At 40.6% G+C, this 288,358-nt stretch overlaps 1 protein-coding gene across 4 annotated transcripts; it reads left to right on the top strand.

Annotated features, from left to right (window-relative positions):
• Window positions 1-52,315: 52,315 nt before the first annotated feature.
• On the top strand, window positions 52,316-277,270 carry FBN1 (fibrillin 1). Of its 4 annotated transcripts, XM_027569939.2 has the most exons (66): window positions 52,316-52,485; window positions 53,115-53,459; window positions 80,317-80,399; window positions 82,315-82,413; window positions 91,686-91,781; window positions 95,178-95,273; window positions 154,863-155,060; window positions 158,480-158,605; window positions 164,575-164,700; window positions 170,146-170,304; window positions 174,873-175,043; window positions 175,636-175,776; window positions 177,528-177,647; window positions 180,552-180,677; window positions 182,575-182,697; window positions 185,540-185,662; window positions 186,714-186,866; window positions 190,506-190,559; window positions 192,138-192,263; window positions 194,527-194,652; window positions 195,141-195,260; window positions 195,482-195,619; window positions 196,439-196,489; window positions 198,080-198,205; window positions 200,302-200,529; window positions 202,320-202,445; window positions 202,564-202,692; window positions 203,479-203,604; window positions 203,716-203,841; window positions 205,033-205,155; window positions 206,270-206,395; window positions 208,356-208,481; window positions 216,819-216,941; window positions 217,082-217,204; window positions 218,334-218,459; window positions 220,245-220,367; window positions 222,417-222,539; window positions 222,839-223,003; window positions 225,573-225,641; window positions 225,738-225,863; window positions 227,086-227,208; window positions 227,828-227,986; window positions 230,663-230,734; window positions 234,188-234,313; window positions 237,181-237,303; window positions 240,982-241,107; window positions 243,091-243,207; window positions 244,050-244,178; window positions 244,827-244,946; window positions 247,877-248,002; window positions 251,728-251,877; window positions 252,258-252,323; window positions 253,059-253,175; window positions 255,066-255,185; window positions 256,685-256,807; window positions 257,911-258,042; window positions 260,038-260,163; window positions 260,746-260,952; window positions 262,596-262,721; window positions 262,926-263,048; window positions 265,906-266,022; window positions 266,288-266,416; window positions 267,127-267,246; window positions 271,796-272,027; window positions 274,581-274,755; window positions 275,970-277,270. In XM_027569939.2, exons 2-66 carry the CDS (start codon window positions 53,296-53,298, stop codon window positions 276,357-276,359), a joined length of 8,607 nt encoding a protein of 2,868 aa, XP_027425740.2. In that variant the 5' UTR covers window positions 52,316-52,485; window positions 53,115-53,295; the 3' UTR covers window positions 276,360-277,270. The 4 variants fall into 4 exon arrangements, with proteins under 4 accessions (XP_027425740.2, XP_027425743.2, XP_027425741.2 ...); XM_027569942.2 differs by lacking the exon at window positions 158,480-158,605; XM_027569940.2 differs by lacking the exon at window positions 52,316-52,485 and having other exon boundaries at window positions 53,116-53,459.
• The last annotated feature ends 11,088 nt before the right edge of the window (window positions 277,271-288,358 follow it).

The following is a 288,358-nucleotide window of genomic DNA, read 5'->3' as shown; positions in this document are numbered from 1 at the left end:
TTTACTCTCTAAGCTTGGATTTACAATTGGAATGCATAAGCATTTCTAGTTATTCTGCTTGTCCATTTTTTTTTTAATTTGTTGGGTACTTACTATGTGTCAGGCAGAATTCTAGACATTGGGGATACTGACCAAGTTCCTGCTCTGACAGAGTTTATATTCTGCATAGATATTATCTACAGGAGGAGATAGACAATTTAAATTTTACATATATAGTATAAAAAGTGGTAATAAAGTGCCAATAAGAGCAATATTGGGAGATAGACAGTGACAGATGTGTGTGTGTGTGCATGTGTATGTATAATGTATTTTTTCTAGGATTCTCAGGGTAGGCTTTTATGATAAGATGACATTTGACCAAGGACATGAAAAAAATGAGGGAGAGAGTCCTGCGGATATGTGAGGTAGCACTTTCTAGGCAGAAGACCAGCAAGTATAAAGGCCCTGGTGTAGAAGTGCACTTGGCTCATTTGAGAAACAGCAAGTATGACTTGGGTGTGACTACAGTGGAGTGGTTGAGGAGGAAATGGTAGAGATAAGAGTAAGATAATATAGGGTCTTATGGGCTCTGGTAAGGACTTTAATTTTATTTAAAGTGAAACATGGAGCATTGATCAGAGGAGTAACATGATCTCAATTACTTTTCAGAAGGATCACTCCAGTAGCTGGATGGAGTCTGTGATAAAGTAAGGCAGCAATGCAGGCTCAAAGCCAGACAAAAGAGGAAGTTCTGTCAGTATCCAAAGTATGACATGGATTGGATCCATATGGTAGTGGTGAGGCTGGAGAAAAGAGCTGGGAACCTTAATATAGTTTGAAGATAAGTTTATAAGATACAGAATCCAGATAAGTGGACAGGGCTGGAGATATTTCAGGGGAGTTGTCAGTGTAGAGATGGGGCTGCATGAGATATCTGAAGAGGGAATGTAGTTAGAGGGCAGAAGAGGCCCTAGGATGGAAACCTGGGACACCATCGTGTTTTGAGGTTGGAAACAGGAGGAGGAACCAGCCAAAATGGTGGAGGAGTGAACAGTGATGGACAAGGAAGACCCAAACAACCCATCCTGGCCAGAGCCGAGTGAAGAAAGTGTTTCATGAAGGAGTGTGGGATCAACCATCTCAAATGCTGTTGAGAGAATGAGTGGCATGGGCCAGATGATTGAGGGTTGGATTTGATAACATTGAAATTGTTGACAATTTTGACAAGAGCAGTTTAGAGGAATAATTGCATTGAATGAACGAGAAAAGAGGGTGTGGAGATAGCAGGCAGAGCTAACTTTCTAGGGGTTTTACAGAGAAGTGGGCTGGAGAAGGATATTGATAAAGAAAATTTTTATTTGGTTTTTAAAAATGGAAGAAATGGGATGCCTGGGTGGCTCAGTTGGTTAAATGTCTGCCTTTAGCTCAGGTCATGATCCCAGGGTCCTTGAATTGAGTCCCACATTAGGCTCCCTGCTCAGCAGGGAGCCTGCTTCTCCCTCTGCCTGCCACTCTTTCTCTTTCTCTCTCTGACAAATAAATAAATAAAATCTTTAAAAAAATAAATATGGAAGAAATGACAGTATGTGTATCAATGTGAATGATCCCATATAGAAGAAAATTAGCCTTAAATAGGAGTGTGATTATCCACCTTTGAAATAGGAGGGAGGCAATGTATAAGGACATAGATGCAGATTAGTGGGGGGGATGCATGTAGATTTACCCTTCTAATTGCTTTTATTTTCTCAGCAAAATAATAACCAAAGTTAGCAAATAAGAGTTAGGAGGAGAGCAGTGTGAGAAGAGAGGAGAAAGGGTGAAATTGAATTGAACAGGAAAATGTAGGAGTGCCAGGCAGGATGAGGGTTCCCTCAAGTTTTGTGTTTATGAATTCAAATGAAGGCAAGTCAAAATGGTGGTGGGATTTTCTCTAGCCATCCTCAGCTGCTAGGGTGCAGGCCTGGGGGAGTAGGTGGAGAATTGGATTTGCCAGGATTATGGTCAGCCAGGCAAGCACAAGAAAGTTTTTCCAGGCAGAAAACTTATAGAGGAACAGAAGGGGAAGGAAGTTGGGTGAATGTAAAGGAGTAGTTAGAATGATGATTCAAGGTGGCTAAGCTGGGTAAGAGAGGAAATGAGTCAACAAGCTTTATGGACAAGAAAAGGCTGACAAGGTTGGATGTCTTGTCCTAGTCCTAGAGAACTAACAGAGTTGAGGTGCTAAAGAGAGGTAGCTGGATATATGGTTATATGGTGGTCACAGAGTGGAATGCTGAAGACTGAGTTTATAAAAAGACTTATTGGCAATGACACATACTTGTATAAATTGCAACCTGGTGGTTCTTTTTGTTTTTTTTTTTTAATTTTATTATGTTATGTTAGTCACCATACAATACATCATTAGTTTTTGATGTGGTGATCCACGATCCATTGTTTTCATATAACAGCCAGTGCTCCATGCAGTACTTGCCCTCCTTAATACCCATCACCAGGCTAACATATTCCCCCTCACCCCTACCCTCTAAAACCCTGTTTTGCAACCTGGTGGTGCTTGAACAATGGCCCTGTAATGTGGGAAGTAGTCAAGCATTCCTTGGTTGCAGATAACCTACCATTTGGTTATTAAAAACCGCTATTTTATGAAATATTATATTATTAAAATAATGTTAAAAGAACATGAACTTAACATTATTGTATTACTGAATCGTTTTTTCAAAAAGAATTTTACTTAAAATAATTGAGAAAATATGAAGACTCCCTTTGGGCCCAGGAATTCCACATCTAGAAGATAATTAGAGATGTATACTAAGATATGTTTTCACACTGTTTACCACAAAATGAATTATAATAGCAAAATTTGGGGAAAAGTATATTGGGCATATATTGCTTAAATATATTTTGGAATATTTATATAATGGAATGCTATACGGACATTAAAATATGACATGGAAAAATATTTTTTGGTATGGGAATATATTCATCACACATTACCAAGAGAAAAGCAGTATATATATTATGATATTTTTGGTAAATAGCGTAGGTCTGTTTGAATGAAAAATACTGCACAAAAATAGAACAATAATTAACTTTGGTTGGTGGCATTGTAGATATTCTTTCCTCTTTGTGGAAGAGGTTTTCTCTGGTTTTCAAGGTGTTTTAATTGAGCATGCATCTTGAAATCAGAAGATAAAAGCAAACAATAGTTGCTATATTAAAAATTCTACCTTTTGTAGTAACCTATATCTGTTAACAATTATTGCCTGTTTATGACTTGGTTCTTTCCTTAAACTTGAGCAGAAGAATTCATCCCAAGTTATTCTTAATTTGATTAGGGCTCCTACACCTTTAGGTAGCTAAACTTGACATTCTTAGAACAGTTATTTAGCTTCTGTTTCATCTGAGAGTTTTTTTTTTTTTAAAGATTTTATGTGTTTATTTGACAGAGAGATAGAGCACAAGTAGGCAGAGAAGCAGGCAGAGGCAGAGGGAGAAGCAGGCTCTCCGCTGAGCAGGGAGCCCGACGTGGGGCTCAATCCCAGGACCCTAGGAACATGACCTGAGCCACCCAGGTGCCCCTCATCTGAAAGACTTTTAATGGCTATAAACTTTTTCACTCTTTTAACTACATCTGTTTCCATCTGTCACTTCACATGTAGCCTGAAAAAATAATAAAGCAATAACGATTTCAACTCAATTCTAAAGGCATATCTAAAGTAAGAAATAATCTTGCTCCTTTGTAGTCATAAAAAGATATTTTTCTTCTTAAAAAAACAAAGCATTTCCCTCTATCATCATATATTTAGCTGATCAGTGTTTACTGATGAATTTCTCGAATGTGAATGCAACTGGCAACAGTGACTGCAGGCTTCCAGATCACTTCCAAATCGGGCTCTTAATTTAAGAGCTCTGTCCCATTGTCTTTTCTGGAAACAAGTATTTAAAAACCATGTTTAATCAAAACCAACCATAGTTTTATTTTCCATTTAAAGGAAATCTAACAATCTCTGAACATTCTCACTGGGTTGTCATAAGGATCTAGTGTTTTTTGTTAATGGCCTGGTTTGTTTCTGATTTCTCTGTTGCTTAATCTCCTGGGGCGTAGAGCCAAGTGCATGTTTTCAACATTCAACTATTTTCTCTACACCCCAGGAAATGTGAACTGTGTGTCACATTCAATGAAAGACTGTGCTTCCACCATGGAGTCTTCTTCATTTGAACATCTACTTTTGTTTGTCAGTGTTAAAATTCTAGTTTCTTGCACAATCTGAGGCAATTAAGTAGTTCTCCTGAGTCCCTTATGCTAATACTGGATTTTTCCAAACAAAATTTCCTCCTACCAATGTACATTTTTAGATTTGAATATGATGTAAAAATTTTACTATCTTTCTGGCTTGGTTTGATATTTTTCCTTTATTATAAGCAAGATTGAAATAGATATGCATATGTCAGAATTTTCTTCATATCAATGGCTTAGTGGACAAAGAATGAAATTAAATTTGCAGAACATTTACTGGAAAGCTATCTACAGTAATATACAACTCTTTATGAAGATGATGTCAGATTAATAATTATTTGGTTTGACAGTCTAACTTTTGACTGTGTGTGTGTGTGTGTGTGTGTGTGTGTGTGTGTGTGTGGCTACATGTGTGTTTCTGTGTGTGTGTGATCTCTCCCACCAGCTGTACATGCTTCTATTTTTTTAACTATAGAAAGAATTCCTAAATAACAACCATTTCATTTGTCTGAATTCCCTTCCAATATTTACCCAGATGTATTAATTTTAGCAGAGCTATAATCATACACATATACCTTTTCAATTAAATGTACACTATGTCATCACCAAACGAAAACAAATTGTGGAAAACACAATTCTGAATGAGTGGAAAGTTTGAATTGCAGAATATTTATGGAACTTGTCTCAGAGGCATTGCATCAAGGCTGCTTAGTGTTGCTTTACTGAGCAACCAAGATGGTTATTTATAATCAATTTCTCGAGAGCTTGTTAATTTTTCTCAAAGTAAGGAAGGGTGCTTAAAAAGGCTGTTTTTCTTCAGTTGGGAGCTGTTGGCTCTCTGAAGTATTTATTAAAATGCAGCTTCTGTTTCCAGTTTTAGTTCTAACATGTAAAGACCTTGAAAGTTGTCACTCCTGCCTTTACAACAAGAAAAAGCTGAACAAACTGAAAATGAGCATGATTTCTTGGACCCATCAGAGAATTGAGGTTGCAGAACAAATCACCACCCTGAAATGTGGAAAGACCAGCAAATCTAGTCAGAGCCGAGATCCACTCACTTGGTGGGAAGAACTACTGGAATCATAGACTGGTATAAACACATAAGTGGTCAGTTTTTGATGAATTAGATGGAGGCTGATTTTGTATTAGCTTGAAAGTGAAAACCTCCTTGGGGCTATAGTCTTGGAAGTGGCGGGGGGTCGGGGAGGTGGGTTTCAGTCTCTGCATTGCGTGGGTTTACCTCCAGGAACTTCACCATGTTCTCATGGTAAAGAGAAAGAAAAATCCGTTTATAGCTCTGGCAAGGAGAAAGGAAAAGCAATTATTGTGAAATAAGACTAAGCACTCTCCATCACAAAAGCCTGCTCTCTGTGGGGGAAACAATATCAGAGTCTTAGCCCACCTAGAGGAAGGGCATGTCTCTAATAGCCCCCTCTACCCTTCCTGTCTCACCTAAGCAGTATAGGGGGAGATAGGAAGCAAACACTGGTGAAGGTTCTAGCCCAGAGATGCAGGCCCACTTAAAGAAATTTTAATCACCTGTCTACCACACCAGCTGGGCTCCAATCCCTCCAGCTGGATTACAGTTTGAAGATCTGCAAGATACAGACTCCCAGTGGGAGTTCTTAGGGAAACCCAAAGACACCAGGAGAGACATAAATGAGGCACTAGAGGAATTTGAAGTCATTGGCACCTATAGTTACAGTACACATTAAAAACAGCCCAGATAAACATCAAAACCTCCCACTACAGGCTTATATACCTTAGTTCCTATTATTTTTTTTTAAGATGTTTATTTATTTATTTATTTAACAGTGAAAGAGAGAGAGCACAAGTAGGCGGAGCGGCAGACAGAGAGGGAGAAGCAGGCTCTCCGCTAAGCGGAGAGATCGAGCCCCGATGAGGGGCTCGATCCCAGGACCCTGGGATCATGACCTGAGCCGAAGGCAGACGCTTAACCAACTGAGCCACCCAGGCGCCCCCCTCAGTCCCTATTAATCAATGTGGTATCCTTTCATCACAAAATTACAATGCACAGTAAAAGTTAAGAAAAATCCCTATCTGAAGAGACAAAGCGGCCATCAGAACCAGACTCAGATATGACACAGATTTGAAATGAGATAGGATATTTTATTTCATTATTTTAGAGGGGTGGAGGGACAGAGGGTGAGAGAGAATCTTAAGCAGGCTCCATGCCCAGCCCAGAGCCTGACATGGGACTCGCTCTCAGGACCCTGAGATCATGACCTGAGCTGAAATCAGGAGTCAGATGCTTAAGCAACTGAGCCACTCAGGTGCCCCTCAGATAGGAAATTTTAAATAACCATGATTAATATGTTAAGGACTCCAATGGTAAAAGTAGAAAACATGCAGGAACAGATGGATAATGTAAGCAGAGAGAAGAAAACCCTAAGAAAGAATCAAAAAGAAATGTTAGAAATCAAAAATAGTGTATCAGAAAAGAAGAATGCCTTTTGTGGACTTATCAGTCACTAGGCACAGCTAAGGAGAGTCAATGAAAGGAGACAGCAATAGAAATTTCTCAAACTGATATGCAGAGAGAAAAAAGAATGGGAAAAAAAAAAAAGAAAACCAGAATAGAATATCCAAAAACCATGACAATTTCAAACGGTGTAACATACATGTAACTGGAATATCAGAAAAAAAAAGCAGAAGAAATATTTGAATTAATAGTGGCCAAATATTTTCCAAAACTAATTACAGACACCAAACCACAGAATCAGAAGTCCAGAGAACAAGTGGGATAACTAACAAGTGACTACACTTATACATATTATATTCAAACTACAGATGGAGAAGAGAGGAACTATAGAGGAACTATCCTTGTTCCTATAGAGGAACAAGGATAAGAATTACAACAGACTTCTCGTCAGAGACCGTGCAAGAAGAGAGTGAAGTCCTTAAAGTGAAGAAAGAAAAAAAAAAAAACTCTACCAACCTAGATTCTATGTCCAGTGAAATTATCCTTCAAAAGTGAAAGAGAAACAAAGCTTTCTCAGGAAAACAAAACTGAGGGAATTCATTGCCACCTGTCCTGCAAGAAATGTTAAAGGAAGTTCTTTAGGGAGAGGGAAATTGATACCGTCAGCAACTGGGATTTACATAAAGGAAGAGCATCAGAGAAGGAATAAATAAAGGTATATTAAAATTACTTATTTTTCTTAATTGATCCAAAAGACAGCTGTTTGTTTTAATTAATGATAATAAGAGTGCACTGGGTAATTACACCACACAATAAGTGAAATGAAGGACGGGGGTATCATAAGGGATGGGCAGGAGGCAGTGGGGTACTCTGTTAAAAGGGGCCTGTGTTACATGTGAAGTGGAATAGTGATTTTTAAAGGTGGCACTGGGTTTTATACGAAAACAATGAATTGTGGATCACTACATCAAAAACTAATGATGTATTGTATGGTGACTAACATAACCTAATAAAATTAAACTAAATTAAAAAAAGGTGGACTTAGATTAATTGTAAATGCATATCACAAACTCTAGGTCAGAGGTTAAGATTGCTTTTAAAAGAGGTATAATTGATAGGGTAAGCAAAGAGATAAAATGGAATTACATAAAACCTTCAATTAATACCAGAGAAGGCAGGAAAAGAAAGGAACAAAGAACAAATACAATGAATCAAAAATAGTTACAAGTTGTAAATAAGTTTACATTGTGCATCTTTCGTTCAAGTAAAATGTTTCAGACTTGTGCCTGCTATGGCCTGTTGGAGACTTTTTCACTAGCATCCAGCTCAGGCGTGAGGGTAGCCGCTGCAGTTGTGGGACACCGAGCAACAGTGTCCTCAGTTTGGGTTCTTTTGCCTATTTCCTGGGCCTCTTTCTCCTCTGCTGCCTCCTTTGTGCAATTGACTTGAATGGAACCCATGGCATGTTAGACGAGGGGAAAACCATGGGCCAGAAGAGGCTCATTCCTTTGCCCTATGGAGCTCTCAGGAAAGAGGTCTCACTTAGAATTTTGGGATAAGCAAATGTAGATAGCAATGACAATAAATCCTTGGGGAAATAACCATACAATTTATATTCTGGAATTCCATGATGCCATCAAATCATGAGAATGACAAGCAAGGTCTGGCTCCCACCTCCCCCACTGGAAGAGTCTAATTTCCCAGTGGATTTATCAAATGTTAGTTTTGTAATAAGGCAAATACCATAAAACTTCAAGACTTGATATTGATCTAATAAGTAGTCATTGGATATAGTCAAGTGACATAATATTAAATTTGGGGATTCTATAGAGTAAGTGAAAGGGCTCTCACCAGGGCATGGCCTTAGAAATATCTCTATGCTTTTTCTTATCAAGCATATCCTCATCATGCCTTTCCACCTCATCTTCCTCTATTAAAATTCTATTTTAATTTTTATTTTCACTGTAAAATTCACATGCTCATTCTGTCACATTAATTAATATGCAAATGATTCATTCTCATGTTTATTTGTCACCGATTTGGGTCCCTTCTGCATGTCCTATATAGAATTAGCATTTAACTTGATCACAATAAATATGCTTTCTAGTACTGAAAGACAGTTGCCTAGGGTTACAACATTCCTGAATGACAAACAATCAGTTTTCATCATTCAGTTTTTTCTAGGGATTCCAAGAGCCTCTATTAGGCAAAAAATAGGATCTGCCTTTCTTTTCCACACTTAACAAATACGGGTCAGTTTATTTGCCTTCAGAGGTCCATAAGATGTTTATCATTGTAAATTATCATTGTAGATTACTACAGCTTCGAGTTCCTAAGAGGACATTTAAAATACTTTCCATATTTTAACGTACTCAGAGGCTTTCATACAATTAGACTAACATTTCCTAAACTGACGTTCCATGGATGTTGATAGCTTGCCACAAAAGTTTCTTGCTGAAATATTTTTGACAGAATGTATTAAACTCACTTTAAAAGGTTTTTAACACACTAATATACATAATGAATTGCTAGAAAGTGGTTTATTGTTAAATATTTGGACAGTGTTCATTAGGACACTTCCTAGAAATCCCTGCATGATGAATTTAGCAGTTAACAGGCATTTTTATTATTAATTTTGAGTAGACATTTTTCAAGAGAAACCATTAAGTCTGAACACACACACACACACACACACACACAAATCTACTTCAGAACCTTGTTTGTGTTGGTTTGTTTTTGTGTATGAACCAATCACTTATCATGTAGGGACTGAGCCTGAAGATGAGATGATGTTTAGGATGCAACCAATATTCTGGCTTCTTAGAAGAGATGAAGAGATTCTCGGGACAGATCAAGTACTTAAGTAGGAAGCTAGGGGTGGAGGTGAGGATGGGGGATTCTTGATAAAGAACCTGGAAGTTGGAAACAAGTTAAAGGGTGGGTTAAGGGAAGAAAAAAAGAAAAAAGATGACATTCTTGAAGCTATACAAAAGAGAAGCTATCCAAAGAAGCTGGATCTATAGAGAGAACATACAGAAATGAAGCACTCCTTAATATTTTGGAGCAAAGGAATGCTCCAAAATATTCAGGAGCCTTCCCAGGTGTTGGCAGCCTATGGAGTTCTATCACATCAGCCTGAGGAGGAAGAGACACATCCACGGGAACTGGTGCAGACTTCTTACTGAGAAGAATGGAGGTAGCCCAAGAGAGCACACACATAGTAAATAGGGAAGAAAGCATTTCTCCTGGATTACATTTCCAAAACAAGATGGTCAATGCTAAACCAAGTTACTGCTATGAACTTCTGCACGTTCACGTGGAATGAATTACGTCGCCTCAGGAGACATGGACTGTTTATCTAGTGGTTGCATTCCTGAGAAGGAAGCTAAAGGGCATGTAGCAGAAAATAATGAGCTTTGGAGTAAAAAATCTGGATCCCAATCCTAAAACTGTCGCTCACAAGTAGTGTGATTTGGGACAAGTTAGCCTTCCTAAATCTTAGTTTCTTCTTTCGTTTCTAAAACAAGAATGACGTCTGCTTCTTCAGAACATATTAATATGTGTAGAATAAATTTTGCACATTGAAGCAGAAGCGTTTTTTGAAGTTCCAAATATATTTAATTCAGCTTTGATTGAAGTGAAAACTAGAGGTCCACAAGTTATTTCAAGAAAGAAACTTTAGAGACCAAAAGGCAATGTTTTTTTAAAAATCAAAACATGAGGGGCACCTGGGTGGCTCAGTCGTTAAGCATCTGCCTTTGGCTCAGGTCATGATCCCAGGGTCCTGGAATCGAGCCCCACATTGGGCTCCCTGCTCGGCGGGGAGTCTGCTTCTCCCTCTCCCACTCCCCCTGCTTGTGTTCCTGCTCTTGCTGTCTCTCTCTCACTGTCAAATAAATAAATAAAATCTTTAAAAAATAAAAAAAGTAAAAATAAATAAAAAATAAAAACATGACATTCTGGAAAAGGGAAAACTACAGAGACAGTTAAAAGATCAGTGGTTTCCAGGGGATGGAGAGGAAGGAGAGAGGAGTAAGAGGAGCACAGAGGATTTTTTAGGGCAGTGAGGATGATATTATACCATAATGATGGCTACATGCCATCACATATTTGTCCAGATCCATAGGATGTACAATACCAAGAGTGAACTGGAATGTAACCTATGGCCTTCTGGTGATAATGTGTCCAATGTAGGTTCATCAATTGTAATAAACATACCACTTGGGTGGGGGAGGATGTTGATAGTGGCAAAGGCCATACATGTGTCAAAGTGGGGGGTATATGGGAAATCTCTGTACCTTCCTCTTGATTTTGCTGTGAACCTAAAACTGCTCGGAAAAAAATTTGTCTTAATTTAAAAAATCAAAGTGCTAGGTAGGGTTGCCTGGGTGGCTCAGTCGGTTAAGCATCTGCTTTTGGCTCAGGTCATGATCCCAGAATCCTGGGATCGAGTCCTACATCGGGCTCCCTGCTCAGCGAGGAGTCTGCTTCTTCTCCCTCTGCCTGCTGCTCCCCCTGCTTGTGCTCTCTTTCTCTCTCTAGAGGGGAATAAAATAAATAAAATCTTAAAAAGACAAAACAAGACAAAACAACAAAACCCCACAAAGTGCTAAGTTTAGTTATTAAACTTTGTTTAAATGGAGAAAAGATAGTGAATATTTATAAACCAATTACCTTAAAATTCATTTTAAATCCATAACTTGCCATCATAAAATTGGGTTTCCATTTAAATCTGTTTGCAAAAATATTTTTGTTTTAATAATTTAAGGACTATTGTGTTGTGACTATGAATGCTTGCTACAGGAAACTACAGTTGTTAAAATGTACAGGTAGAAAACTATTCACTTAAAATGATAACCATTTCTTTTTTTTTTTAAGATTTTATTTATTTATTTGAGAGGGAGAGAATGAGAGATAGAGAGCATGAGAGGGAAGAGGGTCAGAGGGAGAAGCAGACTCCCTGCTGAGCAGAGAGCCCGATGCGGGACTCGATCCTGGGACTCCAGGATCATGACCTGAGCCGAAGGCAGTCGCTTAACCAACTGAGCCACCCAGGCGCCCATGATAACCATTTCTTAAGAGGTTGATTTCACCCACCAACCTAGTGAAAATTAATCCACTAACTATTCTTTGAGTGGTTTATGGTATGAACTACCAATATAAAAAGACTGTACAGACTCTCAAAATTATGAACAGATCTAAAGGGCTTTCCTTTCTTGAAAAATGTATCTTACATATAATTTAAAAAGTGGCTAAAATCCATTAAATTTAAAATACAATGCAGAAACCGAAGTTTCTTTGACACATACAAATATTTGTCTTAATCAGCTAGGTCTGCAACTGTTCCTATTCCTTGAAAGCTCATATTCCACATAACCCACAGTCTGGCCAAACCTCAAGAATTCTAAATTAAATATTTTAAGTTAGAGATAGAGGACAACCCTACCTTTCCTTATCATGACCTTGCTTCCAAGGAGTTCTAACCTACCTGGCTGGCATGCTTGCTGGTTTAAGAGTCATTCTAACTTCGCCAGGAGACGAAGGACAGGGAAGATACGCAGATTCTGGGCAGTCATAGCCACCCGAAGCTTTCATAAGGTTTTCATTATCTCCGGGTTGGCTGCTGACTCTGTTTTGATAGCAGTCTTGTATATTGGGGTTGTGTAGTGAATGTGTATACGGCAAGAGAGACAAAGAGAATGATAAAGCAAATTGGCCAAAATGTTTACAGTTAGTAAATCTAAGGTATACAGGTGTTCCTTGTACTATTCTTACAATTTTTTTAGCATTCAAAATTATTTCAAAACAGAAAGTTAAAAAAGAATCATGCCTGGAGTTCCATGGAAGAATCTCCCCACACATCTCACGCTGGTTGGGAGGTTGGTGTGCACATAGAAAACCTCTAAGAGATGGTACTGCCTGACTTCCTTTTGTCAGCTCGGGCTCAGTTGACACACCGTGTTATATGTAGATGAAGAATTCGTAACATGGAAGGAAAGATGATTCGCCTAAGAAGGCATACTATATCTCTGGTTTTCAAAAAAGTTTGGGGACATAAGCTATGCTTCCTGACCCTGACTCTGTGAAGGTATAATAACTGACTAGACAGGTCTGAGAAAGCCAAATGGGCCTTTGCCATTCAAATTCAAACCCCAGTGAAATTGTCTTACAAGAAAGAGAAGAGAATGTGTGTGTGTGTGTGTGTGTGTGTGTGTGTGTGTGTGTGTGTGTGTTGTGGCAGAGGGCAGGGAAGGCATTGGCCTGGACCATTTTTCTTTTTTCTTTTTGTAAAGATTTTATTTATTTATTTGAGAGAGAAAGAGAATGAGAGATAGAGCGCACAAGAGGGAAGAGGGTCAGAGGGAGAAGCAGACTCCCTGCCGAGCAGGGAGCCCGATGCGGGACTTGACCCCGGGACTCCAGGATCATGACCTGAGCCGAAGGCAGTCGCTTAACAAACCGAGCCACCCAGGCGCCCCTGATTTTATTTAATTTTTAACTAATCTCTACACCCAACACGGAGCTCAAACTTAAAGCTCTGAGATCAAGAGTCATATTCTCTACTGACTGAGACACCCAGGCGCCCCTGGACCATTTTTCCACAACAAGCCCAGCCTCGTTCTCTTAGCTCATAGTCCCAATGCTCACGTTTCCTTCTGACCTCCATCATCCCTGCCATACTCTTCTTTTAGGAATGGTTCCTGGCTCTGAAGGATTCCACACCAACGTGGCTCAGGTCCTTATACTCTGAATGCCATGAATTTGTCACTTAGGAGCAAGAACAAGCCAGGGCCCAGAAAGGGACACATGTCGCAGCAGCCCTGATGCTGGAGTCTGGGTGCAATGCAGGGAGTGAGACCGCAGCATGGCAGCAGGGGGCCTCATGGGCCAGATGGATGTTCTGCATGTGCACACCCTTCTCAGCACCCTGCCAGGGGAGCTCTGGGCAGGACTGCCTCCTTTCTTGGGAAGAGTTCCTTGATTGGCAACCAAACTTGCGCTCAAATTTGACCAATGCTTTGAAATGTAGTGTATTAATAGAACATTTGGGGTATAATAAGACCAATGTATCAGGAAGTGATTGCCATAGAAAAGATAGTTTATTACTCACAGTTCCCAAGAGGAGGGGCCAAGCCATGCCATGGGGTGAGGACACATGGGGAAGCACCAGGGCCATTTAAGAAACAGAGGGAAAGGGAGGAACTGTTGTTGGCAAGAATCTTTCCTTACTGTGGTTTCTGCAGGAATGGATTTAAAATTTGCATCAAAAGCATTATCATATTCTCCATCTAACTAGACAGTTTGTGTTATACTCCCATTACGTCCATTGGTTTCTTGAGGCACCATAATATTAAAAAATAATGTAAAGATTCTAGTGAAAATAGCAGCAAACCCAGAGGCAACAGAAACTTTGATGTGGAGGTAAGGTGGCTTTGTTCAGAATTGGCATAATGGCTGACCACGAAGAAAACTTGGAGCTTTCTGTGAAGTTCAAAGCAGGTAGAGTTCAGACTTAAGATGGTAGACTTGATACAGTTGTGGTCCCCAGAGAGTAAAGCTGGATGTGAATGAGAGTTTAAACTCAGTGAACTCTATACCCTGTCCAGCTCCAGGGACCATAAAATAACAGATGGAGCAGTTCAAGGAGAGAAGACAATAGGCCAGCAGGATCCCCAGTCCCAAGTCTTGGTTTCCATCGCCTGAGTCCCAGGCCACAAAGAGCTAGGCTCTTTGGGTCACAGTAGAGCCAGTAGAGCCAGAATACTTGCTGTCGTCTCCAAAGAGATAAGTTGCTCCTGATGTCAACCCCAGCGTGTCTTAAATTGGGTACTCAAAGGCCTCCAGGACAGGGCTAGCTGGGAAACTGTACGTGGAATCAGCTGCACCGGAAGGCACAGAGGCAATAGAGGAATGCTATAATAGAACAGAGCATCCCCAAACGATGAGGGAGATGGTTATGTTGGTGTCCCTAACATGGGACATATACTGTGGTTTGCTGTGATTCATGTTACTGCTTCTCTTTCTGCAGCGTTTTATAATAAAGAGAAGGCTGAATGGAGTGGTGAGTACCAGCCTAAGCGTTTGCAGGCATGACCTCCTACTTCTTACTTTGTGAATCCTTGCCTTGGATCCTTGCCATTTTGCCTTCCTAGGCTGCCTCCTAATGCTTCCCAGTTCCTCATACTTCCCTAATAATATCTGACTCATAACTGGCTCTCTGGAGAGTTTGAAATGCATTTTATATTGAGTGCCTGCATTGGTCACCTCTGTGAAATCAGTTGGGGGCTTCGCACTATTGGATCATTTGTTTTTATGTTGGGCCACCTTAGAGGGCATTGGCTATACTGATATTTAAATTTTCCTTTTCCCCTGTGATGTCTGCTCCCAACCTTCTTGTGATACCTTAGGGTATTTCTCCCTTAAGTGTGTTTTGACCACCCAACTGCCAGCTAGAACCAGGGCTTAGGTATCCTGGGTGGCAAGATTTAATGAGTAGCTTTTATTAATTCCTTGGTAATAAAATTTAAAAATAAGTCTTCAGATGCATTTAAAAATGTGTCATGTATTATTTTAGGCATGTGAGCTATGAAATAATGGCAATAATGATGTGTTTAAACCCATTAAATCATGTAGCTGGCTGAAAGTGTTCCATAAAATAGAGTGGGAGTAATAACCGTAGGTCAAATTGAATTCTGAAAGATGACCACACAGGGACCAGGCAGGCTCAAGAACATGAATATACTCTGAGGCAGAAATCATTTTAATGGAATTTCCTGAGTTTCACAGAGAACATATGCAGTTCATAAGACAAAGATAGCATGAAGGTGTAGATAGTCAATAATTGGTTCAGACATCAAATAGGATGGCCAGTTGGGATAGTTCAAGGCATAAATAAATGGGTATCACATGTTTGCGGAGTTATTTTCCTGATGCTCTTGGCTAATAGTTAAAAAAAAATATGTAGTGCAGATCTCCCTAATAGAACTTACCATGATGAATTGTATTTTACTGCACACTGATCTGCTTCCTCAAGCAGCCTGTAGGTTCCTTCTTGAGGAGAAGTAACAATGGTGGTGGTGGTGGTAAGGGGATGAGGTGGGAATAAGTAATGGGACAAAGATGATGATCCTGAAAGCAATAGCTGAAATTTATTGAGCACTTCTCTTGTGTGAGGCATTGCACTAAGTCCTTCACATTACTGTCCTTAAGCTTTACTGCCATCTTCCCCACGGGGTAAGTACGGTCATATCCCTAACCTACAAAAGAGGTATTTATTTATTTTATTATTATTTTTTAAGATTTTATTTATTTATTCAACAGAGAGAGACACAGTGAACGAGGGGACATAAGTAGGGGCAGAGGGAGGGGGAGAACCGGACTCCCCGCGGAGCAGGTATTTAAGGGCTGGAGAAGATAAGTAGCTTAGAGCTGGTTTTTCTCCTGTTCGGGACACAGCCCTTATCTTCCTGGTCTTTTGTCTTTTGACAGCTGGCGCAGAGCTGGCAAGGGGTGGCTTTTGTTTTTGGGAAATGAATATTTTGGGCCAGGAAGAGGTCGGGCTTCCTCATAAGTGCCACACTAACAGAACGGGCTGCCCTGTTGGGGTGATCTCCCTGATTCTAGGGATTCTTGAATTGGGTGGGCAACTGGATTAGCTTAGTGGTTTTTAAACTGTGTTTTACAGAATTACTTCAGAGATGACCTGGATGGGGTGAAATACAAGCCTAAAGGGCAGTCTCTGGACTCTCCTCTGCTTTTACCAGAGTAGCACTGTTTTATCTGATTTATAGATTCAGGTTCTGTGTGAGGTTGTGTTTGAATAAAGATTCCTGATGCTATAAACATGTCCAAAGTCTTTAGACCAGATGATCTCTAAGACCTTGTCTAAAATTAACATTGTTTAGTTTGGTCAAGGTCTTGTGCTAGTTGAGTGTCGGAGCTTGGACTAGAATCTGGGTCACCTGGTTCTTTCTTCTAACCCATGCTCTCCTGATGCCTAGACCTAGTGTCCTCTTCTTCAGACAATTCACTGATAAAGTGAGTTCTCTGAGGCCCCATAGTTTAGGGAAAAGAACTGAAAGTTGGATGACCTTCGTACAAAACCTGAGTCCTCCACGAATTAGCTATAGAATCTTGAGCAGTCATTTATTTAACCATCAGATATTTATTCTACCTCACTATGGACCAGGCACTGTTTGGTGCATTGGAAATATACTAGTGAGCAAGGTAGACAGAGTCCCTGCTCTCATCAAATGCTCATTTAAAGTGGTGATACAGAGGGGCTGTAGATGGCTCAGTCAGTTGAGGGTCTAGCTCTTGATTTCAGCTCAGGTCATGATCTCAGGGTACTGGGATCTAGCCCCACCTTGGGCCCCGCATTGGGCTCTGTGCTCAGTGGGGAGTCTGCTTGTCCCTCTCTCTCTCTCCCCCTCCCCTGCTTGTGTGCGTGTTCGCTCTCTCAAATAAAAAAATCTTTAAAAAATAAATAAAAATAAAGTGGTGATATAGAGAACAAAAAGCAGATTGGTAAACAAGATAATTTCTACTAATAAGGACCACCATACAGGTGGAAAAAAAAAATAAAATGGTAAGATCAGACAGGGAAGTGAGAACCCTGGAACGAGGATCTACCTTGGGCTTTAACAGGGGCTCTTGACGAATAGCTCTTTACTTTTTCACCTTCCAACAGGAGGAAAAATTCTCTAAAAAAAAAAAAAAAACCCAAAAAACAAAAATCAAGAAACTGAAACAAAACAAGGAGATCCATGTCTCTTCCCAGTTGGATCCATTCTTTTGGTGTTGGGTGACCTGTACTCAATGGGAAGGAGCAGACATACCTGTGTCTTCTGAGACTCCAACTTCAGAAGGCTTGCCTGGGACATGTAGGCACTCAGCACATACTTCAGTAGGAATGAGAAAGCCCCACATGTGGCACCAAGGTGTCCCAGGGTTCCCTCCCCCTTGGTTTTCACGGTCTGCCCAAACAGTGAGCAAATGTCATAAGAAGCCAACACAGGTTCCCAGGTGTTTTTGCTGTTTCCTCCTTCTGTCCTGTCTTGGCAGGCAGTTTATGTTAGTGAAAAGAAAGAATACTCCACCAGGAAACCTGAGCTCCAGTTAGAGATTTGTGACTAAACGGGCAGGTGACCTTGGGGAGTCTTAGAATTTTAGAGCACAAAATAGATCCTAGGGAAATTCTTCATTTTACAGACAAGAAAATGAGATTCCAAGAGGTCGACCTCTATTCAAGGTCATTTGGTGTATGAGGACAGGTCTAGAACCTCAGATCTCATGATTTTCAGTGCAGTGCTCTTTCTGTAGCAAAATGTTCTCACTCTGTCTCTGGGCCTCAAGGACCTCATCTGTAAAATGAAAGGATTGACATGGCTCAGGGGCCTAATCAGTGCACAGATGTGCTTTGTCAGGCTAGCATGGGGCTGTCAAGTCCTTCAGTGTGAGTCCATGGGGTGGGTCATCAAGTCTCTGGTTTGACACAGACCCTGTCACTCCCATTTGCCATTCTCTGTCATCTGCTCGGCCCCTGTTTGCATGAGTTTAGGACCCTGGACTAGAGGATCTCTTAGATCCCTTCTAACCTCAAACACGTCTGATCCTGACTTTTCTCCCTTCATTCTTTTAGACAGCAGACAGAATTTCTGATGGGAAAGGAGAATCTTTTGGACCGACTTTGTCCCTTTCTGGCAGAAATACCACCCATCAAATCAGAGAGGAGTGAGAAATTACAAAAGTTTAGTCATCTCAACCCAAAGAGGCCAAAATCTGACTAAAGGCAGCCTCAGCTTATTATAAATTTAACTCATAGTAAACCACCCGGCAAGATCAAGAGGTGAACCCCTTTGGGCTTAGGAATAAAGGGCCCCTTGTCGCTAAAACTCCACCCTTTCAGGGAGACCCCTGCATCACACATGCAGAAAGTATGTGAGGCTGGAACACCATGTTTTCTGGGGTGGCGGCATCCCAGTGGATCCAATCTGAAGCTTAGTGCTGGGAGGAGCAATGTTGGCTACAGATATTGGCCTCGAATGAAACAATGACTATGCATGCTTCAGGGAATTTTACGAAGTATGAGATCACCCTGGCTGTGCTGGGCTTTCTTCACACAGCCTGTTATCTATAATTGGGGAGTTAGAAAAGGCAAGGACTTTAAATATTCCAGGGAGCCTATCCCCTGCCCTGCAGAGTAAAGCTCCTTCTCTAGTTCTGCTACCCCCCTGCCCACAGAACACTGGCCTCAGATTCAGGGAGGCTTTTACCTCAAGTCATTCTGCAGGAGAAATGCACCTTGCTGCACGGTTTGCTCGTCAAAGGACCTGTGTGGCCCAAGTGAGAAAACATCAATTCCATTATACCTCATCTTCCCGATCTCTTCATTCTCCTATTTACTCACTTATTTAACAAATATTTGTTGAATATTTGCCTACCGTGTACCAGGTATTATTCTAGTGCTTGGGGTACATGAATGGACAAATCAAGAAGTTCTCGTGCTTACAGTGCTTACATTCTATCTGTGATTATTCTGGTTGGATCCTAAAAAGATCTAAGGTTTTATGAGTACCTTCTTAATTACCTGATAGTCTCTTCGCTGGCATTTTAAGGGATGCTAAGGGTCTAAGACATGTTTTCTTCACTCACTTTTCTCTTCACACCCACAATGGCTGTGAGGAGCAAAAATATGATTTCCTAGATTCTATGGCTCTTTTTCTTCCTCCAATCCTGTAATCATTAGAGAGCCTCAAGGCTTAATTGTCATAGCCATGAACTCCCACTCTAGACTTCTGAATGCTGAAAATGGGCTTTTTTAAACCCTGCTTTACATCTAGTTTAAAGACACTTCTTCTTGGATCCCCGTGTGAAAACTCGAGATGTCTCTAAAGGAAATGGTCTCTCCACAACTAGCTGTCCATCCTGGTTTTGATAGTTCTGTCATCAATACCAGTTTTTTTTTTCTTTTCCTCTCATGCTCTCGCTTTAAAACCTTGTCTTCGCTCACTTCTGATATCTCTGCCACTCAACTTATCTACTGACTTCTTTCATCTGGTTCCCCATGTCTGCTGGTGTCTCTCCACTGTCCCTCCGCCCCGCCCCCCCCCCCCCCCGTGCTCATTCTGGGTGGGTACATCAGCCCCTGCCCCAATCTCTCCTGCACCTGCACTCCAGACAAATGTGCCTTAAATACGGCTTTCATCTCACCACTCCCTGCTCCTATCAGACGTCTAAATCCCTTGCCAGGTTTACGATGCCCTCCGTGCCTCCCCTCTATTGATCCAACAGCTTTTTCCATTTTCCCATTTTTCTCTACATGTACTCTGCTTTTAGTCAGGTGGGTCTCTTAACGTTCCTCAACTGCACAAAGCTCATTCTATTTATGTTCAAGCATTTCATTCTCAGCCAGGACAGCCTTCTCTTCTTTCTTCCCTTACCCTAAATAGATCACACACCTATTATTTGGAATAACTCAAGTGTTACTTCCTCCATGGAACCTTCACTGGCCAACAAAGAGCCTCCTTCCTGTGGGCTTCCACGGGTCTATAGTTTGCCCATGGCATTTAGCAATCATTTACTTTAGTTGTTAAATGTTTTGTCCCTTGTTTCTTATATTCATCTTGTCTCTCCAATGAACCAAAGCTCCTTGGCGAGGAAGTATAGACGATATGTAACATATATAGTCTATTGTACTACACTATACCACACTACACTATTCTATAGAATTTTGTGCCTAAGCTTTCAAGCCTAAGCTTTTTGGTTGATTGTATTTCAGTAGACTCTACCCACATTTCCCCCATGAAATAGGAGGCTATTAAACTTCATTGTCCCTTATACCATTTTGTGCCAAAGATAAATAAAAGTTGATTTTTATTAAGAAAAAATAACTAACCATGTTTGTCCCATCTTTGAGAATCCTTATTTATGTACACAGATACATTATATGTTTTCAGTCACAGGGTTTATTCTGGTATTCTTGGCTATTACTTTTATATTAAGTTAAATCCCTCACTTTTTTTTGTCCCCTACTCACCTGATCTCAAGGAGAAAAATTATGTTAAGGGATATTAGAGAGGTTCGTGCACCTTCAAGATGGTTTTTTTTTTCTGTTAAAGAACTAAGGTTTTATAACCATTTACATAGAAGAGAAGTCACTTTATGCCTGTCAACATGAAAAATAATTTGCCTAGAAGAAACGGGAATATGGTTGTTTGCAACTTCGAACTCAATGAGCTAAAAATCTGTTCTTTTCAGAATATAAATCGACTGTCAAGAATCTGTGTACCAAATGATTATGTGCCGCATATTTCTCTCTTAATTCATGCACACCATGCATTGTGTAGCATTACCTCATATGCCGTAATCAGCATGTGTCCCATGCAAGATACATAAAATACATCATGAATGTCCCACTAGATATCAAAGCCATCCAAGTCTAATTAACTTATTTTACAGACTCTTTCTAGTTCTTGTCCCAGAACATACAAACACATCAGAAATCAGAAGTCAGTCTGAATGTTTGAATACCTTATTGTAGTAAATCATAATATCTCCGTTTGCTATTCTTTGGTTTATCTGTACATTTAGCCTGGATTTCTTTCAAGTGTACTTCTTGTTTTTTAACAACACTTTAATGCGATTTAAAAAATGTTATAAACAGGAACCCTTTTTCATACTGAGTAGGTTCATGAACTGTGAATTATTGCATGTGGCTCATTTACCATTTTAATCATCTATAGGACTTTCAAGAGTCAGAATTTTCTATCTTGTTTCAGAGCAGAGCAAAAATTATACTCCTTTTAATTCAAAAGAATCCATAGACCATAGGAAAATCTGCAGAAGAGAAGAGAGATGATTTTCTTCACAAGCCCCATGGACATATTGAGGTTTCTAGCCATTTGGGATCTGCACTACCTCAGAGGAAGATAATACCCAGAAGGGAGGGCACAGAAGGGAAGTGCGTGGCGCAGCCTGGCTCCATTGCCTTTTCAGTGCAGGGTATTGTATCCACAGAGCTCAGACAAAAGAGAACGTGAATTTGTGAATGTGCACTCTTCATCAAGGGCACAAGCCTTATAAACACATTCCTCTACCCCACATCCATTGCCCTCTTCTGACACACACGTTATGCACCCTCAACTTTTCCCATATGCATCAGGATCTGGCACAACATAGCGGTAGCATGGGCTGGACCGTGTGGGGGGACCCTGTGTCAAGAACAGTTACGTGCCCCTTGCCTGCCTTGGAAGAAAGAGGAATTTTTCCTCTCAAGAAAACTTGCCACATTCAAACAAAAAGAAGTAAGAATAGGAAGTAATCCTTACTCCTTAGAGGCTCTCATCCATTAATATTTTAAAAAGCAAGACCTTGTGCTTATTGCACAGAACCCTCAGTTACAGGTTAAAACTTGTGGGTTCCAGCAGTCCGAAGTGCTGAAGTTGCCGTCAAGGAATCAGCGGCTGGGTATCAGGGCTCCCCAGTCATCTTCCCCCAGGCAGCTGGCCGTTTCCATACTCATCCCGGTCAGGCCTGCTGGTAAAATCCCCAATCTCAGGGTGGAGGAAGCCCTGAGCCTTCCCAGAAGACCACAGAGGAAAGGAAAACGCTAAGAAATCTTGCCAACTTGGATTGTAATTTCAGTACTTTTATGACAGATTCTTGTAATGTTTACTCATTTTCCCATTTTTTTTTCCCAGAAAAGGGTATATCTCTGCCTCCCAGGGTTTTGCAAGTAACGCTGACACATTTTTGCCGCAGCTGTCATTTAACAATGCTTACTTTTCTCCTAGTTTTCATCATGAAGTTAGAATTCATTGAAGTGGGACATGTGAAGTATTGTTTTTCTGTGGTTTTGAGACCATATTGAAGCAGCGGCAATAAAGGAAATGGGTGGGGAATTGCTATTAACTCTGTTGGACTTGAGTGTTCCCAAATTGAACACATTATCTTTCTAGAAAGTTACTCTGAGCTCCCTAAATACGAAATTCCTTCCTTTTTGCTCTCTCCAACTTTATCTCCTCTCTTTTTAACTAATCTGAAACATGAATTATTTTATGGAACAGTACTTTGCAAATAATAAGCAGTCAATAAGTGTTCCAGAATGAAAGAAAATCAATTGTGGTTTTAACTATCATGCCTAGGAATGATGAATTCCAACAAATCATTCTTTTCCTACCCTTTAAAATAATGTTTACTTATTTCTAATGCATATTCTTTGTTGTAAATTATATATGGTGTAAATGAGAAAATAAAAGATCACTCAAAATTCCCTCATTACAATGATAATATTTTTTTAAAGATTTATTTATTTATTTTACAGGGGGCATGGAGGGGCAGATGGGGATAATCCCAAGCAGACTTCCGGCAGAGTGCAGAGCCCAATGTGGGGTTTGATCCCAAGACCACAGCCCAAGCCAAACCAAGAGTTGGGTGCCCAACCAAGTGAGCCACCCAGGCGCCCCTACAATGATAATATTTTGATGTGTGTTTTCTTTTGGCATATATATATTTACATATTTATATATGTATTATATTTATATATTTAACTTTTTATTATATAGTATTTTCCAAATTATTATTATTTTTTAAAGATTTTATTTATTTATTCATGAAAGAGGGAGAGAGAGAGGGAGAGAGAGAGAGAGAGAGAGAAGCAGAGGGAGAAGCAGGCTCCCAAGAAGCAGGGAACCCAATGCGGGACTCGATCCCAGGACCCTGGGATCATGACCTGAGCCAAGGCAGACACTTAACCATCTGAGCCACCCAGGCGCCCAATATTTTCCAAATTATTAAGGGCATGATTTTTAATAGAAGTATCATATAATATATGATTCTATCTCTATATGTTTAACTATTACCCTTTTGTTAGTCAACAAGATTCTTTATAATATTCCAATATTATAAATACTGAGATGAGGATCCTGTGACCATTTTGATATAAAAATCTGTTTTTTAGGGTGCCTGGGTGGCTCAGTTGGTTAAGCGACTGCCTTCGGCTCAGGTCATGATCCTGGAGTCCCGGGATCGAGTCCCACATCGGGCTCCCTGCTCAGCAGGGAGTCTGCTTCTCCCTCTGACCCTCCCCCCTCTCATGTACTCTCTCTATCTCATTCTCTCTCTCAAATAAATAAATAAATAAAATATTTTTAAAAATTTGTTTTTTAGTTCTGAGTGTTTCCTTAGGGTTGATTTCTGGAATTGAAATCACTAGGTAAAGGTGTACTAGTATGTTAAGATATTTTTATTATGGACAATTTAAAGCGTAAGGAAAAGGGATAGAATGGCAATGTGAACCCCATGCATGCATTACTCAGCTTCAACAATAATCAGTTTATGGTCAGTCTTGCTTCTCTACTACCACTACCCACACTCCCTTTCCCCTCGGGGGTTATTCTGAAGCAGCTACCAGGCATCTGGCCATTTGGTCCCAGAACTCACCCTTGACTTTTTCCCCTAATACTTCTAATAACTATTTTAAGACTAATTCCTGTAACAACACATACTAAATTTATCTAATTCTTTAAATTTTTATGTTGAACATGTTCTTTTTTCAAAGGGTTGCAAAAAGTGTTCAACCTGTTTCAAAGAGATCATTTTAGGTGGAACACCAACAGGTAATCTCTCGATTGAGGAGGTGGGGGAGAGGGGGAGGGAGAGATAGAGGTGTAGATACAGGTATATTCGGGAATATATAGATGTAATTATAATTATATATATAGATTATGAAAACAGATATATAGTTAAAAATCCGTCACTAAGTGATATCTAAAATTGGTATATCTGGACATCTAAAAATTATATATATATATATATATATAAAATATATATATATTTTGATTTCAGTGGTTGAGGCATAGTTCTGCCGGGAAAGAGGAGGTTAAATTAAATGAATTTTAATTAAAGTTTCTTCTAGCCATTAAATTCTTTGAGTCTATGACATTTTTTTTTTGTAAAGTAGGCTCCACACCTAGCATGGAGCCCAATGCGGGGCCTGAACTCATGACCCTGAGATTAGGACGAGCCTGAGATCAAGAGTCGGGCATTTAACTGACTGAGCCACCCAGGTGCCCCTATGACATTTCTTGATGTAATATAAACATCCAGGTAAAAATTGAACATAAAGAAGTATATTGCTTTTGAAGACATGACAAAGATGAGCTATCAAGTTAAAGTCAAGAAGAGTTTAAGTAAATAATGGCGATGCTTACCTACTTATTAAATACAATATGTCCATTTATGTCTTACCTGTCCCGCAGTTACTGAAGCCACTGTTATCATGGAAAGTGTAGGGGGACTGGGATATGGTAATTTATAACAGTCTGGAAGTTTGATTGTGCTGAGTCCTCAAGCTAGAAGATCCAGTTTCTTTGTCTTTCTTCCTCCCTCCCTCCCTCTCTTCCTTCCTTCTTTCTTTTCTTTCTTTTTTTCTTTTTTCCTTTTCTTCCTTTCTTTTTTTTTCCTTTTCTTCCTTTCTTTCTTTCTTTCTTTCTTTCTTTCTTTCTTTCTTTCTTTCTTTCTTTCTTTCTTTCTTTCTTTCTTTCTTTCTTTCTTTCTTTCTTTCTTTCTTTCTTTCTTCTTTCTTTCTTTCCTTCCTTCCTTCCTTCCTTCCTTCCTTCCTTCCTTCCTTCCTTCCTTCCTTCCTTCCTTCCTTCCTTCCTTCCTTCATTCCTTCCTTCCTTCCTTCCTTTCATAGAGAGAAAACGGGAGTGGGGAGGGTCAGAGGGAGAGGGAGAGAGAATCTTAAGCAGGCTCCACATCCAGCACAGAGCCTAATGCAGCTTGATCTCATGACCCTGAGACATGACCTGAGCTGAAATCAACAGTCAGACATTTGATGGACTGAGCCATCTAGGCACTCCTAGAAGACTCAGTTTCTATCACTTCAATATTTGGAGGTCGGACTATGTCAGACAGCTCTTACATAACACTTCTGATCTCTCTGTCTCACTAATATGGGGCAACCCACACCATGCAGACTCCCTCCAGCTTCATGCAGATGTGGTGGCACAGCCTCTCCCTCAAGACAGTCCCAGGGCTGCTTCATGCATCTCTCACCTCCTGCACACACTTTCTTCCCAGGAAAGCCCGCCCTAAGCCTGTGCTTAGAGGAATGAGAGTTATTGCCTTGTGGGGCAAAACTTAATGAATCTATGCTCCTTCCTTTCCTTTCCTGGATACAGTTCTGAGAAGCATTTCATCGTGCTCTGTGTCCACTTGCTAACACATCCTGTCATGACTCTCCCTCTTTCCCTGTACTGCTGTGGTAGGCAGCCTCTACATGCCCCCTGGGTTCCTGCCTCATAGTATTCACACCCTCGGGTAATCTTCTCTCCTTGATTATGGGCTGGACCTCGTGATTATTCTATTTTTTTAAAAGATTTTATTTATTCATGAGAGACAGAGAGAGAGAGAGAGAGAGAGAAGCAGAGGGAGAAGCAGTCTCCCTGCTGAGCAGGGAGTCCGATGCGGGACTTGATCCCAGGACCCTGGGATCATGACCTGATCCGAAGGCAGACGCTTAACCATCTGAGCCACCCAGGTGCCCGACCTTGTGATTATTCTAAAAACAGAATATGGCAATGGTGATAGAATGTCACTTCTGAGATTGGATTATAAAAAGACTCTGACTTCCATCTTGTTTGCCCTCTTTTGCTCTCTCTCTCCCTCTGGGGGTTTGGTTCTGGAGAAAGCAACAGGTCATGTTGTGAGCCCTGTGGAGAGGCTCATATGGCAAAGAACAGATGTCATCGACCAATAGCCAGTGAGGACGTGAAGGGTGCAAACACCCACCTGAGTGAAGTTGGAGCAGATCCTCCCCCAGTCCACCCCCAAGGGACCTTCATTGCACCTTGTCCCACCACTGCCCCAGCAGACACCTTGTTGCAGCTCTACAGGGGACTCTGCCTGAGAGGCGCTGGGCTCAGCTGCTCCTGGATTCCTGATCCACAGAAACTGTGCGTTAATGAATGTGTTACTTTAAACAGTAAACTTTTGGAGTCTAATGGAGCATCTGTAATACAACAATAGGTAACAAATGCATTCTACACCCTACATCACCCCTCTCTTTCACTTCTGTTCCCTGGGCTCACATTCCCCAGCAAAGTGCTCACAAATAGGATTTTGTATCACATGGCTTTTTGGGGAACTTTGACTAAGACATATCTTCTTCATGTTCTCTGGTATTTATTTACTCATTCTCTCTGTGATGTGCAAGCCTCCCCTTTATTTATTTAGCCTAAAATAAGGTAAATCCCTTTGATTTGCTCACTCCCCTTTTTTTTCAGCTCAGGATAATTTTCCTCAGTGGTATTTTTGGTGGTTATTTCTGTACCAGGTTTTCTCATTTCTCTCTTGGGAACGCTAACAAGTTTTTGGCGTCCATCTCCCTTTCCTGTCCTCCCTGCTCGTTATCTTCTCTCTCATCTCTCTCTCTGAAAAATTTTTTCCTTTGCATTCTGAAGTAGGTTCTCATGTTGGTTTTTCACATTTCTGATTCAGTTTTCAACTAAGTTATTTCCATTACCAATTCCAAACAATAGTGACTTCTCGAATTGATGAAGATACCTTTTATGAAAAACCCTTAGATATTTTTAATTAAATTTTATATTGCCCTTCGGCTGATAAATCTATTTTTGAGATACAGAAGATTCTGGTAATAGCCTAGAACCCTGGGGGACTCAGGAGAGGGACAAATCAGTGCAGGACCAGGGGCGTGGTTATGACTTGAGGACAATGTAAAGAGAGTGAAGCCGGGGCGTGTGTATTACCTTGCTTTAGTAACAAACCCAACTACATTATAATCAGCCTACATGTTTCCCATGAGAAGTGCCAGCTATACAATACCTTGAGCTCATGTCTTCCCCTGAGGCTGCACATTGCCTTTCTCTGATTTCTTACCTCCTTCAAAGCTACACTTAATATTCACTTGAATTAGGTTTCATCTATATCAGAATATTTAGGGTGGGACCACACTACCATGATTTGTTCCAGGAATGGCCTTGGCAGTAAGCAAGCAGTGTCTTTATTTCATAGCTGGGAAAAACTGGTTCACAGAGAAGTTAAATAATTTACCCAGGATCAGAAATCTGGGGGAAGAGCAGAGAACTTTATAACATTCTTCTGTTTTCAGAAATTCTTCATTTTAACAATCGCACTGTTTTGAAATCAGATAGTTATGAAATTTTTTTTTTTAATTTAAATTGGGTCTTACCTTTGGTGAAAGTCTCAAAATTTGTCTTCAGTACATACAGTCTTCTATTTCTGTGGTCTTTTTCTCCTTCCCTCTTCTTTCCATTTCTGCTTATCTGTAATGTTTCAGCCAAGGATCCCTTATCAAAACCTGGTCTTAGCAAAGGAGCTGAATCTATACCCTCATACAAGAAAGGTATTTATTAATGTTTAAGATATTCTCCCTATGAATTACAAATAAATGAATCTTGTGGAATTTGGGGGACTCGAAAAGTTAGAATGGAGAGTGGAGGAACTGAGGTAAGAGTAGGGAAAGAAGTGTGGAAAATTTTCTTTTCTTGGCCCATATAGCTCACCATCTAAGTTCTACTTACTTCTCCTGTTGTCGGAATGTGACTTGCAGTGACTAGCAGGATGTCCTGGGCAGAGTACATCAGGAATATTATCTTGCTTGCTCAGGCTTACACACACACACACACACACACACACACACACACACACATATATGACTACTTAATTATTATTTTTCTTTTTAGTTCAACACAGGGCTTGAGCTCACAACCTTGAGATCAAGACTTGAGCTGAGATCAAGAGTTGGATGCTTAACCAACTGAGCCACCCAGGTACCCCCAAAGACTTTATTTTTGACAGCAGTTTTAGGTTCATAGCAAAATTGAATGGGAAGTCCAGAGAGTTCCCATGTATCTCCTAACCCCCACCTCTCCCCATAGCCTTCCTTACTACCAATATCCTGTACCAAAGTGGGATATTTGTTATGATTGATGAGCCTACATTGACCAAATAATAATCCGCATAATAATCCTCCAAAGTCCATAGGTTATATAAGGGTTCACTCTTGGTGTTGTACATTCTCTGGGACTGGACAAACGTATAATGACATGTATCCATCATTATAGTATCACACAGAATAGTTTCACTGCCCTAAAATTCCTCTGTGCTCCACCTATTCATGTCTCCTTCCTCTCTAAACTCTGGGAACCAGTGATCTTTTTACTGTCTCCATAGTTTTGCCTTTTCCAGAATGCCATATAGTTGGAATCAGATAAAATATAGCCTTGTCAGATTGACCTCTTTAACTTGGTGTAACATTGAAGATTTCTCCATGTCTTTCAGTGGCTTGATAGCTTATTTCTTTTTAGTGATAAATAATAGTCCATTGTCTGGATGTATCCATTCACCTACTGAAGGACATTTGGTTGCTTCCAAGTTTTGGCCATCATGAATAAAATTGCTGTAAACATTCATGTGCAGGTTTTTGTATGGAGTAAGTTTCCAAGTGGAGCATGATTGTTGGACTATATGGTAAGAGTATGTTTAATTTTTTTTTAATTTATTTTATTATGTTATGTTAATCACCATACATCATTAGTTTTTGATGTAGTGTTCCATGATTCGTTGTTTGCATATAACACCCAGTGCTCCATTCAATACGTGCCCTCTTTAATACCCAACACCAGTCTAACCCATCCACACATCCCCCTCCCCTCTAGAACCCTCAGTTTGTTTCTCAGAGTCCAAGAGTATTTTTAATTTTGTAAGGAACGGCCAAAACGTCTTCCAAAGTGGCCGTACCATTTTACATTCCTACCGGCAATGAATGAGAGTTCTTGTTGCTCCACATCCTTACCAGCATTTGGTGTTGTCAGTGTTTTGGCCAGTCTCAGAGGTGGGTGGTCCTATCTTGTTGTTTTGACTTGCAATTCCCTGATGACAAATGATGTTTAGCATCTTTTCATATGCTTATTTGCCATCTGTGTATCTTCTTTGGTGAGATGTTTTAAATTTTTAAATCTGTTTGTACGTTTTCTTACTGTGAAACTTTAAGAGTCCTTTGTAACAATCTTTTATCAGATAGGCCATTTGCAAATACTTTCTCCAGTTTGTGGCTTGTCTTCTCATTCTCTTGAGGCTCACACTTCTCTACAGGTATTTTCCACTTTTTGAAAGTTTGCATTACCCCACTTCACTTTTACGAAAGACCTACATTAGTACCTGCTTTCACTAACTGAAAGAAATCTTAGGATTTTTGCCTTTTTTTTTAAAGATTTATTCATTTATTTTAGAGAGAGCACGAGGGATGAGGGGAGGGGCAGAAGGAGAGAATCTTCAAGCAGACGCCTCCCCACCTGCCTCTGAGCATGGAGCCAATCTTGGTGCTTGATCCCACTACCCATGAGATCCTGACCTGAGCTGAAACTGAGTTGGTTTCGGGCTGAGCCACCCAGACGCCCCTTAGGATTTTCGCTTTTATGAAAAAAGGTGAAAAGCAAAAACAGTGTTCAGCGTTTGCTTTGCTATGAGCCATTACAGAGGCAGCACACCCCCAGCATTGACAGTGGTACTGCCAAGCTCCTTCCCCGGGAACTATACCCAGCATCTCAGCATCAAGCTGCCATAGCTTTGACATGTGTCTGTGAGCATCTGTGCTTTATCTCAATTTATTCTGTGCATCTGCTAGCAAGATGTGTCCTGAAATATCAGAAAAGCCTAAGAAGAAGTTATTTTTTGGGTCTGGGAACAGTCAAATTTTTTTTCTGTATAAGTTAATGGTGATTGCTTCTTTGTTTTACACCACTTCAGCTTTGGAGAAGTTTCATAGGAATGCTCTACTTTCGGATAAGGAGGGCAACGTGTATATGAAAAAAGTAGTTTCTTTTTCATGTTCATTTACTTACTTGTTTCTGAGAAGCAGCCAACAAAACTGAGGTGAAAAGAAAAGAACATTATGTTCTGGTAACCATGGAGTAGGGAGGTCCTAAAAAAGGACAGTTAGTTTCTGTTTTCAGCTGGTAGGTTGCATATATCTCATCACTAGAAGCTGTACGGAGATTAAGTAATGGAGTACTGAGGTTCACCTAGAGATTTCTTCTATATTCTTTGGAGCTTTAGGGCCTTGTTGCTCTTGGAAGTTACAGATCCCAAATCTGTGTCAATGTATCATATTGGGTGCAGGATCAGCCCTGTATAAATAAAACTGATAGGTCCCAATAAAACTAATTAGGTCCTCCAGTGTATAGTGATCTCATTGTGGTTCTAATTTGCATTTCTTTGATAACTAATGATATTGAACATATTTTCATGTGCTATTTATATAATCTTTTGTGAAATGTATTTTTTTAATTTTTTAAAAAATATTTTATTTATTTGACAGAGACAGCGAGAGAGGGAATGCAAGCAGGGGGAGTGAGAGGGAGAAGCAGGCTCCCCATTGAGCAGGGAGCCTGATGTGGGGCTCGATCCCAGGACCCCAGGATCATGACCTGAGCCAAAGGCAGACGCCTAACAATTGAGCCACCCAGGCGCCCCTTATCCTTTAGTTTAAACCCTTGTACATTTAACACAACCATGAGCTTAGGAAGACTCTGAAAGGTAGAAAAAAGAAGATGGGCTGCCTAGGACCTCAGGCCTTAAGGAAGAATAAGGTGGTGAGTTTCTGGGTTTCCCTATAGCCTCTCCTATATCTTGAACCAGGAGCTGCAGAAATCTCCAACCCAGATGGCCAACAGGTGCAGACACAAACAGCTCCCAACCTTCCCCTGGCAAGTAGGTAACAAATAACTCTGTTCTCCCTTGCCAAAGTTTGGGAAAAGGATGGCCTAACAACAAAATATTTTAGGCAATACCAGCCCTACTCCATCCAAACACCAATGGAGAAACCACACCCCTCTCCCCTATCCCACAAAAACAAACTATGTGCTCCAGGCCCCCAGTGGGTATCAGCAGGGCCGAGTGGGAAGCTGATCTTCCATTTCCTGCCCAGTGGAAGCACATGGTACTCTGATTTCTATGCCAGGGTAGTGTCTACAGAGTCCAGTGGTCAACTGAGTCTCCATGGCCACCCAGAAGCCACAAGAAATAAGGAGGCAGTGCCAGTCACCACTAGGTTGAAAGGGAGAGGTAGACACATCCACACTTATCGTTGGGGATTTCAATACCCCATTCTCAGCAATTGATAAAATTAATGAACAGAAAACTCTTCGGCTGTTCTTAGTCCTTTGTATTTTCCCTAAAAATTTTGAATCAGTTTTTCAATTTTTGAATAAAACTCTACTGGAATTTTAATTGGGATTATGTTTATAGGTTGTACATTTCTAGGCCAATTTAAGAAGCATTGACTTACCAATGTGGAGTCTTTCAAGATATAAACTAATACCTTCCCACTTATTTAGGTCTTTATTTTAGTAATGTTTTATAATTTTAGTGTACAGATCCTACACATATTTTATTAAGTTTATTCCTATGTATTTCATATTTTGATAGTATTTTAAATGATTTATTTAACAAAAAATGTCTTTATTTGGCCTTGGAAGATATTTTTGCTGGATATAGACTTAGGGGCTGACAATTTTTTGTTTGTTTCAGTACTCTAAAGATATTATTCCAGATTTTTCTTGCCTTCATTGTTTCTGATAAGAGGTCAATATTCACTGTGTCATTGTTCCCTGGTACATGATGTGTCATTTTTGTACCTCCTTTTAAGATTTTCTCTTAAGGGGCGCTTGGGTGGCTCAGTCATTTAAAGGTCTGCCTTCAGCTCAGGTCATGATCCCAGGGTCCTGGGATCGAGCCCCACATCGGGCTCCCTGCTCTGTGGGGAGCCTACTTCTCCCTCTCTCTCTCTCTGCCCCTTCCCCTGCTCGTGCTTTCTCTCTGTCAAATAAATAAATAGAACCTTTTAAAAAAAATTAAAAAAAGATTTTCTCTTCATCTTTGCTTTTCAGTAGTATCAGCATAGTTTTCTTCATATCTGTTCTTCTTCTTGGGATTTCCTGATTACCTTCAATCAGTAAATATAACTTTCTCCAAAGTAGGAAAATCTGTGGTCACTATTATTCAAAAATTTTTCTGGTCTCTTCTCTTTCCTCCCCTTACATAACTTCAAATACACGCCTGTTAGATGTTGATAAGGTAAATCCTTTAGGCTCTGTTAATTTTCTTTCCAGCCTTTTCCCCTGTGATCTTTACACTGGATAAATTTCTATTGATTAATATTCAAGTTTCTTGACTCTTTTCTCTATCATCTCAATTCTATTGTTAAGTTCAGTTCATCTAGTTTTTGCTTTTTTTTTTTTTTGGTTCTTTTTTATAATTTCTGTTTCTCTGCCTTTTCATTATGGGCATGTTTCCCTTTACTTCACTGATCAGAATTATAATACCTACTTTAAAAATTCTTGTCTGCTAATTCCAACATCTAGAACATCTCAGGGCTTATCTCTATTGACTGTCTTTTTTCCTGAAAATTGCTTGCATTTTTCTGTTTCTTTGCATGTTGAATATTTTGGATTGCATCTTGGACATTGTGAATTTTAAGTTGTGAAGACTTTCAATTTTATTGTATTTCTCCAGAGAGATTTGTGGTTTTGTTTGGTTTAACAGGCAATTAATTTTGCTGTACTCAAACTATGGACTCTGTCTCTTGAGCAGTAATTCAAATTGTATCTCAGTTCTTACATCCTTAACTGGATTGGTTGCAATCTGCCCACCTATGCAAATTCAAGGGTTAGGCAGATATTTGGGATGAGTATATACACAAAATGTGTAGCTCCCTATCTCTGTGTACTCCTTTTGGGATTCCACTCTCATTTTTAGCAACTGAGTTGCTCCAAACTTTGTATTCTGTTTCTTTAATCCTGACAGACTGTGACTTTTCTCTTAAAGGTTTAGTCATCCTGCACAATGCTGGTTGCAGTCTGTCTTTAGACTTGAAGTTGTAAGAAATAGGGTATACACCCTGTGCCATTTCCTTCCTTTAGGTGTCATTTTCCCTCCAGAACCTGCTTTTGTTCACAGTCCAGTCTTCCAGATAATTTTGTTGTTATTATTGTTTGTTTTGTTTTCATGTTTTTTTCTCCAGAGTTTATTGTTATGGTAGAAGAGTCCAGTAAGAGGTTATTCAGCCAAACTAAAGGTACAGTACCCAATGGCATTGTTTAAAAAAATTTTTAATCCATTTTACAATATTTTTTTGTTTGCAAGTAGAATTATAATGTTCTTTTTGTATAATGACCTGTGCCTTGTGTCCTTACTGAATTTACTTTACAGTTGTAGTCACTTATTTATAGATTCTTAGTATATTTTATATACATGATCACTTTGTCTATGGCCATTGTACTTCTCTCTCTCTCCAGTCTGTATGTCTTTCATTTCTTTTTTGTACCTAATAACATTGGTTCCAACTCCCAGCACAACACTGAATACAAGTGGTGAGATCAACTACCCCCCCTTGTTCCTTATCTAGAGGTGATGGCATTTGGTCTTTCACCATTAAAGGTGTTGTTAGTGTAGTTTTTTTCATAGATCCCTTTTATCAGGACATTCCCTTATATTCCTAGTTTGCTGAAAGCTTTTATAATAATTTGGTGTTTAATTTTGTTAAATGTTTTTTCTGTATCTCTTGAGACAAGCAGATGGGTGTTCTCTTTTAATCTATTAATATGGAGATTTACATTGATTTTTTTAAAAAGTTATATTTATTTATTTTAGAGAGAGAGAGAAAGAGAGTGGGGTAGGAGCACCGGGAGAGAAACTCAAGCAGACTCCACGCTGAGCACAGAGCCCAATGCAGTGCTTTATCTCATGACCCTGAGGTCATGACCTGAGTCGAAATCAAGAGTTGGATGCTCAACTGACTGAGCCACCCAGGTGCCCCGCATTGATTTTTGAATGTCAAACCAACTTTACATTCTTGGGATAAACTCCACTTGTTCATAATACATTTTCCCTTCTATATATTGCTTGGTTCAATTTGCTAAAATTTTGTTGAAGATTATTGCCCCCACAACTCTAAAGAATATTGACCTGTCCTTTATTTTCTTGTAATGTTTTTATTTGGTTTTGGTATCAGGACAATGATGAGTTTATAAAATGAATTAGGATGTGTTTGCTCCTCTTTTTTTTTCTGAATGAGTTTTTGTAGGATTGTTAATATTTCTTTCATAAATGTTTGATAAACTATACCAGCGAAGCTATTTGTACGTGGTGTTTTCCTTGTAGGAATATTGTTAATTATGAATTTAATTTCTTTAGTAGCTATAAAGTCTCTTTAAGTTTTCTATTACTTACATATCAGTTTCATAATTTATGCCTTTCAAGAAATTTTTCCATTTCATTTATGTTGCCAAATTCATTGGCATGAATTTATTCATGATTACCTTTTAATGTCTGTAGGATTTTTTTTTTTTAAGATTTTATTTATTTACTAGAGAGAGACACAGCCAGAGAGGGAACACAAGCAGGGGGAGTGGGAGAGGGAGAAGCAGGCCCCCCCGCCGAGCAGGGAGCCCGATGTGGGGCTCGATCCCAGGACCCTGGGATCAGGAACCAAGCCCAAGGCAGACGCTTAATGACTGAGCCACGCAGGCGCCCCTGTCTGTAGGATTTTTAATAATGTCCCCTCTTTTATTCCTGATAGAGTAATTTGTGTCTTCTTTCTTTTTATCTTGAAGAGTGCTGAATTTATATTATCCATAACAGGCTTTTAGGAATGTTGAAAATATTGGACTACACCCTGGGAAGGAGGTGTCACCTTGGGCTGTGTGCTTCCCTGTGGCCAAGGTAATGTTCAGTTAAGGCTGTGGCTATGCACTGTTAGCAGTTAACGTTCCCAGCAACTGAAGGATGGGTGCATAGGCTCGGAAGAGGAGATCTTGACATAGAATAGCATTATCCACTTTGGAAGAGAAAACACACTTTTTTTTTAAATTTTAATTTTTTTAAAGTAATCTCTGCACCTAGCATGGGGCTTGAAGTCACAACTCTAATATCAAGAGTTGCATACTCTGCTGACTGAGCTAGCCAGGCACCCTGAGAAAAGACATTTTGAATGTAAGATAAAGTTTGAGCAAAAGCAGGTGTTAAATAGCAAGAGATTTACAGAGCCAATCTGAAATTTAGTGAGGGCCAAGGGGAGAGAGTAGATGTGGAAAGGGCCCAAACAATGCCTACTAACTATGTCTGTCCTGGAAGCAGTGATAAGTCGGCTAACTAATGATAATCAACTTTGCTTTCTAATGCTGGTTATTTTGTGCTGATGGGCTCCTAGACTGATGAAAATGGATATTTATTTTTACTCAGTAAATATGGAGAAAACCTTTCAAGCATAGGTCTCTGGTTAAAAATTAACGAAAGGAGGGGTGCCTGGGCAGCTCATTTGGTTAGGCATCTGCCTTCGGCTCCGGTCGTAGCCCCGGGATCCTGGGATCAAGTCCTGCATCAGGCTCCCTGCTTAGCAGGGAGCTGCTTCACCCCCTCCACCCCACTTGTGTTCTCTCTCGCTATCTCTGTCGCTATCTCTGTCTCTCCCTCTCAAATAAATAAATAAAATCTTTTCAAAATATTAATGAAAGGAGACTTTGGGGGTAAAAAGTTGGAGGTTAGTGGTCTGAAGCATCACATGAAAACATTCTAGTTTAAAATCAACAACAGGAACCTCTAGGTTCCTGATCAAGAGAGTAATTCTAAAGTATTCTCAAATCATAAGTTAAGAGCTACAGATTTAACTCTGGAAATGTAAATTTGTTATTGCAGATTATAAACAGGTTTTATTTTGATTTTTTAAAATTTTTATTTTTTCTTTCCAAATTTTTATTTAAATTCCAGTTAGTTAATATACAGCATATGTATTAGTTTCAGGTGTAGAATTTAGTGATTCAACACTTACAACACCAGTGCTCATCACAAGTGCCCTCCTTAATCCCCATCACCTATTTAACCCATCCCCCACCACCTTGCCTCCCTGGACCCTCAGTTTGTTCTCTATAGTTAGGAGTCTGTTTCTTGGTTTGCCTCTCTTTTTTTCCCCTGATGTTCATTTGTTTTGTTTCTTAAATTCCATGCATGAGTGAAATCATACGGTATTTGTCTTTCTCTGACTGACTTATTTCGCTTAGCATAATACTCTTTAGCTCCATCACATCATTGCAAATAGCAAGATTTCATTCTTTTCAATGGCTGAGTAATATTCCATTGTATTTATATACACTACATCTTTATCCATTCATCAGTTAACAGGCATTGGGCTCTTTCCGTAACTTAGCTATTGTTGATAATGCTGCTATAAACATTGGAGACAGGTTTTAAATAATTGTCTTCTCTTAAAAGAATGAAAAACATTCGCAAAGCTTTCTTTTATTGATGTCATTTGAATATCCACATGCAGTTATAATATTTATCATTCACAAATCATCCAGAAGTGAATACAATTACATGAGTGTAGTTTCTTAGTCATTCCCAAAATTCTGACCACAAATGGAGGTTTGCAGGTCTTTTTTCTCCTGGTATTTGCCAGAAGCAGAGTCTTGTTTCTAGTATCTAGAGGGTATCCCTTCTTTCCTATTTAGTTACTCAAAATTTCTACCCTTCTTGTTATCAGAATCGGTTCCCAAGAATATATCTGAAACTCAAAGGACAAATGCTGGTTAACAACAGGGTTATCCTTTCCAGGTCGATTTGCATGTTTATTAGGAATCAAAACTCTAAACTATAGGAAAATTCAATTTTAATTACCTGGTAAATATAATTTCTTACAGGCGCTCACCAGTCTAAACCCCCAGTCTCTCCAAAACAACCCTCTGCATCTCCTTTGCCTACTGGCTACTCCAGCTCAGCTGAGCTGTCTTTAGAACTTCCACATGTAACAAGCATCAAACTCACCATCTTCTTCCTTCCACATTCCCAATTTCTCTCCTCCTCCAGGCCCATTTCTGGTCATCCCCCATCCAACCAGTTTCAAGTCTCACTGTCATCTTGGGCTTCACCTCTCCATTGCTTTTCATATCCAGTCATTTACCCAGCCGTGATGCTTCTACCATGAAATCACACAGTAATTTTTCTATTCTGTTTCATGTGTGCTGCCACATCCCTGGAGCTCACCCTCATCACTAAGACCCAGAGGCTGCATTAGCTTCCTGACCTCCTTTCTTAAAAAGGTTTCTGTTCTTCCGTCCTTCCAGCATAGTGACAGAGAATTAATTTTCTAAATCATGTCACTCCCATGTTCTATATTCTTTAATGGGGTATATTTCCTTAAGTCCTCAGTCTTCTGGCTCCACTTCCTAATCTCGTCTTTCACTCTTCTTCCCATTTATAGGCCACCTGGTTTTGTCCATTTTCTAAACAGGTGGTATACTTCCCTGTCTTTGGCCCTCCCTGTACGAGAGTTCCTCTTCCCATGGGAGAGAAGGGCTCTGCTACTCACCTGTAAAAGATTGTCACAAGTTTTCAACCTTTCCCTCATCTCTTCTTTCCTCCATGGCCTCTCTGGCGTAGAGTTCTCACTTTCTCCTCTGAACATCTAGATCTCCACTTCTCTACCTACTTAGTATTTAAGCATGTTGGTTCCATTTTCACAGTGTACAGGTTAAAAATATTATATTAGACATATCTATGACCCTGTGTCACCCTTCAACTGAAGGAGAATCCCAGGCTGACCTTTTCTTTTGTGGAACACATGGGAGAAGCTGAGAGAAGGGAGAAGTAACTCCACCCAACCAAAGGGCTTGTGGACAGGGAGGTAGGCTGAAGAATCCCAGGAGAGAGTGGAGGGAGGAGAGGAAGAGAACCAGGGTGAGGGTAGGTGAAGTGGTTGATCTGAGAGATTTGGAGAAAGAGAAAAGAGGAGTTGAGGGAAGGATTTCTACAGCAGAGAAAGTCTTGCCATGTGTGGTGTGGCACAATTTTCCCTTTACACCTCCTCAAGAGAACTTCAGTAAGGATTTACATAACTTTTTATTGAAGATTGCATCAGATGTTTTCTCATTAAGTCAGGTTCTGTTTCTTGTGTGTGTATGTGTGTGTTATGGACTGAGTATTTCTGTACCCTCAGAATTCATATGTTGAAGTCCTAACCCCCAGTGTGATGGTATTTTGAGATTGGATCTTTGGGAAGTAATTAGGGTTAGATGACATCATGAGGATGTGGCACCCATGATGGGATTAGTGGCTATAAGAAGAAGAAGAGAGAGAGATTGTTTGCTCTCTGCCATATGAGGATGCAGAGAGAAGGTCACCATCTGTAAGCCAGGGGATATGGCCCTTACCAGTGGAGGGGAGCGGAATATGCCACCCCGAAATGTGTCATTTTGGCATATTATTTTAAATTAAATTTCCCTAAAAAACAGTTGGTACAAGGACACTCTGATCTTCCTTAGTCCCCTTGAAAGCAGAAAATAAATCTCCCATGTGAAAGGTACCCTCCTTGAACCAGGAGGGTACAAGTCATCCCTTACCACCAGAAATAAGGAAGTTAGGGTCAAAATTGTGTAAACAAACCTTGTTGCTTCTTCACTTACTTACTACCCCAAGTCCAAACTTCTTTGTTGTCAATTCTTCACAAATTTATTATTTCTCTAAAAGATGTATCACTTCTTTGAGTTTCATATTTTTTATGTAGCTCCTGTACATACAAAACTAAATTTTTTTTCCTGTTAATCTATCTTATGTGAATTTAATTTTTAGGCCAGCCAAAGAACCTAGAAGGGAAGAAAGGAAAGTTTTCTGCTCCTACACCAGGAACTGAATAGGCCAGCACTTTAAAAATTTATTTATTTAGTTTTAAATTCTAGTATAATTAACATATGGTGTTGTATTAGTTTCAAGTGTACAATATGGTGATTCAACACTTCCATGCATTACTCAGTGGTGATCAGGATAAGCATACTCTTGTTCCCCTTCACCAGTGTTACCCATTCCCCCACCCACTTCTCTTTTGGCAACCATCAGTTTGTTCTCTTAAGAGTCTGGTGTGTTTGCTTGTTTGTTTGTTCGTCTCTTTTTTTCTTTGTTCATTTGTTTTGTTTCTTAAATTCCACATGTGAGTGAAATCATATGGTATTTGTCTTTCTCTGATTGACTTATTTCAATTAGCATTATATCCTCCAGATCCATCCATGTTGTTGCAAATGGCAAGATTTCATTCCTTTTTTATAGCTGAGTAATATTCCATTGTGTTTGTATACATATTTATATATATGTATAATATATATTTATATATGTATATATATTGATATATGTATAAGATACCACATCTTCTTTATCCACTCATCTATCAGTGGATACTGGGCTGCTTCCATAATTCGGCTATTGTAAATAATGCTGCACTAAACATAGGGGAGCATGTATCTTTTTGAATTAATGTTTTTGTTTTCTTTGGATAAATACTCAGTAGAAGAATTACTGGATTATATGGTAATTCTATTTTAAACTTTTTGAGGAAACTCCATACTGTTTTCCACAGTGGCTTCTTAGGCTAGCACTTTGATCTTGGACTTGCCAGCCTTCAAAACTGTGAGAAATAAATGTCTATTATCTAAGCCACCCAGTCTATGGTATTTTGTTGTGGCAGCTTGAACAAATAAAATGTGACACTATGTTGAGATTGGCTTTCGGGTTCAGAGAAGAAGGGCTAGCTAATTCTTGTGTGTGTGTGCACGCATGCACACACGTGCACACACACACACACACACACACCCATCTAGTTTATAAGTTTTTTTGGCCAGTATCTTTTACTTCTCATTATTCCATGCAATACCAAGCAGTACTGTGGATGAGTATAAGAAACCCAGCTGCTAACCCGTTAATCTTTGGTATTCCTGGACCTTTGTGTCTCTCTTCACCCAATTCCAATAGACTTGTCATAGTCGCCGGTGGGTATCCCAATGAGGTGGACGTGTTCCAGGCACTATGCAAAGAGATCCATTAGGATTTTGGAAGAAGATAAAATGGGAGAAAATGGGATATCATGATTTCTAGTAAATATATATTTTGTCATTCAAGTTACCAAAATATATTTCTCATATATATTTGGTCTTTGTGCACAGTTCCTCGCTCATAGCTTCCACAACTCTTGGAATTTCCTGAGTGATGAGAGGAATGGGAGCATCATTTTTTATAATATTTAAAGCTTCAGAGCCAAAAAGGTAAATGGGTGTTTTGTTGTTCATAACATGTCCCTTTCCACCACAGTTGGGTTTATGTTAATGAGATGACTTTTGGAAATCACCTACGGATAGGGGCTGGTTGCCAGTAGAATCAACCATGAATAGAGGGGTAGAACTACTAGTCCCAACCCCTGATTCCTGAGGGAGAAGAAATGGGCTGGAGGTTGAATCAATCACTAATGGCCAATGAATTAATCAATCATGCCTATGTAATGAATCTTCCATAAAAACACAAAAAAATGGAGGGAATTTGGAGAGCTTCCACCCTCTAGCTAGTTTGGATTTAGGGAGAGTGGTGCACCCCGAAATAGCATAGAAGCTCCACCCCCTGTCCCCTGCATCTCTTCCATCTGGCTGTTCCCAAGTTATCTGTTTTGATAATAAACCTGTCATCTAGTAAGTAGAATGTTTCTCTGAGTTGTGAGCTACTCTAGCAGATTAATTAGACCCAAGAAGGGTGATGGAATGTCTGATTTATAGCTGTTAGGTCAGAAGTATAGGTGACAACTTGGACTTGTGATTGGCACCTAAAGGGGAGGGGGCAGTCTTATAGGAGTGAGCCCTTAACCTGTAACCCAAGGAGGGGGTTGTTGGAATCTCCAGTCTGTAGTCGGTTGGCCAGAAGCACAGATAACAAAGTGGGTGTGTGACTGGCATCTCAAGTGGAGGGCACCTCATGAGACTGAGTCCTTAGCCCTTGGAATATGATGCTATCTCTGGTAGATAGTGTCGGAAGTGAGTTGAATTATGGGACACCTAGCTGGTGTCCAAGAACTGCTCCTTGGTGTTGTGAGGAAACCCCCACCCCCACATACCTTGGAAATTGTGCATAGAACCCCTTTACACATATATGCACACACACAAAATCATCCTATAAATTTTTAATCTTTTGTATGTTATATAAAGTACACGCAAAGTAGAACTGGCATAAAATAGAAACTACTTGGCAATTATAGCACTAGAATTGCAAATTTGCTTAGAGAGGGTAAAGTTAAGGATTTCTATACCTGGATATACTTCGGGGAGCTGGTCACTTTAGAAATACAGATTTCTAGGCCGCATCTCAGACCTACTGAATCAGCATGGTGTAAGTATTCGGGACAGGAATCTGAATTTTGACAAGCTCCTTAGTTCATCTTGAAGCAACCCACCCAGGGCTCTGCTTTCCACTGAAATTTAACCCCCTCGTTTTCTTGAAGAGGAAACTGAGGCCTCTCGAAGTAAAGCGAATTGCCAAGAACACAGCAGATTAGGAGTGAAGCCCAGACCAGGACCCACATTTGTCTTCTAATTCAATGCTTGTCCCATCCCTATTTCTGCAGTTGACGTTCAAGCTACAGGCATCGTTTTTTAGAGTTTCCCAGGCTCTCCTTTCTCCCATTCTATCACTCTGGACACTTCCCAGGGGTTGATTATCTGTGGAAAGTTATATAATATGATGTCACTAATATCGTTGCTAGCAGAAAATCATGTAGAAATAGAGAAATTTCCTGCTGCAGCATGTTATGTAGCACAAATGGCTTGATTTCCAGCTGGAACTCACAGGAGGCAAATTTTCAGCTAAGTCATGTCAATTGTGATTGAAAAATACAAAAGCATTCGAGCTTTTGTAGATGTAAGAAACACAAATGAAGGATGTCTAGCATAGGTGAGTGGATATATGGCAGTTCCCGGCAACAGAAACAGAGAATTTAGGGGAAGGAACGGGTTTAGGGAGTTTGCTGTTATATCAGTTATCTATTTCTGTGGAATGAATTAGCTCAAAATTTAGTGGCTGCAAACACCACACATTTATTATCTCAGTTTCTGTGGGTCTCTGTGTGCACTGCTCAGCTCTGTGCCTTGGGCTCCAGATCTCTTGCAGCTGCAGTCAAGTTGTTGGCTGGGGTTGTGGTCTCAGTGGAAGGCTTCCAGGCTCACCTGTGGTTGTTAGCAGAAGTGGGTTCATCCAGGACTATTGTACTGAGGGCCTTGGGTCTTCACTGGCTGTTGGGCTCTCTTGGTTCCTTGCCACAGAGCCTCTCCATAGGACAGCTCAGAACACAGCAGCTGGCTTCCAGCAACATGACCCAGCAGGAGAGCAAGAAAGGGCAAGCAAGATGAAATCCAAGTCTTTCTGTAACTTAATATCACAAGTGACATCTCAACACCTCTGCCACCCTCTAGCTGCTAAAAGTGAGTCACTAGGTCCAGCCCACACTCAAGGGGAGGAGATTACCCAAGGGCATGAGTACCAAGAGGTGGAGATCTTTGGGGATGATCTTGGAGGCTGCGGCCCAGCCTGGGGGGAGGATGAGGTGGGGACACCCAGCAGGAACTTGGGCAGCTAAATTTGAAGCTCTAGGGAGATATTTGGACTGGAGATACAGATCTGGGAGTTAGTAGCATTTTATGAGAAGGAGGTGAAATCATGGGAATAGATAAAGTCAGCCAGGAAGAACATTTTTCTTAAGGTATCCAGTATTTACTAGTATCCACTAATTACTAACTTCTTAGAGAAAATTCAGATTGAAAGTAAAAACAGAAACCTGTAGGAAAAAATAAATGTCACTAAGCAAAGCTACCTGTCATTCCTAACTTGATTCAGACCTTGAGATTGACCATGAAAATTTGGGTTAGGGCACGTGGCATTTTCTGGTATGATTAGAATATTATTAAGATCCTGAGAAAAGCTAGCTGTCCACAGAAATTCCTTCAAATAGGTGACTAATTGAAACCTGAACAGTCTCCTGATGAAGAAAAATAAAGTCTAGTTTGTCCTCTATCAGTTTTAAACTACTGATCCAATCTCAGTGTTTCCAACAAGCTTGGGTGATGAGTACTGTAAATATTCATATAACATGATTAATCATGGTCATTTAAAGGCCTTCTCCCACAAGCCCCCAGGACCCCTCCCCTCCATCAGCACCGGGCCCAGGGCGTGTCACAGAAGCCTTGGAGAGCTAGAGGTATGTCACAGTGAAGGATGGGGAAACACCTCATAGTCTCCTTTGGCCCATGATCTTTCCTCCCTTTGTGCCTTTGCCTCATGCTCATCGGTTCCGCTGGAATGTTCTCCCAGACTGTTTCAGGCAGCCAAATCCTACCCTCCCTTCAAGGCACTGCTCAAATCCCATCTCTTCCATTAAGTCTTCCCGACTGGACAAGCCCACCCCACCCCACCCTACCTCTCTCCTCCCTGGACTTCTGTCTTGGTGCCACCCATTTTGCGGCTAATCCCAGGCATTTTCTGTGCTTGCTTCGGTCTTCTCCATCAGGGGTTGGCAAACCATGGCCCAGGGGCCTCATCTCATCCCACAGCCTGTTTTTATATGGCCTGCAGGCTAAGAATTATTATTATTATTATTTTTTTAAAGATTTTATTTATTTATTTGAGAGAGAATGAGAGATAGAGAGCACGAGAGGGAAGAGGGTCAGAGGGAGAAGCAGACTCCCTGCTGAGCAGGGAGCCCGATGTGGGACTCGATCCCGGGACTCCAGGATCATGACCTGAGCCGAAGGCAGTCGCTTAACCAACTGAGCCACCCAGGCGCCCCAGGCTAAGAATTATTATTGCACTTTTAAATTGTTGAAAAACTCCAAGAGAAGACTAGTATTTTTTTTTAATTTTTTTATTATTATGTTAATCACCATACATTACCTCATTAGTTTTCGATGTAGTGTTCCATGATTCATTGTTTGTGCATAACACCCAGTGCTCCATGCAGAACGTGCCCTCTTTAATACCCATCACCAGGCTAACCCATCCCCCCACCCCCCTCCCCTCTAGAACCCTCAGTTTGTTTTTCAGAGTCCATCGTCTCTCATGGTTTGTCTCCTCCTCCGACTTACTCCCCTTCATTCTTCCTCTCCTGCTATCTTCTAGAAGACTAGTATTTTGTTTCATGTGAATATTATGTGATATTTAAATTTGGTGCCCATAAATATTAATTTTTGTCAGTAAATTTTGTGGAAATTTGCTTTCTTTTGCCTCTGCCCACAAAGCCTAAAATATTTAGTGACTGTCATTTTATGGAAAGTTTGCTGACCTCTGCTGTAGGCACTTGATGTCTCCCTCCTGAGAGAGGGTGTAAACTTTCTGGGAGGACCCAGTGCTGACACTCTATGGTGGCTTCTGCAGGGTCTACCATACTGCGGAGCACAGAGCTGGTGTTCGGCAAATGCTGTTGAATGGAGCTGAGGGAGAAGGTGTTTTTAATTTGTGACAGCTGCAATGTTATGTCCTTTCTTGTTGTCCAGGTCTTATTCTCTATTCCCCTCTGCTGTTGAGCTGGTATCTGTTATGTCTGGTAGAAAAAAAAATGACAGGGAATACCAGGGTGGGTCACAGAACTCATGGCAAACACAGATGAAATGAAGTCTGGGAAGCAGAGCTTTTGTTTTGGGTGGGGAGGAACTGTTTGCTTTGGGGGATTGAGGTAATGAAAGTTATTTCAATAACATAATTTAACAGTTGTGCATGCTTTCTGCCAGAAGTACAGCTAGGCAAACCTCACCCAGGAACCTCATCTGCAAAATGTGAAGTTTAAACACTGCAGTGCTGAACAAATTCTCTTCCCTCTTTGGCAGAACCCAAAACTATACACATGCATACACCTTGGTGAGACTGTATAAATCGCACCATATGGACACAGACTAGAGAGGGAAGCAAAAAAATAAATAAATAAAAACAATTGTGTGAGGGTGGTGGGATTATGGGAAAATACTTACAAAAAATGCCCTTTTCTTGAAATAGCTCAAATATTTCTAGAAGAAAACCTCTGAAAATAATTAAAATGAAAAAAATCACATTCCTTCTCTAGCATGCATACATTTTATTTTTTATTTTTTTCACAGAAAAGCCAATTTATTATTACTAAAGTTAGCTTTTGTGGAGGACGATAGGTCACATATTAGTAGTCTCATTAATAATGTGACCACTATCTATAATCAAAATTTTCAAAAGTAAAATTATATACATACATATAATGTAATACAAATATTTTTTCTATCCTTTAACTTCCAAAGCATGCTCATTCACATCTGACTGATAGCACATATATCCTTTCGTGATAGGTCAGGACATCCGTATTATCCCAATTACACAAAAACAGATGCAAAATAGAGTTATGTGACTTCCTTGCTCGAAATTATAAGACTAAGTGTGTATGCATATATATTTTTAAGTCTCTTTATTCCCATTCCATCCTTTTGGCTAAACTTTATTCCTATAATATCTGCCCTTTTTATAGTCCCCTCTCTTGTGAAAGGCATCATTATCCAGTCACTCCAGCCAAATCTTTTCTTCTCCCTCCCCCCACCTCTAGTCATCAAGTGCTAACAAGACATCTTCCTAAATCTTTCTGGGATAGATCTCTTCTCCATTAGAATTCCCTTTTGCAAGTCCATTTCTTCATAAGTCTGACATGAAAGATTTTAATTGCTCTGCCGCAGTTTTCTCTTCTTTTCTCAGTGGTGACAGCTTGCCTGCTGTGTCAGGATGGTAAGTCTTGATTTCATATTCCAGCCTGTATTGAATGTAATCCAGATCAGGGTCAGCTTTCTGGAACATCAGTTCCAGCTTACCGACCTCCGCCTCCCTGCTGAATAGCATGCATACATTTTAAAGTTTTTTTTTTTTTTCTTTTTCACTTTTCCCCCTCACAAAGCCAGAATTTTACATTGAAGCAGGAATTTTTAGGAGCCCGAGTATAAATACAGACAGAAACATGTACAAATTTTCTTTAAAAGGAATATCTATTTATGTCAACTTAAACTGCCCTTCCTTAAACTCAAACTCTCTAAACCTGTAAAAGGGAAGACCATTACTAACTTCCCACTGAACACAGTGTTCGCATAACCCAGGCTTGAGAAATGGTAGTTGTCACTAAAGGGGTCTCTTCCAATGCCCTAGACCTTGTGATTCTCACGGGAGATATGGCAGCTCCTTCACAGTCCAATCCTCAGCTTCTGACAATGGCTAGCATATTGTGCCTGACTTTCAACTGAAGTTGGTTAAATGAATACATGAACTAAACAACAACAACAAAAACAATAATAAATGGGACATATATAGAAGTACTCTGCTAGCAAGCAGGCAACTTAACGTGACCTTCAGTTCTTTTTCAAAGCCAAGACCCATTCACTCCTATTACCTCCCAAGATGGAACGTCTAAAGCACAACCAGGCAATGTGATGTTGCAGGGCTCCATCAGTAGGTGGGAGCCTTAAGGCTTTCCTCAACACACAGAGTGATAAGGAAGAATGGGTGAGGTTTTTAGGTTGCCATCGTATAACCATCTTGAAAGGAAGTTCACATATTCGTCTGTGCATTCAACAACTCTTCATTGAATACCTGCTATACACAAGGAATTGTTCTATATGAGTAGGAACTAGAAACTGAAGCCAAGAGGCAGGGAAGTTGACTAGAGCAGCTGTTAGGATCCTTTCATTTCCTGGGGAGAGCTTAGTGACTGCAGCATTCAGTGAATGGAGCTCTCACATAGGATGCAGTGTACATTCAGACTGCGATGAAGCTCAAGGAATGAATTATCCATAATAATACCATGTGTTACGGATATTGGGAGTGGCTACCATCTACATCAACCCTAGATCTTGAGTGGCATTTTTGTGCCAGGTGGACGAGGTAGTGGTGATGAAAGGAAGAGTACCCTTGACTTGTCAAAGGCATGGTTCTGAACCTCGCCCTGCCTCTAGTACTAGTTTTATGAATGTGAGCGAGTTTCTTGACTTTTCTGAATGTGAGTTTATTTATCTATTAAAATTGAGACAGAAATATTTTCCCTCCTAAGTTTGTATTAGTTATCTATTCCTGTATAATAGACCATCCTAATAATTAAGAGGCTTAAAACTACAACGATATCTTCATTCTATGAGTTCACTGGGCAATTATGCTGATCTACTGAGCTCACGCTTGTAGCTGCATTTAGCTGGCAGTTTGGTGAGGGTCTCAGCTTAGTTGAGACAGTTTTTCATCTTGGACTTTTTCAAGGCATGGCTATCTTAGGGCCCTAACATCTTGAGGCCAATGTTTACCCTCCCATCTCAAGGCAAAAGAGGAAGCTGCGAGGTCTCTTAAGGCCTAGCCTTGGAAGTCATACAACGTCACTTCCACCATATTTCTATTGGTTAAGGGAAGCCTCAAGACCAAATCAGATTCAAAGGGAAATAGTCTTCACTTCTTCTCCTTCTTCTTCTTTTTTTAAAGATTTTATTTATTTGAGAGAGGGAGAGAGAGAAAGGGAGAACGAGCGAGAGCACTAGAGCAGGGGGAGGGAGATGCAGACTCCCCGCTGAGCACTGGAGCCCCACTCGGGGCCCAATCCCAGGATGCTGGGATCAAGACCTGAGCTGAAGGCAGATGCTTAACCGACTGAGCCACTCAGGCACCTGATAGTCTCTATTTCTTGATGGAAGATGATAAGAAATATTGTGCTCGTATTTTTCAATCTACCATAAAAATTGTGAGGATTAAATGAGGTGATGTATGTGATTTGGTATTGTTTGTCTGATGTAAGTAGGTATGGTTTCTGGTAGCTGTTATATATGCATTCTGTTTTTGTAAGTTCAAAATTCTACAATGTGAGCAGTATTCCACTGTGAGTCCAAAGCTAGTTTTTGATGCTATGACTGGTTGTATTATAAAGGATCTATTTGCCACCATCAATGGAGAGAATTGGGGCTACATGAAAGTTCTAGTTAACTCATTTCACAAAGTAATGCTTTAGTTTTCAATAAAAGACCTAGAATCTGATTTTAGAGTATTCTTCTTAGGCTCTTGGAAATGCTCTATCTCAGTAAACTCTAAACGTCCTTGAAAGCTCTTGAGGTGGTACAGGGACATCCGGACATTTTGTGTGTGTGTGTGTGTGTGTGTGTGTGTGTGTGTGTGTGTGTGTGTGTGTGTGTGTGTGTGTGTGTGTGTGTGTGTGTGTGTGTGTCTGACAAGCATAAATGCCCCCAGTTTTGGGTAATAGTGTTTTGGTCATCCTTTATGGAGTAACCCCTTTCCCATGGCATGCATCTTTTTAGGACCATGCATCAGGATGCTCCATCATCCCCTGACTAGTACTGTGGGCAGGTTCCTTAAACTAGCTAGGCCAGTTGGACCCTAGCCTTTGAATGTGAACCCTAAGAGAAGTGGCAGAAGGATGAAAATGGTTGGAATTGATTCACACAAACAGTATTACCTTGAAGAGGTTCTCCATTTGTTTCTGCTGCCTCTACCCAGAACTGCATGAGTTCCCATTTTATTCCAGAGTCAGGTTCAATGAGCCATCTCATAACCTGATAATACATTAAGCAATTTTTTTGTTTGTTTAAATTATCCAGAGTTAGTTTTCTTGTAGACTGAGATTGCTGACACAGATATTTATTCAGTAGATATAGAGTAATGAGAGTGGTCTGGAAGCCAGAATACTAAATGATCAAACAGCAGCCAACAAAGTAGTTATCTTTTGTAACAGTTTTCAGGACACCGTACAAATTTCCCTGAATAAGGAATACAGCCTTGTCCTTAAGGGTCTGTAATCCAGCTAGGGAGAATCAGTATAATAATTACAGAAAAAAGTTATAGTTCACCCAAACAATATGTAAATATTCTCATTGTCAATGCCTGACATAGTGCTTGACACACACAAACATACTTTAATTATGTATTACAGTTAATACATTAAGTGACTGATTCAATTAGGTGCAATGAAGTTCGAACAAGAGAGACATCATGAGCAAAAATTCCTCATGAACAACAGGAATTTGAGAAGATACTCTTACAATGGGTGAGAATCCTTTGAAATGCAGAGGAGGAACAAGGGAATTCTAGCCTGGACTTATTTTACAAACAGTATTATAAACTGTAATGAGTTTAAAAGAGAGTGGCTCCTGGATCAACTGGCATCAAGAAAATCTTTTTGCAAAGACATGAATTTCTGTATTTGTTAACCAAATTTTGTTCCTGGTAACATGCTACTCTAATATATGTAGATTGCCTAGATAATGGGGATATTTCTTACATATTTAGAAGTGCGTTTGTCTTCTAGGGATCAGGGTTTTTTTTTTTTTTTTTTCCTCTTACCCCCTTTTGGTTAAGCCATGAGACTTATTGCCCCAAAAGGGCGGTGTGTGGGGTGTGGAGCTCCCAACCAAGATGAAGAGGAAGTAGAAAGCCTCTGCTCTACTGAAGTGGGGAGCCAAGGGGAAAAGCGGAGGGAAAAAAGGGCACAGGCCGGAAGCAAGCTTTAATCTAAATCTCTCCCTTAGAGATAAAACCTGGGAAGGCAGTTTGGAGTTGAGTTAGGAGTACCTAATAGAATTGTTCAGAAATGTTGGAAGGGGGCTTCCAGGGCACCCAGGTTTGCTCTTTGTTTTGTGGGCAGAAGCCTTAGAAAAGCCTGTGTTCAGCTGCTGCTGTGCATCATGTCACCAAATGGAAGATTCTAAGAGAGATTAGTGTCTCACATGCTGCTGGAGCGTAGGGAAAGTGGGCAGATTTTCCAGATTCCTCAGAGGGCGAAGAACAGTCCAGAATACTGTGGGAGCTTCCTGGATCTCCAACAGCCGTGCTTCTCCTGAGCCATGATTCCTCTGCTTAGATCGTCTTCCCTGTCCGAACAACTCCCTTACCTTTCTGTACCTGGGAAGCTTAAAAAAAACAAAAAATGCCCACATCAAGGTTCCAGTCGAGGCTATTTCAATCAGAACTCTGGGGGCTGGTTCGTGCTGTCAGTTTTGTTTTGTTTTGTTTTTTTAAGGTCCCAGGTCATTCTGTATAGCCAGGGTTGAGAGCCACTACCATATGTAAAGTCCAGTTAAGTGTTTGGACATAAGTTAAATATCGCTTCCCCAGGAAAGCCTTCCCTGATCAGTCCCAACTTAGGTCAAATCCCCCTGTTATATATCCTGAAGCAAGCACCCAGTATTTCTTCCTCTTGGCATTTAACAATTGGATCATTATTTTTTTCAAGTTAAGTTTCCCTGTAGACTATCTGCTGTGTGAAGGAAAACACATTTCTGCCTTGCTCACCATGGAGCCAGGTTCAGTCATGCACCAGTTGGTACATAGGTGGTGCTCAGTAAATTTACATCTTGGATGAATGTCAACCAAGAGTGTGTGACCAAGCCTCCAATTCATAAATCTGCTAAGAGAAGTTTTACAGGTGAGACCTTAAGCACCACATACTTCTAGAACTATGACTTTAAATGGGCTCATATTTTTGACAGTTTCACTGTTTTCAATCTTCCAAGTTCACTTGTCATTGTTCAGCAGGCTCATCATGGCCATGATAACTCTGTGTGGTCAACATTATTATTTCCATCTGGCAATCGGAAAGAGGTTAAATAACTTGCCCAGGTCCCTATACCCTATTATCTAGGCACAAACAATTGCAAATAAGGAAAGCCCCCTTCAACAGGATTCCTGTTTGTGCTGAGCTCTTACTTCTGGCTTGACGGCTGTGGCTGCCACACGGGGATTTTCTGGGGTCTCCAGTTACAGCGGCCAGGGCCCAGGGTGCGATTTCCTGCCCTCCCAAGCCTTTACAGAGTATAGGCAACACTGAGCCTTATCCATATAAGGATGCCATAAATACTGTATTCTCCAAAGACACTGTGCCTTGCTTGTCCTGGAGAGGCTGTGTGTGTGTGTGTGTGTTTGGGGAGGTGAACTAGGATTGTCTAGGAGCTAGGAGAAGCCCAATCTTAGTTAGCTGTAGGCTGGGCAGGAGGACCATCCCTTCACCACCCCCATCCCAAATCTTCACTTCCAACATTCACAGGCCTGTGAATTAGAGGGATTCCACTCAGGCACTTGCAGCATCTTGGATCAGCCTGGGTGGCTTGACCTAAGCCTCAGAAGAGCAGTGCCCTAAGTGGGCACTCGACACCCAGGGGGCATGTGGCAGCGTCGGAGACCCCTTCCACCCCCGCACACCAGCCCCTGTAGCTACCGGTGCCATGGCCCGCGACGCGCCCTGCCCCAGCCTCCGGGACTCAGGTCCCCGCTGCGTGCCGGGCCGGAGAGGCGCAGCGAGGCGGCGCCAGGGAGGCGCGGGCAGTGAGGACGCGTCTCCCCTCGCGCCGGGGTCGCTGGGGCCTCCGGGGCCGCCGTCTCCAACGTGCGTTCTTGGTGCAGGTGGCACAGCCTTCCGCGCCCGCCGGGCTTCCCAGATCACCGGAGAGGCTAATCTCGGGTCTAGACCTCCCAGCGGCAGAGAGAGCTAACCCGCTACTCCACTTCTTCCCATTCCCCCAGCTCCTCACCCCAAAAGGAAAAATCCCAGGCCGGGCAGAACCTGATCACCTCCGCCTTCTCCCAGCTGCGCTAATCCTGCGAGCGAGGGAGGCCCCCGCGCCGAGGCAGTGGCTGGCAAAGGGGAGTGGAAAGGGAGGATGGATGGGGCCGAGGGGTGGGGTGGCGATGAGGGGGATGTAGGAGGGGGTGTCATTTTCTTTTTCTTTCTTTTTTTTAAAAAAGTATTTCTCTCGCGAGAAACCGCTGCGCAGACGATACTTGAAGAGGTGGGGAAAGGAGGGGGCCGCGGGAGCCGCGGCAGAGACTGTGGGTGCCACAGGCGGACAGGCGGCCACAGCTGGGACAGCTGCGGGCGGAGCGGGGCAGCGGCTGCTGCGGCCAGGACCGAGGAACAGCCGCCGCCACCTCGGGAGCCGGAGCCACCGCTTCTCCAGTGGGTGCAGCCAGGGTCCCATCAGGGGTCGGGCGGCCACCGGGGCTGGAGCTGCAGCCACGGAGGCTTTTGCGTTTGCGCCGCGCTGAGGGCAGGGACAGGGACTGGGTGAGGGGCTGTCCCGGAACGTCCACAGCTGGCGCTAGCCCTCCCCTGCCTGACAGCTTCCTGGCCCGGGGCTCCCGGTGTCGGGCTCCGTGTCAGATGCTCGGCGGGCGGTGGCAGCGCCCAGAGCCGGCCGGGGACGGCGCGGCAGGCTTCCAGCCCCGCGGCTTGGCGAAGACAGGGAAGCTGGGGCGTTCAAGCGCGCATCGCGCGTATTTTGTGCCATTAAAAAAAATAATAATAAACCCAGCAAATTGGCCCCGGGGTTTAGAACCGCTCGGGACATGGGTACTCTGCGACGCGCTTTTCAGGCGGCGTCCGGGAGGCCGAGAGGTTGGCTGGAGCCGCGGCCGGCGGGGGCCTGGGCTTTTCAGCCAGCTGTGGACCAAACGGTCTTCACTTACCCAAAGTAACTGCGCCACGCGCAGGCGGCGCTCGGGCTGGGCTCGGGAATGGGGACCCCAAGGCTTCAGCATCCCGGTGTCCTGAACGTCTCCCCCGCCTCGGCGATTTGTCTGTTGCAGCTGGCAGGGGCCGCCTGAAGTGGGAGCAGCGCCTGGAGAAGGCGGGAGGAGCCCGGCCCGGCGGACGGGCGGCGGGAGAGCGGGACCCCGGCGGCGCGGCGCGCTTCAGGGCGCAGCGGCGGCCGCGGATCAAGCCCGGGGCGCGGCGAAAGGCGGCGGGAGCCGGCGGCCGCTCGGCATCATGCGGCGAGGAGGGCTGCTGGAGGTCGTCCTGGGATTTACTGTGCTCTTAGCGTCCTACACGAGCCATGGGGCGGACGCCAATTTGGAGGCTGGGAACGTGAAGGAAACCAGAGCCAGCCGGGCCAAGAGAAGAGGCGGCGGCGGACACGACGCGCTTAAAGGGTAATGGAACGGGCCAGCTCCTTTGGTGTGGGTCTCCCCTCCCTCTTCTCCCGAGTATCAAGATCCGGAGGGAACTGACAGGGTCGATTCTCCACACCAGAAGGATCCTTGACAAGATCTCCTGGGGGCACCTTAGAAGTGCAGGGGGTGTCCAGCCCTCGCCCCGTTCAAGGCTAAATCACTTTGCTTCTGCTCTTTAAAGATTTCTGCTTTAGAGGCGATGTCATGGTTAGAAGGAATCTTGGGCCATTGTCGCGGCCGATTTTTGGAGGCGAGAAGGATTCTTTGAGGAAGAAGGGGAGGAGCTGCGACTGAGAGACGGAGAGAAGCCCGTTCCTTCCCCTTCTTACCAATTCCGGTTGTGTTTAGGGGAAAGTGCTTGCCTTGTGGGCACCTTTGCAGATGCTCTATTGGTAAGGGAGCAAGGAAAGAAAGGAATTCTAATGACAGAGTCAGGGAAGACACTGTCAAGGGTTGGCTCTCTTCTGAGTTATGCTTACTAAAATTAGGGACTGAATTTTCGGGTTGATACTGCCTTTCCGATGTCTACCCTGGAGGCAGAGCAGGGCAAATTTTTGGAGAACTTGGGTTCTTTCAGGTTGTAAGGGGTTCTTCATTTCATTGGGGTAGTAATGCTTCTGTGGCCGGTCTTAAAGTGGTGTTTTTAACCAGTGGTTTATGTGTTATGTACATGCAATTGAGCATTTCACTGGCTTCCTAAGTCCCTATTACAGGAAATGTTTCAGCAGGAAATATTTAAATTAGGCAGGTTGACTGTATAAGGACTGTCAGTTCCCTGAATTGAAGAAGGGTGGGAATACATTTTCCTTAAAATTGTTCAGATTGAAAGAAAAATCTGTCTTTGTGAGATTGTTTAAATTCAAGCCTCCATAGAAGCTTACTAAAATGATCCATTTTATCTCCTTGGAGGAGTCTGTTAAATGAGCCCAGACAGTATGCATACACAGACGTTTTCTATTACGTTCTTTTCATTCTCATTGTTGCTCCTTTTTGAGTAGTTCTGTCGCTTGATTATATGATCTTGAGTCACCAGGTGATGGTGTCCAATCTGATTTTGTGGCTGAACATTTCCTTTATTCCTTTTTGTTATGGGCTGTTTTTAACTATATATGTGGAGGAAAATTTGTGTTTGTATGGCCCAGGTGTAGGAAGAAAAAGTTCAGTAAACTGAATGGACCAGTTTTTGAGTCTTGGTCTAGACCAGGGGAGGGACAAGGTGATGGTCATGGCCAAGTCCTTGCGCTGTGGTAAAATATGCATGATTTTCTGGCCCCAGGAAATAGTTATGATTAATTTAGTTCCATCTTGGCCTTTGTGGAAAAGAAATCCAGGACTCCAACAGTGTTGGAAAGGAAATTTGCTTATCATGTTAAGCCTGATTCTGATCAGGCAGCAGACATTCATTGCTGTGTGAAAGGCCCATGCAAGCAAGTTCAACAGATGAACTGAAACTCTGATTTTCATATGTTCTTCAAAGGACCTGCATTAGTCTAACATTTTTCCTTAAAAAATATATATTTCTGTTAGATATATTATCTTAATAGCTAAGCTTGATGGCATTGCTACTATAGAAAGAGAGGAAGGGGGGGTTTAATTTTGGGGATGAAAGTCTGCAGGGAGATGTTAGGCCCCTCCAGACATTTGTCTCATCTCTATGTGCTATCACCAACCAGTGCTGTTTTCTTGGGAGGCACCAACTCAGTGTGAAAACAGAAACTAAGCTTTACATTGTTGCTTAACAGAATGTGCCTAGTTTTACTCACACCAGCACTTATTTCTCTTGGGTTTTACTTTTTTAATGATTATAGGGAAACACCTCTCTGTGTTCCTCATAGTTTTTGGTCACTAACATAGACGTTATGCTATTGCAAACTATTCATAAAGCCTTCCTAAAAAGGTGTTATTAGTAGAATAGTAATTATGAGTGTGCCTCACTCTCACATTATCTGTAAGATTTTACATATATAAAGATTTAAAAAATAATTATAATTAACATTTACAGTATAATATATCCCATACTAATATAATAATGAATCTTCATAATATAAATTTTTATTTTTAGAATTCTCATATCAGGTTATATATATACATATACATATGTATATTTGGGGAGGTAAAAATAATAATTTAAAAGGATGTGCAACTAAAAAAATTTCCCTCTTATCTCTCAGACACCATTTTCGTGTATATTTTTGTAGATCTATTATAAGCATTATATACATATACAAATACATATGCATAATATATACATATACATGTGTATGTATATGTATAGTGTGTGTCCTATTTAATGCATAAAATATACTGTACATGCTGTTCTAAACCTTGCTCACTTCTGTATATCTTTCGTGCATCCATCTGTTCATTCATATGGATGTACCTTGTGCATTCTCTTGTGTATAGGATCCCATAACGTGGCTAGAATAGTTCCCTAATGATGGCTCTCTCGATATATTAATTTTTTTTTGCTACTCCCAAATTCTACCCGCCTGTGTGTGTACATGTGCAAATTTATATGTGGCACAAATAAAAGTAGAATATCTGCATAAAAGGTTTTCCCATAGATTTTAAACAAGTACCAATTCTGATTTTGAATTTGAATAGCATTTAAAAGGTATTCTCTCTGCTTATTGCTATTACAGTCTCACATGAATAAGTCTTTTAACCATGCCCTGCTGTGTAAATCATCAGGAAAAGCAGTTGTGTGTAACGTTTTTCCAGTTATTGCTTAAAATTTCTATTTTTGCTAGTTAAAATATTACCAGCTTCAAAACTAACCTCTTTGACTACAGTAAAACCTGTTTGCCATTTTGATGGAAATGCACAGTTTAATGACGTGAAAGTGATTTGTAACCCCAAGTCTGCCTGATGCCCAGTTGGTGGCAGCAACTTTCAGCACCTCACTAATATTTCCCCGTGCACTGGTCTCGTCTCTTCCACAAATACTGACTTCTTGTCTTTCTCTGATGTGACAGGTGACTGACTGCAGAGTTTGCCTTGGTATTCTTCCTGGGATATATATATTCCTTTCCTGTTAGCGCCCCTGCTTCATGGACTAGGGACCTGCCTCGTTGTTTTTCCTCTCCGGGAGTGTAGTCCTAGCTTGTCTTCTTCTCCTCCCATCCTGTTGCAGGTGTTTTTTTTTTTTTTTTTCCTTCCCACTGGGCAGCAGAAGTTGTTCCACAGTGGAAATTTAAGCATCCTCAAGTTTCTTCCCAGCTTTCGCTGTGTTTTCTTAGACTAAATTGCCAATTTCTGTTTTTACAGGAAATCCTTTTTTTTTATGGAATGAGTGTGGTCCCCATTCACTCTGCAAAAATTGCATTTTTCTCTATTTTGAAATGAGAATTTTGCAAGTTTAAAAAATGTTTTCAAATAATAAATGTATAGTAGTTTTCCTTTGGGCACTGCTTAACATGTGTGAAATGACTTTATGAGAAATAATAAAATCCTAGCTTTATTGTTCAGATTTCAGTTCACAGGAATTTTTCTCAGCTAAATTCTTAACTTCTGTGATTAGGCAAAAAGTGTGGGAGACAATTCAATTAAGAAAAAAAACAACACACAGCTCTGCTTGAATAGCAGTAGTTAGGAACCATTTATTTAAGATTGCCTTATTGCCTTAGCTCTCAAATAAGGTAATATTACAGTTTCCTGTCACAGGGAAAAAATTCTTTAGAGTGAAACTCCTTTTCCCCAAATCTCTGATAAGATGGATTGAGAATTTCTATCCTTGTTGCCTGGTTTATGAGTGTATGAGATGGGGTGTATTTCACACAATTTGTGCCCTTGTGCGTGATTTTCTTTTTGGTCTTTGTTTATTTGTTTATTTTTTCCAGAGGTCTTGTTACCAGAAAAATACACATGGAACAGTTCGTACACAGGGTAGATTATGTGACGGCAGGCTCCAAGGGATTAATTACACAGAAGTCTGTTATTAAAATAAAGAACTAGAACAGGGAACACAGAAAAAGTTCTGTAGAGTTTATGAAGTCCATTTATTTTACAAAGAGGACTTTAAGACTTCATCTGAAGTCAGGTAGGTTAATAATTAAATATGGGGAAAAGACTCCTGCAGTGGTATGGTTTGTCCTTGTATTTAGTGAAAAGCTTAGGCTAAAATATTGCAATATCATTTAGAAAAAGATATTCTTTTTTTAAAAAAGATTTTATTTATTTAGCAGAGAGAGAGAGCCGTGAGCATGTGTGAGTGAGTGGGGAAAGGAGTGGAGATAGAGGGAGAAGCAGACTCCCTACTGAGCAGAGAGCCTGAGGCAGGGCTGGACCTCAGGACCCCAAGATCATGACCTGAGCTGAAGACAGACACTCAACTGACTGAGCCACCCAGGTGCCCCCACCCGCCAAGATATTCTTAAACAGAAGTTTTTAGCAATTGCACATTTTAAATGAGAAGATGGAGACAAAATACTTATTTATGTGACTCACTTTCCAGAATTTAAGACATAGATGTTGTTTACAAAATGCCTAAGTTGTTGGTATCACAAATTAATTAAAACATACATCAGCCTACAGTGAGATGAAGTTGAAGCTCATGGAAATGGAAGCACAGACATCCCTCCAAGCTTATTAGGAATTTTAAAGAACATTGAAACATTCCTTTGTTGTCTTGTGTAGCTGATGATTAAAAAGATTAGAGTATTATGCCAATGACGCTTATCAAGCAAAATACTGAACCAGTTATTAGGATATTTACAGAGAGTTTGTTTGCTTTTTCTTTCAACAAACCAAACAGCTTAGCCTTTGTTTATAATGTGAAAATAAGATTTTAAATATTTTCTCGAAATAGAAATAAACTACATTAACAATTTTTTAGCTTCTAGAAACTAACCCAACAAATGGGCCTATTCAAGCAACTTAGAATTTTTTTCCATGAAATTTTTTTAAGAAAGCTGAAATCAATTAATATATCAGGCCTGAATTATATGGCAGGCCTTGTTAAGTTTGATTTTCCCATTAGATTACAAAATCATCAAAGGCAGGAATCCTATCAAAAGCATTTTAACACTAACTGATCATTAGATGGGATTTCAAAGAGTTCATTAATTCAGGAAGCCTTGATTGAATGCCAGCCTGAATTTAGCTCTGTGGAATGCCAGAGACATCCAGCCTGTAGCCTAGGGGGAGCTTCACATTTGGTAAGAGAATCAGATGCATCATGGGAACCAGGAGTCAATGGAAAGGTAGCAGACGGCATGGGGTGCAGGATTAAGGAAGAACAAATAACAATAATTGTAGCAGCAATAGGTAACTTTTAGATGACATTTATGTGCCAGGTACTGCTGTCAGTGTTTTAGATATGATAACTCATTTGATGCTCACAACATCTCTATGGGATGGGTCTTTTATTAGCTTTTACAGCTGTAAGAACTGAGGTGCACAAAGGTTGAGTTTTAAGGACAAATTCTTAATATTGAATTTTCTTTCTCCATAAATTTTAGTTATGGTTTTGGTTTTTCATTTCAAAATGCTGGACTAAGACTTTGGTAAAATTCCACTTAAAATTCCTAATATTCCTTCGTGTTAGTTCACACATCCCAAGTATGGCTAAATAATATGCTAATATTTGTCAAACAAGAAACTTTCTCTAGCATTTCTACAAAGACACTAATAAAACACAGCAAGAATTAGAGGATGTCAGAGTTGGTGGGGTCTTTGGATGGCACATATATTATATTTTAGTATTATAATTGAACTTTCACCGGGGGGCAGGTAACCATCACAGGTACCCTCCTTCTGCATTGCCCATGTCTCTGAGTGGGACACTTTCTTCCTCATGATGTCATTCAGAATCTCTTGTTCTCATGTCCTGGGTGAAAACTTTCTCTCAGACTAGAGTTGCAAGGGATGTTTCTCTTTTCAGGGGAAATTGATATGTGTTAAGTTTTTACCAACATGACAAGTTATTTAATTCTTCCCATTTCATTTTTTACCTTGGCCACTTTTATAAGCTCAGAACCCTTAATATAATGTAATTTTTACATTAAATTGCAATAAAAATGGTAAAGATTAGCAAGTTCTGGATATATCATTCAGTATTACATTTTACATACATTAATTCATTTAATGTATAACTTCTTTATGAGAAAGATTATACCTACTTGTCCATTTAATACGTGAGGAGACTGAGGGATGCAGAGTTTCAGTAATTCCTCCGGGGACATATACTAGTAAGCATTGAGAAATCTGGCCTCATAGTCTGTGCTTTTAACCAATCTATCTTGCTGCTTCCCAGTTATAATAAATCTTGTGCCTGGTAAGTTTATTTCTTTCTCCCATACTCTTGATATCTTCATTTCCCCAGAATCTTCTCCCATCACTGCTATGGGAAAGACTCAACATCTTTTGAAGGTAGATGCAGTCACATGACAAAGGGAAGCCTCACTGTTGGAACAGGATTCTTCAGAAAAGACTACAGTGAAAGTCTATCAGGGTTGTCAAACTGTGGAGCAAGCTGCCTGTTCTTGTAAATGAGATTTTATTGAATCAAAGCCATGCCGGCTGGTTTATGTATTATCTATTTCTGCTTTCATACTGCAGTGGCAGAGTGGAGTAGTTGAGACAAACTAGAGCTGGAGAAACTGAATTATTTGCTACTTGGCCCTTTACAGGAAAAGTTTGCCAATCTCTGGTCTATGTGATAAATTAAGTGACCATCTACTAGGGCTGAGAACTTTTTGAAGACAGAGTTCATGTTTTATTTACCACTAGGGATACTGAGGAACTGGGCACATGGTAAGCGTTCAATAGACAATTTTTGATTGGCCAATTTTCCTTGGGTAAGGCGAGTGATATAAATTAGAGCTTGGAGGAAATAGAGGAGAGAAATAAGGAAATATTTGAGTGGAAAAAGCATGAAGCGAAAGGTGTGAAGGCATTGAGAGACACTGAGTACAGTTGGGTGGGGTTTGCACTGCACAACTTCAAGGGGAACAGTTCATAATGTAGCCTAGGAATGTAGTGTCCCCTGGAGTTGTGCAGTATGCAACCGTGTGTGCCTTTCCATAGATCATGACACTGTTAGGCGTGGGAGAGAGACTGAAGGACACAGAACATTACTATCTGATTGTTGTGAAAGGTAAGGATGATGAAAATGATTCTAAGATGGGAACATATCAGACCTTTGCAGCTCTGGGCACAAGTGTGTGGTTTAGAGGGTAAGGAGGCCAGAGGCAGGGAGATTGGGAGGCTAATAGAGGAGTCAGGGTGAGAGTAGATGGTGACCTTGAGTGGTGGAGGGGGTGAAAAGGAGGCTCAAGTAGTGTTCCAGAAGTAACACGAGCAGCACTTGACCACTTGGTTGGTCAAGAGGAAAGGCAAACGGGAGGGCACACCTAGGATGTATACCTCCATGTACCTTAATTATACGTAAAAACATTACAGCACCATGAATGAGAAACTGAAGAGAAACGAACCCTTCCTAGTCCCTCTACTACAAGGAAACAAGCTATTTTCATTTGTGAGTGTTTTGATTTTCTTATTGTTACATAACGTATTACCCCAAACTTAGTGGCTTAAAACAACAACAATTTTATTGTTTGTTATGATTCTGCAGGCCAGGATTTTGGACAGGGCACAGTGGGGAATCTTGTCTCTGCTTCCCACAATGTCTGATGGGGCTGGAGTGAGCAAGATGACTTCTTCACGTGTATTTCTGGTTCCATGGACTGGCACCTGCAGCCATGTTTACTTTGGTGTGGTTAATCTAAATGGATGGACAGAGCAGGGGAATAAAGGAAGCAAAGAGCCACTTGTCAGGCTCTGCTGGGTGCTTTCCAGGTTTTAAAGCTCTCCTTTGCAGTTTCCTGCCTGGGCCTGTCCCTGGGGTTAGAGCCACTGAGTGTGTTTTTTCAAATGGAGAAACTGAGCCACAGGTACAGCTACCAGGTCTTGCCCAGGGTAAGTGTCTCTTGGAGCAGAATTTTGAACAATAGCCTCTTGACACCTGGTCACATGCTTTAACCCCATATGTTGACTACAGAACTGACTTGAATGGCTGAGGGCTAGCTGGAAGCGCTCAAATGGGCTCATGTGTTATCACTGTTGGCTGGGTTTCTCAGTTCTCCATATGGTCTCAGATTGTCTCCCTCTCCACGTGGCCTCCCCATAAGGACTCTCCAGCAGTATAGCCTCACTTTTTACAGTATAGCTCAGGATCCCAAGAACACAAAGGTGGAAGCTACCAGACTTTCTTCAAACATAGCCTGGAGTGGTATGACCTTGAATTCCATGCAAGTCACAGGCTGTCCAGATTTAAGGGAATGGACTCATAAACCCTACCTCTTGGTGTGTGGAGCAGCATGTGTCTGCAGGGAGGGGAGGCATTTTGGGGGGACATATTTGGAGACTAGCTACCACAGTAAGGGATTAGTTTTTTGAGAAGGATAATCAGATGTTTTAATCCTACCTTGATCCTGTCAGATTGACTTCTACATTGAAGATGCTGCATTGTATTTTGCTACTGTAACTTCAGAATGAAAAATGCAACATGAACAATGTGTCTTCATGATCTGTTAGATTACTGTTAAGGACACTGTTCTTAACTTGTCCACGGTTCTGCATTTAAAGGACTGGCAAACCCCATGAATAAGATTATAGTCCCTAATAAACAGGCAATTTTGTTTTTTCACATATAAGAATTATAAAACACCTAACATTCCCCTCTTTTTCCTTTAGCTTCTAAGACAGGAATGAGTTTAATGCACAATCACTTTAATTTATTAACTTTAATATTTGGTGTGTTTTGCCTTCCTTCTGTATGGGATTTTGCTTTCAACTTCTATTAATAGCTTCATATTTATCTATCTGTTGGTATAATTTGCCTCAGAAACATTTGGGGGGGGAATCAGGGGTTATAATTGATCATAAAAATACATATGCAGGGCGCCTGGGTGGCTCAGTTGGTTAAGCGACTGCCTTCGGCTCAGGTCATGATCCTGGAGTCCCGGGATCGAGTCCCGCATCGGGCTCCCCGCTCAGTGGGAAGTCTGCTTCTCCCTCTGACCCTCTTCCCTCTCGTGCTCTCTATCTCTCATTCTCTCTCTCTCTCTCAAATAAATAAAATCTTTAAAAAAAAAAATACATATGCAATTGCCCATAGTCGGTATTGTAGTTAACTGAACTCTGTTATTTCTGCCATATATGGAGTAGCCACATTGTTAATAGGATAAAACTGGATTAGAAATACAGTCAAAGTTGGACTGCTCTATTATAACAAATCCTAGTTTTAAATTCTTGTGACTTTACCACTTTCTCAAGTGGCTTTTTTGTTGTTGTTGTTGAAATTATCACTGAGTCTATTTATTCAGCCCTTCAGGGCGGAAGGGAGAGAGGAAAATTCCCTCTGTCCGCCATTCCCAGCCAGAGATGTATTCCAGACGGCAAGCAGGCTCCGAGTTAGGAGAGCTGCTCCATTAGACAAGTGATTTGGTTCAGTGTTTTGAAGGGTTGTGAATTCCTAGACCATCAGTCATACTTACATTCATATATAAGTATCCAAACACATCTAAGTCCAAATATAGTCCAACCATTTTATGATGTTGGTATTGGGAGACAGGATTTATGGGGGCCCTATGGACACATTATGTCTACTGTTAAGTTTGTGGTTTTGAAGTGAAGTATAGGAATATCTCTATTTATCAAGGGAATGTATTCCAGGGACAGGGTTTTGTTTTGTTTTTCTATTTCTTCTCCTTTTCCTCCTTCTTCTTCCTCTTTTTCTTCTTTCTCATCACCATTTTCTCCTTCTTCCATCATCATCATCATCATCATCATGTTCCTTCTTTTTGCAAGTAACTTTCAATAACTTCTGAAGTTATAAATAAAATTCTGAGCTATAAATAAAATAGGGATGATAGGAATACCAAATAAGATTTAAGACCTTAAGAAAAATAAATTCTAAGTAAAATGTTAAATTTTTACTTGGCAGTCTCAGGATGTTGGAAAAGAAGGTAAGGATTTTGTTAGGAGAGGGAAGGAGAAAAAGGAGGTAGGAGGAGAGAATTGGGAGAAAGTTCTAGGGTGGAGAGTCTTATCAACCAGGGATCTGGGGGGGGGGGCGGACAGAGCAGGTGCTGGGTCCTGACAGATACAAATGACTACCCCCTTTCTCCAGGTGACCTATGGCCTTAACTAGCCTCTTCAGGGAACTGAGGGCTTTTGGAGGAGTCAGGGCACAAAAGAAAGACACTTGGATGTCAGAAAAGATTCCTACAAAAACATTTAGAGGGATGCACTGGAAAAGCAGGTGAATCCATCATGTGTGATGAAGCTGTGTGTATGGTGCCATGTAAAGTTTGGTGCATCCCCCTCTTCCCATGGATAATGGCTTATTGTCTGCCATTTCTCCTACCCATTAGTACTAATTTATAACATTGTGTAATCAGACCCTAATAGGTTGGTGCCTTTGATAAATAACTTTTAAAGTTCTTCTTACTTGAAATTTTTTTTTGCATATGTAATCATGACTCAGATCTTCCTTTATAGTTAGACCATCTATCTTTACAAAAATGTTATAAATTAGTGTTATAGTGGGACAGACTTCAGAAACTTACAGATGCTGAAAGCAAGGCCCAGAGAAAGTTCATTAAAAAGTGCTCAAGGTACTTATTTTCTTCCACTCTGTGGAAGCTGAGCCACACACAGTGACAAAAGACAATTTAAGGAGAAGTGTGTCGTTGGGCACCAGATTATCTCTCCTCTTTGTCTTCGTTTCTTAGAAAGGGTGACTGGTATCTCTTAAGTCCTCACTTGTGCTTCAAATAAGCAAACCTCCTGTACCACATGGGCATGGACATTTGTCTTGTTCTTGTTTATTTGGCCTTAGGCAGTGCCATAGATTGCTCAGTGGTCAACCCTGATGGGAAGCGGGGCACTAGTGTTTTAGCTCTTCAGTGCCACCTTGGTGTCCATGGAAGCCTCCATATTAGGTGTGGTTGAGTAGGATGGGGCTTTCCAAGTTAGAGTAACGGGGAGGGGGTGGGAGAATGAGAAGGGAGAATCTTTCTCCGGAAGTCTGAGGAGTAACATCCCCTCCCACCACCACTACCACTGCACTCACACTTGTAATTGACAATTAGAGTGTCAAATGTCCTGGGACGGGCCATGGCAATTCTAAGTGTGGAAGCTCAGACTCTTATCTTGTAATAGCCTGACTCAGTTACCCACACTCCTAATTTATACATTTAGATTCCATGTAAGAAGCCTGCCAATGAGGAAAAAATATCTTAAATTCTTGTCTTTTCTTCCATATCGTCTATCCCAATAATTTTGTAGAACATCTGCCTAATCCAAATGACAACTATTTATTGAGCATTAACTGTGTTTGAATTGGACCTAATGTTTAACTCCCCGAATGAACACCCCATCTCAAGTCTGAAATGATTATATTCTTTCCAATGGTTCTAGGCAGAACTACACTTGGAGAATCTTTCTCTCCTTTTACGGATGGGGTTGATGTCCAAGGTGATGTGGACAAGTGCTTTGGAAGGAGGGACTTGATATGCAGCGATCAAGCCGACAGACGGTTTTTAATCTTTCACGGGCTGCTGCTTCACACCCCAGAGGTGAGGCCACTGACCTCAAGTTTGCAAGTTTTATATCCCCTTACCACCCTGTGAGCTCTGTACTCCCCAGGGCCACATAGTTGCTGTTTTAGCTGGAATCTGAGAAAGTGTCTGAACATTTCCTGAAAAGTTGGCTAGGAGTGATTTGGCAGTCCAGTCATAAAAACCCGGAGCGAGTGGCTGGGGTATATGTTATACTTACCTCACACTGTTTCCTATTTGAGCCTGGTTGTGGGTAGCTGGGTCCAGTGCTATTGCTTGTGAGACTATATTTTAAAGGGCCGAGGTGTCATTTTCAAGGAACACTAATAACAATTGGCCATGTTTTTAGGGAGGCTTGGAAGTGTGGACACAGACCTGCCTGGAGGCAAATCCTGGCTCCACCACCTGATAGGAAGGAACCTCAGACAATTGGTTTGACCTGTTTGACTGTCAGTTTCTCCACTTGTAAAGTGAGACTATAATACTCACCTCTTTGGGTTCTAGGATTCAAGGAGATTAAAAATACATTTCAAGTTCCTAGTATAGCACCTGATGTGTTTAGCTATGGTAATGAGGATGATTAGAATTCTGTTAGGGATAAGGATAAAGAGGGGCTGGAGTCATACAAAGAGGCCAGATATTTTTGGCCAAAGCAAAAAGTTAGATAACCATTAGCATCTGGAGACCTCGGTCTCAACCTTCTCATTTTGGAATGATTATTTTCAGAAACGGAGGGAGCAAACTTGAACTGCAAACATTTAAAAAATATATAATTTTAATGGAAACTCACCTTGTCTGTGGAGATCTGGTTATACCTAAAGACAGTGGGCTGATAAGGCTTTAATTTTTCAATTTCTCCTTCCCTTAAATTGTGTTATCTTTATTGGGAAATAAACTTACTGAGTGCAATTCCTTATCAATACATCCCTGTCAACTCCTCCAGAGAAGTTTGTATTTTTTTACTGGGAGCTCTGGCAAACAGGACTTGTCTCCTTCTTGCTGGTCCCTTCTTTTGGCCCTGCTCCTGTCACTGTGCCCATCACTGTGGCCAAAGAAATGGGGCACTTGGGTGGCCCGGCCTGAGTCATGTGGAATGGGTTTTAAGAAGTAGAGGGGTGCTAGGTGGTTAAGCACAGTATCTGCACCCAAACTGAGAAAGCTCCCTTTCCATAGACCCAGAACTCCTTCAACTCACTCTGTCATTACTGTTCCCTCTGCGCGCTTTGTGGGCAGGCCATCTTACGTGATTTAGGGCTAGGCTGACTCAGATTGGCCACCTCTGAGAAGAGCCATGGCCTTTGCTCTCCAACTGAGCATTTCCCTTTCTTTGGCTTCATGCCCTGCAGCAACGTATTGCTCATTCAGTACAAAGGATTCTTACTTGTTGTTGTTTTTCTTCTGTGCCCAATTTCTCTTGAGAAATTGAAAATCTTATTTTTTCATTTTCTTTTAATGATTCCCATTTCAATTCTAATGAGAATTGACTTTTAAGAGATATTAAACTATTGAGCATCTGGGAAAGTAGAACAAAAACATACATTATCTTAATATAGGCAGTGCTTTGGTAGAGTTCCTATACCCCGAATCCTTACATACCAACCTCTTGTTAACTGATTGGCAGTAAACCCTAGGAAGCTGTGGTTGCTTCATGTTCATTCACAGGCTGTAAAAATAAGAGTTCCTTAAATAAGGAATGGTTTAAACAGATAATAGTTATTTTTCTGTTTGTCATTAAAAATGTTCAATTTACCTAATATCTCTCATCTCTTTGGGGTAAGTCACGCCATCACCAATACAATCATAGTTTATAAAAAAAAATACAAAAATATAAAAACAAACGAACAAACAACCAGGTACTTTTTCTGCTCTATTGACTTCCCAGAAAAGAAAGAAACCCCAATTAATGAAATAAACTTTTCTTTTTATACTTTTGAAAACCTTTCAGGAATTTTACAAGAATATGTAAGCCGTCTTTTCCTTCTTTTTTTTTTTTTTTTTTGGTCAGCAGTTCTGACTTTGTGTAGACATTTTTGAACATCTTACAGTTCTGGAAAGCAAAGTCTAAAATGGGGATATTTTTCTTATTTTTGAGGGTTCTTTAAAAAGATTTTGTACTGGGATGCCTGGGTGGCTCAGTTGTTTGGGCGTCTGCCTTCGGCTCAGGTCATGATCCTAGGGTCTTGGGATTGAGTCCTGCATCAGGCTCCTTGCTCAGCTGGGAGTCTGCTCCTCCCTCTGCTTACTGCTCCCCCCCTGCTTGTGCTCTCTCTCTCTCTCTCTGATAAATAAATAAAATCTTTAAAAAAAAAAGCTGAAGGCAGGCGCTTAAATGACTGAGCCACTCAGGCGCCCCTAGACAACAGAGTCTAATTTGACCTTGGATGATCTCTGCTTGTTTGCGTTTGGGCCCCTCCTTGAAAATAGGTTGTTTAACACACATTCTCACATTTTGAGGAGTCAGAAAACATACCAGGTTTCCTTGCTAAATGATTTTCTCCTGTTTCATATTTCCCAAGACTATAAGAATTCTTCCATTTGTGAACAGAAAAGCCAACATTCAGCCCTTTGATGGATCAGATACAAATTAATCCCTTTTCCCTCAAACTCATCTTTTGTTAACTGATGGGTTTATGTTGGGCATAAGGAAAGACAAGGTATACTTATGAAAATGGATCATGTCAAAAAGCAGTTGTAATGCCCAAGGAAACCCATCCCCTGGGCTAACATGCTAAGTTATTTGCACGAGTGTGGTTAAGTCTTTTGTTCTTGGATTCCTTGTCTAATGAACATTAACTTTGTTTAGTAGCTGCATAGAAACATTTTGGTTAGTTCTTGCTGCTTGTTTAAGATGATAAACATCTTCGGATTGGACTGTTATTATTTCCAAATGGGGATCCCCATCCCACTCAAGAATGTTGAGTTGCATAACAGATAAAAGTGAGTCTTCAAGTCAATGAAAAAGAAAACAATGTGTGTTGTTATAGTAGCATTGTAGAACAGGATGGTTATCAGAATGAACTAGACCGCATGCTGCTGCGAAGTTGTTTTAACTTTTTAATATGGAGAATTTCAAATATAGACAAACTAGGGAGAATCATGCCTTGAAGCTCCAGGTTTCGCCCTTATCAGTTAATGGTTAATCTTATTTTATCTACTTCTTTCCCCTGCCACAGATTATTTTGAGATAAACCTATGAAAAACTATTTAATTTGTTGTGAACATCTCAATATGTACCTCTAAAAGATAAGGACTATTTTTTTTAACTTTATTTTATTATGTTATGTTAATCACCACACATTACGTCATTAGTTCTTGATGTAGTGTTCCATGATTCATTGTTTGTGCATGACACCCAGTGCTCCATGCAGAACGTGCCCTCTTTAATACCCATCACCAGGCTAACCCATCCCCCCACCCCCCTCCCCTCTAGAACCCTCAGTTTGTTTCTGAGTCCATCGTCTCTCATGGTTCGTCTCCCCCTCTGATTTCCGTCCCTTCATTTTTCCCTTCCTACTATCTTCTCTTTTTTTTTTTTAAACAAATAATGTGTTGTTTGTTTCAGAGGTACAGGTCTGTGATTCATCAGTCTTGTACAATTCACAGCGCTCACCATAGCACCTACCCTCCCCAATGCCTATCACCCAGCCACCCCATCCCTCCCACCCCCCACCACTCCAGCAACCCTCAGTGTGTTTCCTGAGATTAAGAATTCCTCGTATCAGGGAGATCATATGATACATGTCTTTCTCTGACTGACTTATTTCGCTTAGCGTAATACCCTCTAGTTCCATCCACGTTGTTGCAAATGGCAAGATTTCGATTTTTTGATGGCTGTGTAATATTCCGGTGTGTGTGTGTGTGTGTGTGTGTACACACCACAAAAGATAAGGACTCTTTAAGAAACATAAACACAATACCACTATTACATTGAAAATTAGCATTATAATACCCTCAACTATCCAGTAAGCATCATTTCCTTTCTTAGAGGTTGTCACTATGTTGAAGTTTTGGGCTGGCACTGAGATCCCAGTCTGCTTAATCATAGTTTGCAACACGAATACTGTCCCACCTTCCCCAGAGCTCAAAAAGTTTGGGGAGGACAGTGCTGGCATCACTCAGGCTGAGAGGGAAATCTTTTGGGTTGGATTTCAGGGAAGAGATGTGCTGGCAGTTGAAATGTGAGTTTGCCACATTCTGCATGGAATGGACAGCGTGTCGACAGCCTCTGAATTAAGTCATAGAGACCCGAAACTAGAGTGTTTTTTTAGAACATCATCTGGGTCACCCTGGTCTTTGTGCATCTCATTGTCTTCCTGAGCCAGATCAGACAGTTGCCTGCATGTTCTGATGGTTTTGCTTGAACTGACTTTTTTTTTAATTTTTTAATTTTAATTTTTTTTTTTATTTGAGAGAGAGAGAATGAGAGATAGAGAGCACGAGAGGGAAGAGGGTCAGAGGGAGAAGCAGACTCCCTGCTGAGCAGGGGGCCCGATGCAGGATTCGGGACTCGATCCCAGGACTCCAGGATCATGACCTGAGCCGAAGGCAGTCGCTTAACCAACTGAGCCATGCAGGTGCCCTTGAACTGACTTTTAAAAAGACAAGTCATACCCATATTCAATTACATGTATAAAACATATTCCAATGGCAGCTTTTTTTTTTTTAAGATTTTATTTATTTATTTGACAGAGAGAGAGAGAGATCACAGTAGGCAGACAGGCAGGCAGAGGGAGAGGGAGAAGCAGGCTCCCTGCTGAGCATGGAGCCTGATGCGGGGCTCGATCCCAGGACGTTGGGATCATGACCTGAGCAAAAGGCAGGTGTTTAACCAACTGAGCCACCCAGGTGCCTCTCCAGTGGCAGCTTTGAGTAGGTTTTGAATTGTCCACATTTTGAATCTCTACCTTGCTTCCCACCCCCACAACTCTCCCAAACACTGAACATATTAACAGCTGACTCATATTTTCACTAGAAGGAACGGGATAGGATACTCACCACACAGACACATTAGTCTATAGGAGTGAGTGTTTCTGAAATGTGTTCCTTTTACCATTGCTTTCTTTTTCCAATATGCTTTGGAAGATCTGTCTTAAAATGTTTGTTTTTGTAGACCCAAGAAAAGAAAACCAAAATACAAAAAATTATGCATAAACTAGTTTATATAAATGAACACATTCTTGTTGGGGTATTTATGGAAACATCTCTCTAATCTCTAAAAATCTCTAGTATTGACCTTGGAATGTTTTATTAATAAATTCTTTTTGTTTTTAATTAGTGATTTATGACATGTTTCCATTGTGTGACCTTTGAGCAATTACTTCACTTCTCTGAATTTCAGTTTCCTCATCTGAAAATGGGCACAGGAATATATTTTCTTGATAAGACTTGGAGGAAGAGTCACACGATCACTTTGTAAATTATAAAGCTCTCTGGAAACTGGTAATTATTATTTTTAGTCTACAGTGTATCTTCACATGGACTAGATAAATTTCTGATTCCGTAAAATTTCCTCAAATTTAAATTAGCCTGTTCTTGTTAAAAATTTTCCGGAGATCTAAATGTTTAGAAGTAAATGCTTACAACTTTGCCTCAATTGCAAAGTTAAAAAAAGTTACCAAGTTCTTTGTCCCTGATGCTGTGAATTGTTAATTTCAATGAAATAATCTCAATGACAGCATGCTTTTAGCTGACTTCTTCTGACTTTTTAGAAACTTAAATTCTATCAATGATTTATTTTCTATTTTTTTTTGTTCCTTAGCAACAATGTTGCTTCTGTTCTGATGAAGTTTGGTAGATAAATGTTTTAAAAGACCCATTGCCTATTGACTCCTATGAAATAAAGTTTGAGGCACAAGGTTTCTGAAACGTTTGTAGCTGTAAAATGTTTCTAAGTGATTCATCTGAAACACAGAAAAATTTCACTCTCAGACCCCGTGAATTCTCTTTATGGGTATCTTATGTATTGGACTTTTCATTTTCATTTTTAAAATTAAAAAAAGTAGCTGAAATGATATTGATTTCTTCGTAATAATTATCTTTTTCATTACTTTATTTTGTTATTTATTTTCTTATAAACATTTACCTTTTCAACAAATTAAATGCTCACTACTCTGACAGAGTTCTCTCTCACTTTAAAACCCTAAACCTTCATTTACCATTTAAGATTCAGGTCTTGTGCTAGGTGCTGGGTTGTAAAGATAAATCTGAATTTTCTATCTTTAGAGGACTCACATTGCAAAAGAGAGGGTAATTATTAGATTCCAGGGGATCTGAAATGCTTAAGTAACTTGAGTATGAGATTGAGGCCACCAAATAGACTTCAAAACTGACGTGCTTCTTTGCTTCATCTGGAAGCCAGTCTTTCTGGAAATGGCTCACTGAACTCTTGGTTTGTGAACCAGTCCAGGGTATTGATCTCATATTATAGTTGCTGGTGGGGTGGAACCTTCTGGTCTCTAAAGAAATCGGGTATATTAAGGATTAGAATATCCAATTACTCCTCAGTTGTTGTTATTTGAGTGTAGTTGACGCACAGTGTTTCACTAGTTTCAGTGTATACTCAGTTTTTAAATTCCTGATTTATTGACTTACTGGATCTGCCCTGTTGGCCCTGACAGCCTCACGCAGGGGTGGGGGATGGCACTGTGCCTGGGGCTGGGCAAGTGCCGATCCCAGCTGCCCTCTCAGGACTGTGGAGTGGCCTGAGTTTAAGGTGTTCGGTTCTCAAAGTTCACTGTAGCTGCAGGGACCATGAGTTTGAGTAGCCAAGTTTCCTTCTGGTTGCCTGCCGTGGAATGTGTTTTCCCATAGAAACAACATTTTAAGTTGTGGTCAGGTTCCCAGACCAGCCTACAATAGCCTATTTAGCTGATAGAGACTGCTATTTGACTAGCCTGGGGACCAAACCACCACCTATTAACATTGTTTCTATTGGAAAAGCCATTCCGAGTTTTAAATACCAATAGAGAAATGACATGTTGGAGCTCTACCTGTTAGTCCAATTGGGAGCTGCCAGTCCCCGGAACTAGAGTATTGAGTCACTGTGCCCTACCAGTTCCTGAAGGACCCCATTCTTTCCCCTAAGCCTGACCCCATCGGCTGGTTTTCCTGTCTTTCGTGTGGCTGCCAGGACGTTCAGAAGATATTATTATCTCCCCGGACAGAGTTCGTGGTTTGAGGATTTCTGGGAAGTGGTGAGAATCGTGGTTTTTTCTGTTGGTGGTAAAGACGAGGGAAGGGAGCAGTTGGGACTGAAGGGAGCAGTGAATTCCCCAGACACCACCTGGCTCTGCCTTTTACCACACCGGGTTCTGGGTCACTTCTTTAGTTTACTTGTTTGTGTTTCAATCATTTCTACAATTTCATCTACTCTTTGGAGAAGTACAACATGGCTTTGGCTTGAGTAAATGGAGTAACAGCCCAGTCAAAGAAAATGTCAGCATAATCCTTGAACTCATAAGTAAAGTCAAGGAGTTGCAGAGTTCTGGGAAGCAGTTTTCTAGAAGCACCATGTGTGTTCATGGTGTCATTGGTCAAATCCTCTTGGATGCAGGAGAGATGCAAATTTGAAACAGGCTCATTTTTCGGTTTTGAGGCAATCCCTCCTTGTCATTATGGAGTCAAATAGTAAAGTTCCAACCTCAGAAACAAATACATCTCTCCCCATGTGTAGATGGGAGCACCTTTTTATACACCCAGCCAGGGGTTCAGTGATGCCAGGCGGCCACAGAGCTCTCCCTCCCTTAGAGAGCAGTAGGTTCAGTGCAGACTATGACAGCAAGTTAGTCCAGTCATTGCCTTTAGAAGCTTGGGGGCCACTTGGATGGTTTAGTAGTCTGTGCAGACTTGTGTGTTCTAGGGTTGTTTAATCCAGAGTCCCAGAAGCAAAAAGTACTCGGTGTATCAGCAGGATTAGGACCTGCCGTACAGAGCGGTGCTTCTGGTCTTTGTGGTTCAATGTCTAGTTTCCTGTTACAGTGTACGCTGTGGCTTTAATTTCTTCTTCTTTTTTTTCAAAGAAAAGCACACACACACCTACACACACGTTCCAGTCACCTATAAAAGATTCCAACAGGTTTTAAATGGGCTGCCAGTCTAAAATGATCTCCCAGATTTGGGAGAACTGTCTTTGCAACTTTCTGTTTCTTTAGTTTTCGTAGGCTCTGATGTGTGTATGTGTGTGTGTGTCCCTGGTACAGTGACCTAAATCCTTGGGCTTTTAAGTTCTTGGACTGTAGCTTTTGATCAACACAAAATCCCCACAAAAGCACAGTATAGGGTGCAGAGCAAATGAGACGGTTGATGCAGCCCCCTCTCTGTTGTGCCTCTGTTGTGAGTTACCCCCCTCAGCAGTGAGGAAAGTGATCCCCCACGTAGCACCTTCAGGCAGACCTTTCAACGCTGCCCTGTGATCTTTGTGATGGTCGTCTTTAGGATTTGGCCACATATGGCTGGCGCCATCTCTGGCCTTGATCAGTGGCAACAACCTGTCATAGTGAAATGTGCACCAATCTGTGAGCTGAAAACCTTTGTTTAGTTGCTTTGGGATTTTTGTTTTTCTTTTGCTAAAGAAATAAATAGAATTGTCTACATTGAGTTTTTGAAGGAAATATATGATCCCTGAACTGTAAGTATTGATAACTTGACTGATCACAATAACTTAATGATCAGCACATCAGCAAAATAACCAAGGCATGAAACCATTATACATTACTGTTTAGCTAAGGATAGCCCTTCAAATAGGTATGAAAGATTTTTCTTTTAAATGGATTAATTTGTAAGAAATAGTTCTATTAGGCAGTTTCCATGTTAGTGGCATTTACAGATGGCTTATTTAGGACATCAAAGACATAGTATTAATCTTTGTTAATTGTACTTTGTACTTACTAAGGCACTCAGTCAATGTTATCTTGTATGCTTCTAAATAGACTCCAGGATATTGTGGGCGTGGCAGACATTGTTTCTCTGCCTGAAGTTTTGGAACAGAGTGGGCAGAGGCAGGTTTCAGGGGTGAGAATCTAGACATAATTATTTAAAATATATAATTAAAATATAGCATATGTAGGTTTTTGAGAGATATGTCTGGAATTGTGTTGGTAGGTTGAAAGGTGGTTGGAATTAATTGAGGAGGAGGATTACCCCAGGGCAGGGGGAAATGAAATGATACATTAAAAAGGAAACATGGAAGAAGCATCTGGATTTAGCATGTGTGTCCTGGAGGAGAGGCGAATGCATGAGTGAGGGCTGAGATGATGAGGGGAAGGAGCGGGACAGGAGGGTGGAATTGAAGGTGTAGGTGAAGATGAGGGTGGGCTGGTTAGGCCTACCTGGCAGAGATCTGAAGCTGATAGTGAAATGTTTCACATCTTAGGGAGGGTGAAGGTCTATGTTTGGAATGTAGGAGAACTGAGTGGTGGTGAATGTGAAAAGATACTTAGCTCCATTGTCCTAAGGAAGTAGAGAAGAAGGAGGAAGCCAAGAGAAAAGACCCTGATAGCAGGCCAGCAGTGAAACAACAAGACTGAAACAAGTGGTTTGCCTGAGGGTTCCCAGAGGGAGGTGGGTGGGGGATGGGCACTAAGGAGAGGACTTGCCCTGGTGAGCACTAAGTGTTATATGTAAGTGATGAGTCACTGAATTTGACACCTGAAACCAATTTTACTATATATGTTAACCAGAATTTAAATAAAAACTTGAAATAAAATAATGAACAAGGGGTTTGCTAATGGAATTAGAGAATTTAAGAGGAATTTCAGCAGTGGGATGGAATAATGATTCCTCTTAGCAAGTGGAAAACGTCAGTCAAGTCATAGCTCAGAGAGCTTTCTGCTGAGCCTACCCTGGATGATGGGGAAAAGCACCATTGTTCTGGACTCCGAGCTCTCCAGGCTGACCTTGATGTCCGTGTTTTACCTGCTGTATTGACACTCTTTGCATACTTGCCTGTCTTCTTCCAAGAGCAAAGACTGTCTTGATCACTATTAAAACCCGGAAGAGTTTATTTATAATTGCATGGTTGCAGTATTATTATTTTACTTTTTAAGAAACTTTTCACTGTAGAACAGTTTCAGATTTACAAAAAATCAAGAGGATAACACTTCATGAAGTAGGTCGGAGAGGTTGGCGGGCTTAAGCCTTCAAAGGAGGAAACCAGAATTGTCTGAGTCCCAGCCAGTGTTGACCCAGACAATCCAGAAAAGAGTCCCTGGGTCTGAAGGGCCCCCATGGAAGCTTGAGGAGGCCATGGAAGCCGTTTTCATTACCAGGGTTTGAAGTTTCATTACTTGAGGTGTTGTGACTGGCAGATGGACTGGAATAGTCACATGTGGTATTCAAATCACTGTTAGTAGATGTGACATCATCTTTAGCAAGAAGGGCCAGAATAAAGGCACCTAAGTAAGGGGGGAGCTCTTGCAAAGTTTATTGGAGTAGTAGTGGATCCCCTCATCAGATAGTACTCATAGTTTTTCTTTTGTTTTTTTCTTTTTACCTCGATAAAAAAAAAAAATCTGTCAAAAAACTGTTAAAGTCATGTTGTATGGTTCACAATATATGTAGCTCATTTGTGTATTATAGTTTTTTCATGATCTTTCACATTTTTTGACAGTGAAAATAATTATTTTTAAAAACTGGAATAGTGGAATATTAGGATATTATCTTGAGGCATGTTACATGGACAGTTAGGCACCCTTTATTTTGTGGGGGTATATGCCTTTTGATACCCCTCCACACATATACTTAAGAGGACTAAGTCATCATTTTCCCCCTCACAGTTCAAAAAAGCAGGCAACTCTTCCGTGGAGTAGGGTCAGCCTCATTAACGTTTAACTTATGCTTGGTATTCTTCTTGCCCAAGGATTTAATCATTTCACATGTGTATGAAATAAGAGCCCCCTGAACTTGTTTTTATTACCCCAGTCTTGTCTGAAAGGGAATTTGAACTTGGGATAGGAAGTAAAAAGGCTATCTTGCCTGTAAGAGAGGCCAGACTTGCAAAAGTGGATTCTGGCTAAGGAATGTGGACACGCTGCGGACAGAGGCCAATTCCTGCACTGATGTGGTCAGACATGGCAAAGCCCAGCTGTTTGCTCCATTGAGAGGGGCGTTTGCTAGCCCACACAATCTCCAAGTACTGTCTGAACTGGATCCGAATATTCAGCCTGCTGAGGCTCACCCATTCCCCAGAGAGATTGGAGGTGGGTTGTTGTAGAGCACTGTATTCAAAGCAATTGGTAGAAGTTACAGATCAAGACTTAGCAATTAAAACAATATAATATACAATGGTGAAGTGGACTCTAAATTTTCCTCCCCCACCCTGAACTATTAGAATACAGGTAAAAACCATTTATGCTTAATTGGTGGTTTATTGATGGACATTTTGTGGCTTTTGTTACTCATACCCTCATGAATGCTATTGGGTGGAATACCATCTTGCCCCCAAATGCATCTCTGCCTTAACATAGGGGTTAAGAGAGTGTACTCTGGCATCGGGCTTCCTGAGTTCACATCCCCATTCTTTACTTCGAAGCTGTGGGAACTTGCTGGTTTGTTTAACCTTCCTAAGCCATGGTTTCCTTAGTGGTAAGGACAGTAATAATAGAACTTACCTCAAAGGGTTGCTATGAGGATGAAATAAAGTAATGTATCTTTAGCACTTAGCATAAAGTTCTTTTTGAGTTTTACTTTTTTTTTTAAGATTTTATTTATTTTTCAACAGAGAGAGAGAGAACGAGAGAGGGAACACAAGCAGGGGGAGTGGGAGAGGGAGAAGCAGGCTTCCTGCTGAGCAGGGAGCCTGATGTGGGACTCGATCCCAGGACCCTGGGACCATGACCTGAGCTGAGGGCAGACGCTTAACAACTGAGCCACCCAGGCGCCCTGAGTTTTACTTTTAATTTACCAAATGCTACTGCCACTTCCACTGAGCTTTAACTCTTGACTTGTTTTGGTGGTGGGTTTGGTGGGTATGGCTGATGAAGTAAAAAGGAAGAGACAGGTATGAATGCTACACTTTCATTTACACAAAAAAATAACTTCACTAAAGATTTGTCTGCTTTGTTACTGCCTTTTGTGCTGAAACCTTAGAATAAAATCTTTTATAATGGAAATAATCCAACGTGTCTACTTTAGACTTTACATATCTTTGTGCTTTCCAACTTAAATAAGACATTCATTTATTTCTAGAATTAGAGCTGTTTTTCCTGCGTGTAAGTAGAATAAATGCCACCCAGCTTGTTTGAATGAGTGCTGTTAGTTTGCAGTTCTCAAGACCAAAGTTAGCAGAGGAGAAATCTTACATCTTTCTACTACCTTGCAATAAGCCACATAACCTAATAGTATTCAGTGTGTTAAAGGATGAATGGCAATGACATTAAAACACTCATTGTTTGAGGAGGTTGGTTGAAACACTTGAAATGAAATGATATATTACTTACTATAAAGGATAAAGTTATTCAACTCAAAAAAGACCAGAGCATGCAGACAAAAATAAATCATAATTAGACATTATGTAGAATTTTAGTAATGCAGTGAAGTGAAAATGTGATCACTAATGAAATGGAACAGTGAATGAATGAAACCGTTCATACAATGAAGCAGAAAGTACCCCGTTTATGAGAGAAGATGTTTATACTTTTAAAGTAAAGTTATTGCTTTAAATAAAAGAGGATGATCAAAGTAAAATGGCACGCTTTAAAAAATGAGCAATTATGAATGAGTATTAGGTGAGAATGCAAAAGATTTCTCTTCATCTCCCCAGATTCTCATCTCTTGAGCCAACCACTTTTAACCATTTCTGGTTTGGGTTCTTCTCATGTTTGTCGTCATGACCCCATGCACAGGCTTGTTGTATCTCTATTTCCAGATTTACCCAGTACCCATTGGCTCCTTGCCATGAAAGATGGGGCCATAGCTCACTGAGATATCTATACCTTTTCTCTCTCTTTTCCTTCCCACTTTTTTTTATAATCATAGTATGACTTTCAGTTATTGGTTATTTTAAAACATTATATTATATACTTAAACCTGTTTCTTGGATCAACTACTTTATTTCTCTCCACACCTTTCTTCCCAACTCATTTCCTGATTTATGACAGCTGTACCATTACTTTTACAGGTGCAGGTTGAAAACATTTACATTTTGATTTGCAATCATTGTAAATTGTAACTTCTTCCATGTTTTGTCTGTAGGTTGATTGTAAACATTGAAAAAACAATGAGGCATGTTTATATTACTGTGATTTTTCAAACACCTTGGAAAATCTTTGGAATATCTTGTTTTGTAGGCTGAAATTTCTGATTCTGGACTCTTTATTCTTAGCTTTTTCACCATGTTATATGTGTTATTACTCCATAAATACACTCATTCTTGTCAGATAATATGTCCTGATTTTTGTTTGAAAACATAGTTATTCCGACCACAGGACACCTACAAAGGCTCAGGGGTCCTCTGAAGCTATTCCAGGATTTGCTTTGGGGTTGGAATGGATCCAGTGGAATTGTAATGAGCTGTTAGTGGGGAAGGTTTGAGGTGATTAACTCTGGCTTGGATTATCATTTTCAATCTAGAGAATTTATGGAGTTTGGAAGGTTTGATTGCTCCCCCAACCCTAGCTCCCTGTCGTAACTTCTCATCTCACTCCCTTTTCCAAGATTCTGACTTGCCCCAAGGAGTTCTGGGTACTCTGAACTGAAGTTTGGGGCACTACTTTGTCATAGGAGGGGTGCGGGATTGAGAACCCCCCGGGTTAGAATTTGTGATAAACACTCTCTTCCTTAACCTTTTATAGTTCCTTTGGTCGAGTCGCTAATTTAGGTCAGAAGGTAAAGCTGCGTTGCATTCATGTCCATTACTTCATCTGATAGATAGATACACATGACGTGGGGCCAAGGCAGACATTACATTATCCTGATGTGTAGAGACATAAACTAAGGCTCAGAGAGCCCCTCGCATCAGGCACAAAGTAAGCCTCTATCCAGTCATTTTCTGGGTAGCTTTGGAGATACCTGGGGCTGTCGGGTATGGATGTAGGGCCCTTTCCCAAGTTCCTTTAACTTTCTTCCTACTTCTCTCTCTGACCTCGGCATCAGTCAGTCGGAAGTGTGCTTTTTGCCCTGCAGGGCTCCAGGTCCTCTGGGGCCATGAGAGGAGCACAGGATGGGACAAAGACCTTACCTTGGTTCCCTGCCCTGCTTGTGCTTGAAGTAGTGAGTTCAGAGGAGATGCAGGAAGCTTCCGTGCTGTTACACATGGTCGACACAGACAAGGAGAACATGTGAGCGCACCCCAACTAGAAGTACATTTTAGTTATGAAGTTGTTTTTAAAGGTTTATGCTGATGGGACTGCAGGATTTATACCGGTGAGCCTTGGAATAGCCACTGTTTGTGAAACTGATTGCAAAACATTTGACCTTATTCATCAGCCCCTAAACTTGAGGTAGCATCAAGGTTTAGGCCCTCGGATGTGGCATGGTGAAATGAATGGTTTCTTTGGGGTTGCTGCGTGTTCAATCCTCCGCCTTAATTTCTGACAGAACTAGCTAGAGCCTTACCCAGTGGCTCCCTTAAATTGTTAAATATGGGTCATCTGAATTCTGAATGGAGGCTTTGCTCCAAGAAACCTGATGAAATATCTGTAAACAAGAAACCCAAAGTTACATGGACTTTATTTTCCTGTAACTGCCGGTATCAACTACTGTGTTTCCAAACTTTGGCTAAAGAAATATTTACATATTTTGGCTTTTATTTTTTCTGACTAATGTCAGAGTTTGGATTCCCATAATTCTAGTGAAAGGAAGAATATGGTCACATTTTAGGGGTGAGTTGGGTCATTGAAAAAAAATACGCACAGCTTCAATGAGTAGAAATTTAAAACTTTGTATGCAGATTTTATGATGGCCTTTCTTAACTAGATTGGTAGGAATTTTATTGTTTAAATTAGACTCATATAGCCCCATAGATATTTATATCTATGCCAAATGCAGTGATAGAATGCACTGCATTTGGCATCTCTGGTTTTAATTTTTCTGATGTATGCATAGGTAATATTAAGGGATATCCTTATTGGTATCATTATGTTAAAGAATCCCAAACTACTAAGCCAGTGTTGAGTCCCATGGGTTTACCTTTTTTTTTAGTCAGCAAAAATTTGTCCCATTCTTGTAATTCAGAGACCGTTTTTCCTTTTATTTTGTCATATATATATATATATATATATATATATATATATATATATATATATGGAATCTTGTGATTGGATTTTTTTTTTTTCCAGACCCAATGTCTGTGGATCACGTTATAATGCTTACTGTTGTCCTGGATGGAAAACCTTACCTGGTGGAAATCAGTGTATTGTCCGTAAGTAAATAGACGATCTGTCATTCTTCATGTTCTTCTTTTGTTGTTTTGGTTGCATGGTGATTCTTAGTACTTGTTTCTTTGTAACTGCATACCATTAACATGTTTATAGCAGAGCCTTCCAGCTCTAAGATTTTCCTACTTCCTCTGAATCCAGATTGGGAAATACAATAATTTGGTCAAACGACTGTTATACTTTAGTTCAATGACTTCCTTTAGAATATTTCTGACATAGAGGGAATAGAGCCACAGGGTTACTTTGCTCAAGGGTACCTGTGACCTGGCTTCATAGACTATGTAATCACTTTGATGGGATTTTGAAAAAAGGATACCGTTGCTGCTTTCCTTACTGTAATCTCTAGCTCTGTTGGCCTCCCACAAACCTACTCAAACATTGTACATTGAATTTGGGTGGTCGAGGCCAAAGACAGACCTAACTCTTAGAGAGGAAAGGAAGTGGATAGGGCATCAGATGCAGATGAATGGAAAGAGGAGGAAAGAGCTCAAATGGTACCAGCGATTCCTCCATTGACTCTGCAATCACAGCAAATCTCCAGATTGTCATCATATCCCACAAATGTGGAGTGGCAGACCACATGCCAGAAAAAGTGCTATTTAATGGAGATACTATGTCAGATTGGTTATGGCTTCTGTCCTTTATGAACTTGTACTGTCATCATACTATGAAGTGATTTCCAGTTTTCAGAAAACTCTGTCAGTGTAATGGGGAAATTTAGGGCTGAACGGATGTTAAGGAATTACTCCACTTTCTCTCTTGGCCTAGAGTGGTCTGTGTAGAAGAACAGAATATTTCAACCAGGGTTGGTGACCTGAAAAAGTTAATCTCTTTCCCAGTCCTTGATTTTGACCAAAAGCATCTTATTCATTTGGCACATTGTGCTTTATTTAAGGATCAAAACTTAATCACTAAGAGAGGTATAGAATGGTGTTTGGAGTTTTCTAAATGAACTTGACAACAGAACTCTCTCCCTGGTGTTCTATAGAATCTCTGAGAAATGCTGTCTTCAGGTATTTAAATAGTTATTTATAGGATCCTTTGACAGTTTATTTCTTAATAGTTTTCAATCTCTATCCTAAGCTCTTTCAGATGTTTGAATGCACTATCAAGTGTATTATTTTTAGCCTTGCACATCTCATTTGCTGCTTGCATTTGAGGAAGGGATCCTGCCTTTGAGTATAAAAAGTAGTAACCTGCTAATATATATAAATCATTTGCCATTTAAAGTTGTTATTCTGGCCACCAGCAGAGCATTTGGTACCAGTATATTAGTCTCTCAGTGACATGAAAGTGTTAATATTTCTCTAAAGGATGAACAGCTTCTTGACTATAGAATCAGTGCTATTGTAATGGATTCCAAACTTCTTCTCTCAGACTGTTGATGTCATCGAGAATGGGACATAAATGTAGGATAATAGCTGCTCTGTAGATTATATGTTCCCGGTGGGCAGGATCTGATGTAGAGAATTAGTCTTAGCAGGGCTCAGGATTTTTATAAAAATTATTAAATAGTAGCTTATAATAAAATAAGCTCCCAAGAATCCTGCTGCAATTTTTATACCATTAAATGTTAAAGTTAATATAAAAAGAAAATGCTTGTAGGCATTAAATATGTTTAAATGCAGGACTTTTGTTTGTGTTGTTTTCTCTAAATAGGGTGTTCTGGGCTTTTGATAGATTGGGTGCTGTGTGGAATGAGCAGAGAGAGGTTGAGAACCCTGATGGGAGTAAGGGAGTTACTGCATTTTGCATCCAGAGCTTATTTAGTCACGTAAGTCATGATGGCAAAATTCACGAGGAAGCTGAGAGTCCAGATTTCCTCATTTGAGGGTTGGGTTCCTGTAAAGCACCATGCTCTGAAGTCATGTACTAACAGATCTCTGGTTTTATTCACAGCCATTTGCCGGCATTCCTGTGGGGATGGATTTTGTTCTAGGCCAAATATGTGCACTTGCCCATCTGGTCAGATATCTCCTTCTTGTGGCTCCAGATCCAGTGAGTATAACATGTTATTATATATAATATTATTTTATGTGGTTATGCCCTATTTTCTCCTAAATTTGCTTTTGGCTTTTCTCTTGCCTGCAATATATATATATATATATATATATATATATATATATATATTTTTTTTTTTTTTTTTTTTTTTTTTTTTGGTTTCACTAGAACATCTGCCTTCTCTGTTCTGCCCAAAAATCTTGGAATGGCTTTCCTCAATCTGGCCTCCCATTTTCCTTCTTCACTCTTTAGAAGGAAATTACCTACAGGACATAGTTACTATGAATAATATAAAGATTATGACCTCCTTTGTAGGTATTGCCTTATTTATCTTTGTATCTCCAATGTAAATGCCATAAAAGATGCTCAGTGGAATGATTGTTTAATGAACATTTTTGGCTCAAGAAAACTAGGCATTTTTCCTTGTGGTACTGAAATATGAGTCTGATTAAACACTTTTTAAAAACTGAAGACCCCTGCCTTTGCAAGAAGAAAATGTGAGAAGTCATTATCGCAGTTTGGAGATGATTTTTCCTGAAGCACAAACCTATTTTCCCTTTCACAATTTACCACTTCATTCTGTGATGCCAAATAAATACCCACAGTTCATTCTCTAGAGCCTTTGCTTGCTTGTTCTATTGTTTTTTTTAATACTTTTTTTGGAGGGGGTGGTTATTCTTTAAATGTGGCATCCTCAGCAATGAATTAGGGGAAATGCAGGGGTTGGGAAGAAGGTGAGTCATTATAGGTCGTTAGAAAAGTTGAAGTTCATGCCTCAACACCTTGACCATTACCAAAGTGAAAAACTTAGGTTCCTTTTCCATTTCCCATTTCCAGTGAGAAAATGAGTTCCCCTTGCAGTGTGTTCCATTTCTGACAAGGTTTTCAAGAAAAGTATTGTGGAATAAATGCCTTCTCTTTTATTTAGTCTGTTGCAGGTAGAAACTTCAGTGTGGTCGAGGTTGATTACCTGTCAAGGGTATGATAAAACTAGGTATCCAGCTGGGAAGGTCTTCCATATGATAGTGAGAACTGCTGCTGATTTCTCTGTCAAGTAAAAATCACGAGACGTAAAGATAGGCTGTTAACAAGTTGGGCCTCATAGATTTCAAGCTAGCCTTGAGATGGCAGTATAGTGGTGGGTGCTGTGGGCCAGATTTAGGTTAGAGACTGACGTCCAAGACTTACAGGTGATGCTCTCTGAAGAGGTTTGGGTCCACCTATGGTACCTGGACATTGGACCTGAGTAGCTAGTGGATAAGGGTGCTATGAGGAGGACAATTTGGTTTCATCAGGATCTTTGAGGCACTTGGAGCCTTTAAAATCATTGGCTTGGACTCAACCTGAATTAGTATTATCTAAACATCTTGCAAAATTGAAGGTGGCAGAATATTTTAAATTCAGGGTAGCTGCAATAATCAGAATTCATTTCTGACCTTTTGAAGTATTGTTCTAGGGAATAGCTGTGCTATCCTATAGAACTTCCTGGCCACGGTGTAGTTGACAATAAATATGGAGAGATCACTTTGCTAACTTTCCTGCTAGTAGAAGGATAACTCAACACAGCAAATTACTTGCATTTACTACCTGTAGTTCTATCAAAAGGGGACAAGTTTAGACTTCACCAATACTTTGTATGAGAAATCTTATACGTGCCATGTGATAGGGATCAAGGAGGCCTGGGAAAGTTGTGGGGCCTCTGAGGTCTTACTTTCCTCATTTGAAAATGAGAAAAATGAAAGGAGGGTTGTTCTTTCAGGCTGTTTTCTACTTTTGAGTGTCCTGGGATTCTGAGAATAAGAAATGATCTCTTCGTGGCCTGAGGGGGAGATTGCATTTCCAGAAGGGTCCAAACTGCCAGCCAGCAATTCCTCTGGGCACTAGGAAGACAGGGCTTCTCTTAACCTATTGGAACTCTTGCCACTGCTCATAGGGGCACCAGGGCAAAAAAGATTGGCTATCCAGAGTCAGAAAATGGGTTTTCTGGACTTTTTCTTTTCTTTTCTCTCTCTCTCTCTCTTTTTTTTTTTTTTAGAGAGAGAGAGAATAGGGAGGAGGGGCAGAGGGAAAGGGAGAGAGAGAATATTAAGCATGGAGTCTTCCACGTGGTGCCCAACACGGGGCTCGATCTTACCACCCTGAGGTCATGACCTGAGCCAAAATCAAGAGTGGGATATTTAACCGAGTGAGCCACGCAGGCGCCCCAGGTTTTCTGGACTTTAATTTCAATTCTATTTGGACCGTTCTCAACTCCGTCCATCTCTGAGGCTGACAGTGGACCCTGAGCAATCCTAATTCTAATTAGGTCATGGTAGACTGATTGATGAATTTACTCAAACTCTTCTTTATGTGTATACATGTAATATAAAGCAGAGTATTGTCTTCTTTAATAACATGTATTATTATAAAAGTTGTTCCCTGAGTTTTATATTTAAGAACTTGTAGATCAATTTCATACTCATCCTGTTTTATTCTTTATGCTTTTTAAAAGGATTTTTAAAACTCAGCTTCTTTTTTGTGATAATTATAGATTCATATTCAGTTGTAAGAAATAATACAGAGAGATCCTGGGTACCCTTCACCCAGTTTTCCCATGTTAACATCCTGTGAAACTATAGCACGATATCACCATCAGGATATTGACATTGATACAGTCAAGACACGAAAGAGGTCTGTCACTGCAAGGATGCCTCATGTTGCCCTTTTATAGCCATTTTCCTCCTATCCCTATGCTCTCCTTAATCCTGGCAACCACTAATCTTTTCTCCATTTCTACAGTTTTGTCATTTCAAGAATGTTACATAAATGGAATCACATGATAGGGAACCTTTTGGGATTGACTTCTTTCACTCAGCATGATTCTCTGGAGATTCACGCAAGTCATTGCATGTATCAACTCTTTGTTCCATTTTATTGCTGAGTGGTATTACCTGCTCTGGATGTACCACAGTTTGTTTAGCCCTTCACCAGTTGAAGGACATTCAGGTTTTCTCCAGTTTTGTTGTGCTCTGAGCATTCATGTACAGGTTTGGGGGGTTTTTAAAAAAATATTTTATATATTTTATACAGAGAGAGTGCATAAGCAAGGGAGGGGACAGAGGGAGAGGGAGAGAATCTCAAGCAGACTCCATGCTGAGCACGGAGCCCGATGTGGGGCTCAATCCCAGGACCCTGGGATCATGACCTGAGCTGAAACCAAGAGTTGGATGCTTGACCAACTGAGCCACCCAGGCGCCCCTCATTCCAGGGTTTTATATGAGCATAAGTCTTCATTTCTTTGAGATAAATGCCTAGGAATGAAATTGCTGGGTGGTATGGTAGTTGCATGTTTAGTTTTTTAAGAAACTGCCAGGCTGTTTTTGGAGTGGCTATACCCTTTTATATTCTCACTAGCAATGAATGAATGACCCAGTTTCTCAGCATCCTTACCAGGTTTTGGTGTTTTCACTATTTTTAATTTTAGCTATTCTGATAGGTCTGTAGTTATTTCTCACTGTGATTTTAATTTGCCTTTTTGGCCTGATTTATGATGTTGAACATCTTTGCCTGTGCTTATTTTGCTACCTGTGTATCTTCTTTAGTGAAATGTCTCTTTATGTCTTTTGCCCAGATTCTAATTGGATTGTTTGCTATTTTGAGAGTTCTTTGTATATTCCAGCTCCTAGCCCTTTGTCAGATAGGTGAGATGCAAACATTTTCTCCCACTCTATAACTTGCTCTTTCATGTTCTTAGTTTTTTACAGAGCAAATATTTTAAAATTTGATGAAAATCCCCCTTTTCAATTTTTCCTTTAATGGATCATGTTTTTAGTATCAACTCTAAGAGCTCTTTCCCTACCCCTAGATCCTGAAGATTTTCTCCAATTTTTAAAAAAAGTTATATAGTTTTAAATTCTGCATTTACTACATCTGTGATTTATTGTTGAGACACTTTTTTTATGGGGTATGAGGTTGAGGTCTACTTTCCTTCAATACTTATAGATGTCCAGCATCATCTCTTCTTGAAAAGACTATCCTTCACCCATTGAATTACTTTTGCACCTTTGTCAAAAATCATATTTGTAGAGGTCTGTTTCTGGGTCTTCATTTCATTCTGTTGATCCACATGTCTATTTCTTCTCCAATACTATACAGTCTTGATTACTGCTGCTATATAAAAAGTCTTACAAATTGAGTAGACTAATTGCTTTCACCTTACTCTTCTTTTTCAAAATCATTTTAGCTATTCCAGTTCCTTTGCCTGTCCATATACACTTTAGATTATCTTGTCTACATCTACCAAAAAATATTTCTAGGATTTTGATGGGAACTACAGTAAGTAAGCCTGTAAGTCAGTTTGGGGAGTATTAACATCTTCCTTATGCGGAATCCCTTACACTTTGGACAAATTTTTGTCATTTTTAGTTTACTTCAGTTCAGTGAGATTTGGGAGGTGCTTGTATTCCCAACACAAATCTAAACTCTAAGGATAGAAGAAGGCCAGGGGAACAATTCTAGAGCAGTGTTCACACACTGCTGAGCAGTGTGTGAGCAAGTTTTGGAACAACCGCATGCTGAAGGTGTGAGGACACTCAGGATAGGAAGGTGGTGCTATCGCTAATCTAGAATAAGTGACTCTTGGAAAGGTTTTTCAGGAAGTGTGGAATTTATATGAACAGGGAGGAGAGGAGTGGAACCTGCTCAGGCTTTAGAAATAGTTGAGTCCTTTGCTTTCTAATCTGTTCTCTATGAAAGTGCCTTCCTTTATCACTGCTATCATTTAACCTGTCTTTCTCTGAACTTTTTCCAGCTATGCTAGGGTTTTGTTTTTTGCTTTTGTTTTGGGTACTTTAGTGAAGTTGCTCTTCTGAGTTGTGCGTCTTTAGGCACCACAGGACATTTATGCACTTAGGGAAAAATGTCATTGCTGTTATCTCTCTGAATGAAAATTATTTTTGTCCTGCAGTGACTCTGGCTGCCCCTGTGGACCTGTCTCAGGTGTAAAGTCCAGGAGTTAGTCTCGCTCTCTAGTTTGCCTGTCTGTGCTTTTCCTAGCCTAAATTAAAATTGCGTGCTTGCCATATAGATGCTTATTTGCAAATTGCTCTTAATGTTCTTTCTGCCCCTTGTGCTTGCCAAATCAATGGCAGGTCTGTAGAATCATTCCCAACCTCATGCATCCCAAAGAAAATGGTTACCTTAGCCCTGCATCTTTCATTCCCATAGTATGCTCAAATTGTTCTCTTCTGGTGGGTCATTTTATGAACTAATTTGTACTGGGCTATCACCTAAAGGGAGTTTCTTCTTCTCTTCCTGGTGCCTGGCAAAGGAAAGGCATTCAGTAAGTATTTATCAAACGACCAGAATGATTGACTGAATCTGGAAAAAAAATAACATTTATTTAGGAGTTTATATAGATACAGGTAAATGGCAACATTTTCTGCTAGTTCTAGAATGTTGAAACCCTTTGAGCCTGTCTGCTCATTTTCTTTTTTTTTTTAAAGATTTTATTTATTTATTTGAGAGAAAGAATGAGCGAGAGAGAGCACACAAGAGGGGAGAGGGTCAGAGGGAGAAGCAGACTCCCTGCCGAGCAGGGAGCCCGATGCGGGACTCGATCCAGGGACTCCAGGATCATGACCTGAGCCGAAGGCAGTCGCTTAACCAACTGAGCCACCCAGGCACCCCTGTCTGCTCATTTTCAATGGGAAGTCCTCATTGGGTCCTAGGGCTCTCAGAGTTATCTGCATGTAGCAGCTTAGACACTGACGCCTGAACTCCCCTGGTATTGTCAGTTTTTGGTAAAATCTTAACACAGATTGAGTTTAGGAATATATTCTGACTTGAAGTATTTAGAGCATGTAACAAATTTACAGCATCATTATGGATTTAAGTGGACCTTTGGCTTTTTCTAGAGATATAGAACTTGGTCTTGTCATTGTTGGACATCTGGGATGCTTGTTGAAATCAGTGTAAATTTAGAATATGCATCAATGGCAGGACTCGATAAAAAAATAAAACCAATTTATGTATGTATACTCTCTAAATTGTTCCTGCTGTAGTGAAGCTGCACGTCAAGTTCCTTTATTTCCCCACAAAAATCCTGAGTGATTGTTCTAAAGAAATATGTTTCTCCCCTGAACATCTAAGACTCACAAAGAATGCGAAGTTACTTTGGCAAACGTATTTGTGGCAAAGCAGATGGTTAAGATCCAATTATCTCTTGTTAAGGGTGATCCCCCAGCCCAAGATTCATAGTTCATTGGATTATTGGGACCACTGGACTAACTATGCCTTACTGTTTCAGAAGTCTGACCAAGGGTCTTATTTTTTAAGGGAGACAAAATATTTTCTGGAAATATTTTAGACCCGGAAAAGGTTTACCTGAAAGACAGGATAGAAAAAATATAAAAGTATATCAGAAAGATTTTTATTATATTGCACTTAAATGTGCACTTATCATTTTTCCTGAAAGAAATCATTCTGTTTTTCAATTTGAACAAATAATGTAAAGTCACTATTTGAACTACTGTTAGCTTTTTATCTCAAAGTAGCTAAATGGCTTTGTTGCTCATGTGGGAATGGAAATTAGCTCTTGGCATGAACCACTTTAATTGAAATCAGTTTGTGGGTTGAGTTCCTATGCTGCTTGACACATGACATCATTTCCTGTGCTTTTCCCAATCCTCACTGTTTTTCTAAGATAGGATGAAGCTAAGTTTAACTTCAAATTTTAAAGCAACTATACACCTTTTCCTGACCTACTTAGAATATTATCCAAATTTTCACCAAATCATTCCCTTTGTATATTTGTAGATAGTTTTTATAATTCAAAAGCATTTTGGCTGAGACATTTTGATAGAGTCAGAGGAGCCTAAAATAACTGTTTTAACCAGTTTCCTGGGTTGCTTGACTTCTGTAACAATGCTCCAACAAAGGATTTATTCCTGCTTTTATACGTGGGGAAATGAAGATAAAATATTTTTAATAGCAACCTAGTTAGTGCTGTATAATGGCTTAGGGCATAATGAGCAATTTCTCAGTCTTAGTTTTTGAGGATAGCTTTAGATGTCATTATCTGGTGGTATGAGTTAAATAAATGGAAATTACCTTAGTAAAGTTTTATACCACACCTACAAGTAGGCAAGGTATTACTCTAGGCACTTAGGGCGTGTAATTAATAACCATGATACTTTCCACTCTAAAGAAGCTTTTGGACAAATGGGTTGGGGATAGGAGAAATAACTAAAAAAAAAATAGGTTAGGTTATATAATATACCTTTCAAATGAGAATAAAATACTCTGGACTCAGGGAAAAGAGGGCTCATATCTAGTGGGAGAAGGAAGAGAGAACAGAAATCAGAAAAGATCAAAGAAAAGAAGATACATTTGCAGTGGGTCTTTTTTTTTTTAAGATTTTATTTATTCATTTGCGAGAGAGACAGAGAGAGAACAAGCAGGGGGAGAGGCAGAAGCAGACGCCCCGCTGAGCAGGGAGCCCGATGCGGGACTCGATCCCAGGAGCCTGGGATCATGACCTGAGCCGAAGGCAGATGCTTAACCATCTGAGCCACCCAGACGCCCACATTTGCAGTGGATCTTAGAGATAGGTATGGTTTCGGTATTTGGTAACAGCTGTATGCATTGTATGTTGGGGATTAAGGGTAAGGGACAAAGAGATTAAAGAGGAGATTCCACCGAGAGACTAGAACAATGTGTTTGGCATTTTGCATGGCACGCAGTAGGCAGGCAGAAAGATTTGTTGAGTGAGTGAATGAATGAGAAGTAGATTGGGGACTGAGCCATAGAACATACCAGAAGTAGGCAGGGAGCCCTGAAAGGCCCTTGGCCATGCTGAGAGAGGGAGGACGTTCTTAGCACACTAGAGATAGGGAGCCTCTGGTGGTGCTTCAGTAAGTGTGTGATGTGTTCTTGAGAAAGTGTATCACTTTCAGCTTGACTCAATTAACTCTTTGGTCCTCTATGAGAGCATAGGAAGTATTCAGTTCTGACATCTCTTCCCCACTATCATGCTGAGATTTGTGTAGCTCCTTATGAAAATGGCCCTTTCTCCTCAAGTCCGTGGCCACTCTTGATAGGGCACTGAGAATCCTAACCAGGGGCTACCGATGAAGGTGGGGGCTGCGAGGCATCTTCTCTCTACTCGTAGCAGATTTGGCCCCTATGCTCCAGGAAGACTGAACCTAAGAGCAAGGCTGAGCAGCTGATTGCTGCTCTTGCACAGAAGGTGGGGTTCTCTTCTCCCTCTGTAAAATTGTGGAGTCTTTTTCTGTAGGAATTTTCTCTCACAGCTTGGAGGACACAGGTTGGAGTAGGCCACGCCCAGTGCCCAATCCTGGTCTCCTTGTGTAGGGTTGTGTCAACAGGGATTAATGACAAATTCAGTTAAGCCTCTAGTCTTCTCCAAGTAGGGTAGTTATTGTTTCCAGAGGACAAAGGGACAGCCTGGGATTCTGAAAGTGTTTTAGCATTCTAAATTATTGAATTAGAGACAGCCTTCACTCTAGAGAAAGGAGAGCACACGGCATGCTCTCGTTCTCCCTCACACACCTCTATCACTCCGGTTTCTTCTAGTGTCTCGTCTCACATCCAAGGCTGCCTGCCCCCCCCATGGTCCTTCTGCCCTGAGCCCCAAAGTCACACTTCCGTAGGTGACAGTATAACAAAGAATGGATTTCAAACACTGCGGGTCTTATTTAGTTTAAGGTTACAGTGTAAACAAGCAGCTCTTTCTGAGCCAAGCAAGGCCAGCCGCCTCCATTATCAGGCAGCCTTGTTATTAAGTGCTCTTGTAGGTAGTTTTTTCTTCTTTTTGCTGCCTCCAAAATTTCTTTTAACAAAATTCCTTGGAATTTCTCACTCAGACCGTTTTCCTGGTCACCTACGGTGGGATTCTAAATCTTGTAACAGGAAAATTATTGCCACTGTAATCTTGTCTCATATGGTTGCTCAAGGCACTATTTTCTTGTGGTTATAAATTACAGAAATGACATTGAGTGGGAAGTCCTGCTGAATTAGGGAAGTCATTTAGCACCATTACAGTAAATATCAAAGAAACAATTGCATTGTAATTGATTTTATACTCACTAAAAATAACACGGTTAGTGTTGTCAGTTAGGTTATTTCTGCACAAATATGTGAATCTTGATAAACCATTTTATTTTCTCTCCAGATCCTACAGATCAATTCCTGTGAAGTGTTGCAATCTACCTACTTAAACTGCAAAAGTATATCATTCTTCTTCTTTTTTTTTTTTTTTCCTTTTCAAGTCCAACACTGTAACATTCGCTGTATGAACGGAGGTAGCTGTAGTGATGATCACTGTCTGTGCCAGAAAGGATACATAGGCACTCACTGTGGACAACGTAAGTAAACCATACTCATAGGTATCCTACCTGCTAAACTATGTAAACAAATGTGTAGACAGCTATGGAGACAAAAAGAATATAGAGCTCAGTGCTGATGGATTCTCTTTGGTTATCTGGGAGGTGGCATTTTTATAGATGTCCGGTGAGTCTTACAGATGACCAGATCACCCACCTAATGCACTTTGCACCAGATTTCTGATTGGAACCTTGGCAGTGCTGGTTGGACTCATTTTCTTCTCATTTATCTTCAGCACCCCTGCTTACCTCATCCCCTTCATGTATGATCAGCACCCAAGGTGTAGAATTCTTGTTTGTTCCAGATGTATACCTTCCATCTGATTGCTGAATATGTCCACCTGGCTTTTTAAGAAGCATCTTGAAGTATTTCAAAACTCAACCTCGTCTTTCTCCCCAAACATGTTCTTTTTCTTGACTAATGGTATCTGCATCTCTCCAGTTTCCCAACCTAGATTCTGCTACTGTAATACTTACCACATGGTGTTCGGTTTGCTGGTTCATTCATGAACACTGTTTATTATGTGTCTACTCTCAGTCAGCCCCTGCAGAGGATGAAAATTCCTCCAAGAAAGCTTACTTTTTATTACACTAAGAGGAATATATACACCCTGCAGAAAATTTGGAAAATTTCAAAAAGAGAAAATAATAAAATTCTCCATAATCCTGTCATTCCAGATATTACCTTCTAGTCTTTTAATGCATATTTGGCACATGAGATCTTACTGTATACATGATTTTTCATACTCCTTTTTTACTTAATATTTTATTAGAAGTATGTTCCATGTTATTAAACGTTTTAAAATATGTTTTAAGGGTTGCAGAATACTCCATTATACAGATGCTTTATTATTTATTTAATGAATCTTTAATGATGAGCATTTATTCCTATTGTTTCCAGTCTTTGCCATTGTATATATATTTGCCACAATGAATATTGTTACTATAAATGAACCAAAATTTATATAATGCCCCCGTGACTGTCCATGCACTGCACATGTGGTAAGAATAACGACTGAGTTTTGGGTAGCCCACAACAGCAGTGTGGGGAGAGGAGACACAGGACAGCTTCCCCAATGTGGGAGACCCTTGAGCTGGTTTTTGAAGGATGGGGTGGGGTTCACTTGTCAGATGATGGGGGATGGGCCTCTCATGCCACTGGCAGAGCATGGGCCAAAGCACAAGGTCATGGCAGGGGATGAGATGTCAGACATAGCCCGTGTTGCTGAGGGAGGTGATGGGAAGGCAGATAAGGTCAAAATGAAAGTCGTGGGCCCAGGTTTGGAGTGCCTTTACGCATACCGTGTTTGCATCCACAGTAGAGCCAGGGAAGAGGAGTGAGACACAACACCCAACCAGTAACAACCAACCAACAACAACCGTTCCCTGGCTGAATCATTTACTCTACATTTACCATGTGCTGGGCACATTTTCCAACTCTTCACATGCATTAACTCATTGAATAACACTGCAGCCTCCTGAATTAGAGACGTCTTTTACCTCTAACAGATGAGGAGAATGGGGCACAGGGACATCAGTCTTGTCTGAAGTTATATGGGGAGGGATTGGCAGAGTTAGGCTTTGAACCCAAGCAGTCTGACTTCATGGCCCGTGCATTTACTGCTATGTAATGCTGGCCTCAGACGCTTCGCTTACAGTGGTTTACGATGAGGAAGATCGTGGTGGCCACAGTGTAGGGTGGAACTGCAGTGGGGAGAAACAGGAAGCAGGAAAACTAGTACCAAGGCTGTGGCTATTGAGCTGGTGGGAGGGGGGTGGAGTCAAAGGCATTTTTGGAAAGGGAATCATGAGGAGCTGCTGGGCATTTTCTGCTCCCTTTGGTACTCCTTGAGGGAGTTTAGCGCCAAATCTACCACACAACAGGCATTTGGTTAACGCTTTCAGAGTCAGAAAAACTTTCCTAGACCTCACGTTCCTAATCTATACAATAGGATGATTGGCTTAGACCATCTCAAAATTTCTTTTCTGCCTAAAATTTTTTCCTTCTCCCCTGACTGTACATTAAGAGGCAAATCGGAACAATTAATGTACGCAAACCTCTCTCATTTTATGATGAGAAATGGGCTGGTGCCATAGTTTTGGCTTATAAGGGGTTGTGTCAGTTCAAGTCCTCTGATCCCAAGCAGATGCCAAGACAGAATTGGATATACAAGAGATTTATTGTAGAAAAGGCCTGTAAAGAAGAAAGGGGTGAGAAGGCAGGAGTAGGAGGGGAGGGCCTTCAGACCTCGATGCTGGTCTTCGCCCCTGTGCAAGGAGAGGGGGATTGGGTAGATTGTGTAGAAGGTGCCTCAGACTAGAATCCAGCTCTAAGAAAGCCTTGGCCAGGCTGATGGCGAGCCCAGAGCAAAGATTTCCCGTTGGGAGAGTTCCATGATGGGCAGAAGTGCCCAGTCTCTGGTACCCCACTAAGCTTAGTCATTGGGTGGTACCAGCCAGGAGATCTGTCCTTGGCGTGAACATGAAGCAGATCTGAAGGTGTGGTGGCTGGGGGCTGTCAGCCAGCTAAGCTCCTTACAGTAGGTTTTCTTGGAGACAGATCTGAGTGGCTCAACTTCATGACTGCCACAGGGATACAGATAAAGTGTGCAGGAAATATAGGAAGGAGGAATTAACTCAAAAGGAGGAGGTATTAGGGAATGAGATAGGAGCTGGGCTTTCAAGAGGGGGTGGCAAATTTGGCTCAGAAGAGCCCACCACCTGTGGATAAAGATGCCTAGAAAGAGGCCATCGCAGGAAAGAATTGCAGGAAATTGTACAGAGAAGAGTTGTTCAGGGCATGAGCTCTCAGTTCTTACTTTAATGCCTTTTCTGGCAAGTAGAATGTCCCTCCCTCAAGCATCACTGGACTTATCTCACCAATAGATTCTGTTACAACAGTCGCTTGGGTCTTCCTTACAGTCCATAAATATGGTCAGAATTAATGTTTTATTGTTTGTAGTCAATTGTGTGATTTAACATGCCGTATTTCTGTACCGGTGACAGAGGCCAATGTTTTCCCTCATGGGAGCCCTCAATTCATAAGCAAACAAGTCAGCTCGCTAAAATGCAGTTCTCATCCAGTGACATCTCTTATAAACCACCATTTAAGATACAGAACTGAAAACACTGCTCACATATTCCCCAGAATGAAACTGTCAGCATCAACCTAGATGTAAACTCACTTGTTCCAGGCAGTTTAACCTGAGTTGATTGAGGAACATATGCAGAGCTGGAACTGGAGCATAACTATTGAAAATGAATACCAGGGTGATTGTTTAGATTTTTTATTCTTGTGCCTCAGGGGATGGTAAGTGTTACTCTGTTCGCATCTAATTTCCGGTGAAGGCTCTCAGCTTCTCCCTCCTTCCCTTCCAGCTGTCTGTGAGAGTGGATGCCTCAACGGAGGCAGGTGTGTGGCCCCGAATCGATGTGCCTGCACTTACGGCTTTACTGGACCCCAGTGTGAAAGAGGTAATTTTTAAAAATGAATGACTATAAATATGTTCTAATGGCTAAAGCTATTCCTGATTTAAGCATGCATTGGGTTTATACAGCTCCTGCATGAATTTTGCTGAGCTTCAAGGGGGTTTCTGATTTGTCACTGGGAAGGTTCCTGTGATGACAAGACAGTGACCCCAAGTCTATGCATGTCATTCCATAATTCTTGCCAGTGGACTGCAGGACTCACTAGTGAGCCTGTGCCTAAGCACCAGTTGGCAGGCATCAGGATAAAAAGGGAAGGATTTTCCAAAAGGGTAAGGATTGAGCTCATTGTTGTCCTAGTAAATTAGAGAAGTGGCTCCAAACGAAACATCTGTATGGAAAGGAAAAAATTTAGAGTGAAAGAAAAACACTCTTAAAGATCTGTGAGAACCCACCGGGGGCTCTAGTGGCATACAAGCGTAGCCTCCAGAATTCACTAGAAATGTCGATTGTGGAGGAACTAGGCTTTCACGTGTGTGGTTTATCCAATACTCAGTGTAGCCTTCTGATACGCCTCACTCTTCCATAAGGAAAGACGAAGGCTCGAAGAGGGCAAGGGATCTGCCTAAGTTCACACACCTAATAATATGCTTTCGTCGGAATGTGGTTTTTCTGTGTTTAAGTCTGATGCTCACTGCTGCTCCGAATTAAAGGAAATGTCCTACCTGATTTGCCTACCTGTAAATGCAAATGTGATATTGAGATGGATTTAGGTGTGTAATATTGTTGAGTTTTTCCTCCAACCCCCTGAACTTTGGCTTTATTGATTGCCTTGTCTCTACATTCATAGCCGGTTCTCATCGTTCCTAGTTTATGGTGAAAGTGTGGGAGGTTTATTTCATAAAAAACTGCACAAATAGTCATGAAAACACTGATTAAAAATACTCATGAACCTTTTAAACTACAATCATCACTTTCTATCCAAAGTTGTATGAAGACATTTTTCTATTCTGAGATGGAAAGCTAAGATTCAGGTAGCAGATGTTGAATATATGTTATGTTAAGAGCAAAGATCGGTATGGGAGAAATTATTTTCTGCTTCTGTTTTTACAAGTTCATCTAAATTCAGTTATTTGCTGATAAAGCAATAATACCTGTTTTAGTAGCTTGTAACTAGGTCAATAGTAATTGTAACAAGGGCCTAGAGTTACTAGACCAATTACTATTATTACTGGATATATTATATTGTATCTTAATTCAGTACCACTAAATGGTATGGATGAGTAATGCATCATGGGCTCTACCTTCATCAGCATCGTTTTGGAGTCCCCCTTTAAAAGTGTTTCTCTTTCTAACCTAAAGTATTTTTATTGATTTGGAGATAATATATCTCTAATGGTATTCAAAATAATAAAGATACCTCTTTCGATTAGGTAGTATCATTCTGTGGCCTTATCATTACTCAGTGAGATGATGTGGGATTTAAATTGTTGAGATTAAAATTGTTAGTGTGTAACTTGGACAGTGGTGCGTGAAAATAATTCCTCAGATAATCCTGGGTTTAATTTATTTTAGAAAAAATCACACATAGGAGGAAGTTATAGGGCATTTTACCTCTAAGAGAGTGGTTAATGATTTACTGTGAAGAATATTGATGCCCATAGTTCAGGCATTGATGATAACACAGTCTAAAATAAAGGGGGCATAATATTTAACCATTCCACAGTTATTTCTTCAAAGACTTCACCTTTGACTGAGATTAAGGAATGAAGTGAATGCATTGAGTTACTAAACTTTGAATCAAAACTGGCATATTATTCAGGGATTCCTCTACGTTTGGAGTACCTTTAACTGCTCCCTTTCATGATAACGCTGTCCTGAAATTTGTACTAGGTGTAATATATTTTGGTCCCATAGATCTTCACAGTGGTGATTATCCCCAAATAAAATTAATCCCTAAATGGCAGATTTTCAGGCATGTGCAGCAGTGGAGGCTGGGGAGGAAGCAGTCTCTTTTTCATTGTTACCCTTTGCCTGTTCTTCCCATGAATACTGTCCCAGACATTCAATGGGAAAAGGGAAACCTAAGTGCAATTTCCCTCACTACACGGGAGAAGGGGAGTCTTTTTGATTCCAGAACTGTATTTCCACTTAGAGAGCCTTCACTGTTTCCTACTCCTATGGAAGTCGTCTGCTTACTGCTTTAAAGAACTATATCCCTTTACTCAAATGCATGCTCATGATTTCAAGAATGATCAATAAAAATGTAGGACTGAGTCAGGACAAATCCATCCTGAAGCACAGGGAAGTGTTCAGTGTGACTTCTGATGGTGGGTTAGTATACTGATTAAGTTGTTTATTGCCTAGGCAGGTTTATTAAGTCGTTTAACTACCTAGGCTAGTTGCATTATGTTTTAATTGGAAAATGGCTTTTTATTTTTAAAAATAACTTTTAGGAAGTCTTTACTAATTTCCTTTCTCCCTTCTTGGGCCAAGTCCTCCTTCTGCATTCTCCCTTAGCACACTCTCCGCGCCTGTTTTGATAGCACTTACGACATTATATTGAAACAGCAGGTTCCCATGCCTCTCTCCCCGACTAGGGTATAAGCTCATCAGCAGCAACTATGGTTTCATCAGCTTTTTAATTCCCACACCAAGCTCAATGCCTAATGCATAGTACATGGCCAATAAATGTTGAACTGCACTTATTTTAAAGCACCAGAAAATCTGGAGATATGATTCTCAGATATGAACAAGTGTCTCCTAGAATTGCTGTTTACCTACTTGTGGATAGTCCTGGATACTTTTCACTGGTTTCATTTTAAGCAGAGTTTACAGCGTTGATGGCTAATTGTAAATTTGGCCCCATTTTTACAAGTATGATCTTTTAGGGCCACAAGACTGTCATTTTTTCAGTTGGAAAGGATGCAGAAAGGAAGGTATATTTTGACTAAAACCAGGTGGCAATAAGCAAATAAACAGCTTCCTATCATGATGTAATATACATGGAAAGGACCATTTCAAATGTCAGTTACAAGTACTTCTCAGGATAAGCAGCTTTGTCCCCGGCAGATATTGGAACTTCTGTACATCTGTAACTACCTCAGAAAGCCAGTGCAAGAATGGAATACCCTTTGGGGGTGACGCTGGCAGGAATTGGATCACTTTGAGCCCATAAGTGAATCTTGATAATCCATGAACATAGTGTTTGGATTTGTGATGGAGACAAGCAGTTGATCCATGCTTGAGCTGCAAATTAGAACATTCATTCAACAAATGCAACCAGAAGATGAAGCAAATTTGTCTCACTTGTAGCTTTCAGCCAGTAAAATAAATGTTTTTAAAGAGTATCTTGGCTTGTTAGCTTCATCAGGCAGGTGGCAGTGATACTGTTGCCTGGCTCTCTATACTAAATGGAGGAAAAGTAGAGACCTATGATTTGCTTGGCCTGCAGTGCTTACTTTTTAAAAACTGAATGTGAATACCTTTAGTTACATTTTCCAGTTTGTTACAGGCTTTACCACTCCCTATTGTGATGCATCCTGCTCACTTCATCCATTTTTAGTTTGCTTCCATTTAGTTTGCTGCTTAGCCCTGTGGGCACTTAATCTGACACCTCCTACTATATTTACATAGAGTGTAAATTTACACTTACTGATTTTTGGATAGTCTCCGCCCCCCACTCCCCTTCATTTTGCCTTCTCTCTGCGGGGGCTTTGAGCAACTTGGTAAAACTTCTCTTGCCAACCCTCAGTGGTACAGTATGTTAGCATTTCTTTCTTTCTTCTTCTTTTTTTTAATTAGGATTTCTTATTAGAATATTGAAATGAGATCAGTGCCTATTTTGGCAGTGACAACACAAGCTAGTTGGGTATTGCCATAGTTATTGCCAACAAGAGTATGTGGAATCACATTTTCTCTTGCTATCTTTCCTCAGAATGCTGATTACTTAAAATCTTGTTAAATGCTTTTATATTAAACACAGTGAATCATGTGAGGGGATAAGACTTCTCCAGATAATGATAAAAGAGACAATAATGGGGCTAGAGCTGAAGTTGGAGATGGGGAAGGGATAATGATGAATAGGCTTACGGAAGAAGAGAACAGAAGATAGATACTGAGAAAACATGAGGAGAAGCAAGAGAACCGGGGGAGCACTGAGCCAAAGAAACTAAAAGCAAGCAGTTCAAGAAATAGCCTGACAGTTGTTAGACTCTTCAAAGGGTCCAGAAAGAATGAGAATCACAAAGAGGCCCTTTGATGTAGCAACAGGTGACGTGTCCTGGGTACTTAGAGGGTGCCAGGCAGTGTGCCGAAAGCTGTACTTGGGCAATTTGCAACAAGCTTATGAGTTAAGTCCTATAATGAGTCCCACTTTACAGAGGAGTGAACAGATGCAGATAGAGGTCAAAGAGCTTTCCTGAGGTCAGACAGCTCGTAAGAGGTGCAATGAAAAAACTGAAACCAGCTAAATTGGCTTAAAAGCCTATGCACATAACCACTGTGCTATATTTGGGTTTCTCTGGGAAGAGCTCGTTAGTAACCAGAGAGAATTTTCCTGAGGAATCATAAGAAGAAATCCAGAACTATGAGTTTTAGCATGGAAGTAATAGATTTAAAAGAAAAGAAGCACTTCAAGAAATTCAGCTAGGTAAGTAGTTTTCCTCCCTGGTAGAGTTGAGCTAAGTTGCTTTTAAATAATTTTTAAAAGCCAAAAGAAAGGAGTCATGAGTATTGCTTGGGTGTATCTAATGTAGGGACTTGGACTATTTCTCTGTTTGCTTGATTTTGATATTTTAAGCATAACAACCCACTCTCGTAGAAAGGATGATTCCTATTTGTTTGTAGTACTTATAAATTGACTCCAAAGGACTGAACCAACATTCTGAAATGTACACATACAAAATGAATATTGCTGTTTGTGCAGTTACCATGGAAGGTGATACAGTTTTCCTATGATATTACAATTCTCCAAATCATATTTGGAAACTTTTTTGAAATTGTCTTTACAGAGTCAGCAATAGATTTGAATGAGTATGTGAACATTTTGCCCTCCTTTCTGGGAGGCATTTAAAATTTTTAGAAACAGCCTAAAACAGGGTCCATTCTAGTGACTATAGTGGATAGTCAAACACTTTGTTTGGGGTCAAAAATTGACTTAAATTAAAAAGCAGTGAAAAGAATTGTCTTGTGTGACTCTTAAAGCACATGGAATTGGATTAACATTCTAATGTTAAATTTTATGTGAGCCAGAAGATGAATCCTTTTGGAAGCATAAATGCTAATAATAAGATATTTTCTATGTTTTCTCCATCTGGAGATCTTCATCATGTACCATCTGAATGTAAGCATGGACATGGACTTTTCCCTATCTCGAATCATTTGTTCAGGGCTAAATTCCTACTCAAGTCTAAACCGTGAAAATGATGCTTGGATTTTTGCCAAATCAAGAAAGTCTGCTGGTGTTCTGCTGGTTATTAGTTGGTAAAGTATAGGGGAAAGTCTTACTGAACTGATAGCTCTAAGTATAAAGAACAATGGGAGGGGCAAATGAGTAGAATACAAATGAAAGTGTAGCAATAATTCATAGTCCATCAGAGAATGACCAGAGAAGGTGAACTAATCTTTGTTCATCATACTTGCCTCCTTTAGGGAATTCCAGTGTTAATAGAGCCGGAAAAGATGTTTAGGGTTTTTGTTTGTTTGTTTGTTCGGGTTTTTTGTTTGTTTTACACAACAGTGGAAATAGAACAGAAGGCAGATAGGTTGGTTGTAATTCTACTTCATTCTCGTATGTGCAGTGTCTCTGATGATACAAAAATTATGGTTTTGCACAGAGATTGTTAATGATTTCATTTAACAATTTAAAAAAAAATCAAAAATGATCCTGAAAGCAATTAAGCCTTTATTTTGTAAATCCAGGAAAGCAGTGTCTGCAGTGTGTTTCGTGAATGGAAAGGACTAACATATAATGACCCAAATACTTAATAACCAGGTAGTCTCATTTGGATACATTTGCCTTCTAACAAGAAAGTAGAAGCATGACCTACTCTCAGAGGACTGCCTAGAATGCTTCACAGAATCAAGAGCTCATTTTCCGGTACTTTTTTCCTGGAGTTTTTCTGGATGGTACTGATGAAATCTAGACTCCTTTTTCCCCCTCTATCTCTCTGCTTGGAAGTATGGTTAACTCTGCATTTCTGATACTAATTTTGCATTTTAGGTGGCTATTATTAAAGTCCCCAGGATAAATGCCAAAAGCTTACTCCCATTCTCAGAGTGCCTTTGGAATGCAAAGCTCTGTGAACTATGAATTTCTTTTTTCTAAAAGGTAACAGGCAATAAACTGCTCTTACTGAAATATGTTGAGGCCTTTGTGAGCTCTGCCTTTGGGATTTAGTCTAAATGGAAAGTAAATACCCATGTGTAGATAGCAGGTGCCAAATGACCTAAATGTTACTATGCATCTGAAGTGGTATTGCAATATTTGGCAGTTGGTGGATCATTGAATAAACCTGATCTTCCTAGAACATTTCCAGAAAATGCATCTGTTGAGCTAGACATTCAGGTTTGGTGGTTGAGTAACTGTATACATGTAGGGGACGTATGCTACCATGCCTCTGGATGCTGCACGTGCCTGGTGTGAACAAGCAGGACTGTTGGGAGGCCATCACAAAGCAGTTTAGTTTCTGTCTCCCACTTCCTAGCCCTCTCAGCCCACTTAGTGGGCTAGTTTTCTTCCAGCTTGTGGGTGACATTTTCTGGTCCCTTTCAGAATGTCTCCCCTGTGGGTCCTTTATGTGAGCAAAGATGTCTGTATTCTTAATGGTTGCTTACATTTCCTTCCTCAAGCCCTGGATATCTAGAGGTACCTCCAGCCATCTGGGACCTCTTTGTCACTCCACTGCCAGCAGCCCTCTGAGAAGGGATCTAAGGCCACTCCACACCAGCTTTCTCTTACAGTAGTCTACAATGACCTGGTGGAAAACACTCATGCTGTTTTTTGCCACAATACATTTTCGGAGTGCAAACCAACTGCAACACAGTAGCAGCCTCCCCCTTCAATCACATCAAGCATCTGGCCAGCCAGTTTCCAGGCATTAGATAGTTCCCAATCCCCAGTGTCCTCCAAACTGCAGTGGATACATAGCATGCAGTCTGAGTAGTCTCCTTGAAGCCCCTCTCATGGCTTGTCATCATAATGTGGTCCTCTACCAGCTTCCTAGGGAGCTAGTGACAGTCCAGCTCTCTCTCAAGTAATCCCCTTCCCATCTCTGACTACCTCAGACATGGTTATATTCCTGTTAGGCATGATTTAAGAACCCTATGACCAGATTGTCATCACCTCCTTTGCAAATTCTGCATCATAGTGTCACACTTGCCTTAGAATGTGGCACCTTTTATCTTGGTGCTTCAACTGAAATGTTCATTGTAACATCCTCTAATATCAAAATGAATCATTTAATACAGTTCTTAAATTTGAAAAAAAATAGTTATTAAATTTGATATAAAATTTGGTATCATGGTTTCATCTTCTAAGACAGTTTGTTTTCAAATTTATTGTTTTTTTTCTTTTTTAAAGCTTTTATGAACTTTTAAAAAGATGGAACTAGTTTTTATAAGTTAGTAGCCTCACTTAATGGTTGGATCACTTTTCAGTCTTGGGTACTCAAAATACTATTGCCAGCACTGACCAATACAAATGTAATGTGAGCCACATACAGAACTTTAACTTTTTAGTAGCCACATGAAAAAGTAAAGAGAAACAGGTAAAACTAATTTTAACAATATTTTGTTTAACCCAGTATATCTAAAAGTTGTATTTTAATAGAGACTCAGTACTACAAATTATTGAGATATTTTGCTTTCTTTTTTCCGCACTAAGACTTTAAACCCTCATGCATATTATGCCACATCTCACTCTGGGCCAGCTAAGAGCCAAATGTGGCTGGTGGCTATCATATTGGACAGCACAGCTCTAGAGTTTTGCTTCTAATATTACACATCAACACTTCATCTAAGGACCTTATTAGGGCTCCAGGTTTTCTTCTTCCCACTGCTTCTTCTTCAGGTTTTAAGAAAGCAGCATCTTAGAGAATCAGAGCCCATATTGATATTTAAAAATAAACCAGTGTAAAAAAAAAAAAAAACAAAATTAGAGGCTTTAGGTTAGAGTCTAATTTCTCAGGAATTTCTAAGTTGAATTTTGTTCAAATATAAGTGATGAGCAAAATCTCTCGTAGTCATGTCAGGTCTAACAACTATAGCAAATATTTCATAAAGGCTCAGCCCTAAGCTAGGCACTATGATGGAATCAGAAGGAAATTTATGGTTCTTGTCATCAGGGACTAAAAATCATTTTTTGAAAAGATAGAAATGCATATACGAAATAGTAAAATAACCAAGCAGGGCAAATATTTAGCTAGATAGAGTAGATGAAAAGTACTATAGATGAAGGGAAGAGATAGTATAAAGATGCAGAGGCTGCAATTGACCAGGGGAAAATGGAGGGCAAAGTTGCCCTTAGGAAGCCCCTCCTATGCTAGCTTTCTCAGTGTTGGAGACCTATGAGAAAAGAGGAGGGGGCACGATGTCAACTTGCTCAACTCCAAAGAAGGGAAGGTCTATTTCAAATCTCTCTGTGGTGCCGTTCTGTTCTACTGAACAATGGCTTCTGCACCATTTCTGTATAAGGCAGGGTATTGGGATTTCAAAAAATTCTTAGTGGGTGGACTGGTCTATTTCTGAAACTGTTTTAGCTTAATCCCATGGATAGCAGCCTGGAGACCCTTACCAATTTTATATGCTTAATTGAGAGTCCTTGAGAACGCTTGGTGTTTATGTTCTCCAGTAGTTATGGCCTCTAGAGAGTCTGTGCTGTTTTTGGTTTATGAATGTATATTGGACAAATATATGGGACTTCGTGGTCTAGATGATGTGCCAAAGTACTTTTTGTAGAACATTAGTCCCATGGGGGTTCCATGAAATGAAGTTTCCATGGTCAATAGCATTTTGGAAACTGTATACCATGTCCTCTTTTGGAGAGGCAGTGGGTGTATTAGCATGTTAGCTCTTGGGAGTACTTCAAGAAGGTAACTGTTTTTACTTAGTTTAACTCAGCACTTCTAAATCCATGAATTTTAGAATCCTCGTCCTACCCCCCCCTTCTCCATTAACACCTTTAACATCTTTATCCCAAGGATCTGGATTCTGATTATTTTAGCAGTTATTTTGAAAGTCACTTGACATCTCTGACAACGCCTTTGTGTTCTACATAGATATTTTAAATCCATATATGATCCTTATCTGAGGATGAATATTTGTCTCCTACATGTCTAGAGGTTCTTGGAGGAAGATTCTCAACATGTAGTAACTCACCTTTTGTGTTCCTAAGAGGATTCATTTGGCCATAAATTGAAGGACAGTATGAAACACCCATTCCCAGGGATTTGGTTTTCAAACATTCTAAAGTATCACCTAGGCAAGGTGGTGGGTGGGATACTCCCATTAAGTAGTGATAAATACCTGGTTCGAAAAGGTTTGATGTGATTGGCGTGTATGCCATTTGGTTTTTATCAGCACTTGAGGGTTCTACTTACCAGAACTGGGAGTATCAGATATTCTTGAAACCAGAGCTTCTTTTTCTAGATTGGTTAAATTCTTTTCTTTCAAGGTCAACTCTAAGGCTTATTCCTCCAGTCCTCTCCTGACCTTAGGGAGCGCCACCTCCCAACTCCATCAGTTACCATGCAGCCTCACTGACCTCATTCTCTTTGGCTGCCCAGACCTCCTCCATATTTCTATTTGATGGTTAATGCACGCATTAAATGTTTGGTCTTTGTCATTCACTTTAAGCCACATTAACCATTATAGTATTTCTATTCCTCTAATGAATTCTTATTTTTCTTGTACTTTTTAAATAATTAGGTGACCCAGTCCCTGTCTTTGGGGATATATATATATATATATATATATATATATATATATATATATATGTGTGTTTTTATGATGTCTATTAAGAAGTAAGGAATGATGCACATGTTCATCTTGTCAAAAACTTTTTTCTATGGACATTTATTGATTCTTGTGTTGAGATACTTATATCAGCCTAAAAACATAGAATCCTGTTTCATGCCTTTTAGGAAGCCCTATAAATAAGTTATAATATTTTAAGTTTTCTTAAAAATATTTTCTTCACTGAATGAAACATTAATTTAAAAATATGAATATATGTATATGCACAGGCCTGAATATATATGTGAATATACACACACACATAATTTTTAACTAGTATTTTTAAAAAAATTAAATTTGGCTTATCAGATCCCATGATCTGGGGATTATCAAATTTGCTGATCTAGTTCTAGTTTGGGGGCTAATAAAATGCTGATTTATAGATAGTCTTGTAGTTGGGCTATGGTGCTTCCTTTAGACCAAAGAACAAAAATTATGTCTTACTGAGCACCAAGCCCAGTGCTATGAGGAGAGTAGGTGTTTATTAAATCTTTTTTGATTTACTTAATTTAACTGTGGGATCTTGAAGTTGATGAGAGATAGCATTTAAGTATTAAATATATTTGTTTAATACAACAGTTTTAAAATAGGTATTCTGAACAATAACACCTACAAAGTATCTGTATTTCATGTGGAAATATGAGTACAGATATTGATAATTGAAATGTGTGGGAAGTGAAATATTCTGTGGCACACATGAAAGGAAATGTTCTCCAACTTTCCTACCATATTCCCTCAGCAGCAATCCCTTTTCTCTGAACTCTTTCAGAAGAGCTTTGTAAGTAAACAGTAGATTGGGGTATTTATTTCCTCAGGAAATAAAGAATGTTCTAATGGTGCAAATCATAAAACAGGCCCATTTCTGTCTCTGTCCCTGGATCCCTTACCCTCTTGTCTGCTTCCTCATAGGAGACGTTGTTGACCTTCACTGTTGTAGGACACTCACCTAGGTTAAGGAGAAGGTTTGCAGGCTTGGGAGTACTTCAATTTTACCCAAATTGAAAATGGTTTTATAAATATGCATTAGCTCTTAGGGATCATTTCTTTCCTAAAGTGTATGGAAAAGTCTTATGTTCTGTTAGGAATTCCAGTGATTTATTCTTTAAATTCAAACTAGTGAACTTTAAAAGACAAAGGCAAAACCATGGCCCTCCTGAAGTAAATTTTGATTCATTCTTTGTATAATGATTTGTAAACTTCATTTGCAAAGTGGGGAATATTTTGGAACTTTCTTGTTGTACTATGGGAAAAATAAAAGCAGAGGCATACATACATTTAAATGATGATAAAACTGGCTTTGGATAGCAGTGTGTAATAGCAGTTTGAATTGCCCTCTTTGAGGAAACAACCCTTAAACACCACAGAAAATTCTTTAATTTTAGAAAAAAATAGCACAATTTGGAGTTGGATAGAGCTATTTCTTTTCAGACCTTATTTAGGCTTCATTTCTTTGTACAGTGTTTTTCCACACTGCCAAGCAGAACAAGCTATCACAAACCCAAACAAAAGGCAATGACTCTGAGAAGTCATTACATCCCTTTACTGAGCCAACCTGAAGTGTGCATAAGGCTCACATGTTCTCATGACTCCTAGATTGTTATTCTTTATTTTTTATGAATGAGAGGAAATGATAGGAAAATTATTTTCAAAACTAAATTTATTCCAAAGGAGTCCTCATTCCAACCTGTCAATATCACATGACAATAATTTCAGTGTTTTAAGATGCCTAATTAGGAGATGTTATGTTTTTTCAATTGCCTGACCATTGTTAAGAGCTCAGGCTCTGGAAGAAATCCTGTTCTCTGTATTTATAGGTCTGATTCTGCTTTTTGTTTGTTTGTTTTTTAGATTCCACATTTAAGTGGAATCATGTGACACTTGTCTTTCTCTATCCGACTTATTTCACTTAGCATAATACTCTCTAGGTCTATCCAGGTTGTCTCAAATGGCAAGATCTTGTCCCTTCTTATGGCTGAGTAATATTCCATTGTATATACACGCCACATCTTCTTTATCCATTTATATATTGATGGACACTTGAATTGCTTCTATGTCTTGGCTATTATAAATAATGCTATAATAAACACAGGGGTGCATGTATCTTCTTGAACTAGTGTTTTCATTTTCTTTATGTAAATATCCAGTAGTGGAATTATTGAATCATATGGTATTTCTATTTTTAAATTTTTGAGGAACTTCCATACTGTTTTCCCTAGTGGCTGTACCAATTTACGTTCCTAGCAACACTGCTTGAGAGTTTTTTTTTTCTCCATATCCTCACCAAAACCTGTTGTTTCTTATGATTTTGATTTTAGCCATTCCAACCGGTGTGAAGTGATATCTCATTGTAGTTTTGATTTCCATTTCCCTGTTGATAAGTGATATTGAGCATCTTTTCATGTGTCTGTTGACCTGCATGTCTTCTTTGGAAAAATGTCTATTTAGGTCCTCTGCCCAGTTTTTAAATTGAATTGTTTGTGTTTTGGTGTTGAGTTGTATAATTCTTTATATATTTTGGATATTAACTCCCTATTGGATATCTTATTTGCAAATATCTTCTCCTATTCAATGGGTTGCCTTTTTGTTTTGTTGATGGTTTCCTTCACGGTGCAGAAGTTTTTTATTTTGATGTAGTCCCAACAGTTTATTTTTGCTTTTGTTTCCCTTGCCTTAGGTGACATATCTAGAAAAATGTTGCTATGACCAATGTTGGGGTATTTTAAGACCATGCACTTCAAGCCTCACTTCAGGATTCAGTTTTGTTAAATGTGCCCATAAAAAGATATAATATTAAGCTGGAAAGAAAGTGTTCAAGAGAGATATGATTTTATCTATTTTGTTATCAATTATTTCCCAGGCACCGTGTTAATGACTAGAGATGTGTAATAGTACGTGAAACAGACTTACCTCTACTTCGGGAGTCACACTCTAATGGGAGAAGCAAAGATTATAAAAGTAAACAGCGAAACACCAAAGTACCAATGTGGTGAAGGCCATGAAGGAAAATAGAGGGTATGAGAGCAGAGAATAATGATGCATGTGGACTGATGGTCAGAGGTGACTCTCTGAAGAATGAGACGTTGCCAGCCATGTGAAGAGTGAGGGGAAGCTTTCTAGGTGGAAGGAAGAATGTGTGTAAAGGTCCTAAGATGGCAAGCACTTGAAGAAATGAAAGAAAACATTTATGGACATTTCAGAGGGTAAGGAAGAGTGATGGAAGATAAGGTGGGAGCAGTGGTCAGGAGAATATTGTAAGGGAGCATTGCGTGCAGCACATTAAGACGTGGGCAGTGGTGCTGTGTCACCCACAGTGCGGAATGAGAAGAACACTGTAGATTTTTCTATGGCATGTTAGAAGCCTGAGGGCTCATGTCCTCCCTGAGATTCTGCCCTAAAGAGCCTCCAAATACTGACCCTGTTAAGGTGGGAGAGTGCTTCTTGTAGGTTTCCAGTGCCCTCTGAAGCCAGGGGAATCTTGAGTTTTATGTTACTTGTATTGCTTTTCCTCTAATCCTTGTGTTTCTATTAGGACTCTGACCCCTTGCATTCCCCTAGGAAAGTGATTAAACTGGAACTTAGATGCCTTTAAAATACATAAAACAAGTCACCATGAAAATGGTTTGCTGAGGCATCAAGCATGTTGAGATAATTCATGCTTTTGAGTGGACTTCTCCCCAGGGAACGCCTTTGGATGTCCTAATAGCAATTCTGGTATCAATAAATCATTTACTGTTTGGACAAGTCATGGCCACCACCTCAGTCACTAGATACATTTGTAATGGTTTAAGTGAACAATAACAATACCCACCTAGCAACATACTGTTTGGTCATGTCATTCTTATAATACCACATGTGGTTTGCCAGCTTTGGATGGATAAACTCTTGCTGTGTCTAAAATATATATTGCAAATTAAACAGCAAATATTGTTGGCGGCTCACTGTGTACAACACATGAACTCATGCTGCATGGTGTGTGGCTTTACATAAGAATGACGCCTTGGTGTTTTTTACTAGTTTTTTAGTACTTTTCCTGCTCCATGAGAGAAGGGACTGTCTCTGTCTTGTTTATCATTTTACCTCCAGTGTTAGGTACCTAGTAACTTAGTAAGTATTTGCTGACTGGATGAATGAATAAGTAAATAGTTTTTAGGCACAGTTTATTTCTCATAACACAAGTAAGAAATGAGTGATCTACCATCTCTACTTTTAATGGATAGTTATCCACTTGATCTTTTTAAACCATGAACAGTGTCAGATAGCTAGCTAAGTGAATTCTCTGAAGTTTTAATACCTCAGAAACCCGAAGTTATGTGATCTCTTTCGCACATGCAGTACTTTATAGACATATACACAGCCTCACTTGGTCCTTAGAGCAATCTTGAGAGAATACTCATATTTTATAATCAAGGAAATAGATTGGAAGGACCCTCTGTGTCTCACTTAAGGCATGTGTCAAAGAAAGAGATCTCTGTTTTCTACCTCTGCCCAGACTATGGCACACCCATATTTTCCAACAAATATTTGCCTGGATTTTAGAACTACAGTCATCTGTAGGATTACATTTAGTGATTATGAATTATCTTTATTTTAGCTGTACCTTTCTTCCTTTCTCTCCATCCCATGTACCTCTTTGATTCTCAGTTGGCCTGCTGACACTTGGCTATTTCTATTCTCTCTGTCTCTCAGTCTTTAGATCAAGTTTTAAAGTACTAAATTTTATGGGACTAGGCAGATCATTGCAATTGAATTTGTTGGGGAAAGCTTGTCTTTAATTATAAGCCGATGCTGTATGATGAAAACATTTTTTGCCTAGGCCAAAGACAAATACAATGATGGATGTGGGAGCTTAGCTGCAATTGAGCTGTGAATGAAATAGGAAGAGAATGTGGTCCCAGTGGAGCCCGAGAACACACAGACACAGAGAATCTGGATGTATGAATGAACTGCTCTGCTCTGGTGTAATTTATGTAAGCGTGAAAGTAGACCAGGTGTAATGGACTGTGTGTTCAGGGAAGAGCTGAGAATTGGTTTTCTTTTGTGATCAGTTTGTTTTCTTGATGCACATGTAAGGGGATTTGCAGTTTTATTCTTATAAAAATAATAGGGGATTTAGAATAGGAGAATAGTCTCCTCTGTAAGCATGAGCTCCATGAGAATGGGGATTTCTGCCTGTTTTATCACAATGCCTAGAATAATGGCTGACACATAGTAGATGCTCACTAAATATTTGTTGAATAAAAGAATGGATCCGGCATACATCCAGGCTCTCACGTTTAACAACAGGACTGGGTTCAGAGTGGACTGAACGATTTGCTGATGTGTTGCTGTAACAATGTCTGAACTAACTTAACCCAGTGACAGCTCAAGCTGAATCAGGGTTAGTGTTTGATTCTTGTCTGCCCCACTATACCAGTGCAGGCAGTTTTATTCACTGTTTCCAGGGGGTAGCTTCCTACGCCTCTGACTCACTGTATTTGATTTTGAAATTATAATTAGTTGTAATTTAACTCTATGGGACAGAATGGTAACTTAGCTAATTTGTGGCTGAAAATAGGGGAATAAGAATGAAAAGAATTAACATGGATTGCTTTGGATAGTCTAAAGTGACATGGATTAATATGCTATCAATTTTCTTCCCCTGAGAAACATTTGGTCACAAGGAGATCTGGCTTTCAGAAGAAATTCAAATTTGGGTGTGTGGCTTTTGGCATAGTCTAGCATCACTGGAATGGTCTAAGTAGATTTTGTTTCTTTTTTCCCAGGCCTTGCCATAGTTGCTCAAAAAGACCCAATCCAGTGTCTTGACTGTAAGGTTATCTGTCAGCCATAGGCTGAGCATTAGCTTGCCAAGTCTCATTGAAAAGCCAGTTAACAGACTGCACTTGGGCGGTATGTAAATCTATGCGAAGCATCTCAGAAAGCTTGAGAAGCTAATGTTAGGGGGGATATAATGTGGAATTTCCATGGAGAAGCTAAGAGAGAAAAATACTGACTTATTGATTGATAGATTAATCTCCAAAGAACAGGGGATATATTTCATGTTTCATAGTGCTAGGAAATACAGACTTTTAACAGATGCCTTTCAGTTGCCCCAAGAAATATGAATGTCATGTTTGTTAGATGGTCCAAAAGACTGTGTCTTCTTTCATCCATGGTGTGTGCATAGTGGTTGTGTGTTCTTCTTTGATAGTGACACGGTATGGGTAGGTATGAGGATCTGTTGGCTGAAAAGCAACAGGAAAAGGAAAGAGGAAAAGAAAATTAAAATAAGATGTTGGATTGAGAAATAACAAGAATGGTGGATATTTCAGGCTTTCTTTTTAACTTCAGTAACTGCCCCCCACCCAAAAAAGGAGAAACAGGAATGTCATAATCTATCTCTTCAATTTCAAAATTAATATTTTGTAACTATTCACTGATTACTGTTTCTTCTTCAAACTATACAATATTAAACATATTTCAGAAACTTCCTCTTCACTAAATAAATATAAAATGTTAACATGAGATTATGCTATCAAAGCAAGTATTCTCATCCAAAATATTTTAAAGAAATTACAGGGCAAACCAATTACTGTCTTGAGAAGCAAGGAAGAACTTATTTCTTTATCCGTCACAAATTTACCCTTAGATTCTTATTATTTGGGCTCTTTTCTCCTGTTATCTTTTAATTCATTCCATCTTAGAATATCATTCATTTCAATATAGAACTGATTTTAGAATAAATAAGTAATTTATTTAATGAGTTCCTTTTTTAACTTCAGGAAGTTAATATGAATGATAACTCCTAGTCCTAATGGTTATTCAAAAGCATATGCACCTTGCTACCCTTAGGGCACTCAGATGAATTGGATCTAAATGTGCATGGGTTTCATTAAGTATGGGAGAGGTACTCATTGATTAGGAGCACTTCCTGGGACAGGGAGCCTGAAAGGACCTGATTTATAACTTAGTATTTCTTTCCTTGACAGTTTGTGAAGGGATAGGCCAGAGCGTGTTCTTTTCATACATAGTTCTCTGGATCCATGTGGACTGAGATAAGAGGTAGAGTCAAAAGAACTCTACATCTCAGTCAGAAGATTGCTAAAGTATTCTCATTGTTGTTCATGTCCTGAGCTGTTCCAGACATCCATAGCTTTCAGAAAACTAGCTCCAGGGAAGTTGAGACTTTATAGAACGTAAAAAATGAAAAAATACCAACTCTCTTCCTTCCCTGCTTTTTTGAGAGGGTGGTAGAAATATATGTTCAACTGTATGTAGTTGAAACCACAATATAAAAAGAAAAAAAGAAGGGCTTTTTTTTCCCTAATTTTTTATTTAAATTTCAGTTAGTTAACATACAGTGTAATATTAGTTTCAGGTGTAGAATTTAGTGATTCATCACTTATATACACCACCAGTGCTCATCACAAGTGCCCTCCTTAATGCCCATCACCCATTTAGCCCATCCCTCCACCCCTGCCCCTCCAGTAACCCTCAGTTTGTTCCCTATAGTTAAGAGTCTGTTTCTTGGTTTGCTTCTCTTCCCCCCACCCCACCATGTTCATTTATTTTGTTTCTTAAATTCCACACATGAGTGAATCATATGGTATTTGTCTTTCTCTGACTTATTTTGCTTAGCATAATACTTTCTAGCTCAGTCACATCATTGCAAATGGCAAGACTTCATTCTTTTTGATGGCTGAGTAATATTCCATTGTGTACATTTTATATATATATATATATATATATATATATATATATATATATACATATACACACACACACCACATCTTTTTCCATTCATCAGTCAATGGGTACTTGGGCTGTTTCCATAATTTGGCTATTGTAGATAATGCTGCTTTGAACATCAGGGTGCATGTATCCCTTTGAATTAGTATTTTTTGTTTTCTCTGGGTAAAGACCTAGTAGACTAATGGCTGGATCATAGGGTAGTTTTATTTTTAACTTTTTGAGGAAACTCCATACTGTTTTCCAGAGCGGCTGCACGAGTTTGCATTCCCATCAGCAGTGTAAGAGGGTTCCCCTTTCTCCATGTCTTCGCCAACACCTTTTGTTTCCTGTGTAGTTAATTTTAGCCATTCTGACAGGTTTGAGGTGATACCTCGTTGTAGTTTTGATTTGTATTTCCCTGATGATGATGATGAGTAATGTTGAGCTTCTTTTCATGTGTCTGTTAGCCATCTATATGTCAAGAAGAGCCATTGTTAAAATTAAGCAACAGATCTAGCAGTAATCATGTAACTGGTTTGCTTCATACATGGAATTAGCCCTAAGTTCAATGAATATGGTATTTCTAAGAATTGTTTTTTGCTAGGAAATTATCCATTATAAGCATGTAAAGAAAAACTTCTCATTCTCTGCTCTAATTGCTACATTCAGGCATTGATCGTGACACCCAAAAATACTTTCTAGTGTTCCGGGTTCCATCTCTGGTCCTCACGTTGCATTTGCCTTGCCTGCCCTCCCTTCAAAGTTGTGTTCACCACTCAGGTACATAGTCACTGTAAGTGTCTACAAGCTTTAACAGGTTGGAGATGCATTTTTGCAGCTGGCATTTTTCACTTAAAAATAAATCACAGGATGCACTTTGGAGAGCACAGGTCTAGGAATGGAACATTAACAAAGGATACATCAAACCACAGACACTTTTAGTTGGTCCAGTTCACTGTATTTCCACACAGCCTGAAAAAGTAACATTATTACCAGCAGAGGTATTGTTTTGTCCATAATGTTTAGTCATTATTTCTGTGAACATACTTTTGGAGTACACATGCTGAGGCAGGTACCCTACGCTTCTTACCTTGGAGATTGGAATTTTCTTCCTTATTTTTCTCTTTTAACAAATGAGCTAAAAATGAATTTGAACCCATTTGCCAACCTTAGAAGGTTTGATTTAAAAAAATTTTTTTTCTCAAATACTTGAACCAACAGAATCGCTCTTGATTCTCTGCTCCTTCCCTGGCCAAAAATATATACTCTAATCTTCAAGTTCTTGTAAACAGTGTGTTCTAAGTCAGTTTGTTGGTATAAATAGCAATAATATTTTAGTAACAACTACATAATAACAGCTTAATTTTTTTAAAGATTTTATTTATTTATTCATGAGAGAGAGAGAGAGAGGCAGAGGGAGAAGCAGGCTCCCGGCGGAGCAGGGAGCCCAATGCGGGACTCCATCCCAGGACCCTGGGATCATGACCTGAGCCGAAGGCAGATGCTTAACCGACTGAGCCACCCAGGCATCCCATAACAGCTTAATTTTTTTTTTAATTTTTTTATTGTTATGTTAATCACCATATATTACATCATTAGTTTTTGGTGCAGTGTTCCATGATTCATTGTTTGTTCATAACACCCAGTGCTCCATGCAGAACGTGCCCTCCTCAATACCCATCACCAGACAGCTTAATTTTTTTAATTGAATCGTTAAGCTGCCTTAATCAGTCATTTGGTATCAAATGAAGACTGCTTTTACAGCAAAATATATGTTATAAATATACTAATATTAGTGACGTATGCCATCTCAGACCTTATGGGAAGGGGTTGCAAACAGGATGGTCATGCTGTATCAGCTAGCTCACTTCCTAATTTTTTTCATTAATTCATGCATTATGGGGAGTCACCAGCACACGAAATATTAAAGTAAAAATGACACTGTTGAGTAATCAAAACTGTTGACTGTAGAATCTCCAGGGAAGGAGGGGCAATGGGCATTTTTTGGACCACTTAATTCAAGAAAGAACAGGCTTTGTTTATTTAAGAGGCTAGTGCATCTGTTTCTTGATTGCATTCTTATTGTGAAAATGCCAGAGTATATTATAATGGATAAAATGGGGAAAAAATAAAATACAATTTAAGTGGGCCAGGAAGGAGTGGTGGTAGATATTTGAATGTTCCCTTGGAATTAATCAGTGGTTCATAAACCTAAAATACTTTTTTATCTCGAGAACTGAGTTTCTGACTCAAGTTACACAGGAGAAAATACTAGTTGGCTTGAGAATGGAAAAACCTTGGTTCACATAAATTTGTACACAGATTCCTTTATCATGGGAGAATTGTAATTAGGGATTCAGAATCTTGAGAACATGATGGTGACCTAGTTATTCCTGTACTGCAAGTGCTCATAGGAGGTACTGGCTAGACCTGAAAATAATGAATTAAGAGATTCCAGCTGGGATATGATGAAAGCATTTTTGGGAATCTCTGTATCTTGGCTGCACCACATGGGTTATAACTTGGAGAGGCCTAAACTAGTAGTAGTATATGACAGATTTATAGCCCAATTGATGTTGGGCATCAGAAAAAAAGGCTGAGGTTAAAAATGACTTGAAAATTATGAGCTTTAAAAGAATTGCCATTGGAAGAGAGGCTGAAGAAGGAAAGCATGCATTCCTTATAAGAAGGAAAATAAAAATAATAAAGGTTGAGGGTGAGGCATTGAATGGGAAAAATGGTTGTTTGTTTTTCATAGCAACTCCCCTCTGGTAGGACCCCTTATCCACCTTCCCTGCTTCATGGCTCTCCAGACCACTCCTTCTACCTAACACATTATATAGCTATTTATGATCTAGCTTTTCCACTATGCTACTGAACTTCATGAGGACAGGGATTACTTTTCTGTACCACCCCCCACCCCAGCTACTTTCTTGTATCCTCAGCTACCAGAGTGGTGTCTGACACATAGTGGGCTTTCACTAAAAATATACCGAAGAAGTGAAAGAATGAATGGTGTAACTCTAAGCCAAAAATTCATTTTAGTCTCTTTTTCCTTCATCCCTTCCTCTTTCCCTCCTTCTCTTCCTTCTTCTAGCAAGTACTTATTAGGATGTGCCAGTGCACAAAGACCAAGAAAACAAGATTCCTGGACTCCTGGAGCTTACAATTTGTGGGCACAAATCCAGTCATGCAAATGAAGGTGTAAATGAGTAAACGAGGGGTCCAGTACAGCGTAATGGTGGTGTGATAGATGTATGCACAAAGTATGATGAGAGTAGAGGAAAAAAACGTGTATCAACTGAGAGGTCAAGGAAGATTGTTTGGAAGAAGGGAAAGCTAAGGATTTGTAGAACCTGAAAGGATTTGTATGAGTTGAAGGGGGGGGGGGGGGAGCCTTGGCCTAGGAAAAAAAAAACAAAAACCCAGCATTTTCACGGAAACTGGAGCTAGCTCATTGTGAGTGGAGACATGATACCAGAACAAAGAGCATTTGGAAGTAAGCAAAATGGGTAATAATTTTAAAAAATATTGTCTCTACAAGGTGTTTTGGTGTTTTCACTGAGTCAAATACACTGGGACTTCAGAATACTTTAGACAAATATGTGAGATCATTCACTCCAATCATCATACCTTTTCTATCTCCCAGCTTCCTATTTACCCCTTTCCCAACTTGATAACCTAGGCCAAGAATGAAGCCAAGCTCTAAAGCAGGGTCGCTGTTTCCCCGCCAGCATGTTATTTGGAGTGTGGAGACTCCATTTGAACGTAATTACTAGTTGCAGGGCTGTTAGGACAATGGCCCTTTCAGGCTAATCTTGTTATCTGTGATTGTGGCCAGGAGCTGTTCTGAGAGAATACCCTTGCCTCCCGTGTTACTTACACATGAACTAGGTCCAATCTCTGATCTGCAAGTGTTCTCTTCTGGAACCTGTTTTTATGGTTAGTTCTAGGAATGCCTACCTGTTGAGTAAGGTGGTAGTTCTGTGTTAATTTGATCTCCCGTAACCTCCAAATTTTAGTAGTTTTAATATTGATATCTTTACATAGGGTGGATTTGTCATCCAGATTTGCTCATTTAAGTTGATATTTAGGGGTGTCTGGGTGGCTCCAACAGCTAAGCATCTGCCTTCAGCTCAGGTCATGATCTCAGGGTCCTGGAGTCGAGCCCCCGGGCTCCTCACTTGGTAGGGAGTCGGCTTGTCCTTCTCCTTCTCCCTTTGCCTCGCCTTGCTTGTGCTCTGTCTCTCAAATAAACAAATAAAATCTTTAAAAATAAATAAATAAATTGATATTTAAAATTAAATGAACAAAGCAACATAAAATTTTCATAAAATTGGATGCTATTTTGTGTCTTACTTGAGTTTCCAAATGGGAGACTCCTAACTGTCCTGATCTGATGTCATATGGAAACCATTGCATGCTCTTGACCTTTCTCACATTCTTAATCATGTTAGCATTTCTTGGAATATTTTCTAGTTCGTTACATTTACATTTTTCTTATTTTATAATGATAAAAGGAATGGGATATGTTTAGGCCATGGATGTATCTGTACATGAGGCCTGTACAAAGTAGATGCTTAATACATATTTGTTGAATGAGTGAATAAGAGATCATTTTAAAACCTACATCTGGATCATGAGCAGCTTCGCTTGTCTTTAGGAAAAAGTCCAGGTTCCTTTGCAAGAGCTCCCAAGCCGTTTGCAATCTGGAGCTGGTAGACCTTTTGGCTTTCTCTCTCTTGCTGTCACAACCAACAGTTCATGTTGTACATTATGCATTCACAGCCCTGTGTCTTTTCTTGTTCTGTCCCTTCTGTCTGACACGTTCTTACTGATCCGCCAGATGTGAAAGTTTCCCCTTGCTCTCTTGCAGAAGAATGACTTCTTCAGTACTTCTAGAACGTCTCATCTGTACTTCCATGAGAAGTACATGTCATTTTGCTTGATGTACTTGCCTCCTCATCTGGGGTGTTCACTCAAGACAGAGGCTCTATCTTATTTACCTTTGTGTCTGAGGGTCTAATATTGTGCTTCTGACCATAGCAAGGACTCAGTAATGTGTTCTGAATGAATAACGGGGGGGGGGGGGGGTGGGCCAGGGCCAGGGCTTGAAGATCACCTAGTTCTACAGCCCACGCTCCACACCATGAGGCCGGGAGGCCTGCAATCAGGACAAGGCGGAAGGGCTCGCAGGCGGAAGAGGCCTGACCCCTCTCCAGGGCATCTGTAGGGAGGAGTGACCATGGCCAGCTTCTAGAAAGCCATGGATTCTGGCCTGTCTGCCCAGCTGGCCCTCTTCAGAGAAGAGTCCTTGAATGATGCTGCCTTGCCGCCTTGCCGGCAAAGCCTTTCCCGAGAGATCTGGATCAGTCAGAAGCCTAAAGTCGGGTTCACAGAGTTTCTTTAGTTGTTTGCCAGGCATCTGGTTAAAGGAAGTATGACAGACTTCAAGGGACTGACCAGAATCTGAGATCTCCTTGGGCCACAAATAGTAATCGAGAGCCATATCTTAGTAGCATAGTAGAGATTATTTTCCTTAGAACTATGATTTTACATTTGCTGAAGCTTATTTCATAGTTAACTTTCCATCCACTTAGCCCTATAACGGTTTTCTCTTTTATAATAATAGGCATTGTGCTTTTTTTTTTATTACATAGTAAGCCACATTGTTTAATTTATGATTCATTGGATTTTGTTAACATATAATGAGTAATAGTGATGTTTAGTACAGAAATGTAATTAGGTGTAGTTCATTGTGCCATATGAGATAAATGTGCTTCATCATATGAGCCTCAGATGTACAGTTCCAACATATAATTTGAATTGTTTTGTGTATTCTGGACCATAACTAAGACAATATTGATATAAATATAAATGCAAAAAATACAAACTTTCAAAAATCATTTGAGACAATCCCAAAAGATAGATCTCAAAGGAGATTCCTTTCTTAGTTGAAATGCTTTGTTAACTTTTGTTTTCAGGTGGTATTCAAACTCCTTACCGTGGCACACAGGCCTCTTATGACCTGGTCCTTCCCTACCTCCACAGCTCTTTTAGCATTTTGTATGTTTTGCCTCTATGTGAAACAAACCAACCATAACATTTCAGATAAAGCTGATGTCTCGCTTTTTTTTCCTTCCTAGTTCCTTTGCCATTCCTCTTTCCAGAGGCTCCTGTCATTATGAATTTGTCATGTATTTTTTCATCTCTACACTTCACTGCACAGAAGAGCTCTTGGCCATTTGTAATGGTGTAGACTTTGCTGTACACTTTCTCTCCCAGGTTTTTTAAGTGAATGCTAATTAAGACAATCCCAGTGCTGCCCCCTGGGAGCTCTTTGTTCCCAGTGGTATGAAGGTCCTTTGTTTTGTTTGTTTTCTAACAAATAAATTCAATTGTTGCTTTTTTTTTTTTTTTAAGTTTTCTAACATTTCTGGTCTGGTGCTTTTTCAGAGATTTTGTGAAAGTCTTACAAATTTTGAATTTGATTTGTCACTGTATTGGATGGTTGGTTATCTTTCCTCTTACCATCTTTCTGCCCCCACACCACAAATATGGATATTAATTATACATAATTTTTTTATAGAAACCATATTACCTTTCATTAACTTGGTAGCTTTAGGGGTGAGAATCTTTCATTTACAATGTTCAGAGATTTTTCTCGAAAACATTTTAAAATTTTAATTCTTTACTTAAAAAATATCCTGGTCTCAAAGTAACACATGTCTGTTATACACAATGTGAAAAGTATTTTTTTTTTTTAAGTCAGAAAAGTTCAAAGCAGTTGGAAAAAAATACTCATAGGCCCCTGGGCAATTACTATTAGTATTTAATATGCTCATTTAGGAAAGTTTGGTTAGGAGGGGCAAAAACTACCTACCATACTAATATAACCACAGTTAATATTTGCTAGATGTTATTTCCCTCTAATTTTATTTTTCTTTACATAGCCATTTACTTTGTAATCAGGACATAAATGCAGTTTGCATTATATGTTTACACATAAACATTTAAAAAATACCATATAACCTTGTGTTCCCATTTTGTTGGGCATTGGGGCTCTACCTTTAGTTTTTATTTTTTTCTTCTGTTTCACCGTGTGTAACATATCGTGCATGGAGCTTTTTCTGTATTTAGAGGAAAGTGGAATTATTGAAGCTCTTGAAACTTTTTGCCAGTACGGTCAACGTGTGCTTCTGTGTGTCTCAGTCCTGATTTCTCCTCATTCTTACCACTATTTCTTTTTAAAATAATCAGAAAGAAAATAAGTTTTTGCTCATCCCTATCAATAGCCATCAGCTCTTTATAGAATTAAGTTGTTAAATCTTTATCTTATCTACCTTAAATATTTTTTCAGATATTTCTCTTTTTTATTAGCATACAGGTATTGTCGTTTAATGTTATCATGGATCTTTTCCTTATGGTTTCATCTATGGCTTTTGAGATTAGAGAACCCCCCTACTTCCAAAGATTTGATAAATATTTTTATTTATATTCTTTCTATTTTTTTGTGATTTGATTTTTAAATACATTTGATGCATTAGTCCAATTTGAGCTTATTACAGGCCTAAAACAGATGCTACTGAAATACCATTGTTCTGCCATGCCTAGTTTAAACCAGGGCTAAACGCAGTGGTAGATACATTCCAGGATTCGTCTTGCATTTTTTTTTTTTTTTTTTGTATCTGACTGACTCTTGTTAGAAGTGTTATTTAAATAGATGGGTGTTATTAAAATGTTGGCCAACCTTGGACTTCCTCTACTCATGCTGCCCCTCTGTGGCTCAGTGGGGATCTGGCAGTTGTCCCTAAAGGATGCATTGCTCTTATTTTCTGATTGTCCTCCAGCTAGTTCATGCTAGGTCTTCTTGGCCTTTCCTTTGGGCTTGTGACTCTGCCTTTCAGTGTTACTCAACAAACCCGTTTTCCTTAGGCTCTGGAAGGCCTAAAACACAGGGTCATTCATCTGGCGGCAGGATCCTTTCCAATCACCTTCCCTCCAGGATCTGCTCACCCATCTCCTGCGGACTGGCCAGCAGCTGTAGTTCGCCTGGGCTGACCAGCACACTCGGGCCAGCTCTTCTTTCTTACTAGCTGAAAGGCTTTCTTTTCTAGCTCCCCTGGTTCAGAGTAAACACATATTCTGTTGATAGCAACAACATTGTGTGTGTGTTTTTAAAAGGAATGAGTATGGAGCAAGTGATTCAATAACTGATCAAAAATTGACTTTAAAATCAGCTAGACTTTGTGGGTAAGACAGATTTTGGAACTCCCCAGTTTAAATGTGATGAGCTCCTTATCACTCAAAATGTTTAACAGAGATGGGAAAACATTTAAGAAATGGTGTATAGGGGAATCAAGCAGTTCATGAGGATAACCTCAATAACTTTCCCACCCTAGGGTTGTGAAGTTACATGAGCATCTCACGTCCCACCTCCGTTGTTTTTCTCAAAGTTTTCCCAACATTTATAGTAGTAGAAGCACAAAACAAAATTTTAAATCCTAGGGCCAGCTTGGAAAATACGAAGTTTAAGAAATATAGGAAAGATATTTTTAAAAATGGGTTAGTTAACTACCTGCCCCAGGTAGTTAAAAATTACAAGACTTACTCACCTAGTAGGTAAAACAAACCACACATACACAAAAAGAATAGCAAGCCTCTATAGCTAATGTAGAACTGAACATCTAACTGCAGGTTTGTAAGGTTCAGCACATGGATGTATCAGTTGATACGTGCATCTTCTAGGTAAAAGTAAGAATTGATGAGCCAGTTGGGTTTTTAAAAACCTTTATGGATGTATATTTTACATACCATAAAATTCGCCCATTTTTAAGTGTACAATTCAGTTTAGAATTTTTTTTTTAAGTTTAGAATTATGCAGCTATTGCCACAGTCTTTGTTTTAGGACATTTAGGACATTTAGGACATTTCCATCACCCTGCAAAAGATCCTTTGTGCTTATTTGCAAACAGTGCCTTGCTTCCATCCCAACCCCACCCCAGCAACCACTAATCTACTTTATGTCTCTATAGATTGGCCTTTTCTGGACCTCTCATAAAAATGGAATCTTATGTATGTAAGATTTATACAGAGTCTTTTCTGTCTGACTTTCTTTACTCTGAATAATATTGTAGTATGTATTAGTGGTTTGTTCCTTTTTTTTGCTGAAAAATATTCCATTGCATGAATATACTACATTTTGTTTATCCATTTGCCAGTTAGTTGATGGACATTTGGATTGCTTCCAGGTTGGGGCTATTACAATAATTTTGCTATGAACATTCATGTCCAAATCTTTGTGTGACTGCATGTTCTCATTTCTCTTGGGTAGATACCTCGGTATGGAATTGCTGGGTTGTATGCTAAGTTTATGTTTAACTTTTTATGGAACTGCCAAATTGTTTTCCGGAGTGGTTGTACCATTCTACACTCTCATCAGCAATGTATGAGGGTTCTAATGTCTCCATATTCTTTCCACCACGTTTTATTGTCTTTTACATTGTAACCATTCTAGTGAGTGTGAAATGGTGTCTTATTGCAGTTTTAATTTATAATTTCTTAGTGACTGATGATTGATGATGTTAAGCACCTTTTCATGTGCTTATTCCTATATCTTCTTTGGTGAAATGCTTATTCAGATCTTTTGCCAATTTTATTTTATTTATTTATTTTTTAAAGATTTTATTTATTTATTTGACAGAGAGAGACACAGCGAGAGCAGGAACACAAGCAGGGGGAGTGGGAGAAGGAGAAGCAGGCTTCCCGCAGAGCAGGGAGCCCGATGTGGGACTCGATCCCAGGACCCTGGGATCATGACCTGAGCCGAAGGCAGACGCTTTAACGACTGAGCCACCCAGGCGCCCTCTTTTGCCAGTTTTAAAGTTGGGTCATTTTTTTCCTCATTATTGAGTTGTAAGAGTTCCTTGTGGTTTTTGATGCAAGTCCTTTATTAGATATTGCAAATATTTTCTCTGTCTGCAACTTGTCTTTATTATCTTGGTGGTATCTCTTAAAGTATAAAAGTTTTTTATTTCAATGGTGTAAATTTATCCATCCTTTTCTTTATTGAATTGTGCTTTTGGAATTGTATGTAGGAACTCCTTGCCTAACCCAAGAACCTAAAATTTGTCTTTTATATTTTCTTCTAGCAGCTGCATGGTTTTAGCTTTAATATTTAAGTTTTGATCCATTTTGAATTAGTTTTTGTGAATGGTGTTAAGTAAGGGTCAGTTTTGGGGGGGAGGCATTTGGATATCCAATTTTCTTAGTACCATTTGTCGAAAAACCATCCTTTTCTTGTTGAATTTCCTTGGCACTTTTGTTGAAAATCGATTGTCCATAATCGTTCTGTTCCGTTTGTCTGTATCTGTATCCTTACCCTAGTACCATAGTCTACTGATTACTGTAGCTTTATATGTAAGTTTTATAGTCCTCCAACTTTATTCTTTTTCCAAATTGTTTTGTCTATTCTGGGTCCTTTGTGTTTCCGTATATATTTAGCTTCAGCTTGTCAAGTTCTGCAAAAAAATCCCACCAGGATTTTGACAGAGGTTGCATTAAATCTACAGATCAATTTGTGGAGAAATGTCATTTTAATGATTTTAAGTTTTCGATTCCATTAACATGGAATATCTCTCCAATCTTCAATTTCTTTTAGAAATGTTTTGTAGTTTTCAGTGTGAAAATTTTGCACTTATGTTGTTAAATTTATTATTTTAAAATTTATTTTTGATATAATTGTGAATGGAATTATTTTTTAAATTTCATTTTTTAGATTGTTCATTGTTACCATTGTTCATTGTTAGTACATGGAAATATGACTACTCCTCATATACTGATTTTGTATTTGATGACCTTGCTGAACTTGTTTATTATAATAATTTTTTTTGTAGAATCTTTAGGATTTCCTACATACAAGATTATGTTGTTGGTGAATAGAATTTCCTTCTTCCTTTTCACACCATATGCTTTTAATTTCTTTTCTTTGCAATACTGGTTTGAACCCCCAATACAGTATTGCAAAGCAGGCATCTTTGCCTTGTTTCTGATCTTAGGGAGAATATATTTATTATATACATATATATAATACATATACAATACTATATATAAATACATTTATATTTTTATATAAATATATAATATAAACGTATATATTATATTTATTATTAAAATATATTTATACATATTTAATTAAATATCTAACATATTTATATTGCAAATATAAATATATATATTTATTACTTCAGTTATTTATGATAACTGTAGGTTGAGGGAGTTCACTTATATTATTTATATTTTGTTAAGAGTGTTATCATGAATGGACATAGGAGCTTGTCAAATGCTTTGCCTGCATTTATTGAGATGATCATGGTTTTTGTCCTTCGTTTTATTAATATGGCATTTATATCAATTGATTTTCAAATGATTTAAGCCAAACTTGCATTCCTAGGATAAATCGTTGGTCATAGTAGATCATCTTTTTTATATATTGTTGGATTCAGTTTGTTAGTATTGTGTTGAGGGATTTTGTGTTTCTGTTCATAAGGGTTATTGGTCTGTAGTGTTCTTTTCTTCTGATGTCTTTGTTTGGCTTTGGTATCAGGGTAATGCTGGCCCATAGAATAAGTTGAGAAGTGAGCCAAGTGATGTTTGTTTTTTAATTACAGTCAGAACGAGGGAAGGATGGTGTAGAAGTGTTTCTATATCTGTGGTGGAATTCCATCTAAATGTCATTTTTAATCTTTTGTGAACTAATACTTTTATAAAATATAATCAAGTATATCACTAGAAAAAATTATACAAAAATATACAAATACAAACTTCATTTATAAAATAGATTTAGCTTAAAAAGTAATTGTGTCAAATTGATACAATAGTTTCTAGAGGCTTATTATGTTTTTAAATTGCAATATAATGACATATAGCTTTATTTATTTATTTATTTTAAGATTTTATTTATTTATTTGACAGAGAGAGACACAGCGAGAGAGGGAACACAAGCAGGGGGAGCGGGAGAGGGAGAAGCAGGCTCTCCGCGGAGCAGGGAGCCCGATGTGGGACTCGATCCCAGGACCCTGGGATCATGACCTGAGCCGAAGGAAGACGCTTAACGACTGAGCCACCCAGGCGCCCCTGTGACATATAGCTTTATATTGGTTATGAGTGTACAACATAATGACTTGATATTTGTATATATTGCAAAATGATCACCACAAAAAGCCTAGTAAACATCCCTCACCACACATAGTTACCGTGTTTTTTTCTTGTGATGAGAATTTAAGATTTACTCTCTCAGTAACTTTTCCTTTTTTAAGATTTTATTTATTTATTTGAGAGAGAGAGCACAAGAGCAGGGTGAAGGGGCAGGGAGAAGCAGACTCCCCTCTGAGCAGGGAGCCTGATGTGGGGCTCGATCCCAGGACTCTGGGATCCAAAGGCGGATGCTCAACAGACTGATCCACCCAGGCACCCACTCTTAGTAACTTTAAGAGGCTTATTATTACTCTTAAGTTCTGTGCTTACTTCATCACATTCTGGATACAAACAGTTCTCACGAATCTGTCAGCCACCTTTGAGTAGCCCTTGGGTAGACTTATGCTTCTCAAACATTAATGTGCACAGCAATCACGTGAGGATTCTGGAAAAATGCAGATTCTGATCCAGTAGGTCTGGGACAAGGCCTGAGGTTCTTCATTTCTCTCAAGCTTCTAGGTAATGCTGATGCTGCTGGTCCACAGACCACACTTTGAGTACTAAAGCTCTGAAATATAATGCAGATTGTAAGATAGATGTGATTTTTTTATAACCCTGTCATAAATTGCTTTGGGTCATATTTTGGTTTTTCAAAGACAGTTGGATTATTGTTCAGTGGTCGTGATACTCTAGAAATCAGTCGTTTTTCTTGGCCTCTAACCTCCAACTGCTCATCTATAAATCGAGGGGCTTGAACTAGATTTATGAAGTCCTTTCCAGATGTCACAGTCTGTGATGTTAAGCATGCATGTCAAGGGAGAGTTATGGCTGCATTTGCATTTTCTTTTTATGTAAATCTAATAAAACAGGAACCCCAAATCTTATTTTACTGCAGTTCTTAACATGATGTTAAAAACGAACAATAAACATGCTTTCCTAAATTTTGGATGATACAGAAAGATTAATGACAACGTTCAAGGATTTTTCCATGTTTAAGTCTTCAAAAGAGTGGGTGGGGGTCTTGTTTAACCTTACAGTTGGAAATCGAATTAAAAAATAATTGACTTGCCTCAACTGTGGAGAGACAAGTAAAATAGGTGTTTATATTATGAAATTCAAGTTGACACAAAATAGCTGAAAGGCTTCAATTTCAGCCAAGTTGAAATGATCTCATTTTCCTTTATATTTCATTTTATTTACTGAGATACTTGAAACATTTCCCCCTGTTGCTTAAAAGCAAATGGAAAGGGTGCTAAATCAGTGGTAGAAATGTGTTGTCAAAGCCTCCAGGGGCTGTATCCTCAGTCTTCAGCACATATTAGTGTGATTCTGCTATTCTTACTACAGATGATTACAGCAAACTCTGCAATGAAGGGTGGAGACACTTGGTCTGCCTCCAAAGAAAGTGACTAATAATTGACCTAATGTACAGAGCACATGAATAACATATTCTTTGGGTAAAAAGAAAATATGGTTTACGGGGTGTACGAGAGTTCACATCCCTCTTTCAGTTCTTCCAAAAGATTTAAGATACTAAGCTGCTTTATTAAATTTTTAATCCCTCAGTCAAATGCAGATTATGCATTAGATGCCACTCTGCAATTCAAGAACACACTCCTGACCCCAGGGTTTTCTTAAAGTAGTTACTTAGAATTTTGAAGAGAAATAGTATCAGTTTTGTTACATTAAAGTTTACAGTGGCCTCGCACTGTAAAACAAATTTATTGTAATTTTACATACCATTAAACAGTTGTTTCCTTTGGTGAAGAGAGTCGAAGTCTCTAAAACATATAGGAATTTTTATTTGCTGATTCGAAGTCTCTAAAATATACAGGAGATGTGTGGAAAGTTTAGAATTTTCCTTTTCTCTTTTCATTTAACCCATTGAACTTGAATAATATACTTACTGTATTTCTGTTGTTTTTGGCTTGGCTGCAAGATATTTTATTTGGTGGATTTCCTTTTATTCATTTTGTAATAATGGGGTCAGCTCAGCAGACCTTTTTATTTTTAATTAACTAACCCTTGATTGTGTTATGTGCTAAGACACATCCATTAATGTTAGGAAGGACACAGATCAAAATATTTTGCAGTGGTTCTTTCTGAGGGGTGAGGTTATGGTTGAATTTTATTTTCTGCATTCCAATTTTTTGAATATTCTACAAGGCCATTTTTTTTAAATTAAAAGACCACAAATATAAAAATTAACAAAACCTAGGGATTTCTAGCTTTATTTCTCCAGCAAGAGAACTTTTTGTGTATGTGTTTTAACATATCTTGTGCACCTACTAGATGCCAGGCACTTTGGTGAGTTTGGGGCAATAAGGCTGCTGAGACTCCGCTGTTACCCTGAAGGAGCTCAGGCTCTAGTCATTGTCTCACCAAAGTATGGTTGGGGGACCGATAAATGGCACCCCAGTGTATTCTTACCACCTGTAAAGCGTGTTAATAATGCCTCTCCCCTGGGGCTTTAAAGAGGATTAATTGAGACTGTGTATGTTGGGTATTTGGTCTAATGGCTGGCACATAGGAGGCTTTGGTTATGACTCTTGTGCTTTGAACATTCAACCTGATGGGGAACTTGTTACCTCCGGAGGCAACCCAGTCTGTGCTTGGACATGTCAGGGAGAAAGTGAGACCCTATACCCCGGTGAAATCAGTCTCTGAAGGGCCTTGACCCTTCCTGTAGCCACTGTGCCACATGGTATCCCTTTAAATATCACAACTAGTATTTTGGGTTATTACATGAGTTCAAGCCAAGTTGTGGCTGTGATTTTTCTGAGAAGGCATCTCTATTCATATCATGGGGTATCCTGAGAAACTAGGATTTATTTTGTCGTTATGCCACTATAGATAGTTATTTTGTAGATATGTGAGGACCACCTGGGGTTTTTATTCTTTACTTAACCAAATTAACTTTGGGTTACTAGTAGAAAATAAGCATTTGAGAAGACAAAGCTGTAACGAGAAAAAAAAAAATAGGTGCTGGAATCTGAAGCAGTTCAGATGAAGACACCGAGTCCAAAGACTTCAGCTCAGTTCCCTCCAAAAATATCTTTTCTCTGACTTCACAACAAAGCACACATAAAACCCCATTGGCTTTGTATCACAGAAATGCTTCTCTGTCCCTGCAGATGATTCTAATAAGTTTGCCTTATTGATCTGGTTGCAAGGGGTGCTGCCCAACAAATAATCTTACACAATAAAAAGCCTCTGGGGATCATTTAATAGCCAGGGTGGTATTGGTGTCTGCATGATGAAGAGGATTATGGGTGAGTGAAGTTCAGCTAATCACAGGTTTATTGTTCTATATATTTAAGCAGCCACAGCGTCACTTTTGAGCTTTCTGTATGCCTGCCTCCCATACCAAACATTACAGTCTTTCCCTAAAATTTCCAGACCACCCACTGTAACAATATAGTATATAAAAGGATCCAGATGCTCGGAAAGAGAACGGGTGAAGTGTAGAGCACGCGTGATACCTTCTAGATTGTGAGCACTGTTTTTATATAGCTGGCTCACTAAAGATATCAAGCTTCATTTCTAAGTCTCCTTTCCAGAGCATTTACAAATATATATAAGGATGAAATGTATCACAAAGATAGGCATTTTAAGCTTGGACTTGATTCAGGGTCTCTGTGCCTTTCCTGCTTTGCACCTCTCTTTCAGCACTTCCTGGAGAACAGGGGAGACGCAAATTGTAGGGCGTGCACACACAATGATTTCTAAAGACAGATAGGACATGGCCAGTACAATGTAAGAGAGCGATAACCCTGAGGAAAGTGTACCAGATACCTGTGGAGGGTACACCTGAAGAATGGGGGAAGAGAACTAGCTACATACAGATAACTTGTTACAGTTTAAGGCCTAATTGCTTGGAAGATTTAGAAATGCTTTTATTCTATATCTGTTTTGGAAATGAATATACCTCTGGAATTTAGGCAGCTTTGCAGCAGTTCAGTGGGGGTCTGTGGCTTTGTAAACCTAGTTTGTTCAAAAACAGGTTTAATAGATGTGGCTCACCCAGCCCCCAAACAACCCAGTTCAGGACAGGTGACTTGTGAGAAGGAATCTTCTTCATAGGAGACCCATGAATTAATTTATTTATCTTAACCCCTTTATTTCCTCTCACCATTCTGTCTAATGTTGTTTCCCCCATCCGTCTTTATGACATTACTACGTTTAAATAAAATACTCACCTAGAATTTTATCTCTTCCTCTAGGAAGGTAGCTTCAGGAAAGCAAGAGGTAGCTGCCTGTTTTCTGCTGTATCTTTAGAGCCTAACGAAGTGCCTGGCATACAGTAAATAGGTTCTCAGTAAAGACTGATGATAAAACTTGGTCCATCAAGGAACTCTGGACAGGACTATGAGAAAAGATCTTCTTGGTTCATTTGTTCATTCATTTATTCCTCAAGCATTTATTGAGAACCTGGTATACGCCAAAGACTGGAGTGCTTACGAACTGGGTAAAGCTTGCTCTAAAGGAATTTATAAATAGATAAAAACACATCTATGATGCAGTACAACCTCTTCATTAAAGAAGAACACAAACTAATGAACATGGATTTAAAATGTTTCATTAAGACTTTTAGGTCTTCAAAATCTTTATTAAATAAACAGCAAATAAAATTTCCCCTTCTACCTAAATGCTCTAGTCAGATTATGAGCATAGAGCTTAAGTGGGCTGCTCTCTGCCTAATTCAGATTAGGGGCCCCCACCTGCAGGCAAGATGCTTGCCCCAAACCATGGGCAGAGATTTTCTGCCTTTTTGCAATTTGGCATGCCAGTGTTTGAGTGGTGATCCACCAGTGGGCCATCACTAAGTGCCATCTCTAAAAATAGCAGAACTTTATCCTTGAAAATGAAAATGCTTTGGTTTTAAAAGTATGTTTCTGTTTCTAATGAATCCAAGGCTTGGATTTGTTTAAAGGCACACATACTTCCCTTTGCTGATGGCAAAAAACAAAACATTCATGCCCAAGCATGAAGGGCTGTTCCACATAGAGTCTCCTGACATTGACCTAATTCCCCATTTGTAATACACAGCCCACCCACCATTTGACATTTTGTGTTTTCTGTGAGGGATGCATTCCAAGCCCCCCAGCTGATGCCTGAAACCACGGAGAGTACCAAACCCTGTATATACTGTGTTTTCTTCCTATACATACGTACCTATGATAAAGTTTAATTTAAAAATTAGGCAAAATAAGAGAATAACAACAATAACTAATAATAAAATAGAACAGTTATAACAGTATGCTGTAATATGTTATATGAATGTAGTCTTTCTCTCTCTCAAAATATTGTACTGTTCTCACCCTTCTTCTTGTGATGATGTGACTTGATAAAATGCTTATTACCTGATGGGATGAAGAGAGATGAGTGATGTAGGCATTATGATGTAGCATTAGGTTACTACTGACAGAGGATAATCTGCTTCTGGACCACGCTGACCTTGGCTAAGAGAAACTGTGGAAAGTGAAACCATGGATGAGGGGGGCTACTGTACATAAAGTTTCTCTGAAGTAGATGCATCACAGTAACCCATGGTCCCTTTGTGCCCTATTGTCCTTCAAAGTTGCTTAAGATGTCACAGTATCACAGCATGGCCCTCTAGAGAGGAACCTTATGACCATCTGGCTCAGTCTCTGCATTTGTGGGGATACTATGAAGGCCCAGTGAACCAAAGTTACTAACCAGGGATTGCTAATTGATGGGAGTCCAGACGTGAACCCATTCCCCTAACTTCTAGTTCAGTGTTTCTCAAATGTGGTCTGCTGAGCACTTGCATCAGAATTACTAGGGTTGCTTAGTAAAAATGTGATTACCATTCCCCAAAGGAATCAGAATCACTGGGGCTTTGTTCTAGGAATTTGCATTTTAATAAGCTCCTCAGTTATTCTTATGTACACTAAAATTTGGGCTTAAACCAAGCAGCCTGATTGTCCAGAATGACCTGCCTTCATAGTTTCACCTGCTCAGTAGGTTGACTATATCAACCATTTGAATACTAGTTCTTTTTTTAATAAAGATTTATTTATTAGAGAGAGAGAGCAGGGGGAGGGGTAGTGGGAGAGAGAATATCTCCAGCAGACTCCCTGCTGAGCACGGAGTCCTATGTGGGGCTCGATCTCAGGACCCTGAGATCATGACCTGAGCTGAAATCAAGAGTCGATGCATAGGTGCCCCAAATATTAGTTCTGATAACCTAAGAACATGACTCTAGTTGATGAGGTGAAGCCCCTAATGTAGGGAGAGATTCTTTTTCCATAGTGTTATAGTAAGAAAATTTTCTTTGGAAAGTTGTTGCTTCAGTGGCTCAATTGCAAATTGTTAGTGAAGTCTAAAAAGATAAATGTGATGCTTTAAAATTTTGAATTGAATCTGATGAAGCTTGAGTTGACCTTTAATATAGTCACATCTGCTTGTGTTTCCATAAAAACCTTTCTGGATGAATGTTGAGGGCACTAATAAAGCGGTTACCTATTTGGTGGGAGGAACGGGGCACAGGTAAGTGAAGAAGAAGGAAAAGTGAATACTTTCTGCACTTCTTGAGTTTTGAATCCGGTGAATGTATTGCCTATTCTAAATTTTAAAATTATATAAAGCTTTAGAGTGTTGACATTTACTGTAGGACCTTAGCAGGTGATTGCTCTGATTCTACCCAGGCTACACAAACACATGCTCAGGAATCTAGATCTCCCTGTAGTAGGAGGTAAGGCACATTCTAAAGGTCAAGGCCAGGAAGGGAAAAACTGCAGATTCAGCTAGTTTTAAGGAAATCACTAATTGGCTTGAAAAGATAGGTCACTATGATTGCTCACGTATACCCATGATCTCAAAACCTCTCCCCGACAGACCATTCATCACTGGGAATTCGGATGACCTTGGGAAAATCACTCATCCCTTTTGAGATTTTGTTTTCCAGTCTGTAATAATAGTGATGAAAACTCACTGCTTTTCAGTTTGCCAACTGTTTCTGAATACATTCTTTTATTTAGCCTTCACAACAACCTTGTGGGGTGGGTGCGGTGCCATCTTTATTGTTCAGATGCGGAAATTATGGCCCAGAGGGGTTAGTTGGTTTAGGAAGGGTCACATAAGGGTGGGGCATTTAACTTCCATTACCAGATCCCTTTCACTGTTACCTGAAGTCACATGGATTGGGCAATTTCTAAGGCCTCTTCCAGCATTAAAGCCCTTGAGTATATTAGCTATTCAGGGTCCAGGCAACTTTTGTTGAAGTCTTTTGGAGAAATAAAAAAAAACAAAAAACAAAACCTGAAGCCATGGACCCTCAATTGTAGGAGCTCCCATTGTAATTAGGGTATCACAACATGCTTATATAAAGAAGACCAAGGAATACGTACAAATCTAGTACCTACCGATTGTAAATGATAAATATAACAGAAATTCACATTATCACATAGCATACAATGTGCACCTACCTACCAAGAGTGTTAGGAATTCCAGTTCCCAGGGAATAACATCCAAGTCTCTCATCTCCTCCATGAATAATAATAATAATAATAATAATAGCAACTGCTCTTTGATCACCTACTGGGGTAAGCATTTGTTATGTATTTTCTCATTTAATCCTCACTGCAACTCTCTGAGAAAAATGTTATTATCCAGCATCTATAGATAAGGAAACCAAAACCTAGAGGTCAAGTGATCTGAAGAGCCATCTTGTAGATGGCAGAGCCAGGTCATTAACCAGGGTCTTTTATTGGTTTTAGGTATGTGAGCTTCACCTCATGGCTGTTTAATCTTTATGATTGGGAATGCGTGTAGGATGGTTTCAGATAAAGGTATATTGTAGAGGAAACTTAACTGACTACTGCCAACACCAAGGGCAGACTTGGTTTCATGCAGTGGCAATGTAAGTCATGTTTCATGTGTCCATTAGTAGAGAAGAGTCCATGAATTCTGCACTTTTACCTCAAAACTGTTCTTTTATGAGTTGTATGAGCCTCACTTATTCTGCATAGCATCTGTTACCTTGTTTTGCTTCCTACATATATGAAGTAGGAATAGACAAACTTATCCTTGCAGATAATAGATGACTGACAGCAAATGATGAGATACTCAACCATTTGACAGGCTTTGTCTCCATAAAAGAAAGCTTTTGTGGGCAAAGTACTTGCAGTCTTTCTCTTCAGTAAATTTTGTTCATTATTTTTCTGCTATTAGATATGAAAACTTTCCTCTGTCATTCTCACCTTTCTGTCTGCTGTCATCTCTTTCAGTCTCCCGTTGGCCTGAGCAAATCCATTCTGTACTTGAATGCTGTGGAAACCTCTTGGCAGTTCAAAGTCTTAGCACTTACCCAGTCATTCTGGGAAACAAGGAGAGTTTACATTGTTTCCTTAGTTCACATGGACGCAGGCAAGGTTCATAGCTTGCCTGCGTTGGCAGACAGTTTTTCAAGATTGTAAAAATTGTGCTTTTCTCGGGACCCTGGCTGCTCACAGAGGTCTGCCTGCCTGTCCTTGGTCTGTGTCCTCGGCAGGCCTTTTACTCAGTCAGACTCCTCTAATGAGAGAGTTCTTGGATTTCAGTCTGGGTCAACCCAGCCTCCACCCGCCAGACTTCCTGGAGAGCTCTCTGCCGATGCTGAAAGTGCCTGGGGCCTTGAGGATTGCATCAAGCTCCCTTTCGAAGGGGTCTCAAAATTCCTTAGACATAATTTATTTGTGGCTACAATTTGTTATGAAAGGAACCACGGTATTCCAGCCAATAAATTGTCAAAGGAGCACATACCTAAGATAGAGAAAATGGCTTGCTGTACAGAATCCTTATTCCCTTTTCTAGTGCTCTGTATTCAGTATTTCCAGTAACTTTAAGTACAGCTTATTTCTGAACAGACCTCTGGTTTCTGCTCTTTGCATTTACCAAAACCTTTGTGGTGTATGTTGAGTTAGGGCAGGCCATTTTACTCACCTGTTTCCTAGTCTGAACTTCAGATAATCAGCGCTTATACCCAGTTTCAATTCAAAGAGCTCCAAGACAGCTCTCTTTATGGAAAATCAGATAAGTAGATGTGTATATGCATAACTCCATAGGCTCACAGAGTAAGCTCTCATCAGAAAGTCAGAACTATGTAGCACCTATAGCTGCTCCCATGTTACGTCAAACATCATCCTGTCTTTGTTTTTTTATAAAACTAGCTATCAGAAAAACAGACCCAGTCCAGAGGCTTTGCTTCTTTGAAAATACATTTGATGTGCATTCCTATTAATCTTCTTTCTGAATCTGATCCTTCTGCTATTCATGTATCTCTGTTTTTGCATTAGTATATACTGTAGCCAGATACCTTGTATGGGTTCTTTGGGATTTTTTTTTTTTTTTGCCTTTTTAAGTAAAATTTCCTTAGCTACTTCTATGATATAGAATTAGGTATAGAATTTCCAAAGCTAATTTTCAATGTGCCAAAATCACCTTTACTTTAGCAAAATAACTTTATGCTTTGCTTCACTGGGCTATAAGATGACTTAGATAATTTATACTTCTTTTACCACACTTTCAGGAGTACCTTCTTAGAAAGGGTTTTATATCCTGGCTTGGAATAGATCTAATAATTAAAACCCTCCTTTCTGGAATTACTAAGATATCAAAAAACTAAACCTCATGGTGAGAATTTTGAAATAATGTTCAAAATGATACTCACGTACTTATAATTCTTTATATCTTGAGCTACATTATTTAGATAAACTGGGAGGAGATATTCTGGAATGGGAAATAGTTGAAGAAAATAAAGGAGAGTGCATAGAAATATATGAAATGTGTGGTAGGATCAAAACTTGAGCAGTTTCGATGAAGCAAAGAGAATTCCGATAGGGAGGTGAGAAATGAGGTTGGATGCTGACTTAGCCTAGCTGAGAGAGCTTGGGGTGCTAATTATTATTTGTGTCCAGCCTGTTTAAGAGTTTTTCTTTTGTAAGAAAGCATATTTGAATGGGGGGGGGGGAGCCATTCTAACTTGTGACTTAGCCACTGAAAGGGAAGCCTAGTTATTCAGATCTCAAAGCCTTAAAACTAGCAAATTCATGTCCAGGTGGTGGCTTAATTATATTTTAGGCATACTGTTTCAGGTGAGTGTTACGTTTTATTTTCAAGTGAGAATCTTGCAAATGCAAGCATATCAAATGACGGTCAATGTTATAAGGACCCTCCACAAATAGCTAATTATGCTCAGAACAGCCCCAGTGGAAGAAAGATGCTGTAGAGGCAAACCCAGTTGTCTGGTACTTTTCCTTAAACCTTCACCTGTTTCCTTCCCCAACCTAGACCCATCTTGCCTAGCCTTCTCAATGAATTCTTGGCTTGAACTTAGTTCACTCAACTTTGTCGCTGACACACCCGTTGTTCTGACGGAATCCTGGCTTGAATGGAGCTTGCTCAGCTGTGCGTTAGACAAACCCTTCTGGCTGACCTGGTTTAAACCTGGCTTTCTCGATGCCATCTCTGGCATGTTCCAAGGTGCAAAAGGACTCTGCTGCCCTTTCCATTGCTCCCCTGGAGGGGAAACCAATTGCCACTTGGCACCAGAGTTTATCAGGCCCACATCCAGAGTACTAACATGATTTAGTGAGAATAGTACAGGGCTAGAAGGCAGGAAACTGGAGTTCTAGCGCTGGCTCTGCTTTTCAGTAGCTGTGTGACCTTGGGCAAATCATTTCCCTGCCCTAGCTCAGTTTTTTTCATCTGGAAAGAAAAGTTAGGACCTGTCTGATCCTAAAAAATCAGGGATGCATGTAACATTAACAAACTCTTGAATGAATGGAGATTTTGGTTCCCCATGCTAATTAATTTTTCTGCCTCCCACACTGGCCTCTTTGCCCCAAACATGGGTCCTCTCTATTGTAGTTTTGTGGTGTGGACTCAACCCACCTCTTAGCCTTGGGCTTAGGAACCTCAAGCCCTTCCTCCCTAAGATGAAACTTATCCACTTGGGATGCTTCCAGCTACTTCACATGTAATAGTTTACCTCACCCTTCCTCAACAACCATGTAAGGGGCTATTACCTCCATTTGACACATGTAGGAATTGAGGTTCTCTGAGGTTATACAACAGCACAGTGCTGGTAGTGGGTGGGATTGGAATTCGGATCAGACTCGCCTGTTTCCACAGCCTGAGCTCAACCACTATCTATCTTCTCTATAAGTACCTGCCATTGACATACGAAGTACCTGGCATTTTGTGCAAGAGATCTCAGGGAACCCCTCTTGTTAAGGTCTCAAAGAAAATGGCTTCTAACTGCATTTCAGATGCTTAGAATTTATGCTTTGCCAAGCACTTTTCCACTTAATTTTAAATCCATGGGTATATCAAGGGGGAATTTAACCCATATGTTTCTGTTTCCCTAGTACTTAACTCATCAAAGAGGATTGTTTTGTAAACCTTAGCCTCTTCTTATGAGCACTATTGAGCTCATATTTGGCTGGCATTGGCTGGATTTTGAATCTGCCATGGTTGAAGCTTGATGTTAAATCCTTCTTTCCAACCACTATTTCATGATGGTTTCATCTTGTGAATGGTTAGAAATTGAAGGTGAATTATAAAGACTCTTCCAAAACTGTACCAAGATTCCACTGATATAAAAAGAGAATCACTAATGTTTGAAGTTTGTTGCACTCACCTAAAACCTCACCCCATTAAGCTGTTGAACTTTGCATGTATATGTTCTATGAGGGTAAAAAATTAAATTCATAGATGCTGCATTTTCTCCTGAAATGATGTAGAGCAAAATGGTCTTTGAGAGATAAGATATTTGAGAAGTTTCAGTGTATTACTGCCTTGGAAAAGCCTTTTAGCTTAGAATCTCCTATTTGGGAAATATTTGAGTTATACAGCTAGTGGAAAGTTTCTTTCAGAGACCACCATTAGAAACATAGGAGGCAAAAGCCTGTTTATTATCTTAGCATGTAGATTAGTTGGGTACATTCAGTTCTGATATCCTGCTGAGTTGGAGAATTAATTAACTTCACATGAGTTCATCTAAGGAATGTGTATAATTGTTGGTAGTTGTGCATGACCCAAAGGGAGGCAAGAACGATTTTTGTACCTGGTTAAAAGTTCAGTTTGGCAGACATATATGTTGGGTGTCTTCTGTCACTTTTGGGAACAGAGGATGAGAGGCATTTGGGGATAGAGGATGAGAGGTCAGAGGCCAACAGGGGACGGTCCCTCCTCCTAGGGAATTTACCATTCAGTAGGCTATGACCTGTCTGTACCACGGGCCAAATGGTCTGAGTACTAAATAGGCAGTGTAAAGGCACTGCACCGTAGGAGATGATGTTCATTTGGACTGATGAAGTTGGACAGGCTCCCTCCAAAATGAAGTGTTTAAGTTTGGCTTGAAGGATGAGGTCTTTGAAGGGGGAAAGGCACTCTGGGATGAAATAACCAGACATATTCTTGGGTAATATAGCCAATGCCAAATAGTTTTTCCCCGATTTCTGCCCTGTTTGTAGATGTGGGGTGGGATGAGTCTGTGGAGGTGGATCAGAGCTCTAGAAACTCAAGCTGGGCTAATGGGGACTGTTCACGTTCTTCATTAATGAGCATCTAGGATTAGCATGATTAGCATGAACACCTGTATATGGCCCCATCTTTAACTGGGCACAGATTTTCAGTGCTGGGAGCCTTTAGTCTTAGATCAAGGAGAGAACATGGGAAAGTGGTAAGGAAAGGAACACAGCAGTGAAGAAACAATATGTGAAATTTACATAAAAGTCACCTAAATACCACGTATAAATGAAATTAACATAGCACATTAAGTATGGCCTTATGTTTGAAGGGTGCACAAATGAGGGTCAGTTCTTTCTGAGGGAGGAGAAACCAATCAAATGATGCACGTTATGTGAAAAGTTCTCCTCTATTCATGGTATCATTGTCCTAGAACTCTTAGACACAGGATTAAGTGTTTTATATATCTTATCTCCTATCATTCTTACAGACACCCTGGCTATTATTGTCCCTATGTATAATTAAGAAAACCTAAGATCAGAGAGTAAATAATTTGTCCCGGCCACGTAGGTATATAAGATGCGTCCATCTCAGTGTTTGCAGATAGTTACAAAGGTGAGAGAAGAATATACACCACTTAGCATAAGGACTAGAACAAGGCCAATACCTATTTGGACTTTCCCATCCCAACTCCTGGACATAACTAGCTCTGTTGTAAATTTTAACACACATGTTTTTCAACTAACACCAAAATTGCTTTTGTGTTTTCATAGTTTAGGGTAGATATATTTTCTAAGATAAAATTGGAATAATTTGCATTTCATGCAAACACTCCAGCACTGCCCCGAAGGTTTACATATAGCTGCAGATTTAGGAGTAGGAGAAGTAAGATCACTGACGTTAATACAAACATTGCTCAAATCTTGAGGTTGGGATTTAATCCTGATGTACAGAAAGACAGAGAAGCGGGACCTAAGAGAGGTGTGAGTACGAGGGCCTGACCCAAGGTTTGAGAAGTCTGAGTTCTAATTCCATCTTTTATTAATTTGCTTTGTGACATTGAGAAGATCAGTTCACCTCCTTGAGGTTTAGTTGACCCTTGTATAAATTGTATGATCTCTTTGAAGAAGGCAAAGTAGTAAGGGGAAAGCATAGATTTAGAATCAGAAACACCAAAATCGGAATTTTCATTCTGCCGCTTAGCCTGTGTATGGCCTTGGGCAAGTGCCTTTACTTTGAGCCTCGGTTTCCTCTTCTGTAAAATGGGGGTCGGGTAGTCTCCCTCAGAAATGCTGTGAGAATTCGGTGAGCCAGCATGTGAAAGTAGCCAGCACGATGCTCTATCAATGTGGGCTTTCTTTCCTCCATCTATAAGCTTCTTTCCCATTCTAAAATGAGAGATTCCAATGCTCATCTTATACATAAACTTTTGAAGCACAACCAGCTCATAATTATGGAATTTCCTGTATTAAGGGGCTAAGCACTTCTCTCAGATCAGACTTGTCATCAGAAGACTTTCCAAGGTCTGGATGAATCTTTTCTTTTCACATTAACAACAACATCTGGGATTGAAAACAAACGAAAAAACAGCTCCTCTCACACAAGCCTTAGGGGCAGGGAATGGAAAGAAAAGTGTGATAAAGTTCATTTACCACCCTTTTCCTTCCCCTTCTTTGAGCCAAAACAGATTAGGAGGCTAAGACTTTGTTTTTATTGGTTGTAGAGACCATCTGTGTCTGCAGAGGGGATCAGCATTGCTACCCTATGTAAAGATTGAATAATTCCTCACACTGATGCAAATGCAGTAACACTTTCCAGTGCCCTTGCAGTCTCTCCCTACCCAAGGCCCTCCTCGGAATTTACATCGTTCTTTGCTTTTCAGTACATTCTTATTGACACACAGTTTGAAATTGCCACTGTTTGGCAATAGCTCCAGAATTCCATTAGTTCCAGATGTCCACTGTATTTGTGTATATTTTTATGATTGTTATGGTAACAAATCAAATACATATAACAATTGGGAACCTGCAGAGGAGGGGATAGTGGTATCTATTTTCAGTTAAGGGCAGTATGTGGGGCATATCACGTTAAAAAATAGCTCAAGGGTTTCGAAAATAGAATAGAGAAACAAAGGTATTGGTGACCTTGTTTTAAAAAATGGAATGTATTTCACAAATGGGAACTGGCAGTCGTATTGATGCATGTGACTATTTCTTTTTTTTATTATGTTATGTTAATCACCATACAGTACATCATTAGTTTTTGATGTAGTGTTCCATGATTCATTGTTTTCGTATAACACCCAGTGCTCCATTCAGTACGTGCCCTCCTTAATACCTATTACTGGGCTAACGCATCCCCTCACCCCCTTCCCTTCTACAACCCTCAGTTTGTTTCTCAGAGTCCATAGTCTCTCATGGTTCGTCTCCCCCTCCAATTTCCCCCCCTTCATTTTTCCCCTCCTGCTATCTTCTTCTTCTTCTTTTTTTTTTTAACATGTAATGTGTTATTTTTTTCAGAGGTACAGGTCTGTGATTCAACAGTCTTACACAATTCACAGCGGCATGTGACTATTTCTAAGTTAGTTAATTTAAAAATGTGTATGCATTAAGAGCAGAATGTTAAGGCAAGTTAGCAGAGGCTAGTCATGTCCCAACATTAGACACCTTATCCAGTTGCCAGGAAGGAAAATTAAGTTGATTTTTAGAATATGAGTTCATGAAGGAATAATATCTGGAATTCTCCTTTGAATTTGGGTGGAAATTATTTATGCACTTGATCTGCTTTGCTCAATCTTTTTGTTCTCAATTTTATTTAAAAAAATTTTTTTTAAGATTATTTATTTGACAGAGAGACACAGCAAGAGAGGGAACACAAGCAGGGTGAGTGGGAGAGGGAGAAGCAGGCTCCTGGCTGAGCAGGGAGCCCGACGCGGGGCTCGATCCCAGGACCCTGGGACCATGACCTGAGCCGAAGGCAGACGCTTACCGACTGAGCCACCCAGGCGCCGCTGTTCTCAATTTTAAAAATACATGCTCCATAAGAATTTCAGAAATGCAATATCTTACTCTTGGATCATTCACTGATATATATATCAAATGATAACAAAACCCACATACTTAGTGTTTCAGTTAGGAATGAGTTTGGATGAAGTAAGGGGCTTAAACAAGTAGGGATTAATTTTTCTTATGTTACAAATGAATTTGGAGGTATCACAAATGTCATCAGGGACCGCTGACTCTTCTTCCTTAGTGCATGGGCTTTTGTTCTCAGGATTGCAGGTTGGCTGAAGGACTTCTAGGCATCACATCTTTCTAGAAGGATGGAAGGCAAAGGACAAGGGGATAATCCAGGTGACTGTGTCTTATTTTATCAGAAAATGAAAAGCTTTCCTTGACTCTCCATCCTGTGGGCCTCCACCTGCGTCTTGTTGACAGACCGGGGCACACGTCTACTACTAACTGGAAGGTGGCTAAGGACAAATGGACTGTAGGGAGCGGGGCGAGGCAGCTGTCCACATGTGCCTTTCAGCTTGCTCAGAGCAAGAATCCAGGCTTGACTTGATCTTTACCGCAGCATTTACTCTTACTCTATTTTGCAAATCCCAACTGTTGTTCACAAGAGAAGGCCAAGCCAGAGAGTAGAGCTGATTCAGAACAAATCTATCAGTCCTGCAGGACAGATTAAAAGGTACATGTTCTGTGGTCTATGGGTCAGTGGCATCATCTGTTTTGAAGAATATCAGAATATCTCAGTAATCTGTAATCGTGGCATTTGTGGGAGGAAGGGAAAAAATGAAAGAACTAGGAACTCTGGTAGGTATTTTAGATACATGCTTTCATGGACTACTCACTACCTGCCTGGGAAGGCAACCCCAGGGGGCAGAAGAAACTGACTCAAGGGTAACTGCTCACTGCCACACTGATCATCATAGTTTTAGGATTCAAGTCAGATGGGATAGATTCAGGGAATCACAAGTATTAATTATGGCTTGGCCAAAGGGGATGAATAGTGTGCAAGACTATGGGATTATACTAACTTGGGAGGTACATAATTTTTCATATTCATTCTTTCATAAATACTTGAGAACTTATTATGGACCCACAAACTAGTCTAGGCCCTGGGGATACAAAGTTTAGTGAGAGAAAATATTTATCCTTAAGGCTCACAGTCTGATGAAAAACAATCATATAAATCAGTGATTATGGTAGGGTTTAATTAGTGCCACAGAGGAAGGAAGAGGAGAGTGGTCAGGGCAAGACTTCCGGCAGAGGGATTTGCAGGAAAAATAAGGGGAGGAAGGGCAATCCAAGCAGAAGGGACATGAGGTGAGAAGCTACAGTCCCCTCGGTGTCTCTAGACAGGGACTGCACCGAGGGGAGTGGCAAGCGATGAAGCTGGGTAGGGACCATTCCACAGAGTGCCCTAGGTTCTAACCCAGTCAAGTTCACTACTGTGTGGTTAGAGGAAATGGGGGTCTACTGCAAAGCAGAGATGATTGGGTTACAGAGCAGGGGCAGATTAAGAAGCTGTCGGGGTGGTAAATTTTACAGGGTTTGCAGGGCTGATTGAGTGTGGGGTGTGAGGACTTTTATAACACCTCCTCCCAGGTTTGTGGACTAGGTGATCTGGGCCATGGTGATGCCCTTCACCAAAATAAGAAGTGTGGTGGGAAAACGAGCCCCTATCAGATACATCTTTCACCCTGCCTTTCTTGCGTGATGAAAGTGACCTTTTCTCCCTAACCTCGCTGCTATGTCCTGGCTCAGGCCAGCTACGAGGCCACCAGGGCATCTGAATGGTTCACGACGTGGCCGCTGAAAGTCCATCAGACAGGTGGAGCATCTGACTTAAGATGCACAGCAAATTAGTTGCAAAGCTGAGACTGAAAAGCAGGCCTCTTGACTTTTTAGGCCTACTGCCTTTCAATTCTACCCCTAGGACGTATTCTGCTTAAATAGGCAAGGTAAAAGCATTAATCAATGCCTGCTGCCTTTGGGGGAAAATCAGCTAGAACTTTGTGTGTTACTAAGAATTAGCTACTGACTTATATATGGCTGTGATAACTTTTCTGCAAGTTTATTTGTTCTTATGTGGCCCCTCTTGAGTTACAGTCGAGGAAGGAGGGTAGCTACTAAAGTGGTATGTTTGTTTGGGCTTGTGTTACTAACTGGGAAGGGTTTTATATTTTCACTTTTCTTTGAGAATGATAAGTTACATATTTTATAAAACTCTTTCTGGTTAATCTGGACAAGTTACCTAAATAGTGCCCCAGTCTTGTTCATCACTTATTAAATGGTGCAGAGGTTTAAGCCTTTTTTGAGCCACAAATACTTAAGAATCTGATGAAAACCGTGGGCTCTCTTCCTCCAGAAATGTATAAATGCATACCATATATTGGTCAGATCCAGTTGGTTGCAAGTAGTGAAACTAGCCAAAGCAGAAAGGAAGATTTGTTCCTGGGATGTCCCAGGAACTCCAGGGCAGCGGCGCATCGAGCTTTATCGAGGCCTGGAAGCAGGAACCAGCCGCTCTCTCGGCCTCCCCCTGAGGTCATGTGGTCTCTGTCCTTGCTCCTCTCCTCAGACATCATCCTTCCTCCAGGCAAATGACCTGCTCTGCACTTCTTCAAATACCTACCGGCGGCCTAGGACCCCAGAGGTAACATCACCTGAGGGTCCTGGCCCCTGCAATGATGAAGACCAGTACTTCCCAATCCCAGTTCCAAATTTCTTGAAGAGAACATGTGATTGCCTCACTTGGATCAGGCACTTAGAGACTAGGGCCACTTTACTGTGTCCAGCTCTGTCAGACATGTGACTTATGTGCAATGTCTGGGTGCTCTTGGACCTTGTGGGTCCCCGTTAACTGTGATCATCAAGTAAAGAATTACAGACTAGAGAAATTGGAATGCCAATAACCCAGAGGCACTACCTTTTAGCCATAAAACTACTGCAGAAAATGGAACATACATTTGAGTAGAGGATGTTTGCATGAGCATAAGACCTGAGAATACTTGCTCCATGCAGGAGTTGTGGGTTTTGAATAACAGTAGTTAAATCCCAGGATGGTGAATGTGATGTAGATTGAATTATAACACTCTCCAAGGTCATTGAGATTATATTCCTAACTTTTACCCTTAAAGATTTGGAAATTCAATTTTAATTATTGCTAACATGCTTTGTAAATATCCAAGGGAATACAATATAGACCTGTTCATACATCCAGAGAGCCAAAATCTGGCTCAAGTTGTTTTTTCTTCCACAGTTAGAGAAAATTGTGGTGTTTGGCTTGCCTCTTGGGGCATGTTAAACCACTTTTAATGCTGTCTCTTATTATTTTCTGACCATATGCACTTTCCACACATATCTAACTAGCTGCCTCAGATGAAACCCAACGTCTGGCCAAGCTGATGTAAATCTTTAGTAAGTGGTAAGAGAGAACAGAGTGACACAGTGCCCCTTTAGTGTTCAGACAGTACACGATTTAATAGTTGTAGACCTCATAGTCTCAGGAGCAACTTGAGATTTTCTTTCCTTTTCTAGAGAATGGAAATTTCTGAGCTGTCTTCCCACCAGCTGCATGAGGTAAAACTTAGCTACAACTAAATTGACCTGTTTACCTGTGTAGCATAGTATTCATCCTTAGCTCTTCAGATTATTTACGTGGGGTGTCAGGAACATAATTTTTACTTCCAAAGAGCATGCTGCATACTGTGCAATTGCTATTTGATGCTTTAAAACCATTGTCACCTACACAACATGCATGTCCCAGAACATCCAAACCTGTATGTTACCAGTGAAGCTGCCACGAGGCCAGAAGCTGCCATGATTGTCCAGTTGGTAACATGTTCTCAGACCATGTGGTAGATCTTAAAAATGGATAACTGTGAAATAAGAGCAAAAATGCAGTTCTAAGATTCTAATGCTTTTAGTCTTTGGTTTCTCAGAAAATCAGTCTCCTGCCATGTTTTGATATCTGAGCATGCACAGATTTTTGTCAGGAATCTTCTTTTGTTGATTAATTAAACCGACCTGACTGGGTTTTGGAACTGTGGCCTCTCCCATTCCCTCAGCTTCCATGCCTGTCTTCGGCACAGTTCACTCACGTGTTCTGAGGAATGCTCGTACTTTCTTCCAACTTGTCTTTCTTCAGTTGAGTTCAGCGCCAGACCCAAGCTGGAAACAGTCTCAGGAAGTTTTCATTCATCAGACGTTTTCTTCCAAAGCAAAATTCTGAGAATAGGAGGGTCACCTTGAGAACTACTTGATAGTGTATTATCATAGTTCAGTGATTGTGTGTGTGTGTGTGTGTGTGTGTGTGTGTGTGTGTGTGAGAGAGAGAGAGAGAGAGAGAGAGAGAGACTCAGAGACAAAGAGACAAGGGTGGAGGGGATGAGCAACCTATGTAATCACGTACCCAAAAGCAAATGAATATTTGGTAAAAAGCCAATTCTAGAAATAACACTTCTCAACCAATGTATCTAAACTGTCTCACTGTCGTATATCTGTCTTGATGGTACAGAAAGTCCATATTTATATGAGGCATTTCTCAGTTGTGGTTAAATTGCTGAACTTTTGTCCTCTCCTTAAGTTTTTCACCAGATCTCTCAGAATTGATAATCTCATCGGAGTGTGGTATGTATCAATTTCCTGTAGAACAAACTTAGGGCTGGCAGCGAGCATGCTAGTGGTCTTGGATTCCCTTGCCCTGTCATTTCATAGACGCGGCAGTGAAGTTCCTCTGGAGGAAATCCCACCCACACGCCAGGATTCCGTCACATATTGTTTGTCTGAGCCATGTGTACTTAACAGTCGGGTTTCTGTGAGAATTGGCCAAACGTGTTTGAAGGAAGAATTTCAACCCTATAGTTTATACATAAATATGTGAATGTGATATGACTACATGCTTGCTCAAAAAGAGGAAGGGAAGGGCAAGAAATTTAGTGAAAAAGCTGAAATGCACAGACCAAGATGTAATTTCTTTATATATAGGTTTTTATAGCATCAAGATGAACAGATAATATTGTTTTATGCAGGGCCAGCCTCATCCATTCAAATCACCTGTCCTATACTGGGTACTTTGTGAAAGTGTGAAGACCTTTCATGCTGATTATTGATAGTTCGAGCCTAATGTTCTGTCAGATTCCCCATCTTGGTGCATGGCTGGCCACGTATCCAGCTACTGGAGCCAGAAGCCCAAAGTCATCCTTGTCTTTCCAGTTTCCCTCAACCTTCACGTGCAAACCATCTTCATGCGCTGTTGGTGCTCTCCCCCCAGGAGCACCTCCCACCTGCTGACTGCTCTCTGCTTCTGCACCACCACCTTTGTCTAGCCACTGCTCTCTTTTCTCAGGTCCTTCAGTAGCCTCCTTGCAAGCCTTCCCATTTACACTCTTGAACCCTCTATGCAGCGCACTTTCAAAATAACACATTGTGTTTTCAGTGACTTCCTGTTGAGCTTCGAGTCAAATCCAGACTCTTTACCATGGCCTGGAATGTGCTGTGTAATCCAGGCCCTGCCCCGTGTTCCAGCCCCATGGCGTGCCCCTTTCCCCTTGCTCTCTGAGCTCTGGTCACAGTGGCCTTTTTCATTACTAGAGAAGCCAGGCCCTCTCCCAGCTCAGAGCCCCTGCTCTTGCTGTGTCTTAAACCTCGGAAGCACTTACTCTCACTTTGCACAGCTGACCTGCTCTCATCCTTTAGGCCTCTGTATAAATAACCACCTTCTCCAAGAAGTCATCCGTGGTGGGTATCCCCAATTATTCTCTATCCTGGCAGCGTGCTTACTTCATTTGTAGACGAAATCACAGCCTCAAATCTAAAATGATTTTAAATGTATTCATCTATTTGCTGACTACTTGCCCTGCCAGGTGATAAATTCCACGTGGTCAGGGACTTTTTCTCTTGCTGCTCACTGATACGGCACAGTAGCTCGGTAACTATTTGTTGAATGAAGAAATTCTTGATTACGTTTTACAACTGTAATGTTTACTCATTGAACCTGGTCATGGAAGTCAGAATGTCTGATTTTATTTTAGGCATTGGGTAAAATATACACAATGTACCATTTTAGCCATCTTTAGATGCAGAGTTCGTGACACTAAGTGCATTCACATGGTGTGCAACCACCCCCACCATCCATCTCCAGAACTTTTTCACCTTCTTGAACTGAAACTGTACCCATTAAACAATAACTCCCTTCTCCTCGTCTCCCTCAGCCCCTGGTAACCACCGTTCTACTCTTTCTGTCTCTATGAGTTTGGCTCGTCTGGCTATCTCATATTAGTGGAACCTATATTGGAATAACACCAATCAGTTCATTTTTATTTCCCCTTTACAAGCATAGGCCTTTATTCTCCATATGTGAAAATCTCATTTATAATAATGATTTTCCAATTTTAACAATAAACATTCCCTTAGAATCCTTCAGAAATTTAATGCCCTTCAGATAGAATTTGTATTTGGACATTAAGCAATATTACAAGGCCCTTTTAAGATACACGAGTTGATCTAAGAATATGTCAGCCCTGGAAAGTTATATTGAATATCATTGATCACAGGGCCCTTTACTCCTATGTTATTAATCTGGCTTTTGGAATGTAGGGAATGCTTTATACACGGTGGCTTTGAAGAAAATGTAAAAGAACAAATACATCAAATTGTTGTATAACACAATTGTTTTTGTCTTGCTGTTCAATAGCTGATGCTGTGTGGTGAAGCTGCAGTTTGGTTTAACATGGCATTCATGCAAGCCGTTTTCAAAGTGCATAGATCCGAGCCAGCTGGTTCTTTAACGTGCAATTTGCAGACCACGAAAAATGAAGACACTCTATGATTTTATTATCTTGATGGTAACTGTGTCACCCAACCCAGAATTTGACTTATACCTACCCCACCACCCATTTTTTTTCCTAGTGAAGGTAGTTTGCAGATAACATTGGGGAAAAGTGAAAATCAGTAGGAGGTACAGTGAGGGAACAAAGAGTGTGAAGTCCGTGATGATTCATACATGAGATATTCTCTTCCCTGAACAAGATTGTTTACTGTTTTCTTCACCACGGAAGAGAATAAAATGTGGTAACAGTATGGGGCACCTGGGTGGCTCAGTTGGTTAAGCGACTGCCTTCGGCTCAGGTCATGATCCTGGAGTCCCGGGATTGAGTCCCACATCGGGCTCCCTGCTTAGCAGGGGAGTCTGCTTCTCCCTCTGGCCCTCTTCCCTCTCGTGCTCTCTATCTCTCATTCTCTCTCTCTCAAATAAATAAATAAAATCTTAAAAAAAAATGCGGTAACAGTATTTTGTAGTTGAGTCGATGCTGCACATAATCAGGTTCCACAGAACCATGGCCAGGATTTGTCAACCACTCTGTCTGTGTGTTACAGTTAAAAGGTGTACATCCCCTGTGTCTGCAGTTTTGAATGATATTTATAATAAAATTTGTAATGGTAATACTTTTATGAATTAAAGAAGTTAAAAGTCAGGAAAATGTTAACAGAAAGAGTTTTGTGCTTATTCTTCTGCCCTATATCTAAAATTTTTTTTTTAGTTAGTTAACAGTGAAGCTGTATCTCAGATACAGTTACTAAAAGATAAACATGTTGCATAATGTAATTTAGTAAATTTTGCCAAAAGGTCATATTCTTTAAATAACATTATAGAGACCATAGTCACACTCATATCTTGCATGTAGTATTTTATAAAAATGTATGGATTGGAAAGTATATTTGAAATTTATTGTGTCATTAAAAAAAAAAGAAACATAGCTTGGATGAAATGGAAGAGACAATATTGCATAATAAAAGTAGCCCAGGAAGGAATTCTCACCTCTTCAGAATTTTTATTATTAAACATTTCCAAACTTACATTAAAGTTGAAATAATAATGTAAAGTATACCCACATACCTTCCACCTACATTAAATATCTGTTCACATTTTTCCACTTTTATACACATAATATTCTCTATGTGCTTATTTCTATATCTGTGTGTATATATTATAATATATAATATAATATATATTACACTAGCATATATAGTATATAGAAATGTAATTATATATTATATATTTATAACATATAGGTATGTACTTATATATATTTGTTATCTGTTTGTTTTGGTGAATCATTTGAAAGTTAAGTTGCATACATCACACTTTACCTCAGAGATAATCAAAATACCATGACCATATCTAAGAGAACAATTCCACAATATTATATAATATGTAGCCCATATAAAATTTCCCCAGTTGTCTCTTTTTGAAACAGAATCCAATTAAGGGGGGGCACCTGGGTGGCTCAGTCATTAAACGTCTGCCTTCGGCTCAGGTCGTGATCCCAGGGTCCTGGGATCGAGCCCCGCGTCAGGCTCCCTGCTCAGCGGGAAGCCTGCTTCTCTCTCTCCCACTCCCCCTGCTTGTGTTCCCTCTCTCTCTGTGTCTGTCAAATAAATAAATAAAAATCTTTTTTTTTTTAAAGAATCCAATTAAGGTTTGGTTATTATGTCTTTTTAATCTAATCCCTCTACCATCTTCTTCCTCTTTTTTTTTTTCTTTAGAGAGAGGGGTGATTTATTTTTGGAAAAGTTCAGGACAGTTGCCTTTGAAAATCACACATTCTGGGTTTTCTTAGTGTTTCCTTGTGGTGGCATTTGTCTTGTTCTTCTACCCCATATGTCCTCTCTGCTACAAGTTAGGTCTGGAAACTTCATTGATAAAGCTTTGACTATTTTTGGCATAAACATCATAGATGATGTTTAGTACTTTATATTTAATCAAACCAGGAGTCATGGAAGTATTTCAAGGTGGTCTATAATAGTATAATTCTTGAGGAAATTAAAAGTTAACTTTTGGTGTTACCGATGCTAACTTTGATCATTGGGTTTGGAACCTGGGTGGAGAATTCCCCTGGCATTTCACTCAGGTACCACGTCTAGCACTGGGCAGGGCAGTTGGGAGTGGGATTTCCTGGTAGTGAAGTGATATCATGTAAGTAGATGCACTTTGTAACACTGAGAAGGGAAAGCTTAGAAATGTGAATTCAGTACTATTAGGACAGTGGAGCAGTGGGTGGTTAGCCTTCTTAAATTTTAATTTGCTGTTTTAGTGAACTTGTGGTTAGTATAATTAATAAAGAACATAGTAAAGTGCCTCATAATCAGTCAACACTATGGAAATGAATACTATGGAATTGGGGATTGTATTGAGCAGCTGCAATCCCAGTTCATGGGCTTTCTCACATTTCTAAGGTTAGAGCTTCAGGTAAGCAGTCAGCTATCTTGCAGACACCACCAATTAATAATGGAACATAAGCACTTCTCAATAAAGTTAAGAGAGAGAGAGAGAGAGAGAGAGAGAGAGAGATTGAACTTAGAGCCCTAGAGGGCAAAATCACTTTGGGGGGCTTTTGCAAAAGACAGACGCCCAGGCCCCATGCCACATCTACTGAATTGGATTCCAGGGGATGGGAATGGGGGAGAGAGGGAGAGGGGCTGTGGGAGGACAGGGGTGAGGCCCAGGCATTAGCATTTTGCAAAACTTCCCCAGGTGATTTGGTTATGTCCTGAGGTTAAGAATAATTGGAGTAAGAAGAAGTGGCAGCAGTTATGAGACTAATTATGATGATGGAACTTCTTTGCTTTAATTTTCCTCAGACTAAAAGTTCTCTGAACTCTTCCCTCAGGAGGTTGTATTGAAATTCCCCACGTTCGGAGTCTAATGCGTCCCAGGCCAACCTACCTGAAAGGAAGAAGCATGCTGTGACCCTGTCATGGATAAATTGATATCTCATTCTTTTTTTTGGTAATTTTTATGAAAAGAAGGATTTAAAATAATTGGAGCCTACTGCCCCAAATTATATCCTTGTGCCTTCCCTGCAGTTTGTGGTTTAGGGACTGGGCAGGAGTGACAGGATTTCATTGTACCACAGAATAGTCTTTCTCTGTGCATGCTGCATTTGCTTCAGGGTGAAGTCTGATTACAAATGAAAGTGAAGCAACACTGTGGGTCACAGCATTCTGAGCTGCAGATCTGGGAAGGGACCGAGGATCTGAAACTACACATACACGTTGGTTAGATCCTGTCTTGAGGCTAAATCTATGGGGACTATTGAACAGTCCTGGAGCCCCTCACCAGTCAGAATGGGAACATGTAGATGCAGAATTTCCCATGAACAAGCCACACTAAAGTAAGCCAGTTAAGAACAAATAAAATTGCATTTTAATTAGGGAAAGGCTTGGCCTGTTGCCCTAGTTCATGGAGGTCTTATAAGGAAGTGATTGTGGAGCAGTTTGCAAACAGAAAGTGTTTTTAATACTATATTTTAGTTGAATTAGGAGTAATGATTTACGTTGAGGGAATGAGTCAGACATTACCCAAGCATTGAATTAGGCACATTCCATGTCTCGTGCTGGGACTATCTGAAAAAAAAAAAAAAGTATGTAAATTTAGCCTGGTGTCACATAAGTGCTATGGGAATAATTGTAAATAATTGGATTATTAGTAAGGAACTAGGAGTGTGGGCAGATTTTTTTTTCTGTGGTTCAAGTATTGGACAAAAAACAGCATAACTTTGGCAATCTAAATGAAACACAGGACAGAAAGCACATGCTGCCAAATCAGAATGACATTTGAAAACCACGTTAATAGAGCATTTACCTTCCAAGAAATTTTTAGATCCAATTCTATTTCATCCAGATTATGCCTCTCCCTTGGCACTCAGCGATTTTTATTGAAAATGTGTCTTACAGATACATTTTATGTCCACTTACTAATCTGCACTGTCAAATGGTTTGGTTCTTTGTCCATAGTGTTAAGTATTTAGTGTAGAAATGTGTCAAGTCTATAGATTCTGTTATACATACTCCAACTATTTGCCAGATATCCAGTATATTTAATAAAGATGGGTCCCTATGCGCTCTAGAGATGCCTAATGAAAATTGTCAGAATTAACAGTTGCCATTTCTATTCCATGCATTTCATATTGAAATGAGAGTAAGAAGTTGTTGACCCTGGAAAAGTCTAAGGATTATTTTCTTTTTATGAGGGTCTTCCAATGAGGAATTCATGTCTGAAGTCATGAGGCAGTGTCAGGCAGGACTGAATCAGATTGTCTTAGTATTTTGTAGTGTGCCTTGATTTTGCTGGTGTCAATCTCAAAAGACACTTTTGCACCTACCCTGAATCTTTGCGATCCTCATCTATAAAATATTTTCTGTAGGTTATCTTGACAAAGTGAGCAGCAAAACCAAATCCAAGCAGTGTCAAAGAGAGGATTGTAAATTCAAATTCATGTTCCATTATGTTTTTTAAAGATTGAAAACGTCATGCCACCATGAATCTGTTTGACTCAAGCATTTGTACTTACCTCCGTAAATTAAGAGAAGAAACAAACTTAAATTCCTTTCCTTGTTACCTAACATAGGAGGTTTTATTTATTTTTTAAATAAAAGATTCTGTTGCTGTGATCTTTCTAGTCTCAGAAGTAAAATATGCATATGTAGTTATAAAAATCTTGGTGGCCGTTGCATGAGACTAAACATTTTTCATCCTCAAGGAGTTCATTAGTAATGTATGGTGAATGTTGTATGTAATAATGAAGGATTAGAAGCAATTTAAATGACACACAGTAAGGAAATTATTGAATAAATTATGTTATAACTTGATGGAAAGTTATCCATCATGTACATCCATTAATGTAACAATTAAAATCATATTTTGGAGTAGTAGTTACATGGGAAAATGCTTTTGGCAATGTTAAGATTCAAAATTACAGACTTAATATAGTTCCTATTTCATGAGGAAGAAAAAAACACGTGTAAAATTAGGTTAAGATAATATAACCAATATGTATCAAAGATTTCTTTAGCTGCAATTACATGTGATTTTTATTTTCTTGCTTATGTTGCTACCTTTTTCTAATTGTCTGAAATAATTTTTTATTTTCGAATCACAAAAATATACAATAAAGTGTTAAAATAGAAAAGAAATGCCATATGTTAGAGAAGTATTTATTAAATGCCTACAGGTAATATTTGGAAGAATTGAGCCAAATAATGAACGATTGCAGCCTTTGACTTTGTCCATGTGTTTACTGCCTTTAAGAGCACTTTTGCTGTGAACTGTCATGGTGCTGTCATTTTTCTTTATTGACAGAATGAAATGAGGGCAGAGATCTTATTCAACAGCACTTAATTTTTGTATTCTTGTTCGAATTCAATACTATGGAAGAAGATGGAGGATTTTGAATAGATCTGGCATACTATGAAAAATATTAAATTTTAAAATATACCTAAAATTTGGCTATATAAAACTGAAAAATAATCAGTAGGGTAAAAAAAAATATGCATGAACAAAGTAAAAAGACACTAAACTGAGGAGGCAACGAGATGAGGCTGGAAAGATGGGTGGGGCCAGAGCATTAGAGACTTGAGGGGAAGAAAGGTGTGAGCTTAGTCTTTTTGAATGAAACTGGTGGTGTTTACGTACAATCTAAACAAATTTTTGGCCTGTGTGTGTATCCTATACTAGTGTTTACTTAATATTTTTCTTTAAATTGAATTAAACTTTTAAAACTCATCCTCTTCATAGCAAACGTATATGAGAAATCACTAGTCTGTTATGGTTATACTTTTTAATAATACAAATTAGAATTGATAAATGACTACTAACCTCACAGTCTAAAGCCATCTTGCATCCCATCAGCGATACACATAGCACACTTTGGCAAGCACTTGCGTGGAAAGGACGATGTGGAGATGTGGACTTGACTTTTTGGCCATCCTGTCCATCTCTCAAGTGCTACCAGAATTTGGGTGTAGTCCTCTTGCTGAACTTGACTGGGTGACGTTTTGTTTTAGGAACTCCTCAGAAGGCTCATCTTTCCACATGGACATTAGGGCAGCATGGGCATTAGGGTGGTGCCATTGAGCACAGATGGCTCATTCCAGCAAGATAGAAGGGAGAGTGAGGAAGAACATTTTAGTGATAGGGAGTCGCTGGGGTCATAACTGCAAAAGAGAAAGCAGGAGAGAATACACAGAACAGAGACATGCCTACCTACCTAGAGAAAGAAAGAAAAAAGAAAAGTGAAAACCTAACCCAGAGGTTTCATCAGCACACACGGTGATTTTCATAAACTGTAGAATTCATTGGTGAAAGGAACTTACTGGAGTTATTTATTATTTATCTACTGCATCCCTGGACTCACAGGGAACACTATGTACTTCTGAAAATGACACAGGGGAGCATGCAGTTTTGGGTAATGGGTAGAAGCCCATGGGTTTTGCCACAACTCAGCCTCCCTTAATCTGTCAAGGTCACTGTAGAACAGAAAGGGATATTATGGTCTCAATTTCTCTCATAGGGAGACTGAGGACAGCCTGACTTTGGTCCACTGTGCTCACTACATGTTAATCTTTCTTGTTTCTTGGATGCTGAATCCAGATTGACTTTCTCCTTTTAGCAAAACAAAACAGAACAAAAACGGAGGCAGATTTTTGTATCCAGTGAGAGTACTTGGAAATTCTCCTGTGGCCTTCGCTTATCCCTGTGTGCTTGAAGATGGACTTTTGCCCAAGGGTTACAATGATTTCAGACCAATGTCCTTACTCTTTGTCTTAAATACCTAATGTCTTTGCATGGGTAAATATTTTAAAATGCTTACTTATTTGTTTGCTTGCTTGTTTTTTGTATTTGAAATAAGATGGACCCAATCCAAAAGAATTGAGTAACCCATTTCTTTTGTTCAAGGACCTACCAGGAGGAAGGTGCCACGACTTGCCTCATTGCAAATTTTGAAATTTTTTGCTTTCTCCAGCCTGAATAATTATAGACTGTAAGCTCCGTGAGGGCAGGGATTTGATCTGTTTTAATCATTTAAACATCTACATCAAGCACAGGGGCTGATTCATAGTATGAATATACATTCATTTGAGTGAATGAATGTATATTAATATCATAATGCTATGTATGTATAGGACATCATAGCTGTAAAGTGTTTGATCCTTACAACAGTGTCTTCACAGTGGGTAGGAACTGGTGTTTTTATCCCTGTGTCCTAGGTGAGGAACATGGAGGTGAGCGGTAGAATGGTCTGCCCAAGGCTTCGCACGGAGTCACGGATGTGCAGTTCTATCCCTGCACACTCTTTCCCAATTTGGAGTCAAGTGAGATGGGGCACAGCTGTTCCTCTGCCTAATGGTTCCTGCTTTTCTGGACCTTCATGGAATTCTCCTTCTTTATTTTCAGATTACAGGACAGGCCCATGTTTTACTGTGGTCAGCAACCAGATGTGCCAGGGACAGCTCAGCGGGATTGTATGCACAAAAACACTCTGCTGTGCCACAGTCGGCCGAGCCTGGGGCCACCCCTGTGAGATGTGCCCCGCCCAGCCCCACCCCTGTCGCCGGGGCTTCATTCCAAATATCCGAACCGGAGCCTGTCAAGGTAAACCTCTGGCCCATGGAGTTATTAATGGATTCATCTTATTTGCTCTGGAGAGCCATTCTCCAGTGAAGTTGGAGAGAATGGAAAAGCGGTGTCAGAGACATAGCTTCACGATTTCGCTGACGGCATGATATCCAACTTAGGCATTAGGAGCCTGGCTCAAGAGAGCCGCTCTTCTCCCTGGAGTTTTCCTTGCCCGCAGCTCCCTCCCCCCCGCAGAGGTGTTTCTAGGGGGTGGTATGATTCTCTTTGCAGCAATGCTGTGCATCGCAGCAATGCTGTGTATAAATACTGAGCAAAATTTGTGCACAAGGTAGTTTGTTTTTCCCAATTTTTTTCCTTCATTTGATACCGTTGGAGTTCCTCTGTCTCATGGGTTGTACTTAGTTGACCTCAAGAAAATTGTTCCTCTCTCCATTCTACATGCTACATTATGCTTTTTTTTTTTTTTACAAGTCAGAAATAAATTAAGATTTGTTTCACAGTTTTAAATATCCCCAGATGTCGCCTGCTCGCTTCTTCTCCTGCCTCCCATAGAAGCCCTTACTCTGTTTTTGGCTTTCACTCCTGTTCTTCCAGCTGTACAAATTCTTTTATTGTCTGGATGTCTGGCAGGAAACAGGAGGAAGTGAACGGAGGCAGTTCAGCACTAAACTGATGGGATTGAAAACTCCCAGGCTGTATCTGTTTCCTTTAGACATCTTCAGGGCTTTTTCAGCAAGTTGCAATATTTTCAGAAAATTCAGGGTACGCTTTTCTGAGGCAAGCAGATACTAGTTTTGTTCTGTATGCTAATTCTAAGGCCAATATGCAGTAAAACAGAACTAGAGCTTAATCCCACAGGTCTGTGGGTCTCCATTAAATTATACTTCCACAAATTCCACTTGTGATAAGCACTGTTGGTCCTGGCTCCCGACTGCTGTGTGTAACATACGGCTCCTTTATGTGCCCTTCAACTTGTCCTTCTGAGTGTCAGGAGCAGCAAGAAGTCACTTTGAAACAAAGGAATTACAGAGGGGTCTAGTGTGTGATTTTATAAAATAAAAAGTAAGTTTAGTTCCCCCTTTCTTGGGTACCTTCTTTATTTTTTCTCATCCTTAGAAAGTCCCAGTGAGTTTTGAAGAAATTCTTGGTCTTGGTGTTCTGAAGCCAACCACTACCCATGAACACACTGACAGACACCAGAAAGCCAGATATGGTGTCCATGAGTCCTTGTCAGAGGTTGAGGCACTAAGAGAACTGGGGGACAGAGAATGAAGAGAGAGAGGGAAGAGCGACTCCTCTGTGGATTTACTATGCATTTCCTATCGTCTAGACTTGTCCAGCATTTTCTTTCTGTCCCTTCCTGACTCTGCTATTAGACATCCAAGAAAAAAAATGAAAAGATTTCTATGAGAAATTTTGTGAAACCCACAAAATCAAAATGGCAGTCATATTGCCACTTTGAGAATGAAATTCATCATGTTTGGTTGTGTGTGTGTGTGGTTCCCCCCCCACCCCCCCGCCCCCGAGGGATTCTGCTGTCGGCTTGGGGCTCTGTCTCTTTCCTGGTGTTTTCAGACCTTGTGCCAGATGTGAGGGGCTGTGAGCAAATGGGTTCATAAAGGAGCTTATTCTGTCTTCAGTCTTGGAAGGTATGGCCAGCAGAGAAGTGCCCTCATATATATTACCTCTTGGCCAAAAATTATGACCAACATGACTATCAAGTTTTGTTTATATATACCATCAATTTCAAATAACATTTTAATAACTTATTCGGCATATCAAGAGAATGGAAACTTCTGGTCTAAGACAAAATGGAGATCAGCTATAAAACATAATCTAATTATACTTCACATATAGCTATTCATTTGTGGGCCAAGATATTCCATTTAAAACAGCGACACTTTTATAGCAAAATAAATTGTTGCTCCTTTAGTATCCTTTCCCTCATGCCGACTTTTCTCAAGAACACAGGTTATTAGAGATCTTAAAATTGGTGATCATCCTCTTGCTTCATACAATGAAGAGTAAAACAAGAGAGTACACTAGGTTTCCAGATTTCAAAAAGAATATCCAAAGTGAGAGAAAGAAAAGTTAGACTGCCACCCCGGGGGTTCCTTTATTAAACTAGACCTTTGTGTGTTATATATGAAGAGATGGAAAGAATGTACATGATGTATTTTTTACAATCTTTCTAACTGAACATAATGAGCCTGGAATGATTTCTTTTGTTCCTAGGAGGTTCCTATTTGGGGCCACATGTGGGACCATAGTTATTAGGTGCCAGGGATACAGCCGTGAACAAAACAAAGAACCTGCCCTCTGAAATTTGCATTAAAGACAATGGATTTATGAAACAAAACAAAGCAAACAAGTATTTATCAGGTTGGCTGGTGATTCAGCCTATGGAAAAAAAGAAGCAAAGAAGGGTGGTGAAAAACAGGGGGCTGGCTATTGCTGTTAGATTGGCCAGGGAAGGGTCCACTGCCAGAGTGGAACAGAGACCTGACGGACGGGGCAACAGGAACCTTTATGCAGCTCTGTGGAGGGAGAATAATCCAGGCAGAGGGGTCACTGCTACAAAACCCTGAGGCAGGTGCATCCTTGGTACATTTAAGGAATGGCAAGGAAACCAGTGTGGAAGGAGAGGAGTGAGAGAGGCAGGACGCCAGAAGATGAGGTCAGAGAGTAGAGGGGGCAATAGAATCTGCTAAGATACGGGCTTGAGTTTTGAGCTGGGAAGGACACACTCTGACTTACCTTTAAAAAGGTTCCCTCTACTGGCCGCTCTGCCAGCAAGGTGAGTCTGCAGCTGAGACGGCACATTCATCTGGGGTGTCTCTCCGTTCTCAGTCCAATTTCCTGGGTTATTTAGTTTTGACTACACAAGCCAATTCTACAGGATGGAAGGTGAACATTTCCCATTTCATTTGCATAAAAACATTCACTATCTCATGTAGGCCGAGTGATCTTAAGTAAATTCTGTTTTAACTGAATCATTCAATGTAAGTCTTAGAGACAGTTTTATTATAGAAATGGGTTGCATTTTGATCCTAAGGCTTTTTTGAATAACTCTAGTTATTATTGTCAGCCTTTTAATCATTGTATCCCTGTAATTTGCAGCATGCATAGTAAAACCCACAAAAATCAGTATAAATATTCCCCCTTACACAGGAAAGATGGAAGGTGGGAAAATTAACAATATTTGTGACTTCTTATAAGACATTATTGGCCAAGTTTTGTTACTCAAGTAATTTATTTTACATAAAGTAATTGTGAGAAATAGTTTCTCTCATCATATTCCAAATATTGTGATGGACGAATAACTCACTGACATAAATATGGTAATATAATTGTAGACAAACTATCGCATTTTCTTCTGCAATGACTTATATGGATCTCTCCCTCTCCTCTCTCTGTCTCCTAAAATCTGACAGATGTGGATGAATGCCAGGCCATCCCCGGGCTCTGTCAGGGAGGAAATTGCATTAATACTGTTGGGTCTTTTGAGTGCAAATGCCCTGCTGGACACAAATTTAATGAGGCATCACAAAAATGTGAAGGTAAGAAATATCATGCTTGGCAGTTAAGGGGTGGAGGGGCAGGCAAAACCCAAATCAGTGACAAGCTTTATTGTAAATTGTTCCAGAATCCTTCTGTCTTTGTCATTCCTGTGAATGTGTAAATATAATATTCTTACCAGAAATAATATGCCTTTGTGCTATTGAACCAGAAAAACCCTGTAGCTTTTTCCACTTTTATAGACCCAAAATAAGAGATCCATCTGAATCAAATTAAATATTAAAACATGAAATATTTTTGAACCAATATTTGGGTTAAAATGTTTAAGACACATGTTTTTGCATAGTTCTAGAGACATGAATTTAAATTTAATCATTACATATCATTCAGAAAGACATATCTTCTGATGTTTTTCTAGTTAAAATGTATGCTTGATTTTTTTTGAGAGATTAATAACTCTTATATTTATGCTCCTAGTACAAGTTTAGTATTTTCTTTTCTGCCTATCAAATGGAAGGCTTTTAATGTTAGTCAAACAGAAAAATAACTGGAGGTAAATTTATATATTTTCATTTAGTTTATAGATTGAGCTCCTCCTGAAAATGTGTATAAAGAGAATGTGTTCATATTCACCACTACTGCTACTTGCCAAAAAGAGGCCTGGCATCCAAGGTCATAATAAATGCTTTTTCCCTGAGAGGGAAATAAGTAGGCAGCATCAAACTCTCTTTTCTTTGATGAGTGCACATATAATGTCTGACAATAAAGTAACAAGGTACTGGTCGATAACGTAACAAGGTACGTGTCTCATCAAACTCAGCGGAGCAAATTTCTTCCTTCATTTTCAGCTCTACCTGGTGTGATATAAAATTTCATTTTGTTGCATGTACTGCTGTTGTGTCAACTCCTAAACCCCAGCCATGAGGAATAGTTCATTCTAAGTCATTTGTCTGGGATTGGGTCTGGGTCGTTAATCTTTGTAGATAGCCACAGTATATCATACGTGGGAAAGACCTCGTCAGATTTGAGGTACGGTTCGTAAATTACATAGAAGTTTACCATCAACTTGCTCTGAAATGGAATAATCTGAAATTTGACTCTGCTAGAATTATCTTTATGGGTGAGAGTTGTTTTTAAGTTATTAATCATCATAGAATTTATAATGATATGTTCTTGAACATGCTATATACAGTTGAGGTAGCTGTGAAGAATACTCAGGTTCTGAGGAAGGAGGACTTCTTAAAAACATTTTAAGTTTCAAAAAACAATAAAGTTGACTCTTACCACCCGATGTATTCTAGGAGTTATATTGTAGATCTAAGTTAGAAGCAGAGAATGTTGATGCTGAATGGGGTAAAGAACTTACCTATTTGCACCCTTTCACGTTATAAATTAAGGAACTGGCTATGTTAAGTGCCCTGTTTGAAGTCCTTAGATAGTGCAAATTTACTTCTTTTGATTCACACTCTGGTACTTTTTGTACCATATTATATCATCTTCTTTCTTGGATATAAGCCATAACCTCTAATATTAATATTTAATTATATTTCCTAATATTTTGAAAATTTTGAAATATGATAGTATAGATTTTCAGGTACCATTTATGTGTCTTTTATGCCATAAATAAGCTGTTAGGTTTATAATAGCATGCAATATCCACATCAGCAGTGGGTTGCATCTTATATTTTCAGGCTTTCTCAGCTTGATATATTCAGCTTAGGTATGGTCAGTTTTGAGATTTAGGGCAGTATGGTCCATATGGTTTGTCCAGTCTTCATTGTTTCTGGAATTCATTAGCTTCCAGCTTGGAGCAAAATTGTTTTCCTGTGTCCCTTGCCTTTCCCTCAGACCTGTCAGTTAACGTGGATCAGGATGGATCACCTTGTGTGGTTGTGAACAAGACAGAAGATGCACAGATTTAATACTCAGACTGAAAGAAAACTCATCCAAAATCCTCCTGTTAATGCTAAGCCTATTATGGTGGTGTGTCCAATGGACAAAAAATTTAGTCTGAGAATTACTTAATCCTTTTTCACAAATATTTTTTTTTCCGGCTACATATTGAAATCAGTAGCAAGATAAAAACAGCATACTTTTGGCTAGACCTTTTTTTTTTTTCCTTAACCATCTACGGTTACATTAAATTCAGATGATGGGTTTTTTTCCCACCCTTTTTATTTTTTTATGCAAAATTGAGACTGGAAGAGAATGTCCCGTTAGTACTACATGTACTCTGGTCTGGAAGCTGATTTGGGCATTGTTGCCCTGTCTTACTGGGGTAGGAGAGTAATCAGAAAGTCCTCCAAGAATGCTTGGTAAGCTGAGTCTCCTCCTTCGGCTCTCCCTTGCTTTTCTCCAGCTCCATGCCTCGTTATGGGGAAGTCGTAACTCTGGACATAGGATGATTGATAGGATGGTCAATAGAAGGAATTCCAGAAAATCTAGCCCACACCACTAAAAAGGATGAAGAGAAATTCTGTGTGCTCTAGGAAGATGGGCAGGCCACAGTGGGATTCTGTGACTTTGTGAAAATCATTCTGGCACCTTTGCCATTACTTTGAGTGGCTTTTTGGAATGCATCTTCCTCTTGACTTGGAAAGGAAGGGACTGGGTACCTGGAAGCCCACAGTAATTTATTTAAAAAACCAATTCAATCAAAAATTGGCTTTAGCAAATTTACAGGATGCTAACCTTCACTCCCTCAGTGATGGTAAGAGCAGTTTATTTTGTGAGATCTTCCTTTTGCAGAATTCTCCTTTCTTAAAATATCCCCTTTCCCTGAAACTTAAAAAAGTCACGGACCAAGTTTTATATCAATGCATGCAATTTAGATTCATTCGAAATGTAAATTAACAAGCTGAAGTGGTTAAATAACAATTACTACATTTTCATAAATTTAAGAAGAAAAGATTAAGATTTATAGCTATGATTTGAGAAAAAGGGAAACAGAGTTCATGCCCACCTTCATTGTTGATTTTTCCAATGACTCTCAAGTGTGCACACTGAAAGAACACATGAGGCTTTTCTTTTCAGAAACCAAGGCCATATTTGCATAGGTTACTGTGGGAGGAAATTAAGAAATAAAAAAGTGTCATTAAAGGATTAAGTTTTATTTCTGGAAGAAGTCCTTTGGATTCCTAATTAACCACTAATATTTTGGGATTTAGATTATCGCCAGCCCAGCCTTTAGCAATTATAATAGCACTGCATGATGCAAAGGACTTTTCAAAAATGTAGCTCTTAATCTGTACACTCCCTAATACATGGCCAAAAACCTTAAGACTTCCCCTTTCTAAAATGATGACATATTTATCTGATGGCTACTTGCTCTTAGGGGCTCTTAGTGGGATCCCTGCCCCCTCCCCACGGCCCAGCCGCTGGCACTTGGGGACTTGGGTCTCACATCACTTTGTAATTGAGACTCTTTGCTCTTACTTTGAGTTTTACTCATGCTGGTTTTCAGAAGGTCTCAATGTAACGCAAGAGCCATGCCTGGGCACCAGAATTATAGAAATCAGTCCTGTGCTCATACGTATACTGTGAGGATTAGATGGATTGACACACATGAAACCTTTAATCAATGCCTGCTGCTCAATACCTGTCAACTCTAATTATTATTGTTGTTGCTATCATCTCAGTAAAGGAGCCAAATCTAACCTAGCCAGCATATGAAAAGTGTCTCCTTGGACGTGCCAGTTAATTCTGTTTTTTAAAAGGCGAAAGATTTATGCGATCTGAAGAGAAACCAGAGTATTCATTCTGTTTTTTAAATAACTTTTTCTGGTATATTTTGTCACTTAAATAATCTCTTTGGTTATTGATGTAAGTGACCTTAATAAGGATGGTAGCAGTCATTTATACTAACAGGTAGAAAAATATTTCTTTTAATAAACACTATTTCTTCATATGCTCTTTGATAGGAGTTCAGTGACCCAGACCTTAATCTTTAGGGACAATTTGAGGAAGGTATGTTCTTCTTAATACCTTTGTGTTCTAGGGATACATCTTCTTCTATCCTTAAATGAGGTTGTTGAATCCCTTCAGCTGGACTTACTTGGTTTTGTTGTTGTTGTTATTGTTGTTAGAGAGAGGCAGCCTGTGTGCCTGCTAGGGGAGGAGCAGAGGTTAAGAGAGAGAGAATCTCAAGCAGGCTCCACACTCAGCGCAGGGTCTGACATGGGGCTTGATCCCGGGACCCTGAGAGCATGACCTGAGCTGAAATCAAGAGCCCGACACTTAACTGTCTGAGCCAGCCAGGCGCCTGTTGTTAGTTTTTAAGTAGGAGTGTGGCTGGTCAGTGCAGGAGGATTGATGCTAAAGAACTGTCTTAAAATGTGTCTTCTGATATTATGCTAGTTCTAGAAGCTTAGGCTCCGTCCTTGGCTGTTTCTCAGCCTGACTTTCACTGACTCCAGTAAAATGCCTATCTGTCGGAATAGAATATACATCTTTACCATTATACAACTTCACAATGACAATGCTGTTTATGTTAGCATACAAGAATAAGGATTTTGCTTTTATTTTATTTTATTTTTTTAAAGATTTTATTTATTTATTTGAGAGAGAGAATGAGAGATAGAGAGCACGAGAGGGAAGAGGGTCAGAGGGAGAAGCAGACTCCCTGCTGAGCAGGGAGCCCGGTGCGGGACTCGATCCCGGGACTCCAGGATCATGACCTGAGCCGAAGGCAGTCGCTTAACCAACTGAGCCACCCAGGCGCCTGAGGATTTTGCTTTTAAAAAGGTTAAACTGCACTTAAACAATGTCATTGCTGCCTTTTTGACTAACAGGGTGATCTTGAGTCAGAAGACCCTTGAATCTGGTCCACAGAGAACTCTATTTTGTTTTACAAGTGAAGAGCAGTACTTATACTGGAGAAGAAATATTCTTTGTTTTTTAAAACTTAGGGCTTTCCGAGTGCCCATGGTGTAGTCTGGCCATTGCAATACTCCCGGGGGGGCTTGGGTCAAAATGCACCTGTCCCTAGGTGAGTGCAGAAAGCCCACTCCTCTTGGAGTCAAGGTCATGCAGATGCCCTGTGCTCTGAGTTTACTTTTAGCCTAAGCAGGAAGTTCTTAATTTCTTTTCTCCCCTCACTGGTGCCACATCTGTTGACAACTGTTAGTGTCTGAAGCTGGTTCTTGAAAAGTTTCCCTTGAAGGAAATGGTTCTCAGGCCTCAGGGCTAACCCTGACTATGGCCTCCACTGACCTCACAAGGTATTCAGGAATTGGAGTGGTTTTCAGAGTTGTCCCCCCTGGGGCAGATGGCTAGACCATTCTCTCACCTCCACGATCAGTCACTGGGTGTGGGTTCATGAGAAGGGTGTAGGTAGTCCCAGGTGAGGTGGCTCTCTGCAGCTCGAGCAGACCTGGAAGGAACTGAGAACCAAAGGCTGTCTACTGATAGTACCCCTAATGCTAAGTCAGCAAGCCCTCCCTTGAGAGGGTTCTGGGTGGAGCGTCCCAGTGTCCCCACACAGTTCACTCACTGAACCCAGAAAACCATCGTCATGGCCGTGTGGGTGCCCCTGAGAACACCACGATGGCCAAGTCTTGGTCAGCACTCAGACCACATGCTCTTCTCTATAGGATTTCAGTATCTGCTTGTGGAAAATCAGATTGAGAAGAAACACAGGAACTCATGCAGAATATAGAGTAAACATAAAGGGAGCCTAACTCAATGCAAAACATGGAGAGAACAGGGAAAACAAAATTTTAAACTAAATGAAATGTGGAATATTAGCATGCTATCATTCCTTGGTAAAACAGTACGTAGTTTTAGATTTTACAGGGGAAGTTTCTATTATCTTGCTCTAATCTCTTGAGGTTTGTAAGTTCCTTGGGTAAGCCTGTGTTGAGAGAAGAAGCACTCACTTTTTGAATTGACTATTTTATATGCAGCTTTTGTTCTTTAGAGATCGGTTTGACTGGCATTACATCTGAAGCTTGTGATGATGAACAGTTTTATACTGTGTTCTGTGAATACTAAACTCTTCTTTATATTCCAGATATTGATGAATGCAGCACCATTCCTGGAATCTGTGATGGGGGCGAATGTACAAACACAGTCAGCAGTTATTTTTGCAAATGTGCTCCCGGTTTTTACCCCTCTCCTGATGGTACCAGATGCGTAGGTAGGTTTAATTCTAAACAGCATGCCTGATTCCTGTCAGTCAGTTCCATAACAAACATCTTTCAAAACACATTTGTTCAGGGGGACTAATAATTTCTCACTTGATGTAAAATGTACCTTTACATCTTATTAAACAGTTGAGCACTCTCTTCAAGAAAAGAGGCACCCTGTGGTCTTGTATGAGGATTTTTACCTCCCGGAAAGAGGGATGATCCAGGAGCCCATACAGATATCCTCAGTCTATAAATTAACTTTGCAGTTATGCAAGTGTCAAACCTTCCGTCATTTCCTGGGACCTGTGTTAATTTAGGTCTGAAATTTTGCAATAATCTCTTAATTGGCCTCCCTGCTTCCTGGCTTCTCTACAGTCCATCTTGTCAGATTTATCTTTCTAAAATAATGCTTTGATTAAAAGCTCAAAAACCTCTGGTAGTTTTCCATTAGGATTTGGGAATTAGTGGCTTTTTAGTCTGTGTCGCATGGATCCTTCAGGTGCAGCAAATGTCTCCAAGCTGCTGGGGTGGGAGAGGGGAACCGTGAGAAGGGGGAGGCTGAGGGGGAAAGGACCCTTGCCTCCCACTCCCTGCTCCTCACATGCACACACTCCAGGCAACTCTGCTTTTACCTGGTGGTGTGTTAGCTTCTGTGTAAAAGATCAATTAAATAAGGGATTTTCTTGTTTTAAACGAATAGGTTTGATAACTGCTGGATTTAGTGATTGCTAAGACTTCCTTCGAAGTCCGGTTCTCTAGAGTAAAGAAAGTTCAAGTTCCAGAGCGTGCAGCCTCGTAGCTAAGGACCTTCACTCTCTGACCTCTTTCAGCTTTGCTCACTTACCAGCACAGTCTCTGCTTCTCACCCTCAACCAGGTCATTTGTTTTAATTCCTTCCTGCCTTGAATCATACCTGTGGTACCACTCAGGATACTCTCCTTCCCAGCTCAAGCCCCCTTCATGCTTCTACTCAGGTTCTCTGTCTTTGAAGAGGTCCCAGATCAGCCTACCTGAAAGCAGTTTCTCCCTTACCTGAGGATATGCTTCTTGTAAATGGTCTCCTAGGGAAATTTTATGTCTGGATGTTTTTATGTCCCTAATTAAGTTGTAAGCTCCCCTTAAAGGCTAAATAACTGCTATCCTCCTATATCCCTGATGGTTCTTGGCATGATTCCTTGCATGTCATAGACACTCAGTAAATATTTGTTGAATATCAAAATGAGTACTTCCTTATTATTCAGGCAAAGCTCGGGAAGCCTATGGCACATGGCCTCAGAGAAAAATGAACACTGTCTTTTGATGTTTGTTTCTGGCCCATATTTTCAAAGACACTCAGCTTCACATCCTTACCACAAGCCATGAGTTTCAGACCCAAACTGAGTTGTACTTGAAATTCTGAATTCCTTTGTACTTAGTCACATATAATAAAAGCTGAGGGCGGTCTCTTAAGTTGACATTTGAATAAGTACAACCAGTGAGGGAAGCATATCTGGACTTTTCCTTAGAAACAATAGTGATGCCCGGATTACTGGATTTTCCAAGATCTCTCCATACATACTGGCACCACAGGGAAAGAATGGCCAGTGCAATTCATGGAGCTCTTTTTTCTCCCCAAACTGTCCCAATTCGCACTTGACATCCCATAATGATGCTTAGCAGAGAGATAGATCAGAAGTTCTTTCCTGGCCAAATAATAGGTAGATTTTTTTTTTTTTAACCTTCAAAGGGAACCCTGGATTATGACTAAAACACCTTTACCTATCAGATGGTTTACATTTTTATCAGTCTTTTACCAAATATATCCATGCTATTTAAAAAGAAACGGGGGGCGCTAGGATTCAGGGGTGACCTTCTAGGTGTGAGGTGTTTTATGGAAATTATCTGACTTCATTTTCACAACCACACTGTAGACGGGAAGCAGCTGAGGTTTACAGAGCTCAGATAAGTAATTTGGTTCAATTGTTTAAGCAGTTAAAGAGTGAAGGAGCTGGGATCCCAACTTGGGCCTGAGCCCACAGTCCCAAACCCTCCCATTGCTCCCTTCCAAATGACCACCAGACACAGTAAACCCTTTCTTACCATACACCTAAGCCAGTGCAGTTTCTTCTTCTCTGGAACTTTATTGTACCCACAGCTAGGAACTTGTTATATAAAATGCTCCAAGCAACACTTCTGCCTTCCCTAAGGCTGATATCTCCTGCCATGGCAAACCACAGAGACCCCCCGAATTATCCCTAGTGAAAAGAAAATACATATAGTCTCCAACTTATAAATGAATCTAGGATTTGTTGGTAAGTTGGCTGTTTGGAATTAGCCCATCTAACCAATAGAAAACCCAACCTGTAGCTAGGGGTGTGTTGTATCTCCTTATACCTCTCTCCTAAGCACGAGATTCCACCTGTTACCTTTGGTCACCACATTCTGAGGCCCTCAGACCTCCTTGTGTTTGCAGGATCCCTTTTGTTTTATAAGCTCTTGAAGTATTACTTTATTTTTTTTTTTTGTTCTGTGACATCTTCCTTTGGCACTTGAATATACCTCGTGTAGGGTAGTCTTTTCATGTTAGTGTGTTCTGTCTCATCAATTCCCAGGAATCCTGACAAACATCCTGTTCCTAGTTTGGGCCTCGCAGCTCCTAACTCCTGGTTGGACACAACAATGTTAGTGATTGGTTAGGAGACACCTATTGACAGACCAGGATGATCTGCAAACACCTGTTTAATCCATAATATCTATTTTTTGATATAATGTGGTCTCTGGGTTCTGAAAGGAAAGGGGGCCAAGTGATTCAGAAGGGGGAAAAGGAGGAAAGCTTCCTAATCCTTTTCTGCCAGATGTCTTGGCCGCAGCAGATTCAAAATAGAAGAAGGTGTCTACGCTTTATCTTACCTCCACTTATCTCCTCCAAATCCTAACATTCTTCCCCCTCAGCTTCCGCCTTAGCTGCTTTGCAAACTGGTCCAGCACCACAATGGCTTCCTTCCCGCTTCCTTGGGCACTGCTGCTTGATGATGTGAGAAACTTCAGGTTGCTGTGCCCAGGAGGCCATTCCTCTCAGGGTTTCCCAGTTTTCACACATTTTCCCTTCCTTTACTTATTATAGCCCATAGGTTTGCTTCAAAATTATAAGTTGTGTCAGTGTGTGTATTTTTAACCAAAGCTCTCCTGCAAAAAGAGAAATCAGCAAAATGCTTACTGGAGCTGCAGATGCCGTTTGTATATCAGAGCCTGCCCACAGCCCAAACATGGCTGGTAAGGTTTTTAGCCCCAACATTCACCATTTTAATCAAGAGTTTTCTAACCTACTGATTTAACATGTAAGTGAGCCAGCTGGGCAGTAAAATAGTATCATGGTTAATGTGCAAAATAGTAGACATTAGCCCATTAAGAGTTTGCAACTGGCAGCTCTAGCTCCCAGTTTTGCTCCAAAAGATAGCCCACACTGAAAATTGTATGTACAAATATTGGTCAAGCGTTTATACTGAGTTTTGACTGCCAAATTCATTTGAAACTGGGATATAAGTCAGTTTTGAACATTTCTTCCCATTCTTAACAGCCTTTGGTTTCCATGCCTCAAACGTTTACTCACCACTGAGGATATAAATTATTCATGGCTCTAAAGCCATGAAAAGTAGAAAGTAGGAAGTCCTGCTGCTCCTTCTTCTTCATAGGGAAGGTGCCACCAGGGGCTTCACAGAGTCTATCTTGTCTACACTCCTCTCTCCAGCCATTAACCCTGGACCAGGCTGAAAGGAAACTTGTTCAGCCTCTCTGCTGAGACTAGTACTCTACCTGGAGGTGTAGGAACGGGGCCACAAAAGAGCTCTAGAAAGCACATTTATACCTGCTAGTGGTTTTAAGTATTTTTCAGAAATAATCTCGTCTTCTTTAAAGCTGATCCATAGTTTTATTTTATGGCTTGTCTGGGATTTTGTAGCCTTCTTCACAGGATATTAATAATTTATATGTTTCTAAGTTAGCCTTTTTAAAATTCCATTTTATTAATTTATTGCAACCTTCAAGATCTGAGGGCTTCGTGTTCTTAAGAACGATGTAGATGAAAACAATCATAGGTATGACCTTCTCTGATCAAACTCGAAGTTTAGTGTTTAGACAGGCAACATAGGGATGAAGTTTTAAGTGTAAAAAAAATTCTTTATTTTATAAAATAATTTACCACTTACTTTGTTTCTTGGAGTCCATAGTCTCTCATGGTTCAGTGATAGGTATTAAGGAGGGCACATACTGCATGGAGCACTGGGTGTTATACGAAAGCAATGAATCGTGGATCACTACATCAAAAACTAATGATGTATGGTGATTATTAACATAACATAATAAAATTAAATTAAATTAAAAAATTAAAAACTCATATGAAAAATATTTTACTTAAAAGAATTTACCACTTCTATTTCTTCAAATAAGCATATTTAAAATATGATTTACTTTTTACTTTATTGCGTATGGGCTATGCAGTGATATGCTTTCCTTAAAGAGGTACATCATCAACATGTCAGGGGGATCAAGGTGTTCTGTACTTAGCTACCTGCATTCCTTATTTCACAGTGCTTTCTCAAAGGCCCATGAAGCAGTTAGGTTTCTACTATGTCACAGGCTCTTTTTTGACAGCCTAGACTTGTACTTCAGTGTGTCATTGTTGTCATGACTGTCAGACATGATGTAACCCAATAAAAGTGGTATATAGAAAGATGTCTACCCCTGTTGCTTTGAGAAGATACCTTTCTGCCAAAAAAAAAAAAAGCCTTCAAGAACCATTGTATTCTATAGGACTAAGAACTTGGAATCACGTACATTTTGAACTTGTAAATAATTAGTGCCTTATAAAATCTTGCTAGGGCCCCAGGACAAAAGGAAATCTTGATTCACAAGCATTGGATCTGACTGCAAAGTGGCTCACTCCTTTAAAAAAAAAAAAAAACAACTCACAAGTCTGACTCACATTTGTAGTCTGAAAAGTAAGAAAGATCTTTTAGAAATGTAGACTATAGGGTAGACTTAATGTTGTTTTAAAATAGATTTATATCAATATTTGCCTAAAGCGGCTCGAATTAAGTGTTTTGAAACCAAGGACAACACAGTCCCCCTTCAGTATAGAGACATGTCTCTCTAACTAATTAACTGTCACTGCCAGTGATTTTCTTAGTCTCTTTTTTCCTATGGCACATGTGGTTGTAATCATTCGTCCCCACCTTGGGGATGGAATGTGGGACTTCGGCCAAGTGCACCAGCTCGCAGGGGCAAAAGGTGTGAGACGAAGGGAGGTCTGACCGAACATTGTTCCTGAGCAGCGCACGCTGCTTCCTTTCCGTGGGCGAGCGTGTCAGTGTGTCCCGCCGGAGCCCACGTGTGAAGCGCAGAGGTGCTGGGGCAGGAGAGTGTTGTTACGAGTCCAGCTCAGTGATGTGTGTGGGGGTGTGTTTCTTTGTTCTCAGATGTTCGCCCCGGATACTGTTACACAGCTCTGGCAAATGGGCGCTGTTCTAACCAACTGCCACAATCCATAACAAAAATGCAGTGCTGCTGTGATGTTGGCCGATGCTGGTCCCCGGGGGTCACGGTTGCCCCCGAGATGTGTCCCATCAGAGCAACCGGTAAGAGCCCTTCCAGATGTCTGCAGAGTGTCCCAGTCCCACCCCTCACAAGCCCAGTGGCAATGTGCGTGAGGCACATCTAGTAGAAATTCAGGTAAGTGAAAAAGATTCCAGAAAATAAAAGACACGACTCCCAGGGAAATTTCTGCAGACAGTGACTTGGGAAACTACAGAGGTCCATACAGATAGTACTGTTTTCAGGTACTGCTTTCTTACTGAGCTTGCTTATCACCACTGAATAGCAACCTTCTCAGGAGGGCTTGTCCTCTCTTATTCTCATGTATTTCTTTTGGCTCTCAGGAGTCCTCAAAAGCTCCACTGAATCAAATTCACTTCTCTCCGAGCCTTTCAGTGAGTTATGCTGCATACATATTTTCTCCTTCCCTAATGCTTGACACCGTTCCTCTTCCTTGGTGCCAATTCTTACTGACTTTTTTTCTTTGTACTACTTCTCGCATCTGTCAGATTCCTTCCATTGTCACATAAAGCTCCTTTTTTCTCGTCTGGACTATTGCAGTGGCCTCCTAACTCGTCTCTATGAAATCCACATCTACCATATACATTTCCCAAAGCATAATTCATCTGAAGTTCGGTTAAAAAAAATTATGGCCAGGGGAAAAGGTAGGGAAAGATGTCTGGAAAAATTTTCCCAGGATGAATTCAGGCGGTATCTAGTGGTCCAAGTCACTCCATTTCTTGAAAATAAAATTTTACTACTTGGCAGAGCATCTAGTATCCTCAAGTCTGACCCCAGTTCATCTTTTAATTCTTCTTCTTATGGTGGCTTTATTTTTCTAGCTCAATTATGCAATCAAACTTTCCTTGAAACCAGTCTGAGGATCTCTGACCTCAACTGTTCTTTTTTCCTAAAACTTCTCCTCAGTTCGGGTTCTTCCTCCCTACTTCCTAACCCCTGCCACCTTGCTTATTAAATGCCCTCTTGTTCAGTGAGGATCCTTACATGATTCTTGATACGACCTAATTCCTGGATGTCCCAAGATAACCACAGCTGGAAATGCTGCCTTCTGTCTCGGGGCTCCAGGTATTTACTGTTGCTTTGGGACAAATCCCATCTACTCTGCTTTGTGCCAATGTGTGTTCATGTATTTCTTTATTACTAGTTGATAAATCTCATTAGGAGGTCTCGTTCATTCTTATAGTCCCATATTCCTTATGCTTTCTTAGCACTTCCACAGTAGTTAGCAAAATCTGGCTCATAGGAGGCATTCAGGTGGAGTGAACAATTTATTAAGTGACAACTTTCCCACCAGTTCTAAGTGAAAACTGGGGTTATAGCTGCTTCTTAATCTGATTCCTGAACAGTATGTTTGACTCCGAGAACTGTAGCAGAGTGAATCAAGGTGAGGAAGGATAAACACAGAGTTAATGGTTACTGCAGAGTGTTATTCGCAGAATGTGAATTTCCCATTATCCTGGGTTCTGCACCTGCTCACAGATATTACTATAAAATTTCTATTTATTGCTGAGAATTATATGTGTGGATTAAAGAAGCAATGAAAATCTTTCAATACATTTTAACATATAATAAGTCATATATTTTGTCTGATTTGCTTACTGTCTATGGCCTAAAAATAAAGCCCACCATCCTTAGTGCACTAGGGGGACCATTTAGTAGGTCACTGTTTAGAAGTGCATGGCTTACGTACCAGGAGAATGACTTTTTAAATACATAGTTAATTTAGGAATCAGCAGCATTGATGCGGATTCCTTCCTGTGCTGAGGTCTTGAATAGAGGACAGAGGGATGGCAGATTGAGGTGCCTGAAGACCTGCTTTGGAATGCAGGTGCAGAAGACCCTGTTTCCTTGTGTGGCTCTGCAGGGAGCTGCTCTCTCATGTGTACCACTGAAATACCCATAATCTAAGATAAGCCCAGGGCAAAGCAGACTGACAGAGAGGAACTAATTTGCAGGTGGGTGTTTGTTTACTCAGATGTTCTGGTAGCAGTGCTATAGAACTCTGGGCTCTCAACTTATGGAGAGTGATTATATATGGAGAGTATATATATATATATATATATATATATATATATACACACACACACACACACACACACACATGTATATCCTTCATATATCCTACAATATAGGATATATGTACATCCTTCACATACATATGTATATAAAATAATCCTTCATATATATATGGATTATTTTAGACTAGTCAGCTTTTTACCATGTTAAAAAAAATCAGTATCATCTCTGAGTTAAATGGAGTTAGGAAAGATGGACATCAGTTGAACAAAACTAGCCCCAGTTTGCTGATTTGGAATGTAAACGGACTCATGGGAAAGTTATGAAGCTGGAGAGAGTAGAACAGGGTATAGGACCCACTCTGATACACTTTCCTACGGAGGTTAAGATGAATTTAATGGCATGCTTAAAGTCATATATCAATCTAATTAGCAGAAATCCTGATAAGCTATTCAACTTCTTTTATACAAATCCTAAAAGACTAAAGAAAAAGAAAGGCTGAATTGGTGCTTGGAAGCAAAATGAGTCCCTTAATATAATTGCTATCCAGTTAAATCCAACACATAGTTAATGAGTTCCTCTTATGTGCAATTTGCAAGGCTAGGCTCAGAGTGGGAATTAGTCATGAGTTAGATATGATCATTGACTTCAAAGACTATGCACAATCTTGGTGGTAGAAATTTGGTGGAAAGCAAGTAGCCAGGAAATGATAGGGCATATCCAGGTGATAATTCTATAAGAAGGATCACTGTGGTTTCATAAGAGGGATTGTAGCATCCGGGTTCGGGGAAGCATAAACAATAATATAAATCCTTTCCAGATGCAGTCAAATGCTACAGAATCTGTGTGGGTTAAAATTACAGATAAATAATAATTAAAATGCAGTCATAGAATTCTCTGAATACATAATGTTAACCTGAGTTGGAAATGCCAAATGTGATTGAAGAAGATTTAGTAATGGACCAACAAGTAACAGCAAGGTACATGGTAGCTAGGTATGTTTAGCCACATGTGAATTGGCAGATTTTCCCCCATGAGGTTGAATATGAATGTATTTCCATAAGATATATTACAATGCCTTAGAATAAGTCAGATTTAGTGCACAAGGAAAAGAGTAATATTAGCCTCATTTCTATTAATGGATAAAGCTAGTATATAAATTATCTGTGGGAGAATCCCTGTGTGACAGCAATAATAAAATTATCAGGATTCTGACAAAAAGGGGAAAAAGAAATTTTAAAAAATCACAAGATTAGTTTACATTATAGAGGGAACTATAACAAGATGTGGCTAATGTTACTAGTAGTTAAGTAAATACATCCCTGGAAACCTGGATACTGTATCTTAAAACATCTTTTTGGAAGCTCAGGAAAAAACGTGTCACAAATCTAAAGATGATTTATTCTGATAAAGACCTGGCATGAAAAATGGGAATCAGCCTATATGTGCAGTCAGAGGGAAATTCCTGATTAGCTCAGGTGTATGAGTTCAGGGAATCATGATGCAGCATTAATAACAGACCCACTACCCCCTGGTATTCCTTCTGCCCCCCTGCGTGTTGCTTCTCCAACACTTTGTTGTCTTTTTACAAATAGGTATTCCTCAGGACTCTGTCTCTGCACACCCTTCTTTTCACTTTCCACATCTTCCCCAGGGGAGCTCATTCATCCCCATGGCTTTAAATACCACCCGCCTGCTGATCATTCCAAAACTTATACCCAGCCCCCTACTTCTCTGCTAGGCTTCGAACTCTTAAATAGCTGTTCCATGACAAATCTGCTTGGATATCTGCCACCTCAAAATACATATGTTCAACATGGAACTTGGCTTCTACCCACCAAACCCATTGAAGGTAGTTCAATTGCAGTTTCTCACATTTGGTAAATGTCACCAACATCTACCCAGTTGCTAAACCAGAAGACTGTGTCGTTCTTGATTTCCTGTTCCCTCTGCTCTGACATTTACTCCTTCATGAAGCACTACCCGCTTATCTCTGAAACATGCTTCAAATTCGTCCACTCCTGCCCAGTTCCATCGCTGCCTCCCTTGTCTCGCCAAAGCTTTCTTGCCCTTGGTGTTCTCTAACAGCCTTGCCCCGCTCCCGCGCATTCTCCCTGTGTCAGCAAGACTGATCTTCTGAAAATGTTCGTTGATTACATCCCACGTTAATCTGCCGAAGACTTCCAGTGGCTTAAAATAAAATCCGGGCTTTTTAGTGTGCTCTTTAGAGCTCTGTGGGATCCACAAATAGGACGGAGTTGAGAAAGTGGCATTTGATTCCTCCTTGAGGTAAATCGTGACATAGGTAGAGACTTCCTAAATTTGGGGAGAGGCATGTGGTATACACTCTGGGGAGTTTGGTTTTGGTTTGGAATTACGGTTCCAGTATGGTTGCTACTGTAGCTGTTAGGATGGGAATGATGTCAGTGGGCTTTTTCCCTTTTCTCCAGTTGATCTGTGTGGTCTGATGATTGATTTTATTCAAAGTTTCTTTGAAATGTAAGGGTGACTTCCACAGGTGTATGAGTTATGCTACAGCTCAGCTTTTGTGTTCTGTTGTGTCGTGTTTTTCCAGAGGATTTCAACAAGCTGTGCTCTGTCCCTTTGGTGATTCCTGAGAGACCAGGATATCCTCCCCCACCCCTTGGCCCCATTCCTCCTGTTCCTCCTGGCTTTCCTCCTGGACCTCCAGTTCCTGTCCCTCGACCCCCAGCGGAATATCCATACCCGTCTCGGGAACCACCAAGTAAGGATTGAAAAGTCATCAGGGTTTTTTTGTTTTGTTTTGTTTTTTTGTTTACATTAATCAGGTTAACTTTTTTGTTGTTATTTATGCTGCTTTAGTCATTAAATTCGTATATCAATTCCTAGATTAGCTGTTTGGTTTACATAGTGTTGTATATAAGTTTCTCAGTTCGCCTATTGCTTAGAGAAAAATAGGGGGTTTCATATTCTCCAGATTAATGTCCTCTGGTTATTGACAACTGAGGGAGAGTTATGAGAGCAATTTAAATCTGATTCATAGGATGAAGTCATAGAGGTGGTATAAAATTATATGTTGTGTTTTATATAATGCAAAGCAGTTTTGCAAGTAATTACCAAGAACTCATTGCCTTTGTCATTTACCCAAACTGGAGGCTTGAGAGTGGGGCAGAAAAGAGGTAGGGAGAAGCAGGCCACAGCGAGGTTTCAGGACCTGGCTGCAGGTGATCTCTGTAAGCGGGCATGGAAATAGACTTTACTGGCCCCAGATGACCTTTGCCCAAAGAGTGTCTTCCTTCCTTTATGATTTAGGATTTTTCCCATGATTTTAATGGGGTTTAATGTTATTCCTTTAGGGGTGCTGCCAGTCAATGTCACTGATTACTGCCAGTTGTTTCGCTATCTCTGTCAAAATGGACGCTGCATTCCAACTCCTGGGAGCTACAGGTGTGAATGCAACAAAGGATTCCAGCTGGATCTCCGCGGGGAGTGCATCGGTATGTAACGCCTATGGTTAGGTCCGCGTGAGAGGCTATTGCAGTTCTGTCCCATGACTAGATGGGTTTTCTGTTGCAGCTGTGATAAATCACCTCAAACCTAGTGGCTTAAAACAACACAAATCTATAGTTCTATAGGTTAGAAGTCCAACACAGGTCTAACCGGGCTAAAATCAAGGTGTCGGCAGGGCTCTGTTCCTTTTGGAGACTCTCAGAGAGAGAATCCATTTTTTTGACTTTTCCAGCTTCTGGAGGCTGTCTGTATTCCTTGGCTGATGGTCCCCTCCTATATCGTCAGAGCCAGTAGCATAGCATCTTTAAATCTCTCTAATTCTTTGGTTCTCTCTTCCAGGTCCCTCTTTCACTTTTAAGGACCTTTGTGGTTAAATAGGGTCCAACTGAATAACTCAGGAGACGCTCCCCGTCTCAAGGTCTGCTGATAAACAACCTCGATTCCCCTTTGCCACGTAACATATTCAGAGGTTCTGGGGATTAAGACGTGAATATATTTGGAGAGGGACATTATTCTGCCTACTATCTTGACTTTTAACTTTCATCGTAAATACACTCAAGTCATTGCTGGTAACTTCAACATACGTCATCTTATCAAAAGTCTGACCATTAAAATAAAGCATTAAAACTGTCCCCAGATTATGAAATTTTGCACATTTAACTAATTTAAATGGATAACTCACCAATTGTCTCTAGTTAGTCATTAAAAACTGACGAGAGAAATTTTGAGTTGTTGACAGGTTGTTTAAGCTAGCAAAAGGAGGAAATGTAACACAAGAATAATTCATCTGTTAATTGGAAAAGAACACCCGGTTGCCATCTAACTTTTTAAAAATAAATTCCTCACCATAACACATACATAATAAAATAAATAAATAAATAAAAATAAATTCCTTTCTTAGTTCAGTTGTACACTCCAATTCTGTAATTATGAATAAGGCAGAAATAAGGAGTTCTTAGTTTCTCACACTGTGTAGTTTCCCCTTCTAGCACACACTGAGAGAGAGAGTCATTCAGTCCGTAGAGGTCACCCGGAGCTGACTGGAAGAGGGGACATCTAGCTCACGGTGGGCAAGTGTACCCGCAGCAAGAAACGTGTGACTCTGGAGAAGTGCGTTGTCTTCCAAAAGCCTTAGTTTCCTCATCTTTACAAATAGGGGAATATAAACCAGTTTGCTGTTAAATAGACTGAGAGTTCTAAACAACTGTAAAACCAGTGGGAGCCTGTCTGGGGATGAGGGTTGGGTGGTGGACTCTGTGGTAGGTGAGAATAGCTCTTGAAATGACAACGGTTTCATGTCTTGTTCTGATGTTCTCAGTGCAACTTAGCAGGGGATGCTTAGATAAGGTGAGGCCTCCTTTTAATTGAAACAGAGAGCTCTAGGAGATACGCGGTATTCTACCTAGAAGCCATTTCTGAAATGTTAGTCTGTTTGAGTCCCTTAGGCCAGACTCAAGGCAGAGAAAATGTTTATTAGCTTGGAGGGTAGAGTTGCTACATGTTTGGCATTTCTCTATGAAAGATAACATAGGAAAATAATACACTTTAACTGCTCGACCAGTTTTCAAGTGGCTGATGACATGGTACACTGTAGTAGAAAGAAAAAAGATCCTGTTCATTGTGCTATTTATTTCTTAAGAGGAAAGCGTTTTAACATGTAAAGGAGGCCAATAAAATGATCTTAAAGTTAGGAGTTATTGCTGTCTAATTTCTTACTAAAATATGCTGTATTTTGCAGATGTCGATGAATGTGAGAAAAACCCTTGTGCTGGTGGAGAGTGTATTAATAACCAGGGCTCGTACACCTGTCAGTGCCGACCTGGCTATCAGAGCACACTCACCCGGACAGAGTGCCGAGGTACGGTCCTAGCTTGGAAGCTGCTAAGTAAGGGGACATATATGCTAAGGAGGAGGTTTGCCTTGAAGGAATTTAGTAGAGTTTGAATAACCTTTGCCAGGAGAGGCTAACAGGCCCTTGTTGCTTTTTGCACTTAATTCCAGATACTGTCACTCTGAAGGACCGCATCATAAAATCCAGCAGACATGCAAATCGTTTTAAAAGATGCTCCTGTTCCTATGGGAATATCTTATTTTTACTACTTTTGGCCTCATCGCTATTACTCTTAATTTTTAATCTGAGAGCTAGGGAATGGGGGTGACCCTCGTTGACACAGAAACTGAGGAAAGTTTCAGGTGAAATTGTATTGAATTAATTTCTTAATGGAAAGGTCTATAGGGTAAAGAAGGAGCGACAGTGGTCACAGCAACATCACCTGGGAGCTGGTGGGAAATGCAGAATCTCAGGTCCCATCTCAGACTTACTAAATCACAATCAGTATTTGAACAAGATCCCCCCAGTGATCCATAAGCACACTAAAGTTTGAGAAGCACTACTATAAATGTTTGCTCACAAAATTTTCTCTTTGGGCGTATTAATTAATTTATTACATCATCCTATATGCCCTTTGTCAGATGACTGATATACTGAGTTTCTGGGACAGAAATAAGTAAGATCTACTTTCAACCCTCGGGGAACTCAAATATCTGTCTCTATAACTTTGGCACAGAATGGGGTATTTCACTGATCCAGTAAAGCCAGATAAAAGTAAGAGAATTTTGTGTTAAAATTAAATACAAGAAAAAGTCAAAGGGTTTGTATCACTTAAAAAAAATTGTCGGCTATTAACAGGAGTTAACTTTATTTGCCTTTTTTTTCTTTAGCAAAAGCTCTTCATATGAGTTGAAGACAAATATTTTTTATTTTTATCAGTGACTGGTTACAGAGTCTTTGAATGTTGTTCTGGCTTAGAGATTTCGTGCCATTGGTATATAAATGGCAGTGCTGAGCAGAAGAAACTGGAGCATAGTATGTCAGCCTGCTAATATTTCTATTAATGGCCTACTTACTGAATATAAATATAGATGGTTTGAATGTTTAACTGAGTTTAGAAAATTGTTAACATTATAACTATTGTTTACAATAATTAGCATGTATGATGTATTAGGCATTTTGCAGTAGTAGAGAATAAACTGAAACCAATGTCTAGAATTCTGCACTATTAAATAAGCAAATGGAAGAGATTATTGAGCCTACTCAGCCGGGGCAAGGGCCAGCCAGTATAGATGAGTGGTGATGTTATCACTCTGAGACTTAATTTATTGGAGACTGAGGATTACCTAAAAGCCTCAAATACTGTCCTCCTTAAGAGCTAGTGCTAAGCTTATCTCAAACATAAGGAGTTGATGACATATTCACATTTTGGGGAAGATGAAAGTGGCCACAAAACAGAAAGATTGCGTACTTAGCTGAGGAGAAGTACATGACAGGCTGAAGAGAAGCGGACAGAAGGGGCAGAGAGAAACACGGTAGAGAACTTTGAATGGCAAGCTTCCAATTTATCTTGTGAGGCAGTGTGCAGACTGATGGTGCTCTGAAATTAGTGAGGAGAGAAAATGCTGAACTCTTTATACTGTTTGTTTTATCCTTGGGCCTCTAAAGATTATAGAATACTAAAAAAAAACAAAAACAAAAACAAAAACAAAACCAATTCTGCTCAAGAGTATGTGGTTTTTACTATTTTTTGGAGTGTGTAGCAAGTCAGATTTTTGCAAGGATTAAGAAATAAATGAGAGAGAAAAAGAGCGTAGGTTGTTGGCACAAAGATCAGACAGAAGAAAAGCCCAGACTGCCTCAGCTAGTCCAATGACTCGTGTGGAAACCACTGTTGGATCTGCCCAGAAAGAAAGTGCGTCTGAGGGTCAACCACAAGACACCGTGCAGACGCAGGGTAGACAGAGTAACCAATGTGCCATTAATGCACATTCTTGTCATCCAGAGGATGTTTCGGGTGCTTATCCTCAGGCACATGTGGCCTCAGCTCTGCATAGACAGCTCCACTCCCAGACACGACTGTGCGGTTCCCTGGTCTCTGTCTTCCTGGGGAATAGGCTCTGGCAAAGATTATATGCTATGTAGACAAGGCAGCGTGTATTCATCCTCTTTGGTGTTCATCCAGGTATCTAGCCTAGAAACTGAGGGGAACAGATAATCCAGGGTACCATGTTGTCCAATTTGAGTTAATCATTGATCTTTAAATGAGAAATCAGATATAGGTTATTTGAGTTACTGTCCTTTTTTAACACTTTCATATCGAGCTCTGTTGTTTACTTTGGCATAATATTAAGCACAACAGAAAGAAGGGGAAATGCCCCCATGTTTTATTAGGTAGATAAAATACTTATGAAGTTATAAAAGAAACTAAGAATACATAAACAATAAAACTATACTTGGACCAGAACTGCCATAAGGAAGGTAAACATTTCATGTGATTGGTGGTTTTCAGATGGAATTAAATTTTTTAATAGGATTTTTGTTTTATTGTTCTGATGTAGCTATGAGATCTCCCTTTTTGAGCATGTGAAAGATGCCAGCCATAGTTTAATATAAATGGCTCATTAAATTAGCTAGGAAGATGAAGAAGAACCTGTTTTTGTGTATACAATTGAGATTTAAGGGGTCTTATGAGAAATTAGAGTTAGATCAAATGCTCTTACATTGACATTCTTTTTCTGTCCTATGTCTTGCAAACTCTAGTCAGTCATCTAAAATCTCACATCCTGGATATCACATTTATGTTGAGGAATATTTAGTAATTAAACCCCGAGACTACCATCATGGGTTTGGAGATGGAGGAAGGGGGAAATAGAATGATTGTAAATCCACCAAGTAAATCTGTTTCTTCTGTTTTAACTTCCATTTTAGACATCGATGAATGTTTACAAAATGGCCGTATCTGTAATAATGGACGTTGCATCAACACAGATGGCAGTTTCCACTGTGTGTGTAACGCAGGCTTTCATGTGACACGAGATGGGAAGAACTGTGAAGGTAAGTGATAGCAAGATGGCAGTCAGGGCGGCAGGATAATATTCATCCCCATCTCCCGTCGTGGTTTCAATATCAGAAGTCTTTAACAAGGGGCGCCTGGGTGGCTCAGTTGGTTAAGCATCTGTCTTCGGCTCAGGTCAGGATCCCAGGGTCCTGGGATTGAGTCCTGCCTCCGGCGCCTTGCTCAGCAGAGAGCCTGCCTCTCCCTCTGCCTGCCACTCCCCCTGCTTGTGCTCTCTCTCTCTCTCTGACAAATAAATAAATAAAACCTTAAAAAAAAAAGTCTTTAACAAGACCAAGCCAAACATCAAGTGAAAGGTCAAAGTAGCAAATATATTTCACATATTGTAACAGGGGAGGCAAGCATACTTTGTAACAATATTCATACCTTTAATTACATTTCTGTGAGTCAAATAGCATTTCAAATATATGAGGAGAGCTTGTCCTTTAAAGACCCCTGGTGATGATGAAACTTCTATATCATAGATCATTACTTCCAAATTTTGTGCCATCAGAATTTGTTCGTTGTTTTTTTTTTAATGGAACACACCTAATCTCCTGTATTTCTTTTTTTAATTTTTAATTGAAGTAAGGTGACAGATGCCATATATTCTTTTGACATTTATAATCCTTCTGTTTAAAGTGCCGTCTAGTAAGAAAATACTGCTGAGTACCTGGAAATGTAAAATTTGTTTGAGACATTGACTATTGAGAAGCAGCTATCTTGCGTCTTGAATTAATCACTTCATTTTGAATTGGGCTGTTTCAAACATTTTGTCTTTTTCCCCTGCTGTTTTTTCCTGAATTGAAAATATGACCATTATTGATGAGTTTCCACTACTTAGACCTTAGCAAAAAAATGAAGAATGCTTCTTATCGTCTTTCCCAACGTCTTTGGGAAAGATCCCAAGAATCTATTCATACATTAAAAGAATTTCAAAATTGTTCTTAGAAACATTTTTGGCAGAATATTATCTCAGTGATTCAATTCAAAGACTTAATGCCAGAATTCTCGGTTGGGATAGAATCCTGTTTAAAAAAAAGGAAAAAAAATCGTAAATTACATTGGTCTGACTAAAGCCTGTAAGTGAAAACACACCATGTCTAGAAGAGCAAGTACCTCCCAAGACAGCTATAGTACTAAATAAAATAACGTATTGATGAATTTAAAGAAATAACCCGATGATCAAGGAATCCTAAAGGTTAGCTAACATGGCTATCCTCCATAGTCCAGTCTTGCATTTTAAAAACACATTTTTTCCTACCCCTATTTAAAACTGCTTCAAATTTCAAGCCGTCCTCTGGTTTCTACTTTTTAAAGAATTAGGAAGTGGCCTAAGTACATTTTAAGTTCCATCCTTCTTAGTTTTGATTTTTGTTTTTATTTTTCAGTATTTTGGAAGTAATATCAGTGAAATAAATATAACCATCAGGCTGTTAACACACTTTTCACTTTGTCCGCTGCTCTTTTAAAAAAAAGTCCCGGTAGCTTCCATTGAGTCAAATTTCATACACACACACACACACACACACACACACACACACACACGAAGTTTTATATATATGATTAGATATAAATTTCATATCTATACACACGTGCATATATATGTGTATATATGTATACATACAGCATATATACAGTATGTCATAGGATAAATTTAGCCCTGGAGTTTGCATGCACATGTCAAAAATTGAGAATTTAAGAATACATATTTTATATGGCCCTTCTTCTTCTTATATGCTATAATTTGGAAGAAAATTAGCCTTAGACTATGATCACACACACACAAAACCCCAGAAGAAATGTGAAGAAAAAGAATTCTATTCGTTCAGGTTGGCTTCCTCTGTAAGCTTACTCTTCTGGTCATAAGAGAATGTATCTTTTTGCATTTTTCAGATATGGATGAATGCAGCATAAGGAACATGTGCCTTAATGGAATGTGTATCAATGAAGATGGCAGTTTTAAATGTATTTGCAAACCTGGATTTCAGCTGGCATCAGATGGGCGTTATTGCAAAGGTTTGTGCTATAAAACTCTGAGTCATATTCTCCCCCTGCTTTTTCTCCTTTCTATATTGCTTAGAGGTACCACTTCCCACTTAAAGTCCTCCTAATTCATTTTAGGAAACCTGACTGGACCTCCTTCTTAAGTCCAGCTATCCAGAGAGCTATGGTTTATGCTCAAGAGGCTGTTCTGATTCCAGAAAGGGTGTTTGGGGTCTTCTAAAGGAGCCCAAAAGGCTATGTAGCAAATGAGTGAGAAGCTGAATTAACAGTTGGTCCACCAACAAATGTGAGCATCTTTTTAAAGAAGCTGAATTCTTCCTCTTCCTTATATTTGGGGAGTAATGGTAGTTAGGTCTTTTGATGGCTGTCATTTTGCTACCTCTTACATCTTCAACTAGACAAAATATTGTAAATGCTTATTGCAGTGATATCTTCTCCATAATTTCCTTCAGACATCTTAAGAAACAGAAAGTTTTTCATGAACAATTTAAGCATTATCAAGTCACATAAGCATAAAGGGAAATAGAATTAAGCAGAAGAAATAAACTAACAAAGAGCCATTGTTTAACTTGGTAGCTTTTGAAATAACTGCATTGCTCCGGTTACTGAAACAAAAATTAAGATTTTTATTTGTGCTATTGAAAATTGGGGTTCTAAGAAGAGTCATCAAGATAAATTTGTGCTTGTGTCTCTTGCCTTATGTAGTCAGAGATGAGGGATTATTGCCCTTGGGTCCAAGATCTAAGTTGAAACCATACTTCTCAAGGAACCTTATATCCAAAACAGGCCCAGGAAATCTGCTAAAATACCGCACTCAAAGCCTTCTGCTCATAGTTTCAGATGGAGAAGTGCAGAGTGTCAAGCTATTTAGGATGAAGAAAACAGAATAAAGTCCTATGATGTCTCTTCTCCAGGTGCCCCTGGTAGACAGTTTTGGTAAAGGTGCTATGGAAGAAAGCCTTGTATTAAGCTGTTGGCAAGACATGCATTTTCTCTAGGCTTAAAAGAGCTTCTATCCCTTGGTTGTTTACTTACATTCTCCATGACCTTCACATCAGTGGATCTTAATATTGTGCAAATCTGTCTTCGTAGCAAGAGAAAACATTTGAGTTCTTAAAATTTGAAATAGGAAATAAGTTTCTGTACTTTTGAGCCCTGTGCTGGGAGGAGCTTATTGTATGGAAGACAAGATTAACATGTGGAAATATTCTACAGTGTAAAACAGAATACAACAAAGTGCCAAATTGTGCAGATTAAGTGCTGTACAAGTAAAAAGAAAGGGGAAGGGAATGATTGCTGGAATATTTGGAATTGGGCTTCCAAACAAAATAACAGAAGGAAATGTGAAAGCCCCTTTGTGCACAGACCTTTTGCAAGAACACATACTCCTGTTGCCTGTCCACAGAGCATGCTGAGATTCACTTTCAGTGCCTATAGGCTGCTGGTGACCCAGGTCACACCCTCTCAGCATTTAGTATGACCAACAGATAATATTGATGTAATTATTTCAGATGACACTGTGACCTCATAGATGAAACTAGGTTTTGCAACTGTCTGCAGCTGGTGAAATAGCTGTGTGGAATACACACATTAGACTAAGAATAAAGAAAAAAGAAATTTCTTGGGTGCTGAATTCTTCTTTTCTGTAACTTTTCTCTTGACATCACTGGATAAGATTTTCTCTTAGCACTGAGTACTTAGTTCTGAGACCACAAAGATGTGACTGTTCAAAGCTAGAATAAACAATGTTAATTTAATCTCTACAGTTAACTAATCTGATGACCAGCTTGGCCTCCCTGATCACTCTCTGAAAGTTGGGGCCACTCCCATTGAATCATGCCCTCTAGATCTATGTTACATCTCTGTCCCCATGAAAAAGCCTGTGTATCACTTTTCAGGCTATAGTTGTCACTGTTTTACCGTAGATCTCAACTTGAACAAAAAGGTGACCTGAATAACTGAACCAATGTGAGTTCATGTATTTAAATATAACTGCTGTTTTAAAATACAATCTGTACACGGGAATCTTGGACCGTCTGAATATACCCTTGTGCCAAATAACACAAGCTAAGTAAAAATCTAGAGGTGTTTCAGTCTCAATTTGTCTTTTTAAGGTCAGAAAAAAAGGAAATAGTTACATACACTAGTTATATATTATAAAAGGAGTTGTTATAAAATGACTTGCTTCTAAGTGTTGTATGTTTTCCAAAACACAATTTTGGTACCATTTCTACTTCCCCATATTAAAGGGGAAAAATCTTTGCTATTATTAGTGTGTGCCCAATAAAGTCTTTTACCAGACCTCTCTTAAGTATATACATATGATACTATAAAATATCTGTAATACTTATGAAAGATTTTTCTTTGCTGGGTTCCAATTGGTTAGGGTGTTGTTGTTGGCCAGAAATGGTCATCAAAATCTTCTATATTCATTTTCCGTTTCTTTTCTATGGTGTTGCATCAGGGTTTTAGTTCTGTATCTCTTAATGCCATGCTAGTCCTCTCAGAGAGTTAAGTGATATTGGAAGGACACCAGTCTGAGTATTAGATGCCAAATGGAGCAGCTTCCTGCCCAGGTCAAAGTTGCACATTTTGGATAAAAAGACCTCAGGAGAATATGATTGAAATAGCTTTTTCTGTGGTTAAAAAAAAATAAGCTCACGTAGTTTATGTCAATTTTTGTTATTCTTCTATCAAAGGACAATGAAATGTGTCTCACTGAGCAAAATTATTGTTGGTGCTGCATATTCTTTTCCGTCTTCCCCATTTTCAAGTGTTGCAAAAGAATTGTAAGCATGTTTTGGTTTCATAGAAATGTCACTCCATTTTTAATAAGTGCTTTTACCCACCACAGATATTAATGAGTGTGAAACACCTGGGATCTGCATGAATGGGCGCTGTGTCAACACTGATGGTTCCTACAGATGTGAATGCTTTCCTGGACTGGCCGTGGGTCTGGATGGACGTGTGTGTGTTGGTAAGATAAAGCCGTGACTACATGTATGCTAGAGATCCACCCTCTGTCAACCGATAAATCCCACCAATAACAAATGCACTCTACTGTAACAGACAGGGCAGAATATTTGTGGGGGAACAAGCCAACAGTATCAGTTCTCTTCTTGCATAAATTGGATATTAATCTAAGATGAGCTGAGATAAATAAAAACCAGGGGTTTCCCTACCTCTTCTTCCCGCTTTTCTTTTCTAATCATGTGGATGTCCTCAATTTTCTCCAATTCTCCTTTGTGGATAATGGTCTTTGAAATTGGCCTCTATATGCTCATTATTTCATAGTGAACATTTTCGTATAGGGAATTAAATGTCCTAAGGGAAGCATAGAGTGCAAAGGAGGATATGGATAATCAAGAACTTTATGTAATATTTTTATGTGGCTTTATAAGAAGTTTGAAATTTGTTGAGAAATAGATATTAATTTTATCCAAATTATTTTTAAGAAAGGTAGTCAATAAACCTTTGAATTGGGCATAGCTGGAAACTCCCTCCCTGGTGGTAAAGATGACACTACCTAGTAGACCAGTGTCTACAGACTTATATAACGAACCATTTATAAATTAAACCTCCTCTTCTTTGAAAGTACATCTAATTCAGACATTCAATAATTGCATGTTTATTTTGAGGTAGGCCACACTTCTTAAGAAAGGTCTTATTTATCATAGGGTGAGAGTCACTGGTCATCCATCATTCATTTAACTTGTATTAAGTGTCTGCTCTGTACAGGTCTGGGGAAGATAAAAATGAATGAGATAGAGTCTCAGCACTTAAGAATCTCACAGTTGGGTAAACCGTGGTAGTCTCTAGAAAACAGAGGTGGGAATTGGTTTCTAGTTCTTGGAAGCTGAATGTAGTTTGTTTTGTTTTGTCTTTTTCTGTTGAAATCTAAGACCAGAAGCATCTTCTGTGAGTTAGAATAGGGACGATGGCTAAATAAAGGCAGCTTCAACTTTGACCTGGGGAGTTCTCATCTGTTTGAAGTGATAGTGTGATGACAGATGTTTCTTCCTGTTTAGACACACACATGCGGAGCACATGCTATGGCGGATACAAGAGAGGGCAGTGTGTCAAACCCTTGTTTGGTGCCGTTACTAAATCTGAATGTTGTTGTGCCAACACTGAGTATGCATTTGGGGAACCTTGCCAACCGTGTCCTGCACAGAATTCAGGTATGTGGTGTCATGGGGATGCCCTCGTACTACTAGCCTCCCGCCTCCGTCTGCAGTCTTTGCATTTATGGAAGTCACAGGGAGAGATGATGTTATGCTCTCCAGATACATCATATACCTTCCTGGGATCTTGGCAGGGCTGCTCAGGATCTGATCACACATTACTCACCCAATCCTAATGGTCATTGCGAATCGACAGCATGTTTGGAACTCCCATCCCAACTCCTCCACCTTAATAATACTCATGCTCTTTGGAATTCATGCAGCTTGCCTTGTTTTCTAAAGTAGTTTTACAGTGTTTGCATTTTGCAGGAACTATTATAAAAGCAGAATTTTACAGAGTGTAAAAGTAAATAATTTTCAGATTACCTGAATATTTCCAGCTTTTTTTCCAAAAGGCCGTGTGTGAATTTTGTTCAAATCCCTCATGTTGATTTAGGTGTGCTTCTCCTAAATGATTTTATTCAACCCTAGGGAAAAAGTATTTTTCTCAATTTGAAGTGACATGGCATAATGAAAAGAAAACTGGTTGGTGAGTCAGAATTCTTCCCAGCCACAGGCAGACAAATTACTTAATTGGGGGGGGGGGTTCAGTTTGTTTTAGGTTTTTGTTTATTTAGGAATTTTGCTCACCTACTTTCAAAAGGATATGAGATGGCTTACAATAGTAAACAATTATAAAATAGAATAATATGGAAAAGGGATCCTTAGTTTTCTCATCTATAAAATGAATTATCTTAGGTAATCCAGAAGATCCTCTCCAGGTATAAATTGTTTTTATCTGTAAGGCAAAAATAGTTTATTGAAACTAAAGCAATAAACTGTCAACATTTGGGAACTGGAGAGTTTCCTTTCAGTGTTCTACAATAGAGTTAGATCTAATATTGAAAACGTACTTCTGATTGGCTGGTTTACATCTAGGATCCAATTAGTTCATTTCTGGCCTAGATACAATTAATTAAAGATTAACTCACAATTTTTAAACATTTGCCATTTTAAAAGTGATAATTGTTGAAATTAGAGAGTTAGAAATTAAAATATGAGAAGTTAGAGAAAGTTAAATGGAAGACTTTAAAAGAAATGAGGGATGCTGGTTAAAGAAGAAAGCTTTATTCTGGCTGATTACTTCACAAATTACCATTTTATATACGATTACCAATCAGTTCAATTCATGCTCACAACAATACTTCAATTATATAACATCAAATATAATCCTATCCAACAAAGATACCTCCGTGTAACCTTATAGTTGTATATCATCAATACTGTCCTTTCATATGTTACTTTAACTTTTCAAAGTACTTTTCTTACACTTTTGTTATGCACTTTGAATTTACAAGACAGATGAGTATCATGAAAACTGGCACACAAGAGTATAGGTGATTTGTTTACATCTTCAGTAAGTGGAAAAACCAAAACTTAGAATCTAGGACCCTTGGTGCATAGAGTTCTTTGTTTTTACATTTTCCTCTGGACCAAGTGCATCTCCAAAGAATTCTTATGATACCTCAGAAAATGAAGTAATCTTATAAAAAGATGACTAAAAGAGACCAGATTTCTTTAAGCAGTAAAGCTGAAGGAGGGTTAAATTTGAAGCCCAGCCCCACTAGCTTCTGTTTTGTATTTGAATGCACTTGCACAGAAGAGGTCCACCTGTGGACCTGGTTTCATTCCATTTGGTTTCTCTGCCTCTTTGGTAGATGAAAATGCCAAATCGTGAAGAATCTAAGTGTAGAGCATCCCTTATTTCAGGAGAGAGGGGAGATTTTAAGAGGTACTGAAAATACTCAGAAGATTCCTTCTTTAGCCAATCTATGAGAAACTCCAACCCCATCACATCTAAAGTCCATCTCTGTGTTCTGGAAGGAAGCCAAGGGAGCTATCTATGAAGATATTTCTCCCTGGCTGCTGAATATTTACTCCTTGCAGGAATCAGTCAGTTAAACCCACCGAAGTGTAAGTATTAGGAATTTTCTCATATGTCCCCATACCAGTGTCTCTGTGGCATAACAGTGAATTATCTCAGCAGCACCTACCATTTATTTAATGTATGAGCTGTGCGAGGAGCTGTGTTGAGCACTTTCCATGTTCTCTTGTGAAATCCATAGAACTGTCACGTGAGTTGGGTGTTCTTGTCTCCAGTTTATAGAAGGGGAAACTTTCTAACAGAGGGAAAGGGCTTGCTCCCAATAAGCATTGTCATCAGCATTCAAACCAATGCTGACCTGAATTCACTGACTGCAGAGGATAGTCTAGGACCAGATTCTACCCAAATGGAAAAGAACAGTGACAATAATTTGCTTCCACTTAGGCCAGGCATCAACTAATTCAGCACTAACTGTAGAACTGCTTTCTGCAAAACTGGCATGATATTGTTTTTCCTATTTTGTTACTTACAGTACTTCAAAAGTGTTTTAATTAATTGCTGACATGAGAGAATAATGACAATGCATTTCTTTTTGCTTCTAGTCCCAAGCTTTCAAACATGCGACGGCAGCCACTTTCCCAATTGTTCCTTTTTTGGTGCCATTTAGCAGGATTTAAAAATTAAGGGATTTCACCACTTTTCTCAAATTTACATTTGCACAAAGGCAGAGGCTCTGAGGGATTCGACCTTCCTTTTTTCTTTCTTTTTTTTAATCTGTGTCACTCCTTTGCATTCACTGTCATCAGGAATACAGTTTTCTAGCATGTAGAAGTATAAGAGCTATTTGCTTGTTAGCAGTGAGATGTGGTTGGCCTCAGTAAAAAGGCCTGTTCCTAATATCCAGTTCCCCTGCCACTTAAGCACAAATGATTTGCATTTGACCATGAGACTCTGTGGTTGCCAGAAACTGTGGGCAACTAAGGGGACACTTTAGTTTGTTTTGGATAAAGTGTGATTCCCATTAATTCCCCATTTTCATCATTCACTCTTATGTTTGCCTAAATATTGTTGGAATCGTATGTGAAACATTGCATCAGTTTTAGGAAATAGAAATCTGATTCCATCAGAATTTGGGAACATATTCTGTATACCTTGATTTCTTATTAAGATCTCAGTTTTAACATTATGCAATACTTTGCCTATGGATTTATCATATAGAATGAATCTAGTATCCTGATGAATATGAACTTTAAAAATACACTTAAATGCAAAGACAGATACTTTTGTTTTTCTTCTGAGTGGAGGCTAGAGAATTTGCAGAGAGAAATGAGAAAATGTTAAGAACTTGATTGTATTAAAAAAAAAAAAGAAACTGTTCACACTAGGAAACAAAATGATTCCCAAGACAGTGGGAGAAGGTTTTATTAACAGTTAAGAACCACATTTTAACAGGCACATTTCACTGTAAGTGTAAAGTGTTCCCTGGTGAACAAAATCAAATTGTAGGAAAAACACCTTTTCCGAAAGCGCTTTGCACAAGGAATTGCTATAACGTGCCTGTGTCCTTTAAAGTCATTTTCCACAGTGATGCGGAGCCTTTAAAATGGGAGCTGGGTGTACCAGTGACTCCCTCGGGAAATGCCTCATTCTTCTGTTACCACTTTATTTCAGTTCCACTCACTTAGGAGGAAATGATGTGTGCAAAGCCAAGTATAGGATTGACCTGTTCTGCAAACAAGGGAATAATTTACTATCTTGTTAATTTATTGCAGCGGAATATCAAGCGCTCTGCAGCAGTGGGCCAGGAATGACGTCAGCAGGCAGTGGTGAGGACTTATTTGAAATTCACTTCCTTCAGCATGTGCAGAAGCCGCAGTACTGGGCATTCCTGCGGGTTTCCAGTTGGTCCCTTTACAGCAGACCAGAGGAGGTCTGACCCCTTCTCTGGCCATCACTGCATGATGTACCTGGGACCCCTAGAGGCCCCTAGGGGCAGAGCAACTATGGTACCCTGCATCCCAGGATTGCTGGGTTTGGGTGTGGGGCTTGGTACTGAAGGGGTGCGTGCTCTCCCAGGGCGGTCAATGGAGGACTGGCAGATGAGATGCAATGACTGTGGTATCTCATTCATGAGAAAGAGGCAGTCTGGTCCTCCTTTGGCTCTTCCACAATCAAGTACAATTCAGGGTTATGGGCTCAGTTGAATTGTTATCCATTCACATTTTGAATGCTTTATTGACTGCCAAGTGTTGGGTCTATATAAGATGTCAGTAGGGAGCTATCTTATATTTTGTAGCAAGCAGTGATAGCAATTAACTGAGTTGGAAGAGAATGAAATACTTAAGTGTAGGGCTTAGAACTAGAGAAATATTGGTACCAAAAAAGAATTAAAGTTAAAAGGGAGAGTTGGAACAAGTGTAAAAATAGATTTTATTACTATAAAACTAAATGATTCAATTCAGGACAGTTCTGGGAAAAAAGTAGACGGAATTGATTGTCAGTTCATTCTCATGATTAATTTCATCATTATATGTGGATGAAGGTGGAGAGGAGATATTTGGGGGAAAGAGGAGTAGTAAAGGAATTTATTATGAATAAAGAGTTAGTGGGGAATAAATAAAGTTGTGATGGGGACCCAGAGAAGGAAAAACATGTTAACCCTGACTTATAGAAGATTTGAGACTAGCCATTCACTGATTGTCATTCTGCATCACCCTTGACCATAGAGCTCTCCTCAGTCTGTGGGCATACAGCAGAGGGAGGACCCAGCCTCATCTGGGCTGAGCAGCAGAAGCTTTTCCAGACCAGGTGGTGTTTGCATGGGCTTTGGACCAATGAATAGGCCTGGCTCCAGACATTCCTGACACAGAGCAAAAGGGCATTGTATGTTCATAGAAGAATGAGAAATTTAAAGTAAATAAACAGAGTTCATATTTTAATTTAATCTTGATGATAGTATTGAACCTACAAAAGTTTGAACCATGAGAATGACAGTCATCTTGTCTTTAAGAAAAGTCTGATGGCACTGCGAAGGTACCTTAAAGAAGGATAGGCTGGAGGCAGGGAGACTGGTTGTAGGGACTGGGGCTCTGCGGTGATCTACTTTTCCATCTTGATGTTTGAGCCAGAAGAAGAACAGGGGTTCTCCTTCAGCCTGATTAAGGATTGGTAATCTTGTAGTTCTAGCTCAAATGGCAAGTTCCTTTCATGGACTGGTGGAAGGAAGATTTGAGTCAGAACATCTTGTAGTAAGAAACAGTGATCAAGCTTTCTCATCTAAGTGAAACTTTATTTTTACCAGGTTCTAAAGTTGTCACGTTTCCTGTAATGTTATTTTTTTTGACAGTTCTTTGACCTTTACTTTAGAATGTTATTGATACTGAACTTTTTTTCTGGTGGTGCAGATATAAATGAATGTGCACTAGATCCAGATATCTGTCCAAATGGAATTTGTGAAAATCTCCGTGGGACCTACAAATGCATATGCAATTCAGGATATGAAGTGGATTCATCTGGGAAAAACTGTGTTGGTAAGAAGTTTCACCTGTTTCCTAAGACATTTCATGCATCATGCATTCTTTCTTTGTTGCTTGGAGGAAACTACTTTCACGCAGCCTAAAGGACTGAGCAAATGAATGGCCTTCACTTTGGGTGTCAGCATGGCACATACATGTCTTGATTAACTAAAATTTACATACCTGAATCCTGGTAATTTATAAGTAGTCATGTGTCATGTTCACTCCAAAAAAGAGAAGCTCCTTAGATGTATAAAATACAGATTGTCAGCCGTTCTCATGTGTCTACAAAGGCATCCCTATTTTTACCGAGAGAGCAACTCTTCTCCCAACCATTTATTAGGTTTAATCAAAGAAAACCCAGCTTATTTTCAGTAATAACTGTTCTCTGTTAAGTTTAGCAAACACCATATTTTTTTAAAGATTTTATTTATTTATTTGAGAGAGAGAGAGCGTGAGAGAGAGCAAGCACGTGTCGGCGGGGGCAGGAGGGCAGAGGGAGAGGGAGAAGCAGGCTCCCCGCTGATTGGGAAGCCCTAACACCAAGACGCAGGGCTCCATCCCAGGAATCCGGGATCATGACCTGAGCCCAGATGCTTAACCAACTGAGCCACCCAGGTGCCCCAAGCAAACACCATATTTGATGCTTTAACAAACCTTAATGACAGTGCCGGCCAGTAACTAAAAAACAAACAAACAAACAAACAAAAACCAAAAAAACGGAACTTTGGGAATAAAATGATCAACATAGGCCCCATTATTTTTTTTCAACTTTCTCCAGTTGCCTACACTAGTACTTTCTGAAACGTACTGTCCATTCTATAGTGCAGTGATACACTGGCTTCTGAGAAATGAATTCTTCCTCTCTCACACCCTTAATTTTAAGGCTTCTTTTTTGGGAGCATAGTTGTGATTTGATTGCACATGGTATTTTCCAAAGTAGATTAAACTCAAAACAAGTTTTACTATTTCATTTTTCTGTTAAGAGCCTCTTCTCTTCGGCAGACGAAAATCATCATTTATCTGAACAGGCCCAGAAGGACACAAAGATGTTTTAGCTTCATCCAAAAATCACCCCATTTGAAGCAAAAGGGAGAGTTTGGGAGGCAATAGGGATTCTTCCTTCAGTGCATTAGTATGTACTCCAAAGTTGAACTGATTATCATCAGGTCAGAAGTATGTTCATATTCCAGATTATGTTTAGAAATATAAAGTGAGGAATCATAGATCCACCACAGCCATAGGATTCCAGGGAGTGGCTATTTTTTATCTTAATCATCAATTCTTCACTTTAAGGTTCCAGATCCTTCTGACATCATCAAAGTTTAAAGATGGCAATACTGACTTTTTTGGGAAGCGTTAGCATTCCCTATATCATTTTGACAGAATTCTCACCATGTTGTTTCCTCATATAGTTAACATAACTATACTTAATTTTCCATATTTTAAGTACTTTATAAGTATACTGCTAATTTAAATATATTTACTACTGTGGACCTAATCAGCTCACCAGTGCTGAATTTGTGATTCCTTTATTTTAGGGCTACTAGATTGTCAAATAATGATCTAAACAGAATTTCTCAATGTGTAAAAAACTCCTTGTGGACATAGAGCCTCTTCTGTGGGTTGTGGGATATACTTCAGCCCAACTGTATGTAACAAGCTGTTGAAGTCCCACACTTTCTGAGTTACCTAAGTAACACATTATCAAAACTTAGATTTTGCATCAGACAGACCTTTTATTCACCTGAAAGTAAGGAGTTTTTCTGGGCTCTCTGAATCTCAGGTCTGAAATTCCTTGTGAGAATTATAAACTCTACAGATCGCTTCATACTCTATAAACACAACCGGAGGCCATTTCAGTTATTCTAAAGAAGAAACACCCATCCTGGAACTAACACATATCCAAGATGGGCCATACTTTCTAAATATTTATTTAGTTCCTTAAATCAGTATGATTAGTTCTTTTAATTCTGGCACAACGAACAGTTATATGAAGATTAATGATATCCAGCAAATCCAGGTGTCTTCCTGTTAAAGAAAGTGAATTGCGTAGTATCTGGTGACTTTAGACTTTGTAGACACCTAGTAAAAATAATCAGATGAAGCCCCCATTTTCCTCGTTAGGTAAGTTAGGCAAAAACCAATGGTAGAGGAGTTGTGCCTGTTTGCTTGAGTTAATCGTATCATATGACCTTAAAAACTTAACCCGAGAAAACAGAGAAATTGCATGCAAGGAATGAGCTCCTCCAAAAGTTCATGTTTGTTGGTTTTCCAGATATTAATGAATGTGTATTGAACAGTCTACTTTGTGACAATGGACAATGTAGAAACACTCCAGGAAGTTTTGTCTGTACCTGCCCCAAGGGATTTATCTACAAACCTGACCTAAAAACCTGTGAAGGTAAATTGCGTTTTTCTTCTTCTATTATGTACTTTACTGTCTTTTGGTATGCTACTGAAAAACCATGAGAATAAGTTAGAGTCACCTCTATTTTAGACACGTATGTCATTTTAATTGAGATTCTGTGGTCTTAAATGACCCTTGCATGTGCTTTGGAAGCTACTGATGGTACTTAGCTACAGTTGGCATTTTATTTGCCATCACTTGAAAGATGAAGAAAATATCCCATAGTTAGTAATTTGGAGATCACACTTCATGTTTGCTCCAGATTTTCTGAATAAAAAGATTCAGCCATATGCCAGATTCTGTGCTATAGGGATATGCTCAAGTATTAGTTTTGGCATTCCATCTAGTCCAGAAAGAAATCTATCTAGGCCAGCTCTACTATCTAATAAAGAATATGTGGTAGCAATTGAGGCCAAAGTTTAAATATCCTTTCATGAGCAAGACTAGTTTTTAGCAGTAATGTGGACCTGTTTTTGTTTCAGACATCGATGAATGTGAATCAAGTCCTTGCATTAATGGAGTCTGCAAGAACAGCCCGGGCTCTTTTATTTGTGAATGTTCTTCTGAAAGTACTCTGGATCCAACAAAAACTATCTGCATAGGTATTTATCTTGCTGATCAGTACTGTATTTAATGTCCGCTTTTAATGCGAAAGAGTTTATTGCAAAATAGTTTAAGTATGGATGAACAAAATTTTATTTTGTTTCATCAACGTTATCACTTGTTTCATGTGTCATTCTTGCTGTAATTCCAATGCACGTTTGAATTTGTTATATAGATTCTATTAAGTATCTATTAAACGTTGTCTCCTACCTCCCTGCAGAAACCATCAAAGGCACTTGCTGGCAGACTGTCATCGATGGGCGGTGTGAGATCAACATCAACGGAGCCACCTTAAAGTCCCAGTGCTGTTCGTCCCTCGGTGCTGCCTGGGGGAGCCCGTGCACCCTATGCCAAGTCGGTAAGAGAGACAGGCACTGTGGCTCTGGGCCCATCCCACTCGTCACTTTGCTTAGAAAGGGGAAACCCAGTACTTCGTTTATTTAGGTTCATCTAGGAGTTCTAGATTTAATTCTGATGACCTTGCTGAAACATATTGCTGAATAGGGAACTAAGAGAAGTGTCAAGGACAGTAATTTCATGTGATTTGGTGATTGGGTTATTGTTTTCTACCCTGGTGTTGCTTTCCTAGATCAGCAACTCCTGTGGGCTCTCTCAGAACCTCATGATTAGGGGTCCTGAGCTTTTTATAGGCACAGATTATCTTCCAAAAAATGGATTGATGTAAAGGAACCAGTTCATGACTTAACTTCTAAGTTTGTTGCAAAGCTGAGGTTTTAGAGCTTTGCTGATAATTTTGTTGATTCAGTGTTTGGGTATATAAATATATAGTCTGAATGCTGCAGGGCAGGTGATCTTCAAATTCTAGACTTTATTTTCCATGTCCATGTTAGATGATTCAACCCTATTATATGATTCCTATTTTAGAGCTGATAGCAGAAGAGAGATCTAGCCAATTTCCTTCTTAGTCATTACCTTAGCATGATCTTTAGGGGACCTTTGGGTCTTTCAGGACCTCTCAGAGGAATTGACCTTAGTTCAAGGAGACATTTCATTCTTCATCTGTGCAATCGCAGAAACCCTTTGTCATCTTAGACTTATTCAAGCCACAAAATCTAATTCATGTCCAGGTCCTCTTTCGTGTTTCTTATACTATGTCGTACAAAGTCTGGATATTGTTATCTCAAATTTATTTTTTGTTTGTTTGTTTGTTTTACAGATCCCATATGTGGCAAAGGCTATTCAAGAATTAAAGGAACACAGTGTGAAGGTATTTATGTGTATTTATAAGCCATAAATTTTGGTGTGCATGAAGAATGCCTGTGTGAACTTGGATTGGATAAGGTTGTCATGTAACTTCTCAGTGAGAGATATGCAGCAGAGAGGGAAATAATGAGGACTGCAGAACATAACAAATGTTAATTTCACAAGCATATATATGCTGTTGCCAGTGTTGGATCGCTGTGGCTACAGGGCAGGGTGATTGAAAATGGCTGACCATGGTTTCGAGTGACTGCACTTTCAAAATACTATCAGGAAGAGAAAAATGGAAGTTTTCAATGAGGCTATAAAATTTGCATTTTTTTCTTGGTTTGTCCTGGCTTGTGTTTGTTTATTTGTTTCATGGTCATGGGGGACTCAGAAGGACGTACTCTATTGTCTCATTTTGGAAAGTCTACGTGGATTCTCTCCAGTTTGTTGTGATTCTTTCTCACGGAGTCCCAGATAGACGTGGGTCAGGGTGACTAACACAACCTGACATGACACAGCAGCTGAAAAATTTTAAAAACAGCAATTAGTCCCATATGTGGAATGAAATAAAGTTTTTTTTTTTTTCCCTGCTAAAATAAAGAGGAACGCTACAACCCCCACCCAAGGTCTTGCTTTCCAAATGATGACTGAATCCTTTGGCCTTTCTCTGGTCCAGACCCACTGTTAATAACTTATCTGACCTCAGCAGCACATTTTGGTGTACAAGTGGCCAGAACAAAAAACCCAAAAAGGTAAATGTCCCCCTCCCTGCTTATATCTCTCAGAAGGAAAGGTTTCAGATATTTTCTTTTTCAACATCCCTGGCTTGGAAAGTTATTTTTTTCTAAATAGAGACACAGTATGCTAATGCCCCCCTTTTTTTGGCATTGGCAAGTGCCTTTCTTTGAATTAATTTGATGGTGAATATTTTTCCAAATTAAGTGCAGAGAACATACTACTTTCTATTAGGCAAACTGGGAGGGACTGGTATATTTGAGAGTCAGTGGGTGAATGATGAATGAATGAACATGAGTATCTTTTCACTCTCCCTAACTCAAGCTGGGACCACCAATGCTTTGTCAAACCGTCTGAGACTGTTGCTGAGTTAAAACTAGTTATATGCTTTCTGGGGACATCTCAGCATTTCTCAGAAGACACTCTTTTGACTGGCCCCAGATATGTCTCGGTGGGATTTTTTTCTTCAGGCTATTTCCTTCTTTGCTAGTTTGAAAGGTCAGCTTTCTGTTATACCCAGACATCTGATCTCATAAAGCTACCAGTGTGGCTCGTGGGAGCCTTACCTGAGATGTCCATAGTACCCAGGGCTGTCCTCCAAAACTCATACCAACTCCCGGCCTCTATAATTCAAAAATTACTCCTTAGGACCAATGGAGAAACTCACACCTTTGGGAAAAGGTGGGCTCAGCGTGGTTGCTATTCAGAGTTCCCAGAAATTCTATGTGAACTATTTGGAAGCAAACTAGTTTTATGAACTTATTTGGTTCAAAATGGCCTTTTCTGTTGTGAGAATAATTGTGACTCCATGAATGGAGCAAAGTAGAATGATGTTATACATACATTTTAACTTCATGTCTTTTTTTCTTCATAGATATAAATGAATGTGAAGTATTCCCAGGAGTATGCAAAAATGGCTTATGCGTTAACTCTAAGGGATCATTTAAATGTCAGTGTCCCACTGGGATGACTTTGGACGCCACAGGGAGGATCTGCCTAGGTAAATCCTGAGCTCATTACTTTTCTAATGGTCATTTCTTAAAGACTATTAAAAACTCAGTGAGTAAGATAAAGCTGAATATTTGGTTCCAAGTACAGTTATACATATCCCAAATACAGCATTTCCATTAGGATCCATAGTAGGTTCCTTGACAAATAGCCTTCCTTACTCAAGCTCTTCATTTATTCTTTATAAAAAGAGTAGAGAACATGTTAGTGAAGAGAAACTTTAGTTCTTTATTGATGTGTAACTATTCTTTAAATCATTACCATCACAGTCATTATTCCAGAATGCTCAAATCTGCCTCCATATGCCACCAACTCTAGGATACAAGGTGAATGGTGGGGAGAACAATTTTGCTTGATTAGAAACTGTAGCCCATGCCTGCTAGGCATGTCTTGCCATTGGCCAGATGGACAGGTCCTTGCAAGAAAACCTAGTGGGTGTGAGTGAAGAGTGCCACATTCCTCAATAGTGAACCTAAAGGAGCACAGGGTCACTGTTACTTCTAATCACGGTGGGATTCTCCATGCCAACTGCGAGAGTCCAAGTGGCATTGATATGGAAGAGATTGGACCCTGAGTTCCCAGAGAGCTGCCCTGTGGGCTCTTACTGGCAGCAAGCTGGAGATCCCACAGTCATGTGTGTGGCGTCCGGCAGACAGATTCTGACCCTACTTCTATGGCTTCTGCCTGCCGGGAATATGTCTCTTGGATCATTCATTTCCGAGTCCATGGCCCTGAAAATGATGCTCAGGTACATTGTGTATCTGAAATCATATTCCTCTAAAGTGCATCCTTAGTGAAGGGCCACTGTAGGTGGTTAAAAGGGTAGGATGAGGTTAAGGGATTTGGATCATTTATGAATTAGAACTAACAAAACTTGAAATATAGAGCTTTATGGCTTATAATGTAAGCAATATGGAGTAGAAAAGCTGGAATCCAGAGGGGAGAGTCTTCTCATAACCACGGATGTCAGTTAATCTCATTTTGAGTCCACTCTTTTTGTTTAGGAGGAATTGGCGTTTAATGAGAACCTTCTTCCAGGTTCTTCAGTTGAAAGATACTTCAGTGTTTAATTTAGAAATCGTGTAAAAGGTATCCATATATCTCATTAGAGACTACCTGAATGGAAAGTTGCCCAGAAGGCTTCGGAAGCTTTCTAACATTAAAGGATATTCAGGCACATAGGTGAATGGTTAATGACCACATTGTGAAGGAGAGAGAAAGAAGATAATGCCTTAGGTTTTAATTACACTTTACAGTTTCCAGACACAGAATCTTAGCTGAGCTTCATGGCACCCCCTCAGAGATGGGTGCAACATCATTTTATGGATGTAGAAATTCAGGGTCAGAGTTAATAATTTGTCTAAAACAAGCAACTTCTTCATTGCAGGACAGGACTGAGTTCCACATCTCATGACATCTGGTATATCACTTCTTCTTCTCTTCCTCATGATTCCACAAATTCGGGGTTGGGGTTAGATGTATCCCATGTGTACCCAGAAGAATGTATACATAAGCACACGTAGAAGTGAAAGGAATACTTGAGAAGAGGAGAAAATCGCTTTTCTTTGCTGTTTTTCCTCTTCAGTCTCAAGTAGGGCATTCTTCATTTTGGAATTTAACACTGCACCTCTCCAAAAATGAAGGTGTGAGGAAAAAGTGCTGGAGCTAGCTTTGATGTTCTCCAGTGAGAAAGAGTGCTAGAGGGGAGGTCAAGCCATGATGGAGTGCATGTGTTGGTAGGAAGCATGCCTGTACAGGGAGAAAACATCTCCCCAAAGAGCACTGTGGGATTTCTCCAAATACCGTTCTTTACGTAGAATTATCAGAAAATGCCTAAAATCGAAAGGAAAGTTTCCAGAAATAGGAGGTGCAAATAAACAGGAACTGCCAAAGAAAAGAAAGCCTTTTATCAGGTGGGAGTACTCATCAGAAAGCCTGGACTCCTTTTGAGGAAAATAATGAATTCCAGCCAATAAATACATAGCAAATTATTATGTACATTGTACCTTGCCCAACCCAACTGGCCGGCAGTTTGGGGCAGTGGAGATAGGGTAACTCTCGTCAGCCTCCCTGTGTTCCGTCTGGCAGATATCCGCGTGGAAACCTGCTTCCTGAGGTACGAGGACGAGGAATGCACTCTGCCTGCTGCCGGCCGCCACCGCATGGATGTTTGTTGCTGCTCCGTCGGGGCGGCCTGGGGTACTGAGGAATGTGAGGAGTGTCCTGTGAGAAACACACCGGAGTATGAAGAGCTCTGTCCCAGAGGGCCCGGCTTCGCCACCAAAGAAATTACAAACGGAAAACCTTTCTTCAAAGGTACCGCGGGTTTCAGCGGGCTGATTGCTCTTCTTTGTAGAGCAAGAGGAGGTTCTGCTAAGAGGAGAGTCACAGTGACTACCGGCGTGGCCATCCCTCGGTCGTCTCACACACACACACACACACACACACACACACACACACACACACACACACACACACACACACACTCTCTCTCTCTCTCTCTCTCTCTCTCTCTCTCTCTCTCTCTCTCCCTCCCTCCCTCTCTCTCTCTCTCTCTCCTCACTTTCTGAGTTACAGCAGACAGATGTTCACTCTGGAACGGGTTCTCTTTTCCCACCTTCCAGGACTTTCTGAGGCCAGTTGCCCCTCCCATTAGCCACTTGTTAAGTGTTAAAGTAGATTTTAAAACTACCCTCAGCCAAGTATCAACAAGGAGGATATCTTCTTGGGGAATTTTTAGTCTGTCAGACACCTCTTCTCTGTTGCTTTAACCAGGTCACGGCAGCTCACCTGAGTGTACCGTGGGAGAGGTGAATGGCGTGACAAACCCAGCGGCAGGTCCTCTTTGTCCAAAAACAGTGAAAGTCATTTTGATGGCAAGCACATTCCAGTGACTTCTGATATTTCAAACCTTATTTTAGTTTATTATGCTATCATCTAAAATTCATGTAAAAAAATGAGAAGTTCCAGATTTAATCTAATTCCAAAATTGATTTAACTTTTTATGCGGGGGATACAGAACTTGTTTACTTGAGCATATGGAAAAATCATGAGTGGTTTCTGAGAATTCCAGTTTTTCAGAGAGGCCCAGCTTATATTCCTGGTGTAGATTTTTGTCTTGGTTGCCCATTGTGTCTGGGCCTAGTTATTATACTTCACAACCAAATCAACTTATAAAAATGGGAAGTGAGAATATAAGTATTGCTTAATTATCCTTACATAAAAGTGTATTTTTTTTTTTTTTTGTATTGAGTGTTTGATCCAAGACGCCCTGGGGATTAAAATTCTGTCTAGAGAGACAGTTTCTACATGACCCTCTTAAATGTCTCTTAAGTAAATTCAAAGGAATTTGAACGATTTTCTTCTAAAGGCTGTGGCGATCCATTGCCACAGAAGAACTTGTTCTTGAGATTTAATCTGCTAGTTCTGTCTTTCGTGACATTTTGTGGAAATGAACTTGCGTTTCTTGAGCTTTAGGTCTTGCCTTAGAAAGGCCCCTGAAAGGAGATCACCCATTACATTATGCAGTCTCCTAGTGTATAAGAAACTCTTTTAATTATATTAATGAAACCTTAATGTTAATTGAGAAAATATTTTCAAATTGTGTACATGTTTGAGAAAACATTTTAAATAGTATACATTTATTTACAAATCATTTAAATTTTAAATGACATCTTTTTTGAAGTTCTTATATTTTAGGTATATCCAAGAAAGCATCAAAAGCACAGATGAATATCTCATTCCACTATACTCTCAATTGGTTGCTGTGGGGCAATCTATTCCAATCATCTTCTGTGTGCTTTAAGTAGAGATGCTAGTGGTTTAGAATATTTATTCATTCACTCAGCGAATACTGAAGTGTTTGGTATGTATCAGGCAGTGTGCTGGGCTCCAGAAGTCCAAATAAACGCACCTTTACTTCCCTAATAATGCTTTCTAAAATGTAGACTAGAAATGTTTACAGAGTCACAGTTCTCATGGATCATTACACATTCTTTAAAGTGCATATTATCAAGACCCTCCAGCCTCCTGGGTTTAAAATAGAGGCATTGAGAACTCCTTACAGGATGCTCAGGAACTTTCTGCACATTTTCTTTTTCTTGAAGATATCAACGAGTGCAAGATGATCCCCAGCCTCTGCACCCACGGCAAGTGCAGAAACACCATTGGCAGTTTTAAGTGCAGGTGTGACAGTGGCTTTGCTCTTGACTCTGAAGAAAGGAACTGCACAGGTCAGTGAAGGGCTCCCCTTCGAGGGACACCCGGTAGAACTCTTCCCCTTTCCCACATTGCCACAAGAATGAGAGCTGTCCTGGGACTCACGCGCTGCTGCTTGCTGCTTGCATTCAGACATCGACGAATGCCGAATCTCTCCTGACCTCTGTGGCCGCGGCCAGTGTGTGAACACCCCAGGGGACTTCGAATGCAGGTGTGATGAAGGCTACGAGAGCGGATTCATGATGATGAAGAACTGCATGGGTAAGCGTGTGACCAGCTGATCCACACAGGTGAAAAGGGATTCCCCAAGGCTTTGATGACTCAGAGCCTCCCCTCCAGGCTCCTTCTGCTCCCGCAGTGCATGGGTCTCCTGACCAGTGTGTCCGGAATCAGTCTGTGGCAGAGGGAGGCTGACATGCAGAAAGCATGAGGGCATTCTTGCTATGAGTTAGTGGTGGCCTAGGACACCAGTTATGGGTCCCAGAGAAGCAAGTTTAACACCTGAAAGAGACACCCCAGGGAAGAGAAACAGTTCAAACATTAGCTGTATTAGAGGTCACATTATTATAGGGTTTCTGTCCAACATTTCTAGAAAAAGAGATTGATTAAGCTGGCTGCATTAAATCAGGTTCCCTAGAAAGAAGGCTGAGATGGGGATTTTTTTTTTTTTTTTTTTTTTTTTAAGGAAGAAGCTGTAAAGAAGCGAGGGAAGTAATTTAGGGCAGGGCAAGAGACCTCTTAGCCTTAACCTGATCCCACAGGGGATTCTGGAATGTGCATGGTATCAAAGAGCTGTCCCGCCTTTTGGCCAGGCCAGACTGTATACTCCCTTGTCAGCCACAGGCAGCCCCCAACACTTGAGGGGGATGTAATTCTCACCTCTCGGGCATTTCTGAGTGAGGTGGACAGCCATTCTCCAAGAAGGGAGCCTGTGAGCCCTGAGCAGCCAGGACTCCCAGCAACTGGGGCCACTGAGGAGTGCACTGGTCTGGGGCCCAGGGCGGGACACCACCACCATCTTCCACATGAGTTGTCGCCATTTTGCAGATATCGATGAGTGTCAGAGAGATCCTCTCCTATGCCGGGGAGGCGTTTGCCTAAACACCGAGGGAAGTTACCGCTGCGAATGTCCTCCTGGTCATCAGCTGTCCCCTAACATCTCAGCATGTATAGGTAAGGAGGAAGACCTTCAGACCACTTATTGATGGTCAGTTGTTCAACCTACATCTCTGCCACCGTCAGAAGCTTCTGGCTGGATGTTTGCTATTTTTATTTTCTAAACAGACATCAACGAGTGTGAACTGAGTGCAAACCTCTGCCCCAATGGCCGTTGTGTGAACCTCATAGGGAAGTATCAGTGTGCCTGCAACCCCGGCTATCATTCAACCCCTGACAGGCTGTTTTGTGTGGGTAAGTGCTCTCTTCTCTTTTATATTTTCTTTTATTTAGTCTCTTTCTAAAAACACTCCAACAATGTTCTCTGAGTTCTGTTTTCATCACTAGTTACTTTTCCTTCATCTTCCTTGTTTTCCTGTAAGTAAAATTCTTTTCATAGTGGCTCATGATCTTTGGATCTCACCTCCCTTGTCTGTTTAAAGAACCATTTAAATGAAGGATCTGAAAAGTTTTAGCTCGAACAAGCCTGATTTGAGCCTGGCTGCTTGGAAGAAGGAACGGTAGCGCACGCTTTGTTTATGCACGTGCATAACCCAGGCAAATCAGCAAGTGAGTGCTAACCACCTGCAATTAACGAAGCGTGGGTTCGGTGAGAAAGACAAGAAAGAGAGGGTACGGCATCTGCCCTTAGGTGGCTTAGATCAGCTTAGGAGATTTCAAAGAATAATTACTGGCAAGAAGACCATGTTCTGTTCATACCTTGCATTGAAATGGAGGCCAGGTCTGGCACTCCTTAAAGATGGGGTTTTGTGGGACAAGCATTTTGCTTTGTGGCTGGCCCTCTGTAGGTGTAGTTGTGCTGGGAAGAGTGGCACAGAAAGCCCTCTGGGTTTATTGTGCCCAAAGTCAAAGTGAAACTTTGTAAAAACTGCCAGTTTTTGCCTGGTTTGGGGTGTACATCATGTGGAACTGCCAAGTCTTACATGGTTTCCACCCAAAGCCATAAATCAGCCCAAATTTTTCTGAAACATGGCCCAGGACAACTCAGAATTCCAACTCAGGTTCTTGAAAAGGATTGGAACCTCAGCCAATCAAATTGAATGTCAAGTTTATAACTGAATATGTGACCCAGAGAATTTCATCCATGTGCCCATTATCATAACTGGGATTATTCCTTTAGCCCTAGCATTTATCCTACCTGGCATGTGGCACCCCATGTATTGTGTAACTGACTGTTCGTCTAACTCCCAGGCTGCAACATAAGCATTATGAAGGTAGGGATAGGGTCTATCTCATTCATGATTAGATTCTTATCTCTAGCACACAGTAGGTTTGTACTTTATATTTGTTGAAGAAATGGAACGATGCAATGACTTCCATTTGCCCTAGGATGTTTTTGTTTTGTTTTGTTTTACATTGGAAACTTTAAACCCGTGCCATGATCATAGACACAAAGAAAGGTGATTTTCTTTTTCTTTTTCTTAGACATCGACGAATGCAGCATAATGAACGGTGGTTGTGAGACCTTCTGTACAAACTCTGAAGGCAGCTATGAATGTAGCTGTCAGCCAGGATTTGCACTGATGCCCGACCAGAGGTCATGCACTGGTGAGTAGGTTTTAGCCTCCTGTGAAATTCTCAATAACAGGTCCACACTTAGAGTGGTTCAGGGCCCAGACTTTGTAATCAGACAATCCTGAGTTCAAAATTTTGTTTTGTCACACATTTTAGCTGTGCATCCTTGATAAAGATCCTGAGCATCAGATTCCTCATCTGTAAGATGGGGTTCAGATTGCCTGTGTGGGAGAATGCATACAGCACTTTGCACAGTTCCTGGCACATGGAGTATAAGATATAGTTTTGAAGAATCTGACCTTTTGGCTCACTTCAGGGCTACTCGGGGTGTTCCCCCAACCAGAAGCATCAGCATCACCCAAGAATGTGTTAGAAATGCAAAATCTTGGGCCTCACCCAGACCTACTGAATCAGAAACTTCTGGAGGTAGATCCCAATAATCTATTTTCACAAGTGTCCAAGTGATTCAGATACGTGCTAAAACTTGAGAACCACTGCTCTAATTCACACTTCCTCTTGTAATCATCCTGGGCTGGAAGAGACATGTCTCCAGCTAGAGCTGAGAAAGGAGGTTGATGAGACTGGTTTTCATTTTGGTTTCGGTTAAGAAGAGAACTTGGGTTTAGGGATCAAAATTACTTTATCATATCTAGAAAAATCTCCCCAAAAAACCTTAGAAATTTGACTATAAAAGTTAAATGTTGAAAATGATATAAATATATTTTTACTGAAAGTGCATCTAAGTAGATATGTTTATTTTAAGCAAGTTTCCCCTTTACAGTATCAGTAAACCAGAAGATGATCGACCTTAGGCATTTAAATTTGACAATGAGGAAAATAAAATAAAATTCACAATCACTGTTAAATGATCAAATGATGTCAGGGATAAAATTGCTAATTAAATAATGGATTTCTGAGAAGGTGCGGAGCTTGACGCTGAACACCATGTTGTAAATCTTGAAAATCGTTCTCTGCTTTTTCACCCAGGATAAATTGATGGGATAATTTAAAGCTTCATTTGGATACGAGAGCTAATTCTCCTACGCAAATAGACTGAGTTTATTGGACTTGATTCAGTTAACTTTTTCACCACTTAATAATTGAACTAGTATTAACAACATGCTATTGCTGGTTTTCTTCTCTACAGACATTGATGAGTGTGAAGATAACCCCAATATCTGTGATGGCGGTCAGTGTACAAACATACCCGGGGAGTACAGGTGCTTGTGTTATGATGGATTCATGGCATCTGAAGACATGAAGACTTGTGTAGGTGAGCAAAGAACACAGAATTTCCCATTTTGTGTGGTTATTCACAAGCACTGTTAAATTACATAAAGATTAGTTTGGGAAGTTGATAAATGGATCTTGTGGGAAAAGTAAGGATATTTAGGGCCATATTATTAATATTTCAAAGCCAGCATTCCAAAGAGCAACTTTCTTGTGACTGTGATATGATGTTCTTGTCAGATATGATATTTGGACTGAGCTGACCATTGGTCAACACCACACGGACATTTGTTTTATGTCTGTGCATTATTTCAGTCCACTTACCCCTTCTTATGCTGTGACTAGAATTTAGGCCTTTTAAATATTTTACTAAAGGCAAGCAAAATTTATTTCTGACAAGAATACAGTAGACTCTAGAACTGATTGTATTCTATTGCTGTGTCTTCAAATTTGTTGTACTTTTCTTCCACAATATCTAATCCCATTCAGTATCTTTGTAATCTTAGACATTGTAGTTTCATCTCTACAAATTTGATTTGGGTCATTTTTCACATCTTCCCTTCTCTACTTGATAGGTCCAATCATTCCTCTAGCTTTTTTGAACCTATTAAATAGAGTTATAATAACTGCTTTAATGTCCTTGTCTACTAATTCCATCATCTGTGTCAGTTCTGGGTCATTTGAGTAAATTGACTTTCTTCCTCATTATGGGTCATATTTTCTTGCCTCATTGAATGCCTGGTAATTTTTGACTGGATGCCAGATGTGATAAATTTTGACTTACTAGTTGCTAGATATTTTTGTAGCCCTAGAAATATTCTTGGGCTTTATTCTGGAACCCAGATAAGTTATTTGGAAACAGATGGGTCCTTTCAAAGTCTTGCTTTTATGCTTTTAAGCAGCAGTTACTCTGAGGCTTATTTTGCCCCATGACTGAGGCAAGACCCTTCTGAATTATGAGATTTTCCAGTCTGACCAGTAGGAACAGGCACAATTCTGGGCCTTCTGTGAGCTCTGATGATTGTTCCCTCTAATTCTTTTGCATGATATTTCCCCTAGCTTTGAGTAGTTTCCTTACATGAATGCATTGATCACCACTCACCTGAATACGTGACAGGGACCCTCTGCAAGTCCCCAGAGCTCTCTCTCTCTGTGCAACTTTCTTCTGTCCTTTACTCTGCCCTGTAAACTCTGGCTACCTCGGCCTTCCAGGACTTCCAGCATTATCCCCTCAACTGTGGGACACTACCCAGCTCCATCTGTCATCCCCTTCCCTATGTCATGGCCTTAAAACTGTCCCTACACCATAATCTGGGACATTCATAGAACTCACCTAGCTTGTTTTCTTTCTGTCAGGCAACACCATCTTCTGTTGCCTCTGAGGTCCTTTTGCTGGTGTTTCACATGGGAAAATACATTCCGTCTCTATTACTCCATGTTGGCCAGAAATAAGAGTCTAGAATTGAAAATATTTAAATTCTGTCACATTTATATCTTCAGAAAACCTTTACTGAATATTTATGAAGTGAATGTCATAAAAAGTAGGTAATTTTAAATTTGGGAAAGAAGTGAAGTTTGTAACTATCTGCACTAAGACTATTAGTTTATCTATCCTTTCTTTTAAATATTGGAAACTAAAATGTTGGCAGTTGCAGACTGAATTAAAATTTTTATCTTGCAACAGAATATGCTGCTTTAAAAAGTTTTCTAGACTGTCACATCAATAAGCTCTAAGTGCAGCCTAGAGTCAGTCAGTTTATTTGCTTACTTGACCTCCTGCTCATGGCCCAGATAAAGATCCAGTCGACCTGGTTAGCCTGCAGGATAGAAGGCAAGTATGAATTGAGCTCTGTAAATATGATACTTTTTTTTTTGAGTAAAAAATTTTCTAATTTATTTTCTAATTTCTAATTTATTTGTCATAGTTGTTTTATCTCAGGAAAAAAGTTTTCAGTGGTATCAAACAAATAGTTGTATGTATTAATAATATTTATGTTTTGCAGATGTCAATGAATGTGACCTGAATCCAAATATCTGCCTAAGTGGAACCTGTGAAAACACTAAAGGCTCATTTATCTGCCACTGTGATATGGGATATTCAGGCAAAAAAGGAAAAACTGGCTGTACAGGTATGTTTTTTCAATTTGAACAAAAAAACGCTTGATGGTTAAGAGACTGCTACTAGAGTAATACAAGTTTTAAAACTACTAACATTTTAATTGCTTTATAAAGCATTTTGTATAACATTTTTCATTAACTTAGCCTTAGTAGATCATGCTTTAGATCTACACTGAAGCTTTTCTCTTTACCTGTGAAAAAAGGCATGTTGGATGAATTACCACTGTAACTAACACCATAAATATCACATTTTTATGAGGTTAAAAATCACATTTTTATAACAAAGTAGTTAACACGCTAATTACCAAACATTCCTATCCCTTTATGAAAGCAAGCCTCTCTTGTCAACATTTCATTTAAGGTTTTATAACTAAGGTTTTAAAGAAACATCCTCTAATTCATATTTTTCATCAATTCCCATCAGTCTTCCAGTTCCTTAAATTAGTGTGCTCTTGATGTATTAAATTGCTTTAGCCCAAATAATTCCTGGGGATTAGCAAATCTTATGAGGTGATAATTAAACCATTTGTAATTTTGTTTGCTTAATACCAATAGTCCATAAGAAAATCTTTTCACAATATTTTAGAAGTTTATTTTATTAAACATCAAATAAAAGAAGTCACTCTGTGTGGATGATAGTGTTATTAAGCGTTTAGTTGGTGTTTTCAAATTTGAGGCCATGACGGTAAGTATGTGGAATAATATAATAAAGTTTTACTATAGTTACTTATAATAATATAACAGATTATGGGATATAACATAATTTAAAACACAGTGGAGATCATGGTGAGCTTGAATTAGGTAATGGCATAATTTCTTTACAAATAACAGACTTTAATTCCAAAAGCCAGTTTGGCAAGCCCTTGTGACTTGAAATGAACATTAAAATATTTGCAGATTGGCAGTGTGGTAAATGTCCTTTTCTTAATTATATCAACATTTTTTCAGTAAAGTTTGCAAGGATATTTATTATCATTCCAAACTGTCCAATAATGCTAAGTTTCAAATTTATAGATATACAAGATAATGCCAATAGTATTACTATTGGTTCAAAAATGACAAATTCTAGCCAAATTATAAAAAGAAGCATGAAGCTAGAATGCCCTCGTGCTCACTATATTACTCTTCCTATGAAGTATGGCTAGGGGTCCATCCTAATAAGTGGAACAGTGTTTAAAATCTCAACTACTGGTCTCTGGGGTACAAATGTTGCTTAGCTCAGTATGTCTATGGTTCATGCTTTATTGTAAGCTTTCCAGGTAAATATAGGACTTGAGGTAAGGGGTGGTGGTCTGGCACTAATGTAGGGAAAGGTAAGATCCATATTGCATTTTACCTAACAGAGGCTAATACCATTGTTTGGTTCAGTTGAACTCACTGAAATTCAGCCGAGAGAACCAAGAGGCTTACAGAGGGAGAAGTTAATCTAATGGGACAGTCTTCATTCCCTGTAAGAAAAGGATCTTTAGAATTTCATGCTCCAAATTCCAGCTAACAGAGGCATGTGCAGAGGCCGATTATTTTAGGCTTTTCACCATGAAGAGAGGTTACGTTTTCATACAATAGTAATATCATTTTAGGTAAATGAGATATAATATATATAATGCCCTTGGCACAGTGCTTGGTATACAGTGGCTGGTCAATAAATAGTAGCTATTGTTGTCATTGTAAAATGAGACCTACAGACACAGTGTCTAGAAGCCATTTTGATTAAAGTTCAGCAAAATTCTATACTACTAGTTACTGATACATGCTTGAAACCGGTTTAAACCGTTTTTGAAAAGCCTTGTTTTTTGTGCTTGCTTCGGCAGCATACATACTGAAAAGGCTTGTTTTTCATAATTGAGTTTGCACTGTGGTGATGAGAGCCGTGTACTCCATATTAGATGAGATGACACCAAGTTTTACACTAAGAACAGCAGTCTTTTGGTAAATTGCATGAACAGAAACTTAGATTTGAGGTCCAAGAAATACTCTATTCTTTACTATGGGCCAATATCCCCCTACTTTTAAATTGTAGCCTAAAATGACTTTTCAGTTTCATAGAACCCAGCAAGCACTGTCGGGAGAAGAGTTTCATAGCCCTTTTGATATCATAGCAGCGGGGCATGCGATATTCTCATGTGAAGTCATGGAGCTCTGGATTTTATTGCTAGTTCTTCCACTGGTTCATGAGCTTGAACATCTCACCAGGGTGCCTTGTAGTTATGCAAGTGTTCCTCTTGGGTAAGCACCCCTGCAGTGAGGTATGGAAAGGGGGTGCATCAGGGAGGGAAGAAAAAGAGGTCCTCTGTAAATACTGTTACTCAACCAAAGGTATCACGTTTGATTGGAAATGACTTACACAAACAGAAATTGGCAGCGAGTTGGGTATACTTAGAAACAAGTTTTAAAAAATCTGAGCCAAAATGTATTTTTAATCCCATGTAACGAGGGCTCTTTTAGCCTGCTTTTAGTTTAAAATTAGTGTCTCTCCCAACTTAGAATACCATCAGGTTACCCTGGTGATAGTCATGTTAAAGACAAGTGTTTATAATGTCCCAGGCAACTAAGGTAAATAGAGATATGTATCTTGCCTAATGGGATAAGCAAGCCACACCACAAATAACAGTGAAGAACAAACCTGGAACAATGTTTTTGATGATATATGCAAATATATTTTTGTACATATAGGTATACATACATACAATGTGTTTACTTATATATAATATGTGTGCGTACATATATATGTATATATATTTGAGTATCCTGTAAAGGAATTATAAAAATATGTATGCTATTTCATAGGGAAGAACTTTGTTTCATGAGAACTCAAAAAATGTCCTCTGGGTTCCATTACAGCTTTGTCTAAATATTTCAGCTCCCTTGTCATTACTGATTGTTTCCATTTTAACAAATAAACATGTTTTTTTCTCTCAATCACTTTAGCAGTGCTCAGAATCCACCCACTGACTTACATTCCCAGCCCACGCAGATGTTAAGGTTTTCTTTTTTCTCCTTAAGCTTTGTTCAAATCATTGGTATTGCTGAGGAGAATGTTCGATTTAATGGAGGGAGAATGTACATTTGCTTAAAATCTAGAACACAGCTCTTCTGTCCTTAGTGTAAGGGGGCTGGATTACAGGTTTTCTGTGGCCCACACGCAAGGCTTCTGCTGCTCATTCTACATCTTTGTAATTAGACAACAAATTGGAAGAAGGAGAAGCAGGTTGCTGCTAGGTGCCATCCTTGGTGGGTCCTGGCTTTCACAAACTAATTTGTAAGGACCTGTCTGCCATCACACGCTCACTCAGTCATTTAGTGAGCAAGCATACCATTAAAATCAGAATTGTTTTCAGTTAAAATAGCAGCATATCTGGGTAATTCCATTTCTCAAACTCTCTGCTGCCTTTCACACGAGAAATGTTACTCATAGGTCTTAGTCCATGACAGAGACTCATATACTTCAAAACCATCAGGACTCAGGGAGAATTTGTGCCCATTTCCTTCCAGCTTCTTATCACTGCTAATTGTCCTCTACTGGCTGTCAGCCTGTGAAAACTCCGTGGGTGTTCAGTTAAATCGTCTTGGCTCGAATTTGGATCCAAATTGAGAAACCCAAGCCTTCATGTTTGGCCTCTCCGTTTACTGTAATGTCCTTTTCCCCAAGGCCCAATCAAGGAGATCTGACAGTGTACCAGCCCTGCTGCGACCGATGCCCGGATGGCAGGAGGGCAGGTGTGTGGGGGTGATACAGCCTCCCCGCCGAGGCCGGCACAGCTCGGAGCACAAGCCCTTACTCGAGTGTCAGGGGACACACCCAGAACCTGCGAGTGGGGTCTGCTCAGACCACACCCTTGCCTGTCAAGACAGCCATGCAAGGAGGACCTTTGGGTCTTTGTGAGGGAACTTTGGTGGGGTCAAGGAAGTTACAGTGTCAGCCCTAAATTTGAATTTCCTTGCTTTTCTTGGCGTGGGCTTATTCTTAATCTTCAAAAAGGAATTTTCTGTCTGGAGCAAACTTGTGGGGGAAAGAGAACATTTGTACAGAAAGAGATGTTCCTGGCAAGCATGTGCTACATTGCCTTCACACTATTAAGGAGTAGATGTTTGAATACAGAGTTTTGTTCGCTTGTTTGCCTTATGGCTCAGTTTCCCCTTCTGTTTGCTTTTATAATGAATTGCAGCCTTGGGCCCAAATCTGCCATGGAAATAATTAATAAATAATAGTTGGCAATAGTATGCATGCACATATACACACATGCAAAAAGCTCTTCCTCAAAGATGCTTTTACACCTTATGACCAACTCTTTCTAATTCACTTGTTACACACCGAGGGCAAGGCATTGAGATAATGTCTTAAACAAATATTCATAAAGTGGATATCGGTTCCTGAGTCTCATCTCCTAGTATCCTAAAGCCTATGATACATGGCTTCTTGCAGAGAGAATTTCTTCTCACCTTGAAAACATTGCAGTAAAACTACATGATTTTCTTGAGTTAGAAATTTATATTAGCATATCATTGATTTAAAAAGGGTGGGAGACTCCTTTTAAAAGAAATGGCTGCTTTCTTAATTGCAAGATTAAGTATGGAAGGTAAAAAACTCATATGAAAATCAGGGTACCTTTGGTCCTTAGAAAATTGGAAAGAAAAAGATTACAGAATTACTAGATTGACAGGCTATGATCATCTCTGAAAATTGTACTTAGTAGAAAAGATTAGTGAAAATTTCTGTAAGTCTGTTAATGCTCACAAAGATTTTGAAAACTCCAGAAAGTAGGACTTAGAATAAAGTCCTTATGTGACTGAACAAATCAGCACGATTAGACTGCTGTGGCCCAAGGGAAAAAGTGCCAAGCAGTGGACCGGGAAAATGAGTTCTAACGGACTCAGAAATGAGTTCTGCCACTTATCGACCTTGGGGCCCTTGAAGATCCCCATATTCCTGGGGACCACAGTATCCTCCTCTGAGTAACTGAGAATTAGGAATGTCAAATTCTGAGTTTTTTCCACTTAGAAAATTCCTTGACTTTATAACATTAAGAAGCTGCAATACTTAGGCAACGGAAGCTCATCGTTTCTACCAAACTCAGAGATCAGGACAGATACAGGAGGGAAATGAGGACAAGACTGCAAAAGTGGTCCTTCACTCTGAGTGGAGTGATTACCTGAGGACGAAAGAAGTGTTGATGGTCCCACTTGGAAGCCCATGAGGTTAGGCTTACTTTCTTGAATTCCCGTGCATACTTACCACTATTATCCCTGGGCTGGCCTTCCTCCTCATTTCCTTGGAATGTGCCGTGCTCAATTATTCAGTTGGTTAAAGCTTCCAGTCACAAGTCTAAAGCTGCCTGGTATGTGCCTCCCTTGACCTGCTTTAATAACTCAATAGATTCATGTGGCTGCCAAAGCTACATTAAAATTCACCCATACAATACATTGTAATTGTAAGAACTTTCTTCCAGACCTGTTTTTATTCTAGGATTGTTAGTGTTGTTACGAAGTGTCTTTGTAGGAAAAATGTCATTATTTTATTTTGTGTTTGCTCTAGAAGTTATGAAGAAGCCAAAGATGGCAGGACCATTTCAGGGCTTCAGATGGAACATTTGGCGAACAGCGTGTTTCCAAACACTTTCAAATCATTTAATTGGGCTTCTTAAGTAAACAAAAGGGTAAACACAAGTTGCTTGCCCAGTTTCTTTTTCATGCCATTTTTCAAATGAACACTGAAAATTCTTGCAACATTTCACATGCCAAAACTATCCTTCTTGACCTAAGTTTTGTGTTAGACGTTGGTTTCCATATAGAGTCATAGTAGCCATACTTACGAGTTCTTTTTCTTAGTTAATGAAAAAGTTGTTATAAGGTGAAGTACCTGTCTTTCATTATGGATTCGTTTTGTGGAATAAAAATTCTGATATCAATTTCAATTCTGATCACCAACAGGGTGTCTTAAAATTAAACTCAATTCTGATGACAATATCTACCCGGAGGTAGTGAAAAATTCCACAGGTTAAGGGCTCAGTTACACAAGACTATCCTCATTTCAGATGCCAATCACAAGTCCAGGTTGTTACCTGTGCTTCTGAATGACTGGCTATTAGTCCTATAAATTAGAGGTTCCCACCACCCCTCTATCTCATCACAAAACCCAGGAAACCAGTTTCCTTGCTAGATTACCAGTTTATTATAAAAGGATATAACTCAGGGACAGCTGGAGAGAAAGGATGCACAGGGCAAGGCATGGGGCAGGGGTGTGGAGCTTCAAGGCCCTCTCTGAGCAAGCCATTCTCCCCGAATCTCCACATGTTCACCAATCCAGAAGCTCTCTGAACCCATCTTTTTGTGTTTTATGGAGGTTGCATTACATAGGCATGATTGATCAAATCACTGGTCATTGCTATTGATTCAGCCCCCAGCCTCTCTCCCATGGAGGTCAGGGAGGTGGAACTGAATCACGTGGTTGATTCTCCTGGCAACGAACCCCATCCTTAGGTGAAGTCCAAAATTTACCTCATCAGTATTATAAAAAGACACCTTTGTGTTCTCATGACTCAGGTAATTTCAGGGGCTTTAGGGAGCTCTGTACCAGAATCAGGGACAAAGACTAAAAGTCTATTTCTTATTATAAGTCACAATATCACAGAAAACAAAACATTTCACTTTATATTTTATAGCACTTTTATATTATAGAATCTGTCTTGGCTAAATTTGGAAATGGGATTTTGGAGAATGGAGAACTTCCAAGAATTTGGAGTCTTTTAGTAATGTTATAAAATGAAATTCAGTGCTCCATGCAATACGTGCCCTCCTTAATACCCATTACCGGGCTAACCCATCCCCCCACTCCCTTCCCTTCTAAAACCCTCAGTTTGTTTCTTGGAGTCCATAGTCTCTCATGGTTCCTCTCCCCCTCCGATTCCCCCCCCCTTCCTTTTTCCCTTCCTTCTCCTAATGTCCTCCCTGCTGTTCCTTATGTTCCACAAATAAGTGAAACCATATGATAACTGACTTTCTGTGCTTGACTTATTTCACTTAGTGTAATCTCCCCCAGTCCCATCCATGTTGACGTAAAAGTTGGGTATTCATCCTTTCTGATCGCTGAGTAATATTCCATAATATATATGGACCACATCTTCTTTATCCATTCATCTGTTGAAGGGCATCTCGGCTCTTTCCACAGTTTGGCTATTGATGTACTGTATGGGGACTAACATAACATAATAAAATTAAATTAAATTTAAAAAAATGAAATTCAACTGAGTAAAATTTGAAGATCTTATTGGCTTTATTCCATGATTTATGCATCCAGTAGCATCCCATCTGGCAAATACAAAGGAGCTCCAAGGAGCTGTACAAAATGGAAGCCTTTTCCAGTAGAAAGGGGGAGAGAAACAAGGCAAGAGGAGGCTGTTTCAGGCAAGGTCATCTTCCTATGGGGACAGAAGAGGTCTATCAGGTAGATTACCTCTTAGTGCCAACCAGGTACTTCCAGATTGACTGGTTAAAAGTCTCATTCCTGAAAGAGGCTGCAATTAAGTTAGGTATTAAGCCATGGTTTGCTGATATGGGGCTTAGCACAAGTGACTCCATTTTAGGCCTATTGTCTCTTTTTGACAGTTATGTGACCTTAATCTGGTACTCCTTTTACAGAAAAATCTCCATTGGATTGATTTGAGTTTTACATGAAATATACAAGAAGGCTTGGGTCTCCAACGTGCTAGAACTCTTAAGAAGCTAGAGGAAAGATGATTCACTCACTGCCTTAAGGAAAATTCCCTATAAATGTTTGAATTAGCAATGCCTAAAATAAACTTTTATAAAAAATAAAGCATAATTAAATAATATAGTATTTCCATTTAAGAATAAAATATATACATGTGTTGTAACATATGAGTGAAAACGTTTTCTAGTATGCCAACAACATTGTATTCCTTTGTATGAGATATGCTAACAATGTGTACCATTACTCTATAGTTGACTTAATAAAAATATTGGGAATAGAAACATGTGACCATGCGTGTTAATGCCATAGAACGTTAGGCAAATTACTTTTTAAGGTCTTCAACTGGAAAGAGGTTCATTTTGTTTTGCCGTGACCAGACACTGACATTAAAATAATGAGAGATAATTAGAATTAATAATAGCAAGTAGCATCATCTTGTCCTTTCTTTATAAATTAAAATTTAAAGCTGTTCAATGTATGTAGAGTTATATATGTGGATGCTAAACCAATCTATATTCTACTATGGAAAGTGTGAAAGTGAGTCAACTTTCGAAGTTGCTAGTTGCTATTGCTAAGTTATTTAAAAGACCAAAAAGGAATCCATGCTAAACCTTTTTTAAACCACTGGTGATTTTTCCAGACATCAATGAATGTGAAATTGGAGCACACAACTGTGACAGACATGCCGTATGTACCAACACGGCAGGGAGCTTCAAGTGTAGCTGCAGCCCTGGATGGATTGGAGATGGCATTAAGTGCACCGGTGGGTTGAAAAATAATTGCTTCTCATGCGCTGCATAGATTGTAAATGTGAAAATATTAATTCTGTAAAGAAAAGGGTGTATACTACTGACTTTAAATGGGATGCTTTTTGTTCATAATGATGTGACTATTTTCCATAAGATCTGGATGAATGCTCCAATGGAACACACATGTGCAGCCAACATGCAGACTGCAAGAACACCATGGGCTCGTATCGCTGCCTCTGTAAAGAAGGGTACACGGGTGACGGCTTCACTTGTACAGGTAGGCTTGTGCTGGGAACCACTGCATAAATGGCCATCAGAGAAGCCAGGTGTTTCACCATCTTTCAGACTATCAGTTCTTCAGGTCCATTATAGTCAACCTTTAACAGAGAAGATTAGTTATTTGAAACTACATCCCCGTGGAATGGAAATTTGGAGTCACGTCAATTAGGGAGACCTCAGAAGCGAAATGTAGTTAAATAGTTGATCTGGGTATCACCATACCCAGGGATGTCATTGCTTTAAAAAAATCACACTTCCTTTTATAATCCTTAGCCTTTATATTTTCGTACCTATTTCTCACCGTTGACTTGTTTTCTACGCCAAGCCCAAGGGTGAGCTTGCTGTAGAAAGCTATGTAAGGAAAAGGGATTCAGACGTTCTAGATCATGATAAGATATTGAGATCCATTTCATATGACTTGAAAGCATTAGTATATCCTGAGCACTTTGCTCAAGACGCCATTTAAACATAAAGGAGACTAAGGCCCAGTCAGTTGATTTACCTGGAACTTTTTCAACTCGCTGAAAATGTTTATCATATTTGAAGTTGTTTTTGTCCAACCCAGTGAAGTTTTGTCATCCTAAACCTCCCATTACTCCTTAGAAAATATTCAGAGTTTCATGTATTAGGTATATATGGTTCGTGTGTTTGATATTTAGTGCCTGTGGTTATTAGCAAAGCTCAGTAGAGATTGAGCAGACAGGAATGTTTGGCCTCCTCCATAGATGATGTTCTAGGTCCTTTGCTGCCCATCTGAGCCGAGTCTGAAACCTGAGAAATGGGCACAAATCACGGCACGTTATTTCCTGTCATGCATATGTCCTTCTATGCACGACCCTGCTCATGAAAGCCTTAATTTGAATGATTCATTTGACTTATTCTTCCTTTTACATCATTAGGGATAATTTAGCACTCAGGATTCTGCACCTGAACCCCATATTCATGGACTATTCAATACTAACATTTAAAGAAGAGGAAAGGATGGGTTTAGAGGTGTCAGATAGAAACTATGATGAGACCCCGCTACACTCAGGAAGTTGACAGTGATAAAAAAAATAATAAAAGATCTGAGGAACTGGAAAGCTCCTAACTGGGGAAGAGTAACTTGTGTGTCTTTCTGGCTGTAGATCTTGATGAGTGCTCGGAGAACCTGAATCTGTGTGGCAATGGCCAGTGCCTGAATGCCCCGGGAGGATACCGCTGTGAATGTGACATGGGCTTTGTGCCCAGTGCTGATGGGAAAGCCTGTGAAGGTAACTGACGGGGAAGCTGCTGGGGCCCTTGCAGGGCTGGACAAACTTAGGTTATTTAAACATTCCTGATTTTTTTTTTTTTTTTAGCTGAGGTGTGTTTTGGCTTCACATCTGAGCTGGTCAGTTCAGTCTGTGGAGGTACTGGGTCTCCAGCTGGACCATTTCTCTTTGTGCAGAGAAAAATCTCAGCTATCTGGCCACAAGTTGCATATCCAACCTTGGCCAGATGGTCTGCACGAGTACACCCATTGGTCATTCCTATGACCAACTGAGAGAGAGGCTAACCAAGTGTGGTTAGTTCAGTGCAACCTGTTTATCCCCATCACTAGGGGAAGGAGCTCAAAGTATGCATCCCCCGATCATGTCCCATGGAAGGATTCTCTTTAAATATGTTTTTAATCTCTGCTATGGTTTGGTTTCTAGAAATAAAAGCTTTAAAATAATAACAGAGCAGATAATCTTCTCCATATGTAGAATAATGTACTGGGCATGTCTCACATGGTCTCTAAATATCTAATATATGTGAACATGGAACAGTCTTTTGCAAATCCATTCAGTAGGGGGCCCCTAGGGATAATGTTATATGTCATGCTGTCTCTCAGCACAAGGCCCTGTCTTCCTGAGGTGTTGGTCAGACAAGAAGAATCCTGGGAGCCTGTTAGCTCAGGATGGCTCCCACTAGGAAACACAAGGTTCTTCTCTTTCCCCACACTTGTCAGATTTAAGTGCATTATCCCTCACAGAGAAGAATTAGTGTCTACAGTGAACTAAAAAGATTTCAGTAGAAATAAACAAATGATAACCATTGACCGTAGAAGTTTAAACAAGACCCTGATTAATGTCTTAACTAATAATTGTTCCTTGTTAATAGGACATTAACTCAAAATCAGTCTTTAGCTATGACATGTATACTAATTCTCTCATGGGGTTCTATGTAAATACTTTTCTTTGTTATGGAACCATTAGGTGTTCTTTATACAGTTTATATTAACTATGCAGAGTTTGATATAAAATTCCTCTGAGGCAAGAAACCAGATTATGCTCTGGACCCTGTGCCTAATGCCTTGTTTACTCTTGTTACTCTGAACATCCAACCAAAACAGGTACTGTGCCACCTCTGGGAACATAAATAGTCACAGTCAGAGTTTTGCTTTTCTTCATGCTATAAGGGAAGGTTGTGTTTGTTTGTTTGTTCTTAATATAAATCATTGCCGGCAGAGGGGTTATGGTTATTTAAAGCCAGTTTCAAGGCTGCAGTGTGTCTGCGTGTCAATTACCCAAGCAGGAGGTTAGCATGGGGGGGGGGGGGGGCGGGGCCTGAAAGAAGTGTCTCTGCCAACAGTAGCAAGCACCCAACGTAGCTCTAGGGATACAGAGGATGATAAAACAGATTATAAAAGTTACCACAAAGCCTTTGTGGTTTGTAAAATTTTAACCCACGATAAAAACAGTGACTGTGTAGATAAGAACAACCAAAGAACTGGGTCTCAGGTAGCCTTTTGGACTCTTACTTCACAAAAGGGACATGGGCCTGTGTGACATACCAGAAACTCTACGTATATAACGCTTAGCCTACTGCTTGGCATGTAATGGGGGCTGAAAACAAGTGAGTTCTCACCTAAGAGGCTTCACTTACGTGGCAGAGGGTCTGCCAGGCGAGAGGAGAAGCGCCTGGATTGAGGTCAGATCGTCTTCACTTTCTTAATAGCATCAGGTGATGACATTAGGCGGTTCCTTTAGCAAAGAAATAAATTTCCTTTCTCCCCCTTTGCGTCCCTCCCCAAGATATCGATGAGTGCTCCCTTCCGAACATTTGTGTTTTTGGAACTTGCCACAACCTTCCCGGCCTGTTCCGTTGTGAGTGCGAGATAGGCTACGAGCTGGACCGAAGTGGCGGGAACTGCACAGGTAAGACGGCCGTCCGCATGGGAATCTCCTCCCTGCTGTGCTGGGCAGCCGGCTGCTGGGGCCTCCCTGCTGTGCTGGGTACCCGGCTGCCGGGGCCTCCCTGCTGTGCTGGGGCCTCCCTGCTGTGCTGGGCACCTGGCTGCTGAGGCCTCCCTGCTGTGCTGGGCACCTGGCTGCTGTGTTGGGCACGTGGCTGCTGTGCTGGGCACGTGGCTGCTGTGCTGGGAACCCGGCTGCTGGGGCCTCCCTGCTGTGCTGGGCACCTGGCTGCCGGGGCCTCCCTGCTGTCCTGGGGACCTGGCTGTTGGGTCCTCACTGGGACCACCCCCCCCCCCCCGCAAGACTACTCAGAGTCACAAAAGAAAAGTAGGGATGAAGCAATAGGAATCACAGGTTACATGTAAGGATGCAGAGGGAGGAGCGGCAGGCCGTTGAAGGAGCAGGGTCTGTAGCCTCACAGTCAAGCTCATGGCTGCAGAAAAAGGTTCCAGGGGCGTGCTGGCTATTAGGCTTCCCAGCTATTCCTTTTCTCCTCAGGCACATTTGCAGAGAGTTTCCTTTTGAAGGCCATGTGCTGCGCTGGGATCATGAGTTTTCTCCTTGCACTGCTCCACTGTAACACCTGCTCCTTGCCACCCTGGCCTGTCTGTGGTCACCAGGGAATGTGATACAGAGAGCTCGCCTACCAATTTCTAGCATGGAGATCGTTTTCTTGTGAAGCAAGGAACTCGTGGGGAGCATAAGAAAGAAAATGAGAAAAGCTACAGGCCCTCAGTAGACTGTCACTTGGTTCACTTTGGCACTGAGTTAAGACTCTGCAAGACATTTACAATTCTCTTTCCCAGGCCACCCGTCCATTCAAGGATATTGGGGAAACATGTTCCTTTCTGGAGAGGCCCAGGATTTCAGGGGGAAAAGTGTATTTTTTCCAGCTACCTAAACAAGCTATGATTCAGTGGCTCTCCAGGTTATGACCACCACCACTACCACCATCACGACCACCTCCCTAAAATAAATTTGGACCAGGGTACTCCTCCCCAGGCATTCTTCTCCTGTTTTTTTTTTTTTTTTTTTTTTTTTTCCTGAAAGCTATTATGACACCAAGCTGCGCCTCTAGCACACCTCATGAAGTTGCCTCTCCGTGGCCTGTAACCCTTCCTCAGCGCCCCAGATTACCATCAGCATCATTCTGTCTGACCTCATTTCCTGTTAGTCTGCCCTGTCCCACTAAGTTCGGACTTGCAATCGGAACAAATGAATTGTCTGCAGTGGAACCTACAGGAGGGTTACGAGGTCCAAGGGAGGGTGGGAGGGAAACCCAAGGAGAAGGTATCCTCCTCATTCCCCATTCTCTTCTCTCTGAGTCAGCTTGTCTGTTCTTGAGTATTTCATGAGTGTTCAAAACAGACAAAAGGATTACACAGTGTGCAATGTGCCAAAACCCATGTCCTAAATCTGGAATTCTGCACATATTTTTGGAATAGAAACTGAAAGGGAAATATTCCACACAGCACCAGTGATGGGAGAGTGACTCTTAGCCGGCTCGTAGGAACGTGCTAAGCCTTGTGCATGTGTCTGTGCACTCAGCTGCACCAAGGCAAGCATGCCCAGTTGGGGAAGCAGCAGAAGTTGCCTGCTCCTAAGGGTTCCCTGGGACATCTTGCTCTAATTTGATGAAATAACAAGCCACACATATTAAATATATTTTCTTAAAACCTGTGTCTGAATTTTTGGTTGACCGAGGTCACAGTAGTGTTTTGCTTTCAGTTACCTTGACTGGAATATTTTTCCTAGTTCCAAAGTTATATTTTCTCCTGATGACAAATTTGAATGCTAAATGTGTTCCAGGGGAAAAAGACCAAAGACTATGACATATTTCCTTCCTGAGGGGTTTTATTTCAGAAGTGGAAGACTGTGTATTTCTAGGTGTAATTATAACTAGTAACTCTTAAAATTCTTGTTGGGAGCCCCAGACCCGATGCTACCGTTTTATGGTGATGTCTGCCCCCACATTGGCTGATAATTGTGCCCCTTGCTGTTTGGTTTTAGATGTTAATGAGTGTCTGGATCCAACCACGTGCATCAGTGGGAACTGTGTCAACACCCCAGGCAGCTATACCTGCGATTGTCCCCCTGACTTTGAGCTGAACCCAACTCGAGTTGGCTGTGTTGGTAAGATCTTAAAACTTTTTAGAGAGTATATACTTTTATTTTTAAAGCAGCCTTGAACATTCCACTCTCAAATTTTAAAAAAGTAATAATGTAAAAATTTCAACATTTCCTAAATCTGGTTTATACTCTCAGTTATTTTTTTCTATAGGTTAAAATCCCAGTATATGTGTTTGGGCACTTTTTAGTTTCCTAAGGAAGTAAATTATGGTTTTTAAACGGTTTCTGAGACGGATTTGAATTTTCAATCCTCACCTCGAGAGAATCTTCCTGACACTCTTTTGTTCATATATGGTAAATAGATACCCGCTCTGGGAATTGCTATCTGGATATTCGACCTCGAGGAGACAACGGAGATACAGCCTGTAGCAATGAAATTGGAGTTGGTGTCTCCAAGGCTTCCTGCTGTTGTTCTTTGGGGAAAGCCTGGGGTACTCCTTGTGAGCTGTGCCCTCCTGTGAACACATGTAAGTATACATCCTCCTGTTCATTATTATTACTCCCACTCAGGCCAGCTCTCCTTTCTAGACCACAGGATGGAAACCACAGAGGGGGAGAGTTGCCACCAGTCTCTACTCTTTGGTCGGGGAAGGGAGATCAAAACTCTCAGCCCTGCTGAGGGACCCCACTCCCAATTTGGGTGTCAGAAGTGTCCCCAGTTGGCTTGTACTAAAAGGTCAGGTGGGGCAGGCCACATTTCACTTCTTTCTGAGTAGAAAGTAGATAGCATTATTTTAAAGAAGACTTTCCAGCTATGTTACTTATAGAATATTTGCTTACCTTCCAAGGAACACATTGATTAATCTCTTCTGTCATCTATTAGCTAGTTTTCAAAATCTCTAGGACACACTAGGGTGTCCCTGGGTGAAAGAGAAGCAATTAGTCAAGTAAATATGAAAGGGAAGACTATTTCTATTCTTGTGATATGACTTAAAGCTTTAGAATGTGATTGTAAGGACAGAAATAAGTCTTCTAAAAAATATAAAAAGCTTCTCATTTTTCTGAGTGGGTCCTGTATCAGGATTCAGAGTCAGATAGAGCTTCTTAGGCAAAGGTTAGTGGTGCTGTTAATAGTGTATATTGGGATAGGTACAGATTCTTTCCTTGCTGAAGGGTCATTTATTCACTTGTTCTAAAATTATTTGCGGAGTACCTAGAGTGTATACTTTGGGTGTGCAAAGATGAATTAGACTAGGTTCTGCCTTCCAGAAGTGTACAGTCTAGCAAAATGCGATCCAGACAGAAAAGCTATAATTCAGTGTAGGTCTCAATAAGGGAAAAAGGAACAGACACAGTGCCATGAGCATGAGAAGGAGCACTCCTGGTTCCAGTTAGGAACCACCACCCATGTCACTTTGGGCCAGTTACTTAGAAAGATTGAGTTTCCTCATTCATATAATGCCTTATAGGATTAAAAGAAGTCATTCATGTCCAGGATATTGAGGGTACAGGGATGAATGCTTACTTAGCAGGCACCTCCTTCTCTCTTCTCTTAAGAAAGGGAAGTCAGTTCTGAATGGCAGAGGTAGTGATGACTTTGGGTGTTTTTTTAATTGTCCTTGAAGGAAGGGTGTGACCTGAAAGAGTGGATGTTTGCAGGAAGGGGAGGAAAGAACAAAAGAAAGAGGGAGATAGTTAATTTCATTGATGTTGAAAGAAGCAAGCCAAGATATTTAAGTAGGAGAGTCAGCTCTATTGATTAATAATGATTGGCAAAGCAGTAGAGGTCCATACTACCCCAAACTGGATCAGAGCTAGAACTGGAATATATACATGTATACATTTAGGCATACACACATAGTATTTCAGAAAGCCAGGAGAGGGATTATCAGATTTGGAAAGACCATGATGATTATCAAAGAGCTGATTCTTATCGAAGCTCACCAGGAAGACACAGCAGATTAGGTTCATTCTTATTCACGTGTTCCTGTATGTATCACACCACTGGTGCATGGCACCGAAAAAAAATGTTTTTGCGTGAAATACTTGAATGACAGAATGAATGGAGGGAATCAAAGGACGCTGTACAAAGTTGGTTTAGGAAACCAGGGGAATCAGCACTGCCCTCCATAGAAACAGAGGAGCAAGAAAGATCTCTAGGCATTAAAGAGTAAAGTGGGATGGGAGGGGCGCCTGGGTGGCTCAGTTGGTTAAGCATTTGCCTTCGGTTCAGGTCATGATCCCAGGGTCCTGGGGTTGAGCCCCACATTGGGGTCCTTGCTCAGCTGGACCCCCTGCTTCTCCCTCTGCCCCTCTCCCCAGTTTGTGTTCTCTCTCTGTCTCTCTCTAACAAATAAATAAAATCTTAAAAAAAAAAAAAAGAAAGAAAAGTGGGATGGGAACCAAGAAAGAACAGCTTTTCCTAAGTTTCTGTTCGGAAAGGGTTTTGGAGACAGGCCGATTAACGTTATTAAGAAAGGAATTACAGGGGCGCCTGGGTGGCTCAGTCGTTAAGCGTCTGCCTTCGGCTCAGGTCATGATCCCAGGGTCTTGGGATCGAGCCCCACATCGGGCTCCCTGCTCCGCGGGAAGCCTGCTTCGCTTCTCCCTCTCCCACTCCTCCTGCTTGTGTTCCCTCTCTCACTGTGTCTCTCTCTGTCAAATAAATAAATAAAATCTTTAAAAAAAAAAAAAGAAAGGAATTACAGCCTTACAGAAGAAGTAAAGCTGAACAAAACATAAAAATGGGGGAGTTTGTTAGAAAATAAAAAGGGGAAGAAAATCTTTACAAAGAAATAGTGACAGCGATAGGAAATAAAATAGTTCCCAAGAACACGAGGCCAAGAGAGTAAGTGGGGGGGGGGGGGGTCCAAAGACTAGGGACAGTGGGCTGACCCTTATTTGGCGCACATAGTAAAAGCCATTTGAAAATAACACGTATACACAAAGTTGTTAACTTGTAAGATGGGTGGGGTAAGTGCTAAAGATTCCTAAAAATGAATATTTTCATTTGGATACGTCAGTCTTTCTCTTGAGAACACTATTTCTAGAAGTTTTCGATTCAAAAGAACTCAATTTGGTTTTTTGTTTCAATAGCTGAGTACAAAATTCTTTGTCCTGGAGGAGAAGGTTTTCGGCCCAATCCCATCACTGTTATATTGGAAGGTAATTCTGTATCCTTGATCTTCAAGTATGCACATTTTGAACTTCCTCGGGTTTATTGACAATGCTGAAGAAATGCCGTTGTTTTCATTGTGATAGACATTGATGAATGCCAGGAACTCCCGGGGTTGTGCCAAGGCGGGAAATGTATCAACACATTTGGCAGTTTCCAGTGCCGCTGTCCAACTGGTTACTACCTGAACGAAGATACCCGAGTGTGTGATGGTAAGTGGTCCTGATAGGATGATGAGTTCTTTCAACTATTGAGACCTGACCCCAAAAACCAGCATAGAATCACCAGTAAAACTAAGAATTTGGCAATATAGCACCATGGTCTAGACATGAACATAACTAGCTGCACAAGGGGCAGCTTGCATCGTTACTGACATGCTGTCATTTCCTATACATCCCAAATCTTCCTCTTTTTCTAAGAAAAGTGGAGTTTTATTATCTTGGGCCATAGTCTCACTTATGTCTGCAGTTTTCTGGGCACTTTAGAAAAGCCATTTCTATTAGAGTGGCAAAGGACTCATTTCAGTGACTTCTGTATTCTGGGAGGTTCTTAGTTCCTCTTCTTCCTGTTCTTCACCATTTATCATCTGTACTAATGCAACGAAATGAGCTTCCCTTAAAAAGGCAGCCTCTTTAGTTTTATGATGGAAGTGATAACTCCTGTTCCTCCTGTGTTATTGGAAAAATGGGGACATTGACCACTTTTGGCTTTCAGAGCACTTGGACCATAGACCAGGGTGGGAGAGATGGTTTTCTTCTATATGTTCTATATGCAGGAGTCACACAACTAGTTAGGGAAGATAACTCCTTGTATCCTGGAGGAGAAATATTCCTTCGGATCTCCAAAAGGCTTAATAGGTGACCTCGGTAAGTGGCAACCTCACTGGGTATTAGTTGAGTATATGACATATAGTTGAGCTCTATGACACAGCTCTAAGACCCCTGGAATGAACAAAGATTAGAATCAACCCCTATGTTTGAAAATGGGGATAGAGGTGTGAAATACCTACCTCCATACTACCTTACCAGTGCAGATTCATGAAGCCAGTGGTTGATGGCTTCAAGGTATATCCTATCCTTCCATCAGTTTTGAGAATATATAAAGTATTAGCTGTCTTTCTGAAGGATAGTTGAGAATTATAATTTGTCTGCCTTTTCATCTTTGCATGCCTTTGAGGATGTTATGGACTCATTTAGTAGGAACTCATATCAGAAGGCAAAACCTCTTTTTCCAGAACTTCCTTTCCTGCAAACACACACATGAGCATAGACCAAGGACACTGATGAATTAAACATCTATTTTTCTCATCCAGATTTCCAAGTGCCCCTGTGGATTTTCTCCACCATTGTCAGCATTTATAGGGACACTGAGTCTCAGGCCATTCCACAGAGTAAAGTTTTCCTATTCACATGCCATTTTCTCTTTGGATTCCAGACGTGAATGAATGTGAAACCCCCGGAATTTGTGGTCCAGGAACATGTTACAACACTGTCGGCAACTACACCTGTATCTGCCCTCCAGACTACATGCAAGTGAATGGGGGAAATAATTGCATGGGTAAGTCCAGGCTTTCCTGAACCACGCAAGCTTGGTCCTCATCTGCAAGACCAGCAGTTGGTCCTTAGTGTTACGTTACTCATCAGACCGAGTGCTGCCTGCCACCCTTTCACTATCTTTGTGAAAGCCTCCTCCCTTGTAAACCATAAGCTTGGCCTTTCTTCCCCACCTTGTGTGGGTGGTTGGGAGTTTTCTCTAAAATGTAATGTTGGAAAATCCCAAACAACAGTTTCATAGTACTTCTTTTGTTTGACTTTGGGTGTATCTTTATACAATTATATTTACAGCACTGACCTACAGTATTAAAACATCATGAGTCGGAAATGAGAAAATTGCTGCCAAATAGCAGTGGAGAATTGTTACTAAGAGACTGGGTGGAGAGTCGTGTAAAGTTTATTAATGCTGCGGCTCTATAATGACTTCGTTCTGTGGCACAAAATACCAGGGAGTGCATTTCTCAAAGTTCCCTTTCTGAGAGCAGCATATGTGGATAGAAAATTGTGTAAGAGCAGGCTATTCCTGCAAGTTGCAATAAAATCCAAAAGAAGTGCACTCCTTGAGTATCCCCTTAGAAATCTGTCGTGCTCTCCCTGCGACATCACCAACTGCTTCCCTCTAGATATGAGAAGAAGTTTGTGCTACAGAAACTATTATGCTGACAACCAGACCTGTGACGGAGAACTTTTGTTCAATATGACCAAGAAGATGTGCTGTTGTTCCTACAACATTGGCCGGGCCTGGAATAAGCCCTGTGAACAGTGTCCCATCCCAAGCACAGGTGAGTTGCACCATTGCCAAAAACATAGGTTGATAAATTATGCATGGGCTGTTGGGGAAATGAGTCTCAACAAGGGAACAGAAGGGTTCATTGTTTATCCTCCTAAGCAAAGATTCACTCACAGAGGCGAATGTTTAAACTCCCAGTTGATTCTGGTCCTTCCGGCTGAAAATTGAGTCACAGAACACACTTTCTAACTTGTACACTAGTTCATTCACCAGACTTAGAGACTCAGCATATCATAAAAATATAAACATTGTAATTATTATGGTGTTCACCATGTAGCTAAAAGACTGGAAACATTAGGCGAAGCAATATGACAGATAGGTGAGCCATATTCCTATTATTCTTACTTATTTGTAACTGGTCTTGTTCCAAAAAGAATTTAAGGCAGCCCACAAAGATTTGAATGTAAAATAAGAAGGCCTAAGGCAAATGGCAAACAAGGGTAAGAAACTTGGAGCAAGGAGCGAGGCTAATATGCAAAAATCCAAGCTGGGAATTTCTACACACTTGCCAAAGATGAGCAATAAGTTTGGCTCCAAACTTCCTAGCAGCTCATATTAAAAGGGAGTGATAATCAAGTCTAAGAGTCTCAATGACTATAAAGCAAACCTAACACCATGCGAAAGCACAACTCTTCTTGAGAGAAATTTTTTCTTATATCCTCATAGAGAAAAATCTATATGATGTTATTTGTTTTAAAAAAAGTCTAACCCATGTCCTTGGAGTAAATGAAGCGAATTGGTGCATGGTTCTTATATCAGCTGGTAAATGATGACATCATCAGTTAGAGTGAATGAACTGTGATGTAGGTATTGATTAGAACATTCTGTAGTACCTACTCCATTCCCCACATTGATCTGAAAGATATTAAATCTCTTGTCTGGTGTTATCTGACAATGCATAAAACAGAATATTCTTTTTTAGTGAAATATATCAGTTTGTCCATTGTTTACTCCAGAAATAATGTAATCATCGTCACTCAGAATTACCAAGAATTACCTCCAGTCTGCAAGATGTCTCTAGACCAGGGGTTGGCAAACTATAGCCCGTGGACCAAATCCAGCCCACCACCAATTTTTGTATGGCCCAAAAGCTAAGAATGGTTTTTACATTTTTAAAATGGTTGGAAAATATCAAAAGAATTGTAGGTCATGACCTGAAAAGCATACAAACTTCAAATTTTCATGTCTGTAAATAAAATTACAGTAGAACACAGCCATACTAATTTGTTTACTTATTTTCTATGGCTGCTTTCATGGAATAGTTGAGGAATTTTAATAGAGACTGCACAACCTGCAAAAACTAAAATATTTACTCTTTAGCCCTTTAAGAAAAAAATTGCTAACCCCTGCTTTTGACCAATGGGTTTCAAATCTTTTGATTACACATACCTATCAGTAAAAAAGCTGGAGGTTACATGTACTTGGTGTGTACTCCATGTATGTATGTCTATATATATTTTTTCAATTAGATCAAAAAATGCATTTATTATTGCATTTGTTATTTTCACAAAGTGTTCTATTAGAAAATATGCACAAAATTTTTTAAATTAGATTTTGCAAAGAGAAATAGAAATCTTAGTATTTTTTTTTTTAATCTTAATGGATCATTGTTCCCCTACAAACTGCCTTGGAAACCCCTAATAAAGACTACCATTTACTTTCAGAGATATCTGAGTTTTTAAGAACTTAAGTATTCTAAATATAAAATGCAAGATTTCTTCTTCATCTTGAGTCTTGGCCAAATCTAGTCATGGCTTTTCATTAGGTATATAGTCTGCACACGTTTTGAGATTCCTGAAATTTTTCTGGGTGACCGGTGTCAGCTGATACTATACTTGTTAGAAGCAGGCACTCAGATATCAAGGAAATAAAGCCCTAGGGGAAGAACATGCTACATTTTGATTAAAATACTTCCAGAAACCTTTTATAATTTTCAGTGTGTTTGACAAATAGCGCAATGGCCACCTTGAGCTTAGATGGAAGCCATGCTCTATCAGTTATAGTTAGGTTCTGCAATTACAGGACCTCGGAGTTAAAAGGAACTGCAGATGACACTTCATTCATCCTTTATTATCAACTTTGACAAATTTGGGCGCATGAGAGGAAGATAGAGGGTCGGGGGAGGGAGGGAGAAAGAACGAGAGAGCTGCAGCAAACGAAATCCAGCTCCCCAAATTGAAGTCATGACATAAGTTGGTTGTTTGAACTGAATTAGTCATTAATAGACCTGATGTCAAGAACTTGGCTAGATTTGCTATGGTCTCCCCCAATCTACTGAGGAAATGGCTTTTGTAAGCATTCCTCAAATCCTAGATCCCTTAATGTGAGTGGAAAGAGACACTCTTGCCAGTCCCTGGGTTCAGAGCTAAACAACATCCTTCTAGAAACCCAAATTCCTACAGGCAAACTCATACAAATGCGTATACAAAAGAGACCTCTGCTTCTTCTTCAGTAATACGTCAACATGAGCTCACTTTTCATTCAGTGTTTGCCTTAAGGGCAAGGTTACAACATCTGGGGAACTTTCAGATTTATTTATTTTAAATTCCTCAAAATACAGATAAATATTTTTGAAGACGTTTACGAAGTAAGTTCTTTCAGCCCAGTCATCGCTCTTTGCTGACCCTTATTCTCGCCCCCTCTCCCCATCTTTGTTTAATCATTGCAGATGAATTTGCTACACTTTGCGGAAGTCAAAGGCCGGGCTTCGTCATTGACATTTATACCGGGTTACCTGTTGGTGAGTTATGGTGCCATTGTTGGAATTTCCTGGTTTTGCCTTTGTGTTTAAGAAAGGGAATACACACCTTTATTTTCTCAGTTTGCTTTTTTTTTCTTTTTTTCTTAGAAGGAAAAAATAGTTAAACAATGCCATTTAGCTTTATTGAAACACTGATTCTTAGTTTGAAACAAAGTGCAAACTTGGCAGCAACATTTGTTGCTCGTGATTAAGGGGGCTGGAAAGCTTCTCACAAAATTACAGTCAAGCCTAGTTAAACCAACCCTAGGCATCAACAAAGAGAGATTCTGGGAGTGGGGCCAGTTGACGTTTGATTTGACTCTATTTCCCGATCTTTCCTTCTGACTAAGACATGAGTGTAATATGACTTTTCATACCGATCTTTATGTGTAGGTTATTCACATAAAGCCCTTTTGGGGATCCAGTTTTATCTCACATGGAATCTCCTCAGGTCATCATCTGCTTTGGGAATTTCAGATGTGAAAAAAAGAAAAAAATCTTTCCAATCGGAGGCCCTGTCTGGTAACTGGAGCAGAGACCACTAGGGCACTAGAGATGCTTGTGCAAGATTCAGAAGTATTGCAAGTGTTCAGCCAATGTCGGCAAGGCCTTTGTGGTTTAAAAGCAAATAACATAAAAGTAGATGGAAAGCTATTGCATTCTCAGACTCTTTCCCCAGTGTGATTTATATGCATCCTTAGATGCCCCTCCTAAGTCTGAGCAATTGTGTCTAGTAGCAAACATCACCTCTTGCTTTGTTCCACCATATTCCTAATAAGTAAACTGAAATCCACATCAGCCTTTCCAATGACCTCGTTTAAGAAAACAAGGGTCTGGTCCAGCAATCAGCCTGACTCCCTTAGTGCCAAATCCATATGGCTCCACAGTCTAGTCAACGTCCAAAGAAACTTCATGGTTTGGAAGGAAAAGCTGCTAAATGACATTGGCATGAAACACCTGGCCCTCACTGCTTTGTTTTTCCCTTTCCCAAAACAGATCTTTTCATCTCCCTTGAATCTCTGATCCAAAGATAAGTGGTCTTTAATAGTAAGGGTTCTCCATGGATAGACCAGGCGTGTCCCACAGCAAGGCCTGGCCTCCAAGGTTGGCAGCGGGCAAATATTTGAAACAGCATCAACATTGTCCACCAGTCAAGCTGGAGACGTCTCAGACATCATGTAGTCCAAATGCATTGCTTTACAGCTGAGGGGACAGAGGCCCAGAGAGGGGAAGGGACTCGGCCGAGGTCACCCAGCTAATTAATAACAGAGCCGGGACCCAAATCCAGTCCTGACTCACAGCTTGCTTTGCCTCAAGCTCTTGAAAGCTGGAAATGTGATAGTTAGCAATATACTTATTGTTACCAAATTCCACCGTGACAAAATATTTAGATGACTGAGAAACTTTGTTTTATTTGAGCTTTATGCTCTCCTTCTGAAAGGTCTTAAGATTGTTGGCATATAGAACCCATTTCGTATGGGGTTAAAACTATAGCAAGTTTATTAATCTTGTCTTAAAATATAAACTTCTCCAAGTTGAAGTTCAAATGAAATCCAGACAGGAAAAGAAAATACAATTTTTAATATATCCTTTTGCTATTTCATGCCTAACAATGGCTAGAAATTTGACCCAGTCTGTTATTGTTAAACTTGATAATACATCACTTATATTTAAAATAAATGAATGTGAATATAATGTTTCATGTTTGAACTAAAAGAATGTCATCTGAATTGGTTTTTTTGTTTGTTTGTTTGCTGATAGCACACAGTTGTGATGTTACTTTGCATAACCTTTTAAGAAGATGAATGGCAAATGTGTGAAAAATCCAAAAACATAATCACCTCTATTCAAAATAAGAATATACACTAAGCTGTTTTTTCTATTAAAGAGATCAGTTTGCCTTCAAACAATATCAAACCCTTTAGAAAAGGGTCTAAAATAAGGCTGTGGTCTGTCAAATTTCTCCTTCAAAGCAGGCTGGCTTTAGAGTATGATTATTCTGGAACTCTGATAGCTCTTGTAGGCTCCACGTACAATGTGGCCGTCTTCTGATGACTCAGGCAAACAGACATCCCTGTAGAGGCTCCTGACTATAATATGTCAACGGAACTACCTCAACAGCCTGGTAACAGATACCTGGTGGATTGGGAAGACCAGAGCTTTACATCCCCTCCCAGCTTCTGAAGTGTTTTGTGAAACGCTAGCAAGGGGTGGTGGTGGAGGGTTTCTCCAGGATAAGTAATTCAGTTATGGTTTTGTGAAACTGTGATGTGGAGAAGCCTGAGGGAGGCAGGATAGCCTGTTAGCAGACTCCTGGTATCAGATCCTGACTCTGCCTCTTCTTAGCCGTGTGATCTCTGGCAAGTTCCGTCGGCCGGCTTGGCCCCAGTTCCATCATCTGCACAGTGATGGGAGTAGTCACAGTACCTGGAGACCATCTCATAGAGTGGTTGTGATGATTCAGTGAGTAAATCCAGGACGAATGCTGAGAAATAGGCCAGATATACAGCAAGTGAGACCCTGTTAACACTCCTACTACTATAATCCTTGAAGACACTGAGTGGTTGGGAGTTGAGAGCAGGTCAGACAGAGAGTGGACCACCACGCCCGTGAGGAGGTGAGACCTGCCCACAAGGCCTCCTCATCAGCAGGCCAGCCCTGCTTTAAAAGCCGCCTGTGTTCTGGCTCTGCTGTCATTCCTACTTTGGTCTGGTTTTAGTGCTCACCAATCCAACTTCCAGATACTGGTTCTTAATTTACCACATTTTAATTGACTCCAGTGGCATGCTAGGGACCGGTAAAACAGTGGTGCCCCAGCCAGCCCCAGCCCCTGGCCTTCGGAAGCCACAATCTGTGGCAACAGCAACAGTCCTTCCTCAGTGCTGGCCCCCACAGTCACCATGGGCCCAGCTTACACTCCCAGACGTAACTTACCCACTTTTCAAAGCCACGTGAAGGAGGAAGGGGGTGTTGAAGGGGAAATTGAAAGATCCAAGTTGTCTATGACCATGGGCTCCTCTGTGCTTCACCAGCTCTCCTTTCCCATGGTAGTCAAACCCCACCACACACTTTGGGCAGAGAGGCCACTTATTCTCAGAGGTCCCTTTATTCTACTCATCTGGTACATAGTGCCCAGTGGGTACCAAGATGGCCCCTACCTGGACAAAGCTGATGTTCTGAAACAAAACCAAAAAGACAAGATGCTACATCCGGGTACTAAATCCAGAGTGTCTGAAAAGCGGTTTATTATTTCGATTTGATATTGACTGACGTCCCCCATTTCCATCACCACCACCCTAACACCGCCCCCCCAAACACCCATGCACTTTCTCTGTTTTGGTTTTGGACCTTATGTAAACACTGAGTTAGAAGCTGCTGGCTTTCAGCACCCATTTACCCTGCACAAAGATCACACACCACGCCGTCACTCATGCGGGGCTGCTCTGCTTCCAGATATTGACGAATGCCGGGAGATCCCAGGGGTCTGTGAAAATGGAGTGTGTATCAACATGGTTGGCAGCTTCAGATGTGAATGTCCAGTGGGCTTCTTCTATAATGACAAGTTGTTGGTTTGTGAAGGTAAGTGATGTTACTATATCATGTCCAGAAATGAGCCAACTGGCGAGCTACTTGCCCACATAGACTTGGCCAATTTCACAACATTGGAATTTCAGAAATCCATCAAGCTCTAGCAATAGTGTAGGGCACCATGCGGAACATCACTTTTTCATGCAAAAAAATTCCCTAACTCCCCGTGGAAAAAGCAGGACGAACATTCCCTAGCCCTGCCCAACCCCCCTCCCCGACACAAAATGTATTAGATTTCCCAGCTGATATAAGAAAGCCTTGAGTTCCTGGGTGTGTCACATAGATTGCTTTTGTTTCACACTGCTTGAAAGTGAGGATGGGTGGTGGGCGGTCATCTTTACTTGAATCTCAAAATTAGTGCTCTCTTCCACTCGGAGCCTGTGCTACTCCCAAGTGAAAACAAGGTTAATGCAAATATTCCAAATGCATGAGAGAATTCCAAATGGCAAGAACAGCAAATTCGATTTTATATGAAGAATGTTGGCCTGTGTGCAAGTGGTCCTTTTTTCATTTTCAAATTACCTCCCCTTGCCATGTGGATGTACTGTGATTCTGTGCATTCCTCACAGCACTTCATATTTTTCCTACATCTGGGGAAGATAGTGTACTTTTACATTTTAGTAAAAGGGACATTACTGGTTATTAAATATACCATGTGCCCTCGGATAGCTGGAATAATTGTCTATTTAATACTTAAACTTAGGGCCTCTTGCAGAGTTTTTGTTCATGTCAGAGAGGGTTATTACCCCTTACTGCATGTGTTAGAGCGCATATGTCAACATTTTAATGTTAAAAACCTTTTCTTTCCCCCCTAAACTAGGGACAAACTCACAGCCCATGAGTAAAGTTATGGTCCTCAGCACATGCTTGTTAAATTCTCCAGCCTCACCAGGCTTTCAGTTACGGTGGCCAAGTGGGCACAAGTCCCTGATTCTGCCTGCTGTGGTTGGCGGGGGCAGGGAATGGGGTGAGAGCCATTCAGAGCCTTCCTCAGGAGATAGTCATCTCAGGCCTTGGCCCTGGCCCCTGTGCTTTGGAAGGCCATCAAGGATCAGGTGTCTGGAGAGGAAGAACGAGAGGAAGCGTGATGCAGAAGAAAAGAAAGGAGCCCACAGCAGACGAGCAGATAATCTAACATTGGCTGTCTTCCTCATAGCCAGTCTTCCCTCTTTCATACCTGCCTAGGATGCCTGCCCCCTTCCTCGGGCCTCCTTTGTTCTCTTCCTTTTAGAGGTCCCAAACCTATAGGCATGGCTCCCCATGACTGCCAAGTCAAACTAGCCCTTGCTATCCACCTGAGACTGAAAACCCTCACTTGTACCAACATACAGCACTTTGCTGTCAAGGTAACAGTCAGTAGATATTGCGATTACAAAGCATTCCAACTTTTGGGTTCCATTTCACAGGATATCCATCAACAGGGTGAATGTTTCATCCAGGGCCAACCACTTCGCAGCACACTCTTAGCTCTCAGAATCAGAAAACAACGGTTGATTTCATACACACCTCAGTAACACTGAAATTAGAATGGATTCCAGAAGGGATTTAGGGAACATCCATGCATCCATTCTCCCCAAGTGTGCATATAATCCCAAGCAAGTCATCTGACGCTCCATAGAAATGCTTGTCTGTGATACCATTTGGCTTCTCCAGAGACTGGCTACCTCTATGTTTCTGTATGCTCCTAAGACCAGGGCAGACCTGCTCAGTGAGGTGGTGCTGGTCTTGGGTCCATTGTAACCCAAGGCAGGCATACTTCTGCTGTTGCCCAGAGAGGCACACCCCACCCCACATTAGACAGAACCCCGCCACTGACGAACAGTCATCCTGAGGTTTCCCGCCACAAAAGCATACACCTGTGAGGCATAGGTTGCTGTATTTGCCGCCCCCTTGTGGGAACTTCTTTGGCTGAGCCCACTTTGTAAAACCCCAGTACTGGTGCTAAGTGCCAGCTTCTGCCTGTGTTCTAGGCTATTCTGTTTCCTAGACTTAGCCTGGGTTAGATGGTTTCATAGGAGCAGGGGCAGGAAACATGTATTGTGCCCCATGGCATAGCCTGGACTATGCAGTAACTTTCACAATGCCATGAATTTGAACTATCTTAGCTACCTGGTTTAAAAAAAAAAAAAAAGAAAGAAAAGAAAAGATAGGCAAATAACCCCCTGAGTATAGTCAAAGCTCTGAAGCACACAGTGCCCATTTATTCTTTTCTTTGATAGAGCTGGGTTGTTCTCAGTAGTTTTATGTGCGGCCTCTCATATTAAGTTTCCTCGATTTGACTGCCATGTGGCAGTAATTTAAGCAGGAGCCTCTACAGCCCTGTAGTTCAACACACTGCCTGTGGATCAGCAGCACCAGCATCACTTGCAAGCTTATTGGAAATGTAGCATCCCAAGTCATCCCCCAGACATGCTGAATCAGATCTTTCAGCAAGATCCCAAGTGACTCATATGTGCACGAAATCTTGAGATGCCTTGCTTACAGAACCTAGAACCTTGTGGACAAAAGCGACCTGATAGAATCATAAAACCCTTGGGGTCTTTGAGCAAAATATGATATTTCCTAGGATATTTAGTCTAGACCATGCCAAGTCCTGATCCTAGCAGCTGAGTTTCATGACTTTTTTTTTTTTTAGACACAGCATTATTAGAGTCCATATGTGGTCATAAACAAAGTACTCACATTTATGAAAAATATTAGCAAAGCGGGAAAACTAGAAAATAAGTCTCCAGTGTTCCCTTGTCTGTTCAATAGAACTGATCAAAATAAGAAAGTAGAAATCCGTTTTCTGTGAGAGGCTTTGTCACCTCGACCCCCCATTCTGTTCTCCTTCTAATGACATTCTCTTCTGTTTGGAGATATCGACGAGTGTCAGAATGGCCCTGTGTGCCAGCGCAATGCCGAGTGCATCAACACGGCGGGCAGCTTCCGCTGTGACTGCAAGCCCGGCTACCGCTTCACCTCCACCGGCCAGTGCAATGGTGAGTGACCCCCCGCCGGCTGCCTGGGCCCGCCGATGGCCGGGCTTCATCCTGCTTCCTGTAGCTGGCTGTTTTTGAGAAGGTCAGGTTGAAGAGTACGTGAGTTATGGTTTGGACTGCTGAGTTCTAGTAGCTAGACTAGCAAAAAGAAAATTGTTGAAATGTCTAAACACTTAAAGAGGCGATGTTTTTAAAACAAGAAAAATATCCTGTGCCTACATAGATTTCATATTTGCCAATCTTCTGGCCTGCTGCAAACACCCCTTCCCACAAATACACACATACACGCACACACACACAGTCCCCTGACCAGTATTCAGGGCCAAATACTGTTTTATTTCCTTTTACATAATCCCCCTTAGGGCGGGAAGTTGTCACCTTTCCAGCCTCACACCCCAATTCTAGAGGGTGAACCTCTCCTGAGCAAGAATAACCTGCATAAACTAAGCAAAAAGGACCAAGAGCACCACTTTTACTCCTAAACATCTAACAGAACTGAGGGCAACAAACATTAACAGCCTTTTATTAGCTATAAGTCACCTACAGTAAAATGAGAAACTGTCCCCTAGAGGATAGATTATTTCATTGTTCACTTTTGTCACAGTTGCGGTAGAAATAAGAGGGATGAGTTAGCTCAAATGTATGGTAAAGTTTTAAGTATCTGATGGCATCTTCTAGCCAGTGGCACCAAAAATTAAAACACCGGTATTTCAGCCCAGAAACAAAATTACAGCTCAGAATGATTTTCATGTGAGTTTTTGAGTAATTATAAATCATTGTCTATTTAGCATGGAGGTCAGGAAGAATGTGTTATTTTGCTATGGTTCATTTCCCAAGGAGTTTCCTGGATATTTTATGCATTTGTGAATGAAACAACACAAGGGAACGTGGTCAGATTTTCCTTGGATTTCCTTGCCTACCAGTGACTAAGTGGTAGGAAGTGCACTGTTCTCTGTAGGGTATTTCGCATTGTTTTATGAGACCTTGGTGGGAAGAGGGTGTAATAGCAGAACAAAAACTCACTTTGAGAATCAAGGCTTGTTTTGTTGGGTTTAAAGGAACATGTGCAAGTGTTTAGCATTTTGTCAACAAAGTAGTTGTTATCCGTGTATCAAAAAAACAGGACAGGAAAAGTGGGGACGTCTCTGATATGAGTCACAATACCCTAGTGTAACTTGGCATTTATACCACTTCCCTGCATTTTGCTCTTAATTTATATTTCTTTGAAACTGGGCAGAATAATTCCGATCAAAATAAGGAATTGCTGATAATACAGAACGTGTCATTTCACACCATTTCATGCTCAGGTGAGAAGTGGGACAAGCTATTTATACATCAAGACAACACGTCCAACTAGGGCCTGCTGAAGCTTAAGCCCTGCCATATTTTCTTGTAGAACATTAGCACAAATAAAACTCATCCATCACTAACCAGGGATAAGTACTGTGAGTGTGAGTGAGTGTTGTTTGTAGCCAAACTCACTTTCCCTCACTCATTGGGATCCTTGGAAGAAAGGGAATGTACTTGAGTTTTGCTATTATTCAGCCTCTAGGGCGGACGACTTCACTCTGGAATTATCTTCATTTATGTCTTTTAAAATATGTTAAGATGTCTTCAGATGCTATCCCATGCGTGACATTTTTTCAAGCACACTGCAAAAATACCCCTCTTGCCCTGTGTTTAAGATGAAAAGAACCAAAATTTCCTTTCCATCATTAGATTTTTATTTGAATTCATAAGTACATCATTTCAAACCCCAAATCACAGCTGGCCATATTACCCACATTGTTGAGAGAATGAGTAGGTATCTAAGCCCAGGAGGCTAGTCCGACTTGAGGAGCTGTATATTTAGAGCAAATGTAGCCCCCTTCTGAAATGTCTTGCCCAGCTAAAGGCAAGAGACATGTCCTTCCCTGCCACTTCCTCATGATCTCTGTCTGCTGTGTTGTTTCCCCCCCAAAACCCTGTTTAAACCTCCTATCTCTGCCTCAGACATAATTTCCTGGGAGCTCAAATCCTGGTGCTTGTAGAAACCTAGTTTTCTGGTCTCCAGGCGAAGTGAACTTCACAATTAAGTTCTCTAAAATTGTAACTTTCTATTTTACCATTAGAACCTCTAAGTGCTCCATGTTTCCTTTTCTTAAAACCAACATGAAATGGCACTGTGGGAAAGAAAATTCCTAATTAGAATTTTCCTAATTCCTTCTCTAAGAAGATCCTTAGTGCACTCCGTTTCCTGTGGGCCCCAGAGAGAAGACAGACCTAGTCCCTTGCATACTTGGAGATCCAGTACTCCCTGAGGGCGCCCAAGGTTCAGTCCAACTCTGGTAGGCTCTGAGACCCCTTCTTCAAAATCAGCTCCCTTTATAGAGCTTAGCAATGGAACTAAATTTCTTCTGCCTGTCCAGTTTGCTCATTTTAAATCCATTTTCTCCAATGGGAATGATCATAATTTGTTAGGTTAACAAGCACTTCTAGATAGCTCCTAAGCTGCTGTATCCCAATTTCTCCATTCAGATGATATATTCAAGCTCACTTGAGACTTTTCAATTGTATGGTGATTCATCAAGTCTAATGTTCTGTATATTGGAAGGAGGTAGTCATAAAAATGGCAGCCTGAGCACGTGAAATAGAGGGCAGATCTTCTCTTCGGGCATGAGCACAACTGCTCTGGGCAGCAAAAAGTGCCCATTCCCAGTTGCTGTCTGCTCAGTAGACAAGACAAGTCAACAGCGAGTTTGGATGATTCAGACGGAAGCAGGGTAATTGCTGTGCTTTACAGAATCTACACTCAAGTTGGCATTCTGCTGTTGGCTCTCTTTTATGACAGTTGGAAAACCAGGATGATACAGTGCTCTTCGGATGACACATGTCCTAAGCGTAGAGTCTTGAGAGCTTTAAAAAATTAAACTAGAGGCATTAAGTAGGCATGAGGTTATGTCATTTGTAGATTCACCTAATAAATTCTTCCCCTCAGATCATCAGATTTCAGGAGAGCAACAAAGATTCAGTTGATGATAAATATAATTTAGAGCTTAAAGACTGGCAGAGGCAAGATGACAGGGCTTTCCTCTGAATGAATATGAATAAAAAGAAACATCGTTAGGATTGTCAAGGGCTAAAAGGAGCCATGTGTACACATGAAGACTTGGTTGAGATGGAACAAAAAGTTGTAGGAGTAAGACAAAATGATGAAGTGAAACTTGAACAAGGGACAGCCTGGGTTGTCCACCAGGAAGACCTATCTTAGCAATGCGATTTGTTTGACTCTGATACAAATTGCCAAAGGAAGCCATGAAGGGTCCATGACTTGAGGCGCCAAATCTTGACTAGACAAAATACTTAACTCATTCCACAGTCTGTGATATTGCTGAGGCACATAATCAAACAGATTATCTCCCAGTTTGGATTCTTCTTCCCCATTCTAAATTTTCTCACCTTTCAGAACATTTTTTCCACCCCTTCATGAATTATTAACATACTCTGAATGTGCCCAGTAAATGAGAGTAAGTTTTAACTAATTTTGAGGTAAAAATAAATATAATGCCAGTATCTGTTCTACTGGCTTGGTTTAGAGCTAGGATCAATCCTGAGCATGATACCTAGAAGTAAGTTATGTAATGCAATTTTGTCTCCTAAACTCTACCTAAGATACTTAACGATACTTTTTATCCACAGATCGCAATGAATGTCAAGAAATCCCCAATATTTGCAGCCATGGACAGTGTATTGACACAGTTGGAAGTTTTTATTGCCTTTGCCACACTGGTTTTAAAACAAATGCTGATCAAACCATGTGTTTGGGTGAGTGCGTGATTATCCTTTTGTTTTTAACTGATAGCCTGTTGAAAAATTCATTTGCATCTGAATACATAGAAAAGTTAATACTAAGCCTCCAGTATTAGTTTAGCTGTTTGTAAAATAAAAACACAAGCAGGCCTGTAGCATTAACATCCTTTGGTATTTAATCTTTGGCAATCTGAACATAATAAACCTCTTCCTTGATACTCATTTGGCTGCGAGGTCAGAAAAACTTTTGACGAAGGGAAAAACTGAGAAAAATATTAAGACAAAAAGTATTTTTTATTAATGTTAATAGCCTATTATTTTATGAAATCTGTGTGGGTTTGCCTTACTGGAATAGAATGCAGCTTTTGAGTGTTTGAATATGAGCATTTTTTGAGAAGCATCTATAGTTTGTCCCAGATCCTCAAAGGCAAATTTATAGATCCCACAAAGGCAAAACAAAACAAAACAAAACACATTGTTTCTAGGGGAAGAGAGCTCAAGATTTTAAATCTCTTCCCTCTTGCTTTCAGTATAAATCAGGATGCTGATTAGAATAAATTCCAAATATTAACCAATCATGTTCTCTCTTTTCCTCCTTCCTTTTTCTACTTTCAAGCACCATCCATTAAGTCTTTTGGGCACTCCATGAACATGATTCAGTTTCACAGCTGGGAAAAAAAGAAGAATCAATAGAATCATGTTTTAAGAGCTTAGCTTTCGCTGTAATTGGGTTCACCCATTAGGGCACCTTCTTATAAGGTTTTGTCTTCTTCAGAACAGATAACCGGTTTTAAATTAAAGGAGTATCAGCAGCCCTGCTTGTTCCTGGGAAGCTTACCCTAACAGTCTTTTTTCCTCTTCCATCTGGATTGTCTGGAACCCTCTACCAAGGAGCCTGCCCTACAGAAGAATTTCACTAGCTTGGCTAAAAACGAATCAGACAGCAGCTGTTGATTGTTGGCAGCGTGACTCATCTGAGTGCGGTCCTGCAGCCCCTCCCCCCCCCAATACACACACATGGGATTACTTTGGGGTCAGCAAGAGCTTTCTGGTTTAGGATCACAGAACTTGTCTTCATGTCCCAAGTTTGAAAGGAAAGGAAATCCTAACTCTGAGCACTGCATTTGGCTAACCTGAGGTGTTGTCTTCCGCTCCCGGAATCTCCCTGCCTGTGCCCTCGCCTTCCTCGTTCCGCCTCACTCCCTCCCGCAAACCAGCAAAATCAACTTTCTTTCATTTTAATTTTTTATTTCCTCCTTGATATAATGTACACCTGCTCTATAAGAAAGATGCAGGTTGCTGTGGTGCAACGCAAAGACAAAGAAGATGCCAAAATAGCTTTATAAAATAGTCAAAGAGAAAAGTCATAGACCAGTAAAAAGACAAATATTAACACAAGGGTGTATCAGGAGAGCCCCATTAAGTGCCATCACTTTGGCATAGTTTGGGAGGGTGAGATAAGTCACCAGTAGTGAGAGTAGTCATGGGCTTTTAGGGGTGGACTGTGAAGAAGGAAGAGATGTCGAAAATATCAGGTGAGTTAGAAACCTGATTTATTTTGTTGCTGATTTCAGGGTGATATTAGGTGACTCACTGCTTTTTGGTAAACTGGAGTGAGAATCTTAAAGGCTGAAGTTTGCCAAAGGTGGCAGCAAATCAAGACCCAGATGCGCACAGAATTTTCCATTTCCAAATGAAAATATTTGAGAAAAGTGGCAAGGGTGGAGAATTCTAGAAGTAAATAGAGTAAAATAATTCTTGTCCAGTTCTCATGTCCTTAGCTTGCCTCTTTCCACATGCCAACCAAGGAAATGGTTTATTCCCAGGGTTTAGATCCTCGGCTCGTGCTGATGGCTCACGGGGAGCTGCCACTGATCAAGATGTTCTTAGCCTGTGCCTGACGCATCGTGAACCCCACAATGCCCTTAACCCCCAGGTAGCCACTCATATCTTCTTCTGTTAACGGCCATGCTTCTCTGTGCCCATTGTTCCTACTAGACATAAATGAGTGTGAGCGAGACGCCTGTGGGAATGGAACTTGCCGCAACACCATCGGGTCCTTCAACTGCCGCTGCAACCACGGCTTCATCCTTTCCCACAACAACGACTGCATAGGTGTGTCTGCAAACCGGTGGGCGCCGAAGGAAGGCCGTTTCATCTGCGCTCTTTGCAATTAGCAGCCTTTCTGGGGTGCCAGCCGGTTTTCTTAAATACATGCCCTCTAATGCATAACACTTAGTTAAGGCAGTTGTCAAATATAATGTCCTAAGTAAATGTCAAATAGACTAACTACAGCCATGACTTTTATTAAAATACCTCATTAGCAGCTATAATTTTTATATGTACTGTACTGTGAATTCAATACATTTTTAAATAAATTGAATCAATGACGTCTTAAAACATACAAAAGTGATTTTTTGTATAGAAATTCATAATTCAGGAATTACGTGGGCCTACTTGTCTCAATGTTTCACTAGACCCTCTCTTGAAAGAAGTCAATTATTGAATCTATAAAATCCTCCCTATAAAACCTGCTATGTTATTTATAACATGCAAGTTGGATGTTTGCAGATTAATGATCCAAATTTTATATCATGCTAGAGGCTAATTTTATACACTTCTAATTACGAGAATACTAATACCCTCAGCTGTACTGCGTATTAGGAATTCAGTTTTAGCTTTTAAAAATGAAGCATAAAGGAAGATCAAAGTGAAACTGATACAAAGTTCTAATATAAATTATCAATCTCTAATAGAATAATCTTGTTAGGTTTTGATAGGCGAGTAAAGCCAGGTGTATTGTTAGAAACTAGATCTTTATGGGAATTTTTAATGCTTGGCTGTGCCAGCAAAGGCCACTGAAACTTAGAAGAAGTATTTCTCCCTTTAAAGGTTTTGATCATTGCTGGAATTATGACATTTTCTTTGGAATATATCAAAGGATATTTTTTTGGCAGATGTTGATGAATGTGCAACTGGCAATGGGAACCTTTGCAGAAATGGCCAATGCATCAACACGGTGGGGTCCTTCCAGTGTCGATGCAATGAGGGCTATGAGGTGGCTCCAGATGGCAGGACCTGTGTGGGTAAGTGTGGTCTCATTAGCAGCTGTAATTTTTATATGTACCCTCCATGTACCATCCGAAGAATGCTCCTGGAGATGAAAGGATCCTGCAGGCCCTATCACCATGCTTCCTTCAGAAGCCTCAAGGGAAAAACATCCGAGGAGAATTACACTAATCCTACCTGTAGACTGTGTGTGTGCGTGTGTGTGTGAGAGAGAGAGCGAGAGAGATAGGACACATTTCTCTGTTATGTTTTTAAAATTAAGTTATTGCATTTGCAGGGAACAGTTAAATTGTTACATTTAACAGAAACTTAAATTGTCCCATAAGCAATTGTCATTTGCTTTCTTATATTTCTTTTCTTTAAAATAGCTTTGTGGAAAGCTCTTACACAGTCTTTGGGTGCGCTCAAAAATCTGCATTCCCACTGACTTTTCACATGCTACACTTTTCTGGAAATACTTAATTTGTGATAGGTCACATAAAACATGGTTGGTCTACTGCACACTTCTGAAAGCTGATAGAGCTTCTTTTTATTGAGTCGTTAATTTTTCTCCATGGTAGTTTTATGTATTTCTTTCATTCGATTCCAGTTTCTTGAAATTTTAATTGCTTGATGAAAATCATGCCAATGGGAACCTCTTCTTTCTTTTTCCCTTTTCTTTGCAGATATCAACGAATGTCTTCTAGAACCTGGAAAATGTGCACCAGGCACCTGTCAAAACTTGGACGGGTCCTACAGATGCATTTGTCCCCCTGGATACAGTCTACAGAATGACAAGTGCGAAGGTAAGAGTGGGAAGACTGTCAGTGTTCGTTACTGCCCTGGCATTCTCCAAGTCAGTTTTTATGATGGTGTGCTGGTGTCTTCATTTTGGTATACTTTATCAGAAACAGATCCAAGAGCAGAGGGTCTGACTTACGTTCTCGCACTCAAATGATGAGACAAGAACATCCAGTTCTCACGCTGATATCTGATGACACTGTTTTGCTCTGTGCATATGGGTGGTCATATGGCCCTGACTCTTTTCCAATGTGCTTTTATGCAACTTGTAAAAAATCCTGGATTACATATTTTTAAGTGGCAACAGGTTGCAACTAAAAATAGCTTCCTGATTCCAGCTAAAATCTTTAAGTGACCACATTCGAGGTTAGATGAATGTGGCCATATAATTTGTCTATGTTGTTTTGACCTATAGAGCAGTGAAAATGTGTTACTACAAATAAATTCTCAGCAAATTTTATAGTACTGCATTCCTCAATACATATGTCATTGAACTAAATGAAGGACATTAAATGCCAGAACTTCATAACTAGGCTGAAAGGATTTTTTTTTTTTTTAAATATCTTATTTATTTATTTATTTGAGAGACAGAATGAGATAGAGAGAGTACATGAGAGGGGGTAGGGTCAGAGGGAGAAGCAGACCCCCCGCTGAGCATGGAGCCCGATGCGGGACTCGATCCCAGGACTCCAGGATCATGACCTGAGCCGAAGGCAGTCGCTGAACCAACTGAGCCACCCAGGCACCCTAGGCTGAAAGGATTTTTAAGAAGTCACCTAGTCCAGGGTGCCTGGGTGGCTCAGTTGGTTAAGCGACTGCCTTCGGCTCAGGTCATGATCCTGGAGTCCCGGGATCGAGTCCCACATCGGGCTCCCTGCTGAGCGGGGAGTCTGCTTCTCCCTCTGACCCTCCCCCTTCTCATGCTCTCTCTCTCTCTCATTCTGTCTCTCAAATAAATAAATAAATAAAATCTTAAAAAAAAAAGAAGTCACCTAGTCCATGCTCCCACGTTTAAATAGGTCTGTATCTAATCCATAATGAGTAAGAATTTTCTCCACTTTTAATGCCATGGAGAAACTTTATTATATATACAGTTTAAATCATAGTCAAGTGATAATATTCTAAATGGAAACAGTTTATCAAAATTAGTCCAGCATACAAATTATTATAAGTGTTATTTTACTTTTACTAAAGATCAGCCTTATTTACTCCATGACTAATGCAGAATTCCCCTAAGATGAACAGAAGGGAAATGTATAGACAGAAAAATGACTTCCCGATACTGAATAATGTGCCCATTCCACCATCCTTGTCCCTATCCTTATGAAGTAGTCACCTATAGGTTAATTTCTACCATAAGAGAAAGAATCCTAACGGCAATGACAAAAACAACAACGAAAAGAAATACTTGAGCATTTTTACAAAAGTTGGCCTTTCTCTTAAGAAAAGTTTGGATGTGGAGCAATGAATCATGGAACACTACATCAAAAACTAATGATGTAATGTATGGTGATTAACATAACAATTAAAAATTTTTTAAAAAAAGAAAAGTTTGGATGTGGGAGTGGAGGGCACTTGGGAATGGAGTCATTCAGTCGTCAGCAGCAGCTCAGATGCGTTAATACACCACAAGCAACATGATGCAATTATAAAGGCACTGTAATAACATAAGAGTGATGAAGAGACTGGTTTTGCCCTAAACAGGAAGATAATCACTTTGAGTTGCACATTTCGAGAATACCTATTGTGTGGTATTTACAATACTGTCAAGATAATGGAATTAATTTCCTAACTTCCTCTTAGTTGGACCTTGTTGGAGGGAACTCATATAATACGAATACATCTTGATGTAGGTAGCACTCTTTGCACAAATGCAAAAATAAAGAGCCCCATGATATAAGAGATACATGTTTTGTTGGAAAAAAAAAAGGTATTTCCATAAAAATAACATGGCTCAGAATCAAGACTTACCTCTTTTTTACTACAAATTCCTGCTGAAAATCAGAGGAAAAGATAGATAAATCTGTTGGAAAGAGTGCCATACTTTTCCCATACATAGGGTGATCATGTATTTATTGACCAAACCTAGACAGTTTTAAGGAGGACACTATTAATAATGAGGCCGGGACAACAAGCATAACCTAGGACTCTCCTAGGAAAACTAGGGCATATGGTTACTCAAGCCATTCAAACTTCACTGTAGACCATCTTTAATCAGCCCTTCCTAGGGTTAAAGTATATTAATATGCTAAAGGAAACATCACAATTATAAGTGTATCAAATTCCTATTATCTATATGATGAAAGAAAAACTAGCTTCTACAAGAAAGACATTTTTGTGTCTTGAGAAAAACTAACCTGCAAATGAGAGTTAGGAAGGAACCCCATCTTCTGTGATATCTTTAGTTTACGCTGCACAAGATTATTTTCATGAGTGTTATTATTCTTGTAAAATTCATAGTTTTAGGGCCATAGCACACAGTGTTGGGGAAAGCACTGCGGATGGATGGAGGGGAATAAATTTTTGTTTCAAAGACCTGGATCTCTTACTAACTTATTGTCAACACAATTAAAATTTCAAGCTTCTGCTTCCTATGCAGTGGTGAAGTCAGACCCTGGAGTTTCTTGCTTTCCTAGCTTACGGTGGTAGAAAATTACCTTTTCTAATTAGCCAGGCATCTGAGTCTGGGTAAGAGATGTTTCTCACTGTATCCCCTAGAAGGCACTTGCAGATTCCCTTTTTACAACAAGAATTTTCAAGATTACTTTTTAAAAAGATATCAGAGCTTAGAAGTCCACTAACAGCATAATGATCCAGGAAAACTCTTCATTATTCCGAGAGTTTTGAAACTCAGTTGCACTTTGTACTTCCACACTTTGCATTATTTGAGGGTGTCTCCATTGTGTTTTGACTTTGACACATGTAATTCTTTTAGATATTGATGAGTGTGTTGAAGAGCCAGAAATCTGTGCCTTGGGCACATGCAGTAACACTGAAGGCAGCTTCAAATGTCTGTGTCCAGATGGGTTCTCCTTGTCCTCCACTGGAAGAAGGTGCCAAGGTAACTGCCTTTGAAGGCTTTAGACTTTCATTATTCTGTGTTTATTTGTTGTGGTTTCATTTTCTTAAAACATGGCAAAGCTTTGATTCTTTGTGAAAGAGAAGATGGAGAGTTTTCATTCACCCAGAGGTCTAATGATTACCATATGTCAGAAAGTTCATTTTTACTTTTAAAGTTGAAAACTCATCCATCAAGTTCTGGTTGCTTGTATAACAACTGCCCTGGTACTTAAACCTATCTCTCCCCCTACGAACACAGATGCTGATAGGTCAGTCAGTGGGGGATCAGCCATGAGCCACTGACTACTGCAAAGCCTGGGGAAAGTTCAGCTCCATGGTCTCTGCCTCTGAAGAAGTAACTCGGTATAAATGTGGGCCAAAATCTAGACTCTCAGTCAGAAGAAGACAGATTAATCCATATGCTTCCAGGATATAGCGCCCATCACTTACATCACAAATTTTCTAAGAAAACAGAAAAATAAATTTGAACTGACCTGGACTCTTGCTGGGACATAGTCTGTTTTCAGGACTAATACTTGTGAACTTAAAAAAAAAAAGAAGCCTGAACTTAAGCCTAACACAATATATTATATCCCAGAAAACTTTAGATTTTAGTAAACAATGCAATGGTGTGTATCTATCCATTTATACATACTGGCTTAATGAATTTAGAACAAAAAACCCCACACAGACACACATATTTCTCCCCTCTACCTCTGTGTTCTGTTGTTGTTTGTCATTTTATTCAGGGTTTTTTTCTTGGTTATTTTGTTTTGTTTTGTTTTGGTTCTGTATTATCAAATAAAAGGCAATGGATATCATTTCAGATTCCAAAAATTGGGTTTGGGGTCTCAGATCTGCCATCTGTAGCCTAGGGCAAATCAATTGGATCCTTTGGAAGTTCAATTTCCTCATTTTAAACAACCGTAATAATACCTGCCCAACCAATCATATTAAATAGGTAACAAAGCTTTGTTAGTTTCTGAGTTGTTCATAGACTCTTGTTATTCTCCTGATTAACTTTTTGCCTTCCTTTCAACTAGTCCTTTTGTTACTCAATATTTAGAAGTGTGAAGGGGGAGTTGAGAATTCTCTGGTTGGTCTGATCTCATAGGTCGCTGTCAGAAACCCACGTGGATTTCAGGCTTGTGGGTGGGGTGATACTTGATTCAAGCAGATACTCTGTTATGGTACAGACCAAGCCAGATAAATTCTAAGTCCTACTCCCTTGTTTTTGTGTGCCTTTGGCTTGGCCCAGGTTTGGAAAGAAAGCAGTGAGAAACCAGGTGTGAATCTGCCGATGTGGCAGACCAGAGGAAACTCATAGGCTATTAATTCAATTTGCACTGGCGTGTCACAGAGCAAGCTAACGCTGCAGGAAGAATCAGCCCAGCTGTGAGCAGCCTTGCCACATGCTCAGCTCCAAGAGGCAGAGCCAGAATTGAGGAATGCAAGCAGGGAAAGGGACTTTTGTAGTTCTGATGAAATTTCAAAGGTCATTAAGGGCTCTTTGTAGATGGACTGGGAAACAGGCATCCTAGTGAGTCCTAGTGCAAGTGTGTGGGCAAGCACAGCTCTCTTTCCCATTGCGAGGCACCTTTGATTCATAAACCAAATCTAGAGAATCACCACAGGCAAATGTAAATCTCCCACAGGGCACAAATTTTCCTGAAGCCAGGGAATTAAGAGCTGGGTTTTACTTATAAGGTGACAAATTAGGAGTCAGGCTTCTATTGCCCATGAAATGAGAAAATTCCATAGAACCACAGGTAATGTTTTTGAAGGAACAATTGTGATAAGACTCAGCTGAACAGATCCCGGTACCTGAAAGCCACAGATATAAATGGGCCACTCCCACTTACAAAGTTCAGTGAAGGGGAGTTTGTCACTTAGGCTCACTGTAAACTTCCTGTGTTTGAGCCTGTGTAATGGCTAGATTTTTTTCTTTTTCAGGAGGCGGGATGGTAGAGTGGTAGTGGGGAGACAAGGCTGCTTTATGGAACAGGGTCATAAAAGGAAAAGAGAATGTATCTAGATTTAAAAGAAACATTATAAGCTGGAAGACAACAGAGACAATTGAATTTTAATATATTGAGACATTTTTGTGAGGAGTCACTACATAATACCTTAAGATAGTTATAGATATAGATAATAAACAGAGAACATTGTATGTGACAATGAACTTGAAGAATAAATCAAAGAGTGTCCTTCAAGAAACTATAATCTGTTAAAAGCAAATATTTGGATGGCAGACATGCCACAGGATGAAGAGTGGCTTTTATTGCACTTGACTTTCAGAAGAGTAGTTTTCCGAAAGGTGCCTGTTAAGTCCTAGCTCTCACAGGTGTGGAAGGAGAGTAAAAACTAGCAAGAAAATGTATCTGGAAGAGTTGGTTGAAGAAGGTGAACAAATTCATTGGGGAAGAAGGCCAACTGAGTTTGACTTACTAGAGCCTGGTAAATATGAGTGAGTGATTGATTGTTATTTTTACTTTAATTCATGAAAATTTTCCTTCTGTGATCTTTGACAACTCAGTTATTCTTACATTGTCTCCTTTGTCATGAACTAAAAGCTCTGAAATTGTCTTACCAGAAATGCATCAGTGGCTGTAAGAATATGTCATAATATGCCATCTAGGGTTGAGAAACAGTGACAGGAGAGAGCATACCTGATCATAAAGAAAGAAAGGGGAATTGTACAAAATGGGTATGAAAGCATTTCCTTAAAACCTGCAGATTTTAGCCTCTGTGTATCTAGAGAGGAGTCTGCAAGGCTTTAGACGTCAAATCTGAGGGAAAACACTCCAGGCTTTTGGATGAGCTCATTTTTTAGAGCCACCCAATTTGCTCTATAAGAAATGGTAGAGTCCATTTCCAAAATTATGTCAAGCAATGTTGGAGAATTTTGTAGCAACTAGATCCCATCTTCCATGTTGTCACCAAAAAATAATTGATATTAAAGAAATACCTTCTTTCAAAAAAAGGTTATCCTGCCTCCTATCCACCCATCTCCCTGCCCTCCTCTTTACCTTCTCTCTGTTGAGCTAAACAACCTTCTGCATCTTGCCTGTGTGTGCACACACACACGTACAAAATCTGCAGAGAGCTCCGTGTGCATTTTGTAGACAGCAACTACATCAGTAGCTGCTTCAGCGAATGACCACTATTGTCGTGTTTTTGCCAGTCCACAAAATTGCCACATCTTTATTTACTCTATGCCTGGAATCAGGGGTTTTGGTTTCCGGGCTTAGGGGACCCAGAATAAACAACATAGTGTGATAGCACAGTAAGTACCAGAACTGGGAGGTCTACCTTAACCTAGTACACTCGCTAAATGCTATCCAAAACACACAAACACAGCTGTCAATGCAGGGGTCTTGTGAATGATTCCACTTCTGAATGTCCCCACCCTGAAGTCACTGATGATGTCAGTTTTGAAATGTGATAGTGTTGGATTTTGTTATTCACATCAGGTTATTTTGGAAAATTCGCTGAAATGAGAAATAAAGTGAAAGCCGCATAGATGTATTCATCAGATCTTACTAAAAAGTCACCTATGGCTTTAAAGATCTGAGCCCAATTTCTGTCATAGTCACTTATGTTACAGTCTTCCTATTATAATGAAAAGGGAACACATTTAACAGGATGGATTGTTTCTTATTCAGTATTATACAGTAATGATGCGGTAGGAAAGGAACTAAAGGGTCTCCTGGATTTGTGCTGCAGATTTGCGAATGAGCTACTGTTATGCAAAGTTTGAAGGAGGAAAATGTTCATCACCCAAATCCAGAAATCACTCCAAACAGGAATGCTGCTGTGCCTTGAAGGGAGAAGGTTGGGGTGATCCCTGTGAGCTGTGCCCCACTGAACCTGATGGTAGGTCCACCGTCTGCATTTCTCTTTGGACCCTTCATAGGGCCGACTGGTTATGACATAAGAAGGGTTGTACCTAGGCCTTCAGGAAAGATAAGACAATTTAACTCTAAGTCTACATAAAATATTCATTAAAATTATTTTAACTCAGGAGCTGGGTAGTTATTTTCTTCCGAAATGTGCTATGAATCGGAGCTGCCCAAGTAGTAGGCACTCCAACTCTGGGAGCCTTGTTCACTTTCCCTGGTATCAGGGCTTTTCTCGTTCATTGTTTCCCGATATGTGCAGCATGTGGCAATCTGGCCACCACACGTTGTGTGGGAAGCAGCCTGTAGCTAATTGCCATTGGTCTGTCTACTAACAAGTGTTCGTCTGTACCGCAGAGGCCTTCCGCCAGATCTGTCCCTACGGAAGTGGCATCATTGTGGGGCCTGATGATTCTGCAATTGGTAAGTGGCCTGCGCTGGATTCCCAGCATTTCTTAATATTCTTAACCAGCCTCTTCCCTGCCCTTTATCCAGCCGTTCTTCCTTTTATTTTTTTTTAAAGATTTATTTATCTATCTATTTATTTATTTGAGAGAAAGAGCGTGCGCATGAACAGGGGGAGGAGCAGAGGGAGAGGGAGAGAGAGAATCTCAAGCAGACTCCCCACTGAGTGCAGAGCCCAACATGGGGCTCCACCCCGTGACCCTGAGATCATGACCTGAGCAGAAATCAAGAGTCAGACGCTCAACTGCCTGAGCCACCCAGACACCGCTCCAGCTGTTCTTATTTATCCACACTTACCTTGTAAAATAAAGCTCTACTTTTCATTTAGATACCAATTATATTATTGTACTGTATGGTAATATTGTAATCTTAGATATTTCATTGATTAGATGCTGAAATGATCATAGTTTACCTTTGTGTTTAAAAAACAGTACCTTGTGGGCGCCTGGGTGGCTCAGTTGGTTAAGCGACTGCCTTCGGCTCAGGTCATGATCCTGGAGTCCTGGGATCGAGTCCCACATCGGGCTCCCGGCTCAGCGGGGAGTCTGCTTCTCCCTCTGACTCTCTTCCCTCTCGTGCTCTCTATCTCTCATTCTCTCTCAAATAAATAAATAAAATCTTTAAAAAAAAAAAATAAAATAAAATAAAAAACAGTACCTTGTTATTCACTAATTTTTTTCTCCTTTGCATAAGATATGGATGAGTGCAAAGAACCTGATGTCTGTAAACATGGGCAGTGCATCAATACGGACGGCTCCTACCGCTGCGAGTGTCCCTTTGGCTACATTCTGGAAGGGAATGAATGTGTCGGTGAGTAATAAATCTGTTTCTTCCAGAGGGATTTTCCAACTTCGGAATTAGGCCATAGAGCTTTCACACTAGGAAGCATAAGTACCAGGATTGGGACAGAAGTAAGTTTTGTGCATTCATTCATGCATCATTCATCTGCAGTACTAGTTGAGTGCCCCATGTCCCACGCTCTTTGTCTACAGCAGTGACCCAAGCCAACATGTCTCTTCCTTGCATGGACCTTACAGTCTATTGGGGAAGACACTGGATACATCTGAAGACATGGTGGAAAGGAAAACATTATCGTCTATTTTTTAAATTAAAAAAAAATTAATGGTCATAATCTTATTCTCTCAATATGTAAAATACAACATTCATCCAGATTTTATTACATTTAGTAATGTGAAAGGCTATGTACATAATGTAAACTCCTCTTGTTTTTGCTCTCTTATTAAAATTTCAAAGAGTGGCGATGCCTGACCTTTGACCTCTTGATGCCTGCTAACACAAAATTGAATCCAAGTTTTATATCTGTCCCTCTCAAATTTCACCCGCAGCTATTACCATGAAGCGTAAGCAAATTCCTTAGTCTTTCTAGGCCTTAGAATGGCATATTATACAAATAGATTAACTTATTCCTAATTACCCTGCAGCTCTAAAACTCAATGTGATTTTTATGAACTCAAAAGAGATATAATATTCTGGACAGTGAAATGCAATTTCATAGCAAAACAAAAGCAAAGTTGTCAATGTTTTCTCTTCGGAATCTTCAGTTAGTGTTCCTGTGTGCATGCTAAATGAGCCTGCTCACCGAAGTCTCTCTACCACAGCCTCTTGCCTTCACTGTTTGACTCAGAACCCAACAGAAGATGTAACCCTGATGATAGTCCATCACTAGTCCATATCCTAAAGAACTAAGATTACAATGTTATTTCTCAAAAATTTCCCTTTCCCAAAGGAAGACACTCTCCCCCCAAGAAATGTGTCAGAAGAACAGTCAGGATTCTAGATGGATGGGTTGGGAGGCATAGATATTTTTTAGTCCTCCTAAGACTTGTTCTCTCTCCATGGTTGTTTACAGAGATCATACCCTAAACATATTTCTTTCTAGCTTTTCTTCTGCCTAATGTAAACCATCTGGTTTCAACAGAATCAACAAAAAAATCTTCTTGAATCTTGATTTTATCCAGTGTATTAATTTTGCTTAACCTCTGGTCTCTCGTTTTGTGTAAGCTTAGTCTTCTATTTTATAGCTGGCAAAAATCCATCATGTTTAAGGCTTTTTGGAGAATGATGTAATGTAAGGCCAGACTGGAGATGTATTTCTAGCTTTATGTAAGTGAAAACTTTTGACTTGTGAGAGCAGTCTTGCTTTAACCCTTGGAGCATCTATTCCTGGTCGATTTAGCTCTTCATACATAATATGGGAGGCTGGAGAAGCTCAGGAGAAGAGCACTAGGAGGGCTGGAAGCCCAGATACTGTCACTGTTAGTGCCACTGCCACTTAGCAGGTCAAATTTCACAGCTATAAATCTGTGGAGATAAGACATGTACACTCCTTTTTTTTAAAAAAAGATTTTATTTATTTATTTGAGAGAGAGAGAATGAGACATAGAGAGCACGAGAGGGAAGAGAGTCAGAGGGAGAAGCAGGCTCCCTGCTGAGCAGGGAGCCCGATGCGGGACTCGATCCCGGGACTCCAGAATCATGACCTGAGCCGAAGGCAGTCGCTTAACCAACTGAGCCACCCAGGCGCCTGACATGTGCACTCCTTTCTTGTAAAGGCAGAATGAGGATCAAACAAGATGCCACAGATCAAAGTACCCCAATAGAGTGAGAGGTATTATTTGAGTCCACGCCCATTTTTGTCTTCATTCATCATGTATTGTATACACTCTTGGTCACTTGCAGATACTGATGAATGCTCTGTGGGCAATCCTTGTGGAAATGGAACCTGCAAGAATGTGATTGGAGGTTTTGAATGTACCTGTGAGGAGGGATTTGAGCCTGGTCCAATGATGACTTGTGAAGGTAAGCCTCTTTGCAGAAAAGTTGTGGTTACGTGTTCTGATCATGGAGACAGTAGTTGGGTGATTACTGTTGTTGATACTAAATGCCACTTAGGGTATACAGAATAAAGAACATCTAGGCCTGATGGGCCATACCATTATTCTTCTGGTTCATGGCACAAATCACACTGTATAATATGCAGAGTTCTTTTTGGTGTCTCCCCATTACAAGTATTTAGATACAACTCCCATCTTGTTTGCAACCTTCTTTCTTATTTTCCATTTTCCCCTTCTTTTTCTTTCTTCATCTCCCATGCTCCCTCTCTTTTTCTTTTTTCTTTTCTACGCATAGAAACATCTGCACACTGACAAAACCACCAACATCCTATAGCCATCTGGGGGCAATCACAGCAAAAGATGTTATCTATACTCTGTAAGCAGTAATTGCCAGTATGTCTAGTAGGATCAATGTATGGAGAGAAGGGAAGGAAAGGGAGTGTCTAGAACAGTGGGTCTCAAAGGGTGGTCCCTGGATCAGGCATATCAGCATCACCTGGGAACTTGTTAGAAATGCAGACTTTCAGACCTCATCCCAGACCTCCTGAATCAGAAACTTGAAGAGTGGAGCCTAGCAGCCCTCCAAGTAATTCTGATACACTCTCAAGTCGAGACCACTGGTCACATAAGAGAATGAAGGTGAGGAGAAGGTAGAGGATAACAATGGTATGAAAGTGAGCTTTTCATTAGAGATAGGTCCTATCAATACCCATTGTCCTAGTTGTTGCTGAATTTTTAAAGGCTATGACTAAATATGATCTGGGGTCTCACTGATGTTCTCAGTCAGCATCCCTGGACTTAGAAAGAAACATGATAATCAAGATGGCCTGTTTTAACCTTGCTTTTTCAAAACATATTCTGCTGATTCCAAACTATGGAATCTGTAGAAATCTCTTTTATCTATTAATGGTAAAGTCATTCCTATTTAAGGAAAGTGTAAAATTATTCAGAATACCATTTGCTTAGGCTCAGGAATCACTGTTATTTCACAGGAGCCTCTTTTCTATGGGGAAAGGGGTGTGGTTAACAATACTGGATGGGTCTGCTTCTGTTCTGACTGCAATTGAGTTGACAGTTGTTTTGACTGAATGGGGTAAAACTGATTCCCACGCTATGTGACTCTAGGGAACGGCAAGTGGTCAGCTTGACACTTCAAAGCCAGAATTTCAGAAATGCTCCCTATATGTAGGGTGGTCTATCATATCCCATCTGTCTAAATAACTTTAATAATTATACCAGGACAATAAGCCAGAACTGGGACTGTGCTAGGAGAACCAGGACCCACAACCCCCGGGCCTATACCAATTGTAAAATAACCAACTCATTTTATGATGCTTTGAAAACCAGAGATTGCTTGGTGCATCCATGCTGATGACAATGAAGCATTTCAACTTTTGATAAAAATAGACTTTTTTTTTGGTTGATGCCCATGATCCATTATTTTCATGCTACCTTCTGCTGCAGATATAAATGAGTGTGCCCAGAATCCTCTGCTCTGTGCTTTCCGGTGTGTAAACACTTATGGGTCATATGAATGCAAATGTCCTGCTGGATATGTTCTGAGAGAAGATAGAAGGATGTGCAAAGGTGAGAAATCTGTGTTAAAGGTCATCTAACCCGGGGGGCTCTCACTCTATCTATGATGGGAAATGTCTCTCTAAACATCTATCAGTAGAGAAAGGCTGGGAATCAGGGAACTCTGCTATACTCCATGGACAATATGGGGTCATCATTGCCCATAGTATGATAATATTAATTAAATAATACTTTTTAAATCCCCATCACTAAGGGATGTTATTTCCAAGGATGGGGGTAGCATATGGAGTCTACTTTAGTTAAATCATTTCCATTAAAAATGCTTACTGAGCACCTACAATTACTGTGGCTCTGGACGAGGCTCTGCTGTACAAAGTTAGGTAAATCATGGGGCTCCTTGAAGAGCACGGATTTGCTCCTCCAAGGTCTTAAATGAGCAGCTACTTGTTCTCTTCAGATGACCTAAATAGGACTTTTCTTGAAGGTGAACAGATTCCCTAACCAAGAGCTCTACATCACATGCAGGATAAGTCCAAATTTCTCAGCTCAGACCATGTAAAGGAGAAGGATAAAGAGAGGGAAATGCAATAGGACAATAAGGGATGAGGAAGACCTGTCCGCACCAGAAGAAAGGAAATGAAGGAAGGAAGAACCAGGAGAGAATATGATATTTGTGAATGTTTGTCTTTTCCTCAAAGTATAAAAACTAAAATTTTCATCATACAATGATTATTCTAATCATATTAATAATCTAATCATATATCATATTAATACTACATAAGATGATATGTTATTATAATTGTTATATAATGGAAGCTTTAGGTTTATTATACTATATTGTAATTATAATGCTGTTATATTATGAAAGTTTTATAGAAGAACTTTTTAGGTGAATTCATCAAAAAGAATTAACAGTCACGCTTCCCACCTTTGAAGGGGTTACAGTTAGTTAGGTAATAATTTCATTGCAAGTTCAAAGTAGGTGAGAAGACCCCTTCCCAATCCGAGGAGGCCAATGCCCATGAGACAAAAGGAAACAGCTTAACACTGAAAGAAGTGTAAATGAAAATTGATGACCTGATACCATCTCATGCTTAAAAGGCAGGAAATTAGCACAGCTTCTTTTCTAATTCGTGGGTGCACATTCTCTCCAGACGAGGACGAGTGTGAGGAAGGCAAACACGACTGTACTGAGAAGCAGATGGAGTGCAAGAACCTCATCGGCACGTACATCTGCATCTGCGGGCCTGGGTACCAGCGGAGGCCCGACGGAGAGGGCTGCGTAGGTAAGCAGGTCCCGGCCCAAGGAGCTTCGAGCGAGTCGGGTGACAAGGGACAGAAGTAACTTGGCATCCAAGTCCCTGTGGGCAATGTGTTCTTCTTGGCCAGTGCCATCTTCCCTCTGTTCCCTCATGTCACGGTTTCCCTTGGAGAGCCCCTTGCCTCTTGCTTATCTCTGAGTTCCTGAAGCACCATCATTCTCTCCCTCCGAGCCGGCCTTTGTTATACCTTCTCAGCCCATGTTGCTGCCAGGACTTGGCACCAGGTGTTTCCTCTGCGTCTTTCTTTACTCCTATACTTTTTGTTGTTTCAGGCTAGGTTCTCTTCACCACATTGGAATGTCTTTCAGTTGTCCCAGCTTTGCTGTTAGCGCCCTGACATTGAATGACAGATGCCCGGTCCCTCTGAACTGGGAGTAGCATTAAACCAGTGGGCTCTTCCTCCAGGGAATCTGTTCTTGTCTAGAGTGGGCCCTGGGCCCTGGTATTTTTTAAAGCTTCCTAGGGACTGTAATGTGGATCCTCCACTGAAAACCACAGCTTCAGACTAGGGACGGGCAAACCACGGCCCGGGGGGCCAAATCCAGCCTGCAGCCTGCCGCCTATTTCTGTAAATTAAGTCATACTGCAGCATAGCTGTAACCATTCATTCAGACATTGTCCATGGCTCTTTCATGCCACAATGGCAGAGAAGAAGAGAGTGAAGGCAACAGAGATCATATGGCCTGCAAAACCTAAAATAGTTATTACATATAATACAGTAATACTATAACTTTACTACAATTTAAAGTTTCCCAACCTCTGGTTTGAACAGTCAATACAGGAGAAAATTCTTAGAAAGTTCCCACATGCTTCCTTTCCATTTTTAATAATCAGTGATGCCAGAAAAAGAAATCTTATGTTGTCAGTCAAGAACCTCATTTTCCCCTTACCTTGTAAAATCTAGAATTAAACAGTAATTGAAGAGCAGACTTTAAAAGCACAGAAAAAGCATTTGGACATAGGAACACACACCAGCTCTTCCAGGCTCAGTGTTTCTCAACCTCAGCTGCCCACTGGAATCACTTGGAAAACTCAGGTCCCACCCCAGACGCTCTGATTTAATTGGTCTGGGGATGACGTGGGCATCAGGATTTTTAGCCTGTCTCAACAGTCCTGTAGCTGTCACCTTCCAACTCTGCTTCTCATTATGAGATCCCTGCCTTGGGGGCTCAGAACTATTCTGCATGGGATGCACCTAAGCAAGTCACTTTATTTATGATCTTTCTAAAAAAAATCATCAGAATGAGATGCCTGGGTGGCTCAATCTGTTAAAAAATCATCAGATAATTCTAAGAATCTCCAGTTTGTCTTAATGCTTTTTTTTTAAACCTGAGAGACTGGATTATGATTATTTCTCGATAATATTGTTAAAGTATTACAATAAATGTAATCTATGTTGAACTGGAAGATTAGGTATAGACCAATTCTCAGGTCAAAACTGACCCATCGCAGACATTATTCTGATGAAGTATTATAACATTTCTCTAATGTGTGATCTTTTTTTTTCCCCTTCACTTGAAATAATCCTTTGGGAATACTTTTTATGGACAGATATAGAAAATTGTAATTTTATCAAGTGGGAAAGTGTATGTGTACCTAAATTGCAGTCATCTACATTTAAGTATATCAAAATACCATCAAGTATGTTTTTTAAAGGACAGAGGTGTACACACACACACACACACACACACACACACACATTTGCTTGTATGTGCCAAATCCATTTCTAGGATACGTGAGAAACTGGCAGTAACACAGGGTTGCCTCCCAGGACGGGAGTCTGGTGACTGAGGAAGAAGGGAGGAAGGGGCACTTTTGAGGAATACTCTTATATCTTTTGAATTGGGAACCACGGGAGACGGTTACCTATTCGCGAACTAAAAAAAAGAAAGACTCCATCCTTGCGCGAAGGGGTGGCATGACTGCTCTTGTGTTTGCTCTTTCCACGAAACCCCACAGATGAGAATGAGTGTCAGACCAAGCCAGGCATCTGTGAGAATGGGCGCTGCCTCAACACACGGGGCAGCTACACTTGCGAGTGCAATGCCGGCTTCACCGCCAGCCCGGCTCAGGACGAGTGCCTTGGTGAGTGCAGACGACCGGATGCTTTCGCAGCCCACACACTTCCCCCCCCCCCCCCGCCCCCCTTCACACTGGGACGCTTGGCACCCTGATCTCTCATCTGAAATAATAGAAATGGTTAAAATTTGAGGCACGTTCCTATTTTGGAAGGGACTAATGACTGTGATTTGTCCATGGGGCTCAGCACCACCCCGCAGCTGAATTCTTCCTTTGCTAAGTGTATCAATGAATCACTGGTTTGGAATTTCTTTCTCTGCTGCCTTTTGAAGCCCTTGGTGCTGAGGATCTGTTTCCGTGTGTTTTTCTGCTCCTCTCTCTCGATAGCATGACCACCTCTCCATATTTCAGGGAGCAGAGAGAGTTGTCACCTTACGTGGGCCACTTAATGAATTTCTTGTCTTGTTTCCCTCAGACGTCATCCTTTCTCTCTTACTGCTGTTTCCAGCTTTCCCTTCTCGCTTCTCCTCACCCAGGGTAAAGTGTTTACATCCTTTTTGGGTTTTATATTTGACCACATTCTTAATATACTTTGTCATGCTCATCAAATTCCCTCAAGTCCCCTTTGCGATATAATGTCCCTTCCAGACAACCGGGAAGGGTACTGCTTCACGGAGGTGCTCCAAAACATGTGTCAGATCGGCTCGAGCAACAGGAACCCTGTCACCAAGTCAGAATGCTGCTGTGATGGAGGAAGAGGCTGGGGCCCCCACTGTGAGATCTGCCCCTTCCAGGGCACTGTGGCCTTCAAAAAACTCTGCCCCCATGGCCGAGGATTTATGACCAATGGAGCAGGTACTTCCTTGCGTTCTGACTTATGACCAGTGGAGCAGGTAACACTTATGGTCCAAAAATACTTGCAGGGAATCTGCTTGTTTTATGAAAAACAGTTGAGAGTACGGAATCTGCAGTATGGGCTTAGGCTGAGTGCATGCTTTATGTCAACCGAAACCCTTTATTATGGTATTTTAGATGTTCAAGGCCAGGTTGCCAAAGCTGTGTGTGCTTGGGTTCCTGCCTCTGCATCACAAGGAGTCCCCAAATTTTTAAACAGAAGCTTGTTGTCAGTTATTGGTTACTCAGAGTGTCAATTTGTTAGAAAAACCATGGCATAAATGATCCCTAAATTCCTAGACTAGTCCACCGATAAGCATTTTAACTTGTAAAATTGGCTGAAATATGCTGCATGAAGGAAGTATAGACGATGCTGATATTCTGGCAATTAAAACCCATTTGCCTCTGGAAAAGCACCGGCTGCTTTCACCTGGGAGACTTGGGGAGGCTGTCGCAGCGTGTGAGGCCGCTCCAGAGAAGCTCCGGGCCTGTGATCCTCAGCAGCAGCTGCACTTGTTTCCAGCCTCGTAAACGAGAAGGGAGAGAGACTTCTCCAGCTCCTTGGGAAGGAATCAGAAGGGAGAGGGGAGGAAGGAGAGTAAGCAGGGTTTATGTGGATGTTGGAAAGATGTGGCTAAAGGTAGAATCACAGAACTGGATGTGGGAAGACACAGAACTGGATTAGACGGGGTGACCTGAAAGCAACTGATGTTTCTTCCAAGGATGAGAAAATGAGATGGTGGAAAAGACTCGCTTCTCGAGACCAGGGAGGGCAGGCAAAATTGCATTTCAGAGGAAACTCGAAAGAATTAGGATAAATAACATCTGTTGGAATAAAATGATCGTTTGGCAATCGAAGGCTAAGAACTCATTTGGTATTGGCACCACACTGAGCAGTAAGGAGATAGATGGGTCACGATGTGGAAGGACAGCTGCTTCAGTGCTCAACAGTGCATAGCGACCAGATCTTTCTCCCTGCGGTGGAGCTGTGAATAAGGCTCTCTCTTCCTTATCAGGCTGCAAAAACCCCGCCCAGGGATCCACCCCAGAGCCCTAGTGCTTCCCTCACCAAAGGAAGTTTGGTCCCATTTCCCCAATATTATGCAGCTTGAGATTTTTCAGGATTAGCTTTAAATACGGCAAAAATAATGGAGGGAAACCTTCCTCCTTATTTCGGACATGCACTATTAGAAAAAAGATGGGATTTTCTTGTCAAAAAATCCTACTGCTGTGCACCATTTATGAGATGTCAGTAGGAGGCAAGCTTGATGGCATGAGGTAGAGCAAGGAGCTGAGTATGTCTGGATGAGACCGGTGCCCATGGACCCAGAGGGGAAAAACTATACATTTAGAAAACCGATTATCTTTAAAGTGTTCCCCTGGCCTGATGGGTTATTATATTGTCGTCCGGTGCAGTTATTCATTTGCCTTTCAGGATAATTACCATTACCTATGAAGTGGATGCTGTCATCCCTTTGGTTTAATTTCTTAGGTGCATGAGATAGTAACATAATTTATTAGTATTTACAGTAAGGCCACCCCTACATATTGATGTTGCCCATTTTATAACATCTTTCTTATTTTAATCTCTGTTAAATTAACAGATATTGATGAATGCAAGGTTATTCATGACGTTTGTCGAAACGGGGAGTGTGTCAACGACAGAGGATCCTATCATTGCCTATGTAAAAATGGCTATACTCCAGATATAACTGGAACTTCCTGTGTAGGTAAGTGCTCTGTTTTTTGTGTCCAGGTTTATTCCGAGTGGAAATTGTACATTATGGGAAAAAATAAAAAATCCTCAAACCAAACATCTAGAAAGCTTCTATAATTTCATAGGAAAACCTAAGACAATGAAGTTCTTTGTTAGACCCTGTGGGTACTGAGCATCATTTTAGATGGACAGTCACACAGTATCTTTTTGATCATAGATCTGAATGAGTGCAACCAGGCCCCCAAACCCTGCAATTTTATCTGCAAAAACACAGAAGGGAGTTTCCAGTGTTCTTGCCCGAAAGGCTACATTCTGCAGGAGGATGGAAGGAGCTGCAAAGGTAAAGTAGAATTTGCCTGCACCCATTCACCTCCCTCCTGGGCACATTGTTGCATTCCCTGTGCATTTGAGAAATCCATAGGCAAGCTCTCCACAGGCAAGAAGTGCTTCCCTGGGGTTAATGCCTCCCTGGGATCTCCCTGCCACCTACTTCCTGTGGTGGATGGCTGGAGGCTGAGGCCAGGGAGATTGCGGCGGGGGGTGGGGTGGGAGGGTGTGCAGTGGCAGCAGGAGCCATTCTCGATGCCTGCCCCTTGGGCGTCCATGGGTGCTGCCCATGAGGGTCTCAGAGACTGTGGGGCCAGACGTCTAAGGCTCAGGTGGGTACAGATACTAATTGACTACTTCCTTTCTGCTTTCTATTTATTCTATTGATGTAGTCAAGCTATTCAACAACTATAGAGCCCAGGTCTCTGGCATTGTCCTGCCTCAGATTAATTGGTGCCTAGAACGCACTATGCCTAATTAAGTAAACACTTCGTCTAGGTTTTTGTTCTGCTAAAGAGGGCCATTCCTGCCCTCCATGACCTTATCTGAGCCATAAATATCACAAAGAATTAAACAGCAGAACTCTATGCAGAAATCCATCTTCAACCAGAGGTTATCCTTTGCAAAATTCTGTTGGTGTAAATTTACTCCTAGAAACATCTTCCTCAACAGTAAGAACTTCACAGATTGAGTGAATAGCACAGGTAAATCAAACTTAAGGGTAATTTTTAAAAGGAGGGATTTAGAGAAGGATGTGGAGACCAGAGGGCAGAACAAGGGTTAGAGCGTTTCTACTGTGAAGCCTTGACAGCGTAAAAGGAAAGTAAGCGAAGTTGAATGGTGAGGTAGAGAGGAAGTGGAGAGCAGAGGGAAGTAGGACCCTCAACCCCCTTCTTGTGTCTGCTGGAAGGAGAGAGTTAAGAGACTTGTAACATAGGATGGCAGAATGAACAATGCCTGAGGTTTTCCTATGCAGCACAAATCCTATATAATCCTGTAATTTGGGGAGAGGAAGTTGAGAGACCTACTTAAAAATTCTAGCTCAATAAAAGAATTGTTTACAGCTTTGTTCTTCTCAAACACAGAACTTATTCTCCATCTGTGGATCACAGTGAGCTCTGGGCAGTGTGAGGCTATAACTCAGAGCCATAAACTTATTCATGTAAATAGAGAACCAAATTAGAAAATCTCTCATTGTGTATATTATCTGCCCCAAGCAAAACAAATTTACAGCATTTTTCCAGCCTGTGGGGGCAGAAAATCCTCAAAAATGTCTAGCAATTAAGAGATGAAAAATGGAAAGTAAATGTATAGTGGTAACTGTTTGTTTTTTTTTTTTTACAATGTATCGAACGCACCAGTGATGCTCTCTTTATGGTTTCAGGAGTGGGCAGAGCAGCAGCGGGATTCTTACAGATCCCCTCACAACCTAAGTCCCTTGCTCATGTTGTTCTCATGAGGTCTAGATTCTTCCACATACTTGGCATGTAGGACTAAAGATCAAACCCAGTGGTGCAGATACATATACTACTGAAACTGACAGGAAAGAAGCTCAAAGGATAGCCCGGAGGGTGGGGTCGGGGGGGGAGATGTGGGACCAGCACTTCCCCCATGAGAGCCGGGTAGGATCCAGATAAGAGGGGAGAAGGGGAGATAAGATGTTCTTGGAGGTGAGAACAGCAAGTGTTGCTGTTAGAAAACAGTGTAAGAAACCGCGGAGCTGTCTCCCTCACCTGTGTGCAGGTAAGCTTCAGCAACCATGGGACGGTGCTCTAGCAGGGCCCCTTGGGTCAGAGAGAGGGGAGGCCACCCCACTGGCAGGAGGCGCAGAGCCGCCAATCATGCAGAAACCAGTAAAGCAGGAACAGCAGGCCCCGCAGTGGTGGAAAGAACGTGGTGGGGTTGGCTACATTTTAAGAGAAGTCAGCACTGGGAGAAATATGGGGGCTTGGGGGAGTTCTTTTGGTTGAGGTCCACGCCAGGTGTTACTCTAGCCAGCAACTGGCACTCCTCTGCAGCTTCGAGCACAGCTCTGCGTGCAGTAACCAGACAAGGCTGCGAGGAAGCAAGGGAAAGAGGGAGGGAAGAAGGAAGGTAGATTGGTTCCTGGATACACCGTGATTTGTTGTTGTTGTTAAAATTCAACTAAAAGCTGGAACATACTTCGTATCTCTTGAGGTCTTTAAATAGCAATGTAGTTGAGAAGGAGCCTGGAAGTTCCGGCAATGAGGAAAGAAGCCTGGTCAAAGTGGAGGATTTTATCGAGATACGGAAAACAATGTGGGATAAATACTGTAGGCAGTTTTTAAATGTGCTCTTAGCGTATCAGAGTGAGGTTTTTTTTTCTTCCCTTTGTTTCCTTCTGGATTGCTCAGTTGCATTTTAACCAAAGGAGACACTCTAAGAAAAGAAATCCGTTTGGTTGGATTTGGTTTGGTTGAACACCTCATTTGAGCAGATTCAAAACCGTGAACGTAAAAGGGAAAAAAAAAAAAAAAAAAACTAAGCAAATTAATTTCCAGCCTCAACATTTCTTTTTGCATTTCAACTTGAAGAGATCTTTTCATTGCTTTGGAAAATTATGAGAATCCCTAATCTTTTACTTCATTTTATAGTTTATTTAAAATGTCACAATTTATTTGAAATGCCTTTGTTGAGAAATTCCTACATTCCTCTAGCGAAAGGGAATTGGGATTTCCTTGGATCCCCAAAGAGCTACATTTTTTGGTCTCCACGGAGAGCACATTTCATCTTCCAAACCCTTACCTCCCGGGTTCTTCCTAGCCATGTGCCGCGTGGCTCTTCTGGCCACGGTTATTTGAGACGTACAGGTCAGTTCAACCCCGATCCTCATCCTACATTTTTCACAGATCTTGACGAGTGTGCCACCAAACAACACAACTGCCAGTTCCTGTGTGTGAACACCATTGGCAGCTTCACGTGTAAATGTCCTCCCGGATTTACGCAGCACCATACTGCCTGCATCGGTAAGTGGGACAGGGGAGTACCCTACCAGAAATGCACCTATCCCTTTGACGAGTTGTTTTCTAGTTCCTCTGCTATTGGAGTAAGAAGATAAACAAGTCAAAAAAGAATATGTGAGTACGTGTGTGTGCGCGCACGCACCTGTATGTGAAAAGTTATTGGCCTTATTTGGCCTTTTCTGAGTGAATCCTCCCCCTGTCTTCCTTTTAAACAACACAAAGAGAGCTTCAGTGGATTTTAATTCTTTTCCCTCACCGCTTCTTCTAGATAACAACGAATGCACTTCTGATATCAACTTATGTGGGTCTAAGGGTATTTGCCAGAATACTCCTGGGAGCTTCACCTGTGAATGCCAACGGGGGTTCTCGCTCGATCAGAGTGGCGCCAGTTGTGAAGGTGGGTAGGGTCCTCAGCTTGATGTAGCTGCTGGGCCCTGGCGGAGGCAGCCTGGGTGACTTTCAAACTCTTCATTCTCCTCCTCTATGAGATCTCAGAATTGAGCACAGGGAGAACTGAGCAACTGAAGATGGGAAATATTTTGCTGGGTTGGCACAGATATCATACCTTAGAGATCCATCTTTGGTCTCATGCTTGACCAGGTCTATAACATGTGCCTTCCCTCCATATCTCAAGGCTTTTTCTGCTAAGTAGTGTAACCTACTAGGGCATGAACTAGTCAAGAAAAATAGCTCGGTTCCTGCATTTGATTCATTCATATTCTAGTCACTGGGTCCAGAGTCCTAAAAGGATTCCCTTAATGTGGATTAAATATATGAAGAATAACTCTTCTGATAATATGTAATTAAAATTCTAAATTATTTTTTTTTAGGATTTCCTTTCTGTATTGACATCTTTTAGTTTCTGATCCTGGCACAAATGAGCAAATACAAACACTTCCCACAGCTATCCCATAGAATGCTCTTGGGCCTTACCTTAATTTCTTCGTCATTTCCATTTGTAGGCATTAGCAGGAATGTCTGAATGTTTTCCTCCTTGGGCTTCTCAAAAGCTCCAGGGCACGTATTTTTGACGTTTTGGTGGTAGAATAATTTTTTAGGGTGGGGGGTCAGTTGCCTTGCTAAAATTACCCCTCCCCCCCTTCCCAGATGTGGACGAGTGCGAAGGGAACCACCGTTGCCAGCACGGCTGCCAGAACATCATCGGGGGCTATCGGTGCAGCTGCCCACAGGGCTACCTCCAGCACTACCAGTGGAACCAGTGTGTGGGTAAGTAGTCTTTCCTGGGCACAATGACAACACACCGCTGCTGTCACCCCCGAGTCCAAATAGTGCTTTCTTTCTAAAAAGTTTACACTTGTCATTAGATCAACGAAGAGTCCTTTAAAATCACCCTAACCTGGTTGAAACCAGAGGAAAGTTATATAGCCTTTGCAAAACAGCAAAGCGAGAAAAAAAATATAACGATAAAGGATACTTTGAAAATATCGGAAATGAAATGCCCTTAGAATTCCTTCACTCTCTGCATCCCCCCTCCCCCAACCCCGCTCTTCGGCTGCATGTCGTCATTGGCCCACGCTGGAGTTCTGTTCGCAGGAGGGCCAACAAAATCCTACCGCTCACTGAAAAGGAACTTTTGGCCTGCAGACACAGAAGTGGTTCCATTCAGCTCTACGCATCTCTTAGGGCAGAGTGTAGGCAGCAGGCGTGGCAAGTTTTTTCAGGTTGCTAAATTCTTTTGAAAATTAAGGGAGACCCACAGATTCATTAAACGGAAATTATGTCATTTTCGATTCCATAATGTCATGGGAAAGTAACTCTAAATGCATATCAGAGAATTCAAACACTGAGTTTAGTGGGACCCCAGATCCATCTGGCCCAAGCTTTTGGTTTTACCAGAAAGACCTGAAAGCCCAAGGAGGAAAAGTAATCTGTCCTTAACCCGGTTCCTTTGTAAAACGCCTGGAGCTAGAACCTCAGGCTCTTAACTTCCTGATTTAGGGCTGCCTTTCAAGTGTTGAGTTCACTCATTTTTTTTTTTCATTCGTCAAGTATCTATGCAGCACCGCGGAAAACGTGGTATGCAGGTGACCTGTTCTAGCTGCCACACTCTTGGGTACAGAGGCCTCCTTAGCAAAGATGCAAGGATTACTGTCTCCCGGGTGCTGCTCCACTTTACTCCAAATGAAGATACATTTGGTGTGTTTTCATTTATCCAAACTGCATCTCTCTCATTTGGCTTGATTCTTTTCAAGACACAGTTTTGGAGGGGTGAGTAGGGTTGGCTAAACGGACGCCAGTGCTGGAAGAGTTCAGACTACACCACTTGCTGACCAACCCTCCTCTCCTCTCCTCTTCCTACCTTCAGTCCCGGGATAGTGGAGATGGGCAGGTCATGTCTTCGTTGCCTGGAGATTCTACTTTGGCCCCGTGAAGATCATCTCCTGGCTGGGAGTTCTAGAATAAATTAAGAAGTTGGAAGAGGTTTGGAGGGTTTCAATGCCCAAAAGATACGAGCCCAAACTGGGCTCATAATTCTTAAGAATTATAGCTATCCAGAATGAGCATTGCCTTGGGCCAGAATGGCTTTCCCCGGAGCCAGGCAGAGAAGAGCAGATCATTTGGACCAGCCCTCTCTGGATCCTTACTCCTGGGCAGCCAGAATTTCACTCTTAGAAGATGGATGGGTTTGGGGTCAGGGGCCACTGGATCTCATTGTTTTGTGGAATATGTCAAGCCTGCAGCTGCAGTTGGAGTTGAGCCACGTTGACCTAGAGAAAATTTATAAAAGAAAGCCCACCCTACATTTTGGAATTCTCCTAGCCGTTCTCCCTTCACAGCATGGCTGACACACACTATGCAAGCCTAAGGCTGCCACCTTTGATTTTAGAGGACAGAGTGGATAGGTTTCAGTCTAAGTTTAAGGAGGCTTTTTTGGAGAATCTAAGGCTGTTTCAATAAAATTAAAATGTCTCTCTTTATAAAAATGACAAAACCCTCCCCAATTTTGAGTACTGACTGAGAGTAAAACAAAGACTTTGGAGTACATAAAAATTGCCGTTGGAGCCATTTGCTCCAGAGGGCACAGGATGAAGAAGGTCAGGAGAGTGCAAAGCATGGGAAACAAACCGTGTTTGTATACTGATGAACAGGGTGCGTACAGAGCCTCTTTTCCAGCTGTAAATATTGAATATTTGCCAATTTCTTATCTTAATCCCTGTTCTGCTTGACCCTAGCTCTCTAACATAGATAAGCAAGTTTAATTTAAACTTTGTTAGATTCTCAGGGAGTTAAAAAAAAAAGAAAGTGAAGTAAAATAGAAAAGAATGTGAAAGGGGAGGAGAGAGTTCTTGACTGGGATGGATATTTATAGTAACATACATAGATGCTCAAATCTAGAAAGAGCCTTAGAGATTATCTAGTCTGACCTCATTCCTAAAATATAAATCCTTCCCCAACCTCCCGGGTTGTCCAAGTTTGACTTGAATACCATCTAGAAGGGCATTCACTTTCTTGCAAGATAGCCCAATTCATGTATAGAAAACCTTAATTCTTGGAAATATTTTTTTTCATAGAAAATGAACTGTTCCTCCCGCTACTTCTAACCTGTTTCTGTCCTTTGGAACAATACAGAATAAATCTAAGTTTTATATTGATGGGTCCTGTCCTTCATATACAGACATGGGCCTTAGAGATTTTATCTATCAGAGTCCTATCAGGAAACCAATGGCTAAGCCCAACCCAAAAGCACAGGACGAAGGAGAGGAGCCTGTTGATGCTCCATGCAGGTCAGCCTCTGGGAGCTGAGAGCAGGTGTAAAGTCTGGAGATAGACATGGAAGGACAAGGAGAAGACATCCAGTCCAGGGATAGTTTTTCCACCAAAGTAATTGCCCTCGGTTCCTCAGTCACTCTTTGGTGCCCATGGTCTCCATTGGTATCTATTGCACACTTCATCTCTGATTTAAAGTAAGGGGGAAAGAACAAAGACAATGGCACATTTAATTATTTCCCTTGTAGGAACCTTGACTCCTAAATGACCTTGGGTGGATACTTGAGAGTCCTTGGATATAAAGAATCCTCAAACAAACCTGTAGCTAGGCACTGAGCTATAGCAGGCAGCTCAGCAAATGGCTTTCTTATTGTGTATCTGTTCCTTCCACACAGGAAAGAAAGAGGAGAGGGAGAGAGAAGGGAGGAAGGGAGGATATTATACATATGCAAGCACCCTGCTCCCACCATTTTTACCTACCAGGTTTTCTAATTTTAGAACAAATCTTTTCAGGGCGCCTGGATGGCTCACTCGGTTAAGCGTCTGACTCTTGATATTAACTCAGGTCTTGATGTCAGGGTTGTGAGTTCAAGCCCCGCATTGGGCTCCATGCTGGGCGTGGAGCCTCCTTAAAAAAATATAAATAAATAAATACAGACATTTTGTTCTTAGAAACAGTTCTGTTTTTGATAAAGGAATCTAAAAAGGTGAAACCAACTCAAAGACAAAGGAAATACCAGTTTAAATGGCTCTGAGTCTCGAGAGACACTAGCATGAAGGGAAGCACGCGGCTTCTGCAATCAGACAGCTCTGGGCGTGCATCTCTGCCCTGCTGCTGGGAGATCTCAGAGGGGTTCTCAGAGCCTTGCTTTCATCATCTGTAAAGCAGGGATTAGAACACCTACTGCCTGTGATTGTTGGGAAGGTCAAGTAAAGGAACGTGAAGCACCTCGCACTCTGTCACGCAACGGGCATCTAATAAACGTCAGTTACATTTCCCCTCCTCCCTTGCGTTGGAAGCGTTTGCTCAGTGAGGCCAAGGCCAATCTGTGTGCATTCAAATGAACATACGCCTGAAAGTGGGCTACAGCGATTAAGGAAAGTTTTACCAGCAAGCTTCCAGCCTGCCCTACAAAGGCAGGCCTACAAAAATAAACTCGAGATTTCAAAAAGGTATAAATTAGAAATAGTGAGATACTCAAGGTTTTCTCCCTCAAGTTGATTTTTTAAAGTTAGATTTCTTTTTCCTGCTTTTTACTGTCAGACTTGGCAGGTCCCTGTGGGTAGCCAGTCCTGCAGCATCTGTCTCTATTGTGGGTTTTTTCCAATTATTGCTTGTGAAGTCTGCACTGAATCTCTTCCAGCCATACTTTGCTTTAGACACGGCCCAGACACTCTGGGCAGGAGGCTGGTTTGGATAAGGGGGGGCCCATCCAGAGATGGGAGCAGACATACCAGAAAGCACTATTCATCCCCAGGACAAGCACCTGGGGGCTTTTGCAGATTTTTTGAAAAGGAAGTGCAAGTGGGGCAGACACTTCCTGCAGGATGGCAGCCCTTGCCAGCCCTGCACATCTTGAAAGAGGAGGACTGGGAAAGCAGCCTCCGGGAGCACGGTTGCTCCCTGCTTTGAGACTGTTGTCCCGCTCACAGAGAACTGCAGGACTCCTTCCCTCCTGGCCTGAACCTTGAAGCTTAGCTGGGAACCAGCCCCGCGTGCTTCACAGGAGGCTCATGCGGCATGGAACATACTAGTGTTGGCTTCAGATGAGACCTGGAATCTGTCGGTCCTCCGAATGCCATCCTCTAATGCACTCCACCTGGTGCGTTTGACCTCATCGACCACGTTTGCTCACCACGTGGCAAGAGGCCACATCCATTTCCACAGCGTGCTCGCGCTTGCTCTCTCGCTCCCTCTCTCGTCCCTCTCCCCACCCCAGCCACCTCGGCCTTCCCCAGTGCCAGCAGAGGGCCAGCTGGCTGGCAGGGCCCGGTGGAAACGCCCGGCCAGTGTCCCACATGCGGTGTGTTCTGGTTTTCCCTGCAGATGAAAACGAATGCCTCAGCGCACACATTTGTGGAGGAGCCTCCTGTCACAACACCCTGGGCAGCTACAAGTGCATGTGCCCTGCCGGCTTCCAGTACGAACAGTTCAGCGGAGGGTGCCAAGACATCAACGAGTGTGGCTCTGCGCAGGCCCCCTGCAGCTACGGGTGCTCCAACACGGAGGGCGGCTACCTGTGTGGCTGTCCGCCTGGTTACTTCCGGATAGGTCAAGGGTAAGCACTGCTGGCCCTGCTTGTGGTTGGAGGCTCTCTTGCTTCTGACCTCATGACGGGGATGCACCTCCCACTGACCCATCGAGTTGAGGAGAGCCGTCCTTTCAGAGTCATAGAGTTCATTCCAGTTAGGTCGGCAAAGGTTTTAGCCTGTTTCATTTGAAAGGAGGCATCAAGATTTCTGCAAATTCATGGACTATGAAACTAATTGTAAATACCTCGATACAGGTTTTCTCTGTCTCATTCTCTTGATCTCCTTGTTGAAAATGGATTCATTTCTCCAGAAGCGCAGGGGCCGACGCAGGCGCCGACGCAGGCCAGGGCAGGACTCACACTGCACATCGCTGATCCAGCCTTCTCCTGGGGCAAGCAGGGTTCAGTCTTGACTTAAGATGCCTTCTCATTAGAGAACATTATATGTTAGCATAAATCACAAAGATACCTGGTTTCAAAGTATACTTTGCACCTCAGACTTAAGTTTACATTAAGAATTATCAAAAGAGCATGAAACAGGACTTAAAATAATTATTGTATTCTCCAGGGAGAATACTTCGCCACATTGTAGGTGTGAGTGTTGGGGAAGGCAAGACGTATTTCTATCTTACTCAGTAATTTGAAAGTTTGGTGGTAAGTTTTCAAATGTGAGTCTTTTTCGCTGCTGACTTAATCTAGACTTGGATGTCCATCTACCTTTGTCTGTCCTGTTAAGAATTTCCATTTTCACCTTTTTAATTAGGAACACACAGCACTGAAATAGACATACACACATATGCAACCACACATACACATAGACACACTCCACAAATCACACATTCCATAACACACACATACTTGTATATATCAAATATATCAAATTAATTTAGTGGCCTTTGATTTCTGAACACACAAACATCAAACATTCATTTTGGATCTGTGTAGACTTGAAGGTAAAAGAATGTTTCATGGGAAGCACATGGAACGCCAGCAATAGGACACAAATTCCCAGATGTTTGTATCTGGCTCTCGGTAGACTCATTCTTTTTAAGTTGAATGCCAGAACCATTTTCCCAGCAAAAATTGTGACACTCCAAACTGGCTTCTGGCCACTGGGACTTTGTAGTCACACTTCTTGTAAGTGGTGTTCCAGGGATATGAAAATACTGGAAAGGAGTTCTGAAAAAAGAACCAAAACCTACACATTTGGGGTTTTCCTTCCAGCAACTTAATCATCATGCAAATGCACATGCACGCACACACACACACAAGCACACACACACACACACACACACACACGATGAGCATTCATCATTTCATCCATTGTATTGTTTCTGCATGTTTCATGCTGCAAGATAGAGGAAGAGGAAAGGAAATGTACTGGGCTCTGGCGGGATTGCAGAAAATAGTAGGAGCCCCTAAATGGCTGCAAAACACACAAAAAAGATTCTGCTTATTGGCATTATATTTTGAATCTTAAGAGCATAAAGAAAAATGGGTTATAAAAAATAGGCCAACTAATACAGAAAAAGAGATCAATAATTGGTCTTCGTTATGACCCATTAGTAGAAATCTACCCATTTGTAACAGCTTGGGCTTCTCTGTGAATCACTAGAGTGGACCCTGCCCCAAAATAAAGGCTCTTAGGATCATTCAGATATTTCAACACATTTTGAAAGAGGAGCCTGGTAAATACATTCCAAGAGGCCTATGAAATAGTAAGCAGAATAACAAAACAAGGTACTTGTGAAACATGCAAGCCTCCCTCTGTAACTTGGCTTTGATAACTGAAAGGCAAAGAAAAACAGCTGAACTCGTTCTCTCTTGGGCATGGGTTTGTTTATCCAGCCTCACATGAGTCAGAGCCAATGGCCCTAGTGGTTTTGAATGACTTGAAACAATTTCCCACAGTTGGGCAAGCTCCGAAGCTTGCATCTTATACATTACACATCTTCACAGTTTGTTTCTGAGTCAACTTCAGTTCTACCTAGAACTTTCTTTACAGCTTCAGTAGCTTCGGCCAAAGTGAGTGGTCACATAAGAGGAGCAATCGCTCAGAAGCTGGAGTGGTGAAGGCTGGTGACTGTGGTGGCAGAAGGGGAGGTGGCAGGGGGTGGCGTCGGTGAGGCAAGAAGAGGGCAAGGAACTCAATGGTGGCGGCTCATACCTTTCTCACTTTCTGGTTCATAAACGGAAGACATTTTCCTTTAACCTCCCAAGTCACATGGTCTCCCCCCCCCATCCTTCCCCCCCCCCCATATCCGCTCCATGTCCCCTCCCCGGTGTAAGTACAGCAAAACACCTGCCATAGTTGGGTTCAGAAAGGAAGCGGTGAATCAATATGCGACACAGGGCCCAGAGAGATAGTAGAAAGAAATTCAACCAACCCCGGGAACTGGGCCTCAGAGCCTAAACCCAGAGGGCTTCAGTGTGGCTCTCAGAACCAGCCAGTCACCTGATGGACAAATAATCAATGGCTACATGTCACCAGGTGGGGTCCATGCTTCACCAGAATTCTTGTACCTCCTCCCTTATCTCCCAGGCCTAATGAAAAGTGGCTGTGCCCCGCTTCCTCCACAGGCACTGTGTTTCTGGAATCGGCATGGGCCGAGGAGGCCCAGAACCACCTGCCAGCAGCGAAATGGATGACAATTCTCTCTCCCCGGAGGCTTGCTATGAGTGTAAGATCAACGGCTACCCCAAACGGGGCAGGAAACGGAGAAGTGCAAACGCAACAGATGCCTCCAACACCGAGGTGGGTCAGAAGGTGGTTTCTCCTGATGTCTCCTGTAGCAGAAGGGCCTTCCAGATGCCTGTGGTTTCCTCCAAGGATGTTCCAAAGTGTGAACAAGCTCCCTGGGGGGAAAATCCAGACATTCCCTGAGCTCCAGGCTGCATTTTAGAAGAGTCTGTGGGACTCTCTGGAGTTTCTTGCTGCTTTTAGGGAGTGGCCATTCGAAGGTTTTCACATACTTGCTCATTTCCTCTGTCTCGCCAAAGAGAAAGTCAAACACCCACCCAAAGTCTGCTGAAAGGAAAGGTCTGAGGTCCAGGACAGCAAGTGGGCAGAGGCAGAATAGTGAAGTGACATAGCGCTCTCTCCACGGGGACGCCAAGTTCTGAAAGAGGCTCCTCTACTGAAAAGAGCCGTGTGGAGTGTGAGGGAACTTGGATTCTAGACAAAAACAACATGGAGCTCAAGCAGCCTGGTTTTCTTTGCCTACGGCTGCTGCAGCCTTTCAGTCAACTCAGAAATGCACAGAGATTCACCCAGACCCCTGGCTCCAGGCCCGGAGAATCCGGCACATGTGGTCCCAGAGAGGCCAGCAAGCAGCCAGGTGAAAAGCATCGAATATTAGCAGATCATCAGAGTCAGGAAGTAGGTTCATAGGCGTGTCCTTCAGAGGGGATGGTTTTTCGTCAGTGAACAAAATTGAAATAGACTGGTTCTTTCCTAGCTTCGGTGCTGCAACCATCCGCTGTGGTTTGGGAAATGAGATAAGTCCAGGGGAAGAAAATAGCCTATGAAAACAGTGGTTTTTGACCTTGAGCATGCATCTGAATCATCTGGAGGACTTAAGATGGATTGCTGGGAGACACCCCCAGGGTTTCTGATTCAGTAGGTCTCAGGAGGCACCGAGAATTTGTTTCTGACAGCTTCCCAGGTGATGCCGATGTTGCTGGTCTGGGGAGCACACTTGGAGAACCGCTACATTAGAAGACCTCCAGCTACTTGACTTCCATCTTGACATCATTTTAATATATTTTTTTTAATATTATAAACATGTTCCACTTGAACAGATTTGCAACTTAAACCGTGTTTTGTGAAAATAGGCATTCTCAACACAGTGTATATACAACACGAGCCAAAGGTGGTCTTAGTGTGAGATTCGAGTCACTTTTTCTTTAAGATGAGAACTAAGTGGCATACTTACATTTGACTTAACACATTGCCGTGTGTCTTTCCAGGACCAGCCTGAGAGAGACACCAATGTGAGTCTTGCAAGTTGGGACGCTGAGAAGACAGCCGTGTTCGCTTTCAATATTTCCCACATCAGTAACAAGGTCCGAATCCTAGAGCTCCTCCCGGCCCTGACGACTCTGACGAACCACAACAAATACTTGATCGAATCTGGAAATGAAAATGGCTTCTTTAAAATCAACCAAAAGGAAGGGATCAGCTACCTCCACTTCACCAAGAAGAAGCCAGTGGCTGGAACCTATTCATTACAAATCAGTAGTACTCCACTTTATAAAAAGAAAGAACTTAATCAGCTAGAAGATAAATATGACAAAGACTACCTCAGTGGTGAACTGGGTGATAATCTGAAGATGAAAATTCAGATTTTGCTTCATTAATTCACCATCCAGAGACCAAATAATTAAAAAACAAAGATAGATAGGTAGAACGGAATTTCCCCCCCCAGTCAGAATCTTCATATCATAGGTACAATCTTTCACCAAGTAAATTTCTATAAATAAGCACTATTCTTGTATTACAAAAAGCAAGGTACAGGTGACTACCCTAGTTCAAAACAACCACTTTCTCAGGCTTCTCATTGTGTAGCTGAGCTACCTTGTCATATGTGTTGATTCTTGAAAACTGGGACACGTATTTTCATTGGGGGTCAGCCATCCATGCTGACACGCCATCCTTCTAGCAGATGTACAGGAATGTACTTTCAATCGATGAACTGTTCTGTTTTTTCCAATTTTTAAACTTTGCTTCTCCAAATACAAGTACTAGGTTGGCCAATTATAATATCTATTTGGTGCTAGTAAATTCTCAAACTAGATTTATAAATGCACTGTAATATTTACACAACTTAGAAACCAAATCGCAAGTATTCAGTTCAAATACTTCATTAATTTCAATCAACCAAAGTTAGTTCAGTAGCTTATCTCAGTTATGAGTTATAATACATTACATGTAAATTAAGTGTGTGTATACTGTAATCGTGCTATTTTTTATCATTGAAACATTTATAAACTAGAATAATAATGCCCTTAACGTGAGGGTTTGTAATGGTGCTTATTAAGACCAAAGACTTGTTAAATGTATACACCAAGTGGTAAGGACATTTCTGTGACTGGCCCACACGTGCATGGAGGTCTGGGAGGACCAAGAACCAGCCTCAGCAGCCAGAGGATCACCAGCGCATCCTTCATCACATCTGTGCAATATGCCAAGATTACCCTCGGTCATTCCTGTCAACAAGGGGTCCATGTCATAAACGTCACAATAAAACAGTCTCTCTTTTTTTAGTGTACCCTTGGCTTTGTGTTCTTGCATGGATGTGGGATTTGTTGGGGGGGGGGGGCATTCTGGAGGCTAAATAAAGTTTCCTGAATTTAAATTATCCTGGGTGTGGTAGTTACAGCTTCGAAAGGTGCCAAGCGTACGTATAACCGCTAGCAAAAAATTAACATATTTGAGTTAGTCCCTTGTTCTGTTCATTAAAGGCAGCAGAGTTATTTCTCGCCAATAAGAAATTTAGAGTGTAGCCGCATTTCTAAAACATGACCTAATTAATCCTGTGACTTTTAGACCACTAGATTTAAGTATTTTAAGATATCAAGTTCGGTCATTGTCTTAGAAGCACATGGGTTTCATTATAAAAGATTTATCATGCCCTCTCCCTTCAAATACACAGTGTTGGCAAGCCTTAGGTGTTCCATCCTTTCCCCCTTTAAACATCTGTTGTTAGTCAGTGCTAGTCTAATTACAAAAGGATAATCCCAAATTGAATCCCATTGAATGCTATCTAGCTCTTGTTTTTTGACTGTCATAATTTGAATATGCTATTTTAAGTGCAATATTGAATGTTTAATAGTTAAGCTCACTGAATTGATATAAAATAATTCTTAGAATCCCCAAGGACAGTAAAGTGAAGGGTGGTGAAAATAAAGGTGAAACAAAATTGTGGCATGAAGGGGAAAGAAACCATATAGGACAAAGGGAAGTCCTCAACAACTTCAAAAAGCTACACTAAAGACGATGGAGCAGGTCTGTTCCATCTTATTCCAGAAGACAAAACTGAGGTTAGTTGCCATGAAGTTCAGTTTAACCCACACACCTTCCCAACTGTCAAGCTACCCACTGAGGGATGGATTTCCTTGTGATGTGGTGAGCTGTCACTCTTTAGAGGGTTCCAGTCTAGGCATAATGGCAGCCAGTGGACAAGGGTGCTTTCTTCTACCTAACAGGCCATGAACATCTTGAAGTATTTTTTTGTGTCTCTTATTTTGCCATCCACAAAATCTTGCTTGTAATAGGTGCTAAATAGAAATGAATCGAATGACAATTTTGGAAGCAATTCGTACCTTGGTTAGGAAGTTAAAATATGACTCAAAATTTCCTTCTAACTCTGTGCCTGTGGGTCTGTGATGGAAGTGTACTAAAATTGTTAGAGAAGAATATATAGCATATGGTAAACAACAGTTTGCATTCGGAAAATGTCTTTGATAACTTAACCAGAACTGCATTATGTTCAATGATGGATTTTCTTTATAACAAACAACAGAAGAATATAGAGTTGGCACATGGTAGATCACTTTGATATTTTTAATAGTCTCAGTCTGGATTTTATTTATTTCAGAGCCAACAATTTTCAACAGCATATTTTCCATGTTTCTGTCTGTAACAAAACATTTTCCTCATTGTTCCATTGTAAATATTCCTCTTGTTGGAACCCTTTTGAATCCTGAGATTTAAACCTGTACCTTTTGTCTGTGACCTTTCAATTTTACTTCCAGTGGTTGACGAACTTGGTTTTGTAAATCTCTCAGAAGCTTGAAAACGTCTTGTCTCTACCCCCCCCAAAGCCCATTTCATTTGCCAATAATTATTTTGTAAGTAGGGTTGACATGAACTCAGCTGGCCTTGTGAAATGTTTAAACTTGCACAAACAACTACATTTTTGTTCAACAAATAGCACTTTACCCAGCCAAAATTGCTTTGGACATTGCCATTACAAATACTGTTAAACTTCAGAAATCATGTTTGTAAATCAGATGAGCCAAAATAAAGGATAATTAGGTTGATACTATATTAGTATACTTAAAAGTTATATACCTATAAACTGTCAGAGATTTTTAGATCACCGCTTTGTCCACAGAATGTACTTTATTCTGATTTTAACTGTAGTTATTAGAGAGATTTTGGAAGTGTCATTATTGCATGGTTTAAGGACCTTGTTTTTAAATGCTTAGAAGGCTGTTGCTGGGAGGATTAGTTTTCGAACACAGAGCTGAAGACAAAGTTAGCTCCCCCTTGCCAATTTTAAATAACACTTGGTAAAAAGAAAAAAGCAACAGCAGCAAGTTACTTCATTAAACGTTTTTGAAACCCAATGGGTTCTCAGTACTCTGAGTTTAGGGTTAGAGAGAAACAAGAAGGCTGTGAATTGGATTTTGCAAATTTCCGTGTGTATCCATGACTGGGCTCACTGACAGGTCTGGGTCTCAATGAAAGGTTCTGACGTTCTCACAAATGTCTGTATAAACATGAGGGTCTTGTACATTTGACACCCGACATACATTTGACAGGACCTGGCAATTTCACAAAATCTGTTATTTCAGCTAACTGCTAATGAATCCAAAATGGTTTTTCTGGCACACAAAGTCATAAGCCTCTTTTTAGGACGTGGGCTGTTTTGCATCCTCGAGCCAAGCCTGAATCATGACCTCTACGAGCAGGTGTCAATTTCACTTTTTTTACTATCGGACAGTGGAAGGTGCATTCTTTTTAAATGAATGAAGTCCTAGTAGGTAAGTGGGTCTGATTTCCTGCTAGCTCAACTCTCTGCATTCTGTCCACTCTTGTTTTCTTCCACAGAAAGTAATGTCCATTGTTACTTTGATCTCTGTGACTATTCCCGGTTTGTAAATAAATGCAGCATTACCCTCTCTCTGCTCCCTTCTGCCCCTCATGGGTTGGTGGTAGTGTCAGTTAGCAGGTTCCCAGCTGGCTATTTCAAGAACCTGTAGCTCAGGTTGGTAGTAAAGCAAGGCGGAGGCAGCGAGACTCAGGAGAGAGGCTCACCCTCCAGCCTTCCCTAGTCCGCCTGAGCTGTTCCTTGCAGCTGAGCCGGGAGGTGCAGAAATCGGAAGAGGTCTGTTTCCTTTCAAAGGTAAAATTCTCTCTGGGAGGAAATTAAATCAAACCTGGGAGGAATAAATGTTTCCGCTCCTTCTTCTCTTGGAAGTAGAGATACTGAAAACATCCTGGTGATAATCACACATCCCATGGTCAGAAAGCCGTCACAGGCCCGTGTGGTTGTGTCTGCATGGTGAGCTCTGCTCTGGGGGGTGCCCAACGGCTCTGCTAGGTGGGGAAAGATTAACGGGACCTTGATAGATCAGAATTTCAAAAGCACGAAAGGCTGTGTATTTTTGTCACCACATGAGATCAGCACGATCAGCGGCTGGCCTTTCTGTCTTTGGTGGTACCAAGATTATCCTTCAGTGTCTTCACTGCACCTCTCTGGGGCAGTGTCCTGATCCAACTCCAGTGATTCTGTGCCTCAAGCAAGATTGCAAGCTCCCCGGAGGCCTGCTGCTTCCTACTCCTTCGACCGTAGCCAGCTGTCCTGTGGGTCATTCACAGCCAGCGCTGAGCTTGGGAGTGAGTCTGCTGCAGAACCAGCTCCTCCAGGAAACCGGCCCGGATCACTCCCGCTCCGGCCACGCCCACCCGCACCGGCCTCACTCCCACCGGGAGGGAACAGGGAAGCCCGCGCCGCTCTCCTTACAGGCTGAGCTCTCAGTCTCCAGTTGTTCTCCCAGGGTCTGTGATCCTTGGTTCGGAGCCTTGACCTTTCTTTGGCTTATAAGGTTCACCGAGATCGCAGTTCAGACCTGAGGTCCTGAGGAGTGCCTGGTCCAGAGGCCGGACACTGCAGAAAATCTGAGATCAGGAAGCTGTGTTCAAATCTTAGTTCCCTTTCTAAGTTATTTGGCCAGGGGAACTCCTTGATGTCTCTGAGCCTCGTTTCCATCATATATATATATATATATATAATTTATTTATTTATTTTAATCTAATACCGTTAGTTTAAAAAGCACTTGTGAACAATGTCCCTCTGAACCTCCCCTCAGTCCTGGATAATTATCCTTGTGCACAATTTCAGGTGTCTTACTGAAAGTCTCTCACCGTGGGGCACCTGGGTGGTTCAGTCAGTTAAGTGTCCAACTTTTGATCTCAGCTCAGGTCTTGGTCTCAGGATTGTGAGATGGAACCCCACGTTGGGCTCCATGCTGGGTGTGGAGCCTACTTAAAAAAAATAAAGCCTCTCACCTTACAGACGTAGAACTGAGACTAAACCCCCCACACCTGCATACAACATAGCATGTACTCAATTCGCAGTGCATGCCAAATGAAGAAGAAATCAAACACGGCATATGAATTCAAAATAGGAATCTACCAAGCTACAAATTCCATTTGTGATTCAAGATCTAGGCTCCCCTCTGCTATTCCAGCAACCCAGTGAAGACAGGAGAGGTGAGCAACACCCTGCACGGCCCCCCTCCTCCCTCTTTCCCCCCCTCCCTTGACCCACCATAAATGTTCATCATGACCCTGTAATGCACCGCTGCCTCCCGTGTCATGGGAGACTTCTGATGGCAAAGATTCTGCTTTGTCCTCATAGTGTGAGGCCTGGCACACAGTGGGCACTAAATATGTGGTGAATGGATCAATGAGTGAGATTGGAGGAACTAAAAATACAAGTGAAAAAGGGAAAAACCCATGCAGAAGAACAACCCATTTCCTCTGCCTTTCCTCTTCCTCCACTACTTCTTTTTTTCAACAGATAGTTTTTGAACACTTGCCTCTTGCCATTTGCGTGAAGCACTATGGACAAAGGATGAAAGAAGCCAGGTTCCTAGACTACTGAAACTTCAAAACAAGGGGTGACAGGGCAGCTCTCTCCCCACTGTTCTTCAGTGAGGACATGGTTAGACTTTGCAGGCGCCTGAAGGAAGTTGGAGGGTGTAGGGGTCCCCACTCCCCACAGTCCTAGATGGCAGGAGGCAAGATAAGTTTCCCTAGTAAATTCACCTTTGACCTCTGCAAGGCCCCAGGTCTAGATCTTTATGAATCACCAAAATTAGAAACCACCATTCTAGCATCTCTCCCCCAGTGTAATACCGAAAAGTGGTGATTTTTCAGTAGGGAGTTTATGGTTGGAGTTAGAGTCCCAAGTTTAAATGAAACTTACCCTGAAACCTAACACATAAAATCAGGCAGAGCTGTTTGAGTTAAAGCAGATCTAGAAAGCCTGGGGTCTCTCCACTCACTCCCTTCAAGACAATTCTTATGGAAAATTGTAACGGGAAGGTCAGGGGGCCATTTGCCAGGAACTGGTGATACATTCTGTTACCTAATTTTAAACATTTACTATGCTTCCCACAAGTTTTTGGTTCAGAAAACCACAAAAAAAAAAAAAAAAAAAAGACCGAAGACAAAGCAAGAACCCCAGAAAAGTAGGATGTTGTTGACAATTTGAGAGTCAGAAAAAGAAACTTCAAAATACATTCCAAATAAGAATGCTCAATTATATTGCCATGTATTTCATGTGTGAGGGAATATCCAATTACAGCAGATGAGGAAAATGTGAAGAGATTATTTCAAATAAGTTTAAATGTTATGGCACATTCAATGCATGTAATAAATTCCCTATGTTGAATACAAAGAAAGAAATCCATTTTAATTCAGAAAAAAAATCAATTTCTGCCCATCTCTGCTAACTAAATGTTAAATAATATGTAAACAATATCTACTTGAAGACACCAAATTAGGCTGCCTGGAGGAGCCAGGCGTCAGTTTAACCTGCCCTAAAGTCTCCTATGGCAGTGCTTCTCAGACTTTCGTGGTCACATACACCAACTGTGGGACTTGTTAAAATGCAGACTATGATTCTGGGGGTGTGGGGTGGGGTCTGAGATCCTGTATCTCTAATAAACACTCACGTGATGCCCACACTTCTCCAATACAACTTTACTTACAAAAGCAGGTGAACAGCTCACAGTTTGTAGTTTGCAATTTGAATTTTTTAAAATATCATTTATCTTGGTTACTGAGTGTTTTGGGGGCATGCAAGAAGCGTGCCTCACTTACCTGGCCCTCGTCCCAGCCCTTGGTGCAGCCTGCAGACCACACTCCCCATAGTGACACCCTGGTGGGCTGCCTCGTTATTTATTGTTCCTGGCCTCAGACTGATCCCGACCCATAGCTGTGCCTCCCAGCCTGCCTCCACGCTACACAACCAGTTCCCATCTCACATAGGAGGTCTTCAAAAGCCCCAAATGTCAAGAAGATCCTGGAATGTGTAATTATGCACATTGCTTCTGAAATTTTAGCTCTCCCTAGGTGAAATTCCTACCCCAGGGAAATTATTTTTAAGTTGCTGTGCTATAGTTGTACATGTCACATTTCCTGATGGCATGCATGGGTGCACAGATGTGTGTATGTATCCCTTTTACAATGAAGTCCCGACATTTTAAATTTTTTCTTGAATGAGACCCATGAATAAAGTTCGCCTCCCATTGGTTGGGCATTATTCTCCATCTGCTGTCCAGAACACACTGGCGTTACTCCCCTTTTCTTAGGGAGCTTTTGTCTGAAGAGGTTAGGAATATATTCTTATGTAAAAAGCATGTCAAACACTGTTGGATTTAAAAGCATCTTCAGTGGCATCTTCAATGGTGGAGGACAGAGCCTGATTTAAGATATGCTAAACTGTGTTGGCTCAAAATGACTTCAGATAATCTATCATTCCTTCAATGCTATTATTCTTTAAATATGTGTCCTCCTCTTAAAAAACACATTGACACAATTCCCAAAGTTTCAACATACCAATATGATGAGATGGTTAACCCTCATCAACTTGATATTTTATACTAGGCAGGAGTGCTTAGCAACATCCTCCAACTTGCAGATTTCATCATGCAACTCATGTCTACAGCTCGTTTATAAAAATATGAAACAAGGTCACCTCCAGGGTGGTTTCTTCACTATCTGCTTCCAAAGAGCTTAATAATTGTCCCCCCTCCCTTCCCCGTCTGGCCTCCTCTCCATTGGTCACAAACCACAAAAGCACTTTTATCCAAATAGATACACCCATTTACTCACATACTGAGAAGCAAGTATACACAAAAATACACTTTAATGGGTGGGTCCGTGGGAGGCCAAGGAAACTGGCCTGTAGGGGAGGGTCATACAGAGAAGAGAATAAAAGAGGTGTGTGATGCACTGAGTGATGGGTGGCCTACAGAGAAGATCATCAAAGATGCAGCACATGAATTAGTTTTGCTGATGTTTTAAACCAAGATGGTTTTGCCTCTCAGTAAACATTTATTGAGATTTTCTATGTGCTTTGCACTGTGCTAGACTTCATGGTGGAGAGAGACGGGGTCTACAACATTGAGCCACTATGAAGGGATTTACAGTCTACTGACAAAATTAACACAAATGAAGCCACCACGTGGCAGAGCTTACACATACACACACACAGGTACAGGAAATATTTGGTCCTACAGTGTCCTAAGCATTTCAGAACAATCTCAATTATGCCTCATAACCATCTTGCAAAGTTAGGTGCTACTGATTCCTTCTTATGGATGGAGAATCTGAGGCCCGGGAAGGGAAAGTCATCTTCCCAACATCACATGGCTAACAAGTGACAGAGATGGAATTCAGTCCTAAATTTACATAACTCTGGTTTGGTCAACAAAGATCTCAGTAGTTCAACCTAATAAAAGTGTATTTCTTGCCCCAGATCTGCAAATGTTCTTGGTTGTCTGGGCTTTCATAGGAGGTTAATCTCCAGGTGGTGACTCAGGAATCCAGGGCCCTTCCATACTGAAGCTCTGCTATTTCTAGTATCTGGAAATATCCAAAAGTGTCAACAAAGGGCAAAAGTAAGTGATCGTGGCACATGAGATACTGTAACGGCCTCCACCCAAAAGCAATATAAATCACTTTTATTTCATTGACCGTAATTAGTTTCATAGCCCCATTAAGATGAGAAGGGGTTGGGAAATAGACTGGCTGGGTAGCTGGGTCCCAGAAACCACCTGACCTAATGGAAGGAGAGCAGCTATCTTTGGCGGCCAGCTAGCCATCTCTGCTACAAACTCCAAAGCCATCAAACGTCACGCTTCTGAACCATACAAAGAAGAACTAAATGATGTGGTGCTAAATTACAGCTCCTGAAAGAAGTTCAAAGAAGTGGGAGATCATAGGTTGGAGCAGAAAGAAGGGAACCCGAGGAAGGTGCTGAAAAGTGGGGATGAGGAAGACATTTCTGGCTGTGAGGAACAAGTGAACATGCAAAGTTGGTAAGATAAGAGTCATGTTGCCAGATGTATTTATGAGGCGCATCACAGGCAGTGACATGTATCAGAGGCTGAGCTCCCAGAGCTGAGGAAGTGCTTTTCAGACAAGACAGACCATAGCCTTCCGAGGGACTTCCCAAAATGTAATCGCACAGAGGCCACGGACCATGTTTCATGTGCTACATTTGACTCTTCAGTGCCCAGAACTTGGAAATTGCTCAGAAAAGATAAATTGCGAATGTTCTATGAATAACGGTGGGCTTTCAAAAAAATGTGCTGAGAGGTAGGTAATCCAAGGTCCCAATCCCCATTGGGTCCATTCCCCTCGTCTATTATTGGGCTTTTCGGTGCCTAAAAAGAGTTGTCAATTCCTCGAATCTTGTAGCATTTATCTTTTCCACAAAAGAAGTCCTAAAATCTGGTAAGGAAGTATATAGTGGAAGCGGTGAAAGATCATTTCCATCAGAGGTGTCGGTGAAAGCCTCTTGGAGATGCAGTGGCCACGCTGGGCCTTTACATCGAGAGGATATCCTGAGTGCAGACCCTGAGGTGGGCAAGAACAGGGTGGGTAGCGGTACCAACCGGCATGCGCAGTGCAGAAAGGGAGTAGGGTCATGAGGCTGTGGTCATGGAGGGCTGGAATGCCTGCCTAGAGTGGTTTGGAATATAGTGGGTTGCTTTGGGAATACTGGGAACATTAATCCAGGAGTGTATAGGATTGCCTGGGAAGCCTGGAAACTAACACGGTAGACCAAATCCAGAAGACTGGGACTTTCTTTCCTGATCCCTTGGCCAGTGCCTGCTTATCTTACTGGGCATTTAGGCATGAGGGCAGGGGCTGTTTGTGTGTCTCAGTCATTCACTGAAAGAATGAAATCCTGTGGGAGTCCAGGCAGGAGCCTTCGGCAAGGTGGTGGTTTGGGGAATGGAAGGAAGGGAGTAGACTCAAGACCACAAGTGGGGCAAGACGTCCTTTCCCCTGCTCTGCTGAGTGACCCAGGGAAAGTCCCTCGTCTCCTTGTCTCCGTTTTCTCATCTCTACCCGGTCCCCTGCATTTGACTACTGGAGAGGCACAAGTATGGAAGAGGTTATGGAAGGACTGAACTACATGTAAAGGGGCTTGTATAAGATGTGGCTGTTAGAAGAAAGGTGAAGCAAGTGTGACCAGGGCAAGTGTGACCTTGAAGTCTCTGGAATGGGTGACAACCTCTGGTGGTGGGTGCTTTGGTGGCCACAGAATCAAGGACCCCATGGGAAGATGGAAGAAATGAAAACGAACAACTGAGTTCATGATGTGTAAGTGAAATGAGCATTTCTAGAATGTGATTTCGCTCTGGAGGTTGGAAAAGAATAGTAACATATAAGAAGTAAAACTCTTTTAAGCTTGTAAAAAGGCCATGAAAATAAGAGTTGGGGATCCCGTGGGGCAGGAAGAGGCAACAGTTTGGGTGGTGGATCTGGGGGAGTAGGTAAGCCTTTTTATGCTTCGGTTGGCAGCTCCATAAGGAAGATGACATGGCAGTGCCTGAAAGCTGTCCGGGGAGACCTCCTGAGTCCCCTTGCTCCCCCATCTCCCTCCTCCAAGCCCATCTTCTGTGCTCCCAGCTCTCAGATTCTGAGAATCAATGCTTAGGATGGCCCAGCCCAAGTCACTCTCCATGCTTCTGGTTTCTCTACAGATATGGAAAGGTTCCTGGCAAGAATACGGAGCCTAAGACTTGCAAACTGGACTGGCTAAAGTGACATCTCCACCCCAGTGTGACTTAAGTGATGTGAAGCCCCTTTTGGGAGAATTGTCAGAGGATCCTGTGCTCCAAGGTTTGAATCCCAGGCTGAAGTCTTGTACATTTGGAAAGTACTTTCCAATTGCAAAGTGCCGTCGTGTGGGCATATTCTCTCTGAGACGGAGGATGATAAACAACCCGATGAGCCCATGATCTGGCTGCTGAGGGTTCCAAGGGAGGGGAGGCCTTCCTGACCACTCAAGGTGCCCCCCCACCCTCTCCCCTCCCTTTCTCACAGCCTTCTGACCCCCAGAGAGTGTCGGAGGAGATGAGCTAGTGCTCAAGACTCCCAACCCTGGGCGAGCTCTGGCCACCCCCTCTGCCTCACAAACACATCCAGCTAAGAGGAAGGATGCTTCGCACTCAGATCTGTGGCTGGAACCAGAGAGTCTCCGGAGAAGGGCTGAGCAAATTGGGTCAGACTTCTGTGCCGGGATGGGAGATTCCTTGGAGTGACTGGGTATGTGTCAGCTGCTAAATGACTCCACTCTCTTCTCCCGGCTCCTAAGGTTCCGCCCGCCCCTCGGGGAGCCCCGGCTGCCAAGGAGCGCTGTCCTGCCCACTGGCTGCTGGGGCACGTGTGCTTAACAATAACGAGCATTGTTTCCGGAGCCCTGAAAATGTGCTGGGCAACATGCTAGGCACTTTACAAATGTAACCAACTCGCCAGCGTGGAATAGAAAATGAGGTCACAGTTCTCTCAAACGTGAGCATTAAATGACTTTGCATCCATGTTATGTCTGTGTAAGAGCTCTAAGACCCCAGGAAGTCTTCCCTCCAAAGGGTCAGTGCAGCTCAGTACTGCCTTAAAGCCTTAAACCCAAAACCTTGCCTAGCCTGCCAAGGAACCTCTCTCTTTGGCTGTGTTTGCCACTGTCAGCAGTCACTGATGAGTGACTTTGATTCCACAAGTTCCCCCTGCGGACAGCTGCTCAGTGAAATTGATGACCCGGCATGAGGTGACCCTCTGCCCATTCTAGGAGTCAGATCCCTCCCAAGAGGCATTTCCAGCGATGGGAACAAGTCCGAGAGCACAGTGGCTGTCAGAACATGCACCTGCTATGTTCCGCTGTCCTCTGCCCATGTCACCTCAACTCAGGAACCTTAGATACCAAACACCAAGAGCCAGGACACAGCTCTGCTCTTTATACACAGTGCTCAGAGTTTACACACAAAGTTAGGTTTCCCAGCTCAGCCACCCACCGTACTTTCTATTGAGCTATGGATGTCATTCT

This window comes from Zalophus californianus, chromosome 6, assembly GCF_009762305.2.
Source record: "Zalophus californianus isolate mZalCal1 chromosome 6, mZalCal1.pri.v2, whole genome shotgun sequence".
NCBI classification, from domain to species: Eukaryota; Metazoa; Chordata; class Mammalia; order Carnivora; family Otariidae; genus Zalophus; species Zalophus californianus.
Note: the sequence above shows the minus strand (reverse complement) of the source record. Positions and strands in the feature narration are given on the sequence as shown.

Coding starts and splice junctions, on each gene's coding strand:
- FBN1 (XM_027569939.2), top strand. CDS start 53,296: ATGCGGCGAGGAGGGCTGCTGGAGGTCGTCCTGGGATTTACTGTGCTC. Junction 202,446..202,563: donor TGAAGAAAGGAACTGCACAG/GTCAGTGAAGGG, acceptor GCTTGCATTCAG/ACATCGACGAATGCCGAATC. Junction 230,735..234,187: donor TTATACCGGGTTACCTGTTG/GTGAGTTATGGT, acceptor CTCTGCTTCCAG/ATATTGACGAATGCCGGGAG.